Source organism: Peromyscus leucopus, chromosome 8a, assembly GCF_004664715.2.
Source record: "Peromyscus leucopus breed LL Stock chromosome 8a, UCI_PerLeu_2.1, whole genome shotgun sequence".
Taxonomy (NCBI): domain Eukaryota; kingdom Metazoa; phylum Chordata; class Mammalia; order Rodentia; family Cricetidae; genus Peromyscus; species Peromyscus leucopus.
In genome coordinates this window covers 56,720,734-57,009,091 of record NC_051085.1, presented here as the reverse complement: position 1 = coordinate 57,009,091, position 288,358 = coordinate 56,720,734, and the positions used below count along the sequence as shown (strand labels likewise).

At 39.9% G+C, this 288,358-nt stretch overlaps 3 protein-coding genes and 1 non-coding gene across 5 annotated transcripts; 2 read left to right on the top strand and 2 right to left on the bottom strand.

Annotated features, from left to right (window-relative positions):
- Nucleotides 1-69,213: 69,213 nt before the first annotated feature.
- On the top strand, nt 69,214-72,174 carry LOC114691320 (fructose-bisphosphate aldolase A-like). Its single transcript, XM_037200401.1, has one exon. The coding sequence runs from the start codon at nt 69,286-69,288 to the stop codon at nt 70,540-70,542; it is 1,257 nt and encodes a 418-aa protein (XP_037056296.1). The 5' UTR covers nt 69,214-69,285; the 3' UTR covers nt 70,543-72,174.
- A 46,149-nt stretch (nt 72,175-118,323) lies between these two features.
- Rgmb (repulsive guidance molecule BMP co-receptor b) lies at nt 118,324-144,919 on the top strand. The gene is made up of 5 exons (XM_028866570.2): nt 118,324-118,406; nt 119,335-119,410; nt 122,696-122,955; nt 128,359-128,867; nt 141,565-144,919. The coding sequence occupies exons 2-5, from the start codon at nt 119,406-119,408 to the stop codon at nt 142,222-142,224; spliced, it is 1,434 nt and encodes a 477-aa protein (XP_028722403.1). The 5' UTR covers nt 118,324-118,406; nt 119,335-119,405; the 3' UTR covers nt 142,225-144,919.
- An 8,884-nt stretch (nt 144,920-153,803) lies between these two features.
- On the bottom strand, nt 153,804-153,876 carry Trnak-uuu. The gene has a single exon. It is a non-coding gene; the product is annotated as a tRNA-Lys (tRNA).
- Nucleotides 153,877-181,907: 28,031 nt separating this feature from the next.
- Nucleotides 181,908-262,636, bottom strand: Chd1 (chromodomain helicase DNA binding protein 1). Of its 2 annotated transcripts, none has more exons than XM_028866571.2 (36): nt 262,553-262,636; nt 260,595-260,796; nt 240,438-240,639; nt 238,834-238,950; nt 235,074-235,138; nt 232,158-232,307; nt 231,744-232,012; nt 230,473-230,698; nt 229,947-230,047; nt 228,952-229,130; nt 227,852-227,979; nt 226,181-226,397; nt 224,347-224,436; nt 222,568-222,758; nt 221,302-221,490; nt 218,652-218,814; nt 217,729-217,881; nt 213,393-213,464; nt 212,471-212,620; nt 210,821-210,969; nt 210,395-210,491; nt 210,214-210,309; nt 207,477-207,653; nt 203,939-204,099; nt 202,181-202,222; nt 201,155-201,285; nt 200,381-200,519; nt 199,984-200,134; nt 198,225-198,347; nt 197,289-197,417; nt 196,333-196,473; nt 192,526-192,704; nt 188,537-188,633; nt 187,540-187,591; nt 185,784-185,976; nt 181,908-184,577 (listed from the first exon to the last, which is right to left on the bottom strand). In XM_028866571.2, the coding sequence occupies exons 2-36, from the start codon at nt 260,645-260,647 to the stop codon at nt 184,232-184,234; spliced, it is 5,118 nt and encodes a 1,705-aa protein (XP_028722404.1). In that variant the 5' UTR covers nt 260,648-260,796; nt 262,553-262,636; the 3' UTR covers nt 181,908-184,231. The 2 variants fall into 2 exon arrangements, with proteins under 2 accessions (XP_028722404.1, XP_028722405.1); XM_028866572.2 differs by having other exon boundaries at nt 238,834-238,914.
- Nucleotides 262,637-288,358: the final 25,722 nt, after the last annotated feature.

Below are 288,358 nucleotides of genomic sequence, written 5' to 3'. Positions count from 1 at the left end.
AATACAAAGCCAACTGACTGATGACTAAATCATCAAAAATATAGAACAGAGAAAATAAAGCACAACACCCAAGATAGTTTTATGAACATATATCATTATCCCACTAGAAGTAAACACTATTTCTTCCATCTCTTTCACATAAAATGAGACATCATATTGATATAGCTGAAATTTGCTTATTTCTTTTCAACCAATGATGCAGATTTCTGGCTAATCACCTATGTATATCTATGTTGACTTAAGAAAACTAATATTTTATTTCCATAGATCTTATACTTCCCCCAAGTTTCTACATTTTTCTTTTTTTTCTAATTAACTTTGGATGGATTCCAACCTTCTTACCCTAGTGAAAGAGGCAGATTTTTCAAACTTGTAATAACTACATATCTAATTGTATTTTACTGGGATGTACACTACTATTGGATTTATTTTTTCTTTTCTACAGCAGGATTGGAACCCCTATAGTCATTTGATCTTGAATTAGAATGCAGTTGATTAATTGTGAATTCCAGAGGTCTATGCACAAACACACACATGCCACCTGAGAATCTCACTCACTTCATAGCCTGAAGCATCATTCCCCAGTGTAGAAATGAAAGAGCTAAGATAAGAAATCTGCACATTCACAGGTATTTGAGTTTCTGTTGCTGTTTTGTTGGTAGTGATTAGTTTCTGTTGAGCTCCAGGTGCAGAGTTTAATTAATCATGCTCAATCCATCTTGGCAAGGCTCCCCTCATTTATGTATTCCCGTTTAGCTCCACTTCCCCTCTCCCACTTACGCGACTGCTATAAGGCATTCAATGGTAGTTTTCCTTCACACGTGCATTTTATAAGACATTTTGTTATCAACATTATCATCCTTTAATTTGAAAAGAACCAAAACACCTTTCTTTAGCTTTTAAATCTTTCAAGTTGTATCTTATTTTTGTTTTTACTCTTAGAGGAACATAATTCTTCCTTAAGTGTTACCAGTGTTAGAAGTAAATTAACCCCATGGTAGAGTTCTCCAGCACATCTCACATGAATGTCCCTCTCTCTCAGTCCCATGTTCCCTCCTTCTTTCCGTTCTCTCATTTCTCTTACAGTTCTCTTATCTTCCAGGATGTTGCCAAAGAAAATTCTACAAACTATTTTCAGGACTGCTAATGCACGGATGAAAATTCAAAATAAATTTTTCTTTTTTTAATTTTATAATTTAATTTAATTTTACATATCAGCCACAGATTCCCTTATTCTCCCCCCTCCCCACCCATCACCCATCACCCCCACCCCCACCTTCCCCCCAGCCCACACCACATTCCCATCTCCTCCAGGCCAAAGACTCCCCTGGGGATTGAGTTCAACCTGGTAGATTCAGTCCAGGCAGGTCCAGTCCCCTCCTCCCAGGCTGAGCCAAGTGTTCCTGTATAAGCCCCAGGTTCCAAACAGCCAGCTCATGCACTGAGGACAGGACCTGGTCCCAGTGCCTGGATGCCTCCCAAACAGATCAAGCTAATCAACTGTCTTACTTATCCAGAGGGCCTGATCCAGTTGGGGGCTCCTCAGCTATTGGTTCATAGTTCATGTGTTTCCATTCGTTTGGCTAATTGTCCCTGTGCTTTTTCCAATCTTGGTCTCAACAATTTTTGCTCATACAAACCCTCCTCTTTCTCGCCAATTGGACTCCTGGAGTTCCACCTGGGGCCTGGTCATGAATCTCTGCATCCGGTTTCCTCAGTCATTGGATGAGGTTTCTAGCACAACAATTAGGGTGTTTGGCCATCCTATCACCAGAGTAGGTCAGTTCGGGCTTTCTCTCGACCGTTGACAGTAGTCTATTGTGGAAGTATCTTTGTGGATTTCTGTGGACCTCTCTAGCACCTGAGTTCTAGCCAGAGCAATAAGACAACATAAGGAGATTAAGGGGATACAAACGGGAAAGGAAGAAGTCAAGCTTTCCCTATTTGCAAATGACATGATAGTATACTTGAGTGACCCCCAAAGATTCAACCAAGGAACTGATACAGCTTATAAACACCTTCAGCAACATAGCAGGATACAAGATCAACTCAAAAAAATCAGTAGCCCTCCTATATACAATTGACAAACAGGCTGGGAAGGAAATCAGAGATACAACACCCTTTACAATAGCCACAAATGATATAAAATACCTTGGGGTAACACTAACCAGGCAAGTGAAGGACCTTTATGACAAGAAGTTTAAGTCCCTGAAAAAAGAAATTGAAGAAGATGTCAGAAAATGGAAAGATCTCCCATGCTCATGGATAGGCAGGATTAACATAGTAAAAATGGCAATCTTACCAAAAGCAATCTACAGATTCAATGCAATCCCCATCAAAATACCAACACAATTCTTCACAGACCTGGAAAGAATAAGAGTCAACTTCATATGGAAATAAATTTTTCTTAATAAGCTACATTCATCATGACTTTTTATTCGCATGTTTTTCCACCATCATCTTCTACATGGTGGTGCTTATAGAAAACACATGATGGTTTACTTACATTTATGCTAAATATTTAGGGAAACAGAAAATGCATGCTTCTGAGAGCCTTCATTCAAGTTAACCTATTAAGATTCAGGGATGGGAGGGGGCAGGAAAAGCATAGCTGTTAAAAATAATGGCAGTGTTTCCTAGAATTTACATGTTTTTAACTTTAGCAGAACCATTGGGGTTGGTGTGATCAAGTTTCACCATAAACTCACTCCATTTTCTCCGCTAATTCATTAATATTGCTAATCTATGGATAAGGAAAATAAAGTGTCGATTTACCCATGATTATATGATTGTCTGCATTTTACAAACAATATGGTATGGGGATGAATATGAAAGAATATGCAATTAATCTATTAGCATTCCTCTGAATTGGTATGAACCCCAAATTGAGACCTGTGATGGCTATTCTTGATTGTCAACTTGACTGCATCTGGAATTAACAGCTAAAATCCAAATGGCTAGTCATACCCCTATGAGGGATTTTTTTTTTCTTAATTAAACCATTTGAAGTAGAAAGACAAATTTCTAATCTGGATCTTTGAGGCGGAAAAATCCATCTTCACTCTGAGCCACACCTTCTGGTGTCAGCCTGTATAGGACACAGGAGGAGGAAGCTACTTTGCCTGCTAGTTCTCACTCTAGTTGGCAAGTCCATCTCTTAGTGCCAATACAGCCTACTTTTTCAGGGTCCTGGCATATACTGAAGACCAGCTGAGATATCCAGCCTGTGTATTGAACAATTATTGGATTATTGGACCTTTCATTGGTATACAGCCATTGTTGGACTAGCAGGATCACAGTCTGTAAGCCATTCTAATAAATCTTGTATATGTTATATGTGTGTGTGTTCATATATATTCATTCTATAATTTTTTCACCTAGAGAATGTAACACAAATTTCTAAATGGTCTTTTAATTAAAAAAAAAAAAAAACAGAGCCAGATATTGGGGTAAATGCTGAAAGATCAGAGAGACAAAGGAAGGAGCCTTTGTCTTACCACATCTTACCGCTAGGACTCCTCAGCCTGGAAAGGCTCCAGGTTCCTGTCTCCTCATGCCTTATATACCTTTCTCCACCCAGCCATCACTTCCTTCCTAGTGCTGGGATTCAAAGGCATGTGTGCTTCCCAAATACTGGGAGCAAAGGCATGAGATCACAAGTACTAGGATTAAAGGCACGTGACTCCCAAGTACTGGGATCAAAGGTGTATGCCACCACTGCCTGACTCTCTTTCTCTCCCAGATTGAGTCAATCTCATTTAGTCCAGGGAGCTTTGAATTCACAGAGATCTGTATGGATCTCTGCCTCTCAAGTGCTAGAATTAAAGGTGTGTGCCACCACTGCGTGGCATCTGTATTTAATCTAGTGGCTTGTTCTGGTCTCTGATCTCCAGACAAATTTTATTAGGGTTCATAATATATCACCACAAGAGAACCCTAATACAAGACCCTTGTTTTTACTACAGCTACAACTGTTTCTGTTTCAAACTGTGTATCCTGTTACTAACTACAGGATCACCACATATTAGTGAGACAAACTGGACTCAATACAACAACCTTTAGATCAAATGCAAAATGTTAGTATGTATTTGTAACCATGATTGTCCACAATGGCTAAATTTTAATATTCAGTTACTAATATTATGGGCATAAAATATGGTACAGAATTTGCTTCTGATTTGAAAGCATACTCCCAAAGATACATATAGTCTGTTTGAACCATTCTGGGCAAAAATCTATTCACTGAAGTCTACAGAATCAAGAAAACACATTTAGAAGATACTTCCTAGAAGTTGAAATGGGCAAACTAGAACATGAACATAAACCTAATTTAGCCATAATATGGATACTTATACTGTCTAATACCATGAGTCAATATTTGCAAGGTTATAAAAGTATCACAACAAAATAGACACAATATGAAAATAAATACTTGTCCAGAGGCTCACAAAGGTCATCTCTGGGTCATCTATGTGCTGCAGCATATTATTGTTTGCTTCCCTGCTGCCCTGAGGTACACATTAACTTCAACTAAAACAAATTTCTGAGACCCCTCAGGAATGAATCTGATCAATTTCCTTTCTTTCTTCACTTGCAGTGTGTTGACATTAATTAATACCTAATTCCTGAAGTGTGTGCAGGTTGCAATAATAGACAAAAAGGCATGATTTTGGAGCAGATTGGGCACACAGTCTCCTGGCACAGTTCCAGAAGGTAGGGCACCGCCCACCTGCTGCTCTGAGGATCAGGTCTTCCTCAGGCCAGTTCAGAATCCTCATTTGGCCCAAAGATCTTAACAGAGAGCAGGAAATGTCTTTACTCAGTAATATAATAAGCACTTGGTTTAAAACTGAAGTAACCTTGAGTAAGTCATCAAAATCTATGTTGAAGAAACTGGTTTAATGAGCATGCATGATGACTGGGCAAGTACCCAAAACAACTAAATTCCATCATCTGACATTGTTGCTTTATATTTGTATATTTCTTCATGTATATGTTCTAATATCTGACCAGCAGCATCTATATTTAAGTGAAAATTTGCTTTGTGAAGACAACATCATCATATTAATTAGGTCACATTTAGAAGGAAAGTGTAGGGGAGAGAGAAGAGTGGCATTGGTGTATTATGCTTCCATCCAATGTGGGGATTATCTCTTTGCTCAGAGCTGTGATTTCCTGTGTTGTTTCAGAACTCCATAAAAATGTGAAGTTTGGTTTGCTTTTAACCAGATATATTAGAACTTCCTTTTACAAAATGTTTTATTTTAGAAAAATTAAAGTAGACAGAAACAAAAATTAACAGTAAATACAGAGAGAAGATAATAAAACTTGTGCTTTCAAAAAATAAACAGTGTGTATTCCCCACTTGGAACCCCCATACTCTTGAGAGTTCTCATTTCTCCTTAATAAACTTATATTCTCTCCACTCACAGGGGGAAAAATAAACAGTGAGAATCTTGAAATAGTAAAAAACATATGCAGGAACCTAAACAGCACCCAAGCAGAACAAAACAAGCAACATGGGTTGATAGGCTGCCCCGTTTAAGGAAATTAAAAATACAAGTGCACAAAATAAAAGTGGACATTTTTAGGGAATATGCACAAACACATCTGGGTTATTTTAATTGAAAAGAAAATAGGCAAGGTAAATGAAGTTGGGATATTATTGAGAAAAACTAGAGGAGGGCTTTCACAGGATTAGAAGTGATCGACCATTAGCTGGGGAATGGGCTAGCTGCATCTGAATTTTTTAATGATGCCTCCATATTTTGAGAGCTGGGTAAAAGACAAACATGGTCTGTATTCTCTTATATGTAGATGATAGTTTTTAAGCTTTCAATAGGCATGCTACTATCTGAATAACCAAAGATTTAGATAAGAAACAAGGGTTGGGGGCGGAGGGTAGAAGGAGAGGTTCTCCCAAGGAAGGGGAAATTATATACATAGTTATAGAGAAACAGGCGAGATGAGAAAGGGAGAATTAGATGGACATCAGGAAGGAAGAAGGGAGTAAGTGAAGGTGGGGAGGGACAGCTAACTCCAAGGGGCATTTGAAGGGGATCACATGGAAACCTGTTACAGTAGGAGAGTTTCTTATATACATATATGAAAGAAATATAAATGAAGTCATCAAAAATTGCGTAGACAAAGCCCTAGACATCTCTTACCACCGAATGACACCTCCAATATGAGAATGGGTTACATCTAATTGAGTTATGGGCCACGGGAGCTGCATGCAACCCTGGCTATTGATTGCTCTCCACAAACTGATAGTAAGGTCCTAATGCTGAAGACAACACATCACATTGAACAAAAGTCGTCGAACTGGTGCCCACCTGGAGCCTCCACCCCCACTGACTAGTGTTCATGGTACTGAAGTTACTCTGCATGCGACCAGAGGGAAAAGGCAAACATAAACTCTGCTATAAACCTTTTGATCTACAATTGGTGACCTGCTTACACGATATGCTGGTGCATTAGTGGCATAAACATTTGAGTAATCAGTCATTATCTGGCTGGGTTTACAGCCCACTCCAAAAGATGGAACCCATGTCTGACACTGCTTAGGTAGCCAAGAACCACTAACTAGATAGGCTGGAGGTCTAGGGAATAATCAAATATTAAGGTTCTGCTAATGGAAGAAAGCAACAAAATGACTCTGCTGTACTCATAGATCAGTGCCTCACTCAGCGGTCATCAGAGAAACTTTCTCCTGCAGTAGATAGGAACCAATATAGAGACCTAAAGCTGAAAAACGTTCACAGAGTAGAAGACCGTGGAACACCCAGTCCTGAATGGAATGTCTCCATCAAATCCCGCCCCTCGCAGCTCAGGAACTCTGCAGAAGAAAAGACAGAAAAATTGTAAGAGCCAGAGGGGATGGATGATACCAAGGAAACAGTATCTTCAAAACACAACAGGACTGATGCACATATGAAGTCACAGTATACACAAATTCAAGCCAGAGAGGTGGGGTGGAGGGAGAGTTCCCAGTACTAGGGAAGGAAGTGGACTTGAGCTCCCATCCCTAACCAAGAAGCTAACTCCAATTAACAACCTCTCAAAAAGGGAAAATCAAGTTTTTCAAAGGGAGTCTCACTGGTTATATAAACCACACTTAAGGGCAGGCCCCATGCCCAGCAATAGATGATCAACAACAAAACACACTTAAATGTATTTGTGGAGGTTTTTGATCACTTATTTCATATTGTTTTGGTTATACTTTTTTCTACTTTAACCTTTCTGGACTTTTATTTGTATATGACGGTTTCCAATTTTAAGTTTTGTAAGTTTGGTGTTTTGTTTTGTTTTGTTTTTTGGTTGTGTGTGCTCACATGGGTCTGTATTTCTTACTCTTAAGTTTCTTTTTTCTTTTGTTAGTTTGTTCATTTTGCTTTATTCTTGTTTGGTTTTTTTAATTTGCCTAGTTGTTTTCTTAAGACAGAGAGAATGAAGGCTTTGAGTTGAAAGGGTGGGGAGATGGGATGATCTGTGAGTAGATGAGGGAGGGGAAGCCATGATCAGAATATATCGTATAAAACAAATTTATTTTCAATTAAAAAAGAAGAGAAAATTATTATTATTATTATTTTTGGTTCTTTGAGATAGGGTTTCTCTGTGTATCCTGGCCATCCTGGAACTCCCTCTGTAGTCGCAAGGTGGCCTGGAACTCAGAGATCTGCCTGCCTCTGCCTCCTGAGTGCAGGGATTAAAACCATGTACCACCACTGCCTAGCAAGAAAAAGTATTTTGAGCTGGGAAGACAGCCTAGAATTAGCTTACCATCTTGAAGGAAATGTGCAAACACCACAAACTCTCTGTCATGTGTGTGTCTACACCTGACATTGCAGAACACAGGACAGAATTCTACAGAACAGGGGACTGTGGTGTGCATGTTTCCTCATCAGGCATAAGAAAGCTGCTGAAAGGAAGGTGAGCACTGATGATTTCTGGTCTTTCTTTTAGTCCTTCAGTTCATCACCATCTGTTAAACATCAGTTAAACTTAATACATATTTAGATAAAGGCAAAATTACACATTTATGTACCTACCAAGGAACCTGGAATCACTGGTCAGAATACAGATATTATGTACCAAAACAAATGTCTGCTTGTTATCTTCCCCTTATCCTGGACTCTGTGGTGTGAGTGCTCATATTCACAGAGAATGTAATAGCCTGGCATCATGAATAACCTGCCCAGAGGAAAAAATAGTGTTACTACTAAAAAAAAGACTTTGCAGCACTGGAAACAAAGTATCCTACAAATTAATTTTATAAAATAGCTAATGGTTTTAAGAACTATTTGTAGATTTTTCATGATTTACATGAAATTTTTATACTTGAGAAACACCTAGGTTTTTCCTTTATAATTGAAATAGATTTTTTTCATACACTATATTCTGATTCTGATTTCCCTCCACTACTCCTCCTAGTTCCTCCTCCCCTCCCCTCCTGTCCAGATCCACACCCTTTCTGTCTCTCCTTAGAAAACAGGCATTTAAGGAATGTTAATAAAATAACATAATAAAACAAAAACAAACAAATTGAAATCAAAATAGGACAAAACAACCAAACAAGAAAATGAGACAAAAAAGGACAAGAAATGTGTATAGATGTAGAGACATACAAATTCACCCACATAGGAATCCCATAAAAACACAAAGCCAAAGCCATAATACATATACAAAGGATCAGTAAGGTAAACAGAAGAGGAGGAAGGAGAGGTGAAAAGAAAGAAATGCCCTAACTTGACATTATGAGAGCAAGAACCTCCAAAGATGCTGTTGAGTTTTCTGTTGGCCATCTTCTACTGGGCACGAAGTCTACACATAAGGGCATGAGGTCTACATGTAAAACTTGTTTCCACAGTGAGACTCCCTTGGAAAAAAGTAATTTTTTTTTTCAGTTTTTCGAGACAGGGTTTCTCTGTGTAGCTTTGCGCCTTTCCTGGAACTCACTTGGTAGCCCAGGCTGGCCTCGAACTCACAAAGATCCGCCTGCCTCTGCCTCCTGAGTGCTGGGATTAAAGGCGTGCGCCACCACCGCCCAGCAGAAAAAACTAATTTTTAATTTGCAATTGGCTATCAGTGACTATTTTTGTTAGGAATGGGGCATGTGTTCACTTCTTTCAGCCTTAGGACTCTATCTGGTGAAGACCTATGCAGGCCTTGTACAGTCTGTGAGTTTATATGTGAGCCAGACCTGTTATGTCTAGAAAGACTTGACTTCGTGGTCTTCTCCATCACCTTTGGCTCTTATACTCTTTCTGCCTCCTCTTCTGCAGAGTTTCCTGAATCCTGAAAGTAGGAATTTTACGGAGACATCCCTTTTGGTGCTGAGATATTCCAAGATCTCTCACATAATCATATTGTCTAACTGTGGGTCTCTGTATTTGTTACCATTGGCTGCAGGAGGAAGCTTCACTGATGATGGCTGAGCAAGGCACTGATCTATGAGTATAGCATAATGTCATTAAGAATCATTTTATGACCATGTTCCTTTAGCAGAACAATAGTATTTGTTTTTTCCATAGGTTCCCCAATGTATCAGTCTCGGGTTCTTGACCACCCAAGCAGCATTAGCTATGGGTTCCATTTCATGGAGTGGGCCTCAAATCAAATCAAATATCCCACAAGCTTTGTACTATTGCACCAGCATATCTTGTGGGCAGGTCAGCAGTGTAGGTAGAGAGATTTGTAGCTGGGCTAGCATTTACCTTTTTCTTTTAGTAGTATGCAGAATTAATAATAACCTCCAGTATTATGAGCATCAGTTCGTAGGGGTAAAGGCTCTATGTAGGTACCAGTCTCAACGTTTCCGTGTTCAATGAGTTATATAGATGTCGCCAGCAAGAGGGCCTTGCTGTCAGTTTGCAGAGAGCAACCAGTAACCTTGGCAATAGCCAGGATTGTTTAGGGGTTCCTATGGGAGCTCTTTGACCAAGAATTCAACTAGATGCAACCCATTCCTGGCACCAGAAATTCATTTGGTGGTGAAAGGAGTCGAGTCCTCTAGAAGAGTAACCAGTACTCTTAGCCACTAAGCAATCTCCCAAGCCCCTTACCAAAATGTTTTTAATAAACTGAGTAAGATTGGATGATTTATTTATTTATGTAGTGTGTGTGTGTGTGTGTGTGTGTGTGTGTGTGTGTGTGATTTATTTATGTAGTGTGTGTCTATCTGTCTCTTATCTGTGTTGTCTGTATATTCATGTGCTGACCTGTAGAGGTCAGAACTTCTGAGAGTCAGTTTTTACCTTCCACCATCATGGGGGATCTGGAGATCAAACTAAGGTTGCCAAGTTTGGTGGCAAGTTCATTTACCCATTGACCCATCTTGTCAGTCCTTAAAATTTTTAATTGACTTTATAATTGGGCTTTATAAAGATTTAAGAGAAGAAATCAATTGTGGCGACAAAATAATTTGTGGACACTGAATTGCACTGGAAAGAGAAAGCTCAGCATTTTATCCATTTACCCTAAGGTGACTATTTTCTAGCAGCAGTAATGCTGGGACTCTCTTCCACTTTGTATAGTTCACCGCGTGGATTCATGCAGCATCCTGGTTACCACACATCTCTTGCTCATAAGGAAGACACAAGTCTAAAAGTATCTAAAGATACTTTAAAAAAAAAAAAACTACATGAACCCTTTGAAGCATTTCATTTGAAACTGACTACAGAAAAGGCAATTCCAATTTCATGTAATTAGAAGTTATTTTAATTGTATGAGCTACAGCCCACATTTCTTTGACAATGACAGTTAATGGCCTTCTCTTTATGTGGTGTTGGAAGCTGTAATGGCAAATGACTTTTAAACCCAACGAGCTGGGTTATCTCATTTCTGCGCTCTTTTCACACTCTGATCACAGAGTAACAATGCCAGGGGAAAAGACCGTAATGATGCTATAAACATAGTATCATAAATGTACGCTTTCAATGAAGTTAATGCTCCATCATGATGAATCCATCCTCTCGAGAAGCCCAATTGTTTACATACTACATCTGCTTAATTTTCAATCTCTAGGCTTTCCTCTGAGAAGGAGTTTCAAGCTGGAAGTCTCCATAGGTATGTATTCACAAGCACTGTTTTGCTTCATAAAACTCCCCCACTCCCAGCCAGGAAGCAGGTAGATCTCCAGACCTTCACTCTCCCTCCTCCCTTCCAAATTCCATACTTTGCTCTTGTCCCAGCTCTGCAGCAGACCGCCTGCTGCAGTCTCCCTCCCTCTGTGCTCACACCTTCTCAATAACAGCACAAAGCCTGGAAATAAATTTGGGGGAGAATCAAAATTCAGACACTCCCATTTCCTTGCCTCTAGTTCTTTGCATTGTCCAGTCCCAAGGATGCCACACCCAGACTGGACTAAAGAAGCCATCTGTGCCATAAATGCACTGCCTGTGTCTGATAAAATAAATTAACACTCAAAGATTAGAAGGTTAGAGAATTAACTTTTCATTTCAACAATAGTTTGCATCCTTCCATCTTTAAGGTGATCTTGTGGAAAAAAAATCACATAATGTAAGATTGTTTTTTATCTACCTCATTATGTGACTAAGGCATGTTATAAAACACTATACATTGTGATTCCATTTTAATAAAATATACATGTATACATATTATACATATATATGCACATACCTGTACACAAATAATCAGAATAAAAACATCAATAATTGTTCCTTTGGGTGGAAGGAATATTTATTCCTTTTTTCTTAATTATCTACAACGGACATGTAATACTTTTATAGAAAAGTTATTTCAAAATTTTCAAATCATACTAAAAGTAAATATTCAAGTAGGCATTAACTGATTTTTAATCCTCTCCAGCTTTCCCACATGTTTTCTTCCTAATGAGCCAGGCCTATTGGTACTGACTCTAAGAAAAATATATTTCAATAAATACAATTTTCCAGCACCAGAGTGAAGGCAGGCAGGAACTAAGGCACTCCAGTTTCCTTGCTTCTAACTTTTAATGTCACCCAGTCCCGGGGACACCACACCCAGGCAAAGCTGAGGGGCCGAAGCCGCCATCTGTGCAGTAACTACATTGCCTGTGTCTGGTGAGATAAAGATAGTTGACAAAATTTGCACTTAAATAAATCAGGAAGATGGTAACCGAAACGCAGATGTTTACAATCTTACAGCACAGTTGCATAAACAGAATCTGTCAGGAAAACAATGCCTGCTGGACGGCCTCTCGCATTCACACAATCAAATCAAAACTTGGAGAACAGTTTGTTGAACATCTACTGTGCATCAGGACTATGCTTTACACATTCATTTTCCCATTTAATCCTCACACACACACACACACACACACACACACACAAATTTAACAGGAGGCTATCATTTTCATTTTACAGATTAGAAAATTGTAGCCCTGAGATGTTAGACACCAAGCCTACACTACTGCCTCTCCCAGGCTGCTCTTTCGATCTTATATATACATCCACTTCTTCCAAACCTTCAGCTGGGAACAGCCAGCAAAATTACAGCATTACTAAAACAAATAGGTAGGTGAAAAAATGTGTTCTAGAACCTCACGTAGATGCACTTCATTAAACTATCCTGAAATTGCCTGAGAGAAGGGAAGCAACTCCAGTCGAGGCACTGAAGCGTAGTGCTGTTTTTAAAAGTAAATTTGGATAAAAGTTAAACAATGAGCAGTGATGGGAAATTTTAATAATTTTATTCTTAATAAAGAAAATTATTTTAATGATGCAAAAGTACTATGTTAATTAGAAATCGCATAAGAACACTAACAAATTGTTTCTCTTTTAGATAATCCAGTGTATCACCCCACCTCCTCCAAAAGAATAAGAATTCCATCTTGGCTGATGTTTCTCCTGAAGACATTACACCTAACCATCCACAACTGTCATTCTTACTCTGAATTACTGTTTCTCACTACAGGAGCTCAAGGCCCCACTTTTTTTTTCTACCCTGGCCTACCAACTATGACCTTTCAAGTCTCCCTGAAATCAAATTGCCAAATCCTGTTTTCTTTTTACAGAGCATCTCCTAATACTTCTAATGTGATTTACACTGACAGGACTGAGCTACAATTTTCAATAACATATCTGCAGATGAAAAGAAGCTCGTCAGGGGGGCTCTCTAGCAGGTTTCCAGTTGGAAATCGCAGGCTGCAGAGGGTCCGTCCCCTTCCTTCTGTCCAGAAGGAAGCAGATTAGTCATAATAGCTAATGTTCTTAGACTGCTCACTATGTGGAAGGCTATTGCCAAGTGAGGACTTCCTAGGGCTTACCTATTTAAGTTACACATCTGTGTATTTTTGCATTTGATATGATTGATAAGTGGACTTCCTCAGTGTCCTAAATAAATGTTCAGAACTAAAATAGGACTTGAGCCTAAGTTCTCACTCATTCTTTTATTAACTAACTCTTTCTGGGTGCTATAAATTGTACCAAGCAGGAATCTTACTATGGGGAATGACAATTTCTTGAAGTGGAGGTGTGCAAATTAACACTCTATGTTAAATGTACTAAAAAATGTGTAAAAGTACTCACAGTTAAAGAACGGAAGTTATTCTAATCGGCCTAGGTAAATTAATTTTTAAAATCTTCTATCATGGGGCTGGGGAGATGTCTCAGTGAGTAAAGTACTTGTTGGGGGATTTTGGTCTTTTGACTCTTCAGGGGCCCACCACCCAGCTCCCAAATAAATCACACGCAGAGACTTATTCTTAATTACGAGTGCCCAGCCTTAGCTTGGCTTAGTTTCTAGCCAGCTTTTCTTAACTTTAAATTATCTGATCTACCTTTTTCTTCTGGGCTTTTCCTGTTCTCTTACTTCTGTAAATCTTACTCTTACTCTGTGGCTTGTTGTGTAGCTGGGTGGTGGATCCCTGAAGTCCTCCTTCTCCTCCGGCTAATTCTTTCTCTCCTAGATTTCTCCTTGTATTTATTCTCTCTGCTGCCACCCTCACCTATCCTTTCTCTTGCTTCTCTATTGGCCGTTCAGTTCTTTATTAGTCCATCAGGTGTTTTACACAGGCACAGTAACAAAACTGCATGGAGTTAAACAAATGCAACATAAACAAAAGCAACACACCTTAGAGTAATATTCTACAATAAATACTTGATGTGAAATCATGAGGCCCTGAGTTCAGATCCTACACACCTACACACCAAGTAAGCACAGTAGTGTGTGTCTGTAACACACTAGAAGGCAGAGACAAGTGGGTCCTTGGGCTCATTTTCTATCCAGTCTAACCAAAATGGCTAGCTCTAGGTTTAATGAGCAGAAACTAAAAAAATACAGTGGAAAATGATAGAGGAAAAATACTCAAGGTCAACCTCTATCCTACATATGTGAATGCACAAACAAGCGTGCCTGCACACTGTTTTCCTGGGAAGGTGCAACACACACACCTACTCCCCCCAAATCAGAAGCCCATTATAGACCGAAGAACAGACCAAAGTCCAGCTTGATGAGCCAATGAATTGCATTGGGTTACTTAGAGGAATATGAGTGAAGGGTTACTTATAGGAGCAGACAGCTGCATCATCAACACCCACCCCAGCACAGGTGACAGCTCATAAAGCTGAGAACTTGGAGCACGCTGCAGGTAGCTCAGCAGATTGGGGGTGTCTTTTCCAAGAGACTCCGTTGCTCTGAACCTCTCCCAGGCAGCTCAGCTGGTTTCTGCTTCTTGCAGGCAGCTGGTCTGGTCTTAGGGTCTTTGTAGCTTGACTTGTCTGAGAGTGACTCTCTGAAATCTTTACTGTTCACTCTGGGAGGGAGGGGCCTAGTGAATCTAGTAAGATTCAGGAACTTCCTGAAACTATTTTTGAGTTGTTTATCTCTTGTCTTAAGAAGTTTCCTTATAGGATGGAATGTTTCAATCTCAGAGGAAACTGTTACACAACACTCACACACATGCATACTTAGATTATATGCACACACATGCACATCTTCCACCTCCCTTAACACACTATTCAAGTTCTATAGCAGATTGTACTGGAGGAAATCTCACCTTCAGTCCTTCGGCTGTAACACTGTTACATGCTCAGTTACTCATGCATTCAGTGTAGGGTCTCTTTCTTTGTCCAGTTCATTTGTCACAAATACAGATAATTTATCTTTTATAATAATATTTATCAATGCCACACAGAGAAACCCTGTCTCAAAAAAAAACCAAAAAAAATAATAATGTTTATAATGTACTCGCACATGTGCATACTTTGAAATCGATTCAAAATTTGTATGTGAGTTATAATCTTGTTTGGAGAAAAAAAAATTCTAACTGGAGAAACACATATTTATAAAGAAAACAATAGGATAAAATGTGAAACAATTTTATAATAAGTAGAAATTTTATATCTTCTATATACCATTTTATATTTTATAATCCTATAAATATAACTGTATTTCATTTATAATCAGAAATAGAAATAACATCAAAATCAGGACTCAAATAGTCCATTTTATTTATCTCTAGCTTTTGTTTTACTGAATTTAAGAATATCTTGCATATGGATTTAAACACTGTAGTTTTTTTTCCAATTCCTTTCTGTTCCAAATGTAAAATAAAACAAGAAACAGGCTTTGTCACTATAGAAAAGTCTAACCCCAAGCAGATCCTGGGTTCCCACTCAGACCTCTCTTTAGGACTGATATAAACTTCCTATAGCTGATCTTTTGCCATTTTCTTTTTTAAATGAAAGAGAAGTTTGAAAATAATGAAGACTTGTCACCCTTGTCTCAACTCTAGACAGCCTGAGAGAGCATCCTAGCTTCTAAGCCCATTGCAAGATCCACTAAAGCCTTGTAGGACCCCACTGTATCTTACCCTGGTATCGCTCTCTCTTCCTTTCCTACAAAGTGGAACTCTCAAGAGTGCTCCCTACTGAGCTTAGGCACATTCTCTTCTGTTGGTATTTCTATGCAGCTGCTTCCTGGAGAATGTTCTTTGCTTATCACTCTTTCATGTGCTGCTACATTTAAACTTGTATCTTCATCTCTCTCTCTCTCTCTCTCTCTCTCTCTCTCTCTCTCTCTCTCTCTCTCTCTCTCTAACCAACAATCAAATGAAATGGCACAGTTTTAAAGATTCTAGTTAGGAGAATTGTTAGAGACTTGTATCAACTGTTCTCTAACACTGCGTATAAAATAAGAAAGTTACAAACAGGTTCAAAGTCTTTCCAAACATGAGTTTGCATTTACGATGTGATAGCTGTATTCCTTGGGCTGGCTCACATACAGTTCTTAACTTTAAAAAAAATCTTTTCTATTAGGAAAGATAGTGGGAAATGGAAGAAGCAACTGTAATTTGTGCTCTGCCTGATGAATCCATTAAGAATGGCAGATTAAACATGATTGAATGTTGAAAAGGAATGATTCTAGATATAGCCAGCTTGAGAAAAATCAAATACGGGCAAGTACAGTATAATACAAAAATATATAAATACAGTATAGATACAGATTCAAAAACTTCAACAGTCTGATTCAGTGGGTTAATAAAAGATAAAGGCTAGACAAAAAGAGGCAGCTGTCAATCAGTAATACATTAATTGATACAGATAAGGATCTCCCACCAGTGTTGAAATCACTAGATGGGAGACTATTGGGAAATAGTAGTCTGGCATTATTTACATAATAGAATTCCCTCATAGAACGCTTATTCATCTACAAAGGGAAAACTGTAGCTTCATGAAAGAAATGTTGCACAAGCCACCTTACCCAAGTGATTAAAACTACTTTTTGTGCCCCCAGATATGATGAAATGGGAAGCGAACCATACCACCTAGTCAGTATTCTTGTCAATAAAGTATTTGTAATTAGATCACAAGGAAACAATCAAAAATACCTGGATAACAGAAATTCTTCAAGGCAACTAGATTAAACTCTTCAAAATGTTCCTGTCATAAAACACATGAAAAAGAATTTCTGAATTAAAGATTGAAAATATATAACAACCAACTGCAATACAAGAACATTGATTGAGGTTGGTTTTTCTAAGCTATAATTTGGGAAACAACTTATAATTTGGGGAAAATTTGGAGGAAATTTCAGCAATTAAAAAATTTAGCATGTACCCTATGGTAGGCATCATTAGCTACTATATTGCTTTTTTGTGTGAGCTGTTATCGTACTGTTTAGTTTTGTTTTGCTTTGCTTTGTGTGTTCAATTGCTTGGGGATTTTTTGTTTTGTTTTGAGAAAGAGTCTCAGTGTGTAGCCCAGAGTGGTCTCCAATTGACAATCCAGCACCTCACTTTGCTGAGCCCTAGAATTACAGGGATTCAACGCTATGCCTGTCTGCACCGCACTTTAAATTCCTAGGAGTAAAAATGGCATTGTGAAACTGTAGGAAAGCATCATCATCTTTAGGCAGTAAGTACTGAGTATAGAGACATAGATGGTCCAGTTTGCTTTCTCATGGTTCAGTTAGAGGCTCTCCACTCTGAACGTGGAAGTCAGATGGTGATAAAGGAAAGAAAATGTTATAAAGTAATAAAAAATTTGTACATCCAAGTGAAGGCAAAGCAAAGATTCAATATGATAATATTTGAACATTTCTGAAGACCTAAAAATTTTCCAGAACAAAAGATTGGGGAAAACAAGATACACATAAATATGGCTCTAAACAAGATAGTCCTAGTAATCCTGACTTGCCACATCAGAGGGATGTTCACCAAATGAAACTGGTCCACAGTGTTGAGAAGTTCCTGTGGAGTGACTGTAGATTAACTAGTCAGCCTTATCAAACCTTATAGTGGTACATTTTACCACCTTAATTTTCTTCTTTTTTTTTTTAATTGCCTGAGTGAAAATGCTAACTTCCCTATCCAAGCACAAAAGCAAGCTTTGGAGCACATGGAATCTATCACCAAAGGAATTATGAACTGATATTTGCTCAGATTTGTTAAGTTTATTTAGTCCTTTTAAGAAAAAATATTTGCCTTTTGAAACAAGAGTCTTTGAATTCACAGGAAAACAAAACTGATCCTACAAGTTTAACTATGGAGTATAGGACTGAAATATATACACACTTGGGAATCTTAAAAAAAAAAAAAAAAAAAAAAAAAAAAAAAAAAAAAATGACCTTCAAGAAACATGGGGCCTTGGCTTTATAAGCTAAAAATTAAAATTTTCAAATGCTGCACAACCATCGGTTGCCTGGATTTCAGCATAAAGGAAACATTTACATTTTCACTAGAAGTCATAACCTGACCTTGGTTGCCACAGACAGCATTTCTGCTGAACCAAAGGACAGCAGGCCTTCACCTCAACTGTCGTTTGTAAGGCTGGGATCCACAATATAACCATTTGCCAATGGAAAAAACAATCCCTCCTTTCACCATGCAAACAAACCTCAAAAAAGAAGGTCAGAGACGGCAAGGGGTGGCCACACCCAAGAACTGAAACCTCTTCCCAGCAGGCTTGTCTTTTGAAAACCCTGTCAGGTGCTTTTAGGACTACATAAAACATTCTGGTTCCTAAGGTGATGCTGATAACGCTGTCAATCATTGGGGTGTCCAGATGACACTGTGCAGTTTAAAAAGCACCTTGCAATTTTTGAAGGTTGAGTTTGTCTCTCCATTAAACTGCTTTTGGTGTCAGTTATCCTTGTGAGTGTATCCTTGAAGAAGATACACTCAATTTGTGAGAAACAAAGGACCCAATATTTCTTGCCTTAAATTTCTATATGTTCCCTCACAACCACCTACACATGAATCACACCACCTGTCTTCAGAGTGGAAAAGTCTAAGCAATTCATTAGTCCTTGGGGCTAATGTCATGTGTCATGACCTTCATTTAAGGAATGCTGTTTGCTGAAGCATTTTCCACCTTCAAGGGTGGCACTTTGTCTGTCCCTTCTTTAATTAATTCATTTCTTAGGAAAGAAGATTTTACAGAATGCTATGAAAACATGTTCTCAGAAGTCCACAGCAAGCATGAACTTCAAAGCCTGCTACTTGCCTCTCCCCTAAACTATTTTTCATAATGTTATTCTAACCATCAACCATATTGCAATATTTTTGAGATTTTATTTACTTATTTATTTATGTACTTGGGATACCAGAAAATGGTGTCAGATCCCCTGGGACTGGAGATACCGATGGTTGTGAGCCACTATGTGGGTACTGGGGATCAAACCTGGGTCCCATGCAAGCAGCCAGTGCTCTTAACCTCAGAGTCATCTCTCCAGTCACAACAGCATATTTTTTGATTCAGAAAATGGAAAAATTGGGCTTTTGGGACTCTTTCTATGTTTGTTGATTTTATTTAATGTTTTTACTCAGTTTACTAACCTTTGAATTTCTTAATTTTACTAATAGTAAATTAAATGTTTCCATTAGAGAATTCACCAAAGTTAGTTAAACTCTTCCTTTGAAAGTTTAGATTAAAACTGGATATGGTATTATGTTCCTATAGCCCCAGCTACTTGTAAAGTTGATCTCACAAAGCCTGGGGTGATCCTCAACCAACACAGAGGCCCCATTTAAAAGAATAATAATTATTATTAAATTGAGCTGGAAAAAAATCATCTGTAATCTCAGAAGTGGGAAAGAAGAAGCAGGAGTTCAAGGTCACCCTCGACTATGTAGTGGATCCAAGTCCAAAATGGGATATATGAGATTCTGTCAATATGGGAAGCCAGCTCCCACTTTTTCCAGGGTTGCTATGAGGAGGAGAGAGGGATAAAAAACATTAACTAGAAAGGTAGCAAAGAGGAGAAAGATAGAAACATAGGATAGCTTCAGGAGGACCTGGGTCAACACTCTATGGCCCCTTCTGCCACTTCAAAGTGGCTTTTTATAACAATACCAAGGGGTGGGACAAAAGATCTCCCCCATGCTACATCAAAGCACACTGAACAGCCAAGTGTAGACCCTTCCAAACACCTGGTAACCGTACCCGTGGTCAAATCATCCCGTTATGCAGCCTTTCTGGGTAGAGCAAGCTCAGATTCTTGGACCCTGAGCAATTTGGGCCTCAACATGTCAAAAGGAAAAAATAAGGAAGAACGGGGGGGGGGGGGGAGTTATTTAGATTAGTCACTGTACACATGTGTACATGGCACATTCTGGACTCAAAAGTTGATCTTCTGCAGCAGGAACACCTGCTGTTGTCATGGGAATCATCCTTTCCCAAGTGGACTATCTCTGCTCTCTGAGCAGCATTATCCCAAGGGCTTCAGTTACAAAAGAATGATCACTAGTAACAACATGACACAGCCAATACTAAGCTGTCTGGAAATCTCCTCTGCCAAGACATTAATCCACAACTCTTTACTTTAGCCTCCAAGAGATATTTGGGCAGAATGAGCAGCCACATTCTTTGCCAAAATGCCACAAGAATAACCTCTATTATTCTTCCCCTGTGAAACCTCTTATCCAGGCCACCATAGTCTACCTTGCTCTCAGCTCTACTGTCTCCCATATTCCTAGTAGAATGGCCCAGTACACCCCACTTACAGCAGTCAAACACTTTCCTGATCCAAAGTCCCAAAGTCCACAGTCTGCCAAGAAGCCTGTCACATCAAAACCCCACTCCTGGTACCAACTTCTGTCACCGTTACTATTTATTTCTATGAAGAGACACTGTGACCAAGGCAGCTTATAAAAGGAAGCATTTAATTGAGGGCTCACTTACAATTTCAGAGGCTTAGTCCGTGGCCATCATGTGGGGATCAAGGCGGCCAGCAGGCAGGCATGGTACTGAAGAAGTAGCTAAGAGCTTATATCCTGAACCACAAGCAGGAGGAGAGAGAGAGAGAGAGAGAGAGAGAGAGAGAGAGAGAGAGAGAGAGAGAGAGAGAGAGAGGAAGGCTTTTGAAACCACAAAGCCCACCCCCAGTGTCACAACCTGTGAAGCCAGGTCACACTGACTCCAGTAAGACCACGCCTCCTAATCCTTCCCAGAAGTCCACCAACTGAGGACCAAGCATTCAGTACATGAGCCTATGGGGGGCCATTCTTATTCAAACCACCACACACAGTATTGATAAGAAAGACTCAGAGAAATACAATCTTTCTACCACTTATGTAATACAGAAACAAAGGCTAGTTTTGTTTGCAGATTAAATAAAAAAAAATGGTAGGAATTTAGTGTTAGCCTTTGTGATTTAATTCTACAAAAGGATATGTTTTCATCACTGCTCTTTCACTGTGAAGAGGCACCACGCCCAAGACAACTCTTATAAAAACAAAAGAAAAGAGAAAAAAAAAAACACTTAATTGGGGGCTTGCTTACAATTCCTGAGGCTGAGTCCATTATGGTCGCAGTAGGGAGGATGGTGATCACAGGCACAGCACAGGAGAAGCAGGTGAGAGCTACGTCCTGACCCTTGGGCAGAGAGAAAGATTCAGGGATTGGCACAGGCTTTTGAAACCCCCAAGCACACCCCCAGTGACACACTTCTTCCAAGAAGGCCACACCTCTTACTCCTTCTAATCCTTTCAATATTAGTGCTGCTCCCTGGTGACTAAGCATTTGAATATGTGAGCCTGTGGGGGCCATTCTCAGTCAAACCACCACAGGATATAAGTATGTTTGCATAATGTTCTCTACATGTGTTTGACACAGTGTGTTACCTGCTTTCAGGTCACAGTAATAGCAACAGAAAACTTTGCTGGTGTATTTAAGCTCTGTTCTTCCTCTGTTATCTCATGATGGTTCTATCAGCTGCATCAATAAGATCTACCACTGTTTTTATTTTGTAAGTTAGGAAGATAACTCTTGCTTGGTATGACCAAACAAGGGCGTGACAGAGCTGGACTGGCAGATTAGCTCCTACTTAGGCATCTACCACGAGCTGTAACCAACGTTGTCAGCATTTTTCTTATTTTTCTCACATCTCATACTAGTCATGCATGAGATAGCACTTTTACCATGCTAACGTACAGATAAATCTCTGCGGACATCATGTGGACAAATTCATTAAAGAGGTACTTTTTTTTTCATTGCCCATATTAGTTTATCTAACTTGATAAACAATGGGTAACCTCAGAACAGTGTCATAGCAGGATTAAAAAAGTGAAGTGAAGATAGACCTCTTGCCTGTTTTCAGAAGAACATTGTGATTAGACTAGAAAAAAAACAGTCAGGAGTGTCAATTACTCCGCTCACCTAAAATATGCTCTACTTTTAAGCAAGAATATGAATACAAAAGGGCTGTGCATGTGTATGCATGTGTATACATGTGTGTGCCTGTAAGTCCACATGTATGTGCACATGTGTGCACGTATGTGTGTGCATTTGGTTAGAGTAGAATGTTCCTTTCTCAAAGGTTCACATTAATATAGGAAATTTTCTGTATACCTAGTACATAGGAACTCCTTATTTATCAAGTAAAAATAATCATCTGTGCTACTTTCTTCAAATATAATGGAATATAAAAACAATCCCCCCAAATCATTAAAATCAAAATAATACTTAACTTCTCACGAGACATGCCCATATCATTTCTAATTTAACAAGGTTCATTTAATATCCACCTATTCTTTTGCAGAATAATTTTCACGAAAGAGAAGGCATCCAGAAGATGAGTGAATGGTTTGTTGGCAGACATCTGGGAGAAGTAAAAGAAATCCAAATAATGTAATTTTAATATAGTAACTGAGAGTTATCTCAGGTTTGTATGCCAGCACTGTTCTAAATATGTGGTATATTTTACTTTAAGTGCAGGCTGCTGTGCGGAAAACAAATGATAAAGGTTAAAAACATGAAAATAGAGTGAAGAGATTAACAGTAGAAAAGTAAAACAATGACAGGCTGGTGTGTGGAACATAGTCATAAGCAACTGGGAGCAAAAAAAGATGTAGAAAAGTACCAGGAGGGACAGCCACACCAGTCACCTGAGCTAACTGCTGAAGCACATACCACCTGATTTTATCCCCACAATATCCACAGAGGAAGGCTGTGGATGTAATTTCTGATTATAACAAAGAAGAAACAGCTTGCCAAAACTTAGGCTAGTGTGACAACCACAGTTAGATTTGACTAGGAAGTTGTTAACTGGCCAATACATGGCCAGGTACAATGCATGGTTCCATGAGTTGCTAATTTGCCTCCCTCATCATGGGGAAAGAAAAGGATATTAATCATATCTTGTAATATATGCATATGCATCTTGACCCACTTAGAAATGAGACCAGCAAATAGATTACCAAATAGATACTGATCACTTGTGTTTTCCTGAAATGTAGTTTACACTCTTACTTAAACGTAGCCTAACTAGTGAATGATTTATATAGAAAACAAAAGCTATGAATATGCATACATATGACATCAGTTCTTGGTGACTAAAAAGGAGCGTCCTAGAAACAAAGATGTACTTCCATAGAAACTGGAGCACTGTTAGAATTTCAGTTCTTTATGGCATGGTTACAGCCTACCAGAATCCACTGTCATGTTTATTGTCAATAATTTTTACATACAGTGTTTGAAACAATAGAGAATCAAGACAAAGGCCCCTCTTTCCATTTATTATAGTAGCTGGTGGGTCAGACGGTGACATCTCTACACACCCATGCACCTAATTTAAGCCCTTCAGGACAACCACAACCTCAATTAGCAGGTGCCAAATGAAAGTATTCCACAACATGAGACATTTCACACATAGGAATAAACCTGGTAACTGCCTGGTTTCTCAGAGTTCCAGTGTGAGGTTTGAAACTGACAGAAAATGCAAGTCATTTACAAAGCAAATCATCAAGCAGATAAGAAAGATGATAGGCAGCCCTTCCTGTTACCCCAGCAAAATTCTAATGTAACAGTAATTGGAGAAGAAAATAGAAGCATTTTTTGTGCCACAGAAAAAAAAATTTCTTACCTCCAAAGTGATTTCCCTGGGGTAGGTGGGTTCACACATCCCCCTCCTCCTACCTCTATGTGCATGAGCAAGCATGCACACGCTTGTGCACTACTAAGAAACTGAACTTCAAACCTGGCACATGCTATGCAAACATTCTATCATCAAGCTGCATCCAGTCTTCCTAAAGTCAAGGAATACAGTGTCCAGGACAGAAAAATGGTTCCACACCATTAACCTCTGGACTTTCCTCCTTCAGTCAGCAGGGTACGTTTCCTTTGGGATCAATACATGGAGTGGGGTAGATCTCAGAGAGGTTTTCTGATTTGTTTTCATCTTACTCCCTGGGGCTTCGCTTTTGTTTTACTTCCTGTCCACTTTCTACCTTTCCATTAGCTTTCCTCCTCACCAGCAAGCTGTGCCATATGGGAACAGCCTACAAGTCAGTTAGGGTAAATCCAGCCACTTGCCTCCCTGTTAGGATTTTGTTGGTAACTACTAGCTTACACGAGTTAGTGCCAACCTGACAGATAGAACCACAGGATTCCAAACTTGCCCTTCCTTCTTTTCTGTTGGCTCTTTAGGATCAGATGTCTGACTTCCTCAGTCCTACATTCCTTAGGCACAAGAACGTGTTTTTTTTTTTTTAGCCATTGATACTAAATTAAAAATAGAGTGCTATTCATTTTATACCTTCTATATACATCATTTTATATCTAAAAATGGCATTTTCTGTAAAATGAAGTTTCCCAAATTCTACTCAAATTCTGCTACCACCTACTGTATGCTTGTTCCATACAAGGTTGTAGCAGGAATCTTAAAAGTTTTTGCCAATTCCTCAGCTGATCCTGTTTCCTCAGACTGGAAGCCTCTGAGTCCTCATCCAGAATGAATCCCAGCTGAACTGTGCTGCTTCAAAGCCTGAAAGCTTAACCAGCCGAATGCTTAACCAGCCACATGCTTAACCAGCCAAATGCTTAACCAGCCAAATTCTTCTAGTTTCTGGTCCTCACGCCTTATATACCTTTCTGCTTTCTACCATCACTCCCTAGGATTAAAGGCTTGCTTCCTGGGATTAAAGGCGTGAGTCACCATGCCTGGCTGTTTCCAATGTGGCCTTGAACTCACAGAGATCCCAGATGAATTTCTGCCTCTGGAATGCTAGGATTAAAGGCGTGTGCTATCACTGCCTAACTAGTGGCTTTTCTGTTCTCTGACCCCAGATAAGTTTATTAAGGTACACAATATTTTGGGGAACACAATACCACCACACAAGGTACTTTCATATACAGATTAAGGGATATGTCATAGGTTCAGTCCGTACACTGTGTACAAGTCAGAACATAGTAATACAAGTCAAGTGGAATATTGCAGGTGTAAAGGAGCTAGGAGAAAGAGGGGACAATAGTTATGAAGGAATATAGATACTGTTATAGGGAGCTATTGGGCACTGTTCTCACTCTAATCTTATTAATGGCTCGTGACAGATTAATGGCTAATGACAGATATGAAGATTTTTTCATGAAATAAAATGCATATCTTTCCTAAACAAGGAACCACATTCGGTTGTTTTATAAAATGATGGTAGAGATGGATGTGATTTGCTTGCAAAAAATAAATAAAATAGCAATACTGTACTAGAGCCTCTAGGGTATCTGTCTCCCTGGTCAATGAGATCCACAATGAGGCCCCTTCCAAAAATAATTTACTTTCCCCAAAAATCCTCTTTAGGAAACATAACTATGGAAGTAATACATTAAAAGAGAAAGAACACTCAGTGTTGGAATTTGACAAACAAGATGGGTGGTGGTTGTACAAGAGAAAGATAGAAATCTACAGCAAAGAAGATAAGCAATGGATACGAAACAAAGTCTATAGGGTTGGCAATTGTGTAGATACCTGAGACAAGGGCATATGCTGAGCCGGGAGGCTGGACAACTATATCCATACAGAAAAATGAGAAAGAACATGCAGAGATTTGGAGGAAACCTGGATGTGTGAACAGTCTAGCCTTGGAAATGTTGGTAAAACCTAGAGAAGTAGACCTAGGACCAATCTATATAAATGTAAGAGCTGAGAGACAGCACACAAGACACGATAAGAGCAAGAACTCTGAGTGGACACTGCTGCCATGCACCTTTCTCCTCCTGAGAGGGACCAGGGTGGCAAGTGTCTTCTGAATGTACTTTAATCAGTGAAACTTGATGTTCGCTGTTATCACCTGTTTCCTCATTGGTTTTCCTCTATTGTTTTGAAAAAAATCGCATTTGGGAGTTCATAAATAGCAAGTGATCAGTCTGAGAGATAATTACGAATTTTCATCAGATACAAGGTCAAGAACAAGATGTGAACTAGGGCACTTCAGCACTGTGAGAAATAATGAATCGCTAACAAAAGGATCCTCAGACTTTAAAGCTCTTTAAATATGTGCTTGCCTTGAATACTAGAGTTATAACACAATTTATCTTTGCATGAAATAATAATTAATATTTATTAAGCAGTCATTGTGATTTAAGCAAAACAAAAACAAATAAACAAAAACTAATCTCAGTACCTTCCAAGAATGTCAGACAGATAATTTTTACAAGATTTTTTTTAAAGTAATAAGACCAATATTAGGATATACTCAGCTACTGGGATTGCAGCTAAAACATACCAGCTAGAGCTTGTTTTTTCAAGTAGCAGAAAATCTAGCCAAAATAATTAAGAAAATAAATGAGTTTCCATAATTAAGATGTGGAGGGACAAGGCAAAGCTAGCTCCAGATAGAACTTAACATGTAACTCAGGCAATGCCATCAGTACATAGATGCAGTCATACCAAACTCCTCTCTGCTGGCTCTATTCTTTCCTTGTATGCTATCAGACCATCTCCACCACTTCCCACCTTTTTACCCAGACTTAACCAAGCAAGTTTCACGGGAAAGGACAACCATCTTGTTCAGCAACAACAACAAAAGCCTCATTGCATCCTTTAATTCTGGTTTGGTCTTGAGCCTGTCCCAGAAGGAATCGCTCAGTGCTGTTCATGAAATAACCAAGGATACAGTGTATGTTCATGTTTAACTGAGAAAAATTCAGGATATGATGAATGGAATCAGTCTGTGTAGATGGTAAGTGTCATAATCAATAAATACCCGATGAAAGAACTTGTTTACTGAAAACCCTGAGCTTTCAATTACTATACAGCTCTAGGTAAACAATGAAGAACTAGGAAGAACAGAGGTGAAGCTTTGTATGTTAAAGGAAAAAGGGCATTGCTCTTTGGTAGCATCCTCGGTGACTCTTTAAGAGTCGTGCAGGTATATCATGCAAAACTACTGATATCTTGACTGGATAAAGTGGAACTTGGGAAGACAAACTCTTCTGAAGAGAAAACCTCTGCAGGGCAGGAAGCAGTGAACAAACACTGAACATGGGTCCTGGAGCTTCTTTCGGGTAACCAACAAAGACACAAGCCTCAGTTTCTCCCTTCTAAGCCAAATGATCCCAGGGTCTGCATCTAAATTCCTTCAGTCTAAAGAGATTTTCTTCCATTTCCCCTCTCGATCACTGGGTTTAGATTGAGACAGTGAAGCATTAAGTGCCCATTGCTCCAATTATCCTTTCAGAGTCAGCTGAAGACTTCTCAAGAGAACCAATTCTATTCTGTAAGCGAGGCCACTCTGAGCAAAGGACAAAAGAGAGAAAGCCTTGATTCTGTTTATGATTCTCTTTCTGTTTCTCTGAATCTTAATCTGCTGCTTCCTCTTCATCTCAAACCTCTTCCTCACTTCAGCAGACTCAGTGTCATATTATTGCAAGGAGGAAACAAAGGCCAGATGCTTGTTATTTCATGGACATAACACAGTTTATAACACAGTGAAATTCCAGTCCTTTGTGCTTAAAAAAAGAGCAATCTCCTGAGCCATCCCACAGCAGTAAACTTCCAGCTGAATCCCTATGGCTTCCTTTCTTTAAAAGTCTACCTTCCTAGCCAAAATGCTCAAACAAATGAAATAGTTCATTTCTGCCGTTTACATTGCAGTTAACACAGAAAAGAGTCTGCACTTCAATAGGGCAAATTTTGAATGAGAATTGAAGTCCGTGCTCTTTTGTAGTTTCAACGCTACATTTAAACCTTTGTTTATGTTCAAAAATTGCAGAGGAACTGTGAACTCTGGGCTTTGCATCAAACCCACTCCCACTGGAATTTAAGCAAGACACAATTGAAAAGCTGAATCCTACGTGAGGATGAAGTTTTGGTTTCGTTTTGTGCAGAATGCTGTCAGGGGTCACTGAAATCGTCCCCTCAACAATTTCCTTGTTGGTGCTTGCTTTTCTCTCAAATTTCAGTGTTTTTTTTTTTTTTCAATTGACTTCTAATATTAAAGGTTGAAATGAAAGTTTCTCAAATAAAAAGAAAAGGAAAGTAGTAATGATATACATTCTTATTGTAAATAAGTAACCTATGTAAATTAAATAATATCTTCTATAAACTCTTGTTCCCATGAGAATGTTAGTGAGCTACCTGAAGTTTGTTTAAATGTAACTTGTAAAGTTCTTTCTGTAATAAAAATAAATGGTGCATTTGATTTGATAATCTAAGATCTTTATATAGATGATATTTGCAAATCATCTTTTTGCATGATAGAACCAGGGCATTTCTGTTTAAGTACAGAAACCATGACTAAACTACCATCTGGCTTCTCTCATTGATTTACCTCTTATCTCCTGATGTATCCGATACAACACAAACTACCTGATAAACAAGGTGAATCCTACCTTCACCAACTGTGTGTTCTCCTGGGGGACATTAGTGGGCAAAGTCAAGTCCTATGCACCAAATGAATATAGCTACAAGTTATAAAAGGTATTGTAGAATAAAAAAGTAAAGGACTATAATAGAAAATAAAGTTGTGACAGCCAAAAGAGACCATAACCTCTTAACATGATTAGGAAAGGCCTCCCAGAGCATCCTGAAACCTCACGAGCAACTATCAGTGTTCCAATTTTACTCAGAGATTTACAGCCCATTGCTGTCTTTATTTGCTCTTATGTTCAAGCCATGCAAAATGTGATCAGTGGCAGCAACTTCCAGCTGGATTATCAGCACTTCCTCACTTTGTGATACAAATTACTCCAGTGCCATGTTGTCCCTGTCCTCATTATCAGTGGATAATAGTCAAGACCTGCATAGGAGCAGGTGATATTCTTGGATCCCTGATTCGCTTTACCCCACCCACCTCCTGGCTTTAAAACTGAATCATTTAGAAGGATAAAAGAGAAGGGGAGCAGGAAGAAGAAAGGAAATAAAAGAGCTACTGTGACTTTCTAAAACTTATTTTTCAGTTTCCTTGTGTGAATGGAGATCAATGTGGCAGTGGGAATAAAGAAAATTCAGTTCTACCTACAGAATAGGCAGTTATATTACCATAACTCAGAAAATTGAATTACAATTTTATTGTACAACATTATTTGAAGCAATTCATTTTTAACAAATTAAATGTTAACAAATATCAAGAGGATAGAATCAATAATGAAAAGAGAAGTCTTACCTACTTACACTAGGATGATTACGATAGTTACATCCACACAAAGTGAAGTGGAATGGAGAAACTGGATTTTTTCTTTTCTTTATTTTATAATTAATTTAATTTTACATATCAGCCACGGATTCCCCTGTCCATCTCCCAGTCCTCCCCCCTAGTCCACTCCCCATTCCCAACTCCTCCAAGGCAAGGTCTCACCTGGGGATTCAGCTCAGCCTGGTAGATTTAGTTGAGGCAGGTCCAATCCCCTCCTCCCCACACCAAGGCTGAGCAAAGTGTCCCAGCATAGGCTCTAGGTTCCAAAAAGCCAGCTCATGCACTAAGGACAGGTCTTGGTCCCACTGCCTGGGGGCCTCCTAAATAGTTCAAGGGCCCTTGTCTCACTTATCCAGAGGGCCTGATCCAGTTCCATGGGGGCTCCTCAGCTATTGGTTCATAGTTCATGAGTTTCCACTAGTTTGGGTATTTGTCCCTGTGTTTTTTCCAATCATGGTCTCAATATCTCTTGCTCATACAATCCCTCCTCTTTCTCACTGATTGGACTCCCAGAGCTCCACCTGGAGCTTGGCCGTGGATCTCTGCATCTGCTTCCATCAGTCACTGGATGAGAGTTCTATTATGACAGTTAGGGTGTTCGGCCATCCAATCACCAGAGTAGGTCAGTTCGGGCTTTCTCTAGACCATTGCCAGTAGTCTATTGTGGAGGTATCTTTGTGGATTTCTGGGGACCTCTCTAGCACTCTGCTTCTTCCTATTCCCATGGGATCTTCACTTATCATGGTTTTTTTTTTTTTTTCTTGTTCTCCCACTCTGTTCCTGGTCCAGCTGGGACCTCCTGCTCCCCTAAGCTCTCTTTCCCCTGACCCTTGCCCTCCATTACCCCCTTCATGTCCAGGTTGCTCATGTAGATCTCATCCATTTCTCTGTCATTGGGTGATCCCTGTGTCTTTCTTAGGGTCCTCTTTACTAGGTAGCCTCCCTGAAGTTATGAGTTGCAGTCTGGTTATCCTTTGCTTTATATCTAGTATCCACTTATGAGTGAGTACATACCATGTTTGTCTTTCTGAGTCTGGGTTACCTCACTCAGGATGATTTTTTTTTTCTACTTCCATCCATTTGCCTGCAATCCTCATGATGTCATTGTTTTTATCTGCTGAGTAGTACTCCATTGTGTATATGTACCACATTTTATTTATCCATTCTTCAGTTGAAGGGCATCTAGAATGTTTCCAGGTTCTGGCTATTACAAATAATGCTGCTATGAACATAGCTGAGCATATGTCCTTGTGGTATGATTGAGCATTCCTTGGGTATATGCCCCAGAGTGGTATAGCTGGGTCTTGGGGGAGATTGATTCCCAATTTTCTAAAAAAGCGCCATATTGATTTCCAAAGTGGCTGTACAAGTTTGCATTCCCACCAACAGTGTAGGAGTGTTCCCTTTGCTCCACATCCTCTCCAGCATAAGCTGTCTTCAGTGTTTTTGATCTTAGCCATTCTGACAGGTGTAAGATGGCATTTCCTATTTGGAGATCTTAAGACAAAACAAATTCTCAAATTAGCTTAGATATTGACAAAGGACATGAATATTTTTCCCAGAGTAGCTAAATTGTTTTAATTCTCCTAGTATCGAGTGTTGCACTAGTTTCTGTTCACAACCAAAGTCTATAAGGAAAGTTTGAACTTGAACATAGTTGCCTACAACTATGATGCCTTCTCTGCTAAGTGAAATTGTCCCTTATTTCAGGCTCTGACACTTTGTAGGATAAATATTTTCTACCAAGCCAAAGTTGTAGGCACTTGGGGATTCTAAAGCTCAGTTTTAGAGAAAGAGAAAAGGATATTGCACATACATTTGTCTCTGAGGATCACCTGTATATTTAATTCCAAGACAGAAATAACTTCTGTGGTTTCCTACTTAGACTAGGAATGAAAAGCACAAGAGTTATGACAGTTCACTGGCCAGGTCAGTGGAGACATCACCAGAGTGAGCTATCATATGGCCCATCAACAACTGAGTTTTCAGGCAGAATTAATATAGCCCTTTCCAATATATAACAAATGAGTGACTAAATAATACACACAAATACTTCACATTATGAAAACCTTATTTCTAAGACATTACCATTACTTAGTCTGGAAAATTTAATCCTTGGAAGACTCTTCATGAAACTGAACAGAACTTTTATGGACAACTAACCCCAAATGTTTTCTGTCTGGCAACATTAACATATTTAGTACAAGTTCAAATTTTCCTTATAGACTTTGGTTGTGAACAGAAACTAGTGCAAGAAAAGAGATTTTAAAAAAGATAAGAGATGAAAAGCTGCATATTAGCATAAGTTTTATGTTGCAAAGCTATGTTAATAATAGTAAAATAGTATATTTACTCATAATTTCTTAATGGTCATTCAATAAAAGATACTAATAGATACTTGATAGATTCTCAACTTTCCATTCTATTCCTTGATAAACAGGAAACTCTTTCCTGAATTTGATGAATCTAGTTTCCATGACCCACTTTGAATATATAAATGAGAAATACAAAAGACATTTTTTCACTAAGCAGAGTCAATTGTTCTGCATATTCTGTTAAAGTATGTACTATAACTGGTCAGATAGCCAATTTTAACTTTTTGTAGCTTTGAGTTAGCTATGCACCTATTTCTGCCTCATGAGACTTTCCCTGTGTTCTAAGTCATGCTTCTAAAGGTCTGTTTATTATTTCTCAGATCATTGAAATTTCTCTCACATTTTAAAGTATGAAAGAGAAATATATACTATATATGTACATATAAAATATTTGTGTATATATGCTTCCAAAGTAGTATATTCATCCATCTGCTGTATAGTCATGTGTTCCATAACAATGTCTCATCAATAATGGATCATTTATGCAATAGTTGTCCAATAAGATTGTATCCCTAAGAACATCATAATCTTCTTGGTCTTTGCAAATACAGTATGATTTTGTACAATTACAAAACTGATGAAGCATTTGTTAGATTCTCATTACTAAGAAATGCATCACAACATGATTAGGCTGTAATAATTCGCATATATGTGGTGGTATTGTGTTCCCCAAAATATTGTGCACCCTAATAAACTTATCTGGGTCAGAGAACAGAACAGCCACTAGATATAGAGGCCATAAAATAGTGGCACACACGCCTTTAATCCTAGCATTCCAGAGGCAGAGATCTCCTGGATCTCTGAGTTCAAGACCACACTGGAAACAGCCAGGCATGGTGACTCATGCCTTTAATCCCAGGAAGTGATGGCAGAAAGCAGAAAGATGTACAAGGCGTGAAGACCAGAAACTAGAAGCATTTGGCTGGTTAAGCTTTTAGGCTTTTGAGCAACAGTTTAGCTGAGACCCATTCAGATGAGGACACAGAGGCTTCCAGTCTGAGGAAACAGGATCAGCTGAGGAACTGGCGAGGTAAGGTAGCTGTGGCTTGTTCTGCTCCTCTGATCTTCCAGCGGTCACCCCAATACCTGGCTCCAGGTTTGATTTTATTAATAAGACCATTTAAGATTCCTGCTACACGCCGGGGCTTTAATCCCAGCACTCGGGAGGCAGAGCCAGGTGGATCTTTGTGAGTTCGAGGCCAGCCTGGGCTACCAAGTGAGTTCCAGGAAAGGCGCAAAGCTACACAGAGAAACCCCGTCTCGGAAAAAAAAAAAAAAAAAAAAAAAAGATTCCTGCTACACATATAGTTTCCATTTCAGTATTTTTAGTTATTTTTTTCATTAATCCTTTATGTTCATAAATTATATAAGGCCACATTAGGCATTATTATGAACAAATGATTAATTATGTAGACCTTCATCCCAAAGTTTTAGAAAAAAATCTGGAGACCAAAGTAAAGATGCCAGAGAAACCATTTCCCTTACCAAGTCAGCGCCTTCCATTCTCTGTGCACACAAAGCTCATTCAGACCTCTGTACTTCTGCTTATATCACACATAATTTGCCAGGAAAATGTTAGCCCACTTAGATCTCAATGAAAATCATGTTTCCAACCATTATTGTTTCAACATTTATTGATTTTCTTACTAAGTGTATGCGTGTGTATGCATGTGTGTGTGTGTGTGTGTGTGTGTGTGTGTGTGTGTGTGTGTGTGTGTGTGTGATGCATGACACAGCACACATTCAGTGGCTAGGATCACTTACAGGAGTTAGTCAGTCCTTCCTTCCGCTGTGTGACCCTGGGGATTGAACTCCAGTCATTAGGTTTGACGGCAAGCACCCCTGCCTGCTGCACCAGCTCGACAAGCCCCCGACCACTCCTTGAACTACAGTCTAGTTTCATATTTTCACTCCACTTTCCACTCACTGCCCTTTGTACATTGCTCTTTAATATTTGTCACAATGCGCCGGGCGGTGGTGGCACACGCCTTTAATCCCAGCACTCGGGAGGCAGAGCCAGGCGGATCTCTGTGAGTTCGAGGCCAGTCTGGGCTACCAAGTGAGTTCCAGGAAAGGCGCAAAGCTACACAGAGAAACCCTGTCTCAAAAAAAAAAAAAAAAAAAAAAAAAAAATATTTGTCACAATGCATTAGGTTTTGGTTTTTGTTTTAGATCCTAGAAGTATCCTGGATGTCTGTGTTCTATATTTACTTGTGTTCATGTTTTTTCCCCATGAAAGCATCTCTGTGATGCTGCTAGTAGTCTAGAGTTCTGTCATAGACACAATCCATAGGAAACACCAAATTGCTTTCTTAAAAAAAAAAACTAAATTTTTAATGGCAAAAAGGCAACAGAAATTAAAACTATGAACAAAAACATTAAAACACACCTAGGGGCTAGAAAAATGGCTCAGTGGTTAAGAGCACCTATTCTTGCAGAAGACCAGAGTTAAAGTTCTCGGCATCTACTTCAGAAGCCCTAGCCATCAAATATAAGAGACAGGAGAGTAAATAAGGAAGAAATGCTCAGACCATGGTGCATTGTCAAGGTGGACAACAAATGTTCAACCTTATAAGCCTTCTGTGCAGCCTACTGAAGTATCTTGCAAATACCTACATATCGATGAAAAGAGTATAAACTACTCTGTCACCTCCCAATTTTCAGTTAACTAGTCTTATGAATCTTAAGCCCTGTGCAATTCACAGTTGAACATACCTAAGGGCAGAGAAAGTTCACTCATGGTGCCTTACTACAGTATCTGAGAAATCTCTGGGAAAGAAGAGAGATGAGTCAGGTATGTCCTAGGACCATGACGTTTTCTGGGGCATATGCACTAATATACCCAGAGCTTGTGTAGAACAGACCAGTATAACCACAGCTATTTAAAAACTTACCCAGAGGACATGACAGTGTATATGTGTTTGGCAGAACTTTGTTTTAACTAAGGAACTATTTAGATGTGTATTTCTAGGATCAATTTTTAATTATGTGTATTCATGTGTCTGAGTGTGGGTATATGCATGTGAATGCCAGTGGCCTCAGAGGCCAGAAGAGAGCATCAGATTCCCCTGGAGATGAACATATAGGCAGTTACGTCTCCAGCAATGCTTTCAAGAAAACCCAGACAAATATGTAAATCAACACAGCAATGAGCATGTACTTAGAAATGAATGTACTTGGGAATATATCAAAAGTGTTCAGATGCAGCCATAGAACACCTCAGAAGGAAGTGTGTATGCTCCAATACATCAGTTCACTAGAAATAATAAAACAGATGAGCTCAACCTTGAACTCATAAGCTAGAAAAAGATTAACTAAACAAACCTGAAGTGCTAAAAATAAATTAATAAAGATACAAAATTAATTAAATAGTACAAAATTAATTAAAAATCAACCAGAAACAGACAAAAGTAGCTTAAATAATAGTAAAAATCAGCAGTCAAATTTAGCTCTTTGAGAAGACTCATAGCTAAATAAACATCTCTAAATCTTGCTTTAATCATAAGTTCATTAAATCCCTAGCTACATAGACCACTAAAGCTTATAGACATCCATTCTTCTAGAATAGGAAAATGGTATGAATGTTTCCAGTACCTACAGAGTATCAACAAAAAAAAAGAGGGTAAGGAGAGGACAAGTATCAACAAAATAATTCTCTGCATTACCAAAATGACACAATGATCATTATTCCATAAAATTAGTATAACCTAATAATGAAAAAATAATGCTGGTAGTGAAAGATGAGCACATTTCTTATGCCTCTTCAGTGTCTAAGCCTGAAGAAATAAACATGTCTGAATTTATTTGGAAGTATTATTTATTTCTATGAAATAAGGATAAGATGATGATGATATTGATTATAGATAGATAGATAGATAGATAGATAGATAGATGATGGGTAGGAAGATGATAGATAGATACATATGTACATACATGCATAGATAGATACATAGATAGGTAGATAGATAGATGATAAAAATGAAAAATCATTCTTTAGAGGAAATATTTCTTTTTTAAGTTTTAAATATATGTGATAAATAATTTTTATTTCCCTTTTTTTAGTATAGTGGATTGCTTTTACTCTTCTTTGGGAAGTAGCCTTAAATACAAAGAGTGAAAGAAAAAAAGAGCTCTCTGTTGACCATGATACCCTAGGTAAAATATAAACTAAGTAACAACAGAAGGGGCAAGGCACTATATTTGTTTTTTGAGCATGAATGATCAGATACTACTTTTTTGTTTTCAATACTTTACAGTCATCACTTGGTTCAAATAGAGCACAGTGGTTTCCAAATGGTTTGGTAATTCATGCTGATAATAGCAGTCAGAGCTGTCAAACTTGAGCTTATGTATGTTCAGAGAGTGAACAAGCCTGAGGTCAGCATAACTAGCCTAAGGAAACTCCCTTCTATGAAACACTCCAAATCTCAGTGTTTGAAGTGGAAATATAATACGAATACTGAAATTTGTTACACACAAGAATAAAGTCACTACTTTGAATATTATATTCAGATTCAAAAGCTGGAGTGAAGAAGCTAAAAATAAAAGAGAAATTTTTTTTTTTTTTTTTTGGTTTTTTTTTTTCTAGACAGGGTTTCCCTGTGTAGCTTTGCGCCTTTCCTGGAGCTCACTTGGTAGCCCAGGCTGGCCTCGAACTCACAGAGATCCGCCTGGCTCTGCCTCCTGAGTGCTGGGATTAAAGGTGTGCGCCACCAACGCCCAGCAATAAAAGAGATCTTAAACCATGCATTGTCCCCAGACCTTTGTTGTCAAAGAGTAAACTAATGTCCCTACAGGTAGCACAATTTTTGTACAAGTTGGAGCTAGAACTAGGGTTTGAGCATAATTCAACAATTGCTTCATTTAGTATTTGTTCTATATGACTTAGCTGTTGTGTTCTATTAACCAAGCATGGGCAACAAGCTAGTAGGAAATAAAGCCACACGTAGCAATGCATCCCAATGTTGGCCACTACAAAATACGAAGTATAGCATGAATTTATCAGATGGGAGGCAATGGTTTCACAGAACTTAAAATCATAAGGATTTGACATACACGATGCATTATATGGAAACACAATTGTTAATGGAAGAAGCAAAATCAAAGCATAACATATCCCTTGCTCCCAAATTATCTGTAGAGACAATATGCATAAACACAAATGCTTACAAATCAGAGCAAACAGAATACAGATAGTAAATGGTAATAAAAGCAAATCAAATTCAAAACTAAGATTAGAAGACACAGCATAGACCAAACGTATTTGCCATGTCAACAAATATAGATACTAACACAAAAGTAAACCAAAAAAATTATATAATAAATAATTTGAACAATAATGATATGATTAATGTTTGTCAGTGATAAATCTCATCAATACACAAAAACATTTAAAGACTGTAGTAGTCTATAAGCATTGTGTATGGCAGGCAGACGTTTTAAATAAGCTATATCCATAAAGAGTTGATAGATTATTAAAAAATTCTTATAACCATTATAACTAATGTAACTATCTTCAAATTTGAAATATATCTCTATTAACTATGGAGCGGTGGCTAAAATATAACCTGTGAAAATCAAGATATCAAAGAATACACACAGTACTCTTGTCACTGTGCTAAGTTTCAGGCCGGCAGACATAAAAGTATGCAAATTCCTACGCGTATGAAGCTTGCAGTCCCGCCCTTCCAGTTCTGCCGCCTGTAACACATGCAGCCTCTTTCATGTGCAGGCTCCATTCTGTGCCCGTAGCTTTCCTTGATGGGTTCTCCACGGCTCTGGCATCCACAACACCTTAGAACCTTCACTGCAACTTCATTGCCTTCACGGATTCACGTAATGACCTTCACTACAACAGTATTGTCTTCGCGGATTCATATAGTGTCCTCTGAAGGCCTCCTTACTGGGAATCTGATCCTAGCACAAGTTGCCTGGCCTCAGAGGCTGAAACCTTACTATAAGCCTCCAAGACCCACACACTTATTTATGCTACATGCGTGCAAAATCACAACCATGTGAGCGATACTACTGAGTTCTGCTGTGTCCGTTCAGTGTGCAAGCTGCCCCCGTCCTATCACGGTTGTAGTGTCATCTGTGCCCCTTGGGAGTTTAACCAGTTTCCTACGCGGTTGCTTTAGAGCAGGGAATCTCTTCAGTGTCATCCTCAGTTTGGGCTCCGTCCCTTCATATGAACACGTATGCTTATAAGTTGGTCTTAGCGAGGGTCTTGCCCTCAAGTCACCTTTCCAGTACCGTTCCGGGATGAGGGATGTTTCTCCTCACTGTGCTAACCTCTTTAGCAATTACGGGTGTTTTCTCTGTGCTTCACGTGTCTGCAGCCTTAAGCTTGCTCACGCTCCTTTCATCAACAAACTGTACATTTTTCATACCCTTCTTCTCTAAATCTGGAGAGCAGCGATGAGCAGTAACTATATCATACCGTGAGTGTTGGAGTTTCCTGTAATAAGCAAATCAGCGCGTTATTTTTGAGTCCAGTTTTACTCTAAGTCTCGGGACACAGGCAGAATAAATGCAGAAACTTTACCAGAAGCTAACAGCAATAATTCCGAATGGAGTCTCCATTCTCATCTGGAACTTCATGAGCATGGTATAAGCACTGTTCGTACTTGGCTTTAGTTTGTTTTGATTTTTTGAGACAAGGTCTCTGCTATTTTAGGATAGCCTAAAACTTTCTGTATAGCCAAGAATGACCTTAAACTCCTGCTCCCTCCTACCTCTACCTCCCCAGTGCTGGCATTACAGAGATTGCATACCATGCCTAGTTTACTCTCTGCTTTTCTGCCCCTCCCAAATTCTCACCAGATTGGCCAGTTAAGGTCCGCATACCACATTTTGGGGGTTCTCTAGCCTGAAGCTCCACACTCTTCCATAATTCATGCTGAAAACCAGTTCAAAATGTCTAAAAGCCACAAAGTTGGGTTTATCACAGCACTGGCCTTATTTCTCAATATTTTTTGTCATTGCTATGAGGTAATACCTAACAAGGGCAACTTAAGGAAGAAAGGTTTATTTTGCCTCACCATTTAAGAGGACATACAGTCCAACATTTTTTGAAAAAGAATAGCAGCAAAAACCACATTGTGGTCACAGTTAGGAGGAAGGGTGTTTCCAGAAAATTTAGCTGAGGAGGGGAGACCTGCCTTGAACATGGGCAGTACCATCCCCGCAACTGGAGTTTTCAGATGTGTTTAGAACCACCTACGAGACACTCCTCTGAATACACTCCAGCTGACAATGGAGATTGCCCGATACTCAGTTAAAAGAGGTCTCGGGAATTTTACCTGCCTGCCTTTCTAAATGACATAATATAGCCTCTCGCTCTCCTCTGGACAAAACAGGTAAGTGAGCCAGTCAAAGGACCTTGACAGGTGGGCTAGAAGCAGAAACTGTCTCAGAGGGAAAGTCCAAAACTTCAAATAACTTAATTTTCTTTCAATGAGCCAGAAGCTTAGGCTGTACAGTAAAAAAAAGTAAAAAAAAAAAAAAAAAAAAAAAAAACAGTTTCCAGTTGTAAGCACAGTCAAATGTACATCTGAAAACCTCTCATCTAAGGTTTTCATGCAAAGCAGGGTGAGAATCAAGTGATTCAGTAGGTAAGTGTTCATTTCTTTAGTCAGAGGTCAAATCTCATGTGGAGTATTGAGTGGGGTTCACATGCTTCTTCAGCTGCTCAGGACATCTTTGTAAACAAAAGCAGTTAAAATTAAACACAATTTTTACTTATCTGTGATATTTTCATGATTTCAACTTTGTCACTGATGCCTGGACCAAAGGAACTATAAAAATCTTGGACCTCTCCAAACATGATTTATGATGAGGCTTCCCCTCCCTCCCACACCAACACTGCAGACATGGAACATGATGAAGCCCAAGGTGGAAAGAGAAGGATGATCCTCTACCCTGGAAGAATGAGTGTCAAATGGATGCTCTAGGATGTTCTAGAATGACTACATACCATCAAAAATGTAACTCATTCAATATTGGCTAAAAAGCACCCTTAAGAAGGAAATGTTTTTCTTCTTGTGAAGGCAATTGCCATTACTGCTTGTTCTAGAATAAAAAATATATTTGTGTTGAGTACAAAATAGCAGAAACATACTACAGACAGGAATAGTTAATGAGAAAAGTGCAGAAGTTACTTGGGGTGAAAAATATGTTCACCCAACACCACACAGACACACAAAGAATATTTTTGAAAATAAAGTTTTCTTTTTTAGGGTCTTTTAACTTTTCTTTCCTTGTAAGATTAGACCTTTGAAGATGTAATAATTCTTTTTAATAATAGAGAACTGCATTCTCCCAAGTCATGGCCAGCAACATAAAAGTGGAATGTGCCACCTTATAATTGTCATTTGTGCATAGAACAGCACCTGTTTTTTCAAGAGCTGTTTGTGAATAGGCTCCCTTTTTTATCATAAAGGACACTAAAAGCTACCAATTTACTTTACCTACTGGTTCCCAGTGATGATATTGTGTTCCCCATTACATTGTGCACCCTAATAAACCTATCTGGGATCAGAGAACAGAACAGTCACTAGATATAGAGGCCAGAAAATGGTGACACACACCTTTAATCCTAGCATTCAGGAGGTAGAAATCCATCTGAATCTCTGTGAGTTCAAAGCCACACTGGAAACAGCCAGACATGATGACACACGCCTTTAATCCCAGGAAGTGATGGCAGAAAGGTATATAAGGAATGAGGACCAGGAACTAGAGCTGGTTAAGCTTTCAGGCTTTTAGCAGCAGTTCAGCTGAGATTCATTCCAGATGAGGACTCAGAGGCTTCCAGTTTGAGGAAACAGGATCGGCTGAGAAGTTAGCGAGGTGAGGTTAGCTGTGGCTGGTTCTGTTTCTCTGATCTTTCAGCGTTCACCTCAATACCTGGCTCCAGGTTTGTTTTTATTAATAAGACCTTTTAAGATTCATGCTACAGTTTCCCAATAACTTCTGATTGATATACATTGACATTTAAATAATTTTAACAGATTAATTATAAAAAAACCATGATACCTTAAGCAACTTTTTCACGAAATTTTATTAATATTTTAAAATATATTAAAAGATTGACTATAAAATATGTAAAAAAATAAAAATAAAAATCTGGACAGCGTTAAGCATTCATTTAATTCCCAAAGATATTTTGCAATGCTCAAAGCAAAAATCAATACAAGCTACAAGGAAAATTTCATAAATGCATTTAAAAATGTACAAGCTTTAAAAAATTCTTTCTTGAAATTCATACAATAGACTTAAATTTTAAAAATGATAAATTTTGAGGACAATTCCCCAAAGTCCACATAAAAGAGCCCACATTCATCTGCTCATAAGGAAGAATGTGTAAATTTTCTCTAAGCAATTTAATTTTTACGAACTCACCAATAAACTGGAACCAACTCTGAAGCCCCCCCCCCCAGCTGTAACATGCCAAAGCGGAAGAAAACAGAGATAATGAATGGTAGGAGAAGACATTAAGACCATCTGAGTCCTGGTGACATACTGATAATCTGTGCCAGGAGGCAACCAGACTATACCAATCACATCTAACACTGCTAGAAAGCAACAAATCCTAACTATGTTAGCTCCTGATCATTTAAAGGTACATTTTAAGTAAACAGTATTAAAAGGGTCACTTTAGCATCTAAGGAGGTGGTCCAACTGTGACATATGCTACTGAGCTGTGGTAAGCAGGCAGCCTTAGAGAAACTATCGCTCTCTGCATCAGTCTGCTTTGGGCAAGGATCAGAACAAAGCTGTTGAAGGGCTAATCAAACTCTGACGGGTGTGGGCTATTTTGAAATGAACTCCTCCCCTGAGCTTTTAAGGCATCAACCTTGGCAGATGAGACCTGCCATCAACCAGATGTGTGGCCACAGCGCAAATGATACTCGCTGGACTTGTCTGATTTGCTCTTAAGAAATTCTCATCGGTTTGAGATATAAATAATTCAAGCAAATGACTTTATACACCAGAGGCTGCCAATTATGACTGTCACCAACTCACCACCATTTGTTTTGGTCAATAGAAGGTTTCTTTCCTGAGAGGAAGGAAAAAGTAAATTCTGCACCAAAGCAAGTTCCCTTCCCTTCAGCTTCTTCCAAACTAGGTTCATTCGTATGCTGAAAAGAATGGAAGTTGATCACTTAGGAGGCAGCTTTTGTTCCTTTGGTTCCAGTACAAAAGTTCAGATATAATAAGTGTGGAAATTAAGTAGTACATGTAATCATGTCAGAAGAATAAAGCACATACTTCAGTACTTTTTAAAGAACCATAAAATTATAATACAAGCAACACATTCAAGAAGTCGAGACAGAATTACAGTGTTTACATCAGCCCACTAACTGAAATGAATCCTATTTTAAGGCCACTAACCCAAGAATAAAAAAAGGGATGAAACAGACAGACAGCTGTGAAAGAATTGTACTGCAGACTGAGCCTTGTGGATTTACCTGGTGAATAGTCAACTCTGATACAGCCAGCCTTGCCAGGTGGGCTGGAAAGACCTGTCACTCTCCTGATCTGTCTCCTCCATTGTTGGCAGTTTGGTGTCTGTATTATTTACTTCATCTAGTAAGAATTTATAATGTTGTAATAATATAAGACATGCATTTTTTATTTATACATTGTTCATTATGAATCATTAGCATAATGATTATCTTTTCTTAGGTTTTTGTTGGTGGTGGTGGTTGGTTGGTTGGTTGGTTAGTTTTGGTTTTTGGTTTTTCGAGACAGGGTTTCTCTGTGTAGCCCTGGCTGTTCTGGAACTCACTTTGTACACCAGGCTGACCTCAAAGTCTCAGAGATCCACCTTCTTCTGCTTCCCAAGTGCTGGGATTAAAAGCATGAACCACCACACCCAGCTGTTTTTTTTTTCTTAGTATAAATATGGTGCTGCAAATGCATATAGCCTCACTCAGCAAAGTATAATTGTAAACAAATAGAAATTGTAAACAGCATTATATGTTAATCTTGGAAACAACCAACTAAAAAACTACATCATTTTACTTCTGCTCCTCAACCCTTCCATAAAAGAAGAAAAGATCCCAGACTCTGAACTGATCATTGACCTTCTTTTACAGCTTAAATTGCCATTCTTGATGGTTAAAGGAAACTCCATAGCAACCAATATCAGCCAAGTCATTTTTGCCATCAATGCCATTATGCCACAGCTATGACCCAAATTCTGTGATTGCTCCCATTATCAAAGTATTAGTCATCACACAAACACACACACACACACACACACACACACACACACACACACACAGAGTAAGATCTTAAAGTATCTTGCTGGATAGATGGCTCGGGCATTAAAATCTAGGCTCACAACCAAAAGGACAAGAGCTAGAGAGGTGACACCTTTGATGACAGCAACAGGTCTAACAAATTATTAAAGCACAAGACGCCTAGTCAAACATGACCTGCAGGTAAGGACTAAACAATACTTCCAATGTGAGTTTATCCCATATAAGCTTTGGGCACAGTAATATATGTGTGTGTGTGTGTGTGTGTGTGTGTGTGTGTGTGTGTATCCTTTTTTATCCTAAACTTAAATTCAGCTAGACTCCTTATATTTCATAAGGCAACTCTATGTGATAGCATCACTCCTGCGTGGTCTGTATGACTATGGCTATAGGTAACTCAAGCTGAAAGTGGAGGGGTATAACAGGCACTCAGTCAGGGGAGAGATGTGGCTGGCAGTGTTCACGCAGCTGGTTCCCAAGGGAGGCCAAGCCTTGCAGGGAGCTGTAGGCAACAAAGGCCCTAGCAGCAGCTAAGAACTGCTCAATAAGGGACAGCACCTGCTCCCAGTGGGCAGCCAACATGGGATTCCTCCTGTGAGGCCTCTATTCAAGACTAATGATGTGTGACGAAAATAGCCAGACAAGGCCAGCACAAGGCCTTTCCAGGAGAAATTAGCCATCCAGCTTGGTCTAACAATTAGCTCTTTTTTAGGTATCACTTGCTGTTACACCTAACCATTCTAAGTCTAACATTTATTATTTGGAGGAGACTTTGGTTTGGACAAAATTGATGAAAAGATTTTATCAAATATCTTTTGTTAAAATTGCCTTAAAGTAATTGGAAACAAAATGTGTTTATATTCCAGATGTACTATGTAAAATTCTGCATAAACCCCAAAAGATGGTGGGAGGTGATAATAACTAATGCTAACTGATGTTTGGGGGATAATTTTTACAGCATTTTCCTAAAAACTAAGATTCTTGAGTTTGTCTTCAATTTGATGAGCCTTGGCCTTGATTGTATGCACTGTCTATGAAAAGTCCTAAATAAAGATTTTGGTCCCCAAGGCAAACTGCTATGTGATCTTTACACCTTTAAGGACATCGTTGTGTTAGCAGAGTGTGAGACTCTGGGCATGTCGTTTCTTCTCCTTTACTCTCTTTTTTATTTTTCTGGCTGCTCATCCACAAACTAGCTGGCAGGTACATTTCTAACATAAACAACTGGTATCATTTTCACAATAAATATTAGGATATTCTTAACTCACAAAACAGCTTCAAGCTCTGTAGCTCTCTGGTCAGTTCTTCCACTACTGTGTGCATGCCTTTCAAATACTCAAGAGCCATGGATAGTTAGTGATTACTTTTTTGGCACTTCAATTATAGATCATTTTTGCCATACAGAAATTTCTACTGGGTAGTATTATCTACAGATAATTTTCATCCAGAACCAGAAATAGCATGTAGAATTTAGGCACCATTCTGTACAACAACTATTCTAGAAAAATTAGGGGGAAAAAAAACATTATTGAGCTATTTAATTGGAGGAAGTCTGGTGCCATAAGCACCACAAATCCAACCATGGTAGATGTTTGGAGGAAGTAACAGAAAAACAGCATATTTAATAATGGCCATGGCAACTGTTATTAAGAATAGCCCCACTCAGGGTGCTCAGAGAGAGCTGCCATGGCAAGTTCTGTTTATTTCTTCCTACTGTTTCATGGTAGTCAGGACTTTTGATCTTCTGGCTTTAAAAACAAAATCTGTAAAATGGGGATATGAATCTGTAAAATAAGAATACTAAAATTGACTTCCTGTTTCAGAAAAATTGTCTGTCCTATGTGACGCTCTCTGGAGTTATGCAGAACATGTTCTGTGGAACAGTATAAATCACTCCATTTCATTGGACTTAGACAATAAAAGGCAAATTATTTAAATGACTTGAAAAGTTGTGTTTGGCCTGTATTGGGTATTCAATAAATGCTAGCTATAAAAACTGTTTTCACAAAGGGAAATTTCCCAAATAATAAGATAGTAAAATTTTAAAAGTCATCCATAACAAGGGTTAGTAACCAAACTTGTTTTCCCTACACTACAGGGGTTCACAAAGCATAGAAATTTCAGTTTTTAAAAACCAGAAAAAAAACAAACCAGAATAAATTACCCACTAAAAAAGAAGCAATATATTTAGCCACAAGAAACTCCCAGAAGTAAGTGAAATTTACTTCCTCTCTCCAGTGATTTCCAGTATTAGTAACAGCATCTGGCTGAACAGTGCAAGCTCTTCAAACTAAATAGCAGCTCAGAAGATGAACTGGGTGGACAGGATTCTTCCTGGCATTAATGTGCAGATCTTCATGAAACCCGAAATTGTCCAGCTGGAGCGAAAAATAGAAAAGTGCCTGTGGCTCATGGCTTCTAAATAGCAGCACTGGATAACTCAGCATAGGATCGGCTGAGTTAGAATATTCTTTCATTCATATTCATTCTCTCTTCCTCTCCCTCCTTCCCTCTCTCCCTGCATCCCTTTAGTCCCTAACTCCAAAGAAAAGTCCCCTCCAGTTTAATTGCTGCAGGAGGACTCCTCTTACACTGTTTTTAGCCATAAACAAAACTGTATTTTTTTCCCTGTGTATTGATTGTGTAATCTATACCTTAGCACTTGGAGAAATGAGATGAGAAATAGTGTTGGTAATGGTTTTAATTAAATCAAGTGCTTATGGTTTCCTCCACAGCTCCCTCTCTGCACAGCCTGGAGCAAGAACACAGCAGGATGGCAGCTGTCAAATCAGCAGTGAACATGGAATCTGCATGGTGGTCCTAAAACTAGCAAGCTGCCATATTACTCTGTAGGTTTTCTTTCCACAGAGCACTAAAATGAGTTTTATTGTGCAAGCCCCAACCAGTCAGTACTTTTGTGAGTCCCATGGACCATCAAGGTATGGTGTGTCTGTATTTATTGAGAATGCTGAGAGACAAAAACAGTCACTCCTAAACTGAATACTCCTCTTTCTAGTGACATCTGACATCATAGCTGTTTAAATGGTATTTAGATAGCCCTACCTCTTCTCTACTAGAGGAGTATTCAACATGAGTCTGAGTATAAAGGACTCCCTTATCTGTCAAATCAGCACCCTCGGCTTTCTCCTATGAACTGACTGTCAAATTTTTATAGCAGACGATGTCTTTATTGGTTCATTATAAATGAACTCATTAAATGGACACTGGCGGTGGCTGGAAGGACACTGGCTTGAAATTGTGTCGATTCACTTAGAACATACTGGCGGGAGGCAGCATGAAAACAAATCAAAAGTTAACCTCCTCCTTAGGGTAATCAGCAGCCATGGAGGGCAGGGGAATAGAATAATTTTTTAAAAACAAAAATAAAGCTCATTTTTATTTCACTCTAAAACATTTTGATTTTTTAGGTTTAAATAAGATTAAGATTGGAAAGTTCTAACAATTGCTAGGTCATAGAAACAGCCTAGATGCCCATCAACTGATGAATGCATAATGAAATTGTGTACCCACATGCAATAGAATTTTATTCAGCTGTAAACTAAAAGAAAAATTTGAAGATTAAATAGATGAAGCTGAGAAACATATTGAGTAAGGTAACCCTAACCCAGAAAGACAAATGCCACATGTTCTCACTCATATGTGAATCTTAGCATCATTTCCCTAGATTTGTGTGTTCATTTTGGAGTTCCTACAGAATCCAATGGACTGTAAAGAGCATTTGTGTAGAAGGGGCAGTGAGATCTCAAGAGAGGATAGTAGAACACAGAGGCTATGAGAGGGATAACAGGACTTATGAGATGTAAGCTTAAGTAGGAGGGATAGAAGGACAGGGCAGAGGAGAGGATGGGTATTGTGGGAATTCACTCTGCCAACGACCTTGCGATATCTGGACCAATGGAGGTGCTTTTTTTTTTTTTCCTGGGTATGTGACTGCTTAAAGCTGAGGAGAGAGTAGGTGCTATATCTCTCTCTTGGTATGATAGGAGACCAGTCGGCTGGTTCCATTCACCCATGGGCAAAACTGAAGTATTCTGTAGCTGGGTCTACCTTATCCTGTATCCGTGAGTCTGTTTTCCCATAGCACCCATTAATAAATTTACATATATATATATATATATATATATATATATATATATATACATATATACATACACACCCTTTTGACTCTTGTTTCAAGTGGCGCACAATGTGATCTGAACCCCACGGCCGGCATAGCGTCTGCCTCCAGCCTCCGTGATGGGTAGCGCTTCCCACACCCTGCCAAGCTTATTCTTGTATATTGATTGATACTGATGGGGAAGGGATAACTAACACTAAAGATGTCTGAAAAACCAATATGGAAACTTACCTTTTTATAAATTTCCTATATTTTTTCATATGGATGAGTTTAGTTGAAGTTGCCCTACATAGAGAATTAGTCTCATCCTGAAAGAACTACATTGCCAAATACAAAGCCCGGTGCCAAATAGGGGATACTTCTGCTCAAGCTGTTAGAAGTATTGTGGAGACCCCCAAAAACAATACAGCCTGTTTCAGACATTGCTCTTTATTGTCCACCAGTACTTGATGGTGAAGACACCACACTCACAGGTCACAGGACATGAAGATGTTAAGTCAGTACTTACCAACACACTTCATTCCCGCTGGCTAGCTCTCATAGGTACTAAGCAGCCTACTGGAAGAAAATAGTCATCCACAGCCTTATCCAGGTGTGACATACAGCGTGACATCAACCCTGCTCATGGCAATGTCCAAAGAGCTGCCGCTGTCCCTTTGCCTGGCTTCCGTGGAACACAGTGGCAGGATGTAGCATGCGTCAGCCCAGACTTCTAACAGGCCTCCCACTTCTCTGTCTCGTCTCTCCCCTCCCCTGTGTTTCAATGGCAGCTGGGTTTTAGACAAGTACAATGAGGCAGGAGTTGGGTAGCTAAATCAGGGTTATTAAAATTAAAAAGGAATTGTGGACAAAATGAGCCAGTTTGTCACTAGGGGAGAGTAGTGTTACAGACATGGGAAGAGGTTTCTGAAACCATGTGATCACAACAGAGAAGATGGAAGTCCACTGGTTACCTGTGAGCACTGTGGCAAGGAGCTCAGGACAAAGCAGCCATATGTAGAGACTTTGTCCTCAGAAGAGTTATTGGATAATGGTGTGGTCAAAACAAGTAAATCATTTCCCCTTTCAAAACCTCAGTTTCTTCCTTGATAAGTTATAACTCAGACTCCTTCTCTGAAAGCATTATGATAGTTAAGGTAGAGAAAGCAGTTAAGATAAAGCTAAACAGCCTCCATGGAGGAGATGGGAATGGGGGGTGGGAAGGGGAAGAACAAGGGAATCCATGGCTGATATGTAAAATTAAATTATAAAATAAAATTTTTAAAAAAACTAAACAGCCTCAGACTATAGGCTCTCAGGGAATGGGGATTGACTTAGACAGCTAAAAGGCCTACCTACTTCAGAAGCCTTTGAAGACACTACTGTAGGAATAGACACCAACTTCCCCAGGTCAGCCTCAGTCGGTGGCTTTATTGGCCAGGGTCCGCACCTCCACTCAGCTAGACCATCTAGAGCCATGGTTCTCAATCTATGATTCACAACCCCTTTGAGGATCACACAACCCTCTCAGAGGGGTCATATATCAGATATCCTGCATATCAGATATTTACATTACAATTCATAACTAGCAATAATCTTATGGTTGGGAGTCAACATAACATCAGGAATTATGTTAGAGGGCCGCAGCACTAAGAAGGTTGAGAAGTACTGGTCTAGAGGAAGGGTGCTAGTGTCTGCCATTTCTGAAGAATTGGCCGTGACAGATAAATCTGATACCATCAAAGGGTATGATGAAATGGGTCTTGTTGGCCATGACATCCAAGTTTTATTTTAAGTCATCATGTAAACCCTTTTAAACAATTCACTAGAGGCTAAGATCTTCTTGGACACAAGCTGTTACAAGGAGAAAGCCACTGAAGCAACCCTTTCCTCTCCTGAGCAGTTGCAACCTAAAGTTCCCAAGTTTGCTGGCAGGATGAAGCTAAGATGAACCCATCCCTCTCAAACCATGAATTCCCCAACCTGGAACACCTGGGCCCCTTCAGGTCCTCATTTTCCACGTGTGAGAATTTTTACTGTGAAAACTGTTGCTCCAACACATCCAAGTCCTTTTCCTGGCTCCAGGCAACCAGAGACATGAGTTAGAATCACCAGGGTAGCGCCAATGGTATGGACAGATAGGAGACATAGCTGTTTCCTGTGAGATGTACTCATTATCTTGACTGGCTACATAAATTTACCAAGAATTTCTGAGAACAGTCTATTCACTTGAAATCTATATGCCAATGAACATAGAAAATTTATACTAAAGAGAATTTTCACTTTAATTTGCTTTTCTCCATTAGTGAGAAGTGTTTTAAATTTGGAAACCAAATTGCTGTTGGCTAAAACAATAAGAATAATTTTTGTGTGTTATTACTAACTGGTTAGATCTAGTAATTTCAATCAACATTTTTCTTAATTGCACCTGTTACAAAATTCAGCAAGGAAAAGAGGCCTAAAAAATGAGTATTTCAGAAATGCTAATTACTAGAGACAGAGTTCCCATGGTAATGGCTACTTTCCTGTTCTAATATAAATACCAGGATTCAATGACTTTTTAAAAGATTTATTTTTATTGCTTTTAATTATGTGTGTGTGTGTGTGTGTGTGTGTGTGTGCCTGAATGAGTGCAGCTGCCTTCATAGGCTGGAGACCTCAAATCTCTGAAGCTGGAATTATAGGCAGTTGTAAGTCACCTGATGTGGGTGCTAGGAACTTCACTCAGGCCCTCCAGAAAAGCAGTACATGTTCTTAACAACTGAGCCCTATAATGCTTTTATAGAAGTGCTCCTCACTAAACCGGACTTGAGTCTAATCATTTTTTTTTTTCTGCAGACAAGGAAATATCCTTAAAAGTTAGTTTAATTTCCACAACAACTAGACACCAAAACTACAATGTGAGCATTGCTTTTAGTCTCCTCCATAAGGACTAGCCTTCACAGTGTTAGAAAGTGTCATGAAAGTTTGCAAATGAAGGAAGGAACCAGCAATCTTACTCAACATGCAGCAGTGGCATGATTACCTTGGCAGTAAGCTCTCTAATTGGACTTACGGCCCACTCAAAAACAGAGAAATCATGTCTGGTACTGGAAACTTAGTAGACTACCCACAGCTACTCACGCATGGATCGCTGAGGAGAACCTACAAGCACTGCTCTACTAAACCAGCGTAAATCCTAACTACAGACTAAACATTTGTCCTTGTACCCACAGCTTAGGATGTGGTCCTCACCCTTAACAAAGGAAACTCTCTTTGCAACAGACAAAGACTATTCACAAAACCACAGCTGATCAAAATACAGAGAAAAACAGATTGTATGGTGCCCAGAGCGCCCTGATACAACACAACTCCTGCACTTAAGGCTCAGAAATTGTTGCAGAAAACGTGGGGGGAGATTGCAAGAGTCTGGGGACCAGGGAGTTCTCTGTGAGATTATGTCTTCTAGGAATTTCAGAAGCTACATCAATAAGGTCTCACCAACCTGACTGCCTAAACATGAGCTGAATAAGGACAACAACAGACATGATAAACTGAACAGGGAAAGTTCATGAGGTCTCAACCTTACACAACGCACTACAGGCAACCAAGGGACTCTGGAGTGGGAGAAATACCCTTCCCCAAGGAAAAGCACACCAACTGGCTATTTAAAACCAAATATTCACCCTTGACAACATACATTCAAGTAACATTATACAGACTGAGCCAGTTATGGTTATGTACTTAAGAATGTGTACATACAACAATTAAAAAGGGCCCATGAGCTTACAAATGTGAAAAAGGACAGGGAGTATATGAAAGTTTTGGAGGTATGAAAAGGAAAGAGAAATTAATGTAGTTAAAATCTCAAAATAAAAATAATAATGTTTAAGTTGCTTTTTTCCCCTCAGAAAATTTTATAAACCTTTTGGATAATATTGATTTGCCAGGAAGAATGACCCTATCATACTTCTGCTGAAAACAGAACATGGGAAACCAGCCAGGACAACATAAAGAGAATGCATTAAAAATCTCTGGCTTCATACAGCTATGGACAACCAATTTTTAACAAACAAACCAAAAATACACACTGAAGAAAAGATAGCATCTTCAACAAACGGTCTTGGTCAAACTGGATGAATGCAAATAGATCTATATCACCCTGCACAAAACTCAACCCCAAATGGATTAAAGACCTCATCATAAGGCCATATATACTAACCTGATAGAAGAGAAAGTGGAGAATATTCTTGGACTCATGAGCACAGGAAAAGACTTTCTAAATGGGACACTGATAGCACAGATATTAAAGCAAACAACAATAAATGTGGCCTCGTGAAGCTGAAAAACTTCTATATAGAAAAGACACCATCATTCTGACAAAGCAGCAGGCTACAGAATAGGAAAAATCTTTACCAATTATACATCAAATCCAGTGGTGGTTCTCAACCTGTGGGTCATAACTCTTTTGGGGTCACATATCAGATATCCTTCATATCATATATTTACATTACAATTCATACCAGTAGCAAAATTATAGTCATAAAGTAGCAACAAAGTAATTGTATGGTTGGGGCTCACTACGACATGAGGAACTGTATTAAAGGGTTGCAGCATTAGGAAGGTTGAGAACCACTACAATAGAGGGTTAATATCTAAAATATGTAAAAGATGAAAAACCATGGACTTCAAGAAAACAAAATAACTCAATTAAAAAATGGGATTCTAAACTAAACAGGGAGCTCTTGAGAAATGAAAATCAAATGGCTGGGAAACACTTAGAGAAATGTTCAACATCCTTAACCATCAGGGAAATGCAAATCAAAATTACTTTGAGATTGCACCTTCCAACTCATAATGGATAAGATCAATAAAAAAAAATGTCCAAAGAAATACGAGACAAAAATGTCATTGAGTTCTTTTTTTTTTTTTTTTTTTTTTTTTTTTTGGTTTTTCGAGACAGGGTTTCTCTGTGTAGCTTTGCACCTTTCCTGGGACTCACTTTGTAGCCCAGGCTGGCCTCGAACTCACAAAGATCCACCTGGCTCTGCCTCCCGAGTGCTGGGATTAAAGGCATGCGCCACCACCACCCGGCCATTGAGTTCTTTTTATGTTGAGCATGTGCTGAAGGTATATGAGGATCCATTGAAGAAGACTAATTTTTTTTCCTTTGCAAGCACATACCAATTGCAGAAAGGTTTTTGGTTAAGGATGGGAGTCTGTATCCACTTCCCCGTCTCAGCACTTGGACTCCATCAGTCTTGAATTTGTGCAGGCCTTGTACATGCTGACACAGTCTCTGTGAGTTCATGTGTGTGCCACTCCTGCTGTGTCTGGAAGATACTGTCATCTTGAAGTCATCCATCACCTCTGGCTCTTTATCATCTATCTCCTCTTCCATGTAAGTGCCTAAGCCCTGAGAGGAGTACTTGATGAAGTCATCCCATTTAGGACTGAGGGCTCCAAGATCTCTCACTCTCTACACATTGTTCAGTTGTGTGTCTGTGTGTTAAGTCCCATCTACTTAAGTCCCATCAGAGAAACAAAGCTTCTGATGATGCCTGAGTGAGGTCCTGATCTACAGTTATAACAGAATGTCACTAGGAGTCACTTTATTTCCATTTACCTTTAGCAGAACAATATTATTTGGTTTTCCCCTAGGCCCATTGCCTGTTCAATCTCAGGTGCATAGCCACCCTAGCAGTATTATAAGGTTCATCTCATGGAGTTGGCCTTAATCCAACGAGACAGTGGTTGGTTACTCCCGCAACATTTGTACCAGTGTTGCCTCAGGCTATTTGCAGTCAGGCCACTGTTATAGACCACGGGGTTTGTAGCTGAGTTACCTTTAATTACCTTTCTCTGGTACCATTCCAGTGCCATAAACACTAATCAGTAGGGATAAAGGCTCTAACTAGGCACCAGTTTGACTTCTCCATGTTCAATCGGATATGTAAGTATGTCTTCAGCAGTGGCACCTTACTATCAGTGTTTGGAGAGCACCCAATAGCCTTGGCAACAGACTGTGATGTTTGAGTGTTTCCATGGAGCCCTTTTGGCCAACAACTCAAATATATTTCTGACACTGAAGATTTCAGATAGTGGAAAGTGTCTAGTTCGGGAATTGTCTCCCCCATCATTTGGTAATCCCGTTTAGATTTCTTTCATACACTTTATGTATTTTAGGAAGCTTCTTCACTAGCAAGTTTCCATATGGCTCCTCAAATGGCCCTTGGTGTTAGTTGTCCCTCCCACATGCCCTTCCTTAACCCTCTCTTCAATCCTCCTCCTCGTTTAATCCTCCTGCTCCAGTCTCTTCATATCATATTCTATTTCCCCTTTCTTAGGAGATCCTTCTTCTTCCCCTTAGTCTTTTACTAGGTACCCAACCTCTGTAGTTACAGATTGTAGCAAGCATGATGAAGTCTTAAAAGCTAAAATTCAGAAATAAGAGAAAATATACAATAGTTACCTTTTGGGGGATGAGTTACCTCACTCATGATGATTTTTTCCTAACTCTATCCCTTTAACTGCCAATTTCATAATGTCCTTTTTTTAAAGCATGGCCAAGGATAAAACAAGAAACTCAATTCACTTACCACATGCTGTGCAATTAAACATACTCAATTCAGTTCAAATAAACCAAAGAGAAAGGGGCTTAGTTTATTGACATTCATAATGGAAAGGACAAGGCTAAAACTGAATTTGCCAAATATCAGATAAATGGGACCAAGACATGGCATCAGGACTTCATCTCCTCTGATGTCCACTCACGGGTCAGACTAACCCTGTATGCTAAACAACTTGACACTCCCAGTACCCGGTCATTTCAGCTTGAAAACATATCTTAAGCAAGAGGTGCCAATCAGCCTTCAATTAGCAAAGCAATGTCTGGTGGGATGGGTGGATCCTGTGCTCCTTTAACCAGCCACTATGGTCAGGAGGTGGAGCACTTCGGCTAGTCAGGCCTTGTTGCTCATTTTCATGGTCATGGACAAGCAACTCTGATAGGTAAATCATAAGCATCTGGAAGATAGCAAATGTAAATAAATTGGTTGCAAAACGTGAGTTTTGCAACTCTGTGGGTTTGGTGTCCCAGGTTTGGGCACCAAAAATGTAGGTAAATTGGTTGCAAAATGTGAGTTTTGCAACTCTGTGGGTTTGGTATCCTGACTACCTGGGGAGTCAGGCAACACCTTGAGCTGCTTAGGACAGCTCTGATGGCTGAACTGCAAGGAGACAATTCAACCCTGGAGGGTGAGGTATCCCGGACACCTGAGCTGCTCAGAACAACAGCTCTGCCCTGAAGGTGTCCCGGATACCTGGAGCTATTTAGCACAGCTCTGATGGCTGAAACTGCAAAGAAGCAGACCAACCCTGGAAGGGAATTTTTTCTGACTTCTTAGGAGAGTCAGGACTGGAACTGCTTCAGCAAGGAAGGGTATCCTGACTCTTCGGGAAAGTCAAAGTATACCTGGTGTGATGGGGGATGGTATCCCCGCAGGATATAGCAATCCTGCTCCTCTCCTGGAGAGCCTCTACAGCTGAGCTTTGCTCAGCCCCCACTCAAGGGGCATTTCCTAGCAGAGCTCTGCTTCTCCGGCCTAAGATGTTGCTTCTTTTGCTTAACTCTGGGAAAGGGGAAACCCTTGCAGAAAGGTAGCAATCTTCTCCAGCTCCGGAGAAAAGTGTTACTTATTAGCTCTCTCGCTCTGTCCACTGAGGAGCATCTCAGCAAAGATCTGTTCAGCTCCTCCTTGCTCTGCTGTTTCAGCTCTCCCTTGTCTTGTCCACTGAGGGATGTCTCAGCAAGGATCTTCTCTACGACAGTGAAAGAAGATCTTCACACCCAAAACTCTTTTGAGAAAGAGAGTTATTTGGGAAGGAGTCCAGGAGAGTAGCTGCCTCTACCAGGGTGGAGAGAACAGCCTTTTTTTTTCTAACTGACTAGGCAGAGTGGTTTACACAGGAAGTCTTGGAGGTGGAGTCAACACTGGGCCCAGGGTTCTACCATCCTGCTCTGTGATTGGTTGGTTTCACAAGTCAGTTGGTCAGGACCAGAGATGGCTGTGATCTGACTGAGCCAAACTATGTTTCTCTCTGCCCTGATCTGAGTCATCTTTCCCTAGTTCTGGGCTCCAGGGTCAGGGTGGGTTTCTTTAGCCAGCCCCTTTTCCCTGCAGTAGACATCTGTTACTATGATGGCTGCTCCTGGTTGTAATTTGCCTGCATCTGGAGACAACTAAAACACAAGCTGCTTGGCACTCCTGAGATTTTATTAATAAGATTTGAAACAGGAAGATCCACCTTAAGTATGGGCAGCACCTTCTGGTGGCAGCCTAGATAAGAGGACATGGAAGAAGGAAACTTTAATTTTTGCCTGCTGACCCTATTGCTAGCAAGTTCATCTATGCTATTGCTGTGGTATTCCTTCACCAGTATTAGAACCAACCTCTTTGGACTTCCAGCATAGACTGAAGACCATCAGCCCTCCATGAATCCTTCAGGCCCTCAATGCTGGGTTGAAACTGCTAAGACAACCAGACTTAATCAACCATTACTAGACTATACCAACCACATTCTGTAAATGCCAATCTACTCAGTCTCCTTTTAAATGTAGATGATAGGCAGACAGACAGACAGATTACATACATACATACATACATACATACATACATTCTGTCAGTTCTGCTCCTTTACAGAACCTGCCTAATGCAGTTACCTAAAAAGAAGGCAAGTATTTGGGGGTGGGGGACAGAAAAAACAAATATCCCCTCTGGCTTAGCAGCTAGATAGAAACTGACAAGGATTTGGACAAAGTTGGTGGATGGTTGATTAAGAAGAAAAAACACAATTAAAATACACTTAGGAAGCATAATTGATAAGACTTGGACAATGATCAACAGGATTGTAGGTACCCAGTTTTAAACTAGATGGCATGGCATTTGAATTTTTAGCCAGAGATAAAAACTGGGAAAATAGCAGAAATCTTAATGCAATAAATCCACTGCCAAAATGTAGACATGCCTGGGATGTTATTTAACAGATACTGTTTATGATCAATTGGAGAAGAGATGAAAGGCAGGGGAGAAATTAGAAATATTTCATAGCTGAGTGCATCTGTTGAGTAGATAGTAGTACCCTAGAACAAGCTTTGACCAAGTCTGGAGCATTTGTTAGAAGGATAGAATTCCTGCCAAACTGTTTAGTCTATGCGGTATTCTGGTATAGGGTAATACTTGAATCTGTATTAAGAAGCCCAACTGAATAGTTAAAAGACATTAAACATGCTTTCTGTCAACTAGTTCTACAAATAATAGAAAATTACAATACCTATATAATGTGCATAAATTGTCTTGTATATGGGAAGAATTCCATAAACCTAATTTCCTTCTAACCAGCATGCTACAGAAGAAAATTCAAACACTAAGTCAAGTCAAAATACAAAGAAGTGATTATCCAACTCACACCATACGTCAAGTCTACTGAATATACAAGACTACATAAGAGACATTTGTAACCACAAGACATTTGTGTTCTGTTTTGGACTAAGTGGTAAATAAGGAAATGTTGGTTGGGCATGGTGGCACACACCTTTAATCCCTCCACTCAGGAGGAACAGGCTGGCAGATCTATGTGTTCAAGGCCATTCTGGTCTACATAGTAAGTTCCAGGACAGCCAAAGCTAAGAGAAAGCCTAAACCAAAGCACAGAGAAACCCTGTCTTAAAAACAGAGAGAGGGTGAGAGAGATAGCATCTGAATAGGAAAAAAATGTCTTGATAGAAATAAATAGGTAGCAAGATTAAGACAAACTGCAGTGGATCAGAGGCTGTTCACCTCAAAAAGACTATTCAGTCCTGGAGAAGGCAGCATTTGGCTCTTGATAAAAATGATATCTACTCCACATGCATGTCTTTCCCTATGTGAATTATCTCATCACCGTATAAGCACTTTCATGATGCTTGAATTATCTACATTATGTAGATGTCTGAGAACATGTTATGGGTAAACAGTACAAGAATGGGAACATGAGTACAGGTTTCTCTACTCCATGAGATACTGTGCCATCCAGAAACAGAAATGTAATGGGCTGCTACTAGCTGGTTGCTACTAGCTTACGTAAATATTAGCTTGCCTCTTTAGAACTGGAAATTGAATAATTTCAGGATATGGTATACAAAATGAATCAACAAATGATATATTGACAATAGAATACATGAATCAAAAAACTGAGGGGGTGGTGTGTGGTAATTTCTCATACTATTTCTCAGTGTAAATCTTGTTGTTCAAATCTTAAATGTTCTTATAATAAAAACCCAGGTGCCAGATATTGGGGTAAATGCTGAAAGATCAGAGAAACAAAGGAACAAGCCACTGCCATGTCTCACCTCACCAACTCCATGAATCCTCTGACTGCAGTCCTCTAATCCTCACCTGAAAGGCTCAGCCTGAAAAAGCTTCACCCAAAAAAACCTCTAGCCAAAAGGACTTAGTTCCTGTCTCCTCACGCCTTACATACCTGTATCGGCCCAGCCATATTACTTCCTTCCTAATGCTGGGATTAAAGTCGTGTGACTCCCAAGTGCTGGGATTAAAGGCGTGTGCCACGACTGCCTGGCTATGTTCTCTCCTAGACTGAATCAATCTCATGTAGTCCAGAGTGGCTTTGAACTCACAGAGATCCAGACAGATCTCTGCCTCCCGAGTGCTAGGATTAAAGGTGTGTGCCACCACTGCCTGGCCTCTACGCTTAATCTAGTGGCTTGGTCTGTTCTCTGACTTCAGGCAAATTTTATTAGGGTACACAATATATCACCACAAACCTAATGTTCTTCTCATGACTTAAAGCTTAGTCTTTGCTGAACAAAAGACCTTGATGACCCAGGACTAAGAGATGGCTACTGTAGAGGTTCTGCCAACTCAGAGCCGCAGTTATTACCTGTACTTTTGGGCTGACCAGTGGGAAAATAAGCAAAGAATGTAGTTTCTACATTGCCAGTGTTAATACACACACAGACTTCCATGAAGAGCCAGACCACATGATGAAACCAAAGAGACCAATTTGTCCCTTCTCACATCCTCCTATGTTCTCATTCTGTTCTCTCTCAGGAAGGGGCCTCACTAAAATACAGATAACTTCAAAACATCTCACCTCATTTGTACCACAAATTTCTTTATTTCTGCCTAATGGTTTCCCTGGATCTGTGGCACCAAGTCTGTGATATACAACTAGAATGTTGTATCTATCTAGAAAGTCATCACATAGGTGCACGCTGTATTCAAGGTAATTAGCATTTTATAGCATAACCTTGAACAAAAGGCAAGAGAAATTGATTGGTGGTATCAGCCATTCTATGTCCTTCCTTAATATTGGAAGAAACTGAATAACAAGGGAGAAATCTTCTGTGATCTAATTGATACAGGTCCTAGTAACATCCTCAGAAAATTAACATTCTCAAAGAAACATTCATGGAGAACATAGTATTGATCCACTAAAGAGCATGCTGTCTTGAACTGACTTCCCTGTAAATGGAGGCGGAGCTTTCTGTCCCATCTGCCTGATTATACCTGGTAATCACTTCCCAAATTAACACTCAGAGGTTTATATTAATTATAAATGCTTGGCCAGTGGCTCAGGCTTATTACTAGCTAGCTCTGACATTTAAATTAACCCATATTTCTTATCTACACTTTGCCATATGGTTCATGACTTGTTACCTCATTTTCTACATGTTTTGCTTCCTCGGCATCTGCACCAATTCCGCCCTTCATCTCTGTCCTCGCTTTGTTGTACTGCCTAACCTTATCTTGCCTTGCCATTGGCCAAAACTGCTTTATTATCAACCAATGAAAGCAACACACGCATCTCACAGCACTTCTCTGTTTCATTCTCACTTATGCGACAATCTTATCCCCCAGCTGACCTCCCTTAACAACTGCTTCCCCAAGCAAAATGCCTGCAAAGAAGCCTTCCTCTCTCCTTCTGCTCTCTGAGGACTCAGGCTGAGATCTCCCCTCCTTCTCACTCCTCCAAAGTGCACCCTTTCTTACAGATTACTGTTGCCAGTTACTATCCAGATATTGCTTGGTGGATACTTTGAAAGGTACTGTAATGCAGTGTGTGATCTCTAATCATTGCATAATGAACTCAACCCTCATACCTACCAGTAACTCATATGTGAGCAGCTCTTTATTTTAGATGACCGGGTTTATGAAATTTAACATGAAATGTTCTTCACTGAAGCTGAATAACTTAAGTAGAACTTTTCCTCTAAAGAATGTTTCTGAGTTACAGATTTTCAATTTGTTAGGAAACACACAGTGATTAAACATTGATCTCTGATCATTCAACTAGAAATTGAAGTGTATTCTTGATCATCCATATTAATTCACAGGCTGCTGAGAGACTCCTTTTAAAACCTTTGAAGTAGAACATGCATTATCTCTAGATTACTAACGTACAAGAGAGCTCTGTTTGCTAGGCTGTGGGCTTAACCTTGAACAAATATTATTTTAATAACTGCTAATCCTTCACATTGAATTTTTTTTTCTTTTCAGCAACAAAAATAAATTTATTCTCATTCCTGTGATAGTGGATAACTGTTCCCTTAGACGAGGATTTTGGAAAATGCTGATAATGGCGGTACTAGGATGCTTACACTGTTCACGAAAAAGCTTAACAATATGTTGGCTTTGTATAAAGTTAGACGCTTAAAAGGGTGAGGTGTGAAATGTCTGTCCTCGGTGTTGCTTGCTCACAGGTCTGATAAAGCTGAGCAATTGCTCCTGGGAGGTTTTGTTCAGGTTTCCATACAGGAAAGCTGTGAACGAGGCCCAGAAGGAACAGGGTGTTAGAAGATGGCCTGGGAGAAGAGTCAAAGCAATTTCTAGAAGCATGCCACAGGAATCTCTGAAAAGAAAGAGCTGTGGATTGCTCACCCTGCATGGGAAGGACCCTAGAGTTAATTCCCATTGAGCATTCTTACACAGTCCTTGGTCTGTAGATCCCTGGAGCCAACAATTATTTGCACTCCAGCTGTAAGATTTCCCACTTTCCTGAAAGAGGTCTCAGGAGAAAGGAATGCAAATTCCCCCTTTCATTTTCATGGCTTAGTGGTGCTGTGTCTCTATTATTTTCAAATGGGGAGATAAAGGAGAAAATGATAATAAGGACTATAAGGATGATCATGGTGCCAAATATATTCAAAATGACTTTACAATTGCTGGTTCTTTAAAAAATAAGCCTCTACATCTTGAGACTGGGGAAGCTTTACTGTGTCCAGGCACAGCTGGGGTGGAAGTCTGTGTAATCCCTCTTGACTATGTGAGAAGTGGGCAATTGAAAAGGTCAGAACTCCAAAATCAGTAATCGCCCACCCTGATGTTGTTATTGATGAGACAATATCAACTAATACCCTGACTAGTGCCAATGCTGGGGGGTTGCAGTCTATTAAATTAGTTGTTATTTGCAGCTTATTATTAAGTTAGTCATTACTGAGCAAAATAATCAAAGGACAGTCTGTAAGAGGACTCTCAGAATACTTAATAAAAAGTGGCCCCTGTAAGCTGGCATGGTACATAGACTTTTCAAATTATGATGAAACAGACAGAGCTTTTAAATATTGTTTTCTATATCTCAACATTAAAATCTTTATGTTGCTGGGGATAACAAGTATTGAAGAGGCCAAGGCAGCAAGATTAGTAGTTCATGGCAAGCCTGAACTACATAGAGCAACTCCAAATCAAAACTGGCAAAATTAGACTTTCTGCATAGAACCAGTAGCCACAATGGGCCTGGACTCAGGCAGGCTATCTCCTCTCTGCTTCCTGTCGTCTGTCGCTATCTCTCTGGTTTCATTGGCAGCCCTGTAGCACACTACTTACAGGAGCCTCTCCTCCCTTCCTACCCCCATTCCCTGGGGACTCCACCAAACCTTGCAGCAGACCCAGCTTTCTTCCTTCCATCCTTCTGTGTCAGCCGTGACAAGCTAGAAACACCAGACCTGGATTCAGGTAGGCAATTTCCACTCTCCTTCCCTGCCCTCCATCACTAATGTCTCCAGCCTCATCCTTAGCCCTGCAGCAAGTAGACTTTTCCTTCCACCCTGCCTCTAGTCCCTGTGGACTCCAAGGACCCCCCTGGTGGATGCAGGCTTGCTCCTTCTTCTAATCCCTTTGAGTCATCTGTCCATAAGGAGAAACATTCTCTATCTGGGACCTGAGTGGCCATAATGGGCTGGGGCTCAAGTAGGCAATTCCTTCTCTCCCTCCTGTCCACCATTACAAGCTCTTCCATCTCATCCCCAGCCCTAGAGCCGCCTGCTTGCAGGATCCTGGGCTCGCACCCTGCCACCATCCCCAGGGCACTCCAAACCTTGCTGTGGACGCAGCCTTCCTTCCCTGTGGACCCTTTCGGCACCCCGTACTACTCTTCCCCAGTCCTTCATGTCAGCCTCCAATACCTAGAAATACTCTCTACCCAGAATCCCCAGTGGCCACACCTGGCAGGGACTCAAATAGGTGATTCACACTATCCTTCCTGTCCTCCATTACAACCTGTCTATTCTCACCCTCGGCCTGGTGACTTACATATGTTCCTTCTCCCACCTCAGCTCCATTCGCTGGGACTCCAACTCTTGGTTCTGACACAGCATCCCACTAGCCCTTTCATCACTGTCTCTCCAGATTCTTCTTTGTCTTGATGCAACCTACTTGCAGGACCCCACCCACTGTAGACAGAAGTTTCTTTGTCCCATCCAGCCCTGTGGTCCTAATGAATCTCTCCCACCCACGATCCCACAACCACTTATAAAATAATTACTCAGAGGCTTATTTTAATTACAAACTGTTTGGTCTATGGCTCAGGCTCATTATTAACTAGCTCTTACAACTTAACCCATTTCTATTTATCTATATGTATCACCACCTGTTCTGTGGCTTTACCTGCGTCCCATTACATCTTGCTTCCCCAGTGGTTCTCAGTGTCCCCTCTGACCTCGCTTTTCTCCTTCCTATTATCTCTGCTTGGATTTCCCACCTGGCTCTAAGCTCCAATAAAAAGGCACAGACTAACAGAATGGATTTGAAAACAGAATCCACCCTTCTATTGTTGCATCCAGGAAATACACCTTAACAGCAAAGATAGACATCACCTCAGGTAAAAGGATGCAAAAGGATATTCCAAGCAAATGCACCCAAGAAGTAAGCCAGTGTAGCCATTTTAATATCTGACAAAATAGATTTCCAAACAAAGCTAATCAGAAGAAATAGGAAAGAATACTACATAATCAAAGGAAAAATCCACCAAGAGAATATTGTAATTTTTAACATCTATGCACTAAAGGGCACCCATGCTCATAAAAGAAACATTACTACAGCTAAAATCATAAATCAACCCTCACACAGTGAAAGTCAATGACTTCAACACCCTACTCCCTAGACAGATCATGCAGACAAAAACTGAACAGATAAATTCTACAGTTAAATGACATTACAAACCAAATTAATCTAACAGATATTTATAGAACATCTCACCCAAACACAAAAGCTTCTCAGCAGCTCATAGAACTTTCTCCAAAATTGACCACATATTTGGACACAAAGCAAAGTCTCAACAGATACAAGAAAATTAAAATAACACCCTGCATCTTATCTGACTACCATGGATTAAAGATAGATGTCAACAACAACAGAAACAGCAGGCTTATAAACTCACGGAAACTGAACAACTCACTACTGGGTGTGACTAATATTGAAAATGGCCATCCTTCCAAAGAACAGTCTACAGATCCACTGAGATTCCCACCAAAATTCCAACACAATTCTTCACAGAAATTGAAAGAATAATTTTCACCTTCATATGGAAACACAAAAACAAAAAACTTAAGATAGCTAAAATGACCCCAAATAATAAATGAACTGCTAGAGATGTCTCCATTTCCCAGCTTCAAACTATACTACAAAGCAATAGTAATAAAAACAGCATGGTATTGGCACAAAAAGAGACACACTGATCAATGGCATCAAATTGAAGACCCAGATATAAATCCACACACCTAAGAACACCTGATTTTTGTTAAGGAAACCAAAAAAATATATACTGATATAGCATATTCAACAAATGGTGCTGGTCAAACTAGATAGATACATACAGAAGAATACAAATATTCCCTGTTTAAAACACAGTACAAATATGATAAATTCACTTTTAAGTCTTTAAATCATTCCAAAACATTTTATTCAAGTAATTCTCACTATGAGAAAGTGTATTAATAGATTTTTCAACCTCAAAGGCATTTTTAAACCTTTTTCTAATTAATTTTCTTGTAGAATACATTTCAAATTATGTAATAGTTATTTATTACAACAATTCTTTTAGCACTTACTATGTACCAGATACTCTTCTAAGTAGTGGAGATGAAGAATGGTAAAAATGTCCTTACCTTATGAGAGTTTAAAGAGAGACAGAGGAGGAGGAGAGAGGGAGAGAGAGAATAAATGAATGTGTACTCATAGAGGGGAAATTCATATTCATTTGTGTGTGTTTATATGAGGGTCGGGGTCTGTCAGCTTCAGGTGTTGTTCCTCAGAGGCTGTCACTTCGGTGTGTGAGTTAAGAGTTTCTCACTTGGCCTGGAATTTACCAATCAGACTTGACTGACTGGCCGGTGAGCCCGGAAGACCCCCTTTTCTTTGCTTCTCCAGCAATGGGATTATACTAACTGCCACCACCCCACTCCCAGCTTTGTATGTGAGTTCTGGGGACAGAACTCAGGTCCCTGTGATTGTACAACAGGAACTTTACTAGCTGAACTCTATCTCCCCTGCCCAAGAGAATATTTCACACAGACAGATGATGGCCAATAATCAGAAGCATCATAAGCATAGGAAGTCAGTTTTTTTTTTTTTACAAATACTAAAAAATAAAAAGTAAATCATAGTTAGGCACTAGTTCAGTGAAAGCAGGAAGGTTTTTAACAAATATAGAATGAGAAATATCTACTCTGAGGAGTCAACATAATAGAAATTTAAATAATGTAAACAAGCTTGACAAAATATGAAAGAATGTTGAATTTCATAGCTACCACATCAGTGAGAAAGACTGTGGAAATAGGTCTGTATCTACCTATTGATTTGTAAGTCTGTTTCATTTTGAAGCAAAACTGATCTTTATAGAATGAAGCGTCCCTCTATACTTAGGAAAAAAAAAGTTAGCAGCTTCTATTTACCCAATGCACAGGCCAAAACATTTAAACATCTGCTCCTTTTACCAAATAATGGTTTATCCTCAGTTCTTGTTCTCTCAAAAGTAAGAGTTTAGATTAGAAACACAGGCAACTTAAGAAAAAACAGTGTGCTGGTTAGTTTTTTGTCAATTTGACACAAGCTAGGGACATCTGGGAAGAGAGAATTTTTCAATAGAGAAAATTATCATATTAGATTGACTTGCAGGCAAGTCTGTGGTGCATTTTCTTGAGTAATTATTGATATGAGGGCTCAACCCACCGTGGGCAGAGTCACCCCTGAGCAGGTGGTCCTAGCTTACGTAAGAAAGCAGGCTGAGCAAGCCATGGGGAGCAAGCCAGTAAGCAGCACCCCTCCATGATCTCTAGTTTAGTTTCTACCTCCACATTCTTGCCTTGAGTTCCTGACCTGAGTTTCTTCAGTGATGGACTGTGATCTGAGAGTTGTAAGATGAAATAAACCCTTAAACCCTTTTCTTCTCCAAATTCCTTTTGATCATGTTCTTTATCACAGCAATAAAAAGGAAACTGGGACATTTAGTAAATCAAGGCAAAGCATAACATACCTCAAATTTTAAAAAAGGGCTGGAGTGGAGAGTAGAAGCACTCATCGTCTTATGAGCTGTAAGTATTTTAGTTTATTAATCTTTGAGTATTTCATCGATAAATTTTTATCACATTCACCTCCCTCCTCTCCTTGAGTCTTCCAGATCCGCTCTCACCTCCTTATCACCCTAACTTTGTGTCTTTTTTTTTAATCCCCCAATTCCAATTTGTGCAACATCATTGAAGAAAAGTGACTCTCCCTTCTCCAGTAACCACCAACACAGATGCTGTGAGTCCATGAATGCAGCAATCCACCAACACAGATGCTGTGAGTCCGTACACAGATGCTGTGAGTCCATGAATGCAGCAATCCTGTCATGTCCAGAAGATGCTGTTTTGCCCCAGTTCTCTTAGACCTCTGACGCTCAAAATCTTTCCATCCTCTCTTCCATGATGGCCCTGAGCCTTGGGAAGTAAGTGTGATTGATATACTTGTCTATTTGTGACTGAACATCCCTGTTTTAATTAGGGTTACCATTGCTGTGATAAAACACCATGACCAAAAAGCAAGTGGGGGGGGGTAGTTATTTGGCTTACACTTCCATATTCATGATTGAAGGAAGTCAGGATCAGAACTCAGACAGGGCAGGAACCTAGAGGCAGGAGCTGACACAGAGGCCATGGAGAGGTGCTGCTTACTGGCTTGTTCCCAATGGCTTGCTCAGCCTGCTTTCTTATAGAATCCAGGGCCACCAGCACAGGGATGGTACCACCCACAATGGGATGAACCCTCTCCATCAATCACTAGTTAAGAAAACACCTTGTATCTGAATCTTATGGAGGCATTTTCTCAATTGAGTTTCCCATCTTTCAGATAACTCTAGCTTGCATCAAGTTGACATAAGACTAGCCAGCACACTCCACTGACATAGTCTTTGTACTTGGACCAATTTTAAGTTTCTGTGGTAACCACCATCTACTATATAAAGAAACTTCCCTGATGAGATCTGGGAACTGCACTAATCTATAGGTAGAAGGATGCAAATTTAGATGACTGTTTGATACTATGTGCATTTAGCAGAATAATAGTAGTAGAGTCACACTTGAAGCCTGTAAGCTTCCCAACCATGGGTTCTTGGATAAATTTACAGTATTAGGCATGTTTCTTCCTATGGAGAAAGTGGACCACCTGTCATGGAGTTCACTTCTACAGCAACTGAGAATTCTGAAGATGCAGCTGAGTACTTCACACCTAGAACATCTTCCTGACAATGGGGTGTTATCTGCTGAGAGGGTTTTCCAAGTACAGAAACTGGTCTACCTGTACAGATCTTAGTGGTACATTTGCTTCCCCCTCAACTCCCAATGCACTCAGGAGACTCCTCCTTGCTAGAACATTAACCACCCAAGGACTGTTAAAACCCTCCTGTTCTACAGAATGAGAAGCTGAAGTGTGGCAAATGGAAACACCCAGTAAACAAAGGAGAGCAGTTACTAAAGTGCAAACAGATCTGTCAGACATCTGACACTTGTCCAGGCTCAGCATCAGCATAAAAGGTAAGAAAGATAAATGACCCCGCACCACCTCTTCCCATCAGAAAGAATCCCATAATAGACTGTTGTAGAATATTATTTTAAGACTTGTTACATTTGTTTATGGTGTGAAATATCTGTTTTAATGATACAAAGATGTGTTGCATTATTTTATGTTTCATTTGTTTAATTCCATCAAGCTTTGTTACTTGCCTGTCTAAAACACCTGATTGGTCTATTGAATGGCCAATAGCAAGGCAGGAAAAATGATAGGTGGAGCTGACAGGCAAAGAGAATAAACAGAAGGAGAAAAAGAGAGAAAAGGGGACCTAGGAGCAAGAGAAGGAGGAGGACTCCAGGGGCCAGCCACCTAGCTACACAGCAAGCCATGGAGAAAGAAGTAAAGAAAGATGTACAGAAATAGAGAAAGATAAAAGCCCAGAGGCAAAAGATAAATGGGATAATTTAAGAAAAGCTGGCTAGAAACAAGAAACTAAGGCCAAGCGTTCTTAAAGAAGAATAAGCCTACATATGAATTTATTTGAGAGCTGGGTGGGGGACCCCCCAAAAAAACAAAAAGTAAAGAATAAAACAACCAACAACATTAGATGATAAGTCCCCAGAATATCTGTGTTGTTTTTACCATTGTTTTACATTCTTTTCTTTTTGCTATACTTTTTGTAGTATTTCAGTTTCATCTTAATTTTTTAAGCTTCATATTTTTATTTTTGTATTCCTCTTCTTATATTTATCTAATTTTCTTTACACATTATTCCTTTATAGAACAATCCAAATTTTTAATCTCTTTCTTTTTTCTTTTCCTCGTCATCAGATTATTCCTTATTCTTTAGTTTTCCTTCACTTTATTTAACTTTAATTGTTATTTGTTTTTCACCTTTATCTGTCCCTTCCTTTATTTAACTAAGTTTTATACATTTAGCCAAAGAAATGTTTCATGTCATAACATACTCTACATTTTGACATTTTCTTTCCTAATGACATAGGTCATGTATTAATTGGTTTAACTGATTTTAAGTGTGTCTATATCATTTAGCATAATGTTCTTGATGTTATAGTAGTTTGTTTTCTCCTCTCTGAGTTATACTAGAGATTTATCTTTGTTTTGTTTTGTTTTGTTTTATTTTTCGAGACAGGGTTTCTCTGTGTAGCTTTGCGCCTTTCCCGGAACTCAGCTGGTAGCCCAGGCTGGCCTTGAACTCACAGAGATCCACCTGGCTCTGCCTCCCGAGTGCTGGGATTAAAGGCATGTGCCACCACTAGTGTAGACTACACACTAAGAAGATTTCCCAAATAAAACTGGAAGAGATGTCTATCCCAATTTGTACACAAATTACAGTATAAAAACACTACAAACATGAAAAGCAAGACATCTTAAAGTCTCCAAGAGATTATGGTGCCAAATTACTAAGTTCAAAGATAGTAAAATGATATAAATGCTGAAGAACAAATTCTACATTTAAAAGCAATCAATGACTTTGAAATAGAAATAAATAAGCCAATGAAAGAAGTTGATTAATTCAGCATGTAGGTGAGATCAGCTGAAGAGAACTTGTTTTTCTTGCAGAAGACCTAGATTCCATTCCCAGCACCCTCATGGTAGCTCACAACCAACTGTAACATCAGTTGTGGGAAATCCAGTGCCCTCTTCTAGACTCTATGGGCACCAGGCTTGTATGCTGTACACATATATACATACAGGTACTAACACATACTCATAAGATAAAAATAAACAATTTTAAAATAATACCAGCATTATGCGTGAAAAATTAGTCAAAGAAACTGATTATGAAATAAAGGGGGAAATATTGGAAATTAAACAATCAAAGAACAGAATAGAATGCATCACAAAATCACTAGATCAAGTACAATTAAAAATGATTAAGGGTGGAAGATAAAGTTGAGAAAAAGCTATATAAAGATATAATGCAAAAATATAAACAAGCATAACTACAACACCCAAGAAATATGGGACATAATCAAGAGAACAAATCTAGGGCTCGAGCAGATAAGAGCATTTGGCTGCTCTTCCAGAGGCCAAAATTCAGAATCTAGCATCTACGTCAAACCCTGACAACTGCCTGTAACTCCATTTCCCAGAATCCAAGACCTCTTCTGGCTTTCATTGGTATCAGAACACATTTGGCTCTCCCTCTCTCTCTGTCTCTCCCTCTCTCTCTGTCTCTCTCTCTGTCTCTCTCTGTGTGTGTGTGTGTGTGTCTCTGTCTCTCTGTCTCTCTCTTTCACACACACACACACACACACACACACACACACACACAAATAAAAGTAATGTCTTTTTAAAAAAAATTAACAAATCAAACCTAAAAATCCATGGCATACAAGAAGGAACAGAGGTAAAACTGAAAGATATGTGGAAGTTTCCCATATCCAGGGATAAAATGGACATCCAAGGACAGGAACATGTTAGAACCCAAGCAAACATGGCATGATAGAATCACTCTGTGACACATTGTAGCCAAGGTGTTCAAAGTACAACACAAAGAAACAATATTAAAACCTGCAAGAAACATATACCAGTCATATACAAAGGAAAACACGCCAGAACATCAGACCTCTAAACAGAAATCCCAAAATCCAGAAAAACATTTAAAGACTTGAAAATGATTAACTGCCAACCAAGACAACTATATCCAAAATGCTTATCGTTAAAAATTGAGAAAAGACGGCCCCCCCCACCCCACCCCCACCTCAGCTGAATAGACTACGTTCTTTTGGAACGCACAGCAGAACGGGGTTCTGGTGACTCTAGCCGCATTCGGTCCTCAGTCCTTTGGCTTACGCACCGCCGCCGTACCCGGCAGATCCACCCCCTCCTGGGCCAGGCAAGGTGACCCATGGCAATGCACAGGCCAGATGTGTCCAGCTTCAACATGACCCGCCTGTCCCTGGCTGTGGCCTTCTCCTTTCCCCCAGGGGCTAATGAACAACCCCGCTGTCATCCGGGCAACACCCAGCAACAGAGAGAGTTAGGAAAGGAATGTGCTGCCACGGGCGCCATGCACTACCCATACCCAGCACTGACCCCGGAGCAGAAGAAGGAGCTGGCTGACATCGCTCGTAGAATTGTGGCTCCGGGCAAGGGCATCCTGGCTGCAGATGAGTCCACCGCAAGCATTGCCAAGCGGCTGCAGTCCATTGGCGCTGAGAACACGGAAGAGAATCGGCGCTTCTACCGCCAGCTGCTGCTGACTGCCGACGACCGTGTGAATTCCTGCATTGGGGGGGTGATCCTCTTCCACGAGACACTGTACCAGAAGACGGATGATGGATGTCCCTTCCCCCAAGTTATCAAGTCCAAAGGCGGTGTTGTGGGCATTAAGGTAGATAAAGGCGTGGTACCCCTGGCGGGAACCAATGGCGAGACCACCACCCAAGGGCTGGATGGGCTGGCTGAACGCTGTGCCCAGTATAAGAAGGATGGAGCTGACTTTGCTAAGTGGCGTTGTGTGCTAAAGATTGGGGAACATACTCCCTCAGCCCTTGCTATCATGGAAAATGCCAATGTTCTGGCCCGTTATGCCAGCATCTGCCAGCAGAATGGCATTGTACCCATTGTGGAGCCTGAAATCCTTCCTGATGGGGACCATGACTTAAAGCGCTGTCAGTATGTAACTGAGAAGGTACTGGCTGCTGTCTACAAGGCTCTGAGTGACCACCATATCTATCTGGAAGGCACATTGCTGAAGCCCAACATGGTCACCCCAGGCCAGGCCTGTACCCAGAAATGTTCCAATGAGGAGATTGCCATGGCAACTGTCACAGCGCTGCGCCGCACAGTGCCCCCTGCTGTTCCTGGGGTCACTTTCCTGTCTGGAGGGCAGAGTGAGGAAGAGGCGTCCATCAACCTCAATGCTATCAACAAGTGCCCACTGGTGAAGCCATGGGCCTTGACTTTCTCTTATGGTCGAGCCCTGCAGGCCTCTGCTCTGAAGGCCTGGGGTGGGAAAAAGGAGAACCTGAAGGCTGCCCAGGAGGAATACATCAAACGAGCCCAGGCCAACAGCCTTGCTTGTCAAGGAAAGTATACCCCAAGTGGTCAGTCTGGATCCGCAGCCAGTGAATCTCTCTTCGTCTCTAACCATGCCTACTAAGCAGAGGTGACCTAAGGCTGCCCCATCCACACTCCAGCCCTCTGCCTACCCACTTGCTATTGAAGAGGGAGCCTTCAGGCTCTTTTCCAACACTCTTATGCTGCCCTCATGACTGGTGTGTGGTGTTGTCTGTGAATGCTAATTCTGCCATCCCTTCCAGCCCACTGCCAATAAACAACTATTTAAAGGGGGGAAAAATGAGAGAAGACATTCCAAAATAAACACAAACTAACACAATCCATGACCAGTAAGCAAAAAATACTAACATATGATACACAGGGGAAGAAGAAAGGTAGTCCCAAACATGAGAGAATAAAAAAGAATAGATATTATAAGAGAAACACATGACCAAAAAGAACTAGGAAAGAATAAATCATGACCAATTCAGTAACCAAGTAAATGGTTATAAAATTAGGGCAGGGCAAAAAGAACAAGCTCAGAGGACACCATGCACACAAACTTACCAGAAGCAAACCCCTCTCAATTAATAATCCTAAATGTAAACTGTCTTAACTCAGCAATTAAAAAGCACAGACTACCTGATTGGAGTAAAAAAGAAAAAAAAAAAACATCTTTTTGCTGTCTACAAGAAGCACATCTCACTGGCACAGCGTAAGAACGAAAGGATGGAAGTCAATATGCCAAGCTTCGGAGGAGAGCGCCAAATCACGTGTGGGGCAATCAGAGGGCAACTTGCTCAAGGTTATTCCCTCCTTCCACCGTGTCTGTCTGGCTACAGCTGAGTCCCAGGTCAGCTATCAGCATCAGAGATCAACGGTAAGCTCCAGCATGGCACCAGTACTGGGGGTGACCAGCCTGCAACCTGGTATTAGTTGTCTACAAGGGATCACTTTTGTCATAGAAAGGACAACCCCTCTTCTTTACAAGAATAGATACTTGTTCTGATCGTGGATTTGCCTTTCCCACATATAATTATTCTGCCCAAACTACCACCCATAGACTTAGAGAATACCTACCCACCATTGTGGTATTATTATACACGGCATTACTTCTGACCAAGGAACTTACTTCATAGTCAAAGAAGGGCAACAGAGGGAAAATAATCAAGAAATTCATTGGTCTTCCATGCTTGACAGAAAAGTGGAGAGACCTCTTCTGAATAAGGAGATGCAATGGTGTATCCAGTTGACAAAGGGTGGACTTTTGATGGCTAATCTTAGTTCTCTACTGGATTGCATCTGGAATCAACTAAAACACAGCTATGGGATATTCTGGGAGGAGCTTGATTGACCCAGTTATTTAAAGCAGGAAGACCTGCACTAAAAGATGGCAGTCCCTTCCAAGCGGCAGCCCAGACAAGGACATGGAAGAAGGAATCTTGGTTTTGCCTGCTTGCCTTTACTCCTTTTGCCAAACTCATCTGTCTTGTCACTGAGACATTCCATTGACAATGTTAAAACCAGCTACTGCTGTCTTCCAATGTCTACTGAAAACCAGGAGCTCTCCAGGAATCTTCTAGGCCTTCAGCACTAGATTGGGCCTGCTGAGACATCCAGCTTTGTGAACTAAACAACTACTAGGTTCTTGACCTCCCCAGCATGAAACAGGTAGTGTAGGACTAGCTGAACCATACTGCATGAGCCAATCTAATAAATCCCTTTCTCATACTTATATTCATTCTATCAGTTATGTTCCTTTAGAGAACCCTGACTAATACAATGACACTTTAAGAAACAGGGTCAATGGTGAAAAAAGAAAAAAGAAATGAATACTCTTTTTATTTCTGCTTTATTTGGTCTGTATGTAATTACTTAGTTACTTTCTGAGTCCCAACAACTAATGAGAATAAATAAATAAATTTTGGATACACACACACATGCATGGGCAAACACACACACACACACACACACACACACACACACACACACACACACGTGTAGATATTAACTTGTTTTGGTTTGTAAATTTGAGCAAAGGGAAAACATTAAAGTAGTACAATTTCCTCTATCTTTCCTTTAAAGTGCTAAATCAAGTTATATCATTTAAATATTCAAAAAATGGTATATTTAAGCATATAAAAATTAGCAGAAATTTAACTATTTAATAGCATCATTATTACTTTGTGTCATCTGTTCATTGTACTGCTTTTTTGTACATGTGTGTGTAATATTTACACATGTGTGGTGATGTCTGTGAGCAGACACTAGAGCTAATTCTAGGTGTCTATATCGATCATTCCTTTTTGTAGACAGTGTTCTTCACTGATTTATCTAGACTAGCATGCAGCACATCCCAGTGATCCTTCATCCTCAGTCTCCACAGCACTGGATGGATGGCATGGCTTTCCGTCCTCAGCATCTTACATGAATGCTGGAATCTGAAGTCTGGCCCTCATACTTGAACCACAACTGCTCTTACCAAGAGTCATCTCCTCAGACCCTGTCCTGCCTCTTGGTTTTATAATCTCCACAGAGTGACTGGAAATCACCATTGCTCTCTGTGACAAAGATCTTCGTTAGGCTTCCAAATTAAATATTTTGTTGGCTGAATGAGAATAGATTAAAGGTTTCTTTCCATTATTGTGTTGTGTATGAAAAAGCAAAGTGGCTTATCAGCTAAGTAATAGAATTTTTGTTTTCTCAAACTTTGGAGGAAAAAGCTGGTCAGTAGAAAGTTACAAGCAAATCCTTCTATTATAGGATATATCTAAGTTTTTCTCTCCTCTGAAATCCTCTGATCTTAATGACCCTTGAATAGAAAACACACCCAAAGAATTTCCCACTCTCCCTGTATAACTTCTAAGGGTAAATCATGAAACATAATAAAAAGGATGTGTTCTAGCAAGGCTATGACTAAATTTCATACATTGTCATGGTATAAAATGGCATAAAACAAAGGTTATTTTAAACAGTTAACAAAACAAAACAAAGCAACAACAACAACAACATTATTTGTCTGCTGCCTGGCAAAGGAAGATGAAATGTTGTCAACTGACAGAATCTCTGTCCCTTGAAGGTAAAATATACATCTGTGTCATAAGTAACCCTGGATGCCAATGTCTGCTTTTCCATATATTAAAAGACCAAAATGAAGGTGGGTACCCCATTTTTATTACCAGTATTGTTGCTGATTGATTTTTCACTTAAGTTCATAATAATACCTGCTACCAAAGCTCTCTTGAAAAGCACATTCTTTGTAAGCAAGAAATACAAATTAGTGTATCACTACTTCATTGGAGCAATGGCCTTTAGCTTTCTTGCTGGCTTCTACTCTGATTTCATCCTTTGAGACTGTTCATTATCATATTTTCCTTTACTCTAGCTTTGACTTATTTTTAATTATGTCATCTTTGCAACTTATTCTTTACATTTTCTCTATCTTTTCCACTACCTCAGCAAATGTTTTGTCTCCCTTCTTCTAAGGTAGATTAAAGATTTCACAGTGGCTTTATGCTCAAATGTTGTTGCATCAACTATTCCTTTTTTCACATTCATTGAATTACATTCATTTCTCTTGGGAGATTTCATCAGACACGGTGGTCTTTAAAACATTGTTATGTTTCACAACCTGGTCTTGAATTTTTCAGTTAATCTTGATAGACAGAAATCCATTCCTATCTTAATACCCAATGTGAAAGTATTATATTACTAATAATTTTGCACCCAAGCATACTGAATTAGCGTGGAATCACACAACCAAACTATGAAATCCTATTAAAGCTTGTCTTCCCTTATTTTCACAAAAATGAAGCAGAATTGACAGCATATTTTGCCAACATTGAATGCTATGGACAAGAGTGATAAATTACACTTATTAATCCATGGCACCACCTTGAATTCTAGATATTAGGGAAAATAATAGAATGCTATGAACAATGTGTATTTGTGAGTAAATCATGGCTGAAGTCTCAGCAACAGCTGTAGCTAGGAAAGGTTTTCTCCTGCTGTCAATAGGATGGTAACTGAAACTCTCCGTGGCCAACCTCCCACACTCATTTCAGCAGGCTGTGAAAAAAAATTTTGCATCATTAAAATGCATTCTAATTAGAGTCCTTCTTAAAGACCACCCAGAAGTTGCACCTGGTACAAAATGCTGCTGATGGATTCAATTTACCTTGTCATGTGGTAGGGGGAGGGACTAGACAGACCCACATGCCTTGGAAGACCTTCCTTAAAATTACTGTTTTGTGACTCAATGTGATAAGCAGAACTTTATCCAAACTACAACATTAGTTAGCATTAAAGACGATGCCAAAGCTCCTACATCCAATTAACGAAGTCCATTCAAGGTAAAAGAACAAAGCAAAATGGGATTGTACAAAACCTACATAGATTCTTTGTACATACAACGCTTTGCTCACTATGTTTTGGCATCTATCTGCAGCCATCACGTCTTTATATTTACTAACATCCACAGATTGATGATGCTTTGTTCACAGATGCTGATAAACTTGCTATTAGATATACTTAACATATTTTATATGTTAAGCTTTGTCTCCCATGTCGTAATTTAGCTAAAAGAATATCATAGGAAAGGATGACTCTTCCTCATGTATTGCTAGGTTCACAGCTGAAGCACCTATAACAAAAGACACATTAATGAGGAAAAACCTTACAGATCAATTTGATGTAAGCTTTACATGAAATAAGAACCTTCAAAAACAAACAAGAAAAAATGTGTGTATGGAATGCTTAGACGTGAAAAATAGTAGCTGAGAGAAAGCACAACTGAAATAAACTGACTGTGATACAGTAATGAGCAGGAAAACCTTGAAATGCCTGTTTGTTTAGATTCTTCCCTGTGGTCCTGACTCTTCAGCTATACGGAGCTTTCTTTCCCTAGGTGGAGAATGTACACTTCTCTTAGGGGTATTATGTCCTGCTTTAATGTAAGAGAGTTCTGGATGGGGGAAGTGCACACGTGTGTGGTTAGATTTGAGCTTGTGCCAGTCAAAAATTGATGTCACATGTCCTCCTCATTCTCCACCTAATTTGTTTGAGCCATAGTCTCTCACTGAAGTTGGAGCTCACTGATTCTGCCAGATCAGTTGGCCAACAAGGCCAGAAATCCTCCTGCTCTATCTCACCAGTGCTGGGATCACAGGTGTGCCCGGCTTTTTACATGGGTGCTGGAAATCCGAAGTCAAGTACTCATAACTGCATCAATCAATTTACCAAAGGAGCTACCTTGTAGATGTAACCAATTGTCTTATTAAAATAAGAAACACAGAGCCAATGTAAAAGAGAAAGCCGAGAGGTCAGAGCTCAGAGATAAAATCTTACCTCCTGCAGTGCTCCTAACTTCCCCGAGAGAGAGAGCTACTTCCTGTTTGTCTGTGTTTAAATAGTCTTTCTGTTCTGCCTTCTCATTGGTTGTAAACCCAACCACATGACTGCCTCATCACTGCCTGTAAGTACCGCCCTCCAGGTCTTAAAGGCGTATGTCTCCAATACTGGCTGTATCCCTGAACACACAGAAATCTACCTAGCTCTTCTAATCACCACGCTCTTACTATGGCTCTAATAGCTCTGACCCCAGGGCAACTTTATTTATTAACATAAAATTAAAATTACATTTCAGTACAAATAAAATATCACCATATTTCCCCTTTTCTATTTTAATAAAAAGAAAAAAGGCAAAAGGTTATAACTAACATAAGAAAAACTATATACAAAAGCACAATAACTATATACAATATATACAAGTAACAAATACCTAAACGATGTCTAGTCCATTTGTATTTGACAAATCAGAGAAAATAATTCCCTTATCTATCCTATTTTAGTAAGTCCAAAATGTATCTAATTCACTTTCTATCCTAATTAATCTTCAACTATAACTAACTAATCTTCAACTCCCTCAGAGACCCAAGAAGGAAATAATATTAGCTAACAAAAATAAAAACAAGAAGTGCACAAAAGCAACTTCCAAAAATTTTGTGAGTTGACAGAAACAGCCAGCTGCCTGGACAGTCACCTGAGGTTTCTCCGCAGTGTTGGGGCATCATCTTTAGCCTATAGGCTTATCGTATCTGACAGACTCATTTGTGAAGTAGGTTGTACACAAGGTCAACAGTTCAACCTCACATTGAGTGAGAGCAGTCCATGTACCAGAAACACCTGAATTCCACTAGTGTCCTGTCATGATTCAGGATTTTAAATTCTGGAAATTGTTGACGGTTTTTGAATTCAGCTGTCCATTCTTCTTGGCTATGTATATATGGCTTCATCTCAGCATCCCCTTCTTCTCCACATCCCTCTATTAAATGTCAGTCTACTATTGAGAGGCATGAGCTTTCAGTTGCTGTTCCATTGCACAACAGAAGTCATCGGCCCACTGCCTGTTCAGCTGCCTTTGAAGAAAAGGGCACTGTACATTTTCCGGATTGTGAAGGCTACTTCAGGGATGGTACCATATTGTCCTGGCCTCAGAAGATGCCTTTTGATAAAGCCATAACCACACTTGTTTTGGCAGGAATCAGTAGTCCTTTGTTTCGTGTTCTGTCTGTCCATTTTTTCCTGTTGATTTGAGGATACTTTGTTGTCCAGTGGCTAACTTTTGTCACAATGAAAATTAACTCCATATGCAGTTTCTTCAATGCCCATATTTTCTCTGAAGTAGATTGGTACTGCCAGGAGCCGACATGTCTCAAAAAAGAAAAATTTCTAAGTTATTAAAACATTTTAAATGCCATATTCAGTAGATCTCTGAAGGGTTTGAAGATGACCTGTCTAAAATATATCTGCTCAATTTTTAAGACATATCTAATATAACTCCAATTTCTATTGTAATGTCTAACTACTAACTTTCATTTCTTTATATCCTAATAGTTGGTAATAATGTAAAGTATTTAAAACTAGTAATTGTCTTTTTCTTTTCTTTTCTTTTCTTTCTCTTTTTTTTTTAAACAAGAACCTTAAATCTAATCTCCTTTGTTTAGCCTTTTTCCTAACCCTTGACAACAACTTGTAACCAACCCCCCTAAATAATGAAAATTATCCCAGACCCAAAACCCATTAAAAAGACCAAAAAAAAACCACCCGCCCCACACCACCTCTTTGGGAATGTGGGCATCATTCTTAAAATTGCTTCCTGCTGGGTATGGGTGAAGTTATCTTTATCCTGAAAGAAAAATTTAGGTTAATTGTCAAATTCTAGGAAAGGTAACTATATCCTTCATTATTATCCAGTCTATGTATAATGCCAAAGTTCAGGGTTTATCTCAAGTCCTTATTCAAGTAGTCTTTGAGACTGGATCATCTCAGTTAGTCATCTCAAAATTGCTCTGAGCACCTTGTAGTTCAAAGCTGATCTGTAGATGATGTTTGTCAGCTTAGTGATATTATTATTGTCCACGTGGAATTGTTGTTGTTGTTGCTGTGGGGCCCCATCTTCTTCCTGGAGACTTCAGTTGATGTTAGGCCTGGCCGTGATTTCCTGCAGAAAACTGATAAGAGACTCGAACACAAAGACATATATATGCAGCTAATTGAAGCCTTTTTTCTAGAATTAGTTAGTACTCTATATGACCATTCATATCTTAACAAGGTGGAGAATGTACACTTCTCTTAGGGGTATTATGTCCTGCTTTAATGTAAGAGAGTTCTGGATGGGGGAAGTGCACACGTGTGTGGTTAGATTTGAGCTTGTGCCAGTCAAAAATTGATGTCACATGTCCTCCTCATTCTCCACCTAATTTGTTTGAGCCATAGTCTCTCACTGAAGTTGGAGCTCACTGATTCTGCCAGATCAGTTGGCCAACAAGGCCAGAAATCCTCCTGCTCTATCTCACCAGTGCTGGGATCACAGGTGTGCCCGGCTTTTTACATGGGTGCTGGAAATCCGAAGTCAAGTACTCATAACTGCATGTCAATCAATTTACCAAAGGAGCTACCTCTCCAGCCCAAAGAACAGACAATGGTTTTATAATCTATCTCAGAGACTGGTAACAACAAGGTCACAGTGACCTTCTGATTTTGCTGTTTGCTCAAATTGTGGAGACACACTTTCAAATAGCACATCTTAAACTCCATCAACATGCAATATAAAGATTTTGTTTCCCATCTCAATTTCATTTTTTTTTTTGCATAGAAGTTCACCTACATTTAAATACTATAAGTACAAAGGATACAAAAGATAAATCTTTCTTTCTTTCCCTGGCTCCTTTTCTACTTGTCTGACATGAAATAATGTGAATTAGCCAAAGGATGTTCTTAAATGGCTTCAGTCTTTTCTCTGTGCCCTTTGCCCCCTTTTATAATGTATCTTCACACACCTCTCTGTTTTTCTTTTACAAATCCAGTGAAAATTAAATTACTAAATTAGGCAATTTAAAATGTCAACAGAAAGCTTTTCCTTCCTCTTCACTGACCCTGAGCTTCCTCAAACCTCGTCTAAAATACATTTGCATATTTCGTTCCTATTTCCTGGAATGAAAATGAGTGGACTTCAGTTTGACAATAACACAGTATAATCTTAACAGAGAAATAAAGCCTAAAACTGTTGACATTGTGGAAAACTTTTTCTTTTGACAGTATCTTGCTCTGATAAAACTACTAACATTGTGTTATTGAGGTGTGTTAATCAGTCAAATGTTTGTTAAGTAAATAACATGTAAGCTGACTGTGGCTATGGCCTGACCAATGTGAATACAGTATCTCAGAGTAAGGGGACGGCGAGTCATAGTACACAAGAGCTCGTGTGGCCTAGTGAAAACCTCTACACATGTGAGGGACCAGGAGCTGCAAAGGGAGATCAGTTACTACAAGAGGAAGTGATCTAATATAAGAGCCAGGTTTCTCATGTATGAAGGGAGCATTGTTAGAAGTGGGAAATACAGAATGAAGGCTGTGTCTGAACTGCAATTAGAAATATCAGTGTAAGTGTGATTTTTTAAAACATAGATTCAAAAGCAGATGAAAATGTGCTAAGGTGAATTTATAATGCATATTCATAAGTAAAGTGTGTACAATACATGTGTTTGTGTTTGTAATCATGTATGTAGTCTCTAACTCTGTCCACTTACAAAGGGACAAGACACCAGCCATAACATATCATAGCCAGTCTTGGTTTCTAATGACCATGGTCTGCTAAAAACAAGCAAGACTCATAGGAGAAATGACAGTCTTGTCCAGCATAGTTGGTAGTGACCCCTCTAACCTCTGAATCCTCAAGCATTTCCTGCCCACTCATGGAATAACGCTGGTCTGTTTGCACTAATGTCCCAGTTCCTCACCACAGATGTGGGCTCCGTATTTTAGATCTTTGGTTCTTACTGAGCAGGTCAGAGGTGTCTCCTGACCAGTTCAGGTTCTCAATGCATAGTAAAGAAGGAAAGAAATAAGACCAATTTTCCACATTCTTATGTTTTAAACATATATATATATGTATGTATTTAATAAAATGTGTCCAATACAGTTCTCATACACAGGAAATCACATTAGAAATTCTCATACACAGGAAATCACATTAGAAATACACTATTTTTTGCCAAAAATAGGACAAATTCCCAACAAGTAAATCAGGCTAATCTTCAGCCAGGAGCCCTTCTAGTAGTCTCCCATATGTTATTTACCACTAGCTAGAGAAAGGCCACTATGGGGCATTCTACACTGTTCTGCTTGAGAATTCCACTGCCTGCTTCCCCATCTGCCTACTTTCCATTTCCCACCATATTTCCCTGAAAACAAATTTCAAGTCTTTGTGGAATTAAAATTGACCATTTTTCAAAATGATTACAATTAAAGAAAAAGTTTAATGTCGAAGTCTCAAATATATACATCTCATGGGTGATAAGATGATGAGCCCTAGAAGGGAGCACAGAATGGCAGCACACATTCGAGTCATAAAGACCACAGTGTGCACATCGTCTTTCTGCTCGGTGCTGCAATTAGTCATGATTGTATCCAAGATGGTGTTCCCCAAGAATTCAGACAAAACCTCGGGATGGTGTGGGGGCCCACAGAGGTTTCCTAGTGAGATCTGAGCTTGCTTTACCCATCAGGGCTGCATAAGGGTATGTGGAAGGGTCTGCACTTGGCTTTGATCTAACAAGGGGGAGGCCTTTTGCCCCACCCCCTGGCATTGTTATGAAAAGTCCTTTTGAAGAGACAGAAAGGGCTAGTGGATTTTGACCCAGGTCCTCCTGAATCTATCCTGTGTTTCTGTCTGTCTCCTCTCCACTATCTTTCTATCTACAAATCCCTTATTCCTCTCTCCTCCTCATAGGAACCCTGTAAAAGATGGGAGCTGGCCCCCACAGTTGGTGCCCTGAACAGGAACTTAGGTTCAGGGATTCCCACAGGATGGTAGTCATACATTTTTGTTTATTGATTTTGTCTGTGTGTTATATCCAGTCATTTCTATAAAATGTTAGTACCTTTTACTGAATTCTAATAAGATAATCTGTGTTATACAAATTGTCACAAATATGTACTTCAGAAATAACAGACACAAAATAGATCCGAGTTTGTTCTGGCATTTTTAGTGCTACAGATTAAACCCAGGGTCTTGTGTATGCCAAGCACATCCTTATACTGACAGCCACAGCCCTGCACAGGTAGTTCAACATCTTCCATTTATGGGCTAAGACCACATAAAGGACTATTTAGTGAACCCTAAGCTATTAATTACATTTTCTGGCTTTATGCCATATTTATTGTTATGTTTATCAAAGGTCTGTATATATTATAACCTTGTTTTATAGATGGTGAAATATAATTTAGGGAAGTTTTGTCATCAAAAAATTCATTTAGTGTAGATGTAAAATGAGCCAATTGTTCTTTCCACTATATATAACTCACTATGATGGTAACCATACCTCACAGAAAAATATCAAAGTAATAATCATAAAAATATAACAAGAAATAGGCATTCATCTTAGAGCCATAGTCACCTGAAAACTCCATGTTTCAATAAAAAGAATTAAGAATTAACAGGTCCAGGACATTTCATAGAAAGTCTTTAATAAGTATGTATCAGCCCAACTATTTAAGATGTGATGTCACTACATGATCCAGGCTGTTACCAGGTTTATTTTTTGCTGGTAGAATGAAAATTAATTGACTCTTTCAGTTTTTAAATACTTAATGAGATTATCATTTGTAGTTTGTGGTGAAATACAAAGGATACTTGACCTTCTAGAAAACAATTTTCTATTTTATTTTATCACTCAAAACTCTTCAAATGTGAATATAAGAAAAGCATGGAAAAATCACCAGGATTTCCTTTTGTTATTGATACATTACACACCAAGAAGTACATGGTGCATCTCCAAACCAATATGAATAACTAAGTTACATTTAGGTCTTAGAAAAGATAATCATCAAAGATTGTCTTACAAAAACAAAAAAAAACTGTCTTAGTAGATATTCTGAGATCACCTGGTATTGTCCTCTTTGCTTACATACCTTCATCACTTTCCCCCATGAGTAAATAAAAAAGCATGGAGGCAGGCAACTTACATAGTCTCTTTAGCTCACCTACCAGAATTACTTGGCAAGACCACAAGTACAGCATTTAAACTATGAGGTTGTTCTGAGTACTTCTCAATTACCAAAAGTAGGACATTTTATTTCTTTGTCTTATTAATGGGAAAATCATAAGGATAATTGAATTAATTATTCATGTCATAAATATCTGCAGCAATTTTCTTGCATCAACTTCTTATGACTGTGCTCAAAAGTGGGTTTGAAGACTTTTGCCTTTTAATTCTTCACTTTCATATGCTTCTTCTTATCAAAATTCAGTTGAGCGTTTTCAGTTCTGTACCTTTTCTAAGCCCACTCCCCAGGCCACAGTAGACACAAAACAGAGTTTACAAAAGAATGCTGTGTTTACCATAGCATTCATAATACTTTTTTAAAGATAGGGTCTTGTGCAGCCCAGGCTGTCCTCAAACTCACTGTGTAACCCAGAACAAGCTTCTCCTCCTCCTGCCTCTACCACCTGAGTACAGAGATCACAGGCATGTGGCATTATGTTCCTGTTTATTTGCATGTTTGTTTAACACAGTACGTGGGATAGAACAAGCATGACAGGCAAGCACTCTGACTATTGAGCTTCATCCTCACTGTAGTACTCCTGATCATTAGAATATATGTATAAAGAGTAGAGTACACATGGAATAAACTCGCAGCCTACATAAATGGATGAAAGGGTACATGATCGGGTAAACTGTATGAATCATTCATTACTGTAACTATAATAGCCATTTAATATCTGTGTGAGTAATTAGATGTTATAGTTATAATGTAAATTGGGCAATAATTACTGCATCACCGACATTTTTTTTAAAGGCACAGTTCCATTAAATCAACAGTAAAGTAGTATAGGAATGATGAAGAACGGAGGTGATTCACAAGACACAAAGGTCTTCTGTTGGTAAAGTGGTAAGCTACAGCATACTGCTGCTGGCAGTAACACATTACCTAACAAAACCACAAGACTATCACAATGTAAGTGAGAGGGACAGAGAAAGGCTTAAAGAAATGCGAGGATCAGAAGAAATCATTGTGAAAAAAGCCTTTTAAGGGGTTCTTTGATAGCTAATTTTAAAGTTTTTTATACGGTATAGTGGAAACAATGCAGTGACCACAGTTGCCTCCCACCGCCCTCTCTAACCTTCCTCCCACTCCTATCAACCTCCTTCTCCCCAGATAGTGCCCCTCCTACCCTCAAGTCTCTCTCTCCTCTCTCTCCCTCCCCCCCCCCTCTCTCTCTCTCTCTCTCTCTCTCTCTCTCTCTCTCTCTCTCTCTCTCTCGCTTGCTCTGGCTCTCTCTCGCTCTCTCTCTCTCCCTCTCTGTCTCTTTCCCTCTCTCTCTCTCTCTGACCCATACAGGCAGCTGCTTTGTGTTCATGATTGCAATGTAATATCCAAATGACAGTGTCTCACCGTGTTCCTCCTCATCCTTCACCTCCCCAGTCCTTCCGTCCTGTCTGTTACAATGTTCCCTGGGCCTCTAAAAGTGAAATAGATGTTCAGTTTGGGGCCTGGCACTCAGCAATCATTGACTCTTAGCACTTTGACCAGTTATGAGTTCCCACTTTGACCATCCCCTAACTGCCAAAAGAGGTTTCTCTAAACAAGGCTGAGAACCGCACTATCTATGGGTATATACGCAAGTATTTAGAAGGCAGTTTATATTTGCCAAATGTCAGTAGTCAATTCCCCACTGTGAGTTCCCTAGCCATACAGTGCTAGACTCCTTCCCACGAAGTGAGCTCAAATCCAATCAAGAAGCAGTTGGTTATTCCTAGAACACTCATGGCACTGTTGCTCTGGTGGGCATATTTTGCCAGGCAGTTCAGAATGATAACATGTAGGGTCTACGGCGGGATGTGATCATTGGTGACGTCTCCAACAGCCTGAATATCAGCTTCTAGCACCATGAATGCTAGTCAGCAGGGAGAGAGCTTTCAGATCAATCCTAGCTTGGTTCCTCTGGGTCTTGTGTCTGGAATGGCTGTTGTCTTCAGCAATGGGGTCCTACTGGTTTAGCTCTGGGAGGCATCTGAGGGCAAGTAGTATGTTTCTATATAACTCTTTCATATACTTTAGTTTGAGCTGCCCCTGCACCATAGGTACCTTTCCTTTATGACCCTGCCACCACTGCCCATCAGAGTTTCCTCCTCTAGGATTCCTTGCTTCTGCTTACACATAAGACCTGTTTTGCAGCTTCTCAAACCTCTTTCCAGCTCACAGGTGTTTGTGTGTGTGTGTGTGTGTGTGTGTGTGTGTGTGTGTGCGCGCGCGTGCGCGTGCGCACGCACACACACCTCATGGCTCCTTTCTTATTACTTCTTTAAATTCATTCAGGTATTTATTCATGCCCTCTGAATACTTTTAACATTGTCATAATTGTTCTTTTGAATTCTTTATTTTTAATTTTACCTAAATTGTTCTCACTGAGACCATTACTAAGGAACTGATGACCTTTGAAGGTGACACATTGACTTCAATTTTTCTGGTGCATGTATATTTAGAATTGAATATCTTTTGTTAGTCATGACTTTTGGTAAGTTTCTGACCTACTTTTTTTCATGGCTGTCTGGATGGGTGTCTGTGTGTTGTTACCCTGGTTGGGCTGGTTTAGAATCGAGTAGGTGATGCTTCGATTTCATTTGTGGGTCACTCAGTACTGATTTGGGGGTGATGGATCTTAGTTTGCACCAGCTTGGTTACAGGAAGGCGTGACCTCTGACCTCACTATCAGGTACTCTGTGTAAGTTGACAGAGACAGGAGAGGATAGCCAAGGTTGGCTTCTGACCTGAGGAGCAGGCAAATGCTCCCAAGAGGACTAAGATGCTGGGAACTGGGGAATTGCCACAGCCTGGCTTGAAGATGAGGCAGATGTACCACACGGGTCCATGCACACTAGTAATTAGGATGCCAAAGGAGGGTGGGAGTGTGTCATGTGAGCTGCGAAGCTAGGAGTCTGGTTGCTAGAAAGCAGGAGATGCGGCTTCAGACCTGGAGACGAATCTGTGCTCTGGTCCTAAGACGGCAGCGTTAGAGTGTCTAAATGTGAGAGAGATGGCCTCTGACTGGGGAGAAAATTCCATTTGGGTCCTGAAGCACTGGGGAATGAGATTCATGTGAGGGTTTGGGGTGCCGTTTGGCCCCTGACATGCTGGAAAAGATCAGGCTCTGTGCAGGTCCTGAGGTGCTGGGGTTAGAGTGCCAGCATGCAGGAGACAGGGCCCCTGACCTTGGAAGTGAGCTGCACTTAGGCCCTAAGACACTGGTCATTGGGGTGTTGGGGCAGATGTAACCTCTGGCTTGGGAAGTAAGCTGTACATGGGTCCAGCGGTGATAGGGATTCGGGTGTCAGAAAGCGGCCTCTGACCTGTGGAATGAGCTCCATGTGAACTCCTAGGGCTCTAGAGAGCAACTACATGGGGACCCTGAGACTCGGGAGGTTGGAGTATAAGGCTTCTTGACGTGAGAAGCCAGTTCCACTCAGGTCTCAACAGGTATTTTTAAGCTCCAGTTTTCTTTTTTCAAAAAACAATAAATTTTGATATAATAAACAATTAGTAATTCTGTGGTGTTTATTTTATTACCATTTGATTTCGCCTTCTAAATACCTATGATTCTTAACCCTTGAGATGTTGAAATGGGAGCATTATTGATGTCTTTTGGGGGGGAAGTTCTAAAAAGTAAGGTGGGTTTTGAAAATTAATTCTCATGCCATTAGTAACATATAGATGGTCCTGGTAATAGAGCAATTTTTTTCTTGCTGTTAGCTAGGACGATTTTGAACTTTTTACCTGATATCATGAAAAGTAGACAAGACTTTATTATTAATTTGTCTAATATTAGATTTAAGAGCTAAACCTTTTTAAAGAATTTTGATGAACACTTGATTACAATATTTAAAGATAGGTTGTGAAAACTTGTATTAGCTTTAAATCTCTTAAGTTTCTTAGACATCAACTTTTTTAAGGGTCTTGTAGTTTTTTTCATTTTCTGTTGTGGTTTTGTGGTATTAGGATCAAACCCTGACTTTACTCACGCAAGGCAGGTGTTTTACCACTGAGCCATATCTGTAGCCCTTCATGTCTGAAGACAGCGTCTCCTTAGGTATCCCAGGATGGTTTCAAACTTGTGGTTTTTCTGCCTCAGCCTCACAAGTGTGCACCACCATGCCTGGTTTTACTTACAAATTTTTGGAACTCCACATTGCCTTAGTCCCTTGGAAGACAAATAAATGTAATTTAATTTAATTTGTTGTGGGGAGATTGTTATTGTCTGTTTGTTTGTTTGTTTGTTTTATGTTCCAAGCCATCAGAGTTAAGCTTCACTCCACAACAATAACTTTGTTGATTTGATTGTTTCACAGCAAAGGTCACATTTTCAAACTTCTAATCATTAAAATGTATCTAGGTAAAGCAAATAAGAAAGTATAAGGATGCTTAAACCTGGACTATTTCAGTCACACTTTACTAAAGTGATTTGGGGGGGGGGACTTTCAAATTAGGATAATTACCAGGCAATATCTCTAAAGACTCTGTAAATTAAATATTCAGAAAGTAAAAAATTATCCTACGTAAATTGTTAAGAATAAACCAGCTGACTCTTTCAAAGAGATATATACAACAGAAAATATCATGCAACAAGTTATATATGACATGCAGATCACTTCTAGCTAAAATTCTATCATTCAGGGCATAGCACAATTTTTACCTATGTCAAAATATAGTCTGTAAATTTAAATTTATTCCCTGTGTTATAGAGAAGGGACACCTTGTTTAACATTACAGCCTCCAGCATCACCTGGTCCTATCCCAGCTTCTGCCTCCCTCCCTCCCCTCATATGTGCATAGCTCAGCTTGACCTGTCTTGAAGTCCATGGCAGCTCTGCACACTCAAGCCTTTGTCATCAACATTCCTTCACAACAGGGAAGAGCTGAGAGGAAAGGAGCATAGCACAGCAGTGAAAGGAAGAAGCTATAATTTCAAAACTATGTGCAAAATGTGATAGATCAGTCTGATTCTATATTCAGCATACAGTTATCCTAAGTCATCATGGAAGAGATATTGAACTCAAGGCATTTTAATAAGTTTCTACTGTTAACTTATGCTGAACCACCCTGGAGAAAATACTCAGAAAGGTCTCCTTTTCTGCTTGCCCAGGAAATACTTGGGTTGAAGAAAAAATCAACTTCATCAATAAACATGTTTGTAGGTGCCAACACTTCTAGATTTCTCTAATCTGCACAAAAACAAGAGAGTCAGTACCAGATTGGGATTTCTAGCAGTCTGAATTTGGCACACTGAGGTTCTTTTACTAACAAGAAGCTATGATTTGTGTTACCAAAAAAAAAATGTCAGCTCCATGGATGAAGCTAAAATGAATTGTGCCCAGGTCTTTAGAAGTGGTGTGGTCTACACTGAATGAATAATCTCAGCAAAATCCAGCCACTGACATACTTAGTGCTTTGAATAAGTCAGTCAGCAAACCTCAATGTAGGCATTTAACAGATGGAGGTGTGTAGAGAACTAATTATTAATAAATTCTTGTAAATTGTTTAAAGTTACTTTAGTAAAAACATAAAAAGAGAGCAAATATTCCTGTTAACCTAGAATAACTATCATTTAACTTAGTACTAAGCCAAAATACAGACGTTTTTCCCTCAGTTTTCCTGGTTCTCTGAGTCGTCGTTGCTAGCTGTTCATCATTGGTTTGTCTTCTAAATAATAACTTTTAATGATTTGCTGTCCATCTCACAGAAAATATTTTTGCACTATTCCCTACATATTCCATGAAATAGGAAGTTCTAGTTTAGGAGAACACAAAGCTTCCCTTTCAGGGACATCCATGGCAAAGAGAAGAGCTCATTCCCCAATCTTCACAAGAATTCTATAGCTACCATTGGTATTAAATGTTGATAAACTTCTCAATATATAAAGCACTGGATTCCCACAGTCTAGAGTTGAGACTAGGAATACAGAAAGAAATATCCAAAGCAGTGTAAATGCATGAGACAGCTAAGGTCAGAAATATCCAAGTATCAAGAGTTCTTTAATTTTATGTTGAGGAACACTGATATAGAACAGAATTATTTGATGAGTACTGGAATTACTATGTTACATGGACCAGCTATCTAACAAATACACTGCATTGGTAGCAGAGATGTGGAGCTAAAAAAAATTAATGTCACCCATTTTATTAAAATATGTCATCTACCCCAGGAAGCAGTTCTACATACTCTGTCATTATATTACGCAAAATAGGTGAGCTTTTGTATAATACGGATCAGCAATGATGTGAGCACCCTCGACGTGAAAGCCACACCTATACTTGCACTATCTGGATGTCACCATCAGAAAACTTTGAGAGGACCTTAGGACTGATGAGATGGCTCCGTGGGTAGAGGCACTTGCTGCCAGGCGTGGTGAGCTGAGTTCAACCCCTGGGACCCAGCTGGTGGTAGGAAAAGAGAACTGGATGCTGCACATTATCTTCGGTCTAACTTCCACATAGGAGCCACAGCATACACATCCTCTCCCAAATAAATAAATAAATGGAAAAAATAAGAGAACATTATATCAGGAAAGCATCAGAATCAACATTACTGAAGAGATTTTAGTAGTGAAGTCTAAAAAGCAGAGAAATTTTATATGTGCCACAAAAGAAAAACATGGCAAATAAAATTTTCAAATGGAAGTCTATTTGCCTTTGACATTTGGCACATGGAAAACATCAAACAAGTTTTTTTTTTTTTAATACTGATACTTTACATTTTTGAGGATATACAACCATCATAAACATCAAAACAAGTCCGTTTAAATTTTTGTTTTCCTTCATCCTTACAGCAACAGAAAACTGAGCAGGAAGAAACATAATTGCCAAAAATAGATCATTTATTCTTGCCTAAGTTTCAGCATGAAATATCAGTACTATAGAAAACTAAAACACACAAGTCATATGTGTAGAGGATTTGGTCAAGAATAAGCAGCTGCTAACTATTCGAGCTACTACCACAATTGAAATTACCCAACTTACCCAATTCTGAATATTCTCATCTCCGACAAACCCCACAGAATACCAGCTGTCATTGTCTTGGCACAGATGGTGTTGCCTTTTCTCCTGCCCAGCCCACACATCTCCTTTGCCTCCCGCGGCTGTTTATACAAGCCAACCAGCCTTCCCCTCAGCTCTCCCCGCTGTCTATGGGGTAAAATTCTTATAAATATTCCCACCTAACTTGCCTGTACTTAAGTGAAAATAAGCTAAAATTATCCCTAAATTGGGCATTACTCTCCACACCCTTAATTCTAAAAATAATATAAAAGAGATTCTACAGCAGGGAAGGACTTCTTGCACACTACAGAGCAGCTTCAGCCCCAGGGATGACACACATATGAACTGGGGAGGTATGTCATCTCCAGGCAGGAAATGCAACAGCTCTCTTCTCTGTCCATAGAAGCACCAGGTGTCAAAGCCACACAAAATTCTTCTTTCTTCTCAAATATCTCCATGGGGCTCTTCTTTTCAATGAGTGTATGATTTTACTTTCAAGTTGTATAGAGAATTTCTGTAGACTAAAATTCCATGTTTTCTACTGACATGTTATTAAAAGGAACTAAAGAGGAAAGAAAATTTAAATATCTAAATTTCCTTGGCAAACGAAAGCATTTCCGATAGGAGGGAAGTGTAGGGTTTCTTTTGTTAGCTTGTTCTGTTTGTCAGCTGGGATGTTCAGGAGAAGTTGAGTATTTTTAGTGTGCAAACGGACACATTTCATTTTCTGAGAACATTTTTACTTTGTAAATATTCTCCAATACAAAATTAAGATCAATTATCAATTTTGTTTTAAATTAATTTCAAAGTCTAAATGGCTCAATTCACATCTTCTAATATTAAGGGAGGGGGGATGAGTGATCCCCTTTGCTGCATTTTGATTGCCCTTTCCCAATCAAATTTCATCATGGATCAATTGTTCAGACAGTTGTTATAAGTTGGAAAATATTCACTTTAACAAGAATCTATATTTAAGAATACAAGGACCTTTCTCATTTTCTCACTCCCTCAAGCAATGTTGAAAAGTAGTCACAGATATCAGAAAAGCCGTGTTGGCATGCTCCAATCTGAAGGCAGAGTCTGACCTGCAGGAAAGAGAGTTACCAACAGGAAGTAGGTACAGAAAGCCCTAGGTTACTAATTCCACAACAGCAACCCTAACACATTAGAAGCCAGAAGAACCACCTCAGTTACCACCTTATTTTTCTCTCTCTTAAAAGGAAGCAAAGACCTATGAAGTGATTTCCCTAAAATAATTCCATCCCAACACCACAAATGCTGTTGGAACTGAAAAACAAAATAAGAGGAAATAAAAATCACACTAAGATGCCAGTGAATACCAGGCAAAAGAAAACTGAGCATGCTAATTGAAGACCACTTACTTTGTTACAAGTAAATGGCACCAGAATCACCCAGAGAATTTCTTAAAATTGGCCTCCACTCTCACCCTCACAGACCAAGGAAAGCAGGCTAGGTGAATAGAGAGTAAATGAAGGAGGGCTTCTGGATATGAGTGCAGTAGAACTGGACCTGGTAAGCCTGCTCTGACAGAGCAACAATTTGGAAACCAGTAACATTTCCCAATAAATGGGTAAGGGTGGGTGCCTTGGTGGTCAACTTGATTGCATCTGGAATCAGCAAAGAGGCAGGCCTCTGAGCAGGTCTGTAAAGTAGTTCCTGGAAGAGCTAAATGAGGGGGGAAGACTCTACCCCAAAATGCATGACACTTTCTGGTCCCAACCTAGAGGTAAAGAGGTCCAAGGAAAAATTCCTTGCTCTTCACCTGCTAGCCTGCATACCCTGTTGATAAATGCATCACTCTGTTTTTGCTGCTACTGTTGCTCCTTCACTAACAGAGTAACCCATATTCTTCAGCCTTCCAATGTGGGCAGGAGACCAGCAGATCTCCAAGAGTCTACCAGGCCTTCTTTCCATCTCTCTCATAGGCCAAGCAGCTACCAAGTTGTCCAGGCAGCAATGTTAGGTTACTCAGTGTATCATGTAAGCCAACAAATAAATTCCCTTTGTAATATATGTTTACTGGTTCTGTTCTTCTAAAGAACCCTGACTAATACAGTATCTAAATGCCACTACCTTTATGTAATGCACCTTTCTTGATCCACAGTCTTCTGCTAGGTTTCCCCTGCTACATCCCTCAGTTCTATTGGCGTTAACTTTGAAAAACCTTAAACCTCTCAATCTTTCTCACGTGTCCACTTGGCCCAAAGGAAGACTCCTAGTGTATCACTTCTACCACCTTACACAATAAAGTTTAACCAACTACTCCCACACATCCCCAATGCCTGCTTTACCAGAGAGAACACACACCTTAACCAACTGCTCACACATAATTCAATGCCTACTTTATCAGAGAGAACACACACTTTAACCAACTGCTCACACACATCCCAGTGCCTGCTTTATACCAGAGACAACATACACCTTAACCAATTGCTAACATACATCTCAATGCCTGCTTTACCAGAGAAAACACACACCTCTTATCTCTTGTCCACTTTAAGGCTTATCCAGCATTCTAAAGTATAAGGGATGTCCTATGTACTTCGTGTTATATAAAATTTGGAATAACTATATTTAAAACATTTGTTTGCATTCATAACTTTGGATTATTCTAATTAATATTTGATAAATTAAACAGCCTTTCTTCAAATATTAAGAATAGCACAGTATCTAACTGCTATATTCTCAGAGAAATGTCATGTATTTCAGTATTTTGGTTTAATGGTTTATGCAAATGTCAAACATGAAGTTCACTTTTTTATTAGTTAAAACAGCCAATTGTTGATCTCAGCCATTTCTCCATCATTGGGCTGTCCTCGTGTCTTTCTTGGGGTCCTATTTTCCAGGTAGCCTCACTGGTGATGTGAGTAGCAGTCCAGTCATCCTTGTTCCACATCTAGTATCCTCCTATTGGTGAGTACATACCATATTTGTCTTTCTGAGTCTGGGTTACCTCACTCAGGATGATTTTTTCTAGATCCATCCATTTGCCTGCAAACCTCATGATGTCATTGTTTTTCTCTGCTGAGTAGTATTCCATTGTGTATATGTGCCACAATTTATTTATCCATTCTTCAGTTGAAGGGCATCTAGGTTGTTTCCAGGTTTTGGCTATTACAAACAATGCTGATATGAACATAGCTGAGCAAGTGCTCTTGTGGTATGATTGAGCATTCCTTGGGTATATGCCCAAGAGTGGTATAGCTGGATCTTGGGGGAGATTGATTCCCAATTTTCTAAGAAAGTGCCATATTGATTTCCAAAGTGGTTGTACAAGCTTGCATTCCCACCAGCAGTGAAGGAGAGTTCCCCTAGTTCCACATCCTCTCCAGCATCAAGTGTCTTCAGTGTTTTTGATCTTAGCCATTCTGACAGGCATAAGGTGGTATCTCAGAGTTGTTTTGATTTGCATTTCCCTGATGATTAGGGATGTTGAGCAATTCCTTAAATGTCTTTCAGCCATTTGAGTTTCCTCTGTTGAGAATTCTCTGTTTAGTTCTATAGCCCATTTCTCAATTGGACTGTTAGTCGTTTTGATGTCTAATTTCTTGAGTTCCTTATATATTCTGGATATCAGTCCTCTGTCAGATGTGGGGTTGGTGAAGATCTTTTCCCATTCTGTAGGCTGTCGTTTTGCCTTGTTTACCATATCCTTTGCTCTACAAAAGCTTCTCAGTTTCAAGAGGTCCCATTGATTGATTGTTTCTCTCAGTGTCTGTGCTAATGGTGTTATATTTAGGAAGTGATCTCCTATGCCAATACGTTCAAGACTACTTCCTACTTTCTCTTCTAGCAGGTTCAGAGTAGCTGGATTTATGTTGAGGTCCTTGATCCACTTGGACTTAAGTTCTGTGCACGGTGACAGATATGGATCTATTTGCAGCCTTCTACACATTGATATCCAGTTATGCCAGCACCATTTGTTGAAGGATGCAGAGATCCACGGCTAGGCCCCGGGTGGAGCACCGGGAGTCTAATTAGTGAGAAAGAGGAGGGTTTATATGAGCGAGAATTGTTGAAACCAAGGTTGGATAAAGCACAGGGACAAATAGCCAAACGAATGGAAACACTTGAACTATGAACCAAAGGCTGAGGGGCCCCCAGCTGGATCAGGCCCTCTGAATAAGTGAGACAGTTGATTGGCTTGATCTGTTTGGGAGGCATCTAGGCAGTGGTACCAGGTCCTGGGCTCATTGCATGAGTTAGCTGTTTGAAACCTGGGGCTTATGCAGGGACACTTGGCTCAATCTGGGAGGAGGGCACTGGACCTGCCTGGACTGAGTCTATCAGGTCAATCTCAGTCCTCGGGGGAGGCCTTACTCTGGAGGAGGTGTGAATGGGGGGGGGGGCTAGGGGAAAGAGAAGGGGGCAGGAAGGAGGAGAACAAGGGAATCTGTGGCTGTTATGTAGAACTGAATAGTATTGTAAAATAAAATAAAATAATAAAAAAAAGCCAATTGTTGCTAAGTCATTGACTTTTTTGCACAGGAACTGAGTCTTCTCTCAAGAATGCAGGTTTTCTTTCAAAATACCAAAAGGGGTAAATATTGTTAGTTCTATTAACTGTATCTTCTTTACATTTTTATTTTATTTTATTACGCTATGTATGGTGTGTGTATGAGTATGGTCATGCATGCTGTGGTGTACATGTTGAGGACAAAAGACAACTTGTGGAAGATGGCTCCTTCCACCTATGCATGGGCTCTGAGGTGTGAACTCAGATCATCAGGCTTGCAGCATCAACAAGTATCTTACTGCTGAGCCATCTTTTTGACCCTCTTCTTAATGCCATGTTTTACTTTGAGAAGTAAATATAACTTACATCAAACAAAGTGTGGCTCTTCATAGCCACAATTTGCAGTGAATGTTGAGGGCAAAACCTGAGTTCATCTTTTTACAGAAAAGAAAAAAAAAAGAAATCCAACGGTGTGACTTTGAGGAAGGCACATTATTTCTCTAAACCTCACTGAAACCCATCCCTCCATCTCCTTCTAGGAGCAGATGTAAGCTGCATTTACCCGTGCTCCTTGCAATTAAATATGCCCATGTGGCTAGATTCTAATCAATAGAATGTGAGCAAAAGTGATATGTGCTTTGCATGCTTATCCCATGAAAACCTTGAGTATATGCTCCTCTGTGTTCTCTCTTCTGTCTGCTAAAATAGAGATGACTCTCAGGAAGACTTTGACAGTACTCATTGCTGGACAAAAACCATGCGCCTTCCAACAAAGTCCCAGCATCCTTTCTTCTCTTCAAAGACACCAAATGCTGCCTAGGCAATTCTAGCTCTGCCATTGTTGGTACCCCTAATGAGAATCCTAAGACATCCAGATCATCAGGATGTAAGCCTTCCTGACTACTCTGGGGCAGTTTTTTACATTTGCATGAAGTACCACACTATACTGAGTCTTGTTGTTTGAGTAGTTATTGCAGGAAGAATTCTATGTGCTGAGTCAGAACTCTAGAGGATGAAACTTAATCTCATTCCACAGTTACTGACTTCAAATTACCAGAGGTAAAACATCAATCTATCTCTGTGTGAGTATGTGTGGTATGTGTGCATGGTGTGTGTGTGTGTGTGTGTGTGTGTGTGTGTGTGTGTGTACATGATGGGGGCTGTATATATGCCATAGCATGCTTGAGGAAACAAGACGACTACTTTGTGAAGTCAGTTCTCTCCTTCTATCTTTATTTGTGTTGTGGAAATTCAATTCATTTGCCAATTTTGTGCAGCAAGGACCTTGACCCTCTGAGCCATCTCACTAACCAGTGACGTTTGTAATCAACTAATACATCATTTCATAATGTTTTGCTTTGTCTCTTAGCCTCTACTAGAGATAACTTTAAAGAGATCTTTTGAAGAGAAATTCTATGCATGTGATTCTTCAAACCTAAATGCCGTTTCAAGACCAAATTTGCTTTCTTCATACACACTATGACCTTAGCTACTAAAATGACTCAGGCAATTGTGTCCGCAATTGCCCAAGGAAGTGTTCCTTCTAAGTCCAGCTGCCTTATGTGCTTTCTCCTTATCTATTGATTTTAATGTTCTTTGTTACTCTGCTTTTGTCTGATTTTGGTTTTAGATTCTGGCCTATTTGATAAGAGTATGGTAAAAGTATGGGTTACTTGTAGCTAGAGTTTTCCTGCCTTGCCCACAGTCAGGACAAATCTTTGTCACCTGCCAGTCCCACAGCCGCTCAGACCCAACCAAGTAAACACAGAGACTTATATTGCTTACAAACTGTATGGCCGTGGCAGGCTTCTTGCTAACTGTTTTTATATCTTAAATTAATCCATTTTCATAAATCTATACCTTGCCACGTGGCTTGTGGCTTACCGGTGTCTTCACATGCTTCTTGTCATGGCTGACAGTGTCTCCCTCTGTCTTCCTGTTCCCTCCTTTCTCCTCTCTGTTAGTCCCGCCTATACTTCCTGCCTGGCCACTGGCCAATCAGTGTTTTATTTATTGACCAATCAGAGTAATTTGACACATACACCATCCCACAGCAGTTACTTCTACTCCAGAGTGGACACACACCATGTCATGCATCCACACCATAAATAGGAGTATGTCACAACACAGTACATATTATTTACCATCAGTTAACTTCCTTTGGAGAGAAACAATGCTTCACAGTAACATGATAGAGAATATATTTTTCTGTTTACTCAGAATATTTGAAGTAGAAAAAAAATGTGATAATAACTCTAGGTCTATAACTTTTAAAAATTGAAGTTTTGATGAGGAAAAAATTTTTCCCTGGTGTGAGAAGGGATTTAGCTTAGTAAAAAGAACAAGCCATGACTGCTTGTGCTGTGGCCAACCTTCCCAAGGTCCCATCTCCAAAGGGACATAAAGCATCCTTTGCCCTCTGCTTTCTCCTAACCCTACTAACTTTTGTTTAATTTTTATGTATTTATTGGTAGTAGTAATACGATGTGTATGTGTGTTTGAGAGAGAGAGCACTTTTGTGTGTCAGAGGACAACTTCAGGACTCCTTCCATAATGGGTTCTGAGGTTTGAACTCAGGTTGTTAGGCTTGCAAAGTGTGTCAAGAGCTTTCATCTACCGAACCATCTTGTTGGCCAATCCTAGATGATGATGATGATGATGATGATGATGATGATGATGATTCACATCTTGAAATTACTTCTTTCCATTTTTGAGATTATAAGATAATCATGTCATTTCCCTTCCTTTTCTCCCTCTAATTCCTCCTATATGCCCCACTTGCTCTCTTTCAAACTCATTTCCTCTTTTTCATAATTGTTACACACCTATATGTATATACTATATATTCCTAAATACCGCCTGCTCAGTCTGCATAATGTTATTTGTATGGGTATGTTTTCAGGGTTGACCATATGGTATTAGATAACCCACTGGTGTGCTCTTCCCTGGGAACTATTTCTCTCACTCTCAGCATTCCTTAGCATACCTGTGTAGCTAGAGTTTTCCTGCCTTGCCCACAGTCAGGACAAATCTTTGTCACCCGCCAATCCCACAGTCGCTCAAACCCGACCAAGTAAACACAGAGACTTATATTGCTTACAAACTGTATGGTTGTGGCAGGCTTCTTGCTAACTGTTCTTATAGCTTAAGTTAATCCATTTCCATAAATCTATACCTTGCCACATGGCTTGTGGCTTACCGGTGTCTTCACATGCTGCTGGTCATGGCAGCGGCTGGCAGTTTCTCTGACTCAGCCTTCCACTTCCTAGAATTCTTCTCCTCCTTGTCCCGCCTATACTTCCTCCTGCCTGGCCACTGGCCAATCAGTGTTTTATTTATTGACCAATCAGAGCAACAGATTTGACATACAGAACATCCCACAGCACACCTGTGGTTCTTTGTGTAGGGCTGAGCTTTCCTCAACCACTCTAACATGTTTATTGTTGTCATCCCACGAACAAGGACAAGCTCGTGCTTAGGCAACCACGTTGGTGAGACTTTACAGTTGTAGCTTCTGACATGACTAGAGGACTCCATCTCACAACAGACTCCCTTATCCTTCCACTCTTACCATCTTTTTGAACCCTCTTCAGAGAGGTCCCCTGAGCCTTAGGTGTGGAAGTTATTTTATAGATGTATCCATCCGTTTGGACTGGGCTCCATAGCTCTGCATTTTGATTGGTTGTGATTTTGTGTGATTGTTCCCATCTGATGCAAAGAAGTTTCCTTGATGAGAGCTATAGACTACACTTTCTGTGGATAGAAAAATATTTAGGATGTCATTTTAGGCATCAGGCTGCTTTGGCTAAGCAGTGGTTGTAGGTTCTCCTCTAAGACCCATGATGTCACTACCCCTGAGTAGTTGGCTAGACTTCCAGTACCAGGTATGATTTCCCTCTAGTTGAGTGAGTCTTGAGTCCAACTTAGAAAGCTGTTTTCTGCCATGGTATGCATGCCACTACCACACCCTTAGTAGCAAGCTGATTGATGCTGTGGTTCATAGGTGTCATAGCCGAGTAGCACTGTTAGTTGCCTTCCTTCTTTGGAACCTTACGTGGCACCTTCTAGCACCATGAAATGTATATCTATTACATGGCACTTTCTAGTACCTCAAGGAGGAGGTATTCAGATTGTTTCCAGCTCAGGAGTCTCTGGATCCTAGCCATTCTCAGTGTCATGCTGAGTCTAAATGCATTGTCCATCAATACTTACTATATATATAATTTGGGGCAAATAATGCATACTTTCTGAGTTTCAGCCTTTCACTATAAAGTTATTTCTACTGCCACAAATTGTCTAGATAATGTGTTTAGAATATTCTAATAGGGGCTGGAGAGATGGCTCAGAGGTTAAGAGCACTGCTTGCTCTTCCAAAGGTTCTGAGTTCAATTCCCAGCAACCACATGGTGGCTCACAACCATCTGTAATGAGACCTGGCACCCTCTTCTGGCCTGCAGGGATACATGCAGGCAGAATACTGTATACATAATAAATAAATAAATAAATCTTTTTTTTAAAAAAAGAATATTCTAATATACAATCTATCAGATGAATAACACTTAGTGAGGCAGTATGACATTCCCTTCCTTTTTCTGATATTCATCTTTCTACAGATAACTGAAAGTGAGTCACATCTAAGTATGATCAAGAAAAATAGATCATATCCAACTGCAAGTAAGAAGGTTAAGCTGTTCTCACCATTTATGTGTAAGTTATGAAACAGGACACGGGGTCTACTATATGAGTAACTGGACCACTTACAAATCTCTGCTTTGATAATTCCAGTGTTTTTGTTATAAAATCAAGTCCCACATTAATGAGTTTGCCTTTCTTTCCGTATAGGGAAGTATATACTCTTGCCTAGAAGTTTTTCTATCCTTTTAAGATCATTAGAATTCCTGCATCCATTTGTCAAAGTCCAAGCAGAGCCCAGGGAACTGGAAAGCAAACTACCGCAAGGTGCTTTCTCTTTATTGACAACTAAATAGATACTGAAACAACACAAGAAGGTAATTTTGTCAAATAATATGGATGTGAATAACATTATAAGCAATCTCTAAGCATCTCAAAAACATATATTTTACTGTTTTTTTTAACCACCTCTAGGTTCCTTGGCCCAGTTCTCATAGGCTCCAACTAGAATCCATCAAAATAAACAGAAGCCACTGTGTAGACCAGAAACAGAGTATTTGGGATCTTTTAGCATTTAAGCTACTTTAAGGTAAAAGGAGTTATTTACAACTTTAGGTAAAAGAATTAGTCATATACTTTTGTATATTTTCTCTCTGATTTCATTTGCCATAGTTGGTCTCTATGGCATGCTATATACATACATCTTGTATGTGTATTTCTACCTCTAAAGTGGAATCATCCCATCATAATACTTTTTTAAACCCTCAAAGACTTTGCAGTATATGATCCCAACTCTAGTAGGCCAAGCAGTGCTAAGAGAATGCATGCCTTACCTACTTATTATAGCTCATGCCCTTTGGCCACCCTCTCTAACATTTAATGAGCCAAAATGTGTAAAGTAAACAAAAGCCAAATAGCTAGATTCTTTTTTAATCTAAGAGACTGTGTCTTTTTCAATTTAGTTCATAGCAGTAAGCACTGAATTACATTGAATTCTTATCATGTACAAGACAGAGTGTTAGGGGCTATAACTACATAATTTATCAGGTTAAACATGATACTAGTGAATTCCAGTTTAGGAAATTAAGCTCCAGAATTATTCAGTTAATACAGCTCTATTATCTTATCACACCATGCTTATCTAATCCTAGGACTTGAACATTAAAGATATCCATTCCTCAGAGGAAAGGAAAGCTAAGCAAGAATACAGACCCATTAGAAAATTCCATCACATCCTCCCCAGTCCCCACATCTGATAGAAAAACTCAGGTTGCAAATTAAGTGCCTATAATTCTGAGCTTCTTAAAGCTTCATCAGCTTTAAAGTGTTTCTGTTTGTTAACACATTTTCACAGTAGTCCCCATGATACAACCTCTCAGATCTTCTTTCCCAATCTTTATTTTATTTTATTTTATTTTATTTTTGATTTTTCAAGACAGGGTCTCTCTGTGTACTTTTGGTGCCTGTCCTGGATCTTGCTCTGTAGACCAGGCTAGCCTCGAACTCATAGAGATCTGCCTGGCTCTGCCTTCCCAGTGCTGGGATTAAAGATGTGTGCCACCACCGCCAGGCTTTTCCCAACCTTTAAAAGGCAGTTAACATTCTAGTTCCATGTTTTACTTACTCTTATTCCAGTGCTTTATAACCCTTACTTGTCTCAGAACCTATAATAATGAATGTCATATATAAATGTTATTTATTATTTTTCTATTGTCTTTCCATTCTGGGATCAAACTCTAGGCTTTGTACATACTAGGCAAGAGTTATATCACTGAGCCTCGCCCCAGCAAAATCCTTTTTTTCCATTGGAAAATTTTAACACCAACTAGATATCTTGGGATGTGAAGCCTGCATTTTGAACTATATTGAACTATAGGTTTTTCTACAGCTTTTCTTCAGATAGAAAGAACTAGTAGGCAGGTGAAATGGATCAGAAGGGATAGGTACCTGCCTCCAAGACTGATGAGCTGAGTTCGATTCTGTGGAGTCACATGGTGAAAGCAGAGACCACCTTCCAGGTGTTGTCTGGCCACCAGGAGTCAACAGTGGCACACAGACATATACAAACACTCACAGAAACACACACACAATAAATAAATAAATAAATAAATAAATAAATAAATAAATAAATAAATAAATAAATAATAACTGTTCTTAGAGAAAGAACAACTAAGGCTGGACAACTGAGCTCTGAGCTTTTAGTGACTTCTTCCTCTAGCTCTCTGCTAAACCTACAGATACATGTTTGCAGTTATGAAATCAAAACTACAAGAGGGAGTTTCAGAAGTGGTCTTCTTTTCTCTAACATTGTGTCAAATAGAAGCATTTAAAGGTTATGTTTTACACTTTTTCCTTTTCCTTTGCAACACTGGAAATACAGATGAAGATTCTACAGGGACTTCCAAGTCCTAAGTACACATTGGTGTCTATTAGGGCGAGGGTACAGTTGATCGTCATCGTCTAGGAAGTCTATATTTATGAATTTGTCTACTTGCTAAAATTTATCTGTAACTCTAAATCAGCATTTGTTGTGCATTTGTGGCCATTTTCCCAGATGTAGAGAAGGAAAACATTTGAGACAATGTTGTGTCTGTTCCAAGCTAGTGTTCCAAGGCACTAATTGGCAGGTAAAACTCTGCCATCTCATTTCAGCTTACTTTTGGGAGCTACAGCAATTAGGGTTTTTTTTCCCTTGATCTATTTAATGCCACATTTTTTTTAATTTAATAATTTTTTCCCGTGGTGACTTTGCTGTTTGAAATGTCCTTCAAATGAAGAGCTGAAGAACTATCTATCATTCTTGAATACAAGAAGACTGTGGTAGGTCTTACAAAGAAAATACATATGTCAGATAAGCATAATTCAAACCTGAGTTATAATGCTGACAGCCAGGTCCTCGGTGTTAATCAATCAACAATATGTATTGAGTAAGGTGTTATTAAACAGAAACACAATTAACAAAGATATGTATTGATTGGTTGATGAAAATTTTGTGACAACACAGGAGGACTAGGCCCTGTATTTTCCTTTGTTAAATATTCATTAGCCCAGTGTTTGCTGTAGCTTTATAAAAGGCAATTACTAATAACTATTAATAATGAGAATGAACTCTGAAAGCTTGTGGCCAGAATACATAGGCGACCAGGTAATGGCAACAGACCCTTAAGGTGCTCTTGATCATGACCCCATTGTTGTTGAACGTTGATGTAAACACCGCTGCAAACACACACACACACACACACACACACACACACACACACACACACACTCAGTCAAGAGCACTCCTTGCATTTCTTTCCACATAGTCGAGTTCATTTTTGTAACCATTTGTGGCAGGATCAGCTTTCATGAAAGACTCAAATCCCTATAGAATCTTGGGCCCCGCCTTAGAATTTCTTCAAATTCCCAAACATTATATGATTTCTTCACTCTCCTCTGGCTCACTCTCCAGCTCTGCTGAACTCATTCAGTTTATGAACTTTCTAACTATTCCATCCCACTAAAACCATGCAAACTGGGGGCAGAAGTCACTCCCACTACTTGAAATTGGGGCCTGATATGAGCTTCCTCATATACAAAAGATGGGGGAGTTGGCAGAGAAGCTGCTAGTGGAGACTTTGATTTTTGTGATAGCTGAAAACTTAAGAATGTAAAGATAAAACACAACCCTGGCTCTAGAAGCTAAGCTAATCCCTGTCTTCAGTGTTCCCACTCCCCTTTGGACCATACTCTAAAGGCAGGTTGCTGAGTGGAGGTTCAGAGAACTTAAGTGGAAGCAGTTATGACTCAAAGAACCTATAACATTCTAAAAATGCAGTCCTGCAAAGACAGTTACCACACATTTTCTTCCATAAGCAGTCTCTGGATTTAAAAAAAAAAAAATTAAGGAGGAGGACCTTAGGGAGCAGAATGAGAACATCAGGAGATGGGATGAAACAAAGAGAGCATGTCACGTAAATATAAACATAGTGTATTATATCCATGCTCGATCTTACTAATGCCTCTTCCTCTTTTCTTTGCTTTTCTGTGAATAACAACTATCTTTATTCTATCCTGCGAATTTGCTTATTCTTCCCATTTCTAAATGTACAGATGTTACAGAGTTCTTATTTGTGTGGGCCTGTCTCCTCTCTGAAATAGGAGCTGTACAAAGAAGAGGAGTATGTCTCATTCACTTCAGATCCATGGAGCCTGTCTTAATTTGGGGAATGTAGTAGATACACTAACTATGGAACAGATAACTAGAGAGAGAGCTCAGGAGCAAGCACAGGGAGGTTCAAACTAGCCACTTGTTATATTACAGACATGTTGACACCTCAATATCTTCATACAAAAAATAAGCATAATGATGCATCATCCATAACTGCTGAGAAATTAAACCAGGCTTGCAACAAGTCTATAGAATGGCTATCAAAGAAAATTCTCAACAATTTTTAGGGTTTTTTTCTATGCTATTCCCTACAAACATTATATAGTTTGATAAATTATATAACAGGTAATACAACCAGACTATAGAAGTGTACTTACAAGCAACAAGGAAGACAAAATTGAGTAAATGATAGGAATCTAAAAACAAAAATTTTAGCAAAATACTAACTAGAGTGAAAAAAATTAAATGTAGCAGAAAATTAGAAGCGTAGGGGACATCAGTGATGATTTTCACTGTAGAACAGAAAATAAGCACAGGCCGTATTATTCACCTGTTAAAAATTTTTCCTCCAAAGTTCCAGCAATGTAACAGACGGTAGCAATGGTAAACTATAATCTAACTACCGTTAAGTTGTTAATTAGTCAGACACTTATGATCTGTTAGGACTTCATCAGCAATTCCAGTGACTAATCACCCAAATGAGTTGTAAACACTGAGCTCATTCCTAAACAATTTAACGATAACACTCAGCAGAGGGCATCAGCACAAGAAGAAATTGCTAAAACCCAAAGTGAGCTAGAAATTGCCTTAGTACTTAGTTAATTACCACTCTTTCACTAGTTACTTGCAGCCCTAGGCTTTCCCATGAAATGTCCACTGAACCCTTTTGATGAGGTCTGAGGACTGGAAATACCAGGAGCTGATATAAGTAAGATCATAGTGATGTGGAGGATGAAACATCTACTCAGCTGTTTCTCATTGTACACAGATACTACAGTAAGAGAAACATCTTAGCCACTAATCTTTCTCAGTGCTAGAGAAGGAGTACAACTTCATGGCAATACCATTTTACTACTGATGGGAACGATGCTGGCAAAGCTCGTTGTAGGTTGGCTGTAGTGTTAACTACAGCCAACACAATCTAGTGTGTGCAGATTTAGACAAAGAATGTAATCCTCTCTTGCCATGGAAGCCTTGATAGATGGATTTTTCTGAGTGTATGTATATACATAAGCACTTTTGTTTTAATTTTCTTAGGTGGAAAAAAATTAAAACTTCTTTTTATTAGCATATGTAAAGTATAGAAAATAAATAACTTCATGTGATTATTTTCATACATATAACATACTTTCATCATACTCACACTCATACCATTACATACTCTTTTCTACTCTTAGGAATAATTTTTTTCTCAAATGAATTACTTATGTGATTCTTCAGTGAAAAATGTTTTCCATTTATCAATATAAATAATGATTATTAAATTCTTAAATATTTGAACAAGAAGATTCCCTATGTCCAACTTAACTTCTGAAAAAGATAATGAACACACTTGGGTTTTTCTACTCTCTTTTTCAGAAAGGAGCTAAGAACTAAAGAGAGAAGATTGAGTGTGGTCTAATCATTTACAGTAATCTGAAATAATCATCTCTTAGCTAGATTGTCCCTCACTTAACAAGATTATGATTCCCTTTGGAAAAAAGGGGTGTGGGGTAAGGACTCATGGTGGAGATATGGGTAAGGACTCATGCTGGAGACATACCTCTGCAGGAGAGCATTTGCCTAGTGTGTGAGAGGCCCTAGTTTCAACCCTAGCGCCAGACATAACAACAGCAAGATGCTTGTTAAGCTTGTTGGGGACAAAAATAAACTGCCTGGCAATCTAGGCATAGTGACTCTCAGCTTTCCCTGCCAGTCAGAGAGACCTGTAGAACCTTTTCCCCCACCCCTGCATGTGCAGCTAATATTTTAGAATCACTAAAGCAGAATCTCTGAGGATATTATTTTAAAACTGTCCCTGGTGATTCATTATGCACCCACAAGGCCAAACACTTACAACAAAATGGCTAACCATGTGCTACCCAAACTTTGATGTACCAAGGACTAGCTAAGGATAGGTTATTCAGAAGCATACTAAGGAACCAGTGAGATGTTTCAGCTGATAAAGGCACTTGCCAAAAAGCCTGACAACCTAAGTTATATCCTCAGAACTTATATGGTAGAGGGCTGAAACACACACACACGCACACACACGCACACACGCACGCACGCACGCACGCACGCACGCACGGACGCGCACACGCATACGCACGTGCACACACACACTCAAGTACACATAAAAACATAATTAACATCTCTAAAGCGCATTCTGATTTAGTAGATCTTATAGATGCCAATGGTCTGAGTTTCTCAATCTCTTCCAGGTGGTACTTCTGTGGCTGATTTGCATACCAAACTGAATAGCTATAAGGTTTTCATGAAGATTCACTGAGTTACACAGGAATCCTCTGGAGAACTTCTTAAAATGCAGCCTGACATGGTGGTGCACACCTTTAATCCCAGCATTCGGGAGGCAGAGGCAGGCAGACCTCTGTGAGTTTAAGGCCAGCCTGGTCTACAGACGGAGTTCCAGGACAGCTGGGCTACACAGTCAGACCTTGCAATTTAAAAAAAAAAAAAAAAAAAAAAAGTAGATTTTTCAAAAATGCAGGTTGGTACCTGATCTTCAGTATGTTCTCAGGCAATTCTTGTGCTGTAGATATCCACTGAAATCCAGGAGCCTATCCAGACAGGAAACAAATATAAACTGCATGCAAGAAACTATCCAGACAGGAAGTTCCTATGAACCACATACAGGAGAACGGCCCAGACAGGAAGTGTGAATGAACTATATCCAGGAGGCTACCCAGACAGGAAATGAACTCTAAAATCAGAACACAGATTTTGTAATTTTCGCTTTCATTTTCCAGAAGGATTTTCATCTCTTTTCATTCCCATTCCCTAGTCAAGTTCTATCTACAAAGAGTATGATTGCAAAGCTCTTCCAGAAAAGGCTAGCTTCAAGGCACTGTATAAGGAGGGGCAACACTATGTGGCAGGCCAGCAAATGTGCTTTGGGAGAAGAGACAGAAATGAGCACGAAGTATGTGACTAGCAGAGACTTAGGCTAGATTTTGAATGAACTCTTGCTCATAGATTTTAGGTGTAGCACATGACCTATGTCCCTATTTGGGCAAAATTTTAATGTTCTAAATTCTTGTTTCCATTGTGTGTGTACTTTCTAGTGTGTTTTGCTCCAAAACACACTCATGCCTTTTGTGAGCACACTGTATAATGTGAAGTCGGAGTAACATAAACTGTTAAAGTGTGAAGAGTTGAGTTCTGTATGTAGAAAATATTTTTCAGTAAAATTCTCAGAATAATCATTCCACCAGGCTATTTTCTTATGAAAAGGTGACATATATTTCATGTCTCCTATATATTTCTGAAGATATATCACTCATTCTCTCTCTCTGGATATTATTCCAGAACAATTACTTAAATTATTCTATTAATAAAAATATATTTAAAGCTAGGGGAATAGGGATATAATTTTGATTTTTATTTCCCCCAAGGCTTTTCATTTCTTTTCATTCCTCACCTTGAATTCTAACTACAATTATATAAATACACCCAGAAGACCTGGGTACAATTCCCAGCACAAAATAATAAAACATGTTCAAAATAATAAACTAAGAAATATTGCTTTTCCTTACATAAACACATTTCAATCTAATAAATAATTGGGGTTTTGTTGCTGACCAGGATCTTGAAGATAACATTTAATTAGCTGTTTGTAAAGAAGAAATAAAAAGGAAGGAAGCAGATAAGACTAACTGCAGATCTTCACCTTTATTTACCTTGAGCTCTGCAGCAGACCAGCTGCTGTGTCCCCACCCCCACCCTGTGCTCCCATCTCCAGTGGATCGCACAGATCTTCTCTTCCAACCTTCCTGCCCACCCTCATCCCTTCATCCTAGTCCCCATTCCAATGGGCATTCTCAGGGAGTACACGGGCCAGGAAAGCAGGTGTTTCCGGAATCCTGGAATAAGTATTCTTACACCATTGAGAGTGGTGGAGAGGCGATGTCATCAGTGAACCTAAGCCAGACTGTCTCCTGAGAGGCTTCAATGCCAGGTCTAGTTTTATACTCTCATTTTATACTCTAAAACCACAAGGTAGTTCAGGCAAGCAAGCAAGCGTTTACAGAAGCCTACATGGCAGTTGTTCAGGGCAACGGCCCATTGTTTCAACTATTTCTCTAGGTCATTCTGTTCCAGGTAACAAGTGAAGTCACGACTGGCAAATAGACAGTGCAAGCAGTGCTTTTAGTAAATCAACAAAGCAATATCTAATAATAGGTTTTCTCTACACCTTATTCTACTTCACAAGTAGGATAACTGTAGATCTTCATCTCTCCCTCTTCTCCTCCAAGTCCACTCCCCCAGTCTCACCTCCAGCTCTGCAGGAGACCACCAGCTGTGGCCTTCCATTTCTCTCTGCCAGTGGATCATGCAGATGTTCTCCAGCCTTCTTCTCCACTTAGCCCATTGCCCAAGCCTCTAACTCCAGCAGGCATTCCCTGGTAACCCGTCAGCCTCGCCTCTCAGAGAAGCAAGTAGGGCAGCGAGACAGGAGGCGAGCTTCAGGGCTTCACTCTCCTGCCTCTCCTCCAAGTCCAGTGCCAAGCTTTTTCTTTTAGACCACAACCAGCTCCCAAATCATGACACCGAGACTTCTTATTAGTTATGAATGCTCGGCCTACCTTAGGCTCGATTCTGGCTAGCTCTTTTAACTTAAATTAACCTAAATTCTCTTTAACTGCATTTTGCCTCAGGGCTTTTTACCTTCTTTTCTTCTCTGTATAGCTTACTTTCCTGCTGTCTCTGTCTGGCTAGCTGGCCACTGCCTGGCTTCTGGCCCCAGGTGTTTTCCTCTCTCCTCATTCCCTTCTTTCTCTCTTGAGTCTAAATTTTACTTATTCTCTCTGCCCTACTTATTCTCTCTGCCCACCAGCCTCACCAATCCCTCTCTGCCTAGCTATTGACCCTTCAGCTCTTTATTAGACCAATCAGGTGCCTTAGGCAGACAAATGCAACATATCTTTGCACAATCAAACAAATGTAACACATCCTTACATCATTAAACAAATGCAGCATAAACAAATGTAACACACCTTCACATAGTTAAAGTAATATTCCACAACAGGCATATGCCCCATTGTTAACCTGATAACCACTTGCAAATGAAAATTTAGTTTTCTTCAAGGGAATCTCTCCAGAGAAACAAACTACTCTTAAGGGTAGGCCCCACACCCAGCTACACATGGCCAATAGAAAATAAATTCAAGGGCATCTTTAGAAGTTCCTTGTTTCATACTGTCATGCCAGGGCCCTTTTTTTTAAATATTACCTTTTTCATTTCATATTTATTTATTTACCCCATAGGTCCTTTGCATATGCATTATGGCTTCCAGTTTTCTGTTTTTATAGGATTCCTGATTGTGCAAAGAGTGCATCTCTGAGTCTACATCCGTTTGGTTGTATCTTTTCTTGGGCTCTTTTTCTTCTGTTTGTTTTGTCCTATTCCAATATTGCTTTTGTTGTATCTTGTATTTTATTTTATCTTATTATTATCACTTAGATGCCTGGTTGTTTTCTAATGAGAAACAGAAAGGGTAAGATAGGAAGAGGAACTGGGAGTAGTAGAGGAGAGGGAAACCTCAATCAGAATACATTGTATGAAAAAAATCTATTTTCAATAAAAGAGAAGTACCCAGCACTCTGCTATAAATCAGTTAAGAATTCATACAGTGATGATAGAATCAGTCAATTTTTAAAATTCTTGAAACTAGTGTGGATTTATAGGTCTCTAAATTATATCATGAAAATGCTTACTTTATATTTGTCAAATCAGAGGCCAAAGGATGGATGATTGCAAAGCTCCAAATGTTCTGTTAATTACCTGTTATTCTCAGAACAATGAATAGCAAGGAAAGCTGTAAGAAGAAAGGTATAACAGTTTTCTTCTACTTAATTTAAAATGTATCACATAATTTTTAATCCTCCTGACTAGTAATATCCTCTTATAAATAACAGAAAGAGAGGAAAGAGAGAAAATAATAAAACTTCGTTACATTTTGTTGAGATGGTTAATTGTTTGCTTGCACATGTATTGGCTTGTTTACAGTGTATCATTATGTCACACAGTCTGGCTTTGAACTTTCAAGCCTCCTGCTTTTTAAGTGCTTGGGCTACAGGTATACATCATCATAGTCCCAGCTCTGGCATTTTTAAAATAGCAAAGGCATGACTTTTAAGATATATTATAATAAGTCTGAACCCCAAACAGACCTAGAAATTATACATCAGAGAGTGAGATTTGATTGATATCAGACTTTGCAGCTAAAGAAAATCAGCCTAAAATGCCATAAGAAGCAGCACAATAAAGCTGAGGGATACACAAAGACTCAGGTAAATGTTAGAAAGGAAATTTTTTTTCTGTTTTTGTTTTTGTTTTGTTTGTTTCTTTGAGATAGGTTCTCTTTATGGGCTGCATAATTTGTTTCACAAGTACTGGGATTATAGGCCTATGCCATCACATCTGGGTCCAGAAGGGTGAATTTTAAACATTGAGTCCAGCAATACTTTGGCTTTACGATTTCACCTATCCATACTCTGTAATACTGACCAGCTATCAAAGCCATGGCTAGAAACCCATTCTCACAGGATTTCAAATATTGTGAGTGCACACACATTCTGATTATTTGCTTGTTTTCCTTTAGAAGAACTCTAGAGGACAATTAGAATTCTAGCAACCTAGAGGGAATATGACTATGGTAGTTTGAATGTATTTGGCCCCCATAAGCTCATAGGGAGTGGCACTATTAGGAGGCATGGCTTTGTTGGAGTGGGCATGGCCTTGTTAGAGGAAGTGTGTCACTGTGGGAGTGGGATTTGAAGTTTCCTATGTTCAGGATACTACCCAGTGTCTCAGTAGATTTCCTGTTGCCTGAAAGATGTAGGACTCTCAGCTACTACTCCAGCATCACATCTACCTGCACACCACCATGCTTCCCACCATGATAATGGACTGAACCTCTGAAACTGTAATCGAGCAACCCCAATTAAATGTTTTCATTTATAAGAGTTGCCATGGTCATGGCGTCTCTTCACAGCAATAGAAACCCGAAGACAATGACCAAAGTCAGTTGCATCCTAAATAAACTTAATTGGAAATTGCTGCCAGGAATTATTACTAAAGCCATTGTTTCTAATGAAGTATAATTTCTTTCATGTCTCAGATCCTGGAAGTAAAAGAAACTAAAATTAAATTGTTGGTTAGGTGTGTTCCAGCACTTCAGAGTCTAAATCAGGAGGATTACCACAAATTCAAGGCCAGCCTGGCCTACTGTTAATCCCAAAGAGGAGAGGAGAAAGACCACTGACCCAAATCATCATGGCCAAATTAATTAAAGCAAGCTTTTTATTCATGTACACCAGCTGCCTTCCCCTCAGGTGGGGTTGTAGAGGTCAACATTGGATGTGAGGAAGACAAGGCTTTTATAGCTCAACTGTAGGGGATTTTGAGATGGAGAATTTGGTGGGCAATGAAGGCAGAGTTAACAAAAGCAGAACATGAGCATAACAAGTTAGTCTTAACAACCTCCTGAAACAAAGACATGATTACAAGGTGTTTACAACATCAGGTAGCTATAACAAGGTAGCCATAGCAATGCTTTTGAAACAAAGGTAGGGTTGTAAGATAGTTATAAACTTTTTGAAACATGTAGCAGATCCTTTCTTTCACAGGGAGCAAGTATGAAAGATGTGAAATCCTTTCCAGCAAAGTTTTGGTTCCTCATCTCTCCAGCCAGTCCCACTCCTTAAGGGTCCTGAAGAAAGGAAAATTTCTGTTTCAAGTGGAAGCCCTCACCAATCATACATTCCTCACATTCTCCAGTGATGGACAGTTCCAGCTGTGACAGCTGAAGAGCACATTAACAACTCAATAGCAAGAGCCCAGACCTCTGACAAGCCCTTCTGGCTCCCAAGCTATATCATCTTTTGAACCAAGCTCTACTCCTAAATTCAGGCAGATTTCTTCATAAAAGTCTTATTCGCACACACTATTTTCACTATGTTCATTATCAATTTGGTTCTGGCACTAAATACTACCTGAGGCTTCTGTGTGTCTGAAACAGCTTGTAAAGATAAAATAGAAGAAGAAAAAGGAGAATACTTAATAATTTTATATCTGTAATAATTTGAAAACTGGTTTCACTATATTTAGTACAATTTATCAAATTGGACTTAAAATATACTTGCACTTTTTTTCTAGTATTGGTCTAAGTTAATTTCATCTGTACATTAAAATATACTCAATACTTTTCCTAATTTAAACTTATAATGGATGTAATAGGCTCTTGGAATAAAAGGTATCCAATTTTCTATTTCACAAAGATTACATGTATTTTAAACACTGACTGTAGTATATTCCATTTTGTCATTTTTTTTAGTGTTCTTGCCATTATGAATATAGGTGAATGTGGGGATAAAGACTTTGTCTCTAAACAAAGTTATGAAGTATGTTAATTGGTCTAAATTGTTTCATATCTGAGCAACTTCACCATTATTTACTTCTCTACAAAGGTTCTTTATCAGTGTCTTGAAGTTCATTTGTTATAGAAAAAAATGCAATGTGTGAATGCCTTTGGGACACATTTTCATCAAGACTTATAAGATCTAAAAATATTATGCATGTGAAAGTCTAATTAAAGTCTGCAATTGTACTATGCAAATACAACAGAAACAGCTTCTAATATTTCTCTTCTAATATTTTTCTAATGAGCTGGATGGCTAAAGAGCACATCAAGCTTTTCTAATAGTAGGAGAACCCAAAAAAATAGTTTCTTCTGATAATTCAAAGAAATTATTGTCAATTTTCTCCTTATTCACATATTCTCTCATGAATAATGACTTTATTATTTTAATATGCATCCATTTACCTAATTCACTATGTACCTCTGTAGGAATATGTTAGCATGGCAGGATTTCCCTTGAAAATCAGGGAGAAGGAGGAAAAGGAGAAGAAAGAGGAAGAGGAGAAAGGGGAAGGAGGAGAAGAAGAAGAGACTTATAATACTAATAGAATTTTATTATTTATTTGCTTAATAATTTATTTTTTGCTGGGGAAATCAAACTTGGGGCCTCACACATGCTAGACAAATCCATTCCCACAGAGCTGTCCTCAACACATCTTCCCTTTGGTCATTATCTCTATGACTAGAAGTTTCATATTTCACATTTACAATTTTCCAGGATTCCATACTTTAACCATAATATTAAAAGGTGACTCAAGAAAGCTGTTTCAGCTCCAGAGAAGCTAGGCAACAAGGAGGATCCTAAGAGCGATGCATGGATAACCCTGGGAAGGGGAAATAGATGAGATCTCCATGAGTAAACTGGGGGTGAGGTGGGAGAAGAATAGAGGGGAGAGGATGGGGGATGAGAACATGAGGGAATGGGATGTTTGAGCTGGAGGTGGGATGGAGTGGGAAAGCAATGAAAGAGGTATCTTAATAGAGGGAGACATTATGGGGTTAGGGAGAAACCTGTTACTAGGAAAATTCCCAGGAATCCACAAGGATGACCACAGCTTAGACTACTAGCAATAGTGGAGACGTTACCTGAACTGACCTACCCCAGTAATCAGATTGATCAATACCCTAACTGTCATCATAGAGCCTACATCCAGTAACTGATGGAAGCAGATACAGAGATCCACAGCCAACCACCAGACTGAGATCTGGGAGTACAATCAAAGAGAGGTAAGAGAGATTTTATGAGCAAGGGAACATCAAGATCATGATGAGGAAATCTACAGAGACAAATGAACCAAGCTCATAGAAACTCACGAACCTTAGACAGACAGCTATGGAACCTGCATGGACCAGACTAAGCCCTCTGCATACGGGAGACAGTTGTGTAATTTGGTCTGTTTGAGGGACCCCTGGCAGTGGGATCAGGGTCTATCCCTGGTGCGTGAGATGACTTTCTGGAGCCCATTACCTATGGTCGGATGCCTCGTTCACCCTTGATGCAGTGCAGAGAGGCTTGGTCCTGCCTCAACTGAATATACCAGGCTTTGCTGACGCCCCATGGGAGCCCTTACCCTTTTGGAGGAGGGGATGGAGGGTGAATTGGGGCGTGGGAGCTGGAGGGGATCGGAAGGAGGGATGGGGGGATATGTGGTGATATGTAGACTGAGTGGAAATTTTTCTTTAAAAATTGAAAGAAAGAAATCTGTTTCTGCTCCTTGTACAGTAGGATAAAAATCAAAGTAAATTTTTACCATTTTAAATTTAAAGGAAAGTCTATCTTGGAGAAGAAATGGAAATGAGCTTGTTCCTTGGGAAGTTACTTAACTCATTTGCCTCCAGGAAGACCCCAGTGCCTTTTTACAGTGGCCAGGTTTCCTCTACTTCCCTCCATTCCCTCCCAAAGGAAACTCACTCCAATGCTTGCCTTTCCCCTGGAGTCCTAGAAGGGGAATGGGATTCTGCTTCACACTGTGGTCCTTTATAACCTCAGGTCTGTAATGTGATCACTTTCCAATTTGAAAAATGAGTGAAAATACTTTTTGCAGTGCTTGTAACCTGCAGAACCTGAGTTCCTCACAGCTCTTTCCATGTCTGCCAATTGGGTTCCATTCCTCTAATAATACCCATCCAATTCTGTGAGGGGTGGGCCAGGATACTGTGTGGCTTTTGTACAGATATGTTTCTCAGTATGGAATTTTTTGTTTTGTTTTGTTTTCCTGTTTTGTTTCTAAATGAGGGAAGGGGGTTTTGAGAGTTTGAGGGGAAAATGAATGAAAGTGGTTTAATTTCCCTCTTTTTCATTAAATAAATGATAAACCATTTTAAAAAAAAAAAAGGAAAGTCTACCTTTTTCATTCAGTTTGAACAGTGAGCCCATAAAACAAAGATGTTATAAACTTGAACAAGATTTAATAAAACATTTATTAAATCATACTTCAAGTAGCATTTTATCCATTATTTATAAATATTATATGCCTTACTAATCATATTATTAGAACTGCTACTATTTAGCATAGCATAATTTGTTAGCAGTAACAATTCTTAAATATTATGAGTAAATAACTGAATTTCTGAGTTGGGCATCAATCTGAAAATTGTTTAAAGATTTTCAACAAAACATGCAAGCAAAGAAAGGCAAGAAAGATATCTAGAGAGACTGTTTAGAAAGTAAAGCACTTGCTATGTAAATGCTTGCTAGAGGACCTAAATTAAATCCTCACAACACACATTTAAAAGGTTAACCATGCCAGTGTGAACTTGTAACCACAGCGCTCCATAGGGAGACACACAGACCCCTAGAACCCACTGACCAACTAGATTATGTAGACTAATTATTAAGATCCTGTCTCCAAAACAAGAAGAGAAAAGAAAAAGGTAGATATTGTAGAAAAAATGAAGCAGAGAGGAAGCAGACAGACTTGATCTCAGCAGGCTGAGACTTCTTTATTGGAACAGTAAGGCGCTCCATGCTTTCCACAGGATAAAGGTTGAGCCCATTTACAGGGGCTGGGGGATACATCTTTATATATATAGGTAGCTACCAGGAAGTTACAGCTATTTATTTGTGGTTTGGCTAGGAGCAGGGTGGGTTGTTTTTCATACCCAGGCATATTGTTTCTGCAGGTGGAGCAGATGGGTCAGGCTGAGGCCAAGCAATTCTTTATGTCAAGGGGCTATTGCCCAAGACAGCCTGATTCAATTCCTCTTGACTGGAGGCTATTACCCAATAGATGACACCTGAGGAACAACACCTGAATTTGACCTCTGGCCTGCACACACAGGTAAACACATGTGCAAGCACACACACACATACAACATACATATGAAAAGAAATGCAAGAAAACCAAAAAGATCGGTGTATTTTTTTATGTGTATGCCACATGTGTACAAGGGCCCACAAAGGCCAGAAAAGGGCATCAGATCCGCAGGAACTAGGAGGTTGTGAGCCACCTGACATGGGTGCTGGGAACAGAACTTTGGTTCTCTGGAAGAGCAGAAAACAATTTTAACTATTGAGCCAGGCTGTGGAATAATCCTCTTGCACACTGCAAAAAATTGTTACTCGAATTGGCTTAATAAAATGCTGAGTGGCCAGTAGCCAGGCAGGAAGTGTAGGCAGGGCAACCAATTAAGAATGCTGGGAAGAGGAAGGGTGGAGTCAGGAGTTGCCAGCCAGATGAGAATGTCGTACTGAGAAAAGGTACCAAACCACGTGGCTAAACATAGATATGAATTATGGGTTAACTTAAGTGTAAGAGCTAGTTAGTAATAAGCCTGAGCTACTGGCCAAGCATTTATAAGTAATATTAAGCCTCTAAGCCATTTGGGAAATGGCTGGTGGATATTTGGGAGCTGCTGGTAGGACAGAAACTTCTATTTACAGAGCCATCTCTCCAGCTCCTTATATGTTTCTTGATTAATAGAAAAGATGCCCACATTTTACAAAAAGGAAATTGTAAAAAAAAAATCAAAAACAAGTAAGCTAAGGCATTTACAGCTGGAGAACTGGATGCATTAGCTGAGCTAAAATTTTTAACTTCTGTCACCTTTAAAAATGGATATTTTTAAAACTGTATCAGTAAAAGTTTCTTAAGAGTCACTAGAGAACCAATACATGAATTTTACTGAAAAAATGACTCTTACTCTGTGTGTGTGTGTGTGTGTGTGTCTGGGTGTGTGTCTGTGTTTATGTAGATTCTGAGGATCCAGCCTGGGTCCTTATGCTTACAACTCAAACATAGATGTGAATTGATGTGAATTATTATCTCCTCGGCATTCTTATTCCTTTCTACTCCTATCTTCAATTTATTTGAGTTGGTTTAAGGGGGTGGAGGAGTCAGAATGAGTTGAAAGTGTAAGGATCATAACTTTAAGCAAGATAAAGAATTTGGGGGAAGAAAAACACAAGTTATATCCTGTTATTAATGGAACATCCAAGGTCTAATTAAACATTTAAATATTTTAGTCTACGTGAATGAGACAGTGGTAATTTTGAAGTTGATACTGTTATACAATATAATTGACTATAGCTAATAACAACCTGAAGGAACTCTTAAAAATCCCTGAGAATGGATGCTAAGTGTTCTCACCCCCTCCAAAAAAAAAGTCCCCTAAGCATATCAGGCACATATTCATTTCGGCGTTCTACAGTGTATACCTATTTCAAAGCACTGTGTTGTCATGATAAATATATGTAATTGTAATTTGAAAGTTAACATTTTTACACAATAGCAACAGAATTTTAAAAGTTCACCACAGTTCTCATTACAATTATTCAAGAACATTTTTATTTTCTAACAAAAGAAGTACTTAGACACAAAGTAATGATGAGATGGAAACTAATTACCCTGATTTGATCAGTACATGTTGCATTCCTGTATTGAAATATCATGCTTTAATCCATGAATATGTACAAATATTTCATGCTAACCAAAGATACTTGTTAGGGGAAAAGGAAATGTCAACTACCCTGATTAATCATTAAACAATGTATACATGTATCAGGTTGTTATGGTTCTTCCCTAGAAATTTGATCAACTAAAAGAAATTCTCTGCAATAGCTAGCTATCTTTTAAAAGTAAGCATTGCTGGTAAAAACAGGCAGGGCCTTAAGTTTTGTTTTTAAAGCAGGAGACAAGAAGTGTAGCCTCAAAGTAGCACTTCATAATGAAATGTCAGTCTTTTGTGCACTAATTTCAAAGATTCTACAAGGAAACAAGACAGCGGACCACAGAAGGAACAGAAGCTCAAGGTTCCAAAGTGGGACTGAAAACTATCATGAAGCTAAGGAAAAGTAAAATGTAGGGTTTAAATAAATGTACGCTGGAGTAATCCACATAACAATTGGCATCCAGTTTGCCTTGACCAGTATTTGTGGAAACGGGGATTGTGATGGCTTGTGTCCATGTTTACGTGCCTTCCAAAGATAGCTAGCTATACAGAGGACTGAAGGACTCTGGGGCTGCACTGGATGATGTCTTCTGTGCTGGCCCCTGGATTTCCTTTGAACTTTTTTTTCATCATTACTTTATGCAGAAGTTTGTCTTTGTGTTGGTAGAAGGGAAAGGAAAAACACAGGAAACCAGCCTTTCGTTTCTAAATTCAAACTCTGCTATGCTGATTGCTCAAGTGGCCTTTCAGCGTCAAAACAAGTGGGGACGTTAAAATTCCTTGTTTCTATAGACCACGAACTGGGCCCACCACACCACCACCTTTTTTGTTGTTGTTGTTTTGTTTTGTTTTAATTCTCAGTAGTAAATGGAACAGTTTTCAGTTTATCTTACAGATACCTTAAATCAGTGGTTCCCAACCTGTGGGCCAAGACCCCTCCGGGGCAAGCAACTCTTTTTGGAGGGGCGGCCTAACACCATCAGAAAACACAGATATTTACATTATGATTTGTAACAGTAGCAAAATTACAGTTATGAAGTAACAACCAAAATAATTTTATGGTTGGGGGGTCAACAGCAACATGAGGAACTGTATTAAAGGGTTGCAGCATGAGGAAGGTTGAGAACCACTGCCTTACACGGTCTCCGGGTTTTGATTTGTTTGTTGTTTCCCAGTTCCATCGGCATTTAGAGAAGATAACAGAAGACGAAAAGCAAAAGTACAGGCAAAGGATGCGATGAGGGGTCTATTGTCATTTCTGAACCTGGAGGAGTTGAGTCCTCAGCCTTCCACATTTTTCTTGACTGCGAACCCAAGGTTCTGACCTTCAACACGCCGAAGTCCCGCCCTTTTCACACTGCCCCATGCTGCCTCTACCGTTACATGGGGGGACTGCAGGGAAAGGGTAGAGGAGAGAAGGCGTTTGAGTTAGGTAAGTAAGGTTAACTACCTGAGTCCAGCTGCTTGAAGTTTTGTTTTAACTAAAAAGAAAAGAGAAGAAAAAAATCAATTTTTTTTTAGCACTCTTGTTCTAAAACGAGGGAGCTAAATTGCCGCCGCTGAGTACCTACGAAGCTCAAGAACCCCTCTGGAGAACATAGCTCCATCTCCCCTCCCCCGTCTCGTTCCACTGGAGGGAAGGGACTGTCGGCCTGAAACATTTCCTGAGCCGGTTCTTTTACACCACACGTTCTCATCTGGGTCTGGGAGGGTTTCTGTCTGCCCTTTCTCCCGCCGTGAGGCCAAGTTACCACTGGCAACCTCAGGTGGCCAGGAACGATAGCACTCTCATGCTCGCACACGTCCAGAGGACCATCCCTGCCACCCCCTTCGTAGCTACACTCAGTAGGAAGACCCTCGAGGACAGTTGGGGGGACGTGCCTTTGAGGGCGCTGGTGGATAGCTATAGAAAGCGAGGAGGAAATCCAGAGGAGAGTATCTGCTGCCCTCGAGGCGGCGCTTGTGCGAACCCCGCACGCGTCTGCCGCTGCCCCGTCCCGGCGACAACTGGCGGAGTCCCCACCGGGACCGCGATGCTGCGGGTGGGTAAAAAGGCAGCGCTGCGGGCCGGGAGGGCGGCGCAGAGGGCGGCGCTGCCGGCGTGAAAGGCGCCTTTGTGCAAGCCCGGGTGTAGGACCCGGGGAGAGGAGAGAGCCGACCGAAACCTGGAATCGGGGGGCAGAGGCGTCCCACACTCCCAGCCGTCGGGTCTCCAGCAGGACAGCCGGGGAGCGCGGTGGAGCGCGCGCACGGGGCCCTGCAGAGATTGTCCGAGGCGGTGGCCCGGGGGCCGGGAGTGGGAAGAAAGCAGTTGCGAGGAAGTTGGGGAGAGGGACTTGTCTCCCCGCCCTCGCCCCCTAGGTGGCAGGGGCCCCGCTTGGCTCCGGGGTGCCACCGCTGCCCCGGAGCTCGCTCCGGAACCGGCATCTGGAGAGCGGCCCCCGGGTGGAGCCGCCCGCCTGCCGCCCACCTGGGGCAGAGTGGCGGGCGCGGCGAGGCCTCCCTTCTGCGCCCCGGCCGCGTGGCTTGCGGCTTATTTTCCCAGCTGGCAAGCGTCGCGCTGCAGACAAGGGAATGCCTGTGGTGAGTTGTTTATTTTGTTGAAGTTTGCGGTGGGCCAGGAGGACGTGGGGGGCGAGCGGCAGGCAGCGGCCGGGACTGTTTTGTTTAGGTCTCCGTCCACCTGTGTGGTATAAATCTGCCAGGCTCGGGGCGGTGGGGCCCAGGGTGAGGAAGCCCCAGCGTTCCAAAAGCTCCTGGCCACGTTTAATTCGCAATGCCTGGAACTGACTACAGTTTAACGAAGGCTGTCCCCGACCCCCAGCTTTCCATGGACGCTTCCCTAGGGACAGTCGTCGCCCATGACCCGGGGACAGCTGGCCACTGAAGTTTCCACAGCTTCCCTTCCCTGTTCCTTGAGAGCAATGGAGCTGGGGGGGTTGATGAGAAAGGGGCCCAAAAAAGAGAGAAAACTTGTCCTGGGGTTTTGGGGGTGTGAAGTTCGTTCAGGGGTGTCGGATCGCCCTGTTTCTACAAACTGGGGTCCTGGGTTGGCCAGTTTCCCAGGCTAGGCTGGTGAAAGGCTAGCGGCTGGCTCCTGAGGGAGCCCATTGGACCCCCTGGGGCTGATGTTAGTCACAGCCTCGGCTTCGTTTGCCTGGAAGAAGAGCCTAAATACATTAGCGAGAGGGTAAAGCTTTTAAGGCCTTCTTGGGAGTGAGTGGCTGGCTAATGAGAGGTTAATTTTGTTTCGAAGGGAAGGCTGCGCTGGTTTCCTGAGATAAATGGACAGGAAGCGCATTACCTCCAAGCACTGGCAAGCGGCTCCCAAATGCTTTTTGCACCTGCTGCTTCTAGCCTTGCGAGCCAGAGGCGAGCCGCACTGGAGTCTGTAGGGATCAAGGGGCCCCGGCTGTAAGCGCGGGTTATGAACCTCCAGCGCTATCCGCGGTCTCTCTCTCCTGGGGCTCAGCGCTCACACGGAACCCTGGGGCTCTTCTCTTACACCTAGGTCCTGCGTGTTCCGGAGCTCGGGGGCATCCTGATCCCGTTGAGCCCCTTCCAGGTGCGGAAGGGTTAAGAATGATGTAAGTACAAGCCAGGAGCTACATGCCTTGGGGCTCCTGGACTCTGGGCTATTCCAGCCCCTGATTTTCAAACACTGTGGAGCAGCGAGCAGCAGGGGAGCCCTTATTCCAGAATGGGTTTCACAAATCTCTTACTGAAGGCTTCTCGGTCCTAGGTGAGCTGTTAAGTACAGATCCTCATGTTAGGTTTCTGGATGTGGAGATACAGTACCTGGGGAACAGTTAAGGCACTATATAAGGGTTCAGGAAATGAAACTGCATCATGTTTAAAATCTATTATCGTTTCTGGCATCCCATTTGCATGTCCATGGCGTGGTATGCTTTGCTGGGTCTTCTGGATGTACTGTTCTGGTCTCATAATTCCTTCTTGAAAACAAAGGAAGAGAGAAAGAATGTAAGTGGTAAGACCCAGGGTGGATTTTGGGGTTGCTCAAGTTGCCAATCAATTCATTTTTTTTTCTAATTAAAATGTAAAACTTTTATAATCATCAATTTTGTTCTAGCTTCCTCCCTGGGTTTTTCTTTGTACAGTCCCAAATTCTACTTAAACTTGACACACACGAGCTTGAAAAGTGGCTGCCTTATAAATCATCATCAACATGCCCTTGATTTCCAAGCTGATTTCAAATCTTGCTAAGCGTCCAGATTCACCCCCAGAGTGTGTCAAACGACCTAATGTCATAAAAACAGGACCCACCTTGTGATTTAATTGTAAAAAAAGAAAAGAAAAGAAAGCATTTTCCTATAGCAGCTGAACACTTACGCAGTAATAAAAAGTGAATTGTTAGGCATACATGTCTTAAGCTTGTCAAATTTTACAACAGAGGAGCAATAAAACACCTTAGAGATGAATTTTTTTCCTCTGAACAGTTTTTTTCTTGACATGAGGATTCTCAGCAACTCGAGGGTGCCCTCTACTGATAAGAATATCTAAAGCCCCATGTATTTAAAATAACATGATAGTGCCTAGTGAAGTCATCAGCAGAAAGACCCAAACCAAATTGAATGCATTGATCTTTAACTTTTTGGTTATATGAAGTCTGATAACAACATAACTTACCTTATAGGATATAATTAAAAACTGAAAACTCTACATTTTGCTGTTAGTCAGCTAGCTAAAAGCACTTAAAAATCTCTATGCGTAAGAATGTTTTGCCTGCATGTATGTCTGTACACCATGTGTGTGTCTGATGCCTATGAAGGTGAAGGGAATTTGGATCCCCTGGAACTGAAGTTACAGACTGTTGTGAGCTGCCAGTGGTCACTGAGAAGTATATGCAGGTCCTCTGGAAGGAACCACTGAACCATCTCTCCAGCCCCAAGCTAAAAGGACTTTTAACAAGAGAGTCATGTGATCACTCTTTAAAAGATATTAATTAGTATTTTCTGAACTGCATCTCATGGATTATATGTAGTAACTGCAAGATGGTAAAAATTTTTGCTCTGATAACATTTAGTATACACCATTATGTAAAATTGTCAGATACATTCCACCCCTCCCCCCATGAAAAGTCATTTCTCCAGGCAACTCTGAAGCTATTATTAAGCATATTAAAGATAGACATAAGGCTTGGATTATATCTTGGGTAGCGAAAGGTGTGTTTACCACTTGAGTCATCACAGCATGTAATAAGTAATGAAAAATTACAGTAAAAACAGATAGGTCTCCTTCATTAGGGACCTAGTGGTTTGAAGAATTCACAATGTGTCTAATGAGTGAGATAGTGAGACCTAAGGCTCCCCCCCCCCAATTATCCTGGTCCATTGATTAGCACATTGTAAACATGTGGAATATTAATGTGTCTGTGGTTGATAGGAGATTCCTAATTAGAGATTCTGAGTAATGTAGCAGGTAAAGTTGCAAACTGTAATTTAGATTGCAGTAAGTGCATTTTAAATGGCAATCCTGAACAGTTTGTGGAATGGCAAGGGGAGGTAATGTGGCTCCTAGCACTGACGCCATTCTCCAAAGGACATACCACTTCACACTAACTGATAACAAATTAGTGCCTGTCCTCAACGCCACAAGTGCTTTCCTAACCCTTGGCGATTGTTTGTGGGGTTTGCCCTTGGTTTGGGAGGACAACTCAAGTAGAAACAGACCTACCATTGGATTAATTTAATAGGCTGAATATTTGTGGAAAAGCCACTGAGCAACAAGAAATCGTGGCAATAATTACACTGCATAAAAACTCACCATTCTCATTACTCTAATTACCTTGTAACCGAACACGTTGAAGTTCGCCCAATCCCTGACTCCCGCTCTCAGCTTTGAAGCAGGGAAAATGTCAAAGAAACCAAAACACCAGAGCCTCCTACAGCTGCCAGCGAATTCCGCCGGGAGCTCGCAGGTCCTTTCTCATTCCATCCATCTGCTACGGACCTCGGGTGTCATTTGAGTGCCTAGGGCGGCTCGGCTGGACTCTTGTTTTACCTAGAGACCCCGACAAGTTTGCTACGAGGTCCTGCAGATGTGATTGGCTGAATGTGTTGGGGGGAACCTGCTATACGGAGCTCGGGGAAAGTGCTGGCTTCCTGCAAGCCGCTGGCCAGCCGGGCCGGGAAGGAGGAGGAGGGGTGGTGGTCATTAAAAACCAACAACGAACAAAAAAAACTAGGAGGAAGCTGAACCTGAGCTCATTAATTCAAGGAGAGGTTAAAGGCCGGTTCTCCTGGAACGCGGGCCAAGCGAAAGTCGCTGTCGCCCATTTCTATTGGGTACCAGAAAACCGTGATCGCGGAAAGGGGTGGGGGAGAAAAAAAAAAAGCACAAGGAAGCCGGTAGGAGGCGGGGCCCTAGCGAAGCTGCCCCACCCGCGGGCGGCGGACGCGGAACTTGAGTGAGACGCAGAAGGGAGGTGCGAGGGCGGGAGGCACGCTTGCAGCCAATGGGAAGGGGGAAGGAGTACGGTCGGGGGCGGGGCCTCCCCGGATTGGTGGGAATTCGGCGGGGGCGGGGCGAAAGTGCGGGACTGAGATTGATTGACCGCGCAGGCCACGGGTGCGGAGCTCTCCGGGCCGCTGCCTGCCACGGCTGGTGAGGTTCCCCGGGTTCCACGCGCGTCGAGCCCACGCTTAGCCGGGGGCCCGGCCGCCGGTGCGCCCGGGGCTGCTCTGGGCGCTCGCTCACGGTCTTTGTATCTTTTTCTCCCGCCTCTCTCTCTCTCTCTCTGCCTGCCGCGTCCGGCCGCCGCGATGTCTCTGCGCCCTGTTGCCACCTCCCTCCGCCCGCGACGCCCTGTTCGTTGCGGCGGCGGCGGCTGGTCTCGGACGCTGGCCTGAAAGGAAGAAGAGGAGGAAGCGAGGCGCGCCCCCCGGCCCATGCCGCAGCCAGAGGCCCGGCCCAGCCGCTGCGCCCGCGCCGCCGCCCTCGCCGGAGCGCACGAGACCTGCATGGACGGGCATGGGCGTGAGAGCAGCACCTTCCTGCGCCGCCGCCCCCGCCGCCGCCGGGGCTGAGCAGAACCGCCGCCCCGGGCTCTGGCCGACGTCTCCCCCACCGCTGTTGCTGCTGCTGCTGCTCAGCCTCGGGCTGCTCCACGCAGGTAGGCGCAGGCCGGGTGGGGAGCGGGCCGCGCGGGCTTTGTTCTGGGTTCCGGAACGCCACGGCCCTAGCGGGCGAGCACGGATCTCACCGTCTGCGGGCTCACGGCTCTAACTGGCGCCCCGCCGCCGCGCCGGGTCCTGCCCGCCGCCGCCTCCGGCCTCCGCCCGCGACAGCCGCTTCGCCGATCCCGGCGTGCGGGGGCCGCGTGCAGGACCAACGCTCCGGGGCTTTATTGCTCTCCACGGGGGTGTTTACTGGAGCCGCTGCGGATCGGGTTTCCGCTGCCTCAGCCGCCTGCGAGCGGAGACTAGAGCCTTGTGCTGCTGCTGCTGCTGCTGCCGCCCTACAGCTGCGGGTGGCGGCGAGGCCGGGAATCGCACCGGGTGCAAAGATTTTTCACCCAACTTTGGGGTGGATTCCGAAGGAACTTAAAGTTATCCGGGATTTCTTTCGGTTTTGCCAAGGCCGCTTTGGGAGCAGAGTTTGGCGGATTGAAGAGGTGTTTGAGGCTAGCCTCGTGTTTTAGGTTCCTAGCGGGCTTGACAGATAGATGTGTGCTGCCCTGTGGAGGTCGGCAGGGCTCCTGGCGACGCAGCACTGAGGAATGTGCTCTTCGGATAATAAGCCTGAACCTGAACCTTGTGACATGTGATGCCTACTTTTGTGTTCTTTACAAATAAGTATCATTTCTTTCTAAGACTTTGCCTAGACCATGAATTTCCCTCTAATACAAAAGTCAAAAGAATCATTGTCCTTCTGCTTGAAAAACCAGAGCATTACATAGATTTCCTTGGAGGCCTTTTCCCCCTGTGTTTATGATGACACTCACAACGCTCTGATCTGGAGAATAGTTTAATGTCACTCAACTGTACTAAAAACTTTTTACTTGTAAAGGCATACCAACCGTGCTAAAATAGCCGGGAGGTCTTTTAAGTAATGGAATAAAGTGACATTGAAGAGACAACTCTTCGAGGTGGTATAACATTTTGACACTGTCACTTGGAAACACGGACTGGTCGCACTAAAAATGTAATAGCCAGTTGTGGAATAATTAAGGCCTTAAATTAGTAGCTTTAGAACCTCGGGGAAAAAATGTCTGCCTGTGGTTTCATGGAAACTTTTTGTTAATGTGCCAGTATTCAGGAGTGTTGGGGAGAAAAATCCATTGTGTCAAACTGCGTTTCATGAAAGGGAAGTTGAAATGCTAGGTTGAGAGCTCTGTTCTCTTTGGCAGCTTGGATATTTGTTGCTCTAGGGTCCTGACAGGACTGGGGAGTAGTTCTGGAGATTTCCTTCCTGCCTTGTGTAAGGCCTAAGAAACTGGACTAAAGGTTTCCAAAATTAAGGTGCTTTGGTTAAAGAATTTGGAACACGAGGTTCCTTTCAGAAACTCAGTATATGCTCACCCTTAGATTGGACCCAATGGACTTGCAAGACTCTCATTACTGTGAACTTGTTGGAGTGGAGTTCTTTTGAGATAGCTCTTTGAAGACCGGTGCTGTTGAAATGCAGGGGTGGGGGTGGGGGGTTGGAGGGGGTTCTTTTCCAGACCAGAGAACCTAGCAAGTGCTTCTTGCAGATGGACTACCATATGTTTTACGTCTGAGTCCATATCATTTGCCTCGGTGCCCCATATGGCTCTACAGTTCACTCAAATCAGCTTCCTATCTCATTTCCTTTATTATAAACCGGTGACTGTGCTGCAGATTCACGGTCCTGGCGTGAAGGAGGCTGTCTTGCATGGTCAGTCTTTTATGTCTGATTCATTAAAAAATGATGAAAGCTCTAGACCACGGATCCTTTAGCACTTACAGTAACTGGCATGAAAATACACCACATCACACCAATTGTAGATGATCTGACCCCAAAATAGAAAAATTTTCTTTGTAAGGGCATCTTTTGAATTCTGCCCTTGGAAAATGGCATTTCTTTATTCTCGTATATGTTTTATTTTATCTTAAGACCATTGCAGTTCCTGAGTGGATATCAAATAGGGGAGTTCTTGCTTACTCATACACTTCATGGCTTCCTTGGCTACATCCTGGAGCGTGTTTCTGCTCAGCATTGTCTTGGCATTTTGACAGGAGGCTTACTTTACCGCTTCTAACAGGCAAAGTGTGCATTGTCATTATAAATTCATGAAGCCTGGATATTTCTGGGTTTATGCTGCAAATTAGTCATTATACAGGAGCCTGCAATGGAGCTAAAAATTCTAACCTCTAAGCATTTTCTTTTCAGTTAGCCCTCCTCCCGCTGATCCTATCTACAGCCAAGGGTTGTTAGGACCCTTATCCAGGGCCAAAGAGCTGCTTTGTGTGTGATTTCTCAAAGTGATCAGCACCTTCCTACTGTAAAGAATGGAACCGAATGAGGGACTGTGGACAAAGGAGCCCACTGGGAATAAGAGTGCTGCGTCTTCTTCCTCTTCAGCACTTACATTCTGTGCTTTTCTCCATGCTTTTCTTACTTTTGATATTTTATGACTATTTGAAATAATTATAAGTAACTGTATGCTCGGATGGATTTTATAGACCATAAAAAGAACAAATAGGCCCCACAAGTTTAGCGGAAAGCTCTGGTGCTGCCATTGTTTCGAGTCCAGGAGCTGTTCATTAGTGAGTGATCTTGGCCCTGCGTTGGCTTCCCGTTCTGTGCCTGCTGTGTGTCTGATTTTAAAAGAAGAGTGGTATAATTGTCACCCCACTGTTTGTGTTTTTCAGCTGTCGGTGATGACTGTGTTAGTCAGGAATGTAAAGGAGAATGGCCTTCACGCTAGTTAGTTGTGTACAATCCCACCAGGACAAGGCAAGGTCTTGAGTATGCCTTTCCCTTGACAAACGGCTCAAAGGCGTCTAGAAGAGTGATTTTTTTTTTTATTGCTTTTGTTGTTTTGTCTTGTTGTTCACTAAAAGTAGTTGAAAGTGAATAAATCTGGGAGAAAGGAGTCCTGTAAATCGACTTCCTTGGTCAGCGTTGCACTGAACAAGCCTTAAATGGACCAAACACATAAAGATGATTATTTTATTTTGTTTTTTAAAGTGGTCTAGTGGTTGCTATAAGTCCATAGCTCCAAAATAGTAAAATAATTTTAATCTCCTTTATTTTGGTAAAAGTGACAATGGAGTCTCAACTGATCCTTTTCCTTCTCAGGGCCTTTGAAATTTCACAGCGATGACAGATTGTTATCTCCTACACTTCTCTACAACTAAAGCCAAAACAAAAACAGTTTACCATTTAATTAAAATTTTAAAACATCCGTTCTAAATTACTTATCTAAATCAATATAGGGTTTACTACTACATGATGTCTTTTATCAGATGAAGTTTTAGGTATCAGTATCCTAAGGATTAATGTATCCACATATTGAAATAAATATATATTTAAAAATAACCCACTAATTTTAATTAGGCATAGTGGCATACACCTGTATCCCAACATTCTGGAAGCTGATGCAGAAAGATTGCAAGTTCAAGGTCAGCCTGGGGTACAATTCAATGAGACCTGCCTTGTCTCAGAAAAAAACAGAAGTAGGTGCTGGAGAGATTTCTCATCAGTTAAGAGCACTGGCTGCTCTTCCAGAGGACCCCAGTTGGATTCCCAGCATCCACATGATGGCTCAGTCATCTGTAACTCTAGTTCCAAGAGATTCAACACCATCATCTGGCCTCCGAGAGCACTAGGCATGCATATGCACAGGCATGCATGCAAGCAAAACACTCATACACATAATATAATATACACACACACACACACACACACACACACACACTAGCCAAAATCAATGAATGACCCAGTGATATCGACGACTCCCCCCGCCCCAATACAAAATGTGAGATACTTTATGCCTGGAAAAGCCCACAAAGCTGCTATAACAACTTCCTCGTTTTTTCAGAAGAGGAAGCTGCTAAAATGTGGAGAAAACAATAAGACTTCTTCCATAGGTTAAACGCCTCTAAGGAATTTCAAGTGACAAATACATGCTACAGTTCATTTTATACGACTTAAGATACATGAGCAATGTTTCTTTCAGTAAATCTATTCTCACTTTTTGAAACAATATAAAATCGATTGGTGCATATGACTGAACTAGTGTTTTTTTGTTATTTTTGTCCTTTTTTTTTTTGGTTTTTCGAGACAGGGTTTCTCTTTGTAGCTTTGCGCCTTTCCTGGAACTCACTTGGTAGCCCAGGCTGGCCTCGAACTCACTATTTTTGTCCTTTTCTCTTGTTGCTTTGAGAAGTTTCATGAATTGTTGTATGAGACAAGCAGTGACAAAAAAGACAATTTGGAAATTTCTTTAATGCGGGGCATTAATCCTTGGGTTTTCATTTTAACTTTTTCTTCAGACAGTTAACTAAAGAGGGAAGGTGAGGTGTGTATGTTCACACACACACTGGGAATTCTTGGTTTTATAGCTCTCTGATTCATGTTTTGAAATACAGTTTTGATGTTGCATACTTTTTTAGGGTTTTGTGTGTGTGTGTGTGTGTGTATGTGTGTGTGTATGTGTATGTGTGTGTGTATGTGTGTGTGTGTGTGTGTGTGTGTTTGTGGTTTGTTTGAGATCTGTGTGACAGATGTGTTGGGAGAACTAAAATTGGATCATGGTCAAGTGAATCACATTTTTTATAGAAGCGAGGGCATTGTGGATGTAGTTTGTTAGTAATGTACCTCAGGAAAGATAGAATGACTTACTACTTGGATTTTTTTTTTTTTTTTTTGCCCTTGATTTTCTTTTTTTGGTTTTTCGAGACAGGGTTTCTCTGTGTAGCTTTGCACCTTTTCCTGGAACTCACTTGGTAGTCCAGGCTGGCCTAAAACTCACAGAGATCCACCTGCCTCTGCCTCCCAAGTGCTGGGACTAAAGGCGTGCGCCACCACCGCCCAGCCAATTTTCATACCCTATAGCCATACAAATATCAGGTAAATATACTTTAAACATACTATAATTAAGAATTTTAGTCCTTCTTTGGGTGTGTAAGCTTTAATCATAGCCCTGTGCATAGTGTATCTCTCCCAGTGCTTTCCAAAACAAATAATTCACACAGCTTTAAAAGTCAAAACAGTCCATGTCTTTGGCTTTGCTTTGGAACAGAGGAATCTTTGTCAAAATCTGTAAATAAATAGCAAACAAGAAACAATATTTCATTTGCAATTTTAACCTGGAGACATTCCTAGACTAAACTCGTGTTCAGTTACCAAAGCCCAAGCTTTAAAGTTTCAGTTAACTGTATCCAGTTTTTTTTCCCAGTGGCTTTATATGATAGATGTGGTAACTCAGTACCACCTTAAGTAGGAGTCTGAGATAGAATAGACAGTTCCCAGGGGAGAACAGCATCTTCTTATGATGCTCAGAAGTGATGAAGCGTTTACATGCATGGTCCTGTCTTCTTTTCCGTAGGTGATTGCCAACAGCCAGCTCAATGTCGAATCCAGAAATGTACCACAGATTTCGTGTCCCTCACTTCACACCTGAACTCTGCCTCCGATGGCTTTGACTCTGAGTTTTGCAAGGCACTCCGTGCCTATGCCGGCTGCACCCAGCAAACTTCAAAAGCCTGCCGAGGCAACCTGGTGTACCATTCTGCTGTGTTGGGTATCAGTGACCTCATGAGCCAGAGGAACTGTTCGAAGGATGGACCCACATCTTCTACCAACCCAGAAGTGACCCATGACCCTTGTAACTACCACAGCCACGGGGGAGTCAGAGACCACAGGGGAGGGGACCAGAGCCCTCCCAATTACCTTTTCTGCGGCTTGTTTGGAGACCCTCACCTTAGAACTTTCAAGGATCACTTCCAGACATGCAAAGTGGAAGGGGCCTGGCCACTCATAGACAATAATTACCTTTCGGTCCAAGTGACGAATGTTCCTGTGGTCCCCGGATCCAGTGCAACCGCTACTAACAAGGCAAGTGTACTTCCTTGTCTTCCTTCTCTCTTTCCACTCACGACTTTGAGGTGCTTGGTCCTTCAAACAACTTTGGGGTGTGTTATGAAGGCCTCATTCAGAGGGACCGTTTGTATATCTTCTTGGAAAGTCATTAACGGGGTTGGTAAATGTTTGGGATTACTTAATAAGGATTTTTTTTTTCTGGCATGCAAAATGTGGATCTTAACTTAAATAGTCAGTGATATGAAGAATAAAACATAAACAGTGAAATCAAGTTCTCCAGGGAGAAAAGGCAGACCTGTTTAATGAGAAAAATGTGTGCCTTCTCTAATGCTGTCTTGTGAGTGCTTACGTGTGTGTGTGTGTGTGTGTGTGTGTGTGTGTGTGTGTGTGTGTGTGTGACTCTTCTCAAAAAAAAAAAAAAATCCCCAGTCAGCTTTATCAAGTGAGTAAAGTGGGTGTTCTGGATGAAGAAAGCTGTGGAGCCTGGGGCAGTGGCCCATCAGGAAGCTTCTTTATTGGAGGTTTAGAAACTATAGTCAATGTAATGGCTGTAGGCCAGGCTTCCCAGTGGCAAACCCACAATGGTGCTTTAGTTACTAACCTTTTGGTAACCAAGGAAGTTAAGGATTGGCTATTGCAGAACAGTGCCATATAACCCCCATGTAATCTCACACCCTCGTGGTAACAGTTTAAACCAGAAGCTGAGGGGAAAGTCGGCAAAATTAAGTTACGTTTACCTTGGTCCAGTGTCTGTGCTCTGTGCTTATTTTGAAGAAAATGATGCCAACTGCAAGGCACCAGTGTCTTAGTACAAGGCAGGAGAGCGTCGAGTGGGTTTCCAGTCAGTGCTAAGTAACGTACGTTAGTAAATAAAGGACTTTCTCCTAGTGTCCCAGCCACAGTGCCTCCTTCCCTGTCGTCCTCGGCTACAAACGCCACAAATTGACTGTCTCATCTTGCTTTAATTTCCTGTATTTATTAATCTGTTCCTTAGTTGTCATAGACTAAATATAATTGACAAGAATCAGGCTTTTGAAGTCTTGTGACTGTTCATTTGACCGACACCCCCCCCCCCCCCCCGCGCGCCTTCAAATGTGAGGCATATTTTTAAGTGAGTTTAAATTATTTTCCTTGGCATTTTGTGAAGGGAATTTTACAGCACCTCAGGAGATATCTGGAGACACCCAGGAGTGTCACAAATCTAAAATTAGAAGCCATTGCTCTTGAGCAAAGAAGACTGGTGCACTGAACCAGACATTTTAGGGGATCTCCGAAATGTTTATACTTCAACCCAGTAAAATCTCAGGCTTGCCTTTTGCCTTGGCAAATTCTACATCTCAAAATAAACGTTTCTTTCCCTGGCTCTTCTTTGTTTATAGATAACTTTTCTTATGTGGATCTCAGGATATGTATTTGGTAAAAGTTAGGTTATAAAGATACATAATTATGGGGCTAGTGATATGGCTCAGCGGTTAAGAACACCTACTGCTCTTGTAGAGGTTTGGTTATCAGCACCAACTTGGCAGCTCACAACCATCTGCGACTGGTTCCTTGATCTGATCCTCTTCTGGATTCTGAAGGCACTTGCATGTATCTGCATGCTCATGATACCCATGAACTCGGTGTGTGTGTGTGTGTGTGTGTGTGTGTGTGTGTGTGTGTGTGTGTGTAAAATAAGTGATTGTGAAGTTGTAAGGTAGACCATTGCCAAAAATCCAGGATTACAACAGTCATCAGACACCTGAAACTTGGGAATAGTTCCTGGATAACTGAAGATCCCGTGAGGATTTGATGAGGCGTTACATTGGGAATGGGAAAGTTATTCATTGTTCAGAGTTGAGGATTTGGAAGACTCTTGGTCAAATTAAACTATTAGTAATATATATGTATATATTTATGTATATATAAATAGTAATATATTTAGAACAATTTACAGTGTACGTAAGATTAGCAAATTAATAAAAAACACAGGTCTGTTTTCTCCATCTGGTGAAAGCCAAAGATTTTGTTCTTTCAAAATGGAGAAAAAAGTGGTCCTCTGAGGTTCAGGAGGAGAGTGACATTAGTGTTTTGCACATCTGGTTGACCATGCCGCTCAACAAGTTACTCTAAGGTCTTCCATCCCCAGCAGTCTCTGTACTCTTTATTTTTTTGTTTGTGTTCTCCGGGTGCCCAAGGATCTGAAAGGCTGTTTTTGATGGCCTGTCTCGAGACCTATATGATATGTGTTGCTGAAATCGGCAACACTAACTAACATTGCTACACAATATTACCTTTAAGGACTTTAACCATTAATAAAAATAAAAATAGTTGCTGGGTGTGGTGGCGCACACCTTTAATCCCAGCACTCGGGAGGCAGAGACAGGCTGATCTCTGAGTTCGAGGACAGCTAGGACTGTTACACAGAGAAACCCTCGCTCGAAAAACCAATATTAAAAAAAAACCACTGAGGCACAATGTCCTTACAAAATTCATTCTAAATAAAGCCTGAATTTTTTTCTAATTCTATTTTACAATATTTTCTCTTAAAAAAAATTTTTTTTGAAAAGGTTTTCTTCATGAGAATTTTACCTCATGTTAATCAGCCATCTTACCTTTTTATCTCTGTGACAAATACCTGAGGAGAGACAGTTGAAAGGAGGAAAGTGTTTTTGGGTTTCAGTTCTAGCTTGACAGGATTGCTGCTTTGAGCCTCAGGCAAGACGGGATGCCGGAAGCCTGTGAAAAGGGGTGCTTACCTCGGGTAAGCCAGAAAGAGGCAAAGAAAAGAGACTGCAAGGGGGGGACTAGAGACAAGGTGTAACTTTCTGGGGAGGTGAACCTCCATCCAGGTCCCCCCAGCTTTCTAGTCCTCCCCAAATGTTATCCTGTTATAAATCCATCAAGTCTTTCTGAGGTATACTTCACTTTCTTACTGAGAATTTCTGGATTTGCCTAGACCAGCATCAGATAACTCAGCACTGTACGTTGCTGATATTGAACCTTGCTTGTGTGGTCAGGCGTTTCCAAAGACATGTGCTGTGGGCTGCTGTATGTAAAGACTAACTGATGTGGAAGGCCAGCTGTGGTACAGAAACACCCATGCATTTCACTGCTGAAGAGAAATGCTAGATTCTGGGTATTTTTCTCAGCAAGGTCACTAAGACAACTGGGCTCTAGGAGCCTGGCTTCTCGAGCCAGCCTCCTGCAAGCTTTAGCTTAGTGAGGTCTCCCTTCCAAAAGTACCTCCCACCTGTCACCAAAGCATGATACCTAAAGAGAATAAAACCAGACGAAGTCACTGGACTCAAGGGGCACTTATTAACTAAACTTTTTTCCACATCTGAGCAGTGAGTGAGTTAGGACAGACAGGCCTGTAGTGTGATTTATCTCCTCTCCACATGCGAAAGAAGGACATGGTCACAGGGAGCACGGTATGCTTTCTCATTCTCAGGACCTCCATGTTTGTGTCTATACCTTTCACCCGCCATTCTCTTCCTCTCTGGAAAAGTCTGTACTAGTTGGCCAGCTTGCCAGGTAGATATCTTATTGAAGGTGAGAAGCTAGGGCAAGTTTTTCATCTCCACCCTGGGGCTGCAAGAGTTTCTGGCACACCTACACACCTCACCTCATCTCAGATACAATCTTCCCCACCTTCGGCTGTGAGAGGCACATGTAGGCATGCCGACTCTGAACGTGAAATGAGGGGACAGTATTAGAACTGGCAGTGTTAGGGACACAAAGGAAAAGCAGTTTTCCTACTGGGGAGGAGGTAGTCACACCCTGTTGGCCCCCGAGAAGCATGTGGCAGTGGCTGTCCTGTACCTCACATGTTCCAGAGCAGCCAGGTCACCTGTCTGTGAGGGTGGCTGGCTTAGTGCCTTTGCTTGCACATTTTCTTTGTCACTTTCAGTCACCTCATGCAGTTACTGGGACGTGTTTTTAAATAAAGGTCCTTAGAGAGGATATTTAAATGCATGATCACAAAAGGTGCCTGAAGAGTAGAGTTCTTGGGCCTTTGATGTGTTTCCAGTAGCATGTGTTACAGTTGCTGAGACCATAGTACAGATGAGTGGGAGAGGGCTGCCTAACATGAGCAGAGCACCTGAGTTACCTCCTCAGACCTACGAAACCATGAAGATGAAAGTGAACAGTTTTTAAGTCATCAATCCCCAGCCAGCAAATGGCTCAGCTGGCGAAGCACCCGAGGCCAGGCCTTACAACCTGAGGTTAAATCCTGGAACTCATGTGGTAGGGGAGAACCGACTACAGATTGCGCTTTGACCGCCATACAAGCTCTCTTACATACAAACACACAATACATAGAAAAAATGTAATTTTAAAAATTAAAAGTAAGTCAGTCTCAAGTACGTTCTCCATAACTTTTCAAAATACTTTCAGTTTTAAACTTTCATGTTACCTACCTAGCAATGGCTGTATTTGTAATCATGACTTTCACAAGTATCTTTTTGCTTTATGTTCCCTGTAATTTTTATGTAAAATATTTTCCCCACCACTTTCCTATACAATACTTAAATCTCATGAAAACAAAGTGGAAGTCGGGAATTGGGAACCACACATCCTGGTCTCCCTCCTTGAGTGAGAGGAGAAAGAGTTTGCTATAAGTCAGCTTGCCCAAACCAGATGACTTGTACTGGCCAGCTGAGAGTGGCCACCATCTCCTGTCACCCTTTGGGTAGCACCCAGTGCCTATCCAAAGTATAACAGGATGCCAGGCCCATCGGGGTTGTTTGTGTGTATCATTTTATATTCCATAATATAATTCTCTAAGTTTCAAATTCTGGAACTCCTTCCTTGGAGTTCCTGAGAGGTTCCACCAGAGCTGGAGACAGCTTGATTTTCTTCCTTTTGGCTAATGTCCTCCTTCAGCTGTATATTCTAATGAAACCCACCAGTCCTTGTAAGCACGAGAGCATGTTGTGGTTACTTTTTTCTGATAGCCCTTCAATACTTGGACAGCAGCAGTGAACATGTAAATCACTCTGTCATTATCTGTTGTCTAGATAGACTTGGAGCTGGAGCTGGGCACGTCTGCATTACAAAGACTTTCGGCTGTTATTTTAAGTGCATCTATGGATCAAGGTTTGGAAACCTGTCCTCTCCTGACCTCATGCCTAGTACATTTTTTTTTCTTGCAGCCAGGTTTTTATAGCACTTTGTTTTAGTAACTGTGGATACCTGTGAGCTACACAATAGTAATCTTTTATTTTTATCAATGAAGACATTCTTCCTTCCCTTTGGTTGAATTGTGTTTAGGTGTATGGACCCTGTTCCTGCTTGTGGTGGTAGTCATGGTGGCAAGGGCGTGTTGTCTAGAGAAGTATCTAATCCTTAAAATCTGAGATTTACTTTCGGTGGGAATATATATATATATATATATATATATATATATATATATATATATTAGATAATTCCAGCCATTTCTTTGAGATTTGTTCCTTATGATCCTTGGCTACAAAGTTGTAAGAGTCGTCGGTATTCGGACATACTGGGAACGGATAGGAATGAAGTTTATAGTTATAACTCCCTTGGTGTAGTAATTTCTAATTAAATGTCATAAATTTGGTGCTGCTGCATTTAAAAAAAAAAACTACATGTCAAAGATGTAGGGATGAATGTAGCCTCTGCATTCAGCAGGGCACACACCTAAAATGTACAGTCATGGGAAAGTATGGGATTTGTGTGTAGACCCGACATCTTCAAAGCCTCTTGGTAGATGCATTGGTTCCCAGAGACATTAGTTCCCAAGATGACACAGGTGTCAGGAAGTAATACAGAGAGGACAGATGATGTGAAAGCCTGTCACAGGCTACACCCAAGACATGCTGTTCCTGCCTTGCTTGCCCCTGGGATTTAGCTTCCCACCTCCCACAGTCAATGTACCGCTCACCTGCATCTGTATTTCCACGGTCACCAGTCTTAATTAATTTTTCAGGGTCCCATCTCCTTTTTAAAACCCTCATTGAGTCCTGTGTTAGACATTTTTTGTCATTCCTGAATTTATTTCAGAACTAGCACTGAAATGTTAAAGAAATCAGCTCTGCTCCTGGGTGGGACTGGGTGTGTTGTCTTTTTCAATTTCCTGCCAGGCTGTTGTTTGTACTGGATTATAAAGTGTTAGACCCAGGAACTACTGTGTGGTGTAGTTTCAGTAAATTGCCTGGAGGTAGATTTCCAAGTGCATGTTGGGAGAGAAAGGGGAATCTTCACTGGATGATTGATTTGTACTGTAAAAGCATTTTGTAAGATGGGCAGGCTCCTTGGTTATTCTTTATGCTGTGCTTTTCAGATAAAGTATCCCTTTGTTTTTTCCACTTGTGTTAAAACACCCTGGGTAAAAAAAATCTTTACCATCTTGTAATCTTCCTGACACTGCCCATTCCCTGAATCCTAGATGTCCTTGGAAGGAGGAGACCTTCCCCCTTGGTAAGTGAGATAACCAGAGGCTTGTCTAACCAGGCAGGATTCCTTGGGTGGTGTAGGCCTCTGATGCTTCAGAATACATCCACACTCCTCCGTAGTTGAAGGCAGCAAGCGGCAGGAAGCCAAAAGTCAGACACACAGCTGAGAGTCAGAACTTGTTTCTCTGTCACGTTTCCAAATGTCTCTCTGCCCTGTTCAGTTTTCTTTGAGTCGACGTTTTGAGGGGAAGGGGTAAGAAGGAAACTTTTGTTGTTGTTGTCGTTGGCTTCAGTTAATGCTAGCCAGACACTTTCTGCCTCTGTGGAATGTGGCCTGCGAGAGTTACCTACAGTGTACAACAATGAGAAATGCTCCCTTTCCCATTTTGTCTTTGTTTGTTTTGACTGCAGTAAAACTCGCTCTTCCAGGGTTTGGATTTTGTGTTCTTGTGGGTGGGGCGACTTAACACAGTGCTCAGCCTGTCTGAGTGGTAAGCAACGAGAGCTAACACACTCAGAAGGATTGTATTTTAACCAGACAAACTTGGAGTAAACCTATGGTACTGTTGGATCCTAGCTAGAACTCAAGTGAAACCACTCTGCTGGAGAATGGGAGCTCTTTCTGCTCCGACTCTGCTGGTTATTTCAGTACTTGGGGCGTGAGTAGGGGTGGGGTGGGGTCCAGCTAATTCTGGTAGACTTCATTCATGTTGGCACTCGGTCTCTTCACTGTGGATGGAGTGGGTACCACAGCATTTGAACATGAATTTCTCATCTCCTGGGCAAGTGCTGCTGAGACGGATTCGGGGTTCAATCTGGACCTCCAGACACTTGGCAGGTACAGATGTCTTCCCCTTTTCCTGCCCATCTGACCATCTCGATCCTTTTCTTTCTTTCTTTCTTTCTTTTTGTAACTTTGAGAACTTGAAATTGAACGTAGAGCTGGCAAGATCTGTGTGTACTGTAAAGAAGTTGAAGCTTTTTCTTCCCTTCCTAATGCTAAGAAGTAGCCAGAGAGGCTGTGGCTTCCTCTTCTCCATCAGTTTAGGAAACAACAGTGGAACCATTACCCTGAGCTCTGGAAGGGTCTGTAGCCCTGCCCACTACTTTATCCAGAGGGAATGCCCCTGGAAACCAGGACTTTCTATGGCAGATTCTGCCTGGCTGAGGGCTACTGCCCTCACCACTTTCAACTTTTGAAGTCCTATCGGCCTCAGATCTGAAACACAGTGGCAGCTTATGTCTATATACTTCAGGCATTTACTTTCTCATCTAAAAAACATGGTGATATTTGCCTCCTCACACTACAAAATCTGAACCCTAACTGAAGAAGACATGCAAAATCTGAACCCAGAGTTTTAGAGGTTTCGGAGCTGCTGAGGTGTACAGGCCTGGAGGGCTTGCCTCCTCATGCTCAGCATGGTGTTACGCTGGTGTGGAGAAGGAAGTTGGCTAACTTCCCCGTCTCTGTGCCTGTTTATGCTTCCCGCCTTCCTTTTTTTTAATTATGTAGAAACTGGTTTTTTGAGAGTTGGCATTTCTGTGCTTGTCCCTTTCTGTGTTATCCCTGGGCCAGATTGCTTTCATTCTCGGTGCTTTTTCCAGCCATTGGGCTGAGTGCTTCTCTGGACCACCCTCGCAGCCTTCAGCTGTGGGTGTCCTTCCCCTCTGGTTTGGCTTCTTAATTCTCTATCTGCTGCCAAGTACCCCTTCAACAGCCAAAACAGCCCCTGCTCTTGCTTGTGTTCATCACCTAGGGCAACACTGAAGACTGAGCGTGAGCCATTCCAGTTCTCTGCATCCTGTAAATGCTCTGAATGCAGAACTCTGTAGAAGGAAACCTGGGGGTAGAGCAGCATACATACTTGATAACTGTTTTGAAGGCAGTGTGTTTCTTAGTCTCATCTAAACCCTAAAAGGAGTCTAGGGTAAGATTTTTAATATGCTGCTCACCTTGTAAGTGTGCTGTCTTAACTGTTAGTACATTGTCCTAGTCCAATAAAATCATTCAACATCTTGCACTTCTTATAATATTTGATGTAAGCTGAATAATGATTGTAAAATTGCTTCCCAGTTTATTAAATTTACAGCTTCCTAACAGATCATCTCCCTGATGCTTTTGGGAAAATTGTCGGTGACAGCATGTATCCCCAGCCCATCCTGTAATATACTACATGTAAAATCGTGTCTAGGTTTTGTGTGAAATTGTTCAGACAAAAAAGGTAACCTAATGAGGGTGTGTGAATTTCCTCCCTGTTTCACAAAAGGGAGAGAGTTACTCTCACTTTTAGTTACCAAAGGTCAGTTTCCTCTTTGCCTGTATAAAGGGGGTGGCTCCAGCTACAATCCACACTCTGGTGGCCCTGGAGATGAAGTAAGGTATGTTTCAGAGCTTCCTTGGCCAGCATTTCAAAAATTCAGAAACACTGGCCCTCCAGAGTAGAATTTGGGTGTGTTAGGGATGGAGACAAAGCCAGTGTAGTGGAAGCATGTGCTGTTGTTGGAACGGTCTTGTTATTCCGTCTGGAGGACTGAGTGTCAGGGCTGTATTGCACCTACCTGTGCAGACATGAAAGGGCTCTGAGCCCAGTCCTGGTGTCCTTGAGGGTCTGCTGTTTTTCCATCATAACCATACCCAGACAATGTGACACTGTGGACACATCAGCTAATTATATGAAGTAAAATTTATTTTAACTTCCTTGTACATGGGCAGAATTTTCACCAGATACAAATCAAATTGCCTTTCAAGCTCATTTCTTTGCTTCTGTTTTGTTTCCAGTCCCATGATGAGCTCTAAAAGTCTGGTTCTCTTGTTGAGGATTCATTCCAGAAAGTTCTTTGCACTTGCAGCGCTAAGTGATCTGACTGAACACTGGTAAATGTTTCTTCCACAGTATATGCAGAGCTGCAGTGCACACAGATAGCTGACTGCAAAGCCTTTGGGGAGTTGTATTTTAAAACCTGTGTGTAGTGTTTTACAGGCTGTTCTGCCTTGGCAAGATTTCTCTGTATCCGGGTAAGGCAGGACCTGGATTTTCCTCATGGACTTGTTCAATTTCATTTCATACATTTCATTTTCTTGCTGGTGGGAAGGAGAAGCAGGCAGGTGCCTCTTAATCAGTGGTTCTCAACCTGTGTGTAATGACCCCTTCAGTGGTCAAATGACCCTTTTGCAGGGAAACACAGATATTTATATTATGATTCATAACAATAGCAAAATTACAGTTAGGAAGTAGTAACAAAATAACGTTATGGTTGGGGGTCACCACAGCATAGGGAACTGTATTTATTAAAGGGTTGCAGCATTAGGAAGGTTGAGAACCACTGCTCTTGATTTTACAACAAACCTTAAGTTCTCGTTGCAGAGGTTGACCTGTTGTAACTGCGATCTTCCTCCTCCTCGTAGACCTTGTGGGTGGTAGAGATCTCAGGAGTGAGATTAAAAATGAATGAGGAGAGCTAGAGTAGTTTGTCTAAGGTGGGGTTGAGAGGGACTAGATGGGGGAGGTTTAACAAAAGGCATTGATGTTTTAAATGCACAGAAATGCCACCCATCAATAATAAATGATGTGGCATTGAACAGATGTGCCAAATTGAGTTATTACTGCATGTGGATCAGTTAGTGGAGGGAAGCAAGCTGCATAGCAGTGTTTTATGATTTTTAAATGCAGAGTAAAAACCTCTCTACAGATTAGAATACCCATTCTAGGCTCTTGACGCAACCATTTAAAAAATGGAAATTTTTTTAAAGTTTGGAATTTGCAAAAATTCCAATGAAATTTTGTGTATTTTTGAGGTAAGAATTATTACGGATGAATGAGTTTGCTTTTCTGAAAAGGTAGACGATCTGAAATGGATTTCATGCTGTTCACGGCTGAGTGGTCGCTTGTTGAGAGCTTGTGTTGTTCCAAGGAATGACATTGCATTACAAAACTCAAGTCATGTGAAACTGTTACCCAGAGTTTTTTCTACATTGCAATGATTACATATCTAGATACCTGCTCCATACATACTTACTACAGAGGGCCCTCTCAGGAATTGTTACTCATGCTTTGAGATTGTTTTATCTCAGCATGTTGATTCAGTAGATAGCCAAGTGAGAAATACTATAATTTTATCAAAGAGAAAATCAACTTCAAGCAAAATGAGTAAACAAAAATCGGTGAGGTAGAGGACAATATTTAATAGGTACAGATCCTAGAGAATGCTAGTTTTCCATGTGCCTTGCCTAGCAAAGGATAAGTGTGTGAGGTTATTTAAATGAGTCCTGAGTTGCAGAATTAGAATTGCTGTGCCTAATGAAAAAAACCAGACTTGGTTAAACATGAAACTACTCCACTCATCTTAATGCTGACCCCCGTTGTCTTTTTTTGGTAACTTGTTTGCAATTGAACATGTCTGCTTTGTTGCCCCAACAAAAATGAATTCCTTTTCACTCTTCATAATGTAAAAATTCACAGTTCTTGCATGCAATGCCAAGTGGGCTTAAACTTGAAGTTTGTTAGACTAGAAAGACACATTACTGAGTTGTTACATCTTCTGTTTTTGAACAAGGATTGAGACTGTAAAAATGGTATTATTGGCTCTTATTTTAGCTGTCTGTATTGTTAACCTTCAGTGCTCTCTAGTCTTCCTCCCATGTTTTCGGGAGCAGAATTTACTTGAATTAATCTTTTCACTTCCTAGCAATCCCAGCATGTCTTAAACGGGGACTTGTCAAACTGACTTTAGAGCCACCAAATAAATCTATTTTATAGTCTCCTTAGATACCCACCTCACAGCCCCTCACAGTGGAAGGTTCCGTGGTTGGAATCCACAGTTCTCCTGAAGTCATCTCTTTCTGGTCACCTTCTCAGGGTTGTTAAGAAGGTGTTGAAATGTGAGAAGGGCTGGTAGTGAAATCAAGTTGTGGCTCTGGGTAATTAGGAGAGAAAGCCCAGGGTTTTCACAGCACATTGTCTGGCTTTCGGTTGCAGCTGCAAACAACGGATATGAACTTAACCAGCTGCTGTAGTGCGGCTGGCTCCGATCTGGCTTTGTAACTGGCTGAAGTAAAATGAAATGGCTGGAAAATTCCAGTCAAGTTAACACCAGTGGGAACGTGCGGAATTAAATAGTGTGAGCAAATGCTGGCTGGATCGGGGAAAAACTTCAGACATAAGCTTGAGGGTGGTAGTGAGGATTTGGGGGGCATTTCTGACCTTTCTAACAAGGGTCCATTGTTTTGACTAGTTCTCTTGCAGGAGCTTAGAGGTTCTTGCCGTCAGAATGACTTAGAGAATGTGCGGCTTGTCTGTCTGCCTTCTTGACTCAAATCACTCAATTCTTTATTCAGTTTTTTGTTGTTTTTTTTGTTTTGTTTTGTTTTGTTTTTTACTAAAAAGCAAAACAAAAACCCAAAACTGTTACCACATAACTGACAATTAGCCAAATCTCAGATGCTCCTTCAGTTGGGGAAGTGTTCCTGCTTTGGGTGGCACACAGGGAACTCCTGTCCCTTCCTAGTTGGCCTCTCTCATCACATGTGGGCTGCAAAAATGGGAGCAGGTTCATTTGTTTCAGTGGTTTTTATAACTCTTATAATGAAAGGATTCTGCAAGAAAGGAAATGGTCTTACAGAGGGAAGGTTTTGTATTAGCAATAGATAGTTTTTTCTCCCTGAACTGCTTGCTTCATTTGGAAAATTGAGAGCTAACTGGGAAAAGATGTGAGGAGTCCAAGGCCCCTGGTGCTGTTTGGGGAAAACATCTTCTGTTACTTGGGGCATGTTATCTCTGCCAGTGCTTGGGAGCTATATGCTTGCCAAATAATTCCCTGTCACAGGGATTAACCAGTGATGCGAAACATTTGATTAAGAGACTTAGAGAAATCTCTCAAGAGGCACATGATTGGTAGTTGTTGCAGATGTCCCCCCAAAAGCCTGTTTCATCTCTCAGTATTTATATTAAGTTTATAGTGATGAGTCATGTGAAATGGAGATAGTCCAATGTAGGATCTCTTTAGAGGCAAGACTCTAAAGATATATTGTTAATTAAGTCCCTCAAAGCTTCTGTATATCTTAAAAAGGAACCTCCACCCCCACCCCAGCTGTGCCATGCCTGGGTAATTTTTAGGAGACAAATAAAAATTACCAATAAAAATGGACTGTTTCCCAACAGGGGCACTATGTCAGGAAAGCTGAGTAACAGCTTTTGCATTGCATTTGGAGCCTCTGCTCCAACGTAGTGGTGGGGAGAGTTCCCTAGTACTGTGGAGTGTTACTGTTCAGCTCCCCTCCAGTTGTATTAACCTGTACATCTTCCATCCCACAGATCACCATTATCTTCAAAGCACACCATGAGTGTACAGATCAGAAAGTCTACCAAGCTGTGACAGATGACCTGCCAGCTGCCTTTGTGGATGGCACCACCAGTGGGGGTGGGGGTGACATTAAGAGCCTTCACATCGTGGAGAGGGAGAGTGGCCGCTACGTAGAGATGCATGCCCGCTACATAGGCACCACGGTGTTTGTGCGGCAGCTGGGTCGCTACCTAACCCTCGCCATTCGGATGCCTGAAGACTTGGCCATGTCCTATGAGGAGAGCCAGGACCTGCAGCTGTGTGTGAACGGCTGCCCCTTGAGTGAATGCATTGATGATGGACAAGGCCAGGTGTCTGCTATCCTGGGGCACAGCCTGCCACGCACCACCTCAGCACAGGCCTGGCCTGGCTACACACTGGAGACTGCCAGCACCCAATGCCACGAGAAGATGCCAGTGAAGGACATCTATTTCCAGTCTTGTGTCTTTGACCTGCTCACCACTGGTGACGCCAACTTCACTGCTGCTGCCCACAGTGCCTTGGAGGATGTGGAGGCGCTGCACCCCAGGAAGGAACGGTGGCATATCTTCCCCAGCAGCAGCAGTGGAGGTGACAGAGATTTGTCCTTTGGTCTTGGACTCACATGCTTGATCCTTATTGTGTTTTTGTAGGGGTTGTTTCTTTTTTTCTTTTTTGTTTGTTTTTTTCTGGGTTTTTTTTTCTTTGTCTATAACAAAATTTTAAATATATATTGTCATAATATATTGAGTGAAAGAGTATATATGTATATACCGTGTATATGACAGATGTTTGTCCTGGAATGCCAGATTGTACATTATGTGTTTGGCTGTTTTCACATATGTTGGTTGTAGTATTTTTTGATTGTATCAATTTTGTTTTGCAGTTTTGTGAAATGTTTTATAATGTCCCTACCTAGGGACCTCTTAGAAAGCACTTTATTTTTTATATATTAAATATTTATGTGTGTACCTGGCTAATATGTACAGTGCATATACACAGACACCGCAGCAATCCATTTGAAGGTGACCAGTTTGTAGCTACTCTGGGTGTTCTTCCTGCACTTCCCATTGCTACTGATTTGCCAAGGTACACGGTTCCTGATGGAGCTGTCTCCCTTCCTTTGAAGTGTCAATTTGAGAGGAAAAGTTGTCGGCTCCCTTGTAAGTACCTTTGATTCTTAATACTCGGATCTCACTTAAGAGCCCCATTTCTAACTCACTTTTTCAGAACATGGGGACAGTATTGCTACAACTCAGTCCTTGTTACTCTGACTGTGGCATTTGAGCACATGTGGCCTATGAGGTTAACCCTTCTGAAGCTGCTGTTTGTTAAGTACGAGTTTGGTGATGGCCGTTTCAGGTAGACACCAGGCATCTTGCTACACCTGAGCTGGTCCCCATCCCTGTTTAAATTGTAGTTGTCCCCTTCTTTAACTCCTTGAGCAAAACAAAATCATCAACTCAGTAGAGTTCATGCCTTGCTCTTCCTCTCTGCAATTTGTAGAAATCATGTTCTTAACTTTCTCTTCCTTGGCTGCTTGGAATCCTAACAGTGCTCTCTGGCTCCACCCCAAAGTCTCCTTCCCCTCACCTCAGGATTCCAAACTCTGGCTGTTTGTCTTCCTATGATATTGAGGTCCAGGTGTAGGGCCTTAAGAACAGAAAATCTTCCTTGGTGTGTATTAGTACGCACTTGCCTGTGGATGCTGTTGAGTCCCGATGTTCATAACTAGGCATTGCGCTGCCCAAGGCGTATCTGTCTTTTCAGCTCTCTTCCATCTTAACACCTGTAGTTGAATTATTAGGCAGTTGTTCCTGTCACTTAGTGAAATCCCCATAAGGTAAAGTCTCTCCTTGTCTCTTCCATCCCATTGTTGGTACCAACAATAAAAGGGAATTAACAAAAGGCCGTGAGAGTAGCAGAGTTAACTCCTAAATAGATAGATTTGTATTGTTATATCTAAATGTGAGTGTTTGTTTGGTTCCAAGAAGTAATACAATTTGTGTTTCAATATTTAAGGTTTACATTAATGAAAGCAAGAGATATGAACTTTAAATACTGTAGTTATTTAGGCCAAGGTGATGCCTTTTGCCATGTCCTATTGGCCAGTGGCACTGACAGACTCAGGCTGGCAGCAGAAAAGGGTATCATTTTGTAAAGTTGTGTTTCTTAGAGAAGTGATATCATCACAGGGTAGGATTGTGTGTTCATCTGGAGGTGGCAAACCCTCACCTAGGGGGAAATTAGGAAGGCATCCTTAAAAGCTGAACCCCAGAGAGCTGTGATCTAACCCTGTAAAAGAAGGTCCTTTTAAGAAAGCTGGATTAGAACCAACTAACCCTGAGCTCTGAAGCATGGCCACTTTTGTTCATCTGTGGAGCCATGTGCCAAGTTTAGAAGCTGTCACTAGCTAGTAACTAGTAATTGAATAGAACAAGGAAGGAAAAACGTTGGATACTTTTAACCACTATTTTTGTGCAAATAGTATAAAGGTAAAGTAAAAACAATAGGAGTTTCTACAGTGTCTGGCTTTAGAGTGTGTGATTGATACACCTTCATCCTTTTGGGGGGAGAAGAGAACTACCACCTCTACTAACAGTTTGGAAAAGGAAGTTTGTTTAGCTGGGAAGGATCCCTGTGAGATGTACTACATCAGTAGTATTAGTTATATAGTGTGGTGGGTTCTCCCTCGTAATCAGTGTCCCTATACAACTTTACAGTCCCCACAGATAACTTTTAGAAATGAAATATTTCTGTAGAGAATGGCCAGGCTTTCTTTGGGGTTTCTAAGGAACATACTGCTTACACTTGTCTCTTGAGGTCCTTAGCCAGAAGAATTTCAGACCATGCCAGCATATGAATAGGCTATCGCTCTTCTCAGGTCTCCTGGGAGAAGAGCTTAAAACTTGGGCCAAAACACTGATTTTCACAGAGCCGTGTGGCTCTTTTAGAGAAGACTCAAAACACTTTTTGCCCTCTTCACCGTGCTTGGAAACCCCCACATTGTGCTGAGTCTTTACAGAGAAACCTGTAGATGTGGTTCATAGGTATATGAGTAAGTGTCTGTGTAAAAACAGTGAGTGTGCAGTATGTAAATACTTTAAATTATTATGCTAGAAAAATAAAGTTACAGACCATGCTGTTGAATGTTTGTTCTGTGATTATGGTGACACCTGCTGGAAGAGCTGAGGAACCGCTGCAGAAGAAAAGGAGTAAGGGACTTAATAAAATCCTAGTCGTTTTGGGCAAGATGTGCTCCTTGTCCCCTAGCTTGTTTGACTGCTTCTGTAGTTTTCCCTTTATAACCTTGAAATAATTACAAATAAAGCAGTGTCTGTGAGACTGGCTGCCGGCCCTAAAGTTCTGTCTTTAATGAGTAGCTCTGCCCCTTGAGGACACTGCACTCTGGGTCTTTTGAAGGCCTACTGGAATGCAGCAACTCAACACAATGGAAAGATGTGGGAGGAAAGATTGTTTTTTTTCCTTGAAAACCCTCACAACCTGGGTGTTTTTAAAGGGGATGTCATATATTATAAGTTGTTTGTGTTAAAGAAATAGAGGATAGAGGAGTTTGGGAAAGAAACAGGCTCAGGAAAGCACCTGCTCTCACCAGGTGCCATCCTAAATGGAGTAAACCTGGGGTGTGGGACTCACATAATTCTTGAATAGAAACATTTCTCTGTGTAGCAGTTCAGAGCACATAAACGGGGAATCTTAGGTCAACTGGATCATGTGAGCTACAGAAACCAGGGATACAGTCCCTGGGTCCTGAGTAGATGCCATGTGTGTAACAAAGGAGTCTATACTTTCACATTTCATTCACATCTGACCTCCAGCTTTCCAGAGACCAGAGATTTCCATTTCAAAATTCAAGAATCCTGTTGCCTGGCTTACTTCATAAAAAAAAAAAAAAAGTATGGATGCTATTTTATTGCCTTTAGTGGGCAAGAGTAAGACAATCTTGGGTCCCTACAGACTTACCCTGTGTCACTGTAACCAAATGTCTTTCTGTGCGAGTCAAACAACACTCTCCACCCCCAAGAAGGTAAACAAAAGGAAGAAGTTCAAATTTCTATTTCTACTGCTATTTTCTGTATGTCTTATAAAGGGAAATTAATTCAGTACTTGTTTTTAATTCACTGTTCTTCCCAGAGACCCTCTAGTAAGATGTTTCAAACTGTCAACTAAATAATACAGTGTCCCCCCCCCACCTTTGTGCTGTCAACGTGTTTGGAGTGGTGATGTTTGTGTCTCCTCTCGTGAATGGCTTGCACATTGACAGAGACTGGCAGCTAGGCCAGAAGGCATGCTGCACACAACCAGATTTCACTCTTATTTTCACTAAAATGATGTCAACTGAGCAAAATGATTGTTAACCAGACATATTAATACAGGTCTATCAAACTACCATCAGAAGAAATTAAAAATAGGCCAATATTTCCTAATTGAAGGGCCTTGTCTTTATGGTTGTGAGACCAGCCCTTTATGGGCTGATCCATCTCTCCAACCCCTAACATTTTTTTTCTGAATAGGTGATCCATCTATGGTCCATTTTTTATAATTCAAAAATGAAAACTCCAAATTTTTTTAAAGTATTCTGTAACCAGATCAAATAGACAAGACTAAACCATAAATGAATTGGCAAAGTAAAAATGCACCTGCCATAAATAAGCAATCTTTACAACTAGGGCTATTTCAAGGTCTGAGAAGAGAGTCAAGTGTTTGCCACACAATCATAAGGATCTGGGTACAGATCCAGATGCAGTGGCACATGCTACTGATTCCAGTTCCAAGGAAGTGAGGCCAGGAGGATCTCTGAACTGGCCAACCAGACTCGATGAATTGGTGAGCTCAATGTTTAGTGAAAGATGCTTTCTCAAAAATTAAGATAATAGGGCCGGAAAGGTAGCTCAGCTGGTAAAGGCTAGGCTCACAACCAAAAATATAATAAGCCACAGAGGGTGACACCTAGTGTTACCTCTGGCCATTACATTCATGTACACATACATCTACATAGTACTGTATACACCACACACCAAGAAACTGATGGTACGAATGAAGATGACCACTATAGGCTCATACATTTGAATACTTGGTTCACAGTTGATGGAACTGCTTAGGAAGGATTAGGAGGTATGTCACTGGGGGTAGGCTTTGAAGTATAAAAAGCCCAGGTCATTCCCATTCTCTTGCTCTCTCTGCCTCTTGCTTACAAGTCAGATATAAGGTCTTAACTAGTGCTCCAGCACTGTCTGCCTGTCTGTTGCTGTACTCCCAGCCATGATGGTCATGGACTCAACCCTCTGGAACTGTAAGCAGGCCCCCAATAAACTCTTCTATAAGTTGTCTTTGTCATGGTGTCTCTTCACAGCAATAGAAAAGTAGCTAAGGCAGAAGTCTAGGAACATTTCAGTCAATAATACAACACTACTGAGGGAAATAGTTACTGTGCTAGCTAGTTTTGTGTGTCAACTTGACACAAGCTTGAGTCATCAGAGAAGGAGCCTCAGTTGAGATGCCTGCCTAAGGCGTTTTCTCAATTAGTGATCAGCGGGGGAGGGCCCAGCTCATTGTGGGTGGTGCCATTCCTGGACTGGTGGTCCTGGGTTCTATAAGAAAGCAGGCTGAGCAAGCCATGGGAAGAAAGCCAATAAGCAGCTCCCCTCCATGGCCTCTGATCAGCTCCTGCTCCAGGTTCCAGGTCTGCTTGAGTTCCCATTCTGACTTTCTCCTGTGATGGACTATGATCTGGAAGTGTAAGCCAAATAAATCCTTCCCTCCCCAACTTGCCTTTTGGTCACGGTGTTTCATCTCAGAAATGGAAACCCTAACTAAGTTACCAGTATCATGAAGGGGGGAGAGGTACTTATTGCCTTGCGCTAAGTGAAAGAAAGACCGAGCCTGTGTCTCATGAATATTACTTTCTTTCACAGCTGGGGTAGGGAGAACACACTAAAATAAGTCGATATAATAGAAATACCAGATCATTAGCTCCTATCAAATTGGAAATTTAGATGACATTTGGAGTTCAGGAAAGAGGTTAAAGATTACCTGAGAAGATGGAAGAGCAACGACAGATAGGAAAAGTTGCAGATTAAAAAAAAAAATGCCTTCTGGTTGCTTTGAGCTGCAGGACCATGGTCCCTTTTATATAGTCTGCTCAGGAGGCAGCATACCATCATGGTGAAGATTACGGACTGTGAGAACTGCCAAGTGTTTAAATCCACTTTCTTTACTCATTGTCCCCCTTATGCATTCTAAACCATGTTTAGACTTCCATTTTCTCATCTTTCTAATAAGAGTCCTAATATCACACCTCAAACACGCCCTGTGATGAGTAAATTTACTACTTTATCTGAATTACTTAGTGTAGTGCCAAACACCAGCCCGTACACTGCTTAAACTGCACCTAAGATGGACCGTTTATGTGTTCACCTTAGGGAGCTGGCAGGCCACTGAGTTATCCATAGAACTACACTTGAAAGAATTTAGGACTGGGCCAAAGTTCTGAAGAAAATTTGGACATCCAGGAAGGAGACAAATTTATGTCACAGCTTCCAGGAAAGCACCTGACACCAAATCAAAAAAGCAGACCCACCTAGAACCTTCCTCCTCACTGCATCTGCTCCCAGACTGTCAGCACAAATTTACTAAAACCCCAAAACGGTAACACTGGCTTTTGAGCAACCATTTGCCCTGGATCGGTCTTCAGGGACTGGGAATGGTCTGAAGGTGGAAAGAGCCATGATGTGACCAGCACATCAGAGCCCCAGTGGAAAAGCATGTGATTGAGTAAGGACTTTGTCAAGTGTTTCCCTTAGATTGCACGGCAAGAGATGTAGTTATTTAGTGTCTCACACTCAAAGCAAAACTGACTCTTAGATCTGGAACCTTCTAGTTGTACAAACTAGGCCAATGATAATATTTTCATCTATATCGAGAAACCCAAGGGAGTCTGCTTAAGGGGTATAATGAATTTCTTAGGACATAAATTGGAAAAGACAACTCACTAAACAGGATAGGCGAATCTTTGCAGGGTCCTACAAGGCTAGGGTCCTGTCCCATGCTGTTCTGCCACCTGAGTGAATCTGTACCATCCAAGCCCATGAGGGAGAGAGTGAGCATATGTCTTAAGGGTATAGTCTCTCAGGTCTTAAGGGTAGCCCCAAGGCCACACCCCAGGGGCTGGTACTTCAAGGTCATAGGTAGAACAGGTATCCATCAAATGTCCCCCCTTTGTCTAAATAAGAAAGTTCTAACTAATAAAACTATAAATCATTATACCCCTTAAGCAGACTCCCTTGGAATTCTTGCTATATTCATCTTCTCAGAGTGGAAACAGAAAAGGCTATCTACAGAAGGCTGAGAGATTTAGACAGGCTTCATCAAACAAAGTTGTTTCCCTCTAGATTTACTATCTCTTTCAGGAGCTGAAAAGATGGCTCAGCAGTTTAGAATGCTTGTTGCTCTTCCAGAGGACCTGAGTTCAGTCCCCAGGACCCACTAGCCAGGTAACAATTGCGTATAATTGTAGCTCCAGGGGATCTGACACCCTCTTCTGGCCTCCATGGGTACCCACACACAAATGACATATCCCTGTTGTGGGATATTTGATTGCATTGTTAAACCCAAGACTGTGTTAATAAAATTAACCTTGGATGGGGGGGGGGGGGTTAGAGCCAGCAACTAGTTGACAGGAATTAGTCATAGAGAGTACAGAGGAACCAGGAAGATGGATAGAGAGATGCACAGGAAGGAGTCATGAGGGACTTGGAGTTTCTCAGTCTTTTTGGTTTGGGACAGCTGGAGAGATGCTCTCTTGCTGGGTCTCCCACCAAAAGGGAAGGTCAGCTGGTTGCTTCTCAGCCTCTCTGGGCTAATAGGTTTTCACCCCAACATCTGACTTCTAAGTCTTTATTGGTAAATAGAATGATAGAGACTTAGTTAAAAACTACATTTGGTGTCAGTGAGACCAGAAGTCCCCCCAGGCAGCAGCCTAGGTGGCAAGGGGTGGGGGTGGGGACACTAACTGAGGGGGCCACAGGCCACAGATGGTAGTTAAAATATCAGTAGATTCAAGTACAGCCACTAAGCTGACAGAAAAATAACATATCCTCATATAGATAAACACATACACATAAAAAAAGTAAATCTTTAAAATATATTTTTCAGCCAGGCAGTAATGGCCTATGCCTTTAATCCCAGCACTCAGAAGGCAGAGGCAGGTCAGGTAGATCTCTGAGTTCAAGGCCAGCCTGGTCTGCAGAGTGAGTTCCAGGACAGCCAAGACTTATACAGAGAAACAAAAAAGGATTTTTTTTTTTCAAATGTGAGGGTGAGAGGGGAGGAGTTATGAGAAGTTGCACACAAACTTTCAATAAATACACAACAAATGAGAAAATAAAAAATATTAAAAAGACTAAAAACTCATAAACGGAGAGAGTATAGAAGGTGGCTGGACAGGAGGGTAGTGGAGACATAATTGATAAAACCTGTAAACAATTAATGAATATAATGAATAGAGATGCCAAAATGCAGGGACTGCTCAGGTTCCTAAGAAGATAAGAGTTATGAATGAACCGCCTGTTATCTGTTTAAATGTTTTCCTTTAGAAATGATTACGTGTCTCCTAGGCACTAGGGAGTCTAATAACTAGGCAAGATTCTTTGGTTTCAGTAAGTCCACTGTGACTATGAACTGTTGTCTCCAGCCTCGGGGTAGAGAGGAGAAACGTATTGCACTGTTGTACCTCACGCAACCTGAGGGCAAGAAGGCAAAACCTGAAAGACAGGAAATCAACCTGGGAGCTGTTAGGAGGTCACTGCTGCTAAGACTCTGCAAGCTATTTCTTCTCCCATTCTGTGGTTGATTTTCTGTCTTGTGGATACTCTTTGTAGAATAAGACCACCCTCTGTTCAGTGTAAGTTACATAAAACATCATAACATGCAGAGGCATTCTCCTGGTTTCATCTAGAATTTTTTTAAGAATCTTTAAGCATTCTTCCTATATAGTCTTACTCATCAGAGATACTTTTTTGATTATTATTTTTGACATGAATTTAAGGGCTGAGGATACAGCTCAGTTGGTAGAGCCACTTGCCTATCATGCACAAAGCTGTCCCAGCATGACAAAAAGCAGTTGTGGTAGTGTATGATTGTAATCCTGGATTCCAAGAGAGGCAGAGGCATGAGGATCAGGCTGCATGGCCAGCTCGAGTCCAGCTCCATAAGACTCTGTCAAAATAAATAAAAGAACATCATCATCTTATTTTCTAAATCAGTGGGGGCCAAAAATTAAACCTGGTCAATCTGTATAATATTACTTGTATGTATGTTTTCAGGGCTGACCATTTAGTATTTCATAACCATTTGATACATTTTCCCCTGGAGAAGACTAAGTCTCCTCACTCAGCATTCCTTGTTGCCTGTCGTTCTTTGTATAGGGTTGATGGTTCCTAGGCTCCCCGACACCAACACCCCCATCCACATTAGCATGTGTACTATTCTTATCATTGTTCATCTCATGTTTATGCAGTCATATTGGTGAGACTTTATGGCTGTAGCTTCTGACATTCCTAAAAGACACAATTTTACAGCGCCCTCCTGGATCCTCTGGCTCTTACAATCATAATGACTCCTCTTCTGCAATGATCCCTGAGCCAGATTTGAAGGGAGAAAAGGGAGGGGCAATGGTGTAATTATATTGTGATCTCCAAAAAAAAAAGAATAGTTAAAATAAATCTAAAAACTAGGGCTGGAGAGATGGCTCAAGCAGTTAAGAACACTGACTGTTCTTCCGGAGGTCCTAAGTTCAATTCCCAGCAACCACATGGTGGCTCACAGCCACCTGTAATGAGATCTGGTGCCCCCTTCTGGCCTTTAAGGACACATGCAGGCAGAACACTGCATACATAATAAATAAATTTTAAAAAAAAAAACCTAAAAACTAAAGACCAGTTAGTCTTATGTGTTTAACACTATCTCTAGAGGCCTGTATATTCACAATACTGCAAAAGCCTTATGTGAGTATCAGGGTTACTAATCACTTAAAAAAAATGTGCTGGAACTTTTTCATCAGAGCCATGCTCTTCAGCAATCACAGGGGAAGATAATTAATTCAATTTATAAAATAGCTAACTATGGCCAAATAAGGAAGGATATCAGTGAATAAGAAAATAGGGTTGAGTATAACATGGGAGAGAACAGTCACATATTCAACAAGCATTTATTGAGTACAGCTGAATACTGGGGACCCAGTGTTAAATACCCCCATCTCCTTACCTAGAGGAGCTTATAGTAAGAAAAATGAATATTATTTCTGTTCTCAGTGCTCAATTTTGAGATGTTTTTTTATTGGGTAATATTTTATATACCAAGGGTAATTCATCTTTATATCTAGCAATAATTTTAATAAAACAAAGTGCTTACCTTCATGGTCTGTGCCCTGGTTGGCTCAGCTGACTGCCTGTTTCTGGGGGCACTCATGCAGATGTAGGAAGTCAACGACTGTGAGCCTCAGCTGAGCCCGGCATCCAAGACGGTTCGCTCAGATGGAAGTTATCCTCTCAAAGATCAGCAAGTACCCACTTATATTAGGTAGGGTTTCTGTTGATAAGATAAAGCACCATGACCAAAAGCAACTTGGGGAGGAAAGGATTTATGTGGTGGTATTGTGTTCCCCAAAATATTGTGTACTCTAATAAATTTATCTGGGGTCAGAGAACAGACAGCCACTAGATACAAAGGCTAGAAAATGGTGGCACTCACACCTTTAATCCTCACATTCCAGAGATAGAAATCCCTCTGGATCTCTGTGAGTTCAAGGCCACATTGGAAATAGCCAAGCATGGTGACACACGCCTTTAATCCCAGAAAGCCAGCCTTTAATCCCAGGGAGTGGTGGTAGCAAAAAGATATATAAGGCGTGAGTACCAGAAACTAGAGGATTTTGGCTGGTTAAGCATGTGGCTGGTTAAGCTTCAGGCTTTCCAGCAACAGTTCAGCTGAGAGCCATCGGGATGAGGACACAGAAGCTTCCAGTCTGAGGAAACAGGACCAGCTGAGGAAATGGCAAGGTGAGATAGCTGTGGCTTGTTCTGTCTCTCTGATCTACCAGCATGGACCCCAATAACTGGCCTCGGGTTCAATTTTATTAATAAGAACTTTTAAGATTCCTGCTAAAGATTTATTTCACCTAACAGCTCCTACTCACAATCCATCATGGAGGGAAATCAGAAACTCAAGGCAGGAACCTGGAGGCGGGAACTGAAGCAGAGGCCATGGAGGAACACTGCTTACTAGCTTGCTCTCTATGGTTTGCTGAGCCTGCTTCCTTATGCCATCCAGGATAATGGGCCACAAGAATATATCATAGAGATTCAGCTGTGTATTAAAGCTGAACTTTGACCAGCCAAGGGTCTGTCAAGAGGCAAGCCATGTATTATGAATATTTGGTGCTATCCAGCCTTTACTATTCCAGCTGTCTTCTACTATGAAATTCTTTTTTTTTTTTTTTTTTTTTTTTTTTTTTTTTTTTTTTTTTTTTTGGTTTTTCGAGACAGGGTTTCTCTGTGTAGCTTTGCGCCTTTCCTGGAACTCACTTGGTAGCCCAGGCTGGCCTCGAACTCACAGAGATCCACCTGGCTCTGCCTCCCGAGTGCTGGGATTAAAGGCGTGCGCCACCACCGCCCGGCTATACTATGAAATTCTTGCATGCCCAAATATTTCCAGACATGCTGAACTCCTAGGTTACTAACTCTACCCCCCCCCATTTTCTGTAATAAATGGACAGAACAGCATGGCGAGAGAGAAGCGAGGACGACAGAGGTTCTGTAGAGGGTAAGCAGATCTCTGGTAGAGTGTTCTGAATGCCAGGAGTAGAGAGCAGCAGAGATGGAGAAAGAGGACACAGAGGATGAAGATGAGGCTGGAAGCAAAGGAGTTTAGTTGTTAGCAGGGCTATGAGCTAGGGAACTGGACGGAACTGAAGCTATGGAGACAGGATTTCAGACCAGAGAAATAAAGTAGATGGACAAAGAGCTTGGTGTATCTAGAGTTATTCCTGCCCTGAATGTCCGACAGAGCTGTAGCTGAATTGATAGAATTTTGTCTTAGAGGAATAAAGTTAACAGACATAAGAGCACGGTATGCGTAGATTTTTTTCCCTCAGATATCCCACACACGCCAGACACAGCGAAATCCCTGGGAACCCTGGGTGCTCTATATCTGGCACCAGAACAGGGACTTGAACCCTGGACCCTCAGATTAAAAGTCTGATGCTCTACCGACTGAGCTATCCGGGCCCTAGAAAGTGCCCCACACTCTTGCCCATCGGCCAGTCTGGTGGGGAAGTTTTCTCAACTAAAGTTCCCTCTTCCAACGTGACTAGCTTGTGTCGAGTTGACAAAAAAAAATTGTTTCTGTGTGACTTTGGTTTTCCATAGCATGTTCTGGAGAGAGCATAGCAAAAGTAATCATTGTTTACAGAGCAGAAACTGTTTCCTAATAACCAGAAAGGTAACGAACAGTTAATGACCGCTCCCCAAGAACTAACATGTTTTTACTTCCACTCTGCCGCTGGCCAAAGTACCTATGGGGCTACCCAAATTCAAGGGCATACACAGCAAACCTCACCTCTTAATGAGAGGGAAGAGGGTTATCAATGCCACACTGCAGTGTAACATAGGATTACAGGTATTTTGGGGTATCCTCAAAAATACCATGTGATGCAGGTAGAAAAGTCATTGTTTCCTGCCATGTCTCATCTCATATTATTTTAACCTAGCACTAAACTTTTAGGTGCACTAGGTGATAATAAATCTAAGAAAACAATGGTCATTCTATCTATAGTTTCTTATTGTAAATAAGGGAATATCTCAGTTGGAAAAAGACCTCTCACAAATGGTAATATAAGTATATATTCTGATTTGGCCTGTACCCAGCACACCCTTGCCCTCTCTGTATCACAGAAACAGATCTGTAATATTCTAGACAAGACACTACATACAGATGTCTAACCCATCTTGGGACATTACATCCTGGTATTAGCAACCTCTAACAAAAGGCAGAAAAATACCTCTTCTTCAGGATTACTCTCAGTGACAGTGGCTGTGTCTCCATACCTTTACTGGGGGATTTATTAAGGCAACTCCATGTAGTTTAAAAAGGAGGTTTATTTTGGGGTAACTTATAGCCAGTAAAGGGGTTGGTTACAGGATCCGGGAGAGGTGGGGTACAGTCCAGCGGTATTCTCTGGAAGACTCTGCTCGGTCGTCTGCCATCCAGCATCCAGGATCACAAGGAACCAAGAGAGCGAGCAGATCCGGATCTTGGTTCTTTTTTTTTTTTTAATTAATTTATTATGTATATGGTATTCTGTCAGCATGTTTGTCTACAAGCCAGAAGAGGGTACCAGAAGATGGTTGTGAGCCACCATGTTGTTGCTGGGAATTGAACTCAGGACCTCTGGATGAGCAGCCAGTGCCCTTAACCACTGAGCCATCTCTCCAGCCCTCCCAGATCTTGGTTCTTAAGGGCTCCTGTATTCGCCCCGCCCCAGGGGCAGGTCATAGGTAGGTGTGGCAGTTACCAGAAGCCTCACTAGGGGTAGTGCTTCCAGGTCAAAGCTGGAACAGCTACCCACTACACACCTTCAAATAGCTACCTAAATACATTGCACAGGTACAGAATTAGATTTGAATATGATGATTTTTTACCTTCATTCATTCAGAAACAGTTTAGCATTTAACAGAGTGTAGGGAGTGAGTGCACCCTGAATGGATGAGCATTCATGACATGATCATGGCCATGTCAAGGGCCCCAACACCTCAGACCTGTGGCAATGACTAGGCCTTCCTGGGTCAGACTCAGGTAAATGGCAAGGCCTTCCCTTGGTTCAAGCATGGATGGCAACTGTATGTAGAAAGTATCAACCACAGCTTCCTCCTCACAGATGACTGCAACCCGAGACTGCTCACCTACAGAGACCCATCTCCTCCTTAAACTATGTAGGACAAATGCATTGACTTTCCAGGCTGCTGTGTCTCGGTCAGAGTGTGCTGTCCACTGATCCAAGCTTTTCTGACCATGTATCTGTCATTTCTTCCTTCCCTGCTACCCCAGTCAGGTCTTCCCCAAAGTTGCACAGGACTTCATTGATGATAAATCCAACATTTATCTCAGGACATTACATCCTTTCCATTCAATTTAATAAAGACTAGCCTGTGAATTCCATGTGTTTGAAGAGACAACACTTGTCTTAGTTAGGGTTTCCATTGCTGTGAAGAGACACCATGACCATGGCAACTCTTATAAAGGAAAAACATTTATTTGAGGTGGAGGCTTACAGTTTCACAGGATCAGTCCATTATCACCATGGCAGGGAGTATGGCAGCCTGCAGGCAGATATGGTGCTAAAGAAGAAGCTGAGAGTCCTACATCTTGGAGGCAACAGGAAACAGACTCAGATACTGGGCGGTATCCTGAACATAGGAAAACTCAAAGCCTGCCCCCACAGTGACACACTTCCTCCAACAAGGTCATAGCTACTCCAACAAAGCCACACCTCCTAATAATGCCACTTTCTATGAGCTTATGGGGGCCAATTATACTCATACTACCACAACGCTACTTTAATTTTTTCACTATTTTATCCCCAGTGCTCCACATTCAAAACAGAAGCATGAGGTGGCTGGAGAGACAGTTCAATGATTTAAAAACATTTATTACCCTTAGAGAGGCCTTGGGTTCAGTTTCCAGCATCCACATGGTGGCTCCCAATCATCTGTAATCACAGTACTAGAGGATTCAATTCCCTCTTCTGTCCACCATAGGCACCAGGCATGTACATGGTGCAAATATATATATGCAAGCAAACACTTGTATACATTAAATAAAAATAAATATATATTTTTAACTTGTTTTTTTAAAAAAGAAGAAGAATGTGCATTTTGTAACCAACACGATCTAACTTTGGGAAACGGTTAGCCCACTAGCAGGTTTTAGAATATTAAAATTTTTTCCCAATGCTTAAAAACATCTCTGTGAAGCCGGGCAGTGGTGGCTCACGCCTTTAATCCCAGCATTCGGGAGGCAGAGCCAGGCGGATCTCTGTAAGTTCGAGGCCAGCCTGGGCTACCAAATGAGTTCCAGCAAAGGCGCAAAGCTACACAGAGAAACCCTGTCTCGAAAAATCAAAAAAAAAATCTCTGTGTATTTTAGTCTTATTGAAAAGAACATTTAGTGATGCAGAGACCTCGAACATTCTCGATTACGGTAATAACAGGTTCTCATATAGCAAGATGAGAGGAAGGCATGTTAGAAGCACTCAGTTGCAAATTTTTCCTGACAAGAATTTCCTCCTGCTTTGCCTTTTGGTTCAGTGGAGAGAAGCATATCCCATAATTCTTATCACATAAGCAAAGTTCCAATGCCTTTCCCTAGCTGGTGTCACCAGCAGGAGCATTGCTACTTTTTGTCAATATGGGTGAGCTGCTCCTTCCTGTGCTTTCCTAAATGATAGGATTACAGAAACTGTGACTGGAGATCAAGTCATTGGAAGATACTGGAATCAATTGTGAACATGCACTGTATATGGGCCGAGAACTCCTTGGCTCAGTGAAGACAGTTTTTGGGATATTTCTGACTTCAATTTAAACAACTTCTTTATCATCAGGATTATGTTGTTTTAAAAGTAAACTGGAGAAGCCAATGGGCAGCGCAAGCGTTGCCTATTTTGAAGCCTCTCCGGGCCCCACAGAGATGTGATGCACTTAGATCTTTGAGGGAAAATTAATGGGACCAAAGCAATAGAGGTATAGAAAGAAAATTTAAAACAATTGCCAATAAAATAGAATTTTCCATTTTGATCTGCCTCTATCCAATAGGTAGAGTGTGGACCAAACTTTCTTTGTTTAAAAAGCACTGAGGATCAAACCAGGGTACCCTGCATACTAGGCGAATGTTCTCCCATTGAACTGAACCCCCTAGCTCCTAAAAATACAGTCAATGTATTTGTGCTTGAAACAAGATAACAACTTTTTCTTTACTGATTATACATTTGTTCACTTGAGAATCGTATTCGCCTTCTCAAGGTCACTAAGTTATATCAACCCCAAGCAACTACAGTGACCTCTGTTATCCTTGCCCACACCTATTTCCCAACAATCCCCAGCTGTTTAGATATGTTTAGGCTAAACAATGAAATTACTAAATGAACATTTGAGGTGATATGCCAAGTTTCAGAGACAAAGAAAGGAGAAAGTGCTCTTTTTACCCCACCCATGGAATATGAAAATGATGAAAGAAACGTTGGCTATAATCCAAACTGCTGCTGAAGGCAGGAATGTGGTGTTTCAGATAGAGATCTAGGACATTCTAGCCCTGGGTCTTCAGTGTCTCCATCTCCTACCTTTGAATGACTCATCTCTACAATCTGGTTTAGCTGGCCTTCCTCATCTGCAGCTTTCACAGACCTGGCCTATTATGTAAAACAAGATAAATTTCCCAGCAGTACTTCTGAAATCTCTTTCTCATGAGATATTGTGCAAGGAAGCTTTCCCTTTGATATGTAACGCAGCACAATATTGCATCAAGTGTGGCATTTGCCTCAAGATCAATTACCTGACAAGTTTGGTTATCTAGAATGCATCTGATAATAAGTAGGAAAATGATAAGTTATTGGAACCACTAACGAAATCTTTCATCTGAGTATGTGTGTGTACATGAGTGGATTCATGTGTGTATGAATGCATACATCTGCATGTAGAAGCCAGAGGACAACTTCAGGTGTTGTTTCTCTCTGGTGCCATGTAGCTTTCTTCCTTGTTGGTATGTGTTCATGAAGGTTTGTGTGCACATGTGCTTGTATGCATGCAGGGTGTGCATGCAGGGTGTGCATGCATACATGTACTTGTACATGCACAGGCCAGAGACTAATGCCTTCTTAAGTTGCTCTCCCCCTTATACTTTTTGAGACAGAGACTTTTACTGAACCTGGAGCTCACCAGTTCATCTTGGCTGACTGTCTAGTAAGGTCCAGGGTCTACCTATCCCACTCCCACCCCAGTGCCAGGGCTATACATGCATGACAATATGCCCGGCTTTTTATGTGCTACACACTCCACTCTCATCCTCTGTCTTTGTTTAATTTTGTATCACTGAGGCCTGGAAGATAAATTGTCTGTGTATTCCTCATGGCATTCTCAAAGTTACTCTTAGACTAAGGCAGGCAATAAAGGTACAGGATAACTGACCATAGTTCCCACCTCCTGCAGGTGCACCGTAGCCCCGTTTCCCTCAATGGGATGTTTATGACGTGATGAGAAGACGTTTAAGAAGGCGACGAGAAAGCCCAATAAATCTCATTGCTCATATTAACTGTGTAAATCAATAAAAATAATAGATACTAGAACCGGAGGATGCATTTTCTCATATTAATGTAAGAACTAGTCACCTATTGTTGACATTATGAATCAAATATTGATTTTTTTCCCTGTATTGACTTTGTTTTATAAAACTCAAAGCCAAGATGGTGACCCACTTCGCTAACATGAAGGAATTCATGGCAATTATTTTGCCTACTGCATTTTATTCATACACTTTTTGTCTAATTCTTTCCACCTATTCTGAATTTATATTTGAGATGTTAAGAGATTAGCAATCATGTTATTTTAGTCTATTTTCTAGTGTTATAACAAAATTCATGATTCTGAGTAATTTATAGAGAAAAGTAGATTGTGTACCTCACAGTTCTGGAGGCTAGATGTCCAACATACAGGGTCTGCATAATCTTGGCTTCTAGGAAGAACTTCATGCTGTTCCAGGCATGATGGCAAAACAACAGAGCAAGCAGGTACATGTGGAGGAAAGTATGTGTGCAGAAGAGTAAAGGAGATTCCAGACTTGTTTATAACAACCTGTTATTACACAATTAACACACTGCCATAGGGATTTCACTGACCTCTTCATATAGCTTCAGCCCCGGACCCAGGCACCTCTTCAAAGTCTTGTACCTCCATCACATCGGAGATTGAACCTCCAGCATGCACATTTAGGGAACACAGAAACCATATTACATATAACTCTTAATCTAAGTAAAATCTCACAATCTGAAATTAGTTGTTAAATAGAGTTAATAGAAAATTCATTTATATGAATATTTCCATTTCCCAGCAGGGTCAAACATATGAGTGTGTGTATTTGTACATTGCATGCCTGTGTGTATGCATGTTAGCTTAAATTTAAATGACAACACTGGACATGGTGGTGCATATCTATAATCCCTGAAGAGGCAAGAGGATCAGGATTCAAGGTCATTCTCAGTTAACATAGTAAGCAACAATAAAAAAGGAAAATAATTCAAGTAATGTTCATTTGTTTTATGTTTTTGAGATTCAGTCTTACCACGTAGCCAGTACTGCATAACCTTTCTGGGGTGCCATGAACAAACATCTGTTCACCCCAGACAGGCACTAACAACAGACCAAAGAAACAATTCTACCCAAGTCGAGCCTAGAGAGACAGTGAGTTTACTGGAGTTGCTGATAGTAGCACAGCTGAGGAATGACTCACACAGGTGCGCACTAACACCCCACTGCAATGCTGGTCCCCACAGCCCCCTGCCCAACGTGTAGGCAGCTCAGCTAGTCCCAGACTCCTCTGTCTAGCATTGCAAATGCTTATATAACCTCAGGGAGGAGCCTCACATTCTAGCTCTACAGTTTCCTGAGACATGAGTTCTGTTTACTTTGAGAGACTTTATAGTTAACTTCCTTTCCCTCCTGAGTCTTAAAGGAATGTTTCAGCAAACACTCTGTGTTGGTACTACTGATGCATCCCACCACGTCCACTATCAAGTGATTTCAAAGTCTGTTTCTGATGCCCTGTAAAAACATCTGGGTAATCAGTTGTGAGGGTCTACAAACTCTACTGCTCAAAGAGAAATGAACCATGAGAGGCAAGAGGGAAACCCAGGTCAGCATAATTTCGTGAGCCAGGCAGGTTCAAACTTCTGGAGTCTGACCCAAGCAGTTTATTTTTACATACTTAAAGACATTGCAACTTTGGGGGGGGAAACGGTTTTCTTGTGACATTTATCACAATAAAGCTCAGAGCAAGTGTCTTAGTTAAGGTTTCTATTGCTGTGAAGAGATGCCATGACCATGGCAACTCATATAAAGAAAACATTTAATTGGGGTGGCTTGCTTACAGTTTCAGAGGTTCAGTCCATTATCATCATGGCAGGAGCATGGCGGCATGCAGGTAGACATGGTGCTGGAGCTGAGAGTGCTACATCATGGAGGCAACAGGAAGTCAACCGAAAGTCACATTGGGAAAAATTTAAGCAAAGGTGTGGTGATATTGTGTTCCCCAAAATATCGTGTACCTTAATAAACTTATTTGGGGTCAGAGAACAGAAAAGCCACTAGTTAGGCAGTGATAGCACATACCTTTAATCCTAGCATTCCAGAGATAGAAATCCCTCTGGATCTCTGTGAGTTCAAGGCCACATTGGAAAAAGCCAAGCATGGTGACACACGCCTTTAATCCCAGAAAGCCAGCCTTTAATCCCAGAGAGTGGTGGTAGAAAGCAGAAAGATATATAAGGCGTGAGGACCAGAAACTAGAAGCTTTTGGCTGCTTAAGCATGTGGCTGGTTAAGCTTCAGGCTTTCCAGCAGCAGTTCAGCTGAGAGCCATTGGGATGAGGACACAGAAGCTTCCAGTCTGAGGAAACAAGACCAGCTGAGAAGTTGACCAGGTGAGGTTAGCTGTGGCTTGTTCTGTCTCTCTGATCTACCAGCATGGACCCCAATAACTCGCCTTGGGTTTGATTTTATTAATAAGAACTTTTAAGATTCCTGCTACACAAAGGAGACCTCAAAGCCCGCCTCCACAGTGACACACTTCCTCCAACAAGGCCACACCTCCTAATAGTGCCACTCCCTTTGGGGACCATTTTCGTCCAAACCACCACAGCAAGATTACACTGGAACTCCTTTGCAAAACCCAAGTCTTTTGCGAAGCACCACCCTGTAAATGAGGTGAGCAACCCCACCTCATTCCACACCTACACCAGAGAGAAGGCAAAGGGAAAAAGATGACACTGCTTGTAAGGATTTGATCCTTAATTACGTCATCAGCCTTCGCCGGCTTCCCAACCTAAAAAGAGGGTGAGCCCTCTGTGGGCTCTCTGTCCCCTCTCCTCTCTGCTCCTTCCTCCCGTCAGCTCCCCTCTCTCCCTCCCCCCCCCTTTTTGTGTCTCTCTGTCTCTGTTTCTCTCTCTCTCTCTCTCTCTCTCTCTCTCTCTCTCTCTCTCTCTCTCTCTCTCCCCTCTCCCCCGCCCCCCAATAAAGCTTTAAAAGGTAACCATGGCTATGATTCTTTTAATCAGCACCCTGCTCCGAAGGCATGGTCGCTGCGGGCGGCGACCAGCCACGAGGGGGCAGCGCCACGGCATAACGACCAGCCAGAAGGGGCAATGCTGAGGCATAACTAACACTGCTGTACTTGTTTCTCGAAACTCCCAGAGACCACCAAGGAGCCGGTTTCCAATGCAAGCACATAAGGGTCCTTTTATTCAGGTTCAACCTGGGCCACCACATGGCAGATGGAAGGAAATGTGGCAGTGGCCACAAGCCCAGGTGTAGAGAGTTTTTATAGGGAAAAACCACAAGCCGGGAATTGGCAACTTGGGATTGGGTAGAAGGGATATGGAGCAGGTGATTTTTTTAAACTATTGGTCTAGGCTTTGGGTGCAAAACCACATTTGAAACCATTGGGTTAGACTTTTGGCGGGGAACCACAACCCACTGAACAGGATTATCTGGACTGCTCAGCAGGGTTATCTCGATATCTTCAAGGGCCATAAACCACAGACAGGATGTCTGCAGGAGGATACCACTCTGTAGCCATTCAGTTGTCATGGCACATTCCTGAGGTCCTTCCTGGAACTGAGTACAGCAGGTGGTCTGAGATGGTGGCCCTTCCCTAAGATGAAGCGTATAAAATCAAGTCTAGACCTTCACAACAGAAAGTATATTTCCTGGCCAAGAAGTTGGATTCCAATCCTGAGAACAAATAAGGAGCTTTTGTAAATTGAAAATATCTAATATTGAAATTAAATAGCTCACTGGAAAATTGAAAAACTAGCCCAAGAAACCTCCAGGATCAAAGATCCAAGTGATAGACAATGGGAGAGAAGTTTTTGTTCCTGTTTTTCATCTAAAGCAACAAGTCTGGCTGTGAATATTAACTCAGTAACTAATGAAAACTAAGCTAAAATAACATTGGAGGAAGAGAGCTAAGGAATGCCAAATAAAGGAAAATTTAAGTCAATTTGCTGAGAATTTTGGACAGGAAAAGCTGTAGTACACAATTTAATCCATTTTAAAATCGTTCTTGTTGTTATTTTACTTATGTGTATGGGTGTTTTCCTTAAATGTATGTCTGTGTGCCCTGTTCATTCCAGCTGCCTTCATTTCAATAAATAAATAAACAAATTTTAAAAGTTTGTTTCATTAAATATAAGGGTAGGCTTGACTGGGCAGAGAGAAGGGTATCATATACAGGGCACATGTTCCTGAGTGTCCTCCATGCCCTGCACTTTGCCATACAATGGTTAAAGAGATGGTGATGGGTATCAAATCACTATGATACATAGATTTCTTTCACTATGTGAAAAAGATATTTATTTTAAAATGTCAACATTTAAAATATGTCAGAAATCATGTTTTGTTATAACAAAACATATTTAAGTCTGTACTTAGAAAATCATAAAGTGAATGTAAACTCTTTTAGAGAATTTTAATTTCAGGATGTCTTAATGAAATACTCTTGCAAAACACCACTCCAAAGGTGAGTGCTGCAGTTAATTTAATAAATAGGTGCGTACTGCCCCCTAGTGGTTAAAATGATCAGCAACACATCTGGTACATAATGTTGGGGGAAATTTTTTATTCCTTTTGTTGCACTAAATAAATAGAAAAATTTATAAACTCTGGATACAGAGAAGAAATATTCTGAATATTTTCAACTCAGTGGACCATGAGAACAATGCATATGCCCCCATCCTGATCAACAAGACTGTTTTCTCTACTGGATCATTTCAACAGTAGAACACATCAAGTATTTGCTTCTGTTAAAACAACTCCCCTCAAAAGGAAAAAAACAAAAAACCTCCCCTGAGGACATGACAGTCCATGTTGTTTGAGCTTGCTTTGAAGGCACCCTAAGCAGCTGGGACCAGAAGCTCTGTGCCTCCACACCCTTACAGCTGTGGACCTGCTTCTGTGGCTTGTGGTACTGACTTCCTGGAAAAGTTGATGTAACCACACTTTGTATTTTCTCAGTGAATATGCACCTGGGTTCACTTGCATTTTCTTTCCATTTCACTGAAACTTTCCTGTTAGGGTCTACAGTTAGTTGTCTGGTTGCAAATCCAGTGAAACCTTCTCTGTCCTTATTCGAACACCTTGGTAGTTTTGCACAGTTGATCACTTAAAAAAAAGGTATTATGTAAAAAGGGTCCCTAGGAATGACTTGATGGCTAGAAAAATATATATATAAATCGTGCAAACCTTCCAGAATGGAAGAATACGTTAGAAAACTCCCATGCAATCTCACAAAATACAAGGGAAAGAAATACAGCCAAGCCCTCAAGGTGACTCACTGTATACCCTGGGTCCATCCTAATTCATTTCAAATGAATTAATATAAAGACAAATAATATAATACAGAAAGAGAGTTTATGACTTATGTATAGAGAAGGGACTTAATTAAAATGCAAATGTTTTACCCATAAGGCAAAGAAAAAGAATTAAGGGTTTGACTATCATTAAGAATTTCTGTTCAGGGTCTAGGGAGATGGCTTGGTGGTTAAGAACCCTTGTTGTACAAGTGCTGTACTTGTAGGTACAGTTCCCAACATCCACATGGTGGCTCATATGACTTCTGACCTCCATGGGCACCGTGCATGTACATGGTGCAGAAACATACATGAAGATTATGGTGGTCTGAGAAACAACTGCCCCATAGGCTCATGCTTTAATACTTTGAATAATGTTTCACTTAGTGAAACCGTTTGGGATTAGAAGGTGTGGCCGTGTTGGAGGAGGTGTGTCACTGGAGGCAGGCTTTGACGTTTCAAGACTCCATTCCCAGTGTGCTCTCCGCCTCCTGCCTGTGGATCAATACACAAGCTCTCAGCTACTGCTCCAGCTCCATGCTTGCCTGCTGCCGTGTTCATTGCATTGATGATCATATAACCTCTGAAACGGTAAGCCCCAAATAAAGTCTTTCTTCTGTAAGTTGCCCTGGCCATAGTGTCCCTTCGTGACAACAGATCTGTCGCTAGGGCACAGACAGAAACGTGTTGTGGAATATTTCTTTACACTGTGTGAAGATGTGTCAGTGTGAATGGTCAATAACTAGGCAGGAGAGAATAGGCGGGATCTCCAGGTAAAGAGAGAACTCTGGGAAGAGGAGAGCTGGAGATGCCAGCAGACTGAGCAAGTCAGATGTGCCATACTGAGTAAAGGTAACAGCCACAAAGTAGAATGTGGATCAATAGAAGCAGATTAATTTTAAGTTATGAGCTAGTTGGGGACAAGTCTAAGCTAAAGGCCAGGCTTTCATAATTAATAAGAAGTCTCCATGTCATTATTTGGGGACTGGTGAACCAAAGATAGTCTGAGAAGAAAGCTTGCTACAAAAATGAATACATCTAAAAAAATTCAGAAGAACTTATGAGATATTCACCAGTTACACTTATTTGTTTTATCATGTGACTGAAACAATCAATTTTCTGATCCTGAAAGGCATAATCTTTTGATTTGTATGTTTGAAATATCTTGAGACTGTGCCACTAGCTGGTTTAACCCTCACCTTTAGTGCCTCATACACTATGGGTCCATAACTCACATGATGCAATTCTTCATCACTTCCCTATACTGAGAGCAAACTGAAAAGGGGCTTTCTTCCCATAATTTCAGATCCACTGGGAGGCCAGAGCAGGGCACTAGACATCCTCCTCTATTGTTTTTCAACTTACTCCTTTGAGAAAGGATCTCTCACTGGATGAGAACCTCACTAATGGGGTTTATTAGAATGGTTTACAGGCTGCGGTCCAGCTAGTCCAACAATGGCTGTCTACCAATGGAAGGTCCAGGAATCCATTAGTTGTTTATTCCATGAAGCTGGATGTCTCGACTAGTCTTCAGTATATGCCAGAATTCCAAAGAAGCAGGCTCTAATGCCAGTGAAGGAATGGACTTGCCAGCAAAAGCAAGGGCAAACTGTCAAAGAGAGAAATCTCCCTTCTTCCATGTCCTTTATATAGGCTACCACCAGAAGGTGTGGCCCAGACTAAAGGTGGATCTTCCCACCTCAAAAGATCTGAATTCAAAGTGGGTCTTCTGATTTCAAATGACTCAATTAAGAAAATGCTTCACAGGTGTACCCAGCTGCTTGGGTTTAATTCCAGATGTAGTCAAGTTGACAACCAAGAATAGCCATCACAACAGGTAAGACATTATATCCAAGGACACACATATGTGGTCAACAGATTTTTTTATATATGTAAAGAAGTTAAAATAACCCAATTAGAAAAGAACACTATTTTCAACAATGATTCTCGAAAAATTGAATCTATGTGGAGGAGTGATAAATCTCAAGTTGTTCTTTTTCTGTTAAAAACTGGTATGTGGGGGCTGGAGAGATGGCTCAGTGGTTAGGAACAATGGCCGCTACTCCAGAGGACCTGTGTTGAATTCTCGTACCCACATGACAGTTCTCAACAGTCTGTAATTCCATTCCCAGGAATCCAACACCCTCTTCTGACCTTCCCAGGTATCAGGCAGGCAACTGGCGCACAGACACACATGTGAAGGCGACACTGACACACACAAAATAAACTTAAAAGCTTTACTCAAAAAAATTGATTCATGCCAGGCGATGGTGGCGCACGCCTTTAATCCCAGCACTCGGGAGGCAGAGGCAGGCGGACCTCTGTGAGTTCGAGACCAGCCTGGTCTACAGAGTGAGATCCAGGAAAGGCACAAAGCTACACAGAGAAACCCTGTCTCAAAAAACCAAGACAAAAAAAAAAATGATTCATGATGGGACAATGGCATAAAAGTAAAACCCAAAATGAAAGCTCAAAACACTTCCCCAAACCATAAAAAAGCAATTTTATGCTTACTGGGTCCCCTGGAGCTAGAGTTACAGATGGTTGTTAGCTGCCATGTGGATGCTGGGAACCAAACCTGGGTCCATTGCCAGAGCAGTAAGTGCTCTCAACCACTGAGCCACCTCTCTAGTCACCTAGTTAATTTTTTAATGAAATCACAAAACCCTATTTGATAAGGCATCCCAAGGAACAGAACACAGCAGGAGGCATTATTACACTACTTGACTTCAAAACATACTACCAAACTCTAGTAATCAAAATAGCACAGTACTGGCATAAATACAGACCAGTGAGGCAAAACAGAGAACCCTAAAGTCAATCCATACAGCTACATCAACTGAATTTCAAAACATGTGCACAGAACTATTGGAGAAATTATTTTGGCCACTCCACGTAGTTAAAAGGATATTTATTTAATGGCGAAACTCACAAATTAAGTAATGGGTAGGTCGCAGGGTCTGGGGAAGGTGTAATGCAGTCCAACGGTGTTCTCCGGAGCTCTACACAGTCAATCTGCACTGGTCAGCGTCCCGGCACGAGAGAGCGCCCAGCGCGAGCGCTGGCCCATCCAGCTCTCGGGTCCCCAGGCGCCTCCCCTCGCCCCGCCTCGTAGGCGTGACAGTTGCCAGAGTCTCAATGGGGGTTGGAACTTCCAGAACCAAGTTGGAATGGCTACCCACTACATCTCCCCCTTTTTGTCTAAATAAGAAGGTTCTAAACTAATACAAGACTATATACAAAGGAATGGTTATCAAATATTGTCCAGAAATAATGAGAGATAATGACCTAGATAAGATGTAACTACAACCAATGCAAACAATATCAAGCAAGAAACACATACTAAAATCCAGAGAAGTATAGAGCATAGGTAAACAGCATATTATAAAGATCATTCAAAGGTGTCCTATCCTAAAGAACCTGAACCTAATACTTAATAAGTTCTATCTAAGATATTATATATACTAAGTTGTAACTATAACTGCTAGTCTTCAATCCCATCAAAGACCTGAGAAGGAATATAACGGTACCTGAGAAATGGAAGACGGATGCAAGCAACTTTCGGGAATCTTGCAAGAGTAGACCAAGACAGCTGGCAGCCTGGACAGTCACCTAATGTTTCTCAGCATTGTTGGTGCATTCAAATTGGCTACAGGCCTAGAGTATCTGACAGACCATTTTCAGAAGCAGGATTTCTGAAAGACCATCTTACCCTGTCTTGGCAGAGTACAGTGGTCGCTTTCCTTGTGTCCCGCTTGTCCAGAAAGGAGAGCATTGCATTTGTACTGTCAGCCATCAAGGCAAGGGCAGTTCTTTGCCCAGTAGGCCATTTTGTGCCAAAAGACAAACTTCCAAATGGAAATGTCTTAGAAGCCCAACATTCTCTCGGGATCAATTGGTGCAGCCAGGAGCAATTGTGTCTCACGTCAACAGAATTCTAAGTTATTTAAATGCCATATTCTCCAGGTCTATGAAGTGTTTGAAGATTACCTGCCCATCTAACCTATGTATCTGTAAATCTGGATAACCTAACTAACGTAACTATAGAGATGACATAGGCGACTATAAATCTATAAATCTTATCTATCAAAATAGCCTAAGGACTAAGGCTTCACGTAAATAAGGTAAACAGTCTATAAGCAAATGTATGGTGAAGAACGATGACTTCAAAATTGTGACAATACACAAGATATTTATAACAGAGGTAGGAATATATAGTGCGATATGCAATATGACAATAATATTAAATATATATCAATATACTGAATATCCTAAACAGAAGTAGAACATATATAAAGTATGACAGATATAAATTTACATTTGTATCAATATAAAAATGTTTCAAATAAGAGTAGAAATATATGTACATTATAACAAATATAGTTCTGTATTTGTATCAATATACAAATTATCTTAAACAGGAGTATAAAAATAGTCTACATTTGTATCAACATATAAGATTCTATAACAGTACAAATTACAGTGCAAATTATCTAAGATTGCTATTTTACTAAGTTTGTTTACTAGTATATACAATGATTTACCATCATATCTTATACCTATCCGTTCCATTTCTTCTCCCCCCACCCCTTCTTTTTTTTTTTTTTTTTTTTTTTTACAATCCTGAGTTAATATTTTCTTCCACCCCAACCCTATAACCGTCATCCATAACCCTGAGAATTATGAAACCTAAGGGAGAAGGGGCGTCGTTTTCTTAGAATTGCTTCCTGCCGTTTAGGGGGTGATGTTATCTCTGTTGGGTACTGTGAGAAAGCTCAGATAGTTAAATCTCAGTTAGACTAACTGTAGGTTCTGCAGCAAGTTTTAGAGTAATGGGTAAGATTGTCTGAAATTCTGGCAAGAAGTGTAGTATGATGATGATTACCATGGCATCATTCTGGATTGGGTAGAGTTGTTGTTGTTGGGGCCCCATCTTCCTTCTGGTGACTTCTGAGATTGCTATTGGAAAAACTTATTTGTTATCAAAAATGGGAGGACATAGCATGTAAGAAAGGATTCTGAGAAATCAAGAGTAAGCATGGAGAGAATTAGAATTTAGAAGATAATGGTCCCTTTTTATTGGTTTCCTTCTGTCTCACACCAGAGGCTCTTCTGATATGGGACTGAAGAATCTCTTAAACTTTTCTTTTAGCAATATGCTTGGGTTTAGAGAAGGAGTGAGCCAATTCCATCTCCAAAGCCAGCTTGGCTATAATTGAATTGGAACCACAACTTTTCTAGATTGATAGAGAGAAAGATGTTAGACAGTGAGATTTTACCATGTGTAGATTGGTACCAATAGATTCTTCCTTTCTGCTGTAAACATCCGGATATCCAAGGCCTTATGAGTTTTGAAAGATGGGTATTTCCATTATCCTGTAAAGACAAAAACAGAACCCTACCCCACCCTTTGATTGTTAAATTTTTCTTACAACTTGTAGAGATGTCACATTGGTGGATGATCTTTTACTTCTCTTCATCAAGGGGTTTTTCCTATTCGAATCGAATTTTTATTAATTTTGTTGGTATCCATAGCTTTTCTTCTCCTGCAGAAACAAAGGCAAAACCCCTTCCCCAACGTAGAACATATCCAGGTTTCCATTCTGAGGTCAGCACATCCTTAAAATAAACTGGTTGGTTTAGCTCAGGAGTTTTGTCTGTTGTCCAATGTCTCTCCGCAGCTGTTGTTCCTTTCTCATTAGCATTGAGAAAATTCAAGGTTAATAAAGCACTATGCAGTCTATTTCTAGGAGTCATTGTTACCTGTTGCTGTTTATTTAGCATATCCTTTAAAGTTCGATTGGATCTCTCTATGACTGCTTGGCCTGTGGGATTGTGTGGTATACCTGTAACATGCTTTATATTATAATAAGCAAAGAACTGTCTCATTTTATTGGAGACATATGCCGGGGCATTGTCTGTCTTAATTTGTACAGGTATTCCCATGATGGCCATAACTTCTAATAGGTGTGTAATCACAGAATCAGCCTTTTCAGAACTCATAGGAGTTGCCCATTGAAATCCTGAATAGGTGTCAATGGTATGATGTACATACTTTAATCTTCCAAATTCTGCAAAATGAAACACATCCATCTGCCAAATTTCATTTCTTTGTATACCTTTTGGATTACTCCCTGCAGGTAATGGAGTTTGGTTATAGATGGAACAAGTAGGACATTTTTTCACAATATCCCTAGCCTGTTGCCAAGTGATGGAGAAATCCTTCTTCAAACCTTTGCTATTTATATGGTGTTTCTTATGATATTCTGAAGCTTCTAGCACATTACCTATTAGTAACTGATCAATCTCATCATTACCTTGTGCTAAAGGTCCTGGCAGACCTGTATGGGATCTGATATGTGTTATATATATAGGATGTTCCCTTTTTCTGATGATTTCCTGCAATTGTATGAATAATGAAGTTAATTCTGTATTATCAGGAATAAATTCAGCAGTTTCAATATGTAAAACAACTCTCTCTGCATATTGAGAGTCAGTGACTATATTGAGGGGTTCTGTGAAGTCCATCAGTACCATAAGAATGGCATACAGTTCTGCCTTTTGTACAGAGCTATATGGACTTTGCACCACTTTACTTAAGTCTCCTGATTTATATCCTGCTTTCCCTGATTTATTTGCATCAGTATAGAATGTGAGGACTCCAGAAATTGGCTTTTGTCGTACAATGTGAGGAAGGACCCATTCAGTCTTCTTTATGAATTCTATTCTCTTGCTTTTGGGATAGTGGTTGTTAATCTCTCCCAAAAAGTTACTGCAGGCTCTCTGCCAGTATTCATTATCTTTCCATAGTGATGAAATTTCCTCATTAGTTAATGGTACTACAATTTCTGCTGGGTCCATTCCTGTCAACTGGCGAAGTCTTAATTTACCCTTTTGAATCAAATCAGAGATCTTTTCTATATAAGTCTTTAATTTCTTATTTGGTTTACGTGGTAGGAATATCCATTCCAATATAATATCTTCCCTCTGCATCAAAATACCTGTTGGGGAATGTCTGGAGGGGAATATGACAAGAATGCATTTAAGTTCTGGATCCACACGATCCACATGTGCTTCTCGAATTGTCTTTTCTACTAGAGCCAATTCCTTCTCAGCTTCGGCTGATAATTCTCTTGGACTATTTAATTCTTTGTCCCCTTCTAGAGTATTAGCCAAATTTTGTAGTCCATCTTTGGGTATTCCCATGATACCCAGTAAGTTGGAAATGCTTCCTAATAACTTTTGAAAATCATTAAGAGTCTTCAATCTATCTCTTCTTAGTTGTACCTTTTGGGGTCTAATTTTTTGTAGCTCTATCTTATATCCTAAGTAATTAATAGACTCTCCTCTTTGTATTTTTTCAGGAGCAATTTGCAGTCCCCAGCGAGGCAAAACCTTTTTTACTTCTTCAAACATGCTTTCCAATGTATCTAACTTTTTATCAGCTAATAGGATATCATCCATATAGTGATAAATTATGGATTGTGGAAACTTTACACGAATTATCTCTAATGGTTTCTGCACAAAGTATTGACACAAAGTAGGACTGTTTAACATTCCCTGTGGGAGGACCTTCCATTGATATCTCTTGACTGGCTGAGAATTATTATAATTAGGTACTGTGAAGGCAAATTTTTCTCTATCATTTTCCTGTAAGGGTATGGTAAAGAAACAGTCTTTTAAGTCAATAACTATTATAGGCCATTCTTTTGGTAGCATAGAGGGCAAGGGCATCCCAGTCTGTAGGGAGCCCATTGGCTGAATTACTTTATTAATAGCTCTCAGATCTGTCAGCATTCTCCAATTACCAGATTTTTTTTTATAACAAATACAGGAGAATTCCAAGGACTGGTAGATTCTTCAATGTGTTGAGCATTTAACTGCTCTTGAACCAGCTGTTCTAAAGCTTGTAGCTTCTCTTTTGTCAAAGGCCATTGTCCAACCCAGACAGGTTTATTAGTTAGCCATTTTAAAGGTAAGGCAGTTGGTACTTCTGAGAGTTCAACAACAGTCGTGCTCTGTTTGTGAACAGCCTGAATGGTTGGTGACTGATTTTTATAGCATGTTATGATATTATTCCTAGAAACATGCATTGGTCTGTATTCCTTTTCTGAAAGTGTAGGAATTTTAATCTGGGTATTCCACTGTTGTAACAGATCTCGGCCCCAAAGATTTACTGCTACATTTGCTACATAAGGCTTCAGCCTTCCTCTCTGTCCTTCTGGCCCTATGCATTCAACCCATCTCGAACTCTGTTTTATCTGAGATAGGGTGCCAATCCCTAACAGTTGGACATCTACCTCTTGAAGAGGCCAATTTGGATGCCATGATTTTGGTGTAATTATAGTCACATCTGCACCTGTGTCCACCAGGCCCTCCAGAACCAGGCCATTAATTCGAATTCTAAGCTTTGGTCTTTGTTCATTTATGGAAGTCTGCCAAAATATTTGTTTTATAGTGTTCTTTGTAAACTGTGATCCAGCTATCAAAGCTGTTTTATCATCCATTGCAGTATCAGTTTTTACATTAGGCATTGGTTTATTCAGTTGTCCTGGAGAGGAATTTCTTCCACAGTGGCAGGGAATGTTCGTACTACGTTTGGTTTGGGGCCTGCAAGAGGCCCCCTGAGGAGTTTCCCGCCAGTAAAGGGTTGCCTTGTATATCTATTTTTGATCTGCACTCACTGGTCCAATGTCGGCCTTTGCCACATCTTCTACATAATCCAGGAGGTGGTTGGGGTCTCCTGTTTAGGCTATTCCTAGAAGGAGTATTGCTTCTAGGAGTACCCCATGTACAGTTTTTACTTATATGACCTGGTGTACCACACTTAAAACATTTGGTAACACGGGGCCTTCTTTCACCTCTGGGATTTGTCTCTCCTATCCAAGCCTCATTACTGTAGTTAAGAGACTGAACACCATTAGTATATTGAATCCATTCTTCCAAAGGAGCTGATCTGATCTTTAATGGTGTAAGTATTCTTCTGCATTCTGCATTAGCATTGTCGAATGCCAAGGACTCAGTTAATACTTTTCTTAATTCTTTGTCTGACACAGCTCTTGTTATAGCTCTGTTCAGTCTTTGTAAAAAATCAGTGAAGGGTTCCTGCGGTCCCTGAAATATCTTTGTGTATACCTCAGTTGGTTTTCCAGGTTCTGGAATTTTTTCCCAAGCATTTAGAGCTGCTGTACGGCATAGGGATATTGTATGCTCATCATAAGTGGCTTGTACATTCCTGTCAGCGAAACATCCCTCACCAAGTATTTGATCTTGGGAGATCACAAAACCTCTGATTTTACCTTGTTGTTCTAAATTTTTTGCCTCTTCTCTCAACCAGCTTTTCCACTGTAACTGCTGACTATATTCTAGAACAGCTGAAATTAACTGATGCCAGTCATCTGGAATGATTCTATGTGAGGTAGACCATGAATTTAACATCTGTTTTACATATGTGGATTGTATCCCATACGTAACTACTGCTTCCTTTATATTTTTAAAGTCCCTTGTTGAAATTGGTTGTAATGTATATGTCATATATGGCTCGGGGTGTGTGTCATCTGCTGGCTTCTCATGGACAATAACAGGATAAGCCATTGTATGAGAGCCATTTGGAGATGTTACAACCTCTATGGTCTTGACCTTCTGCTTATTAGTTCCCTTGTCATGTTTACTGAGAGTTTCTTCTAGGGCTTGCAAACGAGCACCTAGGGTCTGTTCTAGGGAGTGAACCTCCTCTCTTGTAAGGGACTCCATATTTCTCATGGAATCATAGAAGTTTTTATGTTCCTCAGAAACACATGATTCCATGGACCTTATCCTATCAATTAACGATAATCTTTCTTCCTTATATACTGTCTGAGTAGCCACAACTTCACTCTGGAGAGTTAGTGTTCTATCCATTAAATATTCATATTTATTATCAATAAAATCAATTTTGGGTACAAGCCTGTTTTGTACATCCTGATTAGCAGATTCCAGAGAAAGAATCTTTTTCTCTAAGCCTTCATTGCTATCTTTGAAAGCAGATTCCAGAGAGAGAATCTTTTTCTCTAAGCCTTCATTGCTATCTTTGAAAGCAGATTCCAGAGAGAGAATCTTTTTCTCTAAGCCTTCATTGCTATCTTTGAAAGCAGATTCCAGAGAGAGAATCTTTTTCTCTAAGCCTTCATTGCTATCTTTGAAAGCAGATTCCAGAGAGAGAATCTTTTTCTCTAAGCCTTCATTGCTATCTTTTAAAGCCTGTATCAGTCCCAATAATGACTCATCTTTGTTCTTAAACCAGTGTTTGAACACTGTGTGAATTATTATGATGAATGCCAAAATGGTATAGCCCAGATATGCCTTAGGAATGTCGTATATTTCCAGGAAGATGTCATTCATCATACAGGCAAAAAGGTTTTTAAATTCTTGTGAGGTAATGTTGTCGGCCATATTACACGAATTACTCAAAATTTGTTAGTCAATTTTAAGGTGTAAAATTATCAAGTACCTTTACTTGAAACAATATGCTTACCTTTCGTGTAGTAGCCCTTTTCAGCCAGCAGGTGGCGTTGGTACAGCTCCGAAACAGGGCCTGCTGGCGATCTTGGCTGGGGTCGGAGGGAGATGGCAGAAATGGCGGAGATGGCGGAAATCGGAGCTAGCACTCTCCTGCCTCTTTCGCTGGTCTGGGGCTAAGCTAGGGAATTGAGATAGGACTAGCTGCTCCCTTTTTCGGGAATGGAACCGTGTAGGTGTTCCCTGGTTATATGGAACTTTGCAGGCGGGTTTAGGTACCCGCCAGCTAGGGAGGAGACGGCGGGAGCCGCCCAGGCCTTTGGAGTTTGCCCCACGTGAGCGCCAGATATTGGAGAAATTATTTTGGCCACTCCACGTAGTTAAAAGGATATTTATTTAATGGCGAAACTCACAAATTAAGTAATGGGTAGGTCGCAGGGTCTGGGGAAGGTGTAATGCAGTCCAACGGTGTTCTCCGGAGCTCTACACAGTCAATCTGCACTGGTCAGCGTCCCGGCACGAGAGAGCGCCCAGCGCGAGCGCTGACCCATCCAGCTCTCGGGTCCCCAGGCGCCTCCCCTCGCCCCGCCTCGTAGGCGTGACAGTTGCCAGAGTCTCAATGGGGGTTGGAACTTCCAGAACCAAGTTGGAATGGCTACCCACTACACAGAACATGCATCAAAAACAAGATGCTAAAAGAAGTGAAGATCCACCGGGCGGTGGTGGCGCATGCCTTTAATCCCAGCACTCGGGAGGCAGAGCCAGGCGGATCTCTGTGAGTTCGAGGCCAGCCTGGGCTACCAAGTGAGTCCTAGGAAAGGCGCAAAGCTACACAGAGAAACCCTGTCTCGAGAAAAAAAAAAAAAAGTGAAGATCCACATAAAGAAAAAAGAAACTGGGTGCCTATCTTACACAGTGTACAAAAAACCAACTCAAAGTATATTAAGTAAATAGAAGGCTAGAAACAGTGAACTGCTAGACAAAAGATCAGGAAAATGCCTCAAAACTCAATAAGAAAAAAAAACTCATAACCTAATTTACAAACACATAACGGGTCCAATTAGACACTTATCTTCAAAAACATATAAATGACTAATAAGTGTATAGAAAATGTTCACATTAAAGAGAAATACAAGTCAAAACCTCAATGAGATATCAGATTACCTCAATCAGAATAGCTAGGGTCAAATTGCTGGAGAGCATGTGGAGAAAGTAGTACCACAATACACTATTGATAAAAATATAATTTAGTCATTTAGGAAAAGCATATGAGACTTCCTCCAAAAAAAACTAGAACTACCACATGATCCAGGTATTCCACCAGCTGGTTATAGTAATAGGGAAGAAAATCATATGTTAAAGAGGATTCACGTGCCCAAGTTAACTTACTCACAATAACCACAAAATAGAAATTCGGAAATGGACAGCTGACAGGGGGGTGGTGGGAAAAGGTGGTACATATAAATGACGGAATACTGTTCACTCATAAAATAATGAGATGTCATTTATGACATTGATGGAAAGGAGGCATATGTTGAGATAAGACAGGCAGATTCAAGCACCGTATCTCCCTTGTTCATGGGATCTAAAGGGTTAGTTTATAAAAAATGAGTGTTGGCTCTGGGAAGCTAGGGAGAGTATTGGGGAGAAGAGGCAGTGAACAGATGGCCAGTGGGAACAAAGTCACACTGAATAAGGGCAGAAAGTTCTAGTGTGCTGTATGAAAAAGGTTTCGAGTGTTCTTAACACACACACACACACACACACACACACACACACAATGAAAAATGCTTCAGTATATGTTTATCCTTATTTAAAGCTCCAGTAGCTAGTTCCAATACAATAGTCACATAGATGGCTTGAGTTACACTAAAGAGGTCACAAAAAGAAAAAAAAAAACAACTCCAAAATATGAATCTGTGACAGGGACTCGTAGGGATGACATGGGGTTGACAGAAATAGGAAAGAGATAACAGAATGTGTGGGGGAGAGTAATAAGAGTATATATGTGTTTGAAGTTATCAAATAACAAAATTTAAATTAAAAAAATTCAATGTTCTTGCCACGTGCCCAAGCTAAAAACATATATAAAACAATTTTCAAAAGAAAACTCATAGAAATGTTATTCCTGTTAACTAAAAACAAAGCAGCCTCTTCATTAGGTGAGGAGCGCACCCACAAATAGAGTATCACAAGGTAGTTAGAGGGACAAAAAGAGTTGGGCATGGCAACACATGTGTTTTGTCCAAGCACTTGGGGTATGGCCGCAGGAGGGTCAGGAGTTCAAGGCTATCCTCAGAAACAAAGTGAGAATCTGTGCCACCTCTAGCAATTAAAAACAAAAGACAAACAAACAAAAAACAATGAGCTACTGACACACGTGGATAACAGAATCTCAAAAACTCTGAGTGAGGCAAAGTCAGACCACGTGAGTATGCACGACATGATTTCAACTACTGGCCATTCAATTCAAATCCTGGCACACAGATACACACTGTTGTACCTTAAGGCAGATCAGTGTGTGGTTTCCTGCACCATGGATTCTGAATGAGGATTAGTAGAGAAGGGGCACAATGAAAACTTTCAGAGAAGGGAATATTCTGCATCATTATAGCAGGATAGCACTGTCAGGGCTCACCAAGCACACATTTATAATGCACTATATGTATTTTACTATATGTAGTGTTTTTGGATAAAGTTGACAAAGAAAAACAAAAGGACAACTCACTGATGTTTTGCTTCTTAAAACACAGATAACTTACAAAAGAATGCACCTCTTATCCTAAGAAAAACAATAGAAAACTAGAGAATCATAATTATTTTTTTTAACTCATGACAGCAGAGATCACCAAGCAATGAATTCCAGAAAGTGACAGAACTTTTAGAGGAGCTAGACTACATGAACTCTAGACTCGAGGTTTGGCAGGAAGCATGCATAAAGCTGATCAGGACAATCAGTTACATCAGAATGAATGCTTACAGGCTCAATGTGAACAGCAGCTGTCTTGCATGCACACCAGTGCTGCAGGCAAGTATTCACAGGAAAGACAATGTCTATTTGGGTACAGCACAAATTACCCATTTGAGATGGTTCAACATCACCAGTAGATGCCAGTACATCATAAAGCTCTTGGCTGGTCATTTCTCTGAAAAAAAAAAAAAAAAAAAAAAAAAAAAAGCAAGTATTGTGAGATCAAGACAGAACAGGAAGACCAAGTGGCAAGGCCAATGGGATCCCATGACTCCAAAGTCATCTAACTTCACAAATTAGTTTATGGGTTTTTGTCAGGGGGTTGCAGCGCAAGCCTTTAATCCCAGCACTCAGGGAGCAGAAACAGGAGGATCTCTGAATTTAAGGCCAGCCTGGTCTATAGAGCAAGTTCCAGGATAGCCAAGGCTACACAGAAAAATCTTGTCTTAAAAAATCAAAATAAGGGCTAGAGAGATGGCTCAGCGGTTAAGAGCACCGGCTGTTCTTCCAGAGGTCCCGAGTTCAATTCCCAGCAACCACATGGTGACTCACAACTGTCTGTAATGAGATCTGGCGCCCTCTTCTGGCCTGCAGGTGTATATGCAGACTATACACTGTATACATAATAAATAAAAATAAAGGATGGACTAGAATAAGGAGCCCATCATCCAACATTTAAAAAAAAGACCAAAACAAACAAACAAACAAAAAAAAACCAAAATAATAGTAATAATATGGTGGCTATTCTTGGTTGTCATCTTGACTACATCTGCAATTAACTAAATCCCCAAATAGAGGGCACAACCTGTGAGGGATTTTTGTTTAATTTGAAGTAGGAAGATCCACTTCTAAACTGCATCTATGAGGTAGGAAGACACACCTTTAATCCAGATCTTGAACTGGAAAAACCCACCTCCAATCTGCTCCCCCCCACCCCCTTCTGCTGGAAGCATTCATAAGGACGAGGAAGAAGGAAGCTTTTGCTCTTTGCCTGCTTGTCCTTGCTTCCATAGCAAGTCCATTCCTTCACTGGCATTAAAGCTTACTTCTTCAGGACTGTGGTAAATACTAAAGACCAGCTGAGACATCTAACCTCATGGACTAAGCAACCACTGGATTCTTAAACTTTCTGTTCATAGCCAGTCATTGTTGGAGTAGCTGGACCACAGCTTGTAAGTCATACTAATAAAGAGAGATCCACTCTACAAGTTCTGTTACTCAAGAGAACTCTAGTACAAATAAAACACATCTTTTTAAAAATTGCAACAGAGTATAAACAACTAACCTGATGGCTAATACTGTAAACAGGAGTTTAAAATGGAATTAATTCTACTCAGGGATAAGACAGATATCTCCTCTTAGGAACACTAGAAAGCCTACAGAATACCTAATAAGTAAAAAAATAAAAGGTGTTAAGATTGTGATGATACAAATAAACATTTTTTTAAGACAGGGATATGGAAATCATCAAAGAACCTGGAACATAGTGGCACATGCCTTTAACTCCAACACTTGGGAAACAGAATGAGACAGATCTACACGAGTTCCAAGCAAACTAGGGCTACATAGTAAGACCTGGTCCCACCCTAACTGACCCCCTCCCCAGGGGAAGAAAAAGAAAAAATTTGATGTATACCAAGGTCAGAGATCACAGTCATAAAAACAAGTTTTATGAAATCCTAAAAATCACAATTGTGTATGTCTAGCAACATACACAAAAGATTGGTAGCACACCAATGAAAGACAATCTTAAATAGTGGAGATCTATCCTATGTTCATGAGTTGGAAATCTCAATACTTTGAGACTATTCCCCTATGTGATTGCCACTAAAATCTCAGCATACTTTTAATAGAAATTAGTAAACTGGCTATAAAATAAATGTGGAAGCAAAGAAATTTAAAGAATCAGAATCATTCTAAAAAAGTACATAGGACTAATATTTGTAAACTTGGGAGCTTACTGGCTACATTAGTAAAAATAGTGTGCTCTGGGCATAAGGACATAAATATAAGTGAACAGGGCAAAACAGGGACCTCAACAACAGATTAGCACATGTTCGGAAGCCTGATCTCAGAAAGACTGAAAATGAAATTCAGTGTTCAACAAACCATGAAAAAAAATTTAAGGTCAGATTGTTAGTACTATCTATTTTTACAATAAATTCATGGAAAATCGAACAGCTACTTGGTTTTATTCTGTGTGTGTAAACTAATATTGAAAAGTTTGGTAGTTTGCATTTTTTTCACTTCCTTATATAGACTATAATGCGCACAGAATGCTGTGTATCTGCTAAAAATGTGTGTATTTTAGAATTCTGCATGGTGCCTATTTTATTTTGCCTTACTGTATGTCAGCAAAAACTAAAACTTCTCATATTTAAAAAAAAAAAAAAAAGACTTAACTAGAGTGAATATAGAATTTAAAATATTTCATTTGGCAATTTGTTCCTCCCTTTTTGCTATAGCTCAAGATGGCCTTATGGATAAATGACCCAGCATGGGAAGTACCCAAGACAATTTATAGCTGGATTTAGGTTTAACTTAAAAAAACAAGCATTAGCAGGGCGGTGGTGGCGCACGCCTTTAATCCCAGCACTCAGGAGGCAGAGGCAGGCGGATCTCTGTGAGTTCAAGGCCAGCCTCGGATCTCTGTGAGTTCAAGGCCAGCCTCGTCTCCAAAGCGAGTTCCAGAAAAGGCAGGCCCAAAGCTACACAGAGAAACCCTGTCTCGAAAATTAAAAAAAAAAAAAAGCATTAAGATTTTACAAAAGCTATTCAGAGTAGAAAATATAACTGCAATGGAAACTGTTTTCTTCCAAATACCTATAACTGAACATTCTAAAACTTTTAACCCAACAAGTATCTCCAGATGCTCACATTGCTGCAGTCTGTTCACTCACATCCCCTCTCCACCCCCACAAATCTTCCATACAGTACCCAAGCAAGCAAACAAGATGTCTTGAGTTTTAATGTTTTACTTATCAATTCAGAAACATCTAAAACATGTTTTCTAAGTAATGAACCAAATTGATCGCTAAGTAATGAACTTTTAGAAATTTCAACAGAGGTACTTTCATATGTAGATGAAGCTGGTAAATCTTTTTTTGTTGTTGTTTTGTTTTTGTTTTTGTTTTTTTTTTTTTTGTTTTTTGAGACAGGGTTTCTCTGTGTAGCTTTGCACCTTTCCTGGATCTCACTCTGTAGAACAGGCTAGCCTCAAACTCACAGAGATCTATCTGCTTGCCTCTGCCTCTCAAGTGCTGGGATTAAAGGTGTGCGCCACCACCGTCCGGCTGCTGGTAAATCTTAAAAACAACTTTCAACACAGTGGTTAGTTCTCCCAAGCCACAACCCTCTCCTGCCCCTTTAAAACTGTTGGATATAACAAGTTACTTATGATCCAAAGGTAATTTTCTAGCCAAAAACAGTTATTTTGGTGCAGATAAAACTGTCTAAACATGAACTGAACAGCAGGTATCCCAAAGTAGATGGGGAAAGTCCACCAGGCCTCAACCATACATATAGAATTACAGGCAACTAAGGAAAGCTCAGAGTGGGAGAAATGGTTTCCCCAGGGAAGAACACCAATTGGCTGTCCGATACCGAATGATCAGCCCTGAAAACATGCATACAAGTTGACATCATACAGACTGAGCAGGCTCTATTTAGGAATACATACACACACACACACACACACACACACACACGTTCATAAAACAATTAATGGGAAAAAATCCATGAATGTGAAAGAAAGCAAGAAGGGGTATATTGGAGGGAAAGGAGAAATGATGTTATTATAATCTCAAAAATAATTAAATAAAATTAAAAAAAAAATACCATGCCATTTCAGTGGGACAGCTTTTTTAAGGCTGGCCTGTACTGCACGCCCAGTGAGTTCCAGGTGCAGAAAAAGTTACAAAACAAAAGCAAAAACCATAGAAGGCTGGTGAATATTCTCGAATAATCTTACCACAAAGCCCAGTCAACCCTTTCACTGTGAGTTGCAAAAATAGTAACTGAAACGATCACACGGTTAACAGGCTACCTTGTACAAACAGCAGAGGTTCTTGTTTTACACAACTCTGGAATGGCTGAAGCTGTTCTGGTCTGTCCCTAGTCCCCAGTCTGAAGACTAACTCTTACGCCCTGAACAGAGGGTTTTCTTTATAAGCAGACAGGCCATTGCTTTTCATAAGAATTTTTATTGTTTGTTATTAAAATGGAAGGTTAATTGGTACAATGCTATGCATAATCTCTCATCCTTAAAAAAATTAAACAAATGGATAAAAATAGAGAAGCAGAGTGAGCATGTAAAAGACAAAAAAATAAGCATTTTTATAATGCCCTGTTATATCTACGGATTGATGTTATTCATTGCATCTCAGTACTTTATGGCTTGCTCCTTTACTATGTAATTGCTGGCTTTTTACAAATACTTAACAGACTCAATAAATGTTACATACAGCTTTAGATTTTCATTCAACTCAGCTAGTTAACTCAATTACTCAATTAAATGTCAAACTTTAAAAAAAAAAAAAAGCCCATTCTCCAAAAATGCATTATTTTTCTACAAAATTTGTACAACAGTCTTTTAAGCAAATGACCTAGCCACACAGGAATCTAGTGCTGACCCTGAGCTATTTGCTGTGTTAATATTAAGATTTATGGGAAATGTTCTTCAGGAATAAAATGATCATTTACATTAAATGTGGAGAAAGTGAAAATTTTAAAAATTTTGTGCCAGCACTGGGTTCTATCATCATTTTTATCTTTAATTATAACTAGATGTTTAAAAGTTGAGTTACTCCCCAACACATTACCTCACATATCAAACATAAAAACACATTGCTTTAGGGTAACTTTATGCCAAAGATATAACTGCTTTTTAAAAAGTTCGTTTTGTATAAATTTTAGACTTAACTATATAAAAGGAAAATACAAAAATACAAATCCACAGACCAACTTTGGATTTCCCCAACAGCTAATCCATGGAGACAAGTCCAGGAGTAAATATTCTAATTGGTTACACAGCATACATCCAAAATTCCCACCGAATATAAGAAAAAAAAATTGTGAGTAAATAAGGCACCCAGCTATAGGAAGCAGACATCTATGACCTGTTGTACTTCATACAAAGATTAAGAGTCTTCAAACAGATAGTTGTAGTACTACATATTATCAATTTCCAATTGTTTACCAAGATACCTTTTTTTTTTTTTTTTCTGTTGGCTGTTACTTAACACACACACAAAAACAAAACAAAACAAAAAAAGATAAAATATTTGAGGGAACAAGAATGGAGCAGAAAACTACAGGAGCCCACATATCCTTTTTCTTAAATTTAATTTGTCATATATAAGGTTTTTATTTACAATCAGTGTGCACTGTAACAGTTTATATTAAAAAGTTAATCAAATTCATCTAAAATGTTAACCTGGCTGCATAGCACATTTGACATTATTGCCCACATGAAAAGGGAAAACAAATGGATTTACAATAACTTTTGGCCATTTTGAATTCTGAAAGTGTTCATACACATACCCTTTTAAACCAAATGCATCTGAAAAAAAGTTCCCAGAGCATGAAGTTTATGATTCACATATTACCCTCACCAGTTCTTCTGTAAAACTACAAACATAATATTGACTTTCAAAAGGAGGGGTAAAACATTTATCTAATAAAAATATTCAATATAAAAAGAGGACTAAAAGAAAGAAGTGGCCCCTTTCCCCATTTTTACATTCTAAACAATGATTCTATCAAGACAAATCATTAAAAAGTGTTATTACACTGATTTTTTTTTTTTAAGAAGGCCTGAGTTGGTAGGGAAAGGAACAGTCAAAAACAGCCTGAGAAGGGCAAGGAAGGAAAGCTCATTTAATACATTTACAATAATTTACAGCCATCTTCTTCTGTAAAAAGGCATAATAATAATCACAAACAGGAAATTCCCGGCTATATTACAGACATAAGTACAGGATTTAAATATTCAAGCTTGTGATGGGAAGCGGCAAGGTGGTCGCAGGGCACAATGTAAACAAGTAGCTTTGGAAAGTGAACAAAGTCCTTGAGTGTTTTTTCTTTATTAAGAAAAGAACTCTCTTTCATTCCTTCCTGAAACATGATCACAGGTCAGAGTCAAGTTCATATACAAACATAATTTAAATGGAGTCAGTCAAAAATCACTGACATAAAAACAGTTTTATTCAGCCTAATACGGGAGGGCAGTGTTGAGGTCCCTGTTATAGTAAACATTTTCCATTTCTTTAAAAAAGAAAAAAAAAAAAAAGTACTACAGCATTTGTAGTACAGTGCAGCATAATCCTTAAATATAAAAATATTCTCTCTTCTGTTGGGATAATAGACCTTGCGTCCTGGAAAGAAGTAACAATACTGCTACTGATAGAAGAGTTGTTTGCATCTTCAAGTCATGTAAGGCAATTACTGTGTTGGTTTATGATCTATGGCTAAAACCAAAGTCCAGATAGACAAATTATCAGGTTCTGTTATGTTTTCCGGCTACTCCAGGTGTGCTCAGGTGTACTTTTGTGTTCAGCTGAATGTTCAAATGGAGACCTGGAACCATAAGGAGACCTCTGATCTAAAGGTGACCGAGGGCCAGTGCTGGCAGCTCGGTGGTCCATTTGCCAATCAGAGAGAAACCGATAATCCCTGGAAGATTTATGATGTGTATACTCAGAACTTGATCGATGGTCTGAATGCAGTCGATGGTCCGAGTGAGGTCGATGGTCAGAATGACACCTGTCCTTCAAGCTTCCTTCCAAACTTGACCTGTGATCGCGACTCCTGTGGTCGTCCAGTTTTCTGTGTTTCTCTCTGTCACTGTAGTACCTAATCAAAGAGAAATTTAGCCTTTTAGTCAAATTAGTAAGTTAAAGTTCCCAGATAAAACCTTACACAAAATTATAAATATTTTAAAACATATTTTAATTGTGTAGAAGTTCAGTGTTTAATCAAATTTAGAATCCCTTCTCCACTGCATGACAGGGCCACCTCATAAAGTAGCTTTAGAAGTCACTAGACATCCCTACCTAGAAACAAACCACTCACTAGAAATGCCCATGAACATGATGGTTCACAAGACCATACAGAACCACAGAGAGCACCCTAGAAGCATTTTAATTTCACTGATGAATCATTTATATCAGCGCACCTCAGTGTCTGAGATGTACTCAAATAACAACAGCTACACAGAAGCCCCTCAAAACTGAAGCCCTTTACTAGCTTCTAGGAGAAGAAATTAAAATACCAGAATGTAGTCTAAAAAAGCCATATAGGAAACTTTTCACTAGTTTGAGATGTCCATTGAACATGTTCTCACACAACTGGTTATGTAATAAGTCAACACATACATGAAGAAATTTACCCCAGGAGAAATCTCTAACATATTTTTGCCTTTTCAGATAAAAATGCTCCTGTTGACCAAAGATTCTTGTGATAAACCCTTCCTCCAGAAGTTTGTGACATTACTGGCATATGCAGCTACAGACAGAGCTTTTCTTCCTGTTATATGCCCCTAATGGAAAGTCTTTCTACAATTAATGTGCTTATATTGTGATGGCTGTGGCCTTACACACTTAGTGAGTCCTCTTATTTCTTTCTGACCATTACTTTTATTTTTCGGTTTTCTGAATTTAAATTTTAGCAATGATCACAGGTCATGAAGGAGACTCTTTAAACAATAAAGGAATAAAGTATAGTTTGCAGTTAATTCATATTTTGCCTCACAGGATTTCAATATCCAACGCAGAAATCTCTCCATAGGCAGCCTGTACTTGAGCCAACACGCTGCCAATGCAGCTGTAACACACTGCACTACTTAAAATGACAATACTTCAGATCTCATCACATATTCTGATGCCAATTTAATACTTCAAAATCATCTGAGAGAAAAAACTATAAATTTTTAATTTATAAGCAAATAAGATTTGATATGCTCTCATAAAAATGGAATAGGTCTATCCCAAATGCAGCAAATATAATTAAAAAGAGAAGGAAGGGTACAAGAAAAATTTTTAAAGTTGCTTTCCAGTTTACCTGCTGTCTTGCTTGTAGTGATCCCATTCACGATGGTCTTTGCCATTGCTGAATGAAGAGTAAGGTCTTTTCCTGGACTCTCCCTGGTGGCGGTCTTTATGATGATCATGGTACTGGGATAAGTGTCTGTCAGAAGAGTAACTGTCCCTGCTGCTATCATCATGGTTTGTGTTCTCTTTTAGCCTTTCCACATCTATTAGAGAAGTAAGTGAAACTCCATTAATGGATTTTAAAATGTGCTACAAATACTTAAAATTAAATTAACAGTAACTCCTGCCAAAACAAAATCAATTCTGAAATATTGGTAGCTAAAGCATTTTAAAAATGGTTTATAAACACAGAACTAAAGCTTTTAAAGCGTTTTGCAGTAAGTGTAGCCAGGATCCCTCACCAAAGCCTCTTTACAGCAAATGGAAACCATCACAGAAAACCCCAAGTGGACACTATGGAGGAATCCATGGCTCATGGGCACAGCTCGGTCCCAATGGACCACAGTTCCTGCATCTATGGTTGAGAGAGCATTGCAGAAGAGGAGGTGGAGAAGCAAAGCACTAGAAGTCTGTGGTAACACAAGTCTCTCCTAGAAAGGACTGCAGAAATATGCCCAGAACAATGGCAATATCAGTGAACATATTAATATGGGACAAGAAATTTTATGAGGTCTCACCCTAGACAAAGAACTACAGGCAGCTAGGAACGGCTCAGGGGAAGCTTTCTAGCCTCTGCCAGTGATGAGCCCTTACTGTTGTCCGGTGCAGAGTGGTGAGCTCTGAAACCATGTACAAACCACAAATACAGGCTCAGCAGGCTCTACACACGCCACGCACGCACGCACGCACTAACCAAAGAAAAAGAGGCTATCAACGTGAGAGTGGGAAAGCATGGGGGGTGGGCAGAGACACAGATTAGAGGAAGGAAAGAGAGGGAAAGTGATGTAATTCTCTTTCAGTTAAAAATATTTTTTTAAAAAAATCACCACTGGAAACTATTGAGGCACATATATTTGTCTCAGACTATATTTTGTGACTAACAGAATGAGCATTTTTTTTTTAACAATAGCCCTACAATAACTTGCTTAAAGGCTTGTTTTTAGAAGAAATAACTAAAACATTATTTAAAATGATTTAAATAATATAATGAATTAGAATTACAGCATTTTCTCAATATAAAATACTTTGAACAAGAATAGCAACTTTTTAAAAAAATAATTTTGTTTAAAGAACAAAAGTAAGGAATTTGGACATCTTACAAATTAAAAGTGTTTATTGCGCAATTATGAGGCCTTTAGTTCAGATCCTAACAAAAACATAGCAAGCCTGGCCAAGCTCCAAGGAAGCAGACAGAAGAGGATTACTAATACTTGCTGGATTGCAGGCTGAAAACTGTGGGCTCAGGTTCACAGACCTTTCCTCTGAGGAACAGGTAGAAAGTTACAGGGGAGGACATTCAAACCTCTCTCTAACCTCTGTGCTCCCATAGGCACACACACACACTCACTCACACACACACTCACACCTACACACACACACATACACACACACACACCTACACACACACACATACACACACACACACCTACACACACACACACCTACACACACACTCACACATACACACGCTCCCACACACACTCACACACACCCACACACACACACACACACTCCCACACACACCTACACACACACACTCACAAAAGAAAAAGAAAAGGAAAGAAAAAGAAAGAAGAAAGAAAAAGAAGGAAATCTTAAAGGTTTACCTGGATTTCTAATCACATGAGTAGTAACGTTGCTATTCTGGTCACTGTTTTGCTGAAATAAAGCAAACACTTATCAGACACATTCAAGTAGCTTAAAATACTCTTATAGGACAGTATGTGCAGTGGTGGGCTTAGGTTGGGTATCCTTAAGAAAATGCTGATGTTGAATAAGGTATGCATACTATACATACTATATATGTACACATACTATACATACACAGAATACATAAATATAAAATTTACAGTTCTCTTTAGGCAAAAAATTTTCCTCCACATTTTTAAAAACTGATTTTAAAATAATTTTAGACTTGATAGAGAAGCTGAAGAAGATGTGACAGTCTCCAATGCGCACCACCCATCTGCTGATGTTATTCCGTGTGTGACACAGCATGATATGATACACTATCAGCCCAACTACGTTCCAGTCAGATTTCTCATTTCTCCTATGTCCTCTGCTCCAGAAGCCAATCTGAAACCCACATTTCAATTAGTCATCATGTCTCTGAGGCAGTCTTTTCTTTTATAACCTTGACATTTTTTATGGGTATTGTTCAGTAATTTTATTGAGCAACACTCCAATGCAGTTTGTCTGAAAATTTCTAATGGCTAAATACAAAGCATACACTGTCAGTGACAGCATCACAGATAGGGTGTGCTCCTCCTCCTCCTCCTCCTCCTCTGTACTGTAGCTGAGGCTTCACACTGTTTTGTTGTGATTGTTCTAGATAATACCGAACAGTTTCTCTTCCATATAAATATTATGTTCCTTTCATAATTACTTCTCACAAGGCCAATTTAATATCCTGTTCCTTGCCTATTAAATTTAAGCTTATGCTATGGATCTTGTTTGTACCAGGCACAGCACTCTAGTGGTATGTGTAAATTTATTCATTACTTCTACATTTTCTTAACTGAATTCTCCATGTTATTAGATAATAAAGAATGTTTATGGTTTTAATGACATACTTTAAAGAATAAAGTATTATATACCAATTACCTGAGATTCTTGTCGTTTTTTAATAGCATGCTTATACAATTTATGCAATTTTCTTGCATCAAACTCAGTAAACTTAGATACAAAAATCCACAGGTTTCTAGAAGAAAAAAATGGCAAATTAATCTGGTAAAAAATATTTAGTTTTATCATAGAACCTCTTATACTCTCTTAGCCATAGCCCTCTATGGAAGAAACAAAGTCCATACTAAAGAAATTAATTATCAGAGACCAGTAAGGTAGCTCAGCAAGTACAAGATGCTGCGCCTCACAACCTGACTTCAAACCCAGGACTTCCATGGTGGAGAGAACCAAGTCTCTCAAGAAGTTCCTACATGTGCTGTGGCGTGCTCAGGCACACATGCATGCACATGCACATACACAAAGAAAAAACAAAATAATTTTTAAGTAATAAAATAATGAAATTAATCTTCACGTTTACTTTTCAAAATTTCATGCACACATAAGTCTCCAATCACATGAATGGTTTTATTTCTCTTTCAAATCCCTTCATTTTTAGAGGATGAAATCTAGTGTTTTATCCTAATTTGAAATGTACCATATATATATATATATATATATATATATATATATATATATATGGTACATTATATATATTAGTGTGTGTGTGTGTGTATACACACACACACACACTAAGCAAGCAGTCAAAGATCCATTCAGTAATATAGATTATGTGTGTAATATCAGATATGTTAATAGTTGAGTAAGAACAATAGCAGATAACAGATTAAGTTTATAAAGAATGGTCCTAAGTAATACATTACAATAATTTTCATTTTTAATGGGACATAATAGCCACAAGAATAATAAACAGGGAATATGAATCTGGAGTATAACACAGTACATCTAGTGTCTAGGCCTTTCCCATACAAAGGTAGACATTAATAGTGGTTATATATATAATATAGTTCCAAACTATCAACTATCCTTCCAAATTAAACCTGTTAGATTAGTTGTCATAAGACAAAAAAGGCAGTAGTTATATTTATCTTAAAATATAATTTGAAAGCAGACTTGGTTGAAATAACAAACTGAATAATACCTGAAATCTACAGAAACAGAAAATTCACCTAGCTTTTAAATTATAGTCTAGCTTTAACATATACACAGTCTGCAGTTACAACAATAAGAGGTAGGGTATTTATTAGTAAATTGCCTTTTGGTTAATAATTAAATTTTCTATAAAATACATTTTGCTTTAGAAAACTCTAGCTAGAAACCAAATTCCTGATTATGTGTCACTTGAACAACTTCTCATCCTGGGCAAAGCGCCAGAGGTGAGTGGGATTACCATCAGGACTCACAAAGACCTAGAACAAGCACCACATTCAAGGAGTTCCAGTGCAGGGTGCTTCCTCTGCCATACCCAGTGCAGGCCTACAAAGACTTCCCCCTTATTTTTTTTTCCCCTTGTAAAATATTAGTATTACTTCAAATATTTTGTGTGCTGGTGTGTAGTGTGTGACTATGTTCACATGTATGTGAGTACATGTGTATACAGTGGCACGGACACATGCAAAACTGTGTCTTCCTCAATCACATGACACCTTACAAACTGAACAAGGTCACACACCTCACCTGGCTGACAAGTGCTCTTGGTATTCCTGTCCTCCACTATACACACACTGTGGTCTCTGGATTTCCAGAGGGCTGTCACACCCACCTGGCTTTTCTGTGGGTTCTGGAGATCCAAACTCAGGTCCTCATGCTTGGAATAAAAATTCTTTATGCATGAAGACATGTCCCCAGCCCTAACTTCAGATTTTTTACAAGATATTGTTGTATAAAGGGTAAGCATTTGAGACATATGAAAATGGCAAACAAACAAAATCCCGTTGGTCCTCAATGTATTACAGTGGCCTTTAAATGAAACAGCATTTCATTTTAGTTGTTTTTAAGACACATGGAACAAAAACAGAGAATCAGGGAGCAATAACTAAAGCAGGCAACTAGGACTGCTGTGGAGACATGTCTAGTCGCTGGCTCTACAATCACGGCTCTGGTCTTCACTATCAACTTTTTAAGAGCAGTCTTTTGTCTTCTTTCATCCTGAAAACTCAGCAACTACTCTTGAGTTGTCAGGAGGCCAGCTCTTTTATTTTATCATTTGCTTTTATTTTCTTTCTTGTTTGATTTCTGTTTCAACAGTGCTAGCTATGAAATCCAGGACCTCATGCCCAATGATAGGTCTAAATGTAAGCTATTCTTTCTTCTGTTATTTTATTATTTTAAAAATATTTTTATTTATTTTGTCCATGTTCTGTGTGCATGTGTGTGGGCATGTATGCCGCAGAGCACATGTGGTAGCTCTCTACTTCCCATCATGTGGATACCTCCTGGGGATCAAATTCAGTCAACAGGGTTGGCAGAAGGCACCTTTACCCACTGAGTGATCTTGCTAGACTCAACTTTTGTTCTTAAAAAAGAAAAACTTTTCTCCAAGAAAGGGAGGAACAAAGGAACATAAATAAAGAGGAGAAGGGAAATTCATCATTTACTGAGCCCAATTTATAAATTAAATATCATTACAGGTATGCCTATAGAGAGAAATAATAATGTATCATCCAGCATTCAGTACAATTGTGGTATCACGCACCATCCATGGGGAAATGGTTGTCTTAAAACCTATCCCTATAGAAAAGGGAATTACTTTCTATCTATTCCATCCACAAGGGAAAAATTAAGCCAGACATTATGAATACAGAACTTCAGGGTTGTTTCTCATTGTTTGCAATATACTCAAAGTATACATTAGTTGAAAAATGAGCTTTTACTGTGTATGGTCATAAAAACCAAAGTTAGCCAAGGCGAAGACTGAACAATTCATGGCAAACCCCGTGATCACTCCAATAGGTGAGTGATTTCTCTAATGTGACAGCTCAATTTTTTTTTAACACAAATTCTTTATTTAACCTCCTAGTTTCTTTTACAAATGGGTCCTCCATGAGTGTAAGAAGACATGGGCACAAGCATAGAACACTTTAGAATTTTAATCACCATCACTCGGTACAAGTGTCATTAACTTTGGTTTGATGTGTAGCTGAAATGAATACGGAGTGAAGAAATCAGTAGGTTAACGGGCCAGTGTCACTCAGGGGTGCCTGTTTTCTTTCCTAACTTGTCTAGGAGACTGAACACATCCACACCTAATAATCTTTAAAATGGCTGACCAATGAAAACCACACCTGATCATATTTATAATTTTAAAATCGCCTGTTTCTACTAGTCCTAAAAAAAAAAAAGGTTTGTATTTTGCACTGTTAATTAGTGAGTCTATAGCATAAAGATCAATTGCCAATTTCATTTTATGAATATAAACACATTTTTAAGTAGAATGTAATCTGAACTTTAGTGAAATTATTTTCTTTTTAAAGATTTATTTATTTATCACGTATGCAGTGTTCTGTCTGCATGTGTCCCTGCAGGCCAGAAGAGGGCGCCAGATCTCATTACGGATGGTTGTGAGCCACCATGTGGTTGATGGAAATTGAACTCAGGACCTCTGGAGGAGCAGGCGATGCTCTTAACCACTGAGCCATCCCTCCAGCCGGGAGATTTCTTTTTACTACTCACTGTTTTCTAAAGGCAGAGATGCCACTTGAAGCTTATGAAGCAAAATTAAATACTCATGAACAAAAAAACGTAAAAGGAAAAATCGAAACCAGGTGTTGCACAGACAGCTCAGGCGTTACAAACACACACTACTCTTCTAGAAGAGCGAGGTTCAGTTCCTAGCATACAGTCAGGCAGCTCACAATCGCCTACAATCCCGGATCAGGAGATGAAAAACCCTCTTCTGGCTTTCATAGGCAACTACATACACACAGAGACACACATAAAAACAAGAACCATTCAAGTTTACCCTCTATGCACTGTTTCCCACTATGTGTTTGGAAGTAGAAAATAAGTGAAGAAACACAGTTACACTTAAAATTATGAATTCAACATCTCCTCAAAGGTGTCCCACTTACTTTCTCCACTGCTTAATTTGCTCAGGATTGGAATACTCCTTCAGACATTCTGTGATATGGTCTCCGATCTTGATCAAACACTGTCTAGTATGTTCTAGTTGCTCTCTTTCCGAAAGGCCTTTCTCAGGCCTATCAAGTTGTTTCAAAGCTGCTTTCACTGGCCTCATTCTTTCTTTACACTTGAAAACAACAGAAATACACGTATTAAAAACGCAATTCAGGTAAACTGAATTGTTCATGATATTTACATGAATGAACACAGCATTGCCTAGTTTCAAAATAAGCAGTTATACATCACCTCAAACATTCTATACATTCGGTATTTTCTTCTTTTGCTTTTTTTCAGGCAAAGAAAGCTTCCATTATCACCTGACATCAGCTTTTGTGGAAGTAAAAGCTTTTGATTTTATAGAGTTTTGGCTACTTTTAATACTACAGTGTACCATTTAAGGAGTCTTCAACATTAATGACTAGAAGTATAACAAGTACATTCCAGGCTGCATACATTATAATAGACAGAAAATGTTAGAGAGCGCCTCCACATAACGAGCTCGCTAGCAAACGAGCAAAAAACCAACGAGCAAGCAAAATATATATATACATATTAAAATGAATTAAGCAACTGATATAAATCATCTATTCTTTAAAACCTTTAGGGCAGAACACTATGGCTACAAAGACTTCTGCTGCTTCTCTGGAAGATTGGAGAATATGGCAAAGCCAGCAGAAACCACTTTTCTTAATAAATACCTTACACAATTATAAAATGATATCCAAATTTTCTGACTCAGTTTTACTGAAGTAACACTAAAAAAAGCCCAAGAGTTTAGATAAATTTATGAAAATGACTGTTAAGTACGAATTTAAGTTTATATTGATGACAAGGAAATTGGTTTAGTTCTACAAATATACAGATAAGTCATCATTAGATAATATATTTAACTAACATAATGCTACTTGGTTTAAAAAAAAAAAAATCTTTGTACTTTTGCCCTGAGAGGCCATTATGAATTTTTTTTTTTTTTTTTTTTTTTTTTTTTTTTTTAATTTTTCGAGACAGGGTTTCTCTGTGTAGCTTTGCGCCTTTCCTGGGACTCACTTGGTAGCCCAGGCTGGCCTCAAACTCACAGAGATCCGCCTGGCTCTGCCTCCCGAGTGCTGGGATTAAAGGTGTGTGCCACCACCGCCCGGCATGAATTATCTTAGTTGTAGATTTGTTCATGAATAATTTACTCTGTTTTACTACCTATTGGTAGAAGTTGGTAGACAGTTCTCCATTATTTGTCAGGAATAATTTAAAATCAAATCTATGAATTATAGTTTTTTTCAACTGAAAAATCATAGTCCTGCAACATGAGAAGGCAGGAGGATCTGGGTGGAAGGACGTCCTAGCTGCACAAATGGTCAAGGACAGACTGTGCACAGGACACACACAGCCCCACCCATGAAGAGAGGTCTGTAGCTCAGTCAGTAGAATGCTTGTGGGATTGGGCTAGTTCTGCAGCAGAGCGTAATACTGGGTGTGGTGGTCTGTGCCTACATCTAAGAACTCAGGAGGCAAAGACAGGAGGATCACAAGTTCTAGATCTTCCTTGGCTATATTTGAGGCCAGCCTGAGCTACATGACATACTTCCTCAAAAAATAAACAAAACAAAAAATTTTAAGAGCCAACCACACTAGAAAAAAAAAGGAGGTCTGGGGCTATGTGAAAGAACTCTTCATTTCCTACCCAATTTTAGTTTTATTCATAATTGCTCTCTGCCAACTATTACTGAAAACTTTATAAACCAGGCAAGTATGGTGATTCAAAATTACAATCCCAGTACTTCAGAGGCTAAAGCAGGAGCATGAGTTCAGGGTCAACCTGAGCAACAGGTGAGACCATGCCTCAAAAACACAAGTGGGCTTGAGAGATGAGGCACTGAGCACTTGCTGATAAAGCCTGGCGACCTGAATCTGATTCCCAGAACCCACAGCAGGAGAACCAAGTCTCAAAAGCTGTCCTAAGACTTCCATGTGTGTATGTCCTGCTGCAGATATCAGCACTGACATACACACATTATACACTCACACAAGAAATATAAAATTTGTACACAGTGTATATATTGTTTTCTTAGGGTTATAAATAAACCTAGAAAATAGAGAAGTAAACAAAACAGATATAACTTTATGGAATCAAGACTCTATGATAAAACAGATGGTAAGAAACAGTGATGACAACTACGTAATTAGAATCTAGGAAAAAGTGATGTTTGTGAAGATACTGAAAGCGTTTTTTGACGACAGGTTTAGATCAAATGCTAGTGTGGCTGGAACCATGTGGGAGAGGTGGCAGATGGTGAGAACTAACCAGACACTTAAGCCTTTTACAAGTTTGAGAGGAATTTTTAATCCTGAAAGAGATGGAAAAAACTTTGAGAGCTCTATGTACAGAGATGACAGGATGTGATTCACCTTCCGTATCATTGTAACGACTGTGGGAACTGTTTAGAGTACAAATTTCCATATGGAAAGAGTACGGTGTAGGATGGAGAAGACCAAAACAGTTAAGAGCCTCTGAAGGACACAAGACATAGCAGCTACAACTTAGTGATATAGTAGCTATGGCTTCCTCAAGTAGAGTCAACAGAACTTGCTTGCTAGTAAAATCCAGTGGAAGCTCAGAATGACTGTCTCAAGAATATATGCTTAAAGTTATTACATTCTTTTTCTCTAGGATATACAAAAGAATAAAGAAATTCATGCATTGGGTACAATAGGAAACTTGCTATTTTAACGATTCCTTGAAAACCAGAAGGCTAAAGAGGACGTGTGAGTAAAGTTAGAGGTATGATCTCCCCTTACTCAGTAAAGCAGATGGAGTAGGGGAAGAAGTTCAAGTGAAGAATTGAATGTTTCCACCTCAGAACACAGCACACCATCTTCCCCTCCACCACTCTCCTCCACGGCAGAATAATGAAAAGCAATCAATTTTAACAATGGACAGGGAAGTTAGATCTAGGTCACAAGCAAAAAGGCTATCCTGAAAGAGAAGAGATGGAATCCAAAGAAGAGACGCAGTCCAGACACAGCACATGTGCTTATGCAATGAAAATGGAAGCTTACAAAAACTATTACAACCCATTATAGTTAAAAGAACATGAAAAAAAAATGATTAAACCTATATTAAAGCACATCTCAGAATCAGATAATGAATAAGCGCTTATTATTTCATACTTTGGAGTCTAAACACAAGGGACAAAAGCCAGAGTTGGGCACAGTGGCTGCTGAGGTGACAGTGTCTCTTTCAAGTGCTAAAACTGATTAACAGTGACAAAACTGACCTAAGACGAAATTCAGGTCTAACAACAGCAACTAAAGAAGCTAACGACTCACACTAGAAAAAGATCCAAATTCTACAACTCTCTAAAAGGAGACACATGAACAAGGTATGCATTTGTACACAGTAAAACTATTTGTATATTTATACTATTTCCTTCTTGGCAGCCTGTAACAACACATTTTCTATTCTTAGTTTAAACTTTAGAAATTTCACACCTTCTTGTTGTATCACTGGGGGCACTTCTCCATTATTTCATCTTGATTTCCTTTATAAGTGGAATTTTAAGTCTTTATTGATCTATGGTAATTTTTTAACTGATCTATAGAAGGTTGAATTTAGTAAGAACAACCTTTGTACACTAGTACTGGAGCAGGAACTGAAAAGTTTAAAATCCTCAACATAAAAGTTGCCTGAGTTTTTTAACCCCTCTACTTCAGTCTTTATTGAAGACTGAACAGTTCTCATGAGAAGCTCTGGAGCTTACAATACTGAATGTCTTCTGATCCAGCTCCTCAGACTCCTCAGCTATGGGAACTGGCTCTCCACTGGCAGTGATATGAACTGGAGCATCTGACACCACAGACTTTTTAGACCGGTCTTTACTTTCAGGTTTGGATTCATTCAACTGGAAAAAGAGAACAAAACAAAAGCCCAACTATAAAGACAACATGATTAGCTCTTTCAGAATAATTACTCTTGTTTTCTTCTACAAGTACTAATTTTCAGTGAATAGTCATTTATTTCACTTTCTCCCAGCTTCACTGGAGACCTCTTAGCCCTTGAACATGGCCCACTTTACTATTGCTAGGTTTGTTAGTAAAATTTCCTTGCTAATTTGCTAAATAACATCAACAACAAAGAATAAATGTCTCCTAGTAATGTTATCTTGTAAAGGTGTTCAAACCAACTGCTCCCCTCAAATATACGCCCACACAAATTTCTGAAGAACTCAGTTACTGAAAATAGTTTGGGCTGATGCTATTATCTTCCAAGATGTAAATATACAACTTTTTACTTTCTAAGTTTTATACTATGATTTGCCAACTTTTTCTTTCTACATAGCTTCTTTGTCTTCTTTTTCCTTAAATTATTTCCCTATCTTCCTTATCCTCTTTATCTTTTACCTTCCTTTTAACTCTTTTTGCATGTATGTGGGTTCTAAAAAATGTAACTCAGAATCCTTTTACTAATGATACATGCAATATTTACCTTTCTCTAAAGTAAGCCAGTCTCATTCAAGTTCAGAATAAAATTAAAAGAGATGGCTCATTTAATTGGCAAGAGTCTGAAAGGAAAGGGCCTTTGATCTGTGTCTCACCCATGTATCTATTGCAGCTATGATAAATCTATATTATAAACCACCAAAAAATGAAAAAATTCCATTTCTAAAGCTCAACTTCCCTTCCACACTAACAGCTGCTATTGCAAAAGTGTACCTACTTTATCATCATCTTCGTCAGACTTCTCTGAAGGCAGAGGAGATGAGTCACTCTTTATTTCTTCTTTTATTTTTATGGACTTCATTGTTTTATTCTTTTTGGTTCTTGTTTTTCTCCTCTTTGAACCTCCCTAGAAGTAATTATTTATATTTAATCAATGTCACTGATTTCCCATTTTAAAAACATCAAAAACCTATTATGAAGCTTAGACACACAATACTGGCATGTAGGTAATGAGCTGCACCAAGGTTAGAGTCAATAGAGGGAACACAACTTATTACATCCAGCGTATTAATGTCAAAGGTACTGCAATTATTCCTTCAGAGAGATTCTCAGGTTATCACCTACAACTAAATTCAGTGGCACCAACACAGTGATACAAGTTTTTTTTTGATACCACACAGGTAGTTGTTGACATCATGGTTACAGGCAAACTTTTAAAGGTCTGAAAAGATTCGGGAGTGAGGAATCAATCACTCTGGGGCCTGTAGAGATAACTCAATGGTTAACAGCATGTGCTGCTCTTGCAAAGGACAGAACTCACATGGCAGCTTACAACCATGCATTATCTCCAGTTCCAGGAATCTGACGCCCTCCTCTGGACTCCATGTGCACCAGGCAACACACACAATACAAACATGCACAAGAAATGTTCATACACATACAATGAAAATACATTTTTATAAAGCCTTTTTAAAAATCTTTTTTGAATGCCTAATAAAATCCATAACCCTTGACACTCTCCATTAAACTTTATAATACTTTGAAATAATATATAGGCCTGGCCTCTCAAAAAGCATTCCCTGTACTGTCATAACCAAATAAAACTATTAAATTAAAGAACAATGCAGTTCTTAACATTAACTACAGACATCTAGCATGGTCAAATAACTCTACAAGAGTAAACTGATTTTAAACATCCACATTTTTAACTTACCGCACCAGAAAGTCTCTGAGCCTCTTTTTTTGCAAGATCTCTGCTAAGTAATTTGATGAGGTAGTCTGCACGTGTCTGTAACTGTTTTGCTTGTGGCTTTTTATCAGGATCATCTGGAAGAATCTGAAAGGGCAATGCATTTTTCAGGCTGTCTTTCGTAAATAACATAAAAATTTTACTGGTGAAAAAATACAATTTAATAAATATGAATATATCTCACACACTAAAGTTTTTAATACTTATAATATTATTGGAAGAATAAAGTATGCAGTATACTACAAGAGGGCAGGAAGCTGGGTAGTAATAACAGAACTTCGTCTGGCTACAAAATACAGTTTTTAAACTTTTATCATAAACAAATTTAATTTCCTTGGAAACAAATTCATTCTTCTCTCTCACTCTCTCTGGTTGTTGTTTGTTTTTCCAAGACAGAGTTTCTCTGTGTAGCCCTGGCTGTCCTGGAACTTGCTTTATGGGCCAGGCTGGCCTCAAACACAAGAGAACCACATGCTTCTGCCTCCCAAATGCTGGAATTAAAGGTGTGCGCCCCACTGCCTGTCCATTCTTCTCTTCTTTATTGAGATCCAGTCTTACTTATTTAGCCTTGGCTGGCCTCAAACTTGGGGTAATTCTCCTGTCTCTGAGCACTAGGATTATTACCAGTATTCACTGCCGTCTGTCTCTTGGAATAAATAAATAACTTCTGTAAGTATACCGAAGAGGAACCCTCTCAGATTAGCCACTGTAATGGCAAACACATGAAATCCCAACATTCAGGAGAAAGACGATCACAAGCTCAAGGCCAGCCTGGATGAACAGGCTAGTGAGTCCTGTGTCAACACACTGCATGCACACGCACACACAGCCTCAAAACACATACAAAGGCCAAACAAACAAACCAAAGCAACAAGAACTCTCATGCTACAAAACAAAACTGTCTAAGGTACTCCCTGAGCACTGCAGAGGAAGAGATGGAAGGTTACCTGGGGCTAACTGGGAGCCAGCCTAACCTAACTAGAAAACTTTATGACAATGAGAAACTCTGTCTTGAAGGAGCCAGATGAACTTTCTGAGGATGACAGCCAGGTTGCTCTCTGATCTCCACAAACATGCACACATGCTCCCAGAAACACATATATACACATAAGCTGGAAAAAGACAACACAAAGAAATGCTTCCAACATTTTCATTTTATAAAGAATAGAAAGAAAAGGAAGAGAAAGGAAGGAAGGAAGGAAGGAAGGAAGGAAGGAAGGAAGGAAGGAAGGAAGGAAGGAAAAGGTGTTAGCTAGTACAACAAAATAAAATCACCCAAATTACTAACATTAGTTGATATTTCCTTAAAATATATGATTTTCTAAGACACGATGATCCCAGAATTCAAGGGGCCATGACAGAAGAATCAGGGTTCTGACATAGTGAGACCATTACTTAAAATTATTAACTTTTTAAAAGGGTATTTTAAGACTTTAAGGTTCCTTTTTGTTTCCTTTAATAATGGAAAATTTTTAACCAAGTAATGTGAAGGAAAATTATACCTGTCTTAATAACAAAAACGTAATTCAGAAATAAAAGCAAAATCTTCAGATTTAAATTCAATTATTTCATTAGAAGCAAGCTGTAATGTAGAAATCACATAATTAGGACCTTTATTTCCTTATTCTCAATTAAACTTATTTTCAAAATAATTTTTAAAAATTAAAATAACTCAAAACCAATATTAATAATTAACAGAGTAAAAGAATAAATACTTAAGTACCTTGTGTGTTAAACTGAGGTCGGGATCCATTTTAATCATTTCCCAGCTTCCATAGCCATACTCATAGATGCCAATTAACAAATTGGAATCATCTTCTCTGCCCCAGTCTATATCAAAGTGAGCTGCCTTTGTGTGGCATGGGATTGTATACCTAATATTAAAGGAAGAAATAACTGCAACTTAGTAACTCCCTAAAATAAAAATTTTTATAATATTTTACTAAAACTTTTCATTGACAGATAGTCAATGTTACAAAAATGTAAAAAAAAAAAAAAAAAACAATAGTCATTGTTACAATGTAACAAAAAAATGTTACAATGTTTACAATGTTAAAAATGTTAGCCTATGTTCATAACACAATTACTAAGTAACAGAATCTGTAAGGCAAGTCACTCACTGCTTCCTTTCCTCTGGATCCGAAGGAATGGATTTATGCAAAGGTATCAATTCGTCTTCATGAGCAATGACTAGCTTCGCATTCACTTGTACTCCTGATATTCGGAATGTTGGCCCCTTCACTTTTCCAAGTCTGCCACCTTATTTTAAACAAGAGTATAGAAAAACATATCTGTACGGATATCTATGTATAGATATCTGGATATCTATACATATCTATATATAATTATGTACTTCACAAAACAAAACAGCATATGCTATTACTTATTTTAATATTTAATATGTATTACTTTTTTTGCTAAAAAATAAAATCTCATCAATTTAACTAACTATACATACTACTAACTAGACCAGAAGGTATGAATTCACAACAAATCCCTTGTGAGATTGTGTCAGTTAGTGCAAGAGATAGGTTAACACCAGCAGCCCCTAGACAAGAATTTCACAATGATTTCTCCAGTGCATCAGATTACTAAACCTTATGTAGATATTTTTCCTTAGGTAAATGAATGAGAAAATAAGCATAATGAAATAACTATGCATGTTCCAAAATAATACCACCTGTGGATATTTAAAATCTCTTCATCCACTCATGTACTCAAGACAGCATAACAGTAATTTCTCAAATTATGTTCCAAGAGAACAACACATCAGGGACTAAAGCACAGATCACTGCCATCAAACTCCGATTCTCTTCTCCACTCTGCACTTCCTATCGCTCAGAATGGCTCAGTATCATTTGAAACTGACAACCAGGTTAACTGAGGGGATCTACCTGTTCGCTCTGTTCCGGAAGAACTGTCCTTTAAAGCTTTAACACAACCATTATGCACCAATTCTCCTAGTCTTCTGAGGTCTGTTTCTGACTTGTCAACCAATTCAGCATCTCGAGCAATTGCATCTAATCTGTATTAAGATGATACAATTTTCAGGTAAATATGCTAAATGAAATGATACAATTAAAAAAACCAAACCTAAGCTTATTTTATTTCAAAATCCAAGTATTACTCTATTGTCTACCCTTTAAATTCCAGTTCGTATAACAGAAGACAGAAAACTAGGATGACTTATCAGAGAACCAATTCATTACACGTTCATGAGCAATAATAACGGTGAACAATTCATACAGAACAATGGTAGGCTCCTGGAGACTGTATACACCAACCATGAAAAATCTTAAGATCTGGTTGAAAAAGGAGTGATAAAATTTTATGAAAATTATAAATGAAAAAGTCCTGAAACTTTTATTATCGTGGAACTGATAAATTAACATTCAACACTATTTCCATTATCTAAAATAACCATGCAAATGTTGTTGCATTTTAAGCAATCCAGCTCAAAATAAAATAGAATTTATCTCTATTTTGTGAATTTTTATGAGAAAGAAATGAACAAACTAATTTGAGTCTTTGATGCTCTGTATTCAGTGAGTTTACTACTACAAAATACAAAAAAAGCCAGAGGTTAGGTTAGTAACTTAGTCCCTCTGTAGTAAATCTGTACACTTTCTTAAGTAGTTAAGGAAAAAGAAAATAAGATAAAGTAAAAATGCATTACAGTTGCCAAATTGCAAATTAAGGTGTGTTTTGCAGACATTTATTTAAAGACAAGAAAATTCTGGAGACTCAAAATCATACAAACATATTTAATAATTAACCTGCAACTTGGTCTCTACCAATTTTTAAAAAATGTTCATTAAAGCAAATTCAATCAAGTAGCTAAACTGAATGGCAACCAAGCAAATAAAAATGCCAATATATTACACATTTCATAACCCTGTGAGAATGACAAGTGTAGTTACCTTTCCAGAGGACCACCAAATTTCTTATAGCTCTTGATAAACCTAACAGAAAATAAATGTTTGGTTCAAATGTGTTTTATAAAAAAAAATGTTTATATATGTATATATATATATGTGGGGGGTGCATGTATATATGTATTATATATGTATATAATATATACTATACACACACACACACACACACACACACACATATATATTTAAGTGAACTGGGGATGTAGCTCATTGGTATAGAGCTAGCCGAGAATGCACAAAGACCCTGGATTTGATTCCCAGTACTGTAAAAAACAAAAACAATAACCACAGACACAGACACACACCCCTCTGCATTCACAATGCATATAAAAACAGAAACTACTTGAGTGCACGTCTACAGTGCTAGCACTGGGGAGGTGGAGGCATGGGGATAAGGGGTTCAAGGGAAGCCTGAGACCCTGTGTCAAAAAAATAAAAACCAAATCAAACCAAACCAAAACACTTTTTGGTAAAAACTTAAAGGACTGTTCCCTGATTTAAAAAAAAAAAAAAGAAAAGAAAAAAAAATGAAGAAACTAAGCTATAAATTTATAGGACATTAAGTTATACCAAATAAAACATTGTAACACCCAAGAAGCAGCTAAGATAGCAATATAAATAAAACAATAGAAGCTAATTTTTATTTTAGAAATTACTTTATTATTTTCATAAGACAAAAAAAAAGGTTCAAAGCTACCACAAGTGGAGTGTCTCCAGAGTGCTCACCAACCACTATGCCTCATCACACTCCTAAAGCTGATCAAGGTTTACTCAAAGGGTTAATTCAGGTGATCCTTATACCAACAATGGAAAACAAAAAATTACGTCACAACAAAGCAACTTAAGTGGTTGAGAGATGAGGGAAACATCCAGAAAGTAGAAGATGAAATGCTTCTTCAACTAAAGACACAAAGTCCAGCAAATCAGATGGTCATAAAAGTTCCCTTAACGAAAACTAACAATGCATTTAGTTTTCTTGTAGGAACAATGAGGAAGAACTTTGTCAGGTCTATGATTTAAAGGAAAAGAGTTAAAAATAACTTGAAAGAAACAAACTTCTAAAACACAAAAATGAACAAGCTTTTATCAAACTTTACAGGTGAAGGTACTCCATAAGCTAAGCTGTTCTCACTCCCCTTGAAGACATGTGCAGACAAGTCTACTCTCAACAGAGGCAGGCTTATCCTCACAGCCAGCCTGACTTGACTTCCATTTTTACTTGCCCATAGCAGAGACAACATTTTTGTTTGTTATTTTTCCTCTTTTTTTCTTTTTGTTTTTTGTTTATATTTGTTTTGTTTTGTAGCACGGAGGATGCAACCCAGGTTCTTAGACAGGCAAAGCCTGAGTATTATTGCTGAGGTCCATCCCTGCCCCAGAAATGCATGGCTACTTTCAAAGTTAAACAAGAAAAATACAGAGCTAAATTAATCACCTGCAAATTTAGCAATGCTGGGAAACATAAATGTAGTATGAACTGTGCTAAAATGAATTTTTTTTCTTCAAAGGGATCATTCTAAACCACAATAAGAGGAAACAGTTTTAATATTCAAGTGGTGTAATAATAAATAACATGCAAACATTAGATGTTATACCTTTTTTTCAAAGTTATAATCAGTATCTAAAAGCAGAACTCTCCAAATATTTATTTTTTTACCCTCTAAAACCCTTTAATCTTGTTTTTATATTTAGTTTCATGCTCTAAAAACACCAAGTTAACAAAATGGTCTTATGTCCTCTTACCGCCTAATTTCTGCATCACTAAATCCTTTAATATTCTCCCGAGGGATGGTGCGTGGTCTCCCACGTTTCTTCGGTCGTTTCCTTTCCGAGATTGAATCACTATCAGACCCAGAGTACCGTCTGCTTCTGCTCCGCCTCCCTTCACTTCCATTGAAACTTATCTGGAAAACAAAAACAAGAATATCCCCAAATACAGAGTAAAGAAGTCTTATATTTTATGGACAAAGATAAACACAGTGAACTTACTATAAAAACTTGAAAAGTGCTTGCTTAGACAGCACATATACTAATTTCTTCTGTATCCCAGAATCTAAGCAATATTTATATGTATAATTCAGCTATCATTTGGCTTAAAGGGCTTATTGGGAAATGTTATCATTTATACTATTTTCTACAGAGAAAATATTTTACTGTTTAAAATAACCCTGGACTTTTAAATTATAACCTGTTTTTATGTTCAGGCTATCTGAGTATTATTCTCCTGCAGTTACACATAAAATGTTTTTACATTCAAGAAAAGGACAAATACTATAGAATTGTATTACATGAAAAATACAGAATATATAAATTCATAGAGACAGAAAAGTTAGATGTTATCTCAAGACAGAAAAGAAAGGAATATAGAGCAATGATTTCCTAAGTACAGAATCTCTGTTTTGTGTGATGGAAAAACCCCACAAATGGATAGTAGTATCAGGATATAATATCATGAATGTAAAAAATAAATTTAAAAAAACCTAATGTTAAAATTTTTTTTGCCGGGCGGTGGTGGCGCACGCCTTTAATCCCAGCACTCGGGAGGCAGAGCCAGGCGGATCTCTGTGAGTTTCGAGGCCAGCCTGAGCTACCAAGTGAGTCCCAGGAAAGGCGCAAAGCTACACAGAGAAACCCTGTCTCGAAAAACCAAAAAAAAAAAAAAAATTAAATTAATCCACATATGGCATATATTCAAAGCCAAAAGCTATAATCAAATAGAGAATTATATAACACGTAATGATAAAGGGCTACTGAACTTAGTGCTTGAGGAATTCTTATAAAGCAACAAGAAAATAATCAGCTTTCTGAAAAATATAATAATGGCTATTAATTGGCAATCAGTTAAATGGCATAAATACAAAACTCTATTAGCTCAGTTATATTTAAAAGAAAAATAATGAAATATAATTTCTTCTTAAATGTATCTACTTGATAAACACTAAACAATAATGGTCACTATCTGCAATGTTAGAAATAGGTACAATTCTTGTATGTCTGCTGTTTATTTAAAACAGGATAATTTGGCAATATTCTATCATAAACATCAAACGTCATCATTCTGCTGACCCAAACACATCACTTCTAGGCATTTTTCTTCAGAAAATGAAGGAGATTGATCAGTAAAATTCTTTACATAAAGAACAATAAAGGAATTCAGGCATTTACTAAAGAGGAAGTAGACAGTAATCCACAGAATGGAATGCTGAGAAGCTATTCAAACGTGTGTTGTAAAGGGAAGAAAAGAGTTGAAAATTAGCATGAATCCAAGCTCATGTGCCAAGTAAGGGTGATTCGAAATGCTGTGGTGATGCATGTTACAGCAGCATTGTTAGGGATATATCTGGGGAATCAGATTCTTCTCCCTTTTAAGTATTTTCCATCTAAATATCATCCTCCATTGCTTTTCTAAATAAGCTGATCAAATATTTAAAAAGAAAAACACACACACACACAGAGCACATGAATACCTCTTTGTAACATTTTATTTTTAATGAATATGACAAACCATAAACTGAATCTCTAGAGTTTTTCCAAAGCCTTATGTGCTAAAGACTAAGTAAGTCAGTACATTCTTCATTGTTTTAATTTCATCTTACCCTTTCAAAAGAACTAATGTCTTGCTATGCTTCCTGTTCACTATTTAAAAAATGTAACTGGAGTCTGCAGAAACAAGCTCAAATATGAAATACCATTTATAGTAATGTTACTTCTGCCTGTTGTGTAAGAAGTTGGTAGGGACACTGTTTCCACCCAAACTGAAAACCTAATTTATAAAGATATAACTTTAAACATATAGCAAAACTAAGTCCCAGAACAACTTCAACATCTAAATCAAAATATTTCCAAGAGGAGAAGAAATTTGAACCATGGCTCATTTGTGAGGACACAGGTGGTGGAAATCGAGGACTATAAAAGCAAGTACAAGAACTAAGCCAGCTGCAATTTACTAAAGGTGAGAATTAGCAAACCTGAGAACACAGGACACCTGTGTGCGAGGGCTCCGCAAAACCCCAAAAACCCATGCTGGGCATTTAATAAAGACCAGCAGGGCGAAGGACTTGTGAAACTGACTTTTAGAGTAAGCCTAAGGAAAGGCAGGAGTTGACTTTTCCAGGATGGGTAGCAAAGCCTCAAGACTCTTACTGACTCGATTCTACTCCTTTGGGGGAACAACAAGGAACAGAAGTTTCTCACTTATTCAAAATGTAGTAAGATGCCAAAACACTCAGTAATCAAGACAATGTAATATCCCAATAAAAGAAAAAAGAAATCTAGTACTGAGTGTTTTTCTTTTCCAAAAGATATTAAAAACATCTTGGGGGGGGGGGGAGGCCTGGAGAGATGGCTCACTGGTTAAGAGCACTGACTGTTCTTCCAGAGGTCCTGAGTTCAATTCCCAGCAACCACATGGTGGCTAATAATCATCTAAGCAGCAACAAGCCCTATGAATAAAGTTTCTGATCTTCCACGGTGAAAGAAAAAAAAAAAAATCTTCGGAAAACCTGCCAATTAAATTATGGATCAAAGAAGCCAAAGTGAGAAGTAATACAGTGATGTGAACAAAGGGAAACACCCACAGATGATAAAATATGGAAGATGCAAAAAAGGCTGTGTTTAAAAGAAAATTATAGCACTAGATGTGGTAATAGTGAAGAATGATCTCAATTTAGTTTCTAAACTCATCTTTAAGAAAGAACAAATTAAAATAAAAAAAATGATACAGAACAGAAACATAAAATAGTGAAACAAAAAACTAGTTCACTGAAAAATACATAAAGCTGATTAATCTGTGCCTAGAATGATCCAGAAAAAGTTACCAACATTAATTAGGAATGAAAGAGCATTCATGACTAAATACCTTCAAGACATAAAAATAACAGGGAATGTTGCTAAGTTCATACCTGCAAATTCAGCAACATGGAGCAAAATGGGAAAATTCCTCAGAAGAAACTATCAAACTCTTTCAATAAGAAAGATCTCGTAACAGTTCTTATACATAAAAGAAATGGAAGTCAGATAAAATCTTCCAACAACAAAAATCACAGGCCAAGATAGTTTCTCTTACAATAATCGCATCATTTAATAAAGAAAAACTCCCAGATCTAAATAATTTGCTAAAATAGAAGGAAACACTTTCCAACTCATTTTATAAGGCAAATTATCAAAGACATTAAGAGAAACAAAATTATGAATCATTACAGTTCATAAACCAAAGAAAAAGAGCATTTCACTATAAATGTGATACTGATATTATAACAATATTCTAAAATGACAAAGTCACCTGCTTTGCACAGTTTCTCATTCTTGGGAGCATATAAATTTCTTCAAGTTCCTTCTGTCTTTCTTCCTCCTCTAACCGTCTTCTTTGATCTTCTGGAATGATTTCCTCCCAGTTCTTTGAATTTCTTTCAGGTTCTAATTCAATGTCATCTTCATCCATATTTGAAAAGTTGGCAACCTGATAAATTCCAGAATTTTAACAGAGTAAGTATAACAGACAATATTTAACCCTAAGTCACATATTTATTCTTTTAAATGAGAAATAGTAGAATGCCAGAAGATAGAACTAAAACCTTCGCATCAGCCACCACTGCACCTGGCATGATCAACCCTAACTAGTATCCCCAGATGAAGTACAAGAATCATTAATGCCAAGTGTTTGAGGCCAACCTCAAAACCCCTCCCCTCTATCTGAACAACAAAACAAAAACCTAAATATCTCAAGACAATGACTATAAATTAAACTATCACTGCTAATTATCTAGTTATTTCATTAGAGCAAAGTAGATCAAACCAAACCAACTGACTTCTACGATTCCTCCTTCCTGCAATGATTCTCTGTGCTGTTATTCAGCATTACTAGTAATTAATAACAGAACTCAGGGCAGACAACAAACTAGTAGTTGACAAAGTAACAAGAAAACAGTAATATGTATTAGTCAGATGCTGTATGATATTCTGAAGGAATTCCGAGACTAGTCTATGAACTACTAAGTGCCAAAGAATGATCCTCCCCTTTCATAAAAACAGAACATGAAGAGTAGCCTACAGATTCCTAGAGCATTAGGTAAATAACTAAGTTTCTAGACCATTTCTAAAGTAATGGATAGAAACTAACTTTTGTGAGGATAATTTAATACATTTAAAGTTCTAAGAAGATATTCTGCCAACACTCATCAAAGCTAATACATGAAGAATGACACATAACTGAATGAAGACAAGAAAACTTATGCCTACTATTCATACAGATAAAGAGCCTGAAGGTATTTATTATCTAATATTAAATGTGCTCAGGCATGCCAGTACATATCTGTAATCAAAGTACTGAAAAAGTTGTTGTCAGAAGGTAAGTTCCAGACAAGCATGCATGCACTCTGTAAGTCCTTACCTTAAATAAATAAATAAATAAATAAATAAATAAATAAATAAATAAATAAATAAATAAATAAATAAAGACAAATAGGCAGCTTCAATAGGTAGCTAGCCATATAAGAGTACCAATGCACTGGTATATAAGTCGTCTGCATTTATTCTAGTTATTACTGAGCTGTGGATCCATCCTCCCCTTTTCTTGCCTCTCCCCCACAAGCAGTTAACCAAAGGCAAATAGTAAAATGTAATTACAGGAAAAACAATTTGTTAGATCAAGCCCAGAGTGACAGTTTCCAAATCTTTCTTTTTTTTTTTGGGGGGGGGGGGGGCCGAAACAGGGTTTCTCTGTGTAGCTTTGTGCCTTTCCTGGATCTCACTCTATAGACCAGGCTGGACTTGAACTCACACAGATCTGCTTGGCTCTGCCTCCCGAGTGCTGGGATTAAAGGTGTGCACCACCACCACCTGACTCAGTTTCAAAATCTTTTATTTCATTTTGTCTTCCACTTTATTGCCCCACCCCCAGTCCATTCTCTATCCTCCAGAGTATTGAGTGACTGACTTCTAAGTCCCTGGTATTCAGATACTACAATTAGTACCTGTTGAATGAACAAATGCCAACTGATCCCTAAGAACTCCCACTCACAGAAACTGGCTAAGATGCAGGGGAATTTGTTTGTCATTTTTGGTTTTGAGCTTGAGCCAAGGAACTTGCTTTAAAAAAACAAAACAAAAACTGAACACTGCTCAACTCCCCCCTGAAGTCAGGTGATTTATGTTGTGTCAGCCCTCAGCAAGCCAGGGGCGTTTACAAGTGGTACAGCGGTTACTTACTCTGTCTGACTCACTTGCTGCTGCAGTGTTCTTATTTTTTTTTTAAAGATGTATTTTTTTTTTAAGATTTATTTATTTATTATGTACACAGAAAAGGTGACAGATCTCATTACCGATGGTTGTGAGCCACCATGTGTTTGCTGGGAAATGAACTCAGAACCTCTAGAAGAGCAGTCGGTGCTCTTAACCTCTGAGCCATCTCTCCAGCCTGCTGCAGTGTTCTTATTTTTGATAATTTTTCAATTAATTTTTGTTGAAATCTGCTCCAATAAAAATCCAAGTTGTGAAGGAGGCAGAGTGAGGGGCACTCAGGAGAATTTGAGTTATAGTAGTAGAATATGATCAAAATTCATTACATAAATGCATAAAATTTCCAACGAATAAAAAAATACTATCTAAAAAAAAATCATCTGAGAAGTTCAAGGCCAGCCTGGTCTACAGAGTGAGATCCAGGACAGGCTCCAAAGCTACACAGAGAAACCCTGTCTCAAAAAACAAAAACAAACAAACAAACAAACAAATCAGCTGAAAGTCTTCAGTCATGGAAACCTGAATACATTCATTCATGTATTATCCTAAATATGTGGAAGATGCTATCTGCTGAGCATAATTCTGGCTGTGAATTAGGAACCCATCTCACACAATGAATTTCATCATCCATAAACAACTTGGCCTCATCAGGTGCTGACAGTTTGAGCACAAACTTTTGTATTAACATAAAAACTATCTTGTTAGTTCTGTTTAAAGATATCAAAATACTAACTCAACCCCATAGCAATCAGCAGTGACGGAGAAAGGAAAGACAGACCTACCTTGAACTGGGAAAGCAGCTCATCTCCTACAGTCAGGGGGCCTGGCTCGTTTTCATGAGTTTCAGCTCTCTTTAAGATTTCATCTATATCCATTTCCTGTATTAAAAGGAAATGTTTAAATGAACTGGAGTCTTTCCCTTATCTAAAAGACAGCACATATTCTGATATAACTGTTGTTAACCTGGGGCTCTTGCTCTTCTCCTTCAGGCTCCTTAAAAAGCTCCTCAGCACCAAATTTTAAAATGGCTGATAACTCCTCTTTATTGAAGGGGGTAGAACTGAAAACAGGAAAAAACAAAAACTCAATCTTAACAGCAATATTTTCAGAGCATATTCAGTATAGTCATTTTTATAAATGATGAGGAAGTCACATGGGTAAAGTTATTTTAAAACTAAGAAACTTGAGACACAGAAATTAGGAGAATGTCTCTGGATCATCAATATGCAATGGTAAAGCCAGGTATCTGTATGTATGCCTCTAACACAAACCAGTCTAAACATCTTTAAAAAGTAAGTATAAAAATTAACTGCACTAAATACAGGACACTGTCAGAAAACATGAGTTTAGGTGACCCCTAACGTGGCTTTTCTGTAGTGAAGTGCCCACCTGGATGGAGCAGAGCCCGTGTGTAGCACTGTCTTCCCAGTGGTGTCCATCCTTTGAATCACAAGATGATCTAAAACCATTTTCTTTTTGGCCCTTTCAAGAATATCTTCTTCAACTGATCCCTTTGTAACTAGACGATATATATTCACCTATAAAGGCAAGCATGAGAAGCAGCCACAGTAAAAAGGGTCTTTCTCTAACTTGAATGCCCAAATGGCAGTACATAGATAGTTCATCCTCTACTAATTTCCAAATTCTCAAATGTAAACCAAAAATTTTAAATTTTCTAACACACTGTTAGAAAGCTAAAGTTCTGCCATTTATAAAACTATTTGAGGAGCAGGAGAGACAGCTCAGCAGTTAACAACACCAGTTGCTCTTCTAGAGGAACCTGGGTTCAATTCCCAGCACCGACATGGCAGTTCCTAACTGCCTGTAACTCCAGTTTCAGGGGATCAGAAACCTTCACACAGACATGTGTGCAGGCAAAACATGAGTGCACACGAAATAAAAATAAATTATTTTAAAAAAAAAAAAAACTATTGAATGCATCCTTCCTTCATACTTTTTTTTTTTTTTTTTTTTTTTTTTTTGGCCTTAGCTCTGCTTTATTGACCTAAGAGCACACTTTGAATAGTTTTAACAACAAACCATACACACAGTGGGAATTGGACCCAGGCTGGTGTCACTTGACTCCATAATCCCAACTGGTGTTTTGTACAAAGTGTCAGGGAAATGAGACAATATGGTACTGAGTTGAGTGGTCTGGTTGGCAGAGAGGCAGTTCAGGGATGGCCAGGTCATGACTCCTTCAGTCCACACCGCCATGGGTGAGTCAGGTGCTTCCCATCACTTAGCTCCCACACAAGCATATTCAAGTGACTTGACTTTCCTGTGATATGCTGTTGTCTCATCAAACTCCACCTCCAGCTGTAAACTGATCACTGTGTTCTTGAAGGTGCTATGTGTCTCTGTGCTAGTACTCTGTTCTCCGGGTCCCTCTGGAAGAGCCACCAGTGCTCTTAACCACTGAGCCATTTCTCTACCCCCAGGAGTGATTTGTTTTTAAATTATGATTTATCTAGTGGGAAAAAAAAACTGTCTTTATACAGTTTCTTTGATTATAATGTTTTGTTATATATTTATATATATATATATGTTTACATATTTAAGTTTTGTTATATATTTAAGTACATTCTAGGACACTACATAGATAACAAAGCTGTGTGAGCTATCCCTGAAGTTCCACTATGAACAAACTTTAACCAAATCAACAAGGCTGATGCTTGGATAAATTCATCCTGGTCAAAGAATTAGGACCACCTTGTTCTGTTCAAGCAGCAGCAGATGGCTGTACAGAATCAGTCTACTGGCGCTGGCAATTGTGTGTGGAGAACCTTGTATACCCACTACTTGAACCATCAAAGGTTAATAAGCAAGCTAACAAACGAAGTTTTTATACTGAATAGGTCACATTCATTCTAGTTTACAATCTAAACAGAATACAGAGCCTGGCATAAAGTTCTCTCAGTTCTATCAGACTCTGGGTTTCCTGCAGCTCATCAAAAGCTATGTGACTAGGTCTCAATGATCTTCCCAATTGAAAAAGAAGAAAAATATTCAAAACAGTCAAATAACGAATTAAAATACCTGTTTCTTCTGTCCAATTCGATGAGCTCTTGCTTGAGCCTGAAGATCATTTTGCGGATTCCAATCAGAATCAAATATAACAACAGTGTCAGCAGAGGCTAGGTTAATGCCTAAACCCCCAGCTCTTGTAGAAAGCAAAAAGCAGAAATCCTACAAGGAATTTTAAATATACAAAATTTTAGATCTTCTAAACTGTTACCAGTATCAGACTCAAAGTAATCTTACAACTGGTTTTCTGAGTTGAAGGTGTTTCACCAATGGCACTATTAAACTGAAAGGCAACACTGATGCTCCGGTGGGACAGCACTTGCCTAGCAGCACAAGGCCCTGGGCCTGATCTCCAACAATGTAAACAACAATAATAACAATGATAGTAACTAATGTGTAAACCTTTATGAGGATCAACCAACAAGATTTCAAAACATAAACCCATGTAATAATAACAAACACAAAATTCAACATAGTGCTTATTACTTCCAACAAACAGAAGAGGTTGAAATAGGAGAGTAATTTTCTTCTTAAAAAATACAAGTCACACAACAAATTCTAAAGACAGAAGGCTAGTTTTTACTGAAGTACATTAACTATAATATGTTAAAATGCCAGTGACAGATCAGATTTAGCATAAACTACAAACTCAAAGCTAATGAAAGCAGGACAGCACCAACTCGTTCAAAAACCAAGGACATGGGCTGGAAAGATAGTTCAGTGGTTGAAGCACTGGCTGCTCTTCCAGAGGAACCAGGTTCAATTTCCAGCAACACATGGTAGCTCACAACTGTCTATAATTCCAGTTCCTGAAGACCTGACACCCATGGCAAAACACCAATGCACACAAAATAAAAATTTTAAGAAGGACATATGGTGACTAAGCAAAACAAAATAATTAAAACAAAATGTATAATTTTAAAAGCAATCATACCTCTGATCCCTCAGCATTAAAATGATCTAGAGCTTGTTTCCTCAGCTCCCCTTTTATTGATCCATCCAATCTCTAGAACAAAACAAATTAAAATACTTCATAAACCACAGTCAAATGTTAAACAACTAAAATCACTAAGTCCAGTGTGCTTACTAGGTAACAGCATTGGAACCACCTGAGAACAAAGAAACTGTGGTTATAGAACCCAACCCAGATCTTCTGAACCAGAACCCTACTGCTAGAGTTCAGCAAACACCATCTAGCTAATTCTGATGAATGCTCAAGTCTCAAAGGTGGAATCTGGTCAAGTAGCCTCCATGAGTAGCATCTTCAACTCAGGCAAGTGACTCAATTTTCCCCTTCCCTGTTTCTTTGGCAGTACAGCAGAGCCCGTGAGAGAACAGCACAGCAGTCAGTGAAGCGTCTACTAAACATCAGCTATTACTGAGCTTGGGGTGGGACTTCATAGCAGAGAGCATTGGCCTAATGTATGTGAGGCTTCTGGTTCAATCCCTGGCATGGGGAAGGGGCTGTTACCTAAGTACCCATTGGCTATACACTAGAACTAACTTGCTACTCCAATCCATCCATTTTCTTTTCTGTTTTTGCAACGCTGAGGAGTAAGTCCAGAGGCTCACGTATGTGTGGCAAGCACTTTATCACCTGAGCTACATCTGCTGCCCATGAGCCATGCTTTCAGTGGCTCACACATTAAGTATCATTTTGGAAGCAATATGCTAAGCTCTGCTTTGTTGGCATTTACCTTTTTTAACAGCTGATAACATGCAATAATCATTTTAGTACTAATTCTCCATTGATATCAAGAAAAAAATTAATATGCTGAAATTTATTCATAACCAGTGTTACAATCATTGCTGGACCATTATAATTTTCAGTACTGTCAGGAAAAAAATAGCTCTAAGGATTGGCACAAATGTAAATCATTATTCAGAGATAATGACTGCTTAAGAAATGAAAAGCTGGATGGATGGTGTTGGCACACGCCTTTAATCCCAGCACTTGGGAGGCAGAGCCAGGCGAATCTCTGTGAGTTCGAGGCTAGCCTGGGCTACCAAATGAGTTCCAGGAAAGGCGCAAAGCTACACAGAGAAACCCTGTCTCGAAAAACCAAAGAGAGAGAGAGAGAGAGAGGGAGGGAGGGAGGGAGGGAGGAGGGAGGGAGGGAGGGAGGGAGGGAGGGAGGGAGGAAGGAAGGAAGGAAGGAAGGAAGGAAGGAAGGAAGGAAGGAAGGAAGGAAGGAAGGAAGGAAGGAAGGAAGGAAAAGGAAGGGAGGGAGGGAGGGAGGGAGGGAGGGAGGGAGGGAGGAGGAAGGAAGGAAGGAAGGAAGGAAGGAAGGAAGGAAGGAAGGAAGGAAGGAAGGAAGGAAGGAAGGAAGGAAGGAAGATGAAAAGCTGGGTTGGACAATTAGCTCAGTAGCAGAGCAAGCCCTGGGTTCAGTCCTCAGCTGGGGAGGGAGGGGGTGGAAAGTCTAAAGAAATTCTCCTTAAAATCAAGATGAATAACCAAGTAAACCAGCAACAAAACCAACAACAAAAAATTAAGACACTATCTACAACGGTAAAGACAAAAATTTGGGAAGATATTATAATACAAAATACATACAAAAATGTTTCAGGTTTCTGTGAGTGTGGCTCTGTGGAAGTGTACTTTCCTGTCTGTACAAGGCACTGACTTGACGCAGTGTCACAAAAAGCAAACAGAGGAGACAGTACGTTTTTGGTTGCTTGATAAGCTTTACTTTTTGAGGGTTTAATCTGTTAAACAAAAACCAATTAAACTGAAATCTAGGGTATGACTTAGTTAAGTTTCAAGCAGAGTAGAGGTAAAAGAAGTTTAGTGTTTTTGTTTGCTTGTTTATTTGTCCCTGGCCGACCTTAAACTCACATCGATCTGACTGCCTCTGTCGCCCCAGTGCTGAAATTAAAGGTGTGCAATAACATGCCCAGCAAAACAGGTCTTTTCAAAACAGATTTTTCAACCACATTTAATTTTACATATATTACAGCCCTACCTCCTTCCATTCCTCCACTCTTACAAAACAGTGGGCTTCTCACATCTCACACTGACAACTTAGTGCCTGCTTCCTCCAGTCTGTTACCTACCACAAGCTACTGAGCACCCAGATCCTACTTTTCCACCTCCTGGCACTGAGCTTGTACAGCTTCATTTCAGTTCCCAGACCTCGATACTTTCCTCATGTTAGACTTCCTTGGAAAATGAAAAGATAATGTATGTTAAAGTTACAATTTTTTAAGATTACTTTTATTTTTGGTTGTGTGTGCATGTGTGGTTCTGCGTGCCCTTGAAGGCCAGCAGAAAATGCCAAATCAGTGGATGAACTTCCAGTGGAGGGGTCACCTGTATGTGTGCTAGCAGCCAACTCAGGTCCTCCACGAGCAGCACGTGCTCTGAACTGCTGAACAGCCCCAGCACTGATCTTTAAAGATACCAGGGACCACTGGAGCACCTTAGGAGGCTGAAGTGGGAGGATCTTGCTCAAGGCCAGCATGAGCAATACCTTGTTATCTTAAAAAAATAGAAAGAACGGCGGTCATGTAGCTAGCATGCACAAGGCCCTGGGTTTTTCCACAGCACGAAATAAAACAAGCATGAATGTACATGCCTAGTGCTTGAGGGAGATACAAGCAATGTAATCCACGACTACACAGTGAGTGCAAGGCAAGCCTGAGTAGAGAATAAAAGGATTGAGAATTTTACTAATGTTTTTATATTATAAATGTAGTTTTAACTCTAAAAACTTTGTTTTAATTTTATTTTTTACTATGTATATGTACACATGCATGCAAATTCCCTCAGAGGCCAGAGAGGGTGTGGAATCCCACAAAGCTGGAGATTCAGCTTGTTGTGAAACACCCAAAATGAGTACTAAGAACTCAACTCGGGTCCTCTGAAATAGCAGGAGGTGTCCTCATTGGCTTCTCTTTTCTATCTCTCCAGGCCCAAGAAAAACATTTAAGGAACTCGTTCTCACTGGTTTTGAAAGAAGTGGTCTAAACTTTCTCCCAAATGAAGCGGTCTAAACATGAAATAAGAATCACTTTTTTTTTCTGCTAAAATAAAAATTACAATTAGTAAAACCTAGAATGCTTATGTATCATTTATTTTGGCATGGCTTAAATAAATTAAAAAATATTTCCAGCCAGGCAGTGGTGGCTCACACCCTTAAATCCCAGCACTCAGGAGGCAGAGGCAGGTGGATCTCTGTGGTCCAGAACAGACACCAAAACTACACAGAGAAACCTTGTCTCAAAACAACAACAACAAAATATTTCCATCTGGGAAGTAATCTAGTAATGAGAGGAGATCTGGGCAGAGGACTGGAGGAGCTTTTAGATGAATTTCTGTACATTTTCCCACTTGGTACAGCACGAAGCAGGTGTTTAATTACAAATAGTGGTACTCCCCTTAAATTACTACTTTTTTATGTACTAATATCTCCCAGTAACTGTCTTTCACAACACATAACAGATGTAGTATTTCCACTTTGAAATTGATAACATACCACAACATAAGCTTCAACAGCACATAGACTGTGTACATGTTCCCATTTGATTCTTCTGCCTACATTAAATATCTACCACTTAGTAGCTGTGTATACTGAATGTCTGCTGTATTACTGGTACTATTCCAAGGGGACAGTAAGATGACTTGGTAGGTACAGGTGTTTGCAAAGCAAGCCTAAGGACCTGACTCCAACCCCTGAAGCCAACATGAATGTGGAAGAAGAAATGGCTCTGGCCTCCATGAGAGCACCCGAGCACACATTCAAACACAACTGATGAAATTATTAGAGGTAAAGTACTGAAAACAGGACCTGACTGTAATATTAAAACACTCATCAGTGTAGGCTTTAATTCACGGAATAAATGTCAACATGAATTTTAAGTAGACAGAAAGGACGTAAGCCCACTTTGTTCTGATCCCTTCTCTAGTTTTATTCAGCAAGCTACGGATCAGACTAACCACAAGTACACAGATCATCAGAACCTGTACCATCCTGGCAGTGTGTCCAAGGATGGCTTCTCCTTCCTCAGACTTCAGGTTAATTCACAAAGATTCTTAACCTAGAAACACTGCCTTAGTCCAGCTTTTAACAATATACAACATAAAAGACAGAATTAAAATAAAAATTGGTGGAAAAAATGAAACTCTTAGAGAAAGAACAGTCGCAAATATAATCCTCTAAGCAGATATGTTTAAGAGAAATATAATTTATATGCAAAATAATCTCAAAAGTAATTCTACAAAATAAGCTCAAGAACATGACGAAACTTAAAGACAATGAAATGCTTACTTGAAAGGGGAATTGACGATACTTCAAATATTCTGCAAGTATATCTAACATCCGCACCATCTGAGAAAAAATGAGTACTCGGTTGCCTCTTTCTCTTAGGCGAATTAACAGCTTGTCTAGAAGAATTAATTTTCCGCTACTACGGATTAAGTGCTAAAGAAACAATAAATTAAAACTATTATAACATGTGATAAAGAAATAAATAGTACAGTGCTCCACCTAATCATGTACTTAATAATGTAGTTCCTCCAATTATTTCCAATTGAGAACTTAAGTTCTTCAAAATGCTGAAGAGAAACTTAGTTAGCTTTCAAAATTTTCTAGGACTTTTCCCATTTTACTCTATTATATAATTAAAACCACCCTATCCGGGCAGCACTGCACTCATTGTTCAGCAGGAAAATGGCGCTGCCTGGTTCTATTTGCTGGCACTTCACTATTTCTCCAAGTATTAACCAAAACAAGCATACATTAAAAAACAAACAAAAAAAAAGCAATTAAACAAACAATATTTTAAAGAGCAAGCAAACATATTCTTTTTAATTCAACGATTCTCACCCCTCAATGCACTACTGTGAATTACAAACGTCTTCCAACAGTAATGGATGGGTAGGATCTATGGAGATGAGCCCTCCTTTAGAGTACCATCTGCAGTCATATTTAGCCACATCAGTCCAGGACACACTAAGGGATTTTTGTCTGATAAATCACTACAACCCACTGGCATGGAAGACTATGCTTATAAATTATAACTTTAAAGCTTTCATAAATATAAAAAATAACCAAGACCATTATTTAAAAGAAACATTACCCAAAGAGAACTTCTGATGAATATATTAAATCACTGTGCCATTTTAAGCTAAATCTGAAATAAATATTCTTAGAATTCTGCTTTACCAAAAGTAATAGTTAAAAATTCTTACTTGTAAGGCCTCCTGTTTATTATAGAATTCATTATTATCTGGTGGTTTAATGAGGTAGCAATGGTTACAACATTTCTTTAGCTCCATCATAATGTTCAAAAAGCCTGAGGTACTGCCCTTGGAACCTTTGCTGAGGGCTTTGTAATTCCTAGTTAAAATCCATCTTCAAAAACAAAAGTCACACAAACAATGTTCAGCAGATCACCAAGACAAATTCTGAAAGCTTAAAAAACAACACTAGAACCAAATCAAAATTTCACCATTCTGAAGCCCATGATTAGATATAGGATGGACTGAACCTCATGTAAAAGACTTAAAAAACAAAACAAAACAAAAAAACACATAACTTGTCTGATCCATCAACTACACACCAAGGCTTTAAGTCGTATAATAAATACATTAATTCTTTTTTCTTGAGTTTTCTGGAGCAGTGAGTAGTCTACTATATCAATCTTCTTACAAATTTCATTTCATCTGACAAGTTTTTAGAACTACATCTTTTCATTTTAGTCATACTGTCCTCTCTAAATTGTAATTATGTAATGCACATACAACTTGGGGAGGGGAATACTTCAAACTACATACAATGCTCACCAAAACCTACTTTAGTTACCTATTATTAACTTAAAGCCCCTAAATATCTAGATATTCTTTTATTATCTTTCTTTTCTACTGGTGACTCAGCATTTGCATGAACTTATGAAGCAAAGAGGAGTCCATGTGCAATGCTCGATTCTGTAAGAGGTCTTAAAGGCACAAAACTTACTTTACTATATTGACAACTTCCCCTGTATTTTTCTGGAGAAGATACTCTAAAACTTTTTACAGAAATTTGTGGCAATCTTTCACCTAGGTTCAAGGCTAATTTGGGCATCTGAGAGGATTGTCTCCACCACCACACCACCACCACCCAGCAGGAGGTACATATAAAATTTACAACCATATTTTATTACCATAGTAACAAGAAACTACCCAGAAGATGAACAAGTTTATAATTAATAATGGGTACTGAAAGAATTACGGGGTTATATCTTTCTCCTTCTAACTTCTACAAGTTCACTTTTTAAATTTTCCCATTTTTCCAAACACAACAACAACCACAAACAATACTTAATAAGAATATTACCTTTTCCATTACAAAGTATTCCCTCCATAAACAAACACCCAAATCTAAACAAGCACCTCATCTACAGGAAATAAAGGGAATATTTTTAAACATTCCAGAAGTATAAACTATGCTAAATCCACACTGTACAAAAACTTACCCAGAAAACTGTTTTCCTTATCAAAGGAATTTTAAGGGGGAAAAAGAGAGGAAGGAGAACCCACAAATGCAGCACTGAACTGCCATAGAAAGATCATATTCATTTCTGAATGAAGCACAATTTACTGTCTGAGGTAACACAGGAAAATCTGATTGAATACTGACATCAAAAACCTTTAAAATTTTAAAGTGGGGTAATAATATTTTAAAAAAAATTATTAGATAATGAAAAAAATATGGCTAAAAAAACTACCTCTGACATGAGTGAAAAGAACAAGTTATTGGAGAAATAAAAGAAACCAGAGTACTAATTAACTTAAACTAAGTCGTAGGTACCTGGTAGTACTTTTCAATGTAGGTCATGCCCGACAGCCCAGGCTTGCCTGCAACTCTGAGCACCTGGATGGATATGCAATCTCAATCTCACTCTGATAACCTCCCATATCTGATCAGTGTGCACCATAACACCTTCAATAAACCACTTTTAAGGGCATGATATATACAAATTTTCATCATAAAATTTAACTATTAAAGATTCCAAATAGAGTTGCAATACAATTAAATATTAGAATAGATGTTAGGACATATTTTTGTTTTTATTCTTTGAAAAGTCACTAAATAAATTTGACAAAGAACTTACACAAAATATGACTTGTTCATGTTCTTAAAAAAAAGATTTAAAATTTTGTCTCAGGTTTCTTTTTTCTTTTTTTTGTTTTTGTTTTTGTTTTTTTGAGACAGGGTTTCTCTGCGTAGCTTTGCGCCTTTCCTGGGACTCACTTGGTAGTCCAGGCTGGTCTCGAACTCACAGAAATCCGCCTGGCTCTGCCTCCCGAGTGCTGGGATTAAAGGCGTGCGCCACCACCGCCGGGCTCAGGTTTCTTTAACTGTGTCAATTATCACAATTACTGAACACACTAGGCTTGTTGAAAGGTAAAAAGTATGAAACCTAAGAGAGCACATAATAATGTGTTAAAAACACAGTCTGGGGACTGAAGAGATGGCTCAGTGGTTAAGAGCACTGGCTGCCCTTGCAGAGGACCTCAGTTCAGTTCCCAGCACCCACACGGTGGTTCACAGCTGTCTGTGACTCAAGCTCCAGAGCACCCTAGGCTCCACTCTGGTCTCTAAAGGCACCAAGATGTAAATGATACACATACATACCTGCAGGCGAAGACTCAGATACATAGAAATAAATCTTTTAAGACAATGTTTTAATTTTGGACCCAGCATTAAAGCTACCTACTAATTATAATTAGCCACAGAATAAACTTATTCTGAAATTATATGAGTTCCTACAACTCTAAGACCCTGGATGTGAGGAAGTGGGGCACCATAAGGACAAATACAGGTAACTCTGAATTCAGTGTTCTGTATTCAGCTTACTTGTAATATTGTTTCTGTAAAGCACTCATTTCCATTCTTAAAATCTGCTCAACTTTGGCAGGAAGAGATTTTTCCACATCTTTCTTAACTCTGCGTAACAGAAATGGCTCAAGCTCCTTGTGGAGGCTTGCATAACCATATTCTCTGCCTTTGCCATGTTCTTCTTCAAAATCTTCCCATGAAGAGAACCTAAAAAATTTAAAGAACAGTTACTGAAAATAAGCCAAATTGTGTATTAGAGCTAAAATTAATCACCTCTATAAGTCTCCCACTCAAGAAGTCCCTCCTATACATACATACACAAATATAAATATTTATGTGTGGGTATATATATATATACATATGCAGATATGAGTGACTATGTATGATCCAACCTGAGATACAGAGTGCCTTCAAGGCTAGCCTGATCTACTCAGGGAGTCCCTAGCTCAAAACAAAAAGCAAAACAAGGGCTGGAGATCAAGCTCATGTAGACTGCTTCCCCAGCAGGTGAATTCCACCAAAAGATGAAATGAATAAAGTTATAATTTGTATCTTACATAAGTGTTCATGTATTCATACGTATGAATAAAGTTGTGATGACTTCTTGAGTTAAATCCAAGGACACACAGAGTTGTCACTAAAATGTTTCTCAAAAACACCATGTAAAGTTCAAGACACACTGAGAAAGAACGGGTATGTGACCTGTGACAACTTATTTAGCCTTTTTTGGTCTAGTTTTCACTTACAAAGTAAGATTACTAGCACACTCTGAGGGTACTGTAGCTTATCCTATTAAATATAAAGAACAGTATTATTCTAGTTTTCCAAGCAAGGTATATTTTGCATATGTGAAAACTCAATGAAAATTTATCGGGCTAAAGGGATGACAGAGCAGGTCAGAGAATCTGCTGGCTCTTCATGGGACCTGGGTTCCATTCCCAGACCCACATGGCACCTCACTCCAGTTCTCTAACGCTACTTCCAGGAAAAATCAAGCCCTCTTCTGGCTTCCTCAGGCACTGAATGCACATGGTATACAAATATATATATATGCATGCAGACAAAACACTCAAACACATTAACATTTTTTTAGTGTATACACTGTAGTTTATCTCTAAGAACTTAAAAATTCAAATTACAAGTCCAAAAATTATTCCATCCCATTTTTTTTTCAATTTTAGTGATCTGTGACCCATTATCATTTAAATCACTAACCTGATGCCCTAAATTTTTTCCCAACTGAATCTAAGCATATAAAACTATGTATATCCCAGGTTGTCTTACTTTTCTGGCATAATGAAATGTAGCAATGACCAGAGCTCTTTCAGGGAGTTTTGTAGAGGAGTTCCAGTGATAAGGAGACGATGATTAGATTTAAAATCAATTAAAGTTTTATACAGAAGGGAATCATCATTTTTTAATCGATGTGCTTCATCAACACCTATAAATGCCCAGTTTAGACCACCAAGGAATGCCTTAAAATGAACAAAAGAATAGTTAATATATTTAGAGAAATAATTCAAACTTAACTTTCTCATTTGATTTGAACTGAAGATTACTAAACAAAGCGAATTAAAATTAGAAACTAAACCTGGCTGTGCTTACACGCGCCTTTAATCCAAGCACTTGGGAGGCAGAGGCAGGCAGATCTCTGTGAGGTCGAGGTCAGCCTGGTCTACAGAGTTCTAGGACAGAAAGGGCTGTTACACAGAGAAACTCTGTCTCGAAAAACCAGAAATAAATAAGCAAATGCATAAATAAAATTAGAAATTATCATTTAAATATTGTTGTTGTGTTGTAGAACATGCCTTTAATCTTAGCACTTAGGAGGCAGAGGCAGGCAGATCTCTGAGTTCAAGGCAGCCTGGTCTACAGAGTGAGTTCCAGGACAGCCAGGGCTACACAGAGAAACCCTGTCTTAAAGAACCTGAATGAATGAATGAATGAATGAATGAATGAATGAATGAATGAATGTTTCAAGACTTAACTGTAATCCTCAAATCAAGTAACTTACCATTCAAAATAAAATTTTTTCAATGACTAACTTAACCAACAGAAAATGGAGAATATCAGTCTGTATTAGCTTATACAATGAGTAAAAAGGAAGGAAGCTGATATTACCACCTCAAAATTTTATTCACAATTTTTAGTCTAAACCCAACAAAGGTCTCTATAAATGCCAACTTCAAATAGTGTCATGCTCCAAGTGTGAGTATAATTAATCACATGACTTCTATAAACAGCAGCTTTCTAATACATGAATTTAGGTCTCTTGAGACGTGAAACAGAGACAAGCCTGATTCTGCTATTAATAGCTGAGTTACATTAGACAAGTTCGTGATACTTTTTGAAAACTGACTTTTCAATAAAGTAGAAATAGCAAATACAAACAGGCAAGAATTAAATAAGACAACAGTTACAAAGATTTGATGTAAGTTTCACTAACACTGTTAGGTAATGTCCTGGTAGTCTGAGGAACTGTTTGGATCAGACTGGCTTGCCTTGGCTGCTAATTACTACAGGAGGGCTCAGGCCACCATAGGTGGCACCATCTCTAGGTAGGGGATCCTGCGCTGTGTATGAACTTGACAGCAAGCCAGCAAATGGACTTCGCCATGCTTTCAACCAAGAGTCACTGCTTGAACTTCTGCCCTGATTTCCTTTATGATGACATAAGGTAATGAACCCCCTCCACCCCGACATTGTCATTGGTCAGTGTTCTATCACAGTACAAAGTAACAGAAATGAAACTACACTAACAAATAAATTCCACCTAAGTAAGAATTGGTAAACTTTTTCTAAAAATAAGAGATAAATATTTTAGACTTTGCAGACCAATGTGCATGGTTACATCATTTCAATACAACCCTTTAAGGAACTCCTCTAAAATCTTTTTAAAATATAAAATTAATTCTCAGCTCAATGGCCATTTAAAAATTAAAAGCCTCAAGGTTACTGTTTGCAGACCTAGTCTATGACTTAAATATCCTTTCATTCTGACCACAACACATGATACAGGAAAACTGACACTAAACAGGAAACACTAACATAAGAAATACATACCTTATCCTTCAATAATATTTCATAAGTTGTTAAAAGTATATTAAATTTTAACCGTTTGGTCTGGGGATGCATCCATTCATGAGTTCTTATCTATTATGAAATTTTAAAGACAAATATAAGAGAGCCACCAAATAAATTATATTTCTACTTAAATATCTAAAATGAATGAAAAAGTCATTTAAAAGACACACACAAAAAGATACATATGTAATAACAGTTAGCAATTCTTTATAAAATCCAACATTAGGTATGCTGAACTAAAACATTTTATTAAAAGAATGGAGCAAACCTAATTTTATTATATTCCTTTCACTAAAGTTCCCACATTTGGTGAAACAAATAATTCACCTAGTAACTGTTGTGAAGTATTTTAAGATGTGTTACATTTGTTTATGCTGTAGAACACTTGTTTTAATGATACAAAGGTGTGTTGCATTCTTTTATGCTGCATTTGTTTAATTCTGTGAAGCTGTGTTACTTTGCCTGCCTAAAACACCTGATGGTCTGATAAAGAGCTGAACAGCCAATAGTTGGCAGACAGAGAATAAATAGGAGGAGAAATCTAGGAAGAAAAGATCGAGGAGCAGGATAAGGAGGAGTACTCCAGGGGCCAGACACCCAGCTACACAGCCAGCCACGGAATAAGAAGTATAGAAAAGTATACAGAAATAGAGGAAGGTAAACGCCCAGAGGCAAAAGATAGACAGGATAATTTAAGTTAAGAAAAGCTGGCTAGAAACAAGCCAAGCTAAGGCTGGGCATTTATAAGTAAGAAAAAGTCTCTGTGTGTAATTTATTTGGGAATTGAGTGGCGCCCCCACCCCCTCAAAAGAGTCAAAGAGCAAAGAATAAAAACAACCAACTACAAGTAACATTTATGGATGAAATATAGCATCTAAGTTTTATCTCACATAACTGCAAAGAGAATAATATATAGAAGTACAGATAAAAACAGATAAGCAACCAGTTAAAATGGTAAAACTTGAGGAGGGTATATATGAATATCTACTACACTCCGCAAACTATTCAGGAATATTTGGAATTTTTTTTTTTTTTTCCCTTGAGACAGGGTTTCTCTGTGTAGCTTTGCGCCTTTCCTGGAGCTCAGTTGGTAGCCCAGGCTGGCCTTGAACTCACAGAGATCCACCTGGCTCTGCCTCCCAAGTGCTGGGATTAAAGGCGTGCGCCACCACCGCCCGGCCAATATTTGAAATTTTTAACAAAAGAAAAATGTAATTCATATATATTCATAATATGTCCATGTGTGAGTGTGCTTGTACATGTGTGTGTGGCACATGTCTATAATGCTAGTACATAAGAAACTGAAACAAAAGGATTCCGAGTTCAAAGCTAGCCTGGGCCAAAAAATGGTATAGGGGTGTGTGTGTGTGTGTGTGTGTGTGTGTGTGTGTGTGTAGGTGTGTGTGTGTACATTTATATATGTATACATATATATAACATACATATATATCCAACTATACTTGAACCAGGTATGATTTTCAAATTTATTATATTTATTTATTTTGTTTGTGTATATCTGTATGTATGCAGCGAGCGGTCAGAGGACAATTTAAGAGAGTCAGCTTTCTCCTTTTCCCCTGTGAGTGCCAGGAATCAAACTCAGGTTATCAGGTTAGGTGGTAATCACCTTTACCCACTGAGTCATCTCACTAGCCCCACAACTTTATTTTTATTATAACCAATTAAGCATGTGGTAGGCACTTATTTGTGGCTAATTACATGTTAGAATTTAAAGTATGGAGACAAAACAAAAAAAAACATTTATACTAAAAGATAAATTTGTCTACCCTTCTAAATTTATAGAAAAACTTACCATGTTTCTGCTGTTAATGTCACCTAAATAAACCACCGCATTCATCTGAGATGCCCATGTCTGAATCTCCCTTTGCCAGGAAGTGAGAGTGGAAAGTGGTACAACTAATAGAAAAGGTCCATACAATTGATGTTCATGAAACAAATAGTTGAGAAACGAGATCGTCTGTATTGTTTTTCCAAGGCCCATTTCATCAGCAAGTATGCAACTATTTCCTCTACAAAGTTAAAAACAAAAATCCATGTATGCAATAAAGATCTAAATTCATGAAGAACTGTTTTCATACCATATGCTCCCCTTTATATGAAGTTGTGTAGACTGAAACTGTAAGAGGCATTCTATGCAATACACTAATTCTATCAGCAACATACATTAATAAATACATGTCAGTAACATTATAGGAAACATAAAATGAATAACTAATATGTAAGGCTAGATTTTGTTTTAATATTAAATATTATTAGTCTTAGTTAATTACAAAGCCAATATTGCAATTCATCTACCAGTAGTTACTGGTACTACAGATGTTAGTAAGTAAAAAGTATCTAGGAAGAACAAAAGTGAAAAAAATATAGCTAAGCTGCAACCTAAAAAGTTGTGGACTCAAGAATAGGGACCACAGGAGGCAGGGAAAAGGTAGAGGACTGAGTGGTTATTAGAAAAAATTAGGGAACAGAGAAATATTCAAGGAATAGTGTGGATGGCAACGTAAAGTTTTTCCAGTTGAATAAAAACATTTAAGAATTGTAATCATCAAATAAGTTAAACTCAAACTTTATTAACAGAAATCATCCCTAAATTATGTATTTATAAAATCTATTCTTACGCCTACAGCTTGTCTGGTGTTACCATTAATCCCATCCATGTCCTTCCTCATTATGTACACTATGGAAAGACAATGTGACAGCAGTAAGGGACCTGGCACCCCATGCCTCTACTAGCTGCAGCTTTCTGTACCTTGTGAAGGAAGCATGATGATACTGTGCAGAAACCATCTCTTCCCTAGGTAGGCATGGTGGTGTACACCTATAATCCTAGCACCTGAGGTGAAAGGGAAGGATCAGCCAAGGCCATCCTTGGCTGCAGAGTGGGGTTGAGGTCAGCTGGACCATATGAGACCCTGCCTCAAAAACCAACAGAAAAACAACAACAACAACTAAAGCACACCCTTGAGTAGACTGAAAAATTAAAAAAGAAAGTAACTTATCAACAATCAGGGCAATATATTGGTTGACTAGAGATAAATCCTAAACCTCTTACCTCTCTAACCAATTTTTAGTGCACTGTCTATGCAGCCAATCTCAGGGACTGGAATCTCACCATCAAGAAACCATTAACATCCTAGAGTCAGGGCTGTGAATCTAAGGATGTGAAAAGATCCTAAAAACTCTCAAAACACTTTCCATTCTGACATGCCTCCATGAACACATTAAAATGAAGTGAAATAATGTTTCTATGTTGCCTGCTGCAGACCCCAAACCAGACGTGTGCTGCTCCCTGAACACTAAACCTCAAGCAAATACTGTTTTGCTTGTGGAAATCTGATTCCCCTAAGTAGTTATTAGAGGAAACTGACAACTGGTTTAACATTTAAAGAAAGGACTTAGTAACCTTTGAGGATAGGGAAGTCTCATTCTTTCAATGTAAGTAGATAACTCAGAAGACACTTACTTGCACCAAGAGTGAGCAAGCCAATTTAAACCATTCAACTGATAGTCTCTCAACTCTAAACCCTCATGTCCTCCAATGTAGGATGGTTGCTTCTTCAGAGCTACAAATCTTGGTCTTTGTTTCAATACCTTTGGTCAGAATAAATATCAATATGTAGAATTACTTAATATAAGAAATCGTCAAAAACGATGAATGTCATTTAGCCTATCTTTCACCATAAAAATTAACATTTATTTTAAATCATTTATTTCACAAGTTCTATGATTCAAAATGTCTGAGAAGTCAAGTACAATGGTATACACCCATAATCCCTCAACTCAATAGATGAGACAGAGAAGACTATTTCTAAAAACATGAGGCATGAGGATCCTGAGCTCTACAATAGCATGGACAAGATAATAGAATCCCAGTTCAAAAATAAATAATAGTTTCATCAAAATTATTTACTACTAACCAATTATACGCTTCACTATCTGATACTCTAAGTTCTTGCTGGTAATAATATTCCACATATATCTCCCGGAGATATATATGTATCTGATGATGCATTTGTACATGGCTAATTTCTATGATTCCAGCAAGAATGTAGAGTAAAATGTTTGGTCTTTTTTTAAACAAAAAAATTACTAAGGAACTAATTCAGTTCCCAACAGTAAGTACAGGTCAAGTACTTCATCATAAAGAAGGAAAGTCAAATTCATTCATAACCATTGCTCCAATGTAATAAAGTAAGTAGTATCTTACTTTATTACTAATAATAATATTTTTATGTAAACTATTTAAGTTTCAAAACTCTGGGGAAGGTAGTCCTAGTTTCTCATGAGTGTGTTCTGACTCTGATCTTACTTTCAGCAACATCTGCTGCTTTTAACCAAACATACACCTCCAACTTCAAGGGAAATGTTCTCTGTTCAGTTTCTCCATACCACCATCATTACCACCAATTTATCATATTTTAAACAGAGTGCCACTAGAAGAATCTCAGTTTCTCTAAAAGGCATATCTAAGTACTCTTTCAGCCTATCTGACATCAGGATTCAACTCTCTATAGAGGCTTATAACTTAACACCTTTGCATTATTTTAAAATGTCAGTACTCACTTTGCAATCTTTAAAAGGAGTCGTTTTTGACTGATTCCTGCTAAAATATTCATCGATGCATGTCTGAAACTTTTTGGAAATGAGAGCTCCATCCTCCCAGCTGCACTCTGAGTATGGAAGCCCCTGCCATTTGCAATAATAATCAGGAAGACCAGCTGCTGATTTTTGATTGGAATGAGCTTTGAGATGAATCAGAAATTCATTTTATTTAATTATGTGAGAGGTATACTCAGTAAAGGCTACACAAGTGAAAACAGATCATCTACATTACAATATTAATAAGACCAAGCTACTGTATTTTATGTGTAAACAGTAAACTTCTGGTGTAGATGTAACCAACCGTCTTATTAAATAAGAAACACAGAACCAATGTAAAAGAGAAAGCCGAGAGGTCAGAGCTCAGAGCTAAAATCTCACCCTTCCTCCTGCAGTGCTCCTAGCTTCCTGAAAGAGACCTATTTCCTGTCTGTCCGTCTTTTCATAGTCTTTTGTTCTGCCTTCTCATTGGTTGTAAACCCAAACACGTGACCGCCTCATCACTGTCTGTATGTACAGCCTCCCAGGTCTTAAAGGCATATGTCTCCAATGCTGGCTGTATCCCTGAACACACAGAGATCTATGGGATTAAAGGCGTGCGCCGCCGCCGCCGCCGCCGCCGCCGCCGCCGCCGCCGCCGCCACCGCCACCACCACCACCACACTCTGTCTATGGCTCTAATAGCTCTGACCCCCGGGGAACTTTATTTATTAACATACAATTAAAATCACATTTCAGTACAATTAGAATACCACCACATTCTGGTGTTTGCTTACATGACTTCAAGCAAGATAAAAAGTCTAAAGGCAGCCTTGGGAGTATATACTTGCAACCCCAGCTACTCAGGAAGCTGAGGTACGAGGATTCTGAGACTGAGATCATCACTGGCAACATAATGGGATCCCATCTCAAAAACACACCAAACAGATAACAGTTTATCAAATTTATTTACTACTAACCAATTATACGCTCCACTATCTGATACTGTTTGTGTAGATCATCTGTAAGTTCTTGCTGACAATTATAATATTCCACATCTTCTGGAGAAGCATTTTTCAGCCTGAAAAATTTTAAAGCAACAACAGACTTCAGATGTTCCTCTAAATAACTTTATCGCACTGATAATTATCTCTTAGACAAGCTCCCACTGCACCCTTTAATGGAGTAAACCAAGTCTGAACAGTGAAGAACCTGAAAACATCACTAGTCATTTTATCTTCTCCTTGGCAAGCTAGAAACTGAACCCAGGGCCGTGCACACTCCAGGCAAGCATTCTAACAGTAAGCTATACATCCTGAACAACATCATGAAACAGTCTGTGTGATTCTTATAAAAGACAAGGTCACACCTGAACTTCACGGTGACAGAAATAATAAAGACTATAATATTTGAGGCTGTCATTCTTAGCTATGTATTTCTTAATACCATAAAGCTTAGTTAACTGTAATCTTCAACTATTTAAAAAAAAAAAAAGGATTTTTTTACCATCGTTTTGTTTCCTGATCTTTTTTCTTATAATTATCCAATTTTTTCATCCCTCTAACATTCTGCTGCTTGAGAGTTTCTTCTGTCTCCCAAGTGTTGTGGATATGTGACCATCCTTTCCATTTGATTAAATACTGTATGTCTCCTGGCTCTTTGTTTTTTTCGAATCCTGCATTTGGGTCACCATCTGCTTCAACAGCATAAATGGTTGTAGTAGCACCAGTAGCTAAAGACAAAAGAAAAATCCACGTAATACGGTTACAGGATTATTTTCTTCCAAATATAAAGTTTCAAGAGTGTGTACAAAACCACTCATTAGATACGCAAACTATTTAATACAAAAAAGTATAGAAAATGTCACATATAAATAAAGGACATCTAATTCAACCCTCTCTTGAGCTTTCAAAACAGGGAACACAGGCAGTGTGACAGCTCCGCAGACGGACACGCTCGCTACCAAGGTCACCACCGAGTGCTGCCTCCCAGGACTCACATGACAGAAGGAACCAACCCACAAGAGTCGGCCTCCAGGCACCACATGAGCCATGCAAGGTACATACATCCTCAGACACGTGTGCACACAACACACATCCTCAGGCACGTGTGCACTAAATAATTGTACATTTTTTTAAATTAAGTAAGGAAAGCCAATTTTTCAAAACACAGTGGGATACTCAACAACACACCCATTAACATATGGTAACTAATAATTTGTTAATTGCTATTTTAATTATTTTACTTTCCAGTTACATTAAGCAATAAGAAGCCCATATATTCAAGACATAGGGGGAAATTGTCAAAAAAAACAAAAATTCTTTAAGTATATAAAGAGAAACAAGTGATTTAAAATATAAGAAAAATGCAAATCTACTAAGTTAAAAAACTTCCCACCCCTATAATACAAGGACAGTGTGGTCGGGACATTTTCAGAGACATGTCAGCTAAGCATATTGTGACAGCAAATATGCTAAATAAAAGAAAATTCACTTTCTTTGCTTTCAAAACTGGAAAGTCTTTAAGAAATACTGTCCTTTACTGATAAAAACTTAATGAGCAGCCGGGCAGTGGTGGCGCACGCCTTTAATCCCAGCACTCGGGAGGCAGAGCCAGGCGGATCTCTGTGAGTTCGAGGCCAGCCTGGGCTACCAAGTGAGTTCCAGGAAAGGCGCAAAGCTACACAGAGAAACCCTGTCTCAAAAAAAAAAAAAAAAAAAAAAAAAAAAAAAAAAAAAGCTTAATGAGCAAACCATACAATATTTTTGCAAACATACCTCCTCTTCTCCCAACTCTGCAATCCATAAACCTTTCTATTGTTTCAAATTCCTCCTCCTCAGGTTGAGGAACATCCTCTCCACAGACTTCCAGGAGGTCATCGGAGTCTGTTTTCATGTCCTCGTCCTCCTTGTAGCTCACATTGACTGTGGCTTGGCGACGAGAGCTTCGCTTATCATTATCATAATCTTCATCATCCTCATCTTCAGATGAGTCAATCTGCCTCTTTTTCTGTCCAAGAATTTTTTTCCCATTTTTTGACTTAGATCTGGAGAGGGAAAGAGGAATAATAACAAGTGTTTACAGAAACATTGACATAAATTTTTTTTTTAAGAAACTATACCCCCCCCCAAAAAAAAGCCCTTCTCTAAAGGACCATTTTTTAGCTTCAAAACACAGAATACTATACTCACCTACTTTGAGGTTTTCTGCTTTTGACTTTGTTTTTTGGCTCATAGTCAGATTCTGTCTCATCACAGCTACTTTTATCTCTCTCTTCTTCAGATTCTGAATCTGAACCAGACTGAGATGGAGATCCTGACCCAGACATTTGCCAATCTTCACTGTACATAAAATATTTTTATTTAGATATTAATCATAAGTAAATTACATTACTAAAATACAAGCATGATGAAAACTAACTACAGTCTATTATTTCATTGAATATAAAGAAAACTACTGGTTTGAACCACACTGAAAGATACTAAATGTCAGCAGAGTAACAATGAGAAGTACTTACTTTGTAAAGATTTCTCTATTAACACCACAGTGTTTTACTGATTTATTTAATCCTCAAATGAAAGAATACTGTATGAACAAATAGTTACAGGTTTGTATGCTACACTGATCTTTAAAAAACAAAGGGGATTCCTTCACCCCTCTCATTTTTTTTTAGAAAGTGTAATTTCTAAAAAACACTTCTTTTGGTATAGAAGCAGTGGCACAGCGTGGCAGAAGTCTAGGTGATCCGGCCACAGGGAGCTGCATTCACCAATGCATCCTGCTCAGTGGTGCCACACGCCACTGGCAGGGTTTTGTTTTGTCTACACATTGGGGAATCAGGACTTTGAGCAGTCCAAGGGGAAGATTCCACCCAAGCACGTAAACAACAAGTGAGGACCTGCACATCTGGATGACAGTTTCTTGCCTCTGGAAGACCCTTCTCTGGGAGAGGACTCTGCATTGTAGTGTACTGAAAACACAGCAAATGACTCATGGGCTGTAGAAAAAAACCATATCCCTTTCTGTGTATGAGTGTTGTGTGCATGTGTGTATATCTGTACACCACCTGGATTCCTGGTGCCCACAGAGGCCAGAATGGGGTGTCAGGATCCCTGAGTCTGGAATTACAGATAGTTGTTAGCTACCATGTGGGGGGGGGAGGGTATTGGGAACTAAACCACTGTCCTCTGTAAAAGCAACCAGTGCTCTTAATTGCTGAGCCATCTTTCCAGCCCCTAAACTGATTTTTAAATAATAGTAAATGTTCTGTAAGAAAAAAATTTAATTACAGAAGAATGTAACACAGACATTAAACCACTCCCAACAGTATCAACTCAACCAACATTCAATGAATAATGACCTTTATGACCTTTATTTTCCCTGTTTTAGTCTACTTAGTTTCTTTTCAATCAACATGTACAGAAAAATATTGGGTCTACATGTTAATATTTTGCAATTATATAAAGTTCAGATGAAGACACATATTAGACTCTTACACTTGAATATCCCTAATATGAAAATCTTAAATCTTGAAACTTTTGAAAAGTTTCAGATTTGAGATTTTGGAGATTTGGAGCTTAGGTTACAGGTACCCAAGAGGTAAAGCATATGCAAATATTCTTAAATCTGCTAAATTCTAAAACCTGAAATACTTCCAGCCACAAGCATATGGTAACAATATATAACCTGTACTCTATCCTAACTCAGGTCATGTTGTTTTTGTTCCATGGCTTGATATATGCTACATCAACTATGACTATGAAGAAGTTAACAGATTATGAAAACACATAGTAGAAGCCAATTGTTTTTATCTTGGGGTCTTTTTAGAGCATGGACACTCAAAGGAGTATTATGTAGGACACATGGAAAAAAGTCTTCCAAATAAAATTTTAAATGTAATTAATTTTTATACCCAATCAAGTCTACGCATCAAATTACTCATTTATTATATGTGTATGTCTATGCTAATTGAGAAATTAACAGCCCAATAAAAGATTTCAATAGCCGAGAAGCACCACAGTTGAAAATACAATATTGAGTTTTCACTGAAACTAGAATACAGGGTAGTTCAAGTTTCAGTGCTTTTGTGACATGTGTTTAGCCTTATGTTTGATCATACAAATCTATAAAACAGATCTGAAGAAATTAGACACAATGCAACACATCAAGACAAAGACAAAACATCACATAGTAAGGCTTACAGAGTAAAACTACATTATCCAAAACACACCTAGTAACGGGCATGCTGAGACAGGTCAAAGAGAAACAGAGATACAGAGATATCCAAAGATACAAAATCAGAATTTTCATAAACTTAAAAGTATGAATCTTAAGATTATAAACATACAAGGACTGTGAGAAAAATAATAAATCAAAACATACATAGAACAAAGTAAATATACAGAATACCCAAGACAAATAGAAAATCCTCAGTCAAAACATCAGAATGAAAAACCAAACCAATAAAAATGGATCTAAGGTGAGAAAGTATTGTTACTGCTTTCTCGGTCAGATTTTGTGGAAGTTATAATGAGTTTCTAAGTGAGTTCTGCAGAAGTGAACTTCATGTGTAGATGAACAAACTGTATGAGTCTAACACAACAACAAACTCAATCAATTATCCTACGATCTTACAGGCTTATCTCCCAAGTTATAAAAATATCTGGAAAGTAATATTTTGATATCATTTAAAGTTTCTTTACTTCACAAATATATAGGAATGGAGAGGTCACAACAGATAAAGAGCTGGCATAAAACAGACCTCAGCTGGTCACAGAAAGACAAATGTTACGATAGTGGCTTAAATTAACTTTGAAAACACCATGAACTAAGAACTTCAGAAACGACTTTTTGAAAGGAAATTTACAAAAGAAATACAAAACATTGGCCGGGCGGTGGTGGCGCACGCCTTTAATCCCAGCACTCGGGAGGCAGAGGCAGGTGGATCTCTGTGAGTTCGAGGCCAGCCTGGGCTACCAAGTGAGTTCCAGGAAAGGCGCAAAGCTACACAAGAGAAACCCTGTCTCGGGAAAAAAAAAAAAAAAAAAGAAATACAAAACAATATTATTTCCCTGGCATTAAAACCATCAGCTGAATACAATACATACTCGTTATGCTTTTTCCTCTTGACCTCACTAGAGGAGTCATCTGAGTCTTCGCTGCTAGAGGAATCCTACAGAGAGTAAGGACAGGGACAGTCACCACAATCGAATCTAACCAAGTTAGCAAAGTTTCACTTGCTATGCTAGTTAACATTCATTTTGTAACAATACCTGTTTTGTTCCATGTTAAAAGCATCCTTATTACAAATTGAGACAATGGAACTGAGTATGACAACATCAGCATTTTGAAAAATTCAGACCTAGCTAGCATCATAGAGATCATTCATTACTGTTGCAGATTACAGATTCAATAAAATCTTGAATTGGTATTTTTTTAACTTTATTTGTAGAAACATCCAGGTATTCTTGTCAACACATAGAAACATGTTTATTCTTTTAAATTTTATTCTCATAATACTTCAATAATTTGGGGTTATTCAATAGCCAATATATGAAATGAAATGTATCCATTGATAAACAAATTAAACAATTGGTTATGTACACACAAGGAAATACTATTCGGCCATACAAAGTAAGGAAATGCAGTCATTTGTGGCCAACATACATGGAAGTGTAGTTCATTAGCTTAAGTGAAATATGTCAGATATAAAAGACAAATACTGCATGTTCTCATGTATAGTGAAAGCTAAAAAGCTGCTTTCAGAGAAGTAAAAAAAGAAAATAGTGGTTTTCAGAGCTGTGGATCAATCAAGGAGGGCTGGAAACAGATGGTTACTAAGTACAGCGTACTGCTGAGTAAGAGTGTGATGCTAAGCATGATACAGTTCATGACAACTGATCATTTTATAGTAACCAGTAGAGAAGATTCTGAATGTTCCCAACACAAAAACACAATGCATGTGTGAGGTAACAGGCATTCCGAGAACCTTTGTCTACTTCAGTGTGTGCATGCATTGAAATGTCAGAGGACGGACTGTGTGAGGTGTGACAGAGTGCTTCCCTATGCACAAGGCCCACTGCCATAGTGCGACACTAGTATACTAGTCATAGTGTCTCCCCCCAAAACAAGGACAACTCCTATGTAGTAATTAAAAATAAAAATTCTGGAACTGGACAGACATGTTGAGAGTGCTTGCTGCTCTTGCAGATGGCCAGAGTTTGGTTCCCAACAGCCATATGGGGTTGTTCACAACTGCCTGTAATTCCAGCTCAAGGAGACCTGACAGTCTCCCATAGCCTCTTTATGCATCCCCAGACAGACACAGACACACATACACTGAATGAGATGTCCCCTATAATCTTGGGCATTTGACTACTTGGGCCCCAGTTGGTGGCACTGTTTGGGTAAGTTTATGAAGTGTGTCCTTGCTGGAGAAAGTATGTCACTGGAGGCCAGCTTTGAGGTTTCAAAACTGGGCCACTCCCAGTTTGTGTCTCTGCTTCTTTATTCATGGTTTAAGTTGTGAACTCAGCTTGCTGCTCCAAGTGCCATGCCTGCCTGCTGTCATGCTTCTCCATTGTAATGGTGATGAGATCTTATCCCTCTGCAACTAAGTCCCAAATAAGCCCTTCTATAGGTTGGCTTGGTCTTGGTGTTTTATCACAGCAACAAAAACCTAAGACATGTACACATAAATAAAAATAAATCTTGCCCCAAAAAGTGGCATATATGCCAGTAATCTTGTAAAAAAGTAAAATAAAATAAAATTTCTTTAAGTATATTGACACTAGAATACACAAATATATACAAATATATACAGTGACAGAGAGTAAAGTAATCCATAGTAGGATATGTCTATAGTACTATATTGTATATGGACTAAATATTAATAAATTTCAACAACATATACCAACTGGGAATACTTCAGATCAAAGTACCATGTGAATGAGTACACACAGGTGCTGGTTACTTTTTGCCAACTTAACACAAACTAGAGTCAACTGGGAAGAAGAACCTCAGTTGAGAAAACACTTCCATCAGATTGCTACATATGGGACATCTTGAGTAATGACTGATAAGGGACGGCCTAGCCTAAACACATGTGTTGTCACCACGGCAGGTCCTAGGAGATATAAAAAAAAAAATAGCTGATGTAAACTTGTACAACCACTGTGGAAATCAGTATGGCGGTTTCTCAGAAAATTAGGAACCGAACTACCTCAAGACCCAGCCATCCCACTCTTGGGCATCTACCCAAGGAATGCTGATTCATACCATAAAGATACATGCTCAGCTATGTTCATAGCAGCACTATTTGTAATAGCCAGAACCTGGAAACAACCTAGATGCCCATTAACGGAAAAATGGATGAAAAAAATGTGGTACATATACACAATGGAGTACTACACTCAGCAGAGAAAAACAATGAAAGCATGAAATCTGCAGGCAAATGGATGGAACTAGAAAAAAATCATCCTGAGTGAGGTAACCCAAACCCAGAAAGACAGTCATGGTATGTACTCACTCATAAGTGGATTCTAGATATAAAATAAATAACAATCAGACCACAACCCATAGAACCATGAAGGCTATATATATATAGCATGGAGGACCCTAGGATGATTGTGGCTTATAATAAATTTCAGTTTTACTCAATTATTGAAAAAAAAATAGTCAAATGAATGGAAACACATGAACTATGAACCAAAGGCTGAGGGGCCCCCAGCTGGATCAGGCCCTCTGAATAGGTGAGACAGTTGATTGGCTTGATCAGGTTGGGAGGCAACTAGGCAGTGGAACCAAGTCCTGTGCTCACTGCATGAGTTGGCTGTTTGAAACCTGGATCTTATGCAGGGACACTTGGCTCAGTCTGGGAGGAGAGGACTGGACCTGCCTGGACTGAGTCTACGCAGTCCTCGGGGGAGGCTTTGCCCTGGAGGAGGTGGGAATGGGGGGTAGGCTGGGGGAAGGGGAGGGTGTGGGAGGGGGGAGAACAGGGGAACCCGTGGCTGATATGTAGAACTGAATGTTATTGTAAAATAAAAGGAAAAAAAAAAAGAAAAAAAATACCAACTCAAAAAAAAAAAAAAAAGTAGCTGAACCGTAAGCCTGAAGAGCAGCCACTCAGCAGCACTCTCCCATAGCCTGTTTCAGTCCCTGCCTCCAGGTTGTTCCTGGCCTGACCCTTTCCTCCCCATGCTGCTCTCTTAGTCAGTGTTTATTACAACAACAGAAACTCAACTAAGAAAATACACAAGTATTCTAAGTAACAAGCCCAGGCTCATGGTACAAAACCAGTATGTCTATATCCATTGAAATGTGTGTGCCTCTACGTGTGGATACAAAATAGTGGAGGTGGGACCTGAGAAAAGGCCTCCAAGTCACAAACTTTGTGCCTCGGTCTCACAAGTTCTAAGATTATAAACACACACTACCACGCCAATTCAGCCTATTTAATTTTATTTCTTGGAATAAATTTATTTCAAATAGTTAATATTTCTTGAAATTCCACCTTTGGCTTCTCTAATTCTTATTCTGAAACAGTGTTTTCCTAGGTATGGTAGGTTGGTCTCAAGCTCATAATTTACAATTCACATTGCTTTAGCCTCTTGAGAGCAGGGACAGCAGGCAGGTACCACCAAACCTAGCTATTTTATGTTTGGCTGTGATGAGCAAATGTACATAAAGATTCCACTATTTGTTATTAACCTTTGAAAGTAGAAATATTGGTATAAAAGAAAAAGATGTCTATATGCCAAGATTCTTGATCCATGTATCTAAATACAGGGACTCCTTCTATTCATTCAAAGCAATCGTATTTAGTGAGTCAGTCTGCTTTTAAAGAGCAGCTAGCAATGAACTTACCTCTTCTGATCCACTGTTAGATGAAGCTGGATGCTGCTGCTGTGGCTGCTGTGGCTGCTTCTTATTAAGCATTGCAGATCTCTGAACAGCCAGAATACTAGGGTTAGATTTCCAAAACTGTACCAGAAACATAAACCAGGGAGAGCTGAAATGTGGTTAAAAACTATAGTTCTAACATTTACACCCCTCAAAGTAAATCATTTTCCTCATTCATTATATAAATGCAGGTCCCTGCAATACAGTAAAATAAAATGCAGAGTTTCAAGTGAATATGAGAAACTTATGGCATGTTGGATTTTGTATGTAATAACCATCATGCTTTTGGTGCTTCAAATATTATATTACAAAACAAAGTGGTAATGTGATATATTACTCTTATTCACAGTGTGGTTACCTATTTTCTCCTGTGTTATGTGAAGGTGAAAAGCCAGGGTCAAAATATAAATCGTGAAGAAACTAGACATCAAAATACTAAACAGTCCAATTAAAAAATGGGCAAAGAGCTAAACAGAGAATTCACAAAACAAGAATCACAAATGGCTGAAAGACATTTAAAGAAATGCTCAACATCCTTAATCATCAGAGAAATGCAAATCAAAACGACTGTGAGATACCACCTTACACCTGTCAGAATGGCTACGATCAAAAACACCAATGACAGCCAATGTTGGAGAGGATGTGGAGCAAAGGGAACACTCCTCCACTGTTGGTGGGAATGTAAGCTTGTACAACCACTGTGGAAATCAGTATGGCGGTTTCTCAGAAAATTAGGAATCGAACTACCTCAAGACCCAGCCATCCCACTCTTGGGCATATACCCAAGGAATGCTGATTCATACCATAAAGATACATGCTCAACTATGTTCATAGCAGCACTATTTGTAAAAAATATATATATATAAATCGTGTCACTAAGCAGTTTTTGCTCATGCACTTTGACCTTTTTTGGGAGGTGATGGTAGAGGGGCCTCTCCATTAATAAAGCTGTACATGATTTATACTTTTGACCCAAGCATCTTAGTTCACAGGATACTGGCACTCTGAGTGATACAGCATGCACTGCCATGAAGTACAGCAGGTTTAGTTATCTTGCAGTGAGTGACCTGCTGATTTCCAACCTTGGTCTATTCTACCAGTAACTTCCAGTGAACACTTCTGTCAAGTCCACCTGCTATTAGCCATAAGCACCTTTCTGTAGACCTTGAGGGCAGACCATGCAAGCCTAACAAGACTACCTCAAGTAGTCTTTACTTCTACCCAAGAAACTCCATTCTATCATTTGGTGTTTGTGGTGCTAGAAACTAAATCTGAGTTTCATGTACATTAGGCAGGGGCTGTACTCTACTACTGTACTCCCAGCCCATGACAGCTCAGTCACAAAATTCAACTTCTGTCTTAAAGAGGCAGAAAATGTTTCCCTTGTGTATGTAGGTATTTTCTAGCCATTTACTTCTTTTAATCCAGTTAAGATATATGGCCACAGTTTCTGATCCATGAAAAATAAATGTCTATTTTTTTTCTAAAAACTCTAGTAGAAGTAATATCAACTGCATATGTTTTTCTAAAGTAATAAAAAAATAAAATCCTACTTTACACTGAATTACCTCGGCTCCATCAACTTTTGGTGGTTTTCCGTGGACTTTGTTGTCTCGGGATGTATCTGATTCAGACTCTGATTGACTTCCTGAGTCAGAACCAGAATCAGAGTCGCTGCTCCCAGACTGGCTGCTACTTCCACCACTGCTGCTGCCGGAACTTGAGCCAGATCCAGAGCCTGATGCTGACCCAGAATCATCTTCTGACTGGCTACAATTTGAAAATAAAAGACTTGAAGCAAAATTCAACAGGAATTTAATTTTTTCAGCAGAAAGCTAGACATACAATTTAACATTGCAATTATCTGTGGCCAAATACAAAGAGAAATGTTAATTTATAGTAATGGATTATAATCTCCCTCAAATATAATGTGCCAAGCCTACCAAGTATGGGATCCTGGGCTAAAACTGGGAAGACAAGATGTTTAAGTCATAGTACAAAAGCCCTTTAAGAGACTAGCTCTAACAGTTTAAGTTAGGAACTATGTAAAAAAAAATTAATAAAAATGTTGGGAATTCTTACTACAGTGGGTAGAAAATGAGCCTATTTCTAGTTCCTACTTCTCTTCAAGATTACTTCTCGCAATGTGTAATGCAAGCCTGCAATTCCAGCACTTGGAAGGCTGACCCACAAGGCACTAGCTTTCTGCCTTCTATAATTCTCAAGAATACCACCAGATGGCACAACTTACTGACAGACTACATTAGAAGCTATTCTTTCCCCAGAACATGGAACTAATAGATGTGTAAAATAGAGTAATAAAAGTTGCTAAATGGATTTTTTCTACAAATTAAATATATGCTAAAATTAACAAATATATCTATGTTTTGAAATATAGTAGAATTTTGTTTCATAGAAACACAAAGCAAAACTTTGCCTCTAGTGAGGGTTATGGTTTCAATGATATTTCCACCAATATTGCTGTCTTTTCTCTCCATTCCCCACCCTTCCCACCATTATTTCCCTCCCCAAAATATATAGTTCTGAGGCCCCCAGATATCATAAGTGTCTTTTAATAAAAAGGAGGAAATGTCCTATTGTACTTGAACCCCTGGAGACAAACTGTAGCAAAGCCATCAGAGAAGATTTTTTTTTCCTGACCATTTTATTTCTCTATTAATTCACCAGATAAGAAAATAACTTTACTGAGAACCACTCATATATCAGGCCTGGAGGGACTGAATTTCTACCTTGAGGTAGCTATGTGCTGATAAGCAATTTCCTGTGCTTTGCTTATGTTTCTAACAGCTGATCTCAACATGACCAGGTGTGGTAAAGCAATAAAGGACACTTAATATGAAGTACTGTTAAAAAATTAAGATGGAAGGTCTTAGATTGCTACTTTTGGGGTGCTTATTTTTGCTAAAGCAAAAGTTCAGTGACATCCTTGGTTACAATATGAGACCTAACATACTGTCTCCAAAATGATGGAATTTAGGGCAGAGGCGCTATCACAGATTCCTGTTCCTGCCTCAGTAATAGAGCATACTTCTTATTAAGAAGTATTTAACTTTGGTATCAAAATCCAAAGTAGCTTATTGAATTGTTCTCTAGTGGAATAAAGAATATGCCAAGATAGGGAAGAAGGGGAAAGTTTTAGCAGAAATAAATTCTGGTGTCCAACTGCACAACAGGGTGACAATAATATACTTTTTTATTTATTTATTTATTTATTTTTTTGTTTTGGTTTTTTTTTTCCGAGACAGGGTTTCTCTGTGTAGCTTTGCACCTTTCCTGGAACTCACTCTGTAGCCCAGGCTGGCCTCGAACTCACAGAGATCCGCCTGGCTCTGCCTCCCGAGTGCTGGGATTAAAGGCGTGCGCCACCACCGCCCGGCTAAATAATATACTTTTTAAAAGAGCTAGGAAAAAAAGATGTTTTCAATGATTCAATATAAATAATAAATATTTCATGGTATAAATGTTTACCCTAACTTGAACATTATACAAGTAAAATTACTGCAGCTAACTTGTTTTCTGATAGGGCAAAATGTATCATATTAGGCTCCCTTTGTATATTTCTTGCCTCAAGCTATAACTGAGTTATTTCATCAAAAATTAAGTAGAAATCAAGCATGAGGTAAGCCTACAACTATGTACTTGTCATTGTATATTTAACAGAATATACAACAACATGTATATCTTTAGGGAAAATACGCTAATTTGTGCTAGCATCTCTAATTCACAATTATGGGGCTTTAAAGCCTTTGGTTTTACATAATTTCAGTTGAGTTTCCTGATTCTAAATGACACTAATAACTTGTTTTATCTTAGGGGAAGATATATAGGCATGCACATATACACATACACATCCTATTAATCAATTTCAGATGAATAACACTATTGCTAACGATTACTAAAGTATTTTCTTTGCTTTCTTTTCGTTTTTCAAAACTGCTAATCCCCAGTTAAAGTACTGCCTTAAAGTCAAATGAAGTAATTCTGTGTGGCCGAAAACTTAATAGAATCATTCTTTATTTTTAAAGACTTTGTTTTGGTTTCCTATTGCATTATTATTAACTGGAATCCAATGGTTTAGACATACAAAGTTTGATCAGTTAAAACTAAAATATGACTTTAACATTTTATAATTGCCTGGCATCCAGATCTTGATTCCTAAATACTACCACACACTTAAATGACTGCTCCCCTAAGAAATGGAAACTGTACTGCTGTGACACAGAAAGTGAAAACTAACCCTAAACAACCTGGATGTGTTAGAAAGAAAACACTTTAAGACAAAGTTAAAGGAGGAAAAATAAAAAGACATAAGAGCTGGTATGAAGGGCTTTCACTGGTCTGACTTAAGGATCTTTTGATCACTAGCACTAAGATTATTGTCCAGTAAATAAAATAGGAACTCAAGTTCCTGCTGATTGGCTCAGACAGTGGGTGGGTCTGACATGAACAGAGTGGTAGTTTTAGAAAAACCATACATATTACAGTCGTCACAGAAAATACTTTACAGATCAGAATTATCAGTGGGTACTAAGGGCAGAAGAGTTTGATGAGTCAAGTATTATTTACACAGCTTTAGACTCGGTTTGTTTCAAGACAGGGTTTCTCTAGGTAACAGTCCTAGCTGTCCTGTAGTTTTAGACCAGAATGGTCTCAAACTCAAGTGCTGGGATTAAAGGTGTGCACTGCCACACCCAGTATCTTTAGACTCTTTAAGACAGGGTCTCAGTTTGTACTCCTGGCTGGCCTGGAACTCACTATGTAAACCAGGCTGGCCTTGAACAAAAGAGATTCACCTGCCTCTGCCTCCTAAATGCTGGGAATAAGGTGTGTCACCACATCTGGCAATATTTACATAGCTTTAAAACATCTTTTCACTGGGGCTGGAGTGGTGGCCCAGTAGTTAAAGAGCACATACATATTTTCTAGAGGACCTGAGCTCAGATTCCATCCACAGCAGGCAGCTCACAACCATCTCTAACTCCAGCTCTAAGGCACACAATGCTCTATTCTGGCCTCTGGGAAGCATCGGAAACTCATGTGTGGTAAGTTAATACCAGTGAGGCAGGCAGTCTTTGCAAAGACATGAGGGTAAAAAGTGAACAATTAGAGATATGCAAGAAGGAAAGGAGTGGGTAGTTAGGAAGGACAAGAAAGATGGACAGAGAAGTAAAGAAGATCAAAGCACATTATCTGCATGTGTAGAAATGTATCAATCAGCAGTTCTCAATATGTGGGTCACGAACCTTCACAGGGGTCATCTAAGACCATCAGGAAACATATTTACATTATGATCCATAACAAAGTAGTAAAATTACAGTTATGAAGTAACAACAAAAATAATTTATGGTTATTACAGGGTCACAGCATTAGGAAGGTTGAGAACCACTAGTCTAAATGAAACCTTACTTTATATAATAAATACATGCTACAATAATAATAATTAAAAAATAAAAAAAGGTAATGACACTAACAGGAGCAGACAGATTTCTCTTGGGATGTATCATTTGAAGGATGTGTAACTTGAACTTAATTTTAAGTGCACATCAGACAAACACAAACTGAAATATATAAAGTGACTGGTGTGTAGTCCTCAAAGACAACTTAACAAAAGACAAAGCTGTTACAGACTAAACGAGAGAAAACAACAGCCAATTGTAGTATATGATCTTAGTCTGGATACTAATGAAAGACTGAGCTGACTGACCAAAATGAAACAGAAACCCAGACTTCCTGAACATGCTAACTCACAGGGATTAGGTAAAAGACCTTATTCATAGAAAGGGTACACTAAGTTAAATGTTCAAGAGGCAAGATTCTTGCAACCTATTTTCAAATTAGACAGACAGACACCACAGCACAAAGTCCCTGGAGCTAAGTATAAACATAAGACAGCAGAAACGTTGGGCCGTTCTTCCCAGGAGACCATCCAATGGTAGGTGACTCAACTAGAAGGTACTCACTATTTGGGATTTTATGATTTTCCTTCAAAGTATGTAGATGAAGCCACTATGGAAATTAGAATAGAGGTTTGTCCAAAACTAAAAATACTATACAACTCAGTTATCCCATGCCTAGGCTCTAGTCCGCAAAGACACCTGTACATGTACATTGCTACACTATAGTAACAGCCTAACTGTTAATCAGCTTACAAATGGATAAGGAGATATGGTGCATACACACAGAATGATATCTGCAGGAAAATGGAGCTGGGATTTATATTGTCAAATAACACGGACTAAAAAGACAAATACCACATACTTTAATTTTTGTATGTGCAAATGTATGTGGGTATGAGCGTAAGCTGTGATCCTAGAAAGGGAAGCATGAGAGAGGGAAATGGTCTTAAGGAAGTGGGGAGGGAGAAAAAAGTGTAATAGTATACATGTGACATGAAAATAGATGGAAACTATATTATATGGGTGGAGGTGGAAGCAAGGTGTGGTCAACAAAAACAATGTATAGAAATATGATTTAAAAACCCTATTACTTTGTTAGTTAAAAATAAATCTCATTGTGTAAAAAGTAGTATGATTTTTCAGAAATAAAAGCCAAAGTAAAACCTAAATAAAATTTTAAAGTTTGTAGCCAAAGCAGAAAAGAGAAATATGCTTAGCATTCATATCTGCAATAACTTAAAAACCAACTCTCTTCCAGCACCCCCTAAGGTACTGACAGTCAATGTCAGCTTGAGGGCTTAGAAAAATATTAACGTTCTGTTAAGACACTAAAATCATTTTTACTTTATTATTAATTTTTCAAAGAATTCTGTGCAGCTATACTTCCTGGTTAAATTCTCATCAATTCAATAACTAAAATGTTATGATTCTATATCTATGAATTACCTGACAGAAATGTTTTTCAAATTCTAACCTGTATCAAGATGGCCATTCCATCCTAGTTCTAAATTGTGGATACCTGGGGATCCATCTCATACTTACTAAACACCTTGTGGCAAAGCTATAACCACAACTTATTTTGATGATGTTAAAGGCTTATGTTTACTGCTTGACTAAAAAGCCTAAAATGTGAACTCTGGTGCCCTGTTTATCCCACTTAATCTAAAATCATTTTCTGTCTGCTTTGCAATTTAAAAACCTACCTTCCTTCAGCCCTTGAATTCACATGCCTTTTCCCTACCTCTTAGCCAGTCTTGATGCAAGCTCTTACCCTTCCTAGAAAGCTGTTAAACACCACCTTATTGCCCCAGAGTTCTTACTCCACTCAGCCTGCACTTCAAGCTGGCTTTTCCATTCAGTACTCCACACACAACTAACATAAGCCAACACACAGTAGCACAGTGTTGACTTAGCAAATACATTCCTATTTCCTAGCATTCTACCTCCCAGACTCAGGGTATTTTATGAGTTAATGTACTACTGATACTACATCCCCTTTCCTTCCTATTCTACAGTAATATAAGTCTAAACTTCTGCATATCTTCTCATTCTCTTGGCCTCTACACTACTTCATTTTACTCTTCCTCAAAGTCATTTAATTAAAACCATAACTTTTTTGGAATAATCAAAAAAATTTGATACACTGAGTCCTGTGGTGATATTGTGTTCCCCAAAATATTGTGCACACTAATAAACTTATCTGAACAGAACAGCCACTAGATATAGAGGCCAGAAAATGGTGGCACACACGCCTTTAATCCTATCACTTGGGAGGCAGAGATCCATCCAGATCTCTGTAAGTTTAAAGCCACACTGGAAACAGCCAGGCACGGTGACTCACGCCTTTAATCCCAGGAAGTGAGCCTTTAATCCCAGGAAGTGATGGCAGAAAGCAGAAAGGTATATAAGGCATGAGGACCAGGAACTAGAGTTGGTTAAGCTTTTAGGCTTCTGAGCAGCAGTTCAGCTAAGATTCATTCTGGATGAGGACTCAGAGGCGTCCAGTCTGAGGAAACAGGATCAGCTAAGGAATTGGCAAAGTGAGGTGGCTGTGGCTTGTTCTACTTCTCTGATCTTTTAGCATTCACCCCAATAACTGGCTCCAGGTTTGATCTTATTAATAAGTTCTTTTAAGATTCCTGCTACAGGCCGGGCAGTGGTGGCGCACGCCTTTAATCCCAGCACTCGGGAGGCAGAGACAGTCGGATCTCTGTGAGTTCGAGGCCAACCTGGGCTACCAAGTGAGTTCCAGGAAAGGCGCAAAGCTACACAAGAGAAACCCTGTCTCGAAAAACCAAAAAAAAAAAAAAAAAGATTCCTGCTACAGAATCCACTTCCCATACAGTCATACTGACTACATATAAGGAACACTGACTGTGGATCACGCTGACACTCTACCTCAGGAATCAATTCCCCAAACAACTAATAACTGAAAAAAAATGTCTTGTGTTGTCTGGTTGGTCTCAGGGTCCTTCTTTCTCACACTTTTCCAGTAAGATAAAATTTAAGATATGACACTCCACAAACTTAAAAATATTTTCATGCTGTGTTTTACCTCTACAACAACAACAAAAAAATTTCTTGAAGGCACACACAAGTTTTCTTAGACCCTTTTGATAGGAGACAATCCTTTCTGTTTCTTTTAATTCTTACTACAGCCAAATTCTCAGTTCTAACCCAAATCCAGTCTTTTTCAAAGGTTCTGTGATCCTCCAAATATCCTACAGCGCTGAAGAATATTATTTCAAGGTGTGCTGTTTTTGTTTATGTTGCATTTGTTTGTGAAGCTGTGTTACTGTGCCAGTGAAAAGCACCTGTTGGTCTAATAAAGAACTGGCCAATAGCAAGGCAGGAGAAAGGATAGGTGGGACTGGCAGGTAAAGAACATAAATCGAAGGAGAAATGTGGGAAGAGGGATCTAAGAGCTAGCAGCCAGAGAAGGAGGACTTCAGGGGCCAGCCACTCCAGCTACACAGCAAGCCACAGAGTAAGAGTAAGATTTACAGAAGTTAGAGAACAGGAAAAGCTCAGAGGCAAAAGATAGACTGGTTAATTTAAGGAAAGCTGGCTAGAAACTAAGCCAAACTAAGGCCAGGCATTCATAATTAATAATAAGCCTCCATGTATGATTTATTTGGGAGCTGGGTGGTGGGCCCCCCCAAAAGAGCCAAAAAAAACCAACAAAATGGCGTTCCAACATGGGCCCTTATTTCCTCGTAGGGTTTAAGAAAGCTGGGGGAAAAGGAAGGGGGTGGGACTCCTTTAAGAGTTTTGGCCAGACAGTTTTTGCCGGTCAGTGAGCTTTTGAAGCAGCCAGTACATGAAGTAGGAACAAAAAACTAGGTAAAAACACCTGCCGTAGTGCAAGCATCAGCATCTAGAGCTCCAGGAAGGTTGAATGCAGTTCCTGGTCAGACAAACCTCTCACTAGCAGCAAGTTTCTGCTTGGCTTTCACAGCCCCAGAAGTGGGTGGAGCCAGCCAAGTGTGTGGAGAATCCAGATGTACCTTATCAGTCTAAGATTTGCTCCTATGGTCAAAAGACTAGAGCTACGAAGTAAAAGAGATCCAAATGGAAAAACCTCTAAACAGGTTACAGTGTGTTTAACAATGTGTGTAGGCTTAAGAAAGAAAGAAAAAGGGTATAGACAGTCATAGAAATAAATTGTCCAAAAATGGTCTTTAAAGAGAAAGTAAAAGTAATTAAAAAACAAAACCACACATAAGATGGAAAACACAGGAAGTCTGGATCCTGTTTGTTATTGCGTTGATTTTGAATCTTTTGACTACTGAGAAGCAAAAGACAGCTACTAGGACACATAGGAGTGTGACCTGGACTGCTAAAGTGAACCAGTCCAGATATTTTAGGAATGCCTTAACTTTAAAAAATAAGTCAAAAAATGTTATTTGTCAAGTAGAAGTCAAAAATGCTTTGGGGTTTTGTTCCCCCAGGAGCTGAGAGGCTGTGGATTCCTTCATGGTTAATATGAATCAGATTTGATCAGGCGAGACGCCCTGAGACTTGATAGGTGATATCTGTCAGCAAAGGTTACTGTTGGTCTTCTCAGATCTTAGTCATTATCTCGAAATTTTCTCTCTGGGACCCTAAAGATACTTCATCCACAGACAGCAGGAAAAAGTATAGAGAAAACTACACCCACATTCCTAAGAGTTGGGAGGCGTGGATGGTTTTTGGTTATTTGGTGGGTTATGGATGTTTGTTATCATTTAGGGTAATACAGAATATTGATAAAAAACTTAATTATTTTGTTACACTGTATGTTTCTACTCTTGTTTAATGGTTTTGTATATTGAAGCAAATTTAAGATTGTTTTTGTTACCAAATATTGTATACGTGTTTCTACTCTTATTTGAGGAATTGTATCTATGCAGTTCATTTTAAAATGTAAGGTAAAATTCTAGTTTTGAAAGCTATTATTATAAACTATATAGGACAATCAGGAAACATAGGTTAGTGGTTAGTCATTTATAACAATCAAATTTGTAGATATGTTAGGTATGCTTTCCAGATCATATAGAGAGATATTTTAGATCAATAAATAGATGGTCTTCAAACCTTTCAAAGACATACAGAATGTGGCATTTAAAATGTTTTGTTAACTTGGGGCTTTTGATGAAAATGAGATACATCTGCTACTGGTAATACTAATTTACTTCAGAGAAGATGATGGGCTTTCAAGAAACTCCTTATGGAGTTTGCTTTCATTGTGGCAAGATTAGACACTAGGCAAAGAAACTGTTCTTGCCTTTGACTGCTGACAATATACTGTGCAGACTCTAGACATGCAAGACACACAGGAAAGACTATTGAACTTGGCCAAAACAAGGCAGAACAGTCCTTCAAAATTCCTGCTTCACAGAAGAGTCTGCCAGATATTCTGTAGAACACACAGGAAAGTGACTGAAGAACCTTACCAAAACAAGGAATGATAGTCTAAATTCCTGCTGCATAGAAGAGTCTGTCAGATACTTTGGGTCTGAGGACTGAAGATGGATGCCCCAGTGTTGCACAGGAACTTTGGGTGACTGTCCAGGCAGCCAGCTGTCTCTGCCATTCTAGAGTTTTGGAAGTTGTTTGCAATGCACCTTTTGTTTACTCAAATAATATTATCCTTCTGGGGCCTTTGATGGAATTGAAGACTAGATAGTTATAGCTGCAGCTTTCCTTAGTTATGATGGAAAGTAAGTTAAGTATAAAACTTTAGAATCATTAAGATAGATAATGGAGTATTTCCTTTTAAGGTGCCAACACAAATGAACTAGAATTCATTACATTGTGAATGCAATCTTTACTTGATAATTGTTCTTATTGTGTACAGTCTTATTCTGTTAAAGTTAAAACCTTCCATTTTTTTTTTAGACAAAAAGGGGGAAATGTTGTAGGATATTATTTCAAGGTGTGTTACTTTTGTTTATACTCTGGAATGTTTGTTTAATGATGCAAAGATATGTTTGATTTAATAAAATTCACCTGTGGTCAGGAGGCTGAGTCAGTAGCTAGCTGACAGAAAGTGGTAGGGAGGAGCCAGGTGAGAAAGGGTTTGTAAGGAGGGGTGAGGAGAAGCATGGGAGGAGGTGAGCTGCTTGCTATTTACTACAGGCTGCCAGGTTTGCTCAGGGCACTGCCTTCACTGCTCTGTCTTTACTGCTCTGTCTTTACTGCTCCGGCTTTGCATTCCCGTGTTTCTAGCACATCTAAGTTCTTTCAAGTTAACTATACAACTTTTTTCTTTGATCTATTTTATTTCACATATTAAAGGGGAGTACCCCAAGAGTCAAAGTCATGGTTCAGTCCACCATAACAGAATGATAACCCCTTCTCTATGCTTTACATTCAAATTATTCCTCTGAAATAAAAAATTTAAAAAAAAATCATCTTTAGCACGTGAAAAAATAGTGACCTCTTTAAAAACAGTTATCATTGACCAGTGTTGACAGAGGCAGGCAGATCTCTGTTGTAAGTTTGAGGCCAGCTTGGTATACAGAGTGAGTTCCAGTACAGCCAAAGCTACACAGAGAAAGAAACCCTGTCTCAGAAAGAGAGAGAGACAGAGACGGACGAGAGTAACAACGACAGCTATTAGATTCCCAACCAAAAGAAAAAAAGAAAAACCTTATCATAAGAAACTCTGGAGTGACCATGAAGGTGGCGAAGAGGGGTGAGAAAAGCATCTTAAACACAGCACGAAGGAGTAGCCACGTCTCACATTTAAGCACTGTATCAGACCCCCAGTCATGCCTCAATTCAATGGTTTATTAGTTATTCAATAAAATTAAAATATGTCATGTATTTACTGCCATCCTTTGCACATAAAGGCTTTCCTACAGCCAAGTAGTTTTGGGATTCAGAGGCTTCAGAGGCTGCAATTCAGGTGACCCTGAATTGCAAAAGGAGATCAAGTCTCAAAAACAAAAGTTTTGGTTTTTTGTTTTGTTTTGTTATAGGTCTATTTCCCTACTTTCAAAAAAAGAAAAAAACTTAGCAGTACTTAAGTTCACTGACAGAAGGGAGCATGCTCTTAGACACATGGTAGAAGGCAATCATTCTACAGAGTTACAGGAAGGATATGCGCCTGATAAGTAGCCATACTTGTACACGTCAAAGTGATGTGATGTCTGCATTATCACCCTAATATGAAATATTTATCGTCTCTCCTCTTCCCCATCACTTCCCACATCCCCTTTCTACTGGAAGGAAATGACCAGTACCCACCACTGGATAATTTAGAGAGCTGTCTCACTAGCCAGGACAAAATAAGGGCAGGTATCCATGCTAAGGGAACTCATAATATCCAGTCCACCTGACGGTGAAAAAAGATTTGCATTTGAGGCCTGTGCTTGGGTGGTCTCCAATACACCGCACTGTTTGTTGAGTGCACAAACATTTATTTTAAAGGTTTGGCACAATTAGTAATTCAATTTCACTTGTTTACCTCCTCAACTAACGATTGCTGAGCAGGGGTTTCTACTAGGAACAAAAACCTTGTGTATGTCTAAAAATCAGCCAAAATTCCTGAGAGATGAACTAAAGAGAAGAAGGGAGCCAGGGCAAATGTAATAGAGAAAAGAGCTCTCTGGGAGGCAGAGGCAGGCAGACCTCAGTGAGTCTGAGGCCAGCCTGGTGGTCTACATAGCAAGTTCCAAGACCCAGCCTCAAAAGAGGAAGAAAAAGTCCTAGATGGACAGATATGCAAGTAACTACAAACAAAAATATGCACAGTTTATGTATACATGTATTTCCTAGTTTATCTGCCAAGAGGGCCTCAATCAAAACCAAAGTTTGCGGCTCGGCCATCTTCCCAGTCCTCCACCTTCTCTTAGAGTCAGGACCTCCCACTGTCACTCAGTAGGTAGATCTCTGGGGTCCTCATCTCCAGCTCCCAATGCTGGTATTACAGAGAAATGTCCCATGCATGGCTTTTTATGTGGGTTTGGGATCCAAACTCACATCCAATGTTATGTAGCAGGCAAGCATGTATCCACTGAATCAGCTCCCAGGCCTCATATTACTGACTTTAAAGCAATGATTGTTAAACCTGTTATAGGAGCTGAAGTGATGGCTCTATGTAAGAGGACTTGCCTCTCTTGTAAGAGACCGAAGTTTAGTTCCCAGTACCCATGTGTAGCTCACAACTGTCTATAACTCCATCTCCACAGGATCTGGAGACCTAACACCCTAATTCTGGCCTCCTCAGTCATACAATGTGGCATACACACACACACACACACACACACACACACACACACACACACACACACACAAATAAATAAATAAATAAATAAATAATAAAATTTTCAAGTATTTTAAAACTGTTCATAATCCTTATTTTCCTACCTAGAAAGCAGAAATTGTTAACACTGTAGATAGCAAAGGAGTTTTGTGGGACTGTGTTTGAAATTTCCACCCCTATGTGTAATTTGCTTGGTTCAGTCAGAAAAATCACCAATCACACTGTCTGTCACTGTTAACTGTTTCTAACAAAATAAAATTTACCTAGCCTCTTTCTGGCATGGCTCATGACATTGTTCCTCAGAAATTCACAGAAAATAGAACCTATATAAGCAACAACATCAATAATAAAAAGCTGCAGGAATGAGTGGTTCAATGACTTTAGGTAGACAGGTTCATTGTATTTTATGCATTATATACATACACATATCAGTATCCTTGAACTTAACACATATACAAATCACTCAGGAATCTGGTAAAATATGAAGATTCCAAGATGAAATCCAACTCCACATTCCCAACAAGCTACAAGCAGAAGAATCACAACTGAGTTCTAACATTTCTTTCTGTACATTTTAAAAGCTTCCCATTTAAAACAAGAAAAAAGTTACTGCCGGGCATGATAACACACCTTTAACCCCAGCACTCCCCACTTGTGAGGTAGAGCTCCCAAAAGCTCCAAGCCAGCCTGGGCAACAAGACCTTGTTACATACACCAAAAAAATTAAAAAGTTAAAGAAAAAATTTATCTTTCAACCATCTCTTTCTGAAAGACACACTTATTTTTAAATATAGAGCCACAACAGGTATGATCCAGTTAAGCACAGGAACAGAGAAGCAACTTCACCTGTTCACTGCTGTCCATTATCTTACCTTTACATACAGAAGAGCACCGCACTCACATCACACATGTCCTCTTAAAACTTACCACTTAAAAATTATAATACACACCTTTAACCACAGCACTTGGGAGGCAGAGGCAGGCAGATCTCTGTGAGTTCAAGGCCAACCTGGGCTACAGAGCAAGTTCCAGAACAGCCAGGGCTACACAGAGAAACCATGTCTCAAAAAAACAAAAGAAGAAAAAAAAAAAGAATTGTACTGCTAATTATAGAAACTTCTATCTACCACAACCTCAGGAACTCTATGAAAACTGTAACTGGGTTAATTCTACTCAAACAGAGAATAACCTGTTGGTAAAATAAAGCTGCTAGTGCAAAGGGTATTTATTGGGTTTCCCAAACAGCCATCTTAGCTTCAGAAGCATGTATAGGATATGAGGGGAAAAAAAAGTAAAGACAAAGAAAGTACAACTGAACAAAGATGTGGATTAGGAGAAATGAAATTTAAGAAATGAAATTGTCACAGCCAGCTTTCTTAACTGGTGATTTCTGGCCATTCCAGCTTTAACATTTCCTAGTCTCCTGTGTTCCTGAAAGTGCATAAAATAAATAACAAGTAAAAAATAAAAAAAATTTAAAGTACATAAAATTATTTTACTTTATGTACATGGGTAACAGTATCAGGTCCCCTGGAACTGGAGTTACAGATGGTTGTGAGCTGCCATGTGGGTGCTGAGAAATGAACCTGGGTCCTCTGGAAGAGCAGCCAGTGCACTGAGCCATCTCTCCTGCCCTTGAAAGTGATTCTTAGCATTACTTCCCAGTCAGCATTAATTCACAAACCTGAATTGACTTTTTAAAAAGTGATTGTAGAATGAAGACCAAAAAACACCATTTTTTACAATGCTTTTTAAAAAGCATTCAAATTTAATGTAAAAGAAAACCACAAATTTTTTGTTGTTTTTGCTTGTTTTCCTTTCGAGACAGTGTTTATTTGTGTGGACCAGGCTGGTTTCCAACTCAGAGATCTGCCTGCCTCTGCATTCAGAGTGCTGGAATTAAGGGCCTGTACCACCACTGCCCAGCAAAAAACTATTTTTATGTGTATAAAGTATATGCATATTAACATAATCCTTGCATTAAGGTGGCTAAGGCTGGTGGCCCAGCCTAACCCACACAGGAGTCCGAAGTCAGGCAGGTATTATACTCAATGCTTCTAATCAACACTCAGGAGGCTGAGGCCATCCTGGGTCATACTGTGATCTGAGTGAGAGTAGGCTACAAAACAAAATTCAACTTCAAAAACAAACAACAAAAGACCATCTTTCACAAATGGTGTACCAAGCAATATTCAACTGGTCACCAACAGGAGAAACTGATCTGTACCAGATAGACACTGACCGAATACACTTATGATCCAGTCAAGCTCTTGAGACGCAAAGGCAGAGATAATCCCAAGCTAAGGCCAACCTGGGTTACTCAAGAAGGATCTTGAGTGCAGGAAGGTGGCTCAGTGCTAGAGCACTTACCTAACTTGTAGGAAGCCCTGGGTTAGACTTCCTGCAGTGAAAAAAGGGAGTGGTGCCTTTAACTCTGACTTGGTGTTTCTTAACCTCAACAGATTAGACTGAGCCTTAAGGCACTACCTGTCTCTATAGTGCTGGGAATCAAATCTCAGACTACATTCTACATGAGCTCTCTACTACAGCTACATGTTCTAACCAAAAGAAATTATAATTTCATAAATCCTACTTAAAAGTTGGAGATTTTCTTTTTAATCTTTGGTGTGTGTGTGTGTGTGTGTGTGTGTGTGTGTGTGTGTGTGCGTGTACGCATGCGTGCGCGCACCAATTAAAAAGTCATAATAATATATATGTATTAATGTATATAAAAAGAAGTTATATATTATGATGATCAGAGTTCAGAGCAATTACCATGAAAGTTGGTTTTCACTCATCAGACCTCCATTAATCCTAATTCCTATTTCTCTACCTACCACTACTAAACACTGAGATCCTAAAAAGGTTCTTCAAGAATAAACAAGGTAAAGAATTTTCTAAGAAACAAGGAAGTTTAGTACAACACATAAGGCTCCTCTATAAGTATCAAGTTTATATACATATTTAAAATATATGCATTAGGGTGGAGAGATGGTTCACTGGTTAAGAGCACTGACTGCTCTTCCAGAAGCCCTGGGTTCAATTCCCAGCACCTGCACTGCAACTAACAATGACCTCTAACTGTGGTCCAGGAGCTGACACCACTTCTGGCCTCCAGACATACAGGCAGACAAAATGCTCATACACATAAAGTAAAAATAATCTTTAAAAGATGTGTATTAATATATTAAGCATTATTGACATTGTTTAAAAATAAAGTAAAATAAGATTTTAGTTTGGGGGTTGAACTCAGTATAGAAAATTTGCCTAGTACATACATACATACATAGTGCAAGGTTCTGGGTTCTATCCCGTGTCCTGGAACATTGTACACACATACACATACAAAAGATTTTATTCTAAGATTCAGGCCAACTAAATTCCATTAACAACTACAGACTAGGTCAGACTATTAAAGCATATTACCAACATCTCCCAAATCTTCAAGAATTATCAAGAGCATAATATATATTTAGAGCAGTGGTTCGCAACCTATGAGTCATGACCCCTTTGGAGGTCAAAGGACAATTTCACAGGAGTCACATATCAGATATTTACATTACAATTCATAACAGAAGCAAAATTACAGTTGTGAAGTAGCAATGAAAATAATGTTATGGCTGGTGGTCATCATGGCATGAGAAACTGTATTAAAGGGTCACAGAATTAAGAAGGTTGAGAACCACTGATTTAAAGACTACAGTATCAAATTAGTAATCCACATAACAAACTTTCTAAAGTTGAACCTAACAAGCAACTATCAGTTATCAAAAAAATAAGCAAATATGATCACATGTTTCAAATGTTTGCCCTTAAACTGAACTAAATCATTCTTTAAAATAACCTTTTGATGAAAATCTGTGGGTTTTGGATATAGCAGGGGGTGGGGGGGTGTTTAGAATATTCTGTCTAGTACGTGAGGCCTTGGACTTAATGTCCAAGACTACAAAAAAAATTGAATGAATAGAATCTTTTAAAATGTTTAAGTAAGGTTTGAAGAACCTGATCACAACCGGAATCCATACAGGTGGAAGTGATGGCTTGAAACCTCCTAGCACTATCTTTAGAGAGCATGGCCTCAGTCACGTGAAACTATTAACTATTATACAGGTGCATCCTGGCCTGCATCTAACAAAATAAAGACTTGCTAGAAACACAAACACATGGCAATTTTGCTTTATTTACTTCTTTTTTTAACCCTGACGGTCCTGGAACTCACTTTGTAGACCAGGCTGGCCTTGAATATAGAATCTGTCTCTGCCGCCTGAGTGCTGGGATCATAAGGCATGTGCTATGAAAAACATTATCTTCATACAATCTATTCTGATGCATCTTTTCCCCTCTCCTCCTCCCAGATCCTCCCCGCCTACCCAGCTCCATGCTCTCTCTAAAAAAAAAAAGATACACACGCACACGCACATGCACACGCACACACAAAAAGCTCCACAAAAACACAAATCAGAAACCATAATATACAAGCAAAAGATCAAGGGGAAAAAAAAGCTCAAACAAAGCGAAATGAAACAAAAAGTCTACAAAATTACCACTGAATTAATTTGTGTTGCCAACTCCCCTGGATATGAGGCTTACCCAGAAGTATAGTTAATATACCAAGTGAGATTCTATTGGTGAAAACTAATTATTCTTTGCCATCAAGTATCAATTACAGATAGCTTCTTGCCTGTGTCCACATTCCCTCCTCAGTCATAATGTACATTTCTAAGCAAGAAAGAGTCAAAACTATCAGTTATAGTATAGCCAAAGTAACTACTTCTCGAGAATTCTTTCTTTCCATCAATAATTAGAGACTGCTCTATACAGGAATCAACCCCTTCACCTCCACATTTCTTTTTCTGTAAAAAGTTAAATCCAACCCAAAATAGCAAATGGCAACCTCATTTCAGAAGCTTCCACAAATAAAATGAAATTCTGTAGAAAAACACATTTTACATTTCTTACCTTCACTATTTACAATGTATACTAACTTCAAAGGTGGACCTAAATTACTATTTTCAGTTGTGATACCTTTTGGTTCTTTTTTCCAAGAAAATCCTATCTGTAGAGTTTACCTCCTCAGCTACCAAGGCACAATCCCTTTTCTTTGTACTGCCTTACAATGAAAGCATTTGGGAGAAAGGGTAGAAGTATCAATGACAAAGGGTGCAGAGAAAATAAAAGACAAAACAGCAAGAGGAAGGCATGATAAAGAAAATGCTAACCCCTCCTATTTCCGAGAAATTCCAAAGTCAGACACTTGAATAGTAATGCTCCTCAGAAGCACTTAAGTCTGTATGGCAGAATTACTGACTCAGAATAATCAGAACTATTCTAATTATTCTAATAAGCTTTGCAATCACTTAAAATGAGTATGAATTGTGAAAGAGTATAACCATGTACTCCTGATCCTCTTGCCTCCACTTCCTGGGATTATAGGTGTGCAGCCCTATGCCCAGTTGGAAAGGAAATCACTAGATAATTTCAAAGATTTTGTTTGTTTTCACCTGTACTATCAAATTGGCTTTATTACTTCTCCTAGCTTTAGATATGGTAGCAAACACTGGAACAGGTTGAGTGTTGAGAATGTTCCAGCAGGTGATCCCCTGGCTAACCAAGTAGATAAGCAGTCAAGAGTCTAACTTCCTATTATGTGAGTAGCCTGGTTCCTATGTTTACCCAGCGTAGAGCTACTTATTAACCATTTCTTTGCTCCAACAGAATGAGAGGTCTTAAACAATGTAAATTCTTCTAGTCACTTATTACAATGTATCTACAGATATGTGACTCAAAACTGAGGCATAAATATCCTCTAATATGGCATACGCCTTTAATACCAGCACTAGGGAGGCCAAAGACAGGAGGATCTCAGTGAATGCACAGCTAGCCTGTCTATATTATGAGAATCAGGTGAACTAGGAGTACATAGTCAAACTCTGTCTCAAAATAAAACTCTCTCTCTCTCTCTCTCTCTCTCTCTCTCTCTCTCTCACACACACACACACACACACACACACACACAATCTAACTTCAACTCCATTGATTCTATAAACTCTACATTATACACTATGTATCTTTACTGCCACCTTTCCCCCCTTGCTTCTTTGAGGCAGGGTCTATGTAGCCCTGACTCTCCGGGAACTCCTATGTAGATCAGATGGCCTTGAACTCAGAAAGCCACCTGCTTCTGTCTCTGGAACACTGGGATAAAAGGCGTGCACCATAATACTGGTCCCTACAACTTTCATAGAATTCTTTCAATCCTTCCCATGTTAACTTGGGAATATTCTAAAACAGCTATTTCATGCTAAGATGGTATCAATTCAGGCTTTGGGTTTTTTTTGTTTGATTGTTTGGGTTTTTGTGGGTTTTGTTTTTGTGTTTTTGTTGTTGTTGTTTTTGCTTGTTTTCAATATTTATTTATATATGGGCATTAGAGAGCCATGGCATGCATGTAAAGAAGACAATTTGAAAAAACTAATTCTCTCTTCCCATAATGTGGGTCCCAGGGATCAAATTCAAGTCAACAAACTTGGCAGCAAGTATCTCTACAGAGCCATCTCACCCACCCTCAACCCAGTTTTTGAGGGTTTTTGTGGTTTGTTTGTTTTTGTTTTTGTTTTTCAAGACAGCGTTTCTCTGTGCAGCCTTGACTATCCTGGAACTCGCTCTGTAGACCAGGCTAGCCTTGAACTTACAGAATCCGCCTGCCTCTGCCTCCCAGTGCTGGAATTAAAGGCGTGCACCACCGCCACCGGTTCAACCCAGGTTTTTAACTTCTAGATTCATACTTGGTTTAACTAAAGTGCTTCTTCCATAGCTGAGTATTTTATTCGGTATGTTCCTGTTACTCTCTTCTCATAAACCATCCCTCACATTTCTGTACCACCGTAATTACTTCAGTTAAGTGCCCTACATGACACAAAACATAACACTGACTAATAATAAGCAAATACTCAATGTCCATTGTAGTAGAAACCAGGTTAAGCTGATATAGAGCATCTCACATAAGTCTCAATTTTTAGTAAATAGTGTAATTCCTGTTTTACAAGAGCAAAAATCAGAGCAGAGTAATGTACCTCAATTCACATTGAGTAACTGATAGTTGGGATTAACTGTACAGTCAGATTCCAACATCTACTATGTAAGTATATATAAATATATGATTTTAACAGTAATGTGAAGACTATTAAAAATGTAGAGGGTCAAAAAAATATAGAGGGTCAAAAAGAATTTAATGGTTTTGGACCAGGCAGTGATATATGGCTATAATCTCGGTGCTCCATTTGGGGGAAAGGATGGGAATTCTTGTTGAGGCCAGCATGAGCTATAAGACCCTGCCTTTAGAGAGAGAAAGAGAGAGAGCAAAGAGATTGTCTAACACATTATTAAAATGGCTTAACATTTAATTTCCATAAACTTTATTTCTAAGAAATAATATGGTCTGAATTAAAAACTCTAAAATTCCAATATACAAATAAAATAGACTAAATTCATGTCAATCTTGTCTAAAGTTTTCTGCAGGGGTAGAAATGTTTCTATTAGTGCTGTCCAATATAGTTGACACATGTCATATGTCATTTACTTACCATCTGAAATGTCTGGTGTGACTAACAGATTTTGGAACATTTTGTAATCTAAATAGTTGCATGTAGCTAGTAGCCACAGCTACCACACTGGACAACACAGGTGTAAAACATAAAACGCCAGAAAAAGACAGTGCAGAAATCCTTACTGCATTAACAGTCACATCAATTAATATATGTCTTTACTGTCTCAGCTCCAATTAACTCAAAACATATGAACCTCCAATAGATTTAAATAGATCAAAGTCTTCTACAGTTGTTCTCTGATATCCCCTCTCTCTCTCTCTCTCTCTCTCTCTCTCTCTCTCTCACACACACACACACACACACACACACCACCTGTAACATCAACAAAACTGCCATTAAAAACTGCCATTGGGGGACCCTTCAACTTCTGCCTAGTAAGACAATTTTATAAAAAAACTCAAACACGTTTTCAATTCTCAAGAAACATGCCGATTTAAAGTGCTTGCTTACCTTGATTCTCCACTGCCATTTCTAACACTTTCTTCATCACTGTGTCCATTCATTGTAAATATCAAGTAGTTTTAAAATAAAACACAAATCTTCCCACGTTAATAAAAGATGAATATAAATGCGAACTTCCTCGAATATCAAAATTTCAAAGATGAATTTTCTTCAACATTCACAGGTTTCCTGGGACTCCTCTCTGAGTCACCTGGGGGAAAAATACATTAGCAGTTAAGAATATACGCTGTAGGAAAAGAAGTAAGCCCGATTTAGAACCCACAGAAATGTACCTAGGCCATTAGACTAGCGGTGGCAAGAAAGATGCAGAAGCCTTTTACTTACAATAACTAGGCATCTATTAAACACATTCTTAATTACTTACAAGAATTTAGCCCGCCACTGCTAGTGCTGTTTTGACAGAAGGAATTTAAAGATTTGTAGGGTAACAAACTTTTCGAGGCTAATTGCTACTGTGTAGCACTATTTATATAGATTAAAACAAAGTGATACCATGTAACATATACATACACCCAAGAGTGGAAAATGTGGTTTTATTTGGTAACTTCGCCAAATAAACGAAGTGAGGATAAAGGTTATGTTAATGAAGCTCTAATTCCTATTACCAAGAACTTCATACTCCAGCTAAAGAAAGTTTTTAAATGCCCATATGGAAAAGAGTGTAATAAAAAGTATCACGATCTTAGCAAAAATGCAAACGCCAAAACCGAGGTTCTTATCAGGTATGAGTGAAAGGGGAAAAAAATGTATCCAATGTGGTACTTAAGACGCCTTGAAAAACATAAAAGGGTAATACAAAGAATACACACTGTATCTTCTTTTCAAGGCAAGCGATTGGGGGGAAGGGGTACCAAGACACAGTATTTCCACCTCTTAAGATTTCACCAGAGCACTCGAGTCACCTACAAGCCAACCACGAATAAACAAAGGAGATCTCTGGCAGGGGAGGGAGAGGAAGAAGCGGGGGAAGGAGACGTCAGATCCTTCCCCAGCCAGAAAGTACCAAGACACACACGGAAAGGCAGAGTTGTCCTCTGACTCCAGCAGAGACTTCACTCTGATTCTTCCCACTCCACAGAACAGGGAGGGTCAAACAGGCTGCTGCCACCTCGGCCGGGGCCGACCCTGCACCTGGATCAGGCTCTCGAACCTGCAGAGCTCGATCTTCATACCACCTCTGCAAGAACAGGTCAAACCCACAGCACTCAGCAGTAATTCCTAACGTTAACTATTAATTCCAGCCCGGGTGAAAAAGCTTTACTATTAAACCGTGTGTCCAAGTCCTCCACCTCCTCCTCCTCCTCCTCTCCGGAAAGTCTACGCTAAGAAAGTTCACTCGCCTGGGCGCTCTTTCCCTTTCACCTTCCTCTCGCCCCTCAAGATGGCTTTCCCCGTCCGCTGGAACTTCCTTTCCAGCCTCACCTCCTTTCTCCGCCTCGGCGTCTTGCCCTAAGTTCTCTGCGTCCGGAGTGCCGGGACTCCGGACGCTCCCGCGCCTCAACAATGAGCGCCCCCCGAAGTCGCCCAGCCTCTGCAAGCCCTCCCTTCCCGGCCCTGGCAGTCGCCGGACTCCGGGCTAAGTTTGCCGGGCGGCGGCGCCGGCGCGCGAGGCCGCAGCACCTTCCCTCCCCGCAGCCGGGCGCCGCGGCCTCCTTCCCGCCTCCCGCCGCTCCCGCAGCCCGCCGCGCGCCCTCCCGGGCTCGCCCGGCCGCCGCCCCCCTCCTCCCTCCCTCCCTCCCTCCCCTGCCCCCCCTCCCCTCCCCCGGTCCGGCCGCCCCGCGCTCCCACGTGCTGGTCCCCGCCGCGCGCCGGGCAGCGCCGCCAGGCCGCCGAGGATGCGCCGGGCCGCTCTCCCACGCCCCCGGCCGCGGCGCGCCGGGCCTCGCGGGCCTCGCCGGCTCCCGGCCTTCCCCGAAGGGCCCGCCGCCTCGCCGACCCGTCCTTACCGGCGGGCGCAGGGCGGACGGTGGCGCGGGCCCGGCGCCTCGGGTGAAGGATGCCCCGCGCGCGCGGGGCCGGGGGGTGGAGGGAAGGTGGAGGGGGGGCCCGCGATCCTGGACGCCCAGGCCGCGGGACCCGCGCCGCGGACGGCCGAGGGGGAGGGGGAGGCCGCGGGCGGAGACGCGCGGGGCTGCGGAGCGGGTCCCACGATCAGTTCATCTCCGGGCGCCGCCGAGGCCGAGCGGGAAGTACCGAGGGCGCCGCCTCCTCCGCCGCCGCCTCCTCCTCCTCCTTCTCCTCCTCCTCCTCCTTCTCCTCCTCCTCCTCCTCCGTCCGCGCTCCCGCCCCGCCGCTTATCGGCCGCCGGCAGCCGCCATGACGCCGAGACCGCGAGCGAGCGAGCGCAACCGTCTCCGCCGCGCGGCGCCGCCGAGGTCGCCGTCGCCTCCGCCTCCCGAGCGACGTCACCGCCTGGGCTCACTCCCCTTCCCGGCGCGCGGCGGCGGCGGCGGCGGCGGCGGCGCGCACGCCCGGGCCTTTCCGCCGACGCGCGGGCGCGGGCGCGCGGGCGCGGGGCGGGGCGGCGGCGGCGCGCGCCCCTCGGGGGAAGCCGCGGGGCTCGGGTGGAGGCGCGGCCCCGCCGCGGGTCTCTAACCCCGAGGTCGCGTCGGGGGGCCGCTCCCGGAGCTGGGCGCTCGTGTCACCGCACCGGTGCGCAGGGGGGTGACCCGGGGCGGAGGCCCGGCCACGGCCTGCGGCGGTGGGTTGTCGGTAGCGCGCACCCGTGTGCCGCCGGAGTCCGGCCTGAGCTGCTGCGTCACCGGGGCAGCCTGGGAACCCGGCGATTGGGCAAGCTCGCCGCCTCCCGCTGTGTTACTCGCCTGGGCGACCTGCGGCTAAGTCTCTTCCCGGGCGGGGCTCCTAGTGAAAGAGAGAGAATAGAGTGCTGCCTGTTGACATCCCGTGACGCTGCACGATTCGTGTGTGGGTGGCCCCTGCCGAGTTCATAAAAGAACTTTTACAGCAGAGCCTGGCTGTGTCCCTCCCTGGAGGGCGGGTGGAAGGGTGTCGTGCGGAACTGGAACAAGGAGGGGCGTTGTAACTGTCCGGGTCTAAGGTGCTGCAACTTTGTTGACAGTTTTTGTCATTATGTATCCGCGGGCCTCGGTGTGCCGGAAGCAGGAGCTCTTCAGGCATGGTGATGTAGCTAATCTATGTATGGTTTTTTTATTTTTGTTTTTATTATGCTTTTTTGGTTTTAAATGAGCGTCTTATTACGTTGCCCAGGGTGGCCTCAGGATAATCCTGTTGCCTTCGAAGTGTTGGGATTACAGGCATGTGCCACCACACCAAGGCTGTTTTTGCAAGTGTTTGGATTTTTGTTTGTTTGCTAACTTGTTTTTAAATAAAAATTCTTTCTGGCTTCATTTTTCCCGTCTGTAAATTAAAAAAAAAAAAATTAAGACAGTATACAATCACTTTGCGGTAGTGGCACACGCCTTTAATCCCACCACTTGGGAGGCAGAGGCAGGCAGGTCTCTGAGTTCAAGGCCAGCCTAAGTCTACGGATACAATCCAGGCTGTTCTGTGTATTGGTGAGATTACCATTGTACCCACCATGTGGGGCTAATTTTTAAAACTTCCTAATTTGTTATTTGAAGTTAGATTTGCTGTAAAGGCCCGCCTTTGATGTCAAATGAGTTTGACTACCATAATATTCTCCAAATAATTCTTAATCTATTTGGGAAATTTCTTTTTTTTTTAAAGATTTATTTATTATGTATACAGAAGAGGGGTGCCAGATCTCATTACAGATGTTTGTGAACCACCATGTGGTTGCTGGGAATTGAACTCAGGACCTCTGGAAGAACAGTCGGTGCTCTTAACCTCTGAGCCATCTCTCCAGCCCTATTTGGGAAATTTCTAATAACATTTTTAACTTTGAAGCTTTATGTTTTGAATAAAATAACAATATACTTCATTGCTTTGTAATGTCTTAGAGTGACTTCAGAATATAGAGAAATACAATGTATAAAAAATTGCAAGAATCTTGCCTGTTTGGGTCTTAAAGGTCAAGGTATAATGCAAAAATGTGTTTTGGATATTTGTTAGCTGCATGATTAAATTCCCTTGTTTGTTTGATTGTTTGTTTAATAAATAAGTCTCTTACATTTTATTTCTTGTTAGTGTTTGCCTGTGTGCCATAGCACACAAGTGGAGGTCAGAGACAACCTCCGGGAGTTGGTTCTCACCATCCACCATGTGAATCCAAGGGATGTAACTCAGATTCTTAGTTTGGTGGCAGGGGTCTGCAAGCACTGAACCCAACCAGTTGCATCTCTTGTTAGTACATCAAATAACAGCCTCAGAGTGATTATCTAAGCATGTAAATAGCAGAAAGTCCAGAAAATTAGCATCAACCATGAGGGGTTTGGGCTTGTTTTGCTGCTACTCAATTTCCATTTGGAACACTTCATAGTCCTTTGGGTGAGTATGACATTTACAGATTCTAACACATTATTCTGTGAATCCTTATTTCTGATACATTGTATGAGTAAAGCTTGCCAGTGGATGTCTGGGATGGTTACTCTTTATTGTCAACTTGATTGGACTGAGAAATATCTAAGAGATGATGTGTAAAATATAGAACTGGATATGTCTATGAGGTCATTTCCAAAGAAAATGAAAGGATTGAAGCACCTACCTCATCCCTGCATGGATTCAGATTTTGATGGACTATGGGATGTTGTGGAACTCTGGTGGGTAGGGCCTCAGTGGAGATAGTCACTGGGGGTGTGCCTTAGAAAAAAACTATATCATGGCTCTGGCCTCAAAACAATGAACCAAAGTAAACCTTTCTTACTATAAGTTGTTTTCTCTGGAATCAGGTCATAGTGACATGAATATGACCTCCAACAGTATTCTTAAATAGATATACTGAGAAACACATCCAGAATGGTAAAATGTGCCCCCAGATAGATGGAAAACAGTAGCTCTTTCTCCTCTAACTTTGGGGTTGCCAATATAGGAATAAATATATTCTTTCTCCTACTTAATATTAAAATAGAGTCTGACTTAAGATTGTTGCAGTTAGTATTTTTTTATTTCATGGTCATGTGGAATTGACATATTCTATAAGAACAACTTTTGAATTTTAGTGTTGTTTTTTTTTTCCAGTCTAAAGACATGCCCTATAAGACACAGTGCTTTCTCATAGGCCTCATCAGACTTGGTGACCATAAGATAGACAATACAAACTCAAGTGTCAGTGTTACTGAGTTATTGTATTGTGTAGGTCACGTGTTAAATGCACTTTCAACTAAGGGTGTTTTCAATTTTAGCCTATGACATCAACCTGAGTACCTTGCCAAACAGGAAGAATTTTCCAAATGTCATGTGTAAATTTATAAAGTTCTTTGATAGGCTTGCAAAATTTTAAGTCATAGTAAATGTGACACATTTTCTACTTTTCTAGTCATAATTTTCTAAGAGTTACTGTTTGCAGAATTGGGCAGAACACTTTTCTCAGGACAGTTGCCTGGCACTTCATTCCACTGCATCCACTGTGGGTGATTTCCAACCTATGCAGTGTTTGGAAGAATTCTCTAGTACATTCTGATAGCCATCTCAGTTCAGACATCTTAGTTACTATATTTGGAGATTTTGACTGATAAATTGTTTTCTTTTAAAAAGTGTTTTCGGGCTGGAGGGATGGCTCAGAAGTTAAGGGCATTGACTCTCTTCCAGAAGTCCTGAGTTCAATTCCCAGTAACCACATGGTGAACCATCTGTAATGGGATCTGGTGCCCTCCTCTGGCTTTGCAGGCTGGATATAATGATATACATAATAAATAAATCTTTTCTTTTAAAGTGTTTTCTTATGCTTATTTTTTGTGTGTACATGCATGTGCATGCACATGGTACAATACATATGTATGTGTAGGTCAGAGACAACTTAAAGGAGTCAGTTCCTTCCTCTCATTATTTGGGTCCTAGAGATCAAATTCAGGTCATTAGACTTGGCAACAACTGCTGTTACTAGCTGATTAATTTTCTTTTTAAGACATGGGTACCTGTAGGAGACAGTCTCCCTATCATAACAAGCATGACTTTGGTTCCCGGGCTCAAGTGACCCTCCTGCTTCAGCCCCCTGAGAGTTGGAACTACAGGCTTGCATGATTCTACCTCTTTAAATTTTAAGTCCCTTAATGTTAATAAAATTGCAAATGAAAAGTTCTTAAAGATGATTCTAAGAGGCCACTAGATATAGAATCTAATAGGCATAGAAAGATATAACTTCTTCTGATTTCAAAATTAAATGTATATGTGTATATGCAGTAAAAGAAAAGAGATAATTAAATTGTCAGATTAGTTCAACAGTGTTGCCATGCCTTCTTTTCAGTTTTTTTGTTTTTTATTTTTTGTTTTTTCACTTATTTTTTTGAGACAGGGTTTCTCTGTGTAGCCCTGGCTGTCCTGGAACTCACTCTGTAAACCAGGTCTGGCCTTGAACTTACAAAGATCCGAGTGCTGGATTAAAGGCATGTGTTGCTACCACCCTGGCAAACAAGGCAACTCTTATAAAGGAAAACATTTAATTGGGGCTGGCTTACGGTACAGAGGTTTAGTCCATTATAGTCATGGTGGGAAGCATGATGGCATGCAGACAGACATGTTGCTGGAGAGGTAGCTAATAGTTCTACATCCAGACTGGCAGGCAGCAGGAAGAGAGGGTGACACTCGGCCTGGCTTAGGCTTCTGAAATCTGAAAGCCTACTTCCCAGTACCACACTTCCTCCAACAAGGCCACACCTCCCAATAGTGCCATTCCCTGTGAGCCTGTGGGAGCATTTATTCAGACCAGCACACTACTCTGCTTCTGTGTTACATTATGAGACCCTTGAATATGGAAACTGTCCACATTACATCATATTAAGTCATTCTATAAACTTATTTCATCTCAGATATTCTGCTAAGGGACAGGGAATTGTCATAGAGTGAAACCAGACACATTTAGGGTTTAATACAGGAAATAACCACACTGAATTCAAAACTGAGAAATATAAATATAAGAAGAAACATAATCCTATGAGAGTAATAGATGCTAGTTAGAAAAAAAATCTCTCCAAAGACAATGCAGTGACCTGAGAACTGAGGAATTAGTATGAATTAGACAAAATTGGCCACTGAAGACATTCTTTGTAGATCAATGTGAGAAAACATTCTTGGGCCAGAGGAATCATCACACTCATTTGTTTAAAATGGGCTTCATTTTTTTAAAAAGTGTCCTTCAAGGATGTTTGAGAAGCATTTCAGTGATGAATAGATCAGCACCACACCTTCAAATGTATTCATTACTTTTCTCTTGCTGTGGTGGTTTAAATGATAATGGCCTCTGTAGGCTCATATATTTGAATGCTTGGTCACCAAGGAGTGCAACTGTTTAAAAGGATTACAAGGATTAGGAGGTGTGGCCTTGCTGGAAGAGGTGTGTCACTGGGGGTGAAACTGAGGTCTCAAAAAGCCATGCCAGGTCTCCCCCTCTTTCCTTCTCCTCCCTCCCACTCCCTCCCTCCTCCCCCCCCCTCACTCTCTGTCTGCAGATCAGGATGTAACTCTCAGCTACTCCAACACCATGAGCGCCACCATGCTCCAGCCATTACCCCCCCCCCCCCGTGACAATAATAGACTAAACATCCGAAACTATAAGCAAGCCCCTAATTAAAGGCTCTTTTTAAGAGTTGCCTTGATCATGGTGTCTGTTCACAGCAACAGAACAGTGACGAAGACAGCTGCTATGACAAGTTCCCAGCAAAGATGGCTTCGAGGAAAAGCTTATCCTGGCTTACCGTTTGCGTGCATTGTCCATCATGGTAGGGAAGTCATAGTGACAGACATGTGAAGCAGCTGGTCACGTGGTTTCTATAGTCAGAAAGGAAAGAGAGATGAATACTGGTGCTTAGCTTGCATTCTTGTTTTTACTTAGTCCTGGAACAGTGCTGCCCACATCCAGAGTCAAGTTTTCCTCCCTTCTAAATGTATCATAGACACAAGCAAAAGTGTTTCCCTGGTAACTCTAAATTTAGTCAAATTGACAGTGAGGATTAGCCATCAGAATAAAGGACTGTAGAGTACATAGTACTGAGAGAGCAAACAGCGACTGAGTGAGAGGGTCTACAAAGGCAAGGCTATTCAGGGACTAAGTGGATTGTGTAGGAAATTAGGAAACCATCAAAGGGATTTTAGCTTGATGGTGACTTAACAAGATTGGTAAATTGAAAATTGTACTCTAGATATAAAGACCAAGTGAAGATTAGGATGTATCAAAGTAGATAGGATACTCCCAAATTAGTTAGAGGTTTTTGCAGATAAAAGAAACTGAAACTGGAGTATTGGACCAGTGTAATAGAGGAAGAGTGAGTTGGAGGAACAGTAGAAACACTTCCTGGAGCTGGACTGAGCATTAGGAGGAAGAAGTTACTTGTGTATTTACAGCTGAATGGTAGTGGCATTCATTCACTAGAATGTTAATGTATTTGGAGTTGTCAGGGAGGTTCAGGTACTTCCTGAATTTCTGCTGCCTTTGAGTCATCGAAGCAGCTTCTAAATAGAAGTATGGATCTGGGGACAAGCTCCTTTGGGCAGAAAGGATTTATATTAGCTCCATTCCAGGTTACAGTCTATTACTACTGGGAGGTCGCAGCAGCAGAAGCCTGAGAGAGCTGGATACATCACTTCCAAAACAGAAAACTGGTGAGTGTATAGGGAAAGATTAAACTCGTGAGTATACATGAAACTGACTTTGGAATAGCTTAAGTCCTAAGTAGAGGAAGACGAGCTAGAATAGCTGTGGTTCCCAGGGGGTGTTATGCTCGACAAGACAAATGACTCCGTGCTTCAAGGAAGGAGCCGCAAATAAACAATGTCAAATGCCATTGTGAAGTCATGTGAAACAAGGCCTGGAGAATGTCCATTGGGTTTAGTGACGTGATGGTCATCAGTTACCACAACAAGAACTGTTTTGTTGAGCAATATGGCCATAAGATAGATTGAAATGGAATGTGGTAGATGATAAATAAATGGAATGAATCTAAATTCCTCACAGGATTTGACTTTTTTTTTTTGTTTTTTCGAGACAGGGTTTCTCTGTGTAGCTTTGCGCCTTTCCTAGAACTCACTTGGTAGCCCAGGCTGGCCTCGAACTCACAGAGATCCGCCTGGCTCTGCCTCCCAAGTGCTGGGATTAAAGGCATGCGCCACCACCGCCCGGCAGGATTTGACTTTTAATTGGGAGGGAATGTATCTTTTTTGTTATTTTAAATGTGTATATGTGTCCTAGTGTGGGCATGTGCACATGAGTGGCACCCAGGAGCTGCAGTTGTGAACCTTGGAACTGCAGTTATAGGCAGATGCAAACCACCTGACATGGGTGTTGGGAACTGAACTTGTATCAGCAGAAGTAGTGAGTGAATGCTTTTAACCCCTGAGCAGCCCCTTCAACCTGGAAGGTCTTCTTTTCTGTCTTTGAGGATTTTGACTTATTTGCTTTGATAAAAGCCTTAAGGTGTTCCAAAGACAGTCATGGACAGTTGTGAGCTGCCATGTGGGTGCTGGGAATTGAACCTGGGTCCTCTGGAAGAATAGCCAGTGTCTTAACCACTGAGCCATCTCTCTAGCCCCTTCCTTTCTTCCTTTTAATAACTTTGTTTTTCACCCTATAACCCAGGCTGGCCTCAAACTCATGATCACCTGCCTTAGCCTGCTGAGTGCTGGGATCACAGCACATACAACAATTCCTACTTCCAGCTGGTAATAAGCTTTTGAGATGAGTTTGAATATATGAGAGAAGAGTTGGATATAAGAATTTTCTGCAAAGACTAAAACATATTAATCACTGGAGAAAGTAAATATATGAATTTTAAGTCTGATTAAAGCAAATATGTTTCCTGTATTTTTAAAATAAGGAACTGAACAGCAACTAGCATTGTTTATCCTTACAGGATATGGGTGGCCTGGTGATCTGAAAGAGATGCCTTCTATAAGTCTCAGGCGTTTGAATACTTGGTCCTCGGTTGGTGGCTGTTGAGGAAGCATTAGGAGGGATAAGGCACTGTAGAAGGAGGTGTCCCTGGGGGTGGACTTCTAAGTCTCAAAGCCCATGCCATCCCAGTTATCTCCTTCTGCCTCCTGACTCTCAGTGGCAACTCCAGCCACCTGCTGCATGCCTCTTGCTGTGCCATCACAGACTAACCCTCTGAGATAACCACTTTATTCTATAAGTTGCCTTGGTTATGGTGTTCTGTCTCAGTAGACAAGTAACCAATACAGATGCTCACTTAACTGGTAAGAGTTTCTGTGGGCTCTCTAGTCCCCCACTAATACATGTACTTCCAGAAAGACTAGTATTTTTAGAAGGTATTTGTTAATTGTGCCAAAATGTAGAGCTACCTGAAATGCTTTGCAATAAATTGTTCAAGCCCTACCTCAAACTCAAAGGAGTCTGTTCCACTGCTCTGGGGTAGAGCCCTCCCCTCACCCCTCTGAAAGTACATTCTTTTAAAGCTCCCCAGGGTGAGTGTAAGTGCCATTAGTCTTGAGAAACACTGATGTCACCCTCATAATAACTGCACTGACTGCAATAACTTAGTGTTTAGATGCAGTGTGGAGAGGCCAGGATAGAAACAGCAGTTCTTTTCCTTTTCTTTTCTTTCTTTCTTTCTTTCTTTTTTTTTATTTTTTTATTTTATTTATTTATTTATTTATTTATTTATTTATTTATTTATTTATTTATTTTTGGTTCTTTGAGACAGGGTTTCTTTGTGCCTGACCAGGTTTCATGCCTGACCTGGAGCTTGCTCTGTAGACCAGGCTGGCCTCAAACTCACAGAGATCCGCCTGGGTCTGCCTCCTGTGCTGGGATTAAAGGTGTGGGCCACCGCCACCCAGCCTAAACAGTGTTTTGTTTGTTTGTTTTTGTTTTTTGAGACAGGGTTTCTCTGTGTAGCTTTGGCACCTTTCCTGGAACTCACTCTGTAGCCCAGGCTGGCCTCAAACTCACAGAGATCCACCTGCCTTTGCCTCCCAAGTGCTGGAATTAAAGGCCTGCGGCACCACTGCCTAGCTTCAAACAGTGGTTCTTAACAGCAGTTAGAAGGCAAATTTTATCCCCATGAGGGATAAGTGGCAAAAATCTGGGAACATCTGTGGTTGTCATGGCAGATGAGTCTCATATATTAATGTGAGTTAATGTGCTGATATATAGTAGTTTGAAGACAAGGGCGCTTCTGGAGATCCCACAGTGTGTCAGTCAGCTGCTTTTTTCCCCCTTAACAAATGCTCCAGTGCCATGCCTGCCTGCCACAATGCTTCCCACCATGATGACCATGGACTAACCCTCTGAAACTGTAAGCAAGCCCCCAACTAAATGCTTATCTTTTATAAGTTGCCTTGGTCAAAAGCCTTCTCTGAAGTATAGCTGATTATTTCCTATATTTTAAAAAAATAAAAATAAACATAAAAGCCAATTTTAAGCTACTTCGGGTCTTCTGTCTTACATGCTTAGATACATGCAGGAAATATGTACGTCTAAAGAATTATTTAGAGAAAAGAAATATTGGATTTAGAGCCAAGCTTTGCACTATGTCTTCTTCTGTCATTGGTTAAATGACAGTCAACAAGTCAATTACTTGGGGGATTTTTGTGATTATGAAAAGAGGTGTTAAGTGACTTGGGACAAATAGAAAACTATATGGGGATTTTAGCCTTGATTAACACCCTTCCACTAAGAAAATTCTATACACATTTGGAGTTCAACCTCAGCCACAACATATGAACTAGAAGACCAAACTTTAACTTTTCCTAGATGAACTACTGGTCCTATCTGGATCAAACAGGTTGTCCTGAGAATGTAAAATCAGAACTGAGAAATGTTTGTCGGGTTGTTATCATTTGAACTAGAAACATGTAAACTTGGGCCAGGTCTGCCTTGTGTGATAGCATGTGGCAGGTGGAGAATCAGGGTCTGTGGGGAAGAGGAGGCAGTACAGGCCATGTCATAGTCCTAGAGTTCTGTGAAGATGATTCAGTCTTCTCTCCCTTGCAGATCAGGAAGCTGAGACTCTTAAAGGACATGTGGAAGCTGAAGAAACCCAGGCAGTTTTACTAAAGTCTGTGCTTTCGTGAAGCACATATCAAAACACAATATAACAGCTACACCAGTTCCTGACCTCCATCCTTTGAGAAGTTAGTCTGTTCTCATCTTTGAATTCTTTGTCATAGCTCATCCTTATAAGAGAATGTCACATCTCGGGTTCAGCAAAGTGCATTTCTACTGGTTGCAGCAGCAAAGCCCTGTGCTTAAGTGGCTGTGAGTGGAAATGCAGATACAAACCACAGAGAAAGTAATGAGTCAAGTCAAGAGAAAGGAAAGGTTATACAGAGTTCCCGTTACAAAGTGGGGATTCAGGGTGTTACACAGTAGCGATTTTTTTACCCCAAGAGGCTTAGAGCTCAGATTGTATAGAAGCCAAGTACTTTTAGAACTTTCAAATGTATAAGTTACTACATACTAAGTTTCAAAATGCACCTAGAAGATACATTCTAAACAAGGTTTCCAGATGGAAGTAGAATGTATTGACCAGGGTTCTCTAGAAAAACAGAACTGATAGAATATATATATATATATATATATATATATATATATATATATATATATATATATAATTAGAGTAGCTCACAAGCTGTGGTCTGGCTAGTGCAACAGTGGCTGTCTCCTGACGAAAAGTCCAAGAATCCAATAGTTAATCATTCCATGAGGCTGAATGTCTCAGCTGTTCTTCAGTATATATCAGAGTCCTGAAGAAGTAGGCTCTAATACCAGGAAGGAAGGAACTTGCCAGGGACAGTGAGGGCAAGCAGGCAAAAAGCAAAAGATTCCTTCCTCCCTGTCCTGTATATAGGCTGCAACAGAAGGTGTGGCCCAGATTTAGGGTAGTTCTTCCCACCTCAAATGATTTTTTAAAAAAATTCCTCATAGATGTGCCCAATTGCTTGGGCTTTAGTTGATTCCAGATGTAGTCAAGTTGACAACCAAGAATAGCCATCATGTTGCACGAATCCTAAATGGTCTTTTAATAAAAACCTGGAGCCAGATATTAGGGTAAATGCTGAAAGATCAGAGAGACAAAGGAACAGGCCACAGCCACGTCTCACCTCACCAACTCTACAAATCCTCTAACTGTATGCCTGAGTCCTCAGCCTAAAGGATCTCCAGTTCCTGTCTCCTCACGCCTTATATGCCTTTCTCCACCCGGCCATTTCATTTCCTGTCTCAACCTTCTTAGTGCTGTGATTAATGGCATGTATGCTTCCCAAATACTGGGGTTAAAGGTGTGAGCCACCACTGCCTGGCTCTGTCTCTCCTAGACTGATTCAATATCATGTAGCCCAGTGTGGCCTTGAACTCACAGAGATCCAGATGGATCTCTGCCTCCTGAGTGCTAGGATTAAAGGTATGTGCCACCACTACCTGACCTCTTTGTTAAGTCTAGTGGCTGGCTCTGTCCTCTGATCTTCAGGCAAATTTTATTAGAGTACAACAAAATATCACCACACCATCACATAGAGCAAGTTGCCAAATTTGCTCCAGATTTGATCAGTTTGATGGTCATCGGCTCTTTTGTGCCCATCACCTGTGATCTGAGAATGTAAGTCCACATAAGAAATGAGAATGGGCATGCTGAATTGTAACAGAAGTTTTGTCACACTGTTTCTAATATTGCCCTTGACAAATGAGTGCTCAAGGTAGAAGCCCAGTCTACAAGGTGCTGCTGATGTAAGGCACTCCAGTTCCTCAGGTCCTTCCAAAGCCTCTTCTGCTGTCCCTCCCTGAGTCTGCCTCACAGAAGTATGGTGATTCCTTCACTACCAGTACCCACCATGCCCAGGATGCCTGTGCCATTGTGTATAAAGCTATCACTGAAGGTCAAGCTGCCATGCCCATTTATTCTCTTATTTGACTTGAGGCTAAAACAGAGAACAATGTGGAAGGAAAGAGGGCCCAACTGTTGCTAAGAAACAAAAGTCCCAATGAACTGACAACTCACAGTGAAACCTGATCCACTATGGTCTTAATTAAGCATTAGTTAAACACAAAAGGAATCTTCCTAAGAGAAAATGGGCAGGCAGTCCCCACAATAGAGTGCTTGTGTGCCATAAAAGCACAAAGTCTGCAGACAGTCTATCTCCTCCTGCAGAGCCCATCTATCCTCCAATATGGAAGATTCTTCACCAGACAGACAGAAGTGATACCTTCTACCAGATGAGGATCTGCAATATCTGTTTTCAGGAGTAACCCTGAAAGACCCTGAAAGGGAATCCAAATCAAACTGTCTTAGTTACTGTTCTATTGCTGTGGTAACACACCATGACCAAGGCAGCTTATGGAAGAAAAAGCATATTGGGACACCCAGTCCCAGAGGGTTCGAATGGTCATTGTGGAGGGAACATGGCAGCAGGCAGACAGGCATGGTGCTGGAGCAGGAGCTGAGAGCTCACATTCTTACCCAGAAGAACAAGGCAGAAAGAGAGCTAACTGAAACCTCAAAGCCTACCCCTAATGACACACCTCCTCCTTTAAGGCCACACCTCCTAATCCTTCCCAAAGAGTTCCACCAACTGGAGACCAAGCATTTACATATATAAGCCTATCTGGGCTATTCTCCTTCAAACCACCACACAAACATTACCAGATTTTCTAATAATTGGTTAGAAGTGGTTCAATGAGCTCACACCTTAGAAGACTCCAGCAGTTTATTAGCACACTACTCCATTTCTGCAGGACACAGTTTATGTTCTTGTTGGAGTAGTTTTAAAAAACAACAACCACCACAAATGATGAGCCTCTGGCAGGCAGACAGAAACTCTGTGCTGATTGTCAATGAAGAAATTAATTAATTAGTTAATTAGTTAAAATAAAACAACACACACATACAGCTGCCATTTGGCTTTTTGAGACAAGGTCTTTTATAACCCAAAGTGCCCTTTAATTTTCTATGTAGCCAAATCTGGCCTTATATTGCTGATTCTCAAGCTCCTACATCTCAAATAATGGCATTTCAGGTGGGCACTCTTGTGCAATATTAGTTTAAGATGGGTTACATTTATTTATTCTGTGGAATATTTGTTTAATGATACAAAGATGTGTTGTATTTTATGTTGCATTTGTTTGTTTTTATAAAGCTGTGTTACTTTGCCTGCCTGATATAACTGATTGGTCTAATAAAGAGCTGAACATCCAATAGCTAGGCAGGAGAGGTATACATGGGGCTGCCAGGCAGAGAGAATAAATAGGAGGAGAAATCTAGGCTCAGAAAAGGAAAAGAGCAAGGGGTGAGAAAAGGAGGAGAGGAGGACACCAGGGGCCAGCCACCCAGCCATAGCGTAAGAAGGAAAGAAGATATATAGAATAAAGAAAGATAAAAAGCCCAGAGGTACAATGTAGTTAAAAAGAAATGGGATAACTTAAGTTAGAAAAGCTGCCTAGAAACAAGCCAAGCTAAGGCTGAGCATTCTTAAGTAAGAATAAGTCTCCATGCCAGGCAGTGGTGGCGCACTTCTTTCATCCCAGCACTCGGGAGGCAGAGGCAGGCCGATCTCTGTGAGTTTGAGGCCAGCCTGGTCTACAGAGCGAGATCCAGGACAAGAACCAAAACTACACTATGGTGGTATTTTATTTGTACTGAAATGTGATTTTAATTGTACACAGAGAAACCCTGGGGGGGGGAATAAGTCCCCATGTATTCATTTGGGATCTGGGTGGCGGGCAACCAGCTATAGTACACCACTATACCCAGCTGAGCCGGTTGAATTTATAGTTCATCAATAGAACATAGTATTTATTCACTTCCTGGATGTCCTGTATATACCCATGTTCAGAGTAGATACTAGAAAAATAATGTTCAGAAAAAAAATGGTTTTTCTCACTTGGAAATGACCTTTTCTTTTGAAGGAGAAGAAGAGTAAAAAGATAAATAAGGAAATATGACTAGATATTGGGATAGTTTTAATAAGAAAAAGACAAGAGTTATCTCAGAGCAAAGATAAACACATTTAAAAGGGAAGTACTAGTAGGTGGTCAGAGAGCTTCTCTGGACTGGGCTGGGATGGAGTAGATCCTCCAGGAAGGCAGAGGAAAAGCAGGAAGGAATACAATTGAAAAGGTGCCTGGGCAGGAGAGGGCTTGTTTGGGTCCTGTGAAGACCCAAAAGCTGGGGGCAGCAAGGGACCAGCTGATGAGAAGTTGAGAACCCACCAACTAATTAGTATTATTAACATTTACTTTATTTGTTTTTTGTTGTTGTGTTAGTGGTATGTGTGTGAGTGTGTGTGTTGGTTTGTTTAGGTTTTTTTTTCTTTTGGGTTTTGTTTTCTTTTCTTTTTTGAGACAGGGTTTTTCTGTGTAGCCTTGGCTATCCTGAACTCACTCTGTAGACCAGGGTGGCCTTGAAATCACAGAGATCCTCTTGCCTCTCCCTCCTGAGTGCTGGGATTAAAGGCGTGTGCCACTACCACCCAGGGTTTGTTTTGTTTTTTAAGACACATCTTTCCATTATGTAGCCCTGGCTGTCCTGAACTCACTCTGTAGACCAGGGTGGCCTTGAACTCACAGAGATTCACCTGCCTCTGCCTCCCAAGTTTACCGTTGTGACACCACTCAGGCTTACTTATTTGTTCTTTAGGAAGCCAGGTCTAGCACTTGGGAGGCTAAGGCTGAAGGATTGTCGACTTGGCCAGAGACTCCTTTCTCTTTGTATTTTCAGTAGTCTGTAGATCTTAAATTCTTGAGTATCTGAAATGTTTAGAGATTTTGTATAATAGCTAAAATGCAAAAATTATTTTAAAATTTTAAACCAATTTGGTTTTATGTTTTCTTTTTATTTGTTATTGTAGGTTTTTTTTCTGGCTAGTTAATGTCATTTAATTAGAGCAATATAAATAAAAATTGGGCGGAAAAAAAATTGGGCAAAATTACTATTTCATATATGCTAGTAACCAAATCTCCAAAGAAAATGAGAGCTGAGGTTACATGATCTTCAAAGGTTATTGACACCTATAAATTTATAAAAGAAATATATTTAAAATGAATGGGGGGAAATGCAATAACTTTGACCAAGTTTAATCATGTATGACCTTCATAGGCAAATCAACACCTAATTTAAAATTTAAAAAATGTGTTTATTGGGATATGTGTGTGTGTAATAATAATTAAAGAAAAGGAGACTGTGAATTTGAGAGAGAGTAGGGAAGACATGGGGACTTGGAAGGAGGAGAGGGGGAATTGATATACGTATATATATAATTTTTAAATTAAATAAATTTTAAAGAAAAATCAATTAAAAAAACTATAAAACTATCACTATAAGACAGTATAGTCCAAAAAGGGTTAACTGAGTGACTCACTGTGTCATACTACAGCTTCCATGATGAGATTTTTCCATTTTTTCTTTTCTTCTTTTCTTTCTTTCTTTTAAATTTTATTCTATTTGTGTGGGTGCGTTGCAACGGCAGAGGGTGGATACAAAGGGACAGGGGAATGAATGCGATTGAGATGGATGATGTGAAAGACACAAAGAATAAATAAAAAGATAATTAAGGAAGTATCCTGCCTGCTTTTTATTTTTCTGCTTGTCCTGCTTCTTTTCCCATCCCACTGTCAACCTATAAGCCTAAAAGGAGTATTAAAGACTCCAAGCATCTCCTATGGCTTCACTGCCTCACACCCTCAGGATGCTCTCACCTCCTTTGCATTGGTTCTTACAGGAGTTTGTATGATCTCACCTTGGTCTGACTCCAAAGTCCTCTCCCCTGGGTTTTGCCTCAGCTCACTACATTCCAGCCATTTGGCTCTCTTTCTGCCACACACTCCTGTTTCTTGTTTTCCTCTGTTGGCTTTGGCTCTGGTTCTGTCTGTGCTTACAATGCTTTTCTCCGATCTTGGCATGTGTGGCTTTTGGTGTTCCTTCAGGTCTCAGGCCAGATGTCCCTTCCTCAGAGACCCTGTCCTCCATTACTTTCCCTAGCTGTCCCATTTATTTTCTTTATATTAATGATGATGATTTACAGTTACCATGTTTCCCTTGTTTATTGTCTACTGCCTCATTCATGAGCATGCTCCATGAGAAAGAAGTCCTGTGAAACATTTACAAAAGTCAAGGCTATCTTTAAAGTCAATTTTGCTTGTTTGGAAGTTCTAGCATATCCCTGACCAAAGAATGGTCCTCTCCTGTTTGGGGAAGGTCTTCCTCTTCAACCCAGCATTGAGTTCCAGCCCAGCCAGAGATACACAGTTAAGACCTTGTTTCAAGAAAAATGTCAGTTTTGCAACATTTTTTTTTTTTAAGGAAACAAAGCTAAAAGTGAAGCATAAAATTTTACAGACAGGACAGAATGACAATAACCCTCTTATTGTCTTTTTCATGATTATACTGTAAGCACTATCTGTTATTTCTGACACTATCATCTTTATAAGATAAATCATATAGTCTAGCAGCAGAAATGGTATATAGTAGAACATGTAGGATGGAAGTTCCATGTGGAATGTAATGTCCACAGCACAAGCTGGTGTTAATCCAACATCCACCCTCCTTCCCTCTGTAGCATAGAGGTCATATAGGCCAAACTTAGAGGTCAGATTGATTGAGCTAAATCAATTGGAGTAAGCCAAACCCCTTGTCACTCTAATAAACTTATGGGTAGTCTACAACAATAAATTAACGACATGCCTACACCATAGATGACAGTTAACAAATGGACTCATAACCATTTGTTTGGAGTTATTAACTATGAGAGATCTGTTTAGAAATCCAGAAAAGTAGATCAGAGGGGAGGGGGGGCTAGGTGTGGTGGCTCATGTCTGTAGTGTAGTGCTTAGTGGATGAAAGAGGATCAGGAGTTCAATTTCAGTAGCCACTGAGGCCAACTTGGACTGTGTTTCAAAAGAAGAGAGCTGGGTGTGATGAGTGTTCTAAATAAGTTAATTAACACATAATAAAGTCAGAGGCTGGAGAGCTCGGTTAAGAGCACTTGCCTCTCTAGCAGAGAACCCAGCTTCAGTTCCCAGAACCCACGTCACAGCCCTAGTTCCAGGGGATCCAACACCCTCTTTTGGCCTCTGTAATAACTGTGTGCATATATAAACAATCATACACATAAAATAAAAATAAATTAAAATCTTCAAAATAAGATAAAGAAAAAATGATGGTGGTGATACATGCCTTTAATCTCAACACTCAGGAAGCAGAGGCACACAGAACTCTATGAATTCAAGGCCAGCCTGGTCTACAGTGAGTTCTAGGACAGCCACAGCTACATAGACCTCATCTCAAAAAAATAAATAAATAAAAATAAAAAAGAAAAGTAAAAAAAGAAAAGAAGAAAGAAAAGGGGAGAAAGGAGAAAAGAACTAGAGGAAAAGAAAAAATAGCAGAGCATGAGCCCTCTCTCCTCTGATATTCTATGTGTCTGTAAATCCAAGAACTCTCACATCTCTTCTGCCCTCATTAGAGAGCTGCTCTAACAGCAGTATGTAGCAGAGAGGTGGTAAGAACCCAGAAACAACAAAGAATGGAGTCTGAACTGCCAGAGGAAGCTGGTCCTACGCATAGAGTAGACTCTGTGGTTCTGCTTGCAAAAGTCAGTGTGGTCGTCAACCATTAACCCAGGGACTGAGATTGCTAAAAGCTGATGCAGCCTGATTAATAACAGTCCTTCTCTACTTACAAAAAGTCAAGAGTAATGCAAATTAAGAAATAATGTTCAGAATATATTATTTGGAAAAAATGGAAGTTTCTAGCAGAAGAAACTTTAAAAATGTGTTTTAATGCCTTTAATCCCAGCACTCGGGAGGCAGTGGCAGGCGGATCTCTGTGAGTTCGAGGCCAGCCTGGTCTACAGAGTGAGATCCAAGAAAGGCGCAAAGCTATACAGACAAACCCTGTCTCGAAAAAAAAAAAAAAAAAAAAATGTGTTTGCACCTGGAAATGGGAAGAGAAGTGTAGCACAATCCTTAAAGGGTCTTGTTAATAAAAAACTCAGGAGCCAGATATGGGGTAAATGCTGAAAGATCAGAGAAGCAGAACAAGCCACAGCTAACCTCACCTTGCCAACTCCTCAGCTGATCTTGTTTCCTCAAACTGGAAGCTTCTGTGTCCTCATCCGAATGGAACCCAGCTGAACTGCTGCTAAAAGCCTAAAAGCTTAACAAACTTAGTTCCTGGTACATCTACCTTATACGAGAGATGGCTCGGTGGTTAAGAGCACTGGCTGTTCTTCCAGAGGTCCTGAGTTCAATTCCCAGCAACCACATGGTGGCTCACATACCTTTCTGCTTCCTGCCATCACTTCCTGGGATTAAAGGCGTGAGTCACCATTCCTGGCTGTTTCCAGTGTGGCTTTGAACTCAAAAAGATCCGGACATATCTCCACCTCTGGAATACTAGGATTAAAAGCATGTGTGCCACCATTTTCTGGCCTCTATGTCTACTAGTGGCTGTTCTGTTCTCTGACCCCAGATAAGTTTATTATGGTGCACAATATATTTGGGGACACAATACCACCACAGAGAAAAGACAGGCAAGGGCTGTTGTTTTTAACTGTAAATGTTTCAAAACAATCTGATCCCTTAATTTGGTTTTTTTAACTGTTAAAAGAGTTTTAAAGCCTGATGATGTCTGGAATTTTAGTTACATCCATTTTAAAACTCATTATCTTAAGTTATTGGCTTAATACTGTCAACTTAAAAGTAAAACTCTTGCGTTTGGCATTCAAGATGTAGAGAATGCAGATAGTAGATTAAGGAACGTGGGGTGGACAGAGAGGAAACAAAGTTAGAGGGATGTCTGACTCTCCTATCTTCATTTATATAAAAAAAACATTTGAAGCAGGATAATTTACAAAGGAGGTTAATTTAGCCCACAGTGATAGAGATCCCAGGGCCCACATCTGAGGATGGCCTTCTTCCTGGAGCAGCATAGAAAAAAAAGAAAGGAAATGTGCCTGAGTCCCCTACGGTAGGCCTGCCTTTCTTCTTATAAAGCCACCAGAATCTAATCGTGGAGATGCTATTCCAATGACCTTATGACCTTTTCTAACTCTAATGACTTCCCAAAGTTCCCACCGATAAGCCCGGTAGTTGGATTGTTTCCACCACCCTCATATGGCCTTACAATGGAGGTGAAACTTCAATGTAAACCCTCAGAGGACAGGCTCAAACATAGCGTCCCCTTTTGTTCATTTCTGAGTTCCCACTGGTGAAGTGGCCTAGAGTGGGTCCTTAAATATCCTCAGAAAGACCAAGTGTCCACAGGATTAAAGGACAGGAAGGGGGCACCAGATGTCTAGCCCCACAAAAACTCTTGGACAACAAAGTTGGGAGAGCATCAGGTTGCTGGGCATGTGTAAGATCTAGGACAGCGGCACACCCAGAGATGAGATTCCTTGCTCCTTCCCCCATCTCCATCTTGGCTGTCTTCTCCTCATACCACTCACCTGTGCTAACGGGATGCATGTGACAGGAAAGGCAAAAGGAGTCCCACCTAGGAAAGGGAATGCAGGATGCCAATAATCTAGAACAGAAGGGATGAAGAAGGGCAGTGGAGGAGGAGGAAAAATTGAACAGAGTATAAGGATAGGTATGATATGTACGAAAATGGCACAATTAAACCCAATCCAGTTGCTGTGTCAGTTACTTTTCTGATGCTCTGATGAAACACCATGATCAAGGCAACTTGGAGAAGGAAGAGTTTGTCTGGGGCTTACCATTCCAGAGGGATGAGAGTTCATCACCATTACAATGGGAAGTGTGACAGCAAGTAGGCATCCAGCTGAGGGCTCTGTCTTCAACCACAAGCAGGAAGCAGAGAGCAAACTGGGAATGACCTGTGGCTTTTGAAACCTCAAAGCCGGCCCCTAGCGACATACTTCCTCCAGCAAGGAGGAAACCTACCCAAACAGTGCCACCAGTTAAGGACCAAGTGTTCAAATACTTGAGATTAGGGGGGATTATTCCATTCAAACCATCATATAGCCTAACTTTAAAATGTTTTTAAAATTGAAAGGAAATGCTCTTCATAATGAATAATAAACATAAAGTTTCCCTGTATTTGGTGGGCCAGTCTGGCAAATGGTCTATTCATGGTTCTCCAAAGTGACAAAATCAGTTGAGATATGTTTCCAGATATACGAGATGGAATCCATCAGGGACACAGACTCATTGGATAATGAAGGTGAGGCAGTCTCCGGAGGCTATCACAGGCTGGGGAACTGAGGATGCTGGGAATGTGGTCCAGTCCGAGTCTAAGCACCTCAGAGACAGCAAAGCTGGTAGTATAAAACTAAGAAAGCAGAGATCGATGATGTGAGCCTGGGAGTCCTAAGGGTAGAAAATATAAATTTCTGGTGTCTGAGTCAGGAAGTCAGTGCATTCACAACCTGGGAGACGAGGGACAACTAGCCTTCCACATTTGATCTCTCCAGGCCCCTGGCCAGTTGGGCAATGCCTGCCCACATCAGGTATGGGCTTCCTGACCCAAAACCTCAAACATACTTCTAAGCTCCTCTGGAAACACTTTCACACATGCACCACAAGTAATGCCTTTCTGGATCTCTAGACATCTCTTAACCCATTCAAAAATCCCACTTAAAATTGACTATCACACCTAGCTGGCTATGGGTCAGTGAAGAGGCCTGACTTCACATTAGTGCAGCCATGACAGGCTGCAGACTAACAATGCCAGGACTGGGCCTCACCATCACAATAACCAGGAAAAGCCACAAACTGTACCCTGCAGGGGGCCAATCAGGATTGAGACAAACAAGTACTAGATGCTCCAAGACATAAAGGACAGCTTACATCACTTGTATGTAAGTTGCCAGTTTCCTGCCAGCAACACCAGTACCAATCCCTGTTTGACAAGACTTCTGTTGACCCACTCCTGACTGTCAGGAGTTCAACCCCCTTCTGAATCTGGAATTCTCCTACCCTCCCACCCACTCCCACCCCACCCCACCCCACCCCTGGGTGTGTCCTCCTAAGTACAAGGAAGAAGCTAGCTCCAGCCTCTTTATGTAAGAGCACTATCCCAATCCTAAAAACAATGACCTTGGAAGTTAGCATTTTGACATTCAATTTTAACTTTCAATTTTAGGAAGGACCAAGCTTTTAGACCGCAACTATTCTCTCAGCCTATTCTCTTTTTTTTTTTTAGACAGGGTTTCCAGCCCTGGCTGTCCTGGAACTCACTCTGTAGACCAGGCTGGCCTCTAACTCACAGAGATCTGCCTGCCTCTGTGTGGTGAAATTTTGTTGTACTCTAATAAAACATGCCTGAAGATCAGAGGACAGAGCTAGTCACAGAGTTAGCCATAGAGGTCAGGCAGTGGTAGCACACACCTTTAATCCTAGCACTAGGAAGGTTGAGACAGAAAGAGATACGGCTGGGCAGAGGAAGAAAATAACGCAGGAGGAGAGAGGAATTAGGCCCTTTCAGCTGAGCACTCAGAGGCATTCAGTCTGAGGATTCGTGGAGAAAGAATCTTCTCTTTTCGGCTGAGGAGTTGGCGAGGTGAGATCCTCTGATCTTTCAGCATTTATCTGATATCTGGCTCCAGGTTTTTATTATAAAACCATTTAGGATTCGTACAACATCTGCCTCCCGAGTGCTGGGATTAAAGGTGTGTGCTACCACCGCCTGACCCATCTCTCAGCCTATTCTTTGTTTTGTTTTCCGAGACAGGGTTTCTCTGTGTAGCTTTGCGCCTTTCCTGGAACTCACCTGGTAGCCCAGGCTGGCCTTGAACTCACAGAGATCCGCCTGGCTCTGCCTCCCGAGTGCTGGGATTACAGTGCGCCACCACCGCCTGACCCATCTCTCAGCCAATTCTTTACACCCACAGTACCTCTTGCCATGTACCTTCATGACATGAAGTTGGGAGCATAAGAAGTCCACTGGAAATGTAAGAGGAAATGAAACATGGTTAGGAAAGGAAAGACACGCACACAGTGGTACAGACCTGACAAAAATCTCAAACAACCAAATGTGGAACTCCAGAAGAAAATACTGTCTTTTAGGTAAAATCTTACACTGGGGGAAAAAAAATGGGCAGGCCTGGCTTCCACTGCCATGCTCTGTCATTGATTGACAGCTGCCAAGAAAAAGATTGGTTCTGCTGGAATGATGGGCTTTGGCTTCCTATGGAGGCAGGTAGCTTAATGGCGCTCAGTGGAACTGGACGGCAAGCTCCTTTAAGACTTAAATTGTATTATTTATCATGAGTGTGTATCTATGTATATGTATATGTGTGGTGTGTGTGTGTGTGTGTGTGTGTGTGGTGTGTGTGTATGTGTGTATGGTGTATGTGTGTGTGTGGTGTGTGTATGTGTGTGTGTGGAATATGTATGGTGTGTGTGTGTGGTATGTGTGTGTGGTGTGAATGTGTGGTGTGTATGCATGTGTGTGTGTGGTGTGTGTATGTGTGTGTAGAGTGTGTATGGTGTGTGTGTATGTGTGTGTGTGTAGAGTGTGTATGGGGTGTGTTGTGAATGTGTGGTATGTGTGTATGTGTGTGTGTGGTGTGTGTGTGGTATGTATGTGTAGAGTGTGTATGTGTATGGTGTGTGTGTGTATGTGTGTGTGGTGTGTATGTATGTGTATGTAGAGTGTGTATGGGGTGTGTGTGTGTGGTGTGTGTGTGGTGTGAATGTGTGGTGTGTGTATGTAGAGTGTGTATGGGGTGTGTATATGTGTGTGTGGTGTGTATGTGTATGGTGTATGTGTGTGTGTGTAGAGTGTATATGGTGTATGTGCATGTATGTGTGTAGAGTGTGTATGGTGTGTGTGTGGTGTGTGTGTGGTGTGTGTGTGTGTGTGTGTGTGTGTGTGTGTGTGTACAACTTTAAGGTCTTGCTTTCCTCCTCCTCCTGTGGGTTCCAGGGATCTAACTCAGTGTTCAGGGACACAAAGCAAGAGCTTCTGCCCACTGAGCTCCCTGGCTGGTCCCTGAATGGCAAGTTCGGTTTAAAAGGATATAAAAGTGGTGTATATCCATGACAGTCCTCTCGTGTGAGAATGCCCACAGGGTCCCTGCACCTAGGAATGAAAGCACTTGACGGGGAAGAAGCCCTTGAAATAATTCATGCTTGAATGGGGCTCAAGCAGCGACTAGAAAGCTAGATCTCCCCAACTGCTTATCACCAAAAAGACAACTGAAAACTGAGGTTTTGGGGATGTATGAACCATTCACTTTCATCTATGTCCTTTTTTGTTTGAAAAGTAAGCAAGCAGGATTTTACAGTAATGTTCCTCACGTCAGGAAGGCATCTCAAAAGGGATTACCTCCATCTCTGTTCTTTAAAACTGCAGCCCAGAATTGAGAAGATACGTAAACATTTACTACCTGGTTCTTAACAGAAAAGTCTACCAACAATTGGTATTTGTTTTAAGTATTTACATGTCTGTGTTGACATGGTTTATACCCACTGTGGATGGAGTCACTGTGGTTCCTTGTCTCTCCCCACTCTGCGTTTGGCCAAATCACCTCTGTAGTTTGAAAATGGCCACGTAGGAGAAATTTACTACGGAGATAAGCAAATGCTGCCACTTAGGCCTATTTCTTTTTGGAGAGCAGGTTGTTAAACATGTACACAGCAGCATGTTTCACTGCAAAGTGCATATGAATTAGGTCCCTCACACAAATGTGTATGAAGTCCTAATCCCCAATACCTCAGAATGGGACTATCTGTGGAATAAGAGCCCTTGAAAAGGTAATTAAGTTTACATGAGGTCGTTAGGGTAGACCCTAATACAGTATGAGCTGTTGTCCTTTTGAGAATTGAAATCTGGACACAGATGCAGGGCGAAGGCCCCAGGATGATTCAAACCAGCAGCCACTTAGTGCCAAGGACAAAGCCTAAAGTGAGCCGCACCCTAATGACACCTTGATATCAGACTTAGAGCCTCTAGAAGTGGGAGGAATAAATTTCAGTTTTCTAAGCCATCCAGTCTGCAACACTTCATTAGGGCAGCCCTAGTAGATGATTACTATTAGTGACCCAAGAGGCTGAAATTGCTTCAGAAGTTTTCAAAGAAATACATTTGATCCAGTGGGTGTCTTCTCCCCCCCACCCCTGGAAACCTAATTGCATGTTGTTAACTTACTATCAGGTACTCTGAGTGCCAAGGAAGACTTGGGAATTCCTTAAAGACCAGTTTCATTGGGAAATAATAAGCAAGATTGTAGGACAGAGGTATGCATCGGGCAGAACAGCTTTCTCCTTCTCCTTTGCCGCACCTGACTTGACCTCACCGCTACAATGAAAAAGCAAGGTAACAAGTTGAAGGTATAGTGACGACAGCTTTCTCTGGGTTTCTTAGTATGTCGGTAAAGTGGCACTCAAGTTCCCTTTTGTTTAGGACCTTTAAAAATATTTGAGATTGCCCTTGAGAAGAAGAAGCAAGTACGGTGAGCCTGCTACTCCTTGCCTAGTACGATTTTTGGTTTTTAGAGTTCCCTGTGGTTTGATGTAGGGTATTTTTTTTTGGTTTTTTCAAGACAGGATTTCTCTGTGTAGCTTTGCGCCTTTCCTGGAACTCACTTGGTAGCCCAGGCTGGCCTCGAACTCAAAGAGATCCACCTGCATCTGCCTCCCGAGTGCTGGGATTAAAGGCGTGTGCCACCACCCCCGGCGTGGGTATTTTTTTAACAAGAAGATAGGAACTGATTTAGACCTTCTAAGCATGGAATAATCCCATAGAACGTAACCTGTGGCCATCCATGTTGCTGCGGTATGAATATACCCCCAAAATTCATGTGCGGAGATACAGATCAACAAAGGTGATCAAGTCGTAAGAGAAGAATCCTAATGGAAGGGAGTAAGGCCTTTCAAAGAGGGTTTGCTCTCCACAAGCTTACAGTGTTCTTCCCTGTGTTCCTGGGTGTGGCTACCACCCTGAGAGAACACAGCAAGACACTGGAATGCAAACATTTTTTCAGCTACTCACCCATTATCATAGATGCCTTGCAAATTCTTTCAAGAATACTGAGTCCTGCTGGGCAATGGTGGTGCACATCTTTAATCCCAGTACTCAGGAAGTAGAGGCAGGAGGATCTCTGAGTTTAAGGCCAGCCTGGCCTACAGAGTGAGTTCCAGGACAGACAGGGCTACACAGAGTGTGTGAGGGGGTTGGGGCGTGGGGCGTCCGGGGGAAGTGCGGAAGGGGTGGGACTGGATCCTGAATCCTAAGGAGGAGAATTTGATCACTAGTGTGAAGAACAAGCATTAGATAAGAATGTAAACGCTTTATTCTGAATTTTATTTTGAGCTGGTCATTGAGTCTCTCTGGGTCCCTGGTCTGCAAAGTGAAGGTGGAAAAGATAGGTGATTGAGTCTCTGAAATAAGATGATCTCAGATTCCATCTAGTGACATACAAGGCATTCTCTTACCTGTCCAACCATGTCGGAGATAAATGTCTAAGTTCACAAGTAGGCAAGGCTGTGCCGAGGAGGCAGTACTCCCTGACTCAGCATTCCTCATTGTCTTTGGCTCGGGAGACATATTTCTTTTGTTCCCATTGTTACATTGTTACATCTCTGGTCAGGAACACAGATGACCTCAACCTTGTCTTGCCTGTCTGGAGTCAATACTGAACTTCCATGATTTCATTTGAAAACTCTGACACTGATAGTCTGAATTGTTGTACAAGAATCAAACAGAAATCTGGCTCGTAGTAGGCATTAGTAGTTGTACCTTGTGGAT

Bases quoted from the DNA above. Each gene is read 5' to 3' on its own strand.
- LOC114691320 (XM_037200401.1), top strand. From the start codon at position 69,286: ATGGCAATGCACAGGCCAGATGTGTCCAGCTTCAACATGACCCGCCTG.
- Rgmb (XM_028866570.2), top strand. The intron at 122,956-128,358 runs GTAGGCGCAGGC...TCTTTTCCGTAG, and splicing joins CCTCGGGCTGCTCCACGCAG to GTGATTGCCAACAGCCAGCT. The intron at 128,868-141,564 runs GCAAGTGTACTT...TCCATCCCACAG, and splicing joins GTGCAACCGCTACTAACAAG to ATCACCATTATCTTCAAAGC.
- Chd1 (XM_028866571.2), bottom strand. From the start codon at position 260,647: ATGAATGGACACAGTGATGAAGAAAGTGTTAGAAATGGCAGTGGAGAA. The intron at 221,491-222,567 runs GTAAGACAACCT...TAAATTTTTTAG, and splicing joins CATTTCATTATGCCAGAAAA to GTTCTCTTCATGGGAAGATT. The intron at 207,654-210,213 runs GTAGGTCTGTCT...GGAATTTATCAG, and splicing joins AGCTGCTTTCCCAGTTCAAG to GTTGCCAACTTTTCAAATAT.